The following is a 285780-nucleotide window of genomic DNA, read 5'->3' on the forward strand; positions in this document are numbered from 1 at the left end:
GGTAGATGGCTTCAGGAAAGAAAAGGACAGTATTTCAGTGAGCTTTCCCTGCACTACCCCAGCTTTTATGGCATTTTTCAAGCATCACCAAAACATGTTAAAATTATTTTAAAAGGTATTCCTTTTTTTTTAATAGTTTCTTTATGGCCAAAACCAACAACTTATTTGCTTCCTTCCTAAGGTGTTTGCACTTCATCATCACACGGACACTTTCCAGATGAACTGGGTTTTTATGGCAGAGCTATTCTAGAGCACACAGCATTTTGTTCAATAATGGTTGCTGCACATTGAGTTTTATGACTGTAAGGTTGCTCATAAGTACCTGGTTTTAAAAAAAAGCAGATGTGTTATATTCCTGAAGGGAGGTAAAATATTATTAGAGCTTGGAAGTACAAAATCAGCCACGTTAAGCATGGTTTGAATATGAGCACCAGGTATTTATTTTCAAGGCCTATAGCTATTTCAACATGACACTTTAATTCCAGCCAATAGATAGGAGAAATTTTGCACTTGAAGCATAACTAACCTTCAGCATGTCTCCAACTGAAAGTGATGTACTGACAGGAAATGCCAGGTTTTAGGTCTCCTACAAATAATTGCATATAAATTGTTCTCCCTGCTCGACAAACTTTTGCCCCCATCTGCCTGGGAGTACAAAACATACCCAGCCTTAATGATGTTAGTCACAATAGGAGAACTGTATGGTATTTAAGTTTCTGATCTTAAAGATTTTCATGCAAATAGAAGCAGAAAGGGATCTTTCAGGCCAAACTCCTGAAAGCACCTCTTCTCAATAAGAGGTGCCATTATGTATGCAACAAACACCACAAGGTTTTAGCCATACATCATTTTCCCTCTTGCAGTGATATTACAATTAATGGCCAAATCAACAGCTTCCTAACCTCACAACTTTGAAGTTCTCTGTGATAGAACCCCCTGCACCAAAGGTCTGAACAGACCATATGCACCATCTTCTACATACAGTTAATTAAACAGTTTAAATTCATTTAATGGTGCATACTAGGTAACCCAGTTCACTCATGGGTCCTGTCTATGTGTATATTAAGCATGTGCTTACACTAAACCCACATCACACTATTCTTTGCAACGAAGGAAGTGTTCTATCAGGCTATGGTGGAGCTGGCCGAGTTGTGGAATCTACTGGAAGCCCTGCTCACATTCTCCACCACCCATTCCCAACAAGCCAAACTGAACACAATCACCTGTTTAACACCTGCAATCAAACTTCACTGCTCCACAAAATAAGAGGCACTTAAGTGCCCCCACCTGTATCTTAAGATCTGAGAATGAAATTTATTCTGCTCCAGGCACGTTACCTATTTCAGCACCCAAAACTGAACCAAGATGCCTGTCAACACCTTGCAGTCCATCAAACAGGACATGCCCAAGAGACATGATTAGCTACACAGCAGCCTATCTTCTACAGAAATAACTACAGCAAAGGAAGCAGCTCTACCCTTCTATTTGCAGTTGGTGGATGGTTGGATTAGATGATATTAGAGGCTTTTTCCAACCTTAATGATTCTATTCTACAGTTCTAAAACCCACTCACAGATATCATCTTAAGCCTAAAACATGCAAACAAATTCACCTTATAACCTCTGCTTCAAAGCAGCCCTAATTCTGCCTTATTCCCTTTACTTCTCTACACCCACTCCTACTGAACACGATAGGTGTTCCCTGTGCAGGTCCACGTGGCAGTGCTACCCAACAAGCCCAGAGATGAAAGCCTGCTATGTATTTTTGATTTACATCCTGTAAAGTGCAATGCGTGGAGTTACATGAGAGCCTGTAAACAAGCAGAGGGCCAGTTGCTTTATACAGCATGGAAAGTTTCTGTTTCTTGGAACTGACAGGTCAGCTTGGAAGGAAGTCAACCCTCAAGGTCCTTCTCCCTCTTTGGGGCTCATCTGAACTACTGGCTGGCCCAGGCGGCTCTGCCCAGGCGTTAAGAAAGCAAAACAAACAAACGGATCCATGTCCGCACAGTCTCAGCTGCACCGATGTTTCCATTTCTCGACTGGCTGGGTGCTGGGAGGTGGGACCATGTCATCAGACCACGAGTATTTCCTCAGCCCAAAGGGTCAGCAGTCTGGCAGTTTCTGCTAATGAGATGCACAGCTGGGACTGGCAAGCAGCAGTTGTCCCAGGGTTAATAGATGCCTGTGTGCTTCTCCTGAGAAATTTGGGAAAGCGAGAAAACCTGAGAAGTGTTCCAGAATTAGATCTGGTGGCCCCAGGCCAGCTGTCCAGCACTGAGTGCAGAGAGGATAGAGGAGGCTCGGATGTAGGTCCCACACCAGCAGTTTAGACCTAGAAAAGTCTTCCTGCACCTCTGCTCACCTCCTGCACCACCAGAGCCTCTCCCCGTGGCTTTGCTTCCACCCCTACACCCAGCACAGCTCTGATCCTCTTCCCCCTCACCCTTGTGCTGGATTCAGCTCCAAGCTGTCGCTCAGAAGGATGGCACTTCTGAAAAATGTCCAGATGCTTCAGCTATTTCTATCCTGCCTGGCATAAGGTGGATAGCCAAGTCAGCTGGCTGTGCTTTGTTCAGTCTTCCACAGCCAGCATCCTGCCTTGCAAAAACACCCACCTAGTTTTGGAAACACCAGCTCTAGCTTCGGTGCTCCTGATGAGAAGCAATAAAAAAAAACCCACTCTGCTTAATCCCCTCTGCAGAAACTGATCCAGAGAAAGGAAGATGCCTGGATAGGAAAAAAATACTCCCGTTCACTTACAAACACTTCATGTAGTTGTTATGGGAGGAAGACAGCAGTCTCTTGCCAAACACATTGTCTTGGCATAATTATTCCACTCTCCTCCTCCTTCTGAATCAGGCCATAAGGAAGGAGCAGAGCCAGACAGTACTTGTACGCATCTTGGCTCAGCGTACTGCAAGTGGAAGCTGTCAGGCAGCACTGCAGCAGCAGGAACATGTTACTGAATGGTATAGGAATATTAATAAGCTGGAGATGAACAGTAACATCTGCCACGGTCTTTCAGAGCCACAAAAAGAATAACAGAGGTCTAACAAGGAAAAGCAAACCAAAACAACCCTCCCAGATCTGCTGTCCAGGGTGGTACCTCCTCACTTCAGGGGGAACAAAGCTACATCACAGTGCTCAAGCAAAGTGATGAGGAAGGCTGAGATTTGCAAAACTGGTTTAACTCTGCTCCCACTGAGATGAAGAGCAAGCTGTGGATACATGTCAGCAGGAGCAGAAATGAGGAGCATTTTCAAGGTACTCACCCTCAAATCCCAAGCCGAGAAGCAAACAAACAAAACAACCTCCAAACCAGGACCATCCACACCATGAGGTCAGCTCTCTCTTTACCATACCCTACCAGCTCCCCTCTGACTGCCCTCAGAGCCCTGCAGTGCTGGAGGCTGCGCACTCCAAACAGCATGATGCAGGATCCATTGCATTGGGACCCCATCAAAGCCTCTCCTCCAGCAACATAACCCATTCCTTCTTGCCACAAACCCCAAACAGCACTTTCCCTTTACTTTGCTGGGTAACTTCAGTATGGAGATTTTTCTGTCTAGATTTAATATTTTTAATATCTGAAAGCTAAAAAGGCTGAGACCACTACAATACAAACTATCACTACAACAGAATGCAGCAACACTACAATTCCACATTAACACACACACACCCCAGAAAGCAAGAAAATACGAAAAGCAGCAAACTCAGACCTGAGCCTCAGGCTACAGCACCTTTAACACTGCAGAAAAAGAAAGCTGCTGCAGGCTGCTATGGTAAGAGACTGTTTTTAAAGGCCTCACCACAACCATCAGTTACTTCCCAGTTCCTAGGCAACTGGTCTTCTGCTTATTAGAGATATACAGCCAGCTACCAGGCTTTGCAACGCATTTTCCTCAAAACACATAATGTGTAGCTGCAGCTTTTCTAAGGAAATAAATAAAACAGGAAATTCACAGTACCACTCACCCGTCACAACACAGCTACCTCATTGTTTAGTGATGCATCTGCCTTCCAACTACATCTACAAAAGAAAATGGCAAAGCCTTGAGGGGGAGAAGCAAAAGCTTCCTGGGTAGGGTCTCTTATAGCTGTACTTCATAGTGCTAAAGAGGCCAGTAATGTGCAGGCTGTGGGGCTGATCAGGTGTGCTCTGACCTTCCCCAGGGTGCCCTGGGGGCTGCAGGGCTGGGTTTTAGAACACCTCTTCATTACAAATGTGCTCTTCACATTTTGGTAAGGCATCGTTCTGGTATCATGGGGAAAATCAGTTCCTGTTTCTGCACCTTTTCCTTTTGAAAACCATCTTTTTCATACTGAAAATAAAGACACTGCATCCAGTTCTCCATCCCTATAGGGGGTGGGGAGGGAATGATGCCTGCACAGTGCTTTGAAAACCTGTGTTTATAGGAATCATCTGCTGGCACCAACGTCAGAAGCTGTAAGTCATTCAACACCTTCCAACGAGGAAATGAGATTCTACTGACATTCCTGGGAACGTTCTCTCTGGCTTGAAGCTATTATGCATCACTGTAAGTGTGTCCTATAGCCAGTATTGTTTTGTGGCCAATACTATTGCTATAACACAGCAACAGCTCTATAAATCTGCATACACTCTGCAGTAGGAACTAATGTCAAAAAAACATGCGGAGCTCCCTACTCTGCTTCCAGTTTGGGAACTCACGCTGGAGTAATTCAGTTGGACAGATGTGGCATACTGAGCACCTGATGGAGCCACTCAGGACCTGCAGAGGGACTTCTGCATGTCCCCAAACCTAAATGAATTTTCCTGCTCAAGTGTTAAAACAAAAGAGTGAAAAATAACCAGGAGACAATGTGTATTAGCACTCCTCGGCCCTACACCCAGCAGAGATGTACTTGGCAGTCACTGGAGGTGTCTGTGTGTTCTCAGTCTTCCCCTCCTCCCTTGCCAAAACCAGCTACCACTCTTACTTTCCTTCCTAGCATGAAGAACATTCTGGAAAACTGCTTACCACAGGAAAAGAGCCCCTTAACAGAGAGAAATGAGAGAGCAAGGAACATCTGTCCAAGCTGATGGGGCCAAAGGGGGCTTCAGTGTGGTGCAGAGCCACCTTCCATCTATGCAATGACTGCAGCAGAGCCAGGCATCCTGGGCATGACCTTTCATGGCACTCCTGTAGGATCTTGTCTGGCTATTTCTGTTCCACTTGGTGTGAATGAAAGAAGCCTTGACTTCAGATGGTGCCCTGAGCCCCAGGTCAGGTAGCAATTGTCCTCTGGATAGTGGCAGTCCTGTCCTTAGAACTGCTACCTGCTAGAGAAGAAGCGAAGGGGATGGAGAGTTACTGAGTAGTGCTGACATCAACTCTGTGTGATATGTGCTGTAGCCATGGGATTTTGCCCTTCGGCTGACTCTTAAATGAGTGCTCAGCTGGAGCAGGCTACTGTCTGGCCTTGCAGCTTAGAGCACAGGAGGAAGGCTGAGGAAAACGCCTGTCCCGTGGCTACGATGGGGACTGTGGTTGTTATTATTTATATTGTGGTGCTGCCTAATGTGTGCTGGGTGCCTTCCAAAGGCAGGGAGAAACGCGAGACTGCCCTGCAGCGCCGTGTGTCATTGTGAGAGCGGTCGGTGTGCTGTCTAAGCTGTGGGTTCTACAAACGAACCATTGCTTCCATCCAGAGAATAGTTTAGGGCTGAAGGGAGTGCTGGGGATCGTGCAGACCACCCCAAATATTGTCATAGACCAGGATTTATTTAATCTTCCGGAGCGATGGCTGGAAGCTTAAAAGTGATTCCACAATGTCCCCTGATAGTTTGTTCCAATTGCAGTAACTCTTCTTGGAATTATAAAGTTTTTTTCCTAATATTTATACTAAATGTTCCCTGCTGCAGCCTCGAGCCATAACAGCATTTTCTGTCATTTTACTAATGAGGATTGTTGATGTGTGCTCTCCCTCAGAACATCCCTTCATGTATCTGAGTGCAGCCAGGCTGTCTCCTCCGTGGGACAAATCAGTCTCAGGCTCCCTGAGCTTCCTCCCAGGCCACAGCGCTTTCATGGTCAGTGTGCAGCCCCACTTGGTTTGCCTGTCTTCATCTCAGCTTGTACAAATGAACATTAAACACAGGAATCTCTTTCTCTGCCGTTTCTAATGCATACCGCATGGCCAACGCTCTCAATGCCTCCAGCATCCAGGCCCTCTGAGCTCTGCAAACCATCATTTATGAAGCTTTGTGACCACTGACACAATATAGGACTCTCCAGTCTCTTTTGTTACAGAAGCAGAGAGATTAATTGGAATTTCATAAGGTGTTTCAGAAAGACAGTGGCAGAAATAAGACTGCAGTCCAGAATTGCTGTGCACGGACCTCTTGGCATTGCTCCCTCTGTTCTGTTCACGTCCATATATATACATATAGCAGAAGAAACACACTGATATGATGTCCTGTTCATGTATTCCTAGCAAATCAAATTCTTAGATAAAGCCAAATAAACTCTGAAGCGGATTCATGTGGTTATTCATGAACTGGGAAAAGCTATCTTTATTTCTCCTTTTCTCTTGCAGATAACTGGTAAAAACATATACGTTGTGGTCTCAGCTGTGAAAAGCAGATTAATTATTTATTGCAATCTTCCTGGGAAAAGCTTCTTAAAACTTTTTCTAACCTATGGTGCACCGGCTGAATTGGCAAAGGAATTCAATTTCTGGGAACGCTGTGTAGATGCACAAGGCCTTTTATTTGTGTCTGGGCACCCAGAATCCTAATCCTCTTTGAAAATGTTGCTCATCGTTAGCAAGGAACTGGTTGAAGTGTGCATCCGGGACCTGAGTCCTCTGTTCTGGATACAACTGTGTAATCATGTTTTTAACAGGAGGAGTCAGGAATGGCCCATATGGAGGAAACCAAGACTGCACTTCTTGGAGATTTACCTTGGTAGAAATAAATCTATGAAGAAAAAAGTAAAGAAAGGAGAAAAAAAAAAAAAAATGGGGGAGGAGGGAGTGTGAAGGTGGAGAGAATCAAGGACAGAAGATCATTCCAGAAGGATGTTTTGCAGAGTTTGCAATGAGCTTTTGGGTGGCCTTCATTAATTGTGACTCAGTGAGTACACGAATCTTCCAGGATCTAGTAGGACACAATTACATTGCATAATGTTATTCTCTCTGAATACATTCTCTCAAATGCATGCATGGGCTTCACTGATGTTCATATACCCTTGCTACATTGTTTAGCATACAAACAAAAGAGTATTTGCTTTCTCAGTCTTAGCTGTCTTTTCTTGAGGTTCTGAATCACATCTTAGGCAAGCTGGTAGGCTTTCAAGCAGGAGCAATCAGTGTCGTTAATTGTGTGTTAGCCTTAAATACTGCAGAAAAGTAATCAGTCAATAATCAAGATCTAGAGGGCATTCCCTCAGTTTATTTCTAATGCCTGACTTCAAATTCCTTGTGCATCCAGGCCTTGCATGTTAGCCTAACGGTTAGAGAAGTATAATATCATAAAGCCCAGTACTTCTCAGCTTTGTACTAATGTGCCTACGTAAACTTGGCTGAGAACCTGAGATGAATCCCATCATGGTCTTGCTGTTCTCAGCTACAGAAAGAGGTTAACATTTCACAAGGTTTTAGGGAGCCTTTGTCAGCCACTGTGTACACAAGAATTTGCAAATCTAAGTGTTTATATGGTGCAGTATTTCCTGAAGAAAACTAAGCAGCACATACTCTCAAGTGACCAGAAAGAGACTGGGAGACTTCAGAGAGGAGCAGCAAGTTGCCTTGTGACCAGCTCCACAGTGATAACCGTGACCATAGTGATGATCAAAGGACACATGAAGATGGCAGATATGGGATGCTGTCCCGGAGCCTTGTGAGAACCACATGTGCTGAAGTGTGGCAGGACTCTCCACAGCCAAGGCAAGTATTCAGTCAGCACAACCAGCAGAGTCAATGCACGCAAGCCAATGCAGACTGGAAGAGGAAAGAACGTTGGGGTCTGGGTAGTCCCAGCATCAAGCGGCTGCAGTTTCCTGACTGTCATCTGCACTGGGTTAAAGCTGGCAGCTGCAAAAACATTCAGTGATCATGCTATTCTTTGCAAAGTTTGACATCCAGATCCAGTTTTTAGCTGCACTTGGAGCAAATCAGACTCTCTGTTTTAAGCACGGGGACCAAAATGAAAGGCACAGCCAGAACAGCTGCTTTCTTCAGTCTCTCCGGCACAACGCACAGAGACCAAAGCAAGTTGCTCCCCCTGTTGTACTCGCCAGCTCAGAGGGCAGCCCTCACACATGCTCTTAATTCTTAGTAGGGAGGAGGACTTCAGAAGAGCAGGTACTGCCCATCTCACCGTAGTGTCTCAAGGCTCTTACCCTCTTTCTTTCCCTTCAGCTTACAAATGAGAAATTCTCCCAGTGATACCTGGCAGGGCCTTCAGCAATTAATTCAAATTCCTCAGCAAACAGATATTCTGCCTTGGGGAAGCTTTTATTCCTAGATAAGCGGGACATCTGGAACCTAAAAGCAGAGTATCAACATTCCACCAACCTTGAGGAGGTACACTGTAACCTGCTAGGCTTGATAATAAGCACAGTAACAAAGTCAAAGTGAGTTTCACTCCTGGATTTTGGTATGGTGAGCATGAAACTCACCTAGGGAAGCTGGTGGAGGAATTCTGGCAAGTACTTAATATGTGACCGGCAGGAATGGAAAACGGGTCATGAGGTCTTCTAATGGGAACACGTTTATAAAAAGTATCCCAGGTGCTTTCAGATCAAATGCAACAGAATGAGAGAATGGCCTCAAGTTGTGCCAGGGGAGATTCAGGTTGAACGTTTGGAAATACTTTTTCTCTGACTCTGGAGATCCTCAAGAAACATATAGATGCTGTACTGAGAGACACTGTTTAGTGGGTGATACTGGTGATAGGTGATGGTTGGACTGGATGATCTCAGAGGTCTTTTTCAGCCTTGGTGATTCTATGATTCTATGATTCCATACGTTAGGTGACCACAGCAGCAGGCAGCAGGACTCTACACCTCACCAAAACTCTTATTTGGGTGCTTAAATCCTTAGTGGGTGATCTATCAGCCTCAAGTTGGAGTAGGATGGGAACGAAACCCAGATTTCCTGCATCCCAGAGCTCTATTTCCCTAATTGTCATTCTTTGCAGATACATTACATGTGACTCATATCTACAATGTCAGAAGTGAATTAACACATACCAGTAAATGGAGGAATGTTTCCGACCCCTGTGACCCAAAGTTGCTCAGAATTTCAGTCTCCCCAGGAGGAGAAGCAAAGACAGAGAAGATGGGCAACTGGACAGGAACAGTACTCATGCATAAGAAAAAATGCTTTCATAAAATGACCATATGTCATTTCAAAAATAGATTATTTACTTCGACTGAATAATCACTGCAGAACTGCATGCTTCTGAAAGCTTGAAAACGTCTAATTTCCAGGCTAAACATATTTCCAGTAGAATTTATATCAACATTCTTGGCCAATTTGTACCCTTCTATTTCATTGCCAAAATTTATCTTTAAGTTGGATAAGTTGGATAGGTTCTAACACCGCAGTTCTGGGTTGCCAGAAAAATTACATCCCCTCTTGGCCTCATACTATTAGGTATAATAAAAAAAGGTTATTTTAACATTTTAAATGATGGCTTTATTACTAAAAAATCACCTTTGTGACTGTTATACCTCTGATGGTTCACCAAAGTCTAGACAGATGTGATCCGCCTTATCTCCTTTGTCAAGATCTTATGAACAAAAACCATGAGGTTAGTCAGACGTGATTTATCCATGATAAACACTTGTATTTCATTCTGATTTCCCTTTACTTCCTTTACTTATTGTCTTTAATTATTCATTTCCTCAAAAATTATTCTTAATGCCTTAGAAACTATTGCAGTCTGATAATTTTCATGATTGCTTCATGCCTCCATCGTAAGGAAAAGTGCCATATTTTCTATTATTTCACTTGATGGATTTATGAAAAAGGTTGTTTGTTTTAAGTTTTAATTTACACATCACGTCTCTCAAAAGTTGTGGTTGGAGAGTCAGTTAAGCACCCTGTGGTTTTTTTGCAACGTTTGGTAACATTACAAGATACCTATTTCATGTTTGGGTCAGCCCTGGACTACACATTCTAGTAATCCTCCATCATCCATCATGCACAGGTAGGTTGTGTCAAGTATCCCCTAAAAAACAAATAAACACACCCACCATGTTCTGCATCAGAGCACTGTTACTTTGGCTTCCCTCCTCAGCTGCCACCCTTATATGTTTTTTTCTCCTCTCTTCATTCAAAATAAGAAGGGAGGAAAAAAAAAAATCTTTGCCTCTGACCAATTCCATTTGCTGACTGTTGGCTCACATGCAAATAGATCGCCCAAACCAGCTTATATAAAGGGAGAGTGGAATAACCCCTACAGCCAGCAGGAAACTGATTCTGATTATCCACCCTGATGTCTGGAAGGAAAGAAATGCTCAGGCTGCTGGCAATACCTTTACAGAACACTTCTGGAGCATGTGCAGGCAGTTCATTTTTAGCTCCATAAGTTGTAACTAAGGTTATACTAGATTACTACATGATCTCAGCTAAATGTGTAATAATGTCCAGAAAAGGTCCTGAAGTGAGACACGTAAATCATACCAGATAAGCTCAATCTCCCTGTTTTAATTCCAGCTACAGGATCTTTTAGAACACCCTGTCCCTTTCCCTACTTAGAAACCTTATTAGTAAGTGGCCTCCGCTCAGTTCAGATGGGTTTGTTGCCAGATGTCTGTGCAAGCAAGATTGCTTGCTAACCTCATTCTAATAATAAATATGAACACTGCTTTCACAATACCTTTCACCATGGGAATTCAAAATGTTTCAAATATGTTGAACACTTTAGCAGTGACAAAGAGCAAATTCTGTACATTTTGTTTCAACCTTATCCTACAGAAAATGTGATGGAAGTGCTACAGGATTCTCATGGCTCTCCTAAGCACTGTGAAGACGGGTTATCTAGGTGCTGCCCACAAAGATGTTCTGCCTCTGGAGCTGAGCCATCCACAGGATTAAATCCATCTTTGCAAAGTTCCTGTGCCTAAAACACTCTGGTGAAGAAAAGACTCTTTTCCAAGATGTGATAGCTCAAATAAACCAGCCAACCTCCCTCTGCTAAGGGACAGTGTCTGAACAGAGTGCTACCCAACATTCATCACATTATGCAACACTTTGGAAACACCTCAAGATATTTTTTTGGTATTGGAGAAAGCCTGTTGCTCAAGGGAAGAATACTGAAGCCCAGGCTTGGAGCTGCAGGCCTCACAAGTCTGTCTGGGCTCCTGGATGGGTAAATGGGAGCTAGGGAGATCCAGGTCTGCACTTCAGCACACTGGAGCCACATGGGAGCTGCAGACCCCCAGTGCATGGTGGCTTTTTGCTAGCTCTACTAGCAACCAGGCACAGATCCAGGGGAATTTAGCCTGTATTTCAGCAGGAATTTATTTATTTAGATGATACAAAGTTGGTTTGTTTTCAATTAATCAGTGCTTTCTGATGAAGAAAACATTTTGTCAGAGAATTCCCAGCAAACTCTACCCATGAGTCAGCACTGATGCCCAGAATCAGCCCCAGTGCCCTCTCCCAACCTGGCACAGGTCTTTACCAGCCTTTGCCTCTGAGTAAGTTCCACCTCAGTGCTTCAGTCCAAGAAGCACGCTGACATGGCCAAGCTACTCTTCTGGGGTAATGGCTTCAAGCTGCTCCAGAGGAGGTTCAGGCTGGATATTAGGAACATTTTCTTCTCAGAAAGAGCAGTGATGCACTGGCACAGACTGCCCAAGGAGTGGTAGAGTCACTGTCTCTGGAGGTGTTTAAGAAAGTGGAAATGTGGCACTGGGGGATGTGGTCAGTGGGCATGGTGGGGGTGGGTGGATGGCTGAACTCAATGGTCTTAGTGGTCTTTTCCAACTTTAATAATTCTATGCTACTATGATTCTGATTCTCTGAGCTGGCTGGAGAGCTCAAAAGTCCAAAAGTGTTGGCAGCTGCCACCATTCTGTCACAAGATTCTAAAATCTACTGGAGCTCACTCACTCCCAATAACCAGATCCATGTGACAACTAAACATTTTCATTTCAGCTTCTTGTTTCAGCTTCAGGAAGACCTGAGAGCAGCTGTTCAATAACTAAAAAGGAGCTATAAGAAGGAAGGAAAGGGTTTCAAACTAAAAGAGGGAAAGTTTAGATTGGCTTTAAGAAATAAGTTTTTTACAATAAGGGTGGTGAGGCTCTGACACAGGCTGCCCAGAGGTGGTGGTGCCCCATCCTTGGAGGAAGCCAAGGTGAGGCTGGATGGGCTCTGAGCACCTGATGGAGCTGTGGGTGTCCCTGTTCACTGCAGGGGGGTTGGATCAGATGGTTTTTAAGGGATCCTTCTAACACAAATGAATCTATGGGTCTATGAACAAAGGGAGATGTTAGTGCAAACTGAAAATATGGACTCAATGTAGCTCTCTTCTCTTAGAGTTCATAACTTTTCTATCTACTACTTCTCTAGTCGTCCTCAGTCTTTGGTGAAATATAAGGTAACCAGGGCTTGAGTATGCTTAAAACTCCCTTAAAAATCAAATCCCAGTATACTTCTGGTTTTATTGCAGTCCACGAAGGAGTCCTCATCCTATGGAAACCCACAGCCAACCCTGTGAAACTCTGTGTCAGTGCAGACCTACTGCACTACACTTTGCAGACCTGGTGCTGTGTGCTTTGCCCCTTGAATGTGGGAAAACACTATAGGAAGAAAAAAAAAAAAAAGAAGTGTTGCTGCTTTTCATTTCTTACATTAATCCTCTCAGCCTGCAGTGTTATCATCATTCATACAAAATGATAACAAACCCAGCCATCTGCTTAAAAAGCCCGGGCTGGTCATAAATCCACTGGGTCTCTTAGATTTAAAAGGGGAAAAAGCTTGGAAGCAAAGAGGCTCTTACGCAATGCCAGCCCCCACCCTGGGAGTGCTGAAACCTTTAATCACCTATGGAGGGGGAGATGCACTGAGGCTGGGTCCGTATTATTCCTCTTACATAACCTCCTGCTTTATTTGCTGATAGAGTGGCATTTTCTTTTTTTTCTAACTGAACTTGTCCCTCAGATGCCAAAAGAGCTTAGTGCTAAATTGCAGCCCTCCCCAAAAGAAAAGCAGACTTTACCCACAACCAAAAATAAAACTCCATCGCAGATTGAGATTTTTCTATCTAAAAGTAAACCATCATTATCTACAAATAATCCAGGACAGAAGCAATGGGCACCTTGCTGGCACAGAACATCCTGCTGGGACTGGAGGATAGAGCTCCCCTTCTCCCACAGACCTTGCTTGAATCACCTGCTACATATTTTCTTTACCCTCCCGCTGAGAAAATGTTTTATTGATAAGGCCCATCCCAGACTTGTGATAACCCCCCCGGGGCTGAGTGAGATTTGAAGCAGGTCAGCTTGACATGTCTAGAAGGCCTCTTTCACTGGCAAGCACTCAGCACACCTGAGAGCAGCTCAGCGAGTCCAATAACGTGTAAAAGCACGCAGGAGGAGCCTTTGGGGGCAGTTTGGACACAATGAGGAGACTGTGTGCACTGAGATGCTCACGTACAGCTGTGCCACAGTACATTCACAGTCCTCTTATGTGAGTGCATGCACAGCTGTGCCCAGCCCTGTCCAGGCACCTGGCTTTGCACAGTTTGATTTAATTAAAGCACTATCCCTGGCTGGCAGGCATCAACAGCAGTGCCAATAGTGCATATATACATGCACAGTGTCTGCTGTACTCTCAGCTGACCCCATTGCCCCATACCCCTGGAGTGCTGGCTGGGTAGGGGGACCCCCCCCCCCAGCTTTGTACTGCTGTGTGTGGGCTGGGAATGCTGCACAGCACCTCCAGCTCTCTGCTCTGCCTGCTGTATCCCTGCTCCCCCTGCACTTTACAACCTGATGCATCCAAACTCAGAACTGGTTTACCTTAAAGCATGGCAGCTGCGGAGCAGCAAGCTGGAAGGGTGAAGGCATTATATCTCCTTTACAGTTAAAACCACAGTCCCTGTTACACAGTGCACACATACACACAGGTACGTGCCCTCTCATTGTGCATGCTTGAGTGTAAACAACCAGATATTTGCACATAAAAACAGACCTACAGTCCTTGCCCTGCCTTCTTCCAGGGTCTCTATTCACAGGCATTCATGTGCAAAAGGAAAGGGTGGAGATCCTGCGATTCCCCCAGGATATCTAGGCACTACCATTACCCTTGTCATCTTTCAGGCTCACATGATAAAGCTGCTGTCCGCAGACCAGGGCCATGCCAACTGAATTGTTATCTAGGCCAACCAACACCCACAGGGCCCAATCCCTTTTGTGCTCTCTCTCTTTGAACTGGGTAGGAACCATCCCAGTGAAAACCTCTGGTATTTTTAGGCCAGAGCAGATTGGCTCATGGCTGGTTCCTTTCCTGCCCCATGGGAACCTGGCGTGCAGAAGGCACCGCAGAGAGCTGCAGGCAGTTCAGCCCAAAAGTAATACAGGTTTGAAGAAGCTCTACATATATAGGAGTTCAGAGACACCTTTGCTGAGAAGCGGGATGCTGGTCCTGGTTAGCAGCCGAGCATCCATCACAGAGTGAAACGCACTAATTGCCTCCATCTATGCTCCCCAAACCTGACAGCTGCAGCTGATGCCCACTGTTAGCAAATCTGACCCTCATTATCCACTCTCCTCCCTGGTCCTTCCGCGGCGCCTAGCACTGCAGCTCACAATTAAGCACCCGCCATCGTGTTGCTCCCAGGCTGATTTGTCATCGCCAGCATTTGTTTGGGAATGTTTGTTGGGAAGCACATGGTGGCGGGGTCAGTGGATGTTGTTGAGGTTTTTCCTCTTGTGCCTGGGGGCCAGAGAACTTTGTGCATTTCTCAGTATGTTAAACTCAATTAAAAAAAAAATAATTAAAAAACAACATCAGGATAACTTAAAGCAGATGTGAGCACAACAAGCCTGAGACCCTTCTGAGCACAAACATGGACATTGCAATTCCAAAGGGCTTTTCTGGCAGCCTCCCCTCCGTGTCCTACATTCTTTCATTCCAAGGAAGACAAACAATTCAAGCTGGAACAGCAAGGCACGTTTTTCAAATAAACAGGTTCCCTCAAACAAGATTTTGTCTTTGTGGCACCCCAATACACACATTCTTCTCTTAAAGAAGTGAAAATACCTGTTAGTGTCACACCTTCCATTTAAGGAGTTCTATGCACCTTGCTCAATCATCATGAGCCTCTCACATGGAGGTGTTTTCACCTCCAAAGCCCAACACAACCTGAAGTGACTGGGACAAGCCATAGCATTGCTGGATCCTATACATAAAAATCAAATGGAGGCTTTTGTAGCCTCATTTGTCACCTAGGCTTCATGTCTGTCCTATCTCCCTTGCATCCTTCTTTGATCAAAAGTTACTTTGATCAAAATCACTCATTCCTCTTTCTTTGCTTCTAAGCCTCATGCTTACTTTGCTAGCTCATTTTCTCTCTGGCTTTGGCTTCTCTGACTTCTTCCTGTGCTCTGCTCCTGCCCTGTTCAGGAGCTGTCTATAGTCTCCTTGCCATGACTGCTGCTCCTCCATATTGCTTCACTCATCTCATGAAGGGGAAAAACAATGCCATGTTTTGGAGCATTTTATTTCAAACCAAGATTGTTTGAAAATTTACTGAACTGGACAACTTGAAGGATTTCTTATCTCCTTCCAGTCAAATGGAATGTAGGTTAAGAAAATAGGCACTAAATAATAACTAGTAGAGATAGTAAGTATAATAAATAGTAGATAATGAAATGGATCAATCTACATAAAATAAGTAAATGACTCAAACTAAAGGGAAATGCCTTCTGCAGGGTGAGCACAGAGGAATGGCTTGAGGAGGAGGTGAATCTACAGCTGAACACTTTCAGACTGTGCCACATTCTGCCCAGCACCAACAGATTCATCACAGGTTGAAAGCTGGACTAAGGTGTAGTTGCATCAGTGAGACAACACAGAAGAGCTGGCTGATGTCTTTGGAGCCTGGTGACTCCAGTGGAAGGGGTGAGGCAAGGGAAATAGGAGAGCCTTCACAGCCCACCCCATAGGGGAGGTGGGTTCTTGCATCCTGTAAGAAAGAAATGTCTGCTTCAGCCTTCTAATAGGATTTTCATATTCTTCAAGAGCTTAACATGGGAAAATATGTTTAAAAAAATAAAATAAAATAAATTTGATCATTCCAAATCATGATGATGAAAAATCTTTAAACCTCCCAAATCCTTCTAAATCCCTTTACAGGATTCTGTATTTCTCACAGTAAGTTCCTTTGGTTCATTCTGCCACTGAGTTAAGGTGCCCAGAGGAGAAATAAAAAAAGCTCCACATGAAAAACATTTTTCTTTGAGTGCTGGACTTCACAGGATCTGAAAAACCAAGGGACAAGCACCCCACATCAAGGACAGCTGCATAAACTTCCTGAGCACAAGAAATTAATCATAATTGTCATGGTTTAATAATTTTGTATTTTTTGCTATCAGTATTCCACATCATAACATCATATAAAGCATGAATAATTTTACTGAATCTGCAACTTACAGAAGAAGACTACATCTCCCAGGGAACAACACGATAGGTCACGGGACCTGGACTCTATATTAACTCTGTCGCAGAACAGACTGACGTCTTTCGAGTTCTGGCGTTCAGGGGAGTGTGTGGGAGCCTTCAGCCGTTCGCCTAGATTCACAGTAGGCCTCTCGGTTACGGGACTCATTCTCTCTCCTATTTTGCTTGATTCGTTAGCTCAATTTCAATTATATTGTATTATATTGTGTTATCCTGTATTTCGATATAGTATTTAGTAAATAAGTGTGCCTCCTTAGATCGTTGCCGCTGTTTTCTTTTCCTAATTAATTTTTTCCCTTTCGGCCTAGGGCCCCTCCGGGGCCCACGGCCCCTGTCACGGGCGCAGGTGGATTTTTAGTTCAAACCGTGACAATAATAAAAGGCTTTCTTTCTTTTTTTTTTTTTTTTTAAATACAGTTAGGTACCAAAGATAAAATGGTTATTTCCCAGAATTGTTCCTGTTTGGCAAAGCTCCTGATTGCTTAGATTAAAAACTTTTATTATTGAGCTCTTCATAACCTCTACCCTCAAAATCTGGGGAATGTCCTACATGGATAACACTGAACGAACTGAATTCACAAACATTCCCAGCTTTTACATTCCCTCCCTTTCAGCAGCTCACCCCAGTAAGTTCACTTTGGCGTTTGAAGGCTGTTTCTGAGTTGACTTTTGGCTTGTAGGAACGACTGAAAGTTATATGAGATTGAACAGAGCAAAGCAAATCATTGTATAAGTCTATCCATATTTGCCTCTACTTTCATAAAACACAATTGTGTACTTAAGGGTTTCAGGCTTTTCCCATATTCATTGATGTTTCAGATCTCCCTGCCTGTAGTACTTGAAAGTTATTTGCTATCAGTATTGGTTATGTGTTACTCTCTCATCAGTTCTACAACACAAACCCATGGCTCCACTGTGCTGTATGAACAGAAATGAGAGCTCAGGCTGTATTGTATGGAGTCATCTTCAGCAAGTGACTTTAAACTAAAAGAGGGGATATTTAGGTGAGATGTTAGGAAGAAATTCTGCACTCAGAGGGCGGTGAGGCAGTGGCACGGCTGCCCAGAGCTGGGGGTGCACATCGCTGGGGGTGCTCAAGGTCATGCATGGGGCCCTGGGCAGACAGAGCTGTTAGGGGGGCAGCCAGGGATGCTGCCTCAACACAGTGCAAACACAAATGCTGAGGTCCCTTTGACAACCCTGCATCTTCAAGCAGTGGGAAACTGAGCTAAGAAGCAGGCAGAAGTGAATCCTACCCTGTTCAGGATGGGGTGAGGGCCAGGCAGCACAGCTGGCCCCTCCTCAGCTGCCATCAGAGTGCACATCGCAGCAGCTGGTTTGGAGGCAGGAGGGAACAGGGGAAGCTCCCTCGATCCCCATCTGCCAGAGCTGTGTCCAGTCTCACGCTGTAATTGTATTAGCATTACTTCATCGTGTACAAAGGCTGGTTTCAACTGACAGCTTTTCCTGTAGTCTGTATGGGCAGAAAAGAAATTTCAGGGACATGCTTGATCTGTAATGGCCTCTAACATCAGAAATGAGCATAAAAGTACTAAGGGCAAGAGGGGAGATTGGTATTTGTGGACAGAGGAAGAGTTGTGACTCAACTCGTCAGGGTATTTGGTCAGAGAAGTAGTCCCTTGGAAATTATCATGCAAATCTGGAGGCTTATCAGCAACTTCAGCTAAATCCTTCAGGACTGTGCACACAGAGAGGTTAATTTGGTTTCAAGCAGTATGGATTAAAAACAGAACAGTTCATCCCAATTAATTCCCTCTCTGGTCACTCCTGTTTTGGAATTAAAATGCCTAATTCCGAACCACTGCAATTCATCCTTAACCTGGCTCAAGTTTATTAAGAGTAAATCAGCCTCTTCCAACAGCAGTGCTGATTGAGGCAGCTGATTGAGAACAGGCAGAAGTTGCTTCACATGCGATTTACTATGCAATTAAGAAAAAACACCTGAAATGTGGTACATTCACTACATCAGATTCAGATATCAACTACGTCACTAAGAACATGATGTTAATTTTGTCTGTCTTTTTCCATAAGCCAAATTTTGATCCAGCTCACTTAGATAACCAGGAATCTGACCACTGGTGTCTGAGGACATCTTTCCAAGAACCAAAAATGTATCAGCAAACCTCCAGAAACAACTTAGGGATCACTTATGCAAGGCAGAGTGATAGGAAAGACCTTTATTTCCATGCAGTCAGTTTAATAACTTGTGATCTGAAAAGAAAGACTCAAGGAGGAAACACATCGAAGATCTTGAGATGCTTCTAAGTTTTTAACTAGTTTGTGTTTAACCTTTTATAACAATGAAATGTTTTATGAAGATGCCAAAAAATGACCTGTGAGCTCAGCGGATACACTGGGATCTACACATAGATATCTAGCAACTGCTCACTTCCACCTCTGAGCTCAAAGCACCTTAGAAGTTCCTGTAGTGACTCTCAGACTGGCTTGCTGCAGAGTCCTAAAAGACTTTGGGTTTTTTAATAATATATATCAATTTACAGATCTTTGAGATCAAGCAGATTAGAAATGGGCAGACTGAGTAATGCGAGAAAAAAGGCTGGGATCTGTGGGCAGTGGGCACCATATAAACATCACTCTGTTATTTGCAACGTGTGCAGCACAGCAGGCTACACAGAATAGGGCAGGAGGAAGCCCGTCACTAAGCTGCAAATGCAGAGATGCCAAGCTATAAATATGCTGCTATATTTTTACACTTGTTGTGGCAAAGTTGGGATGGTCGTTGTGACGCTGGGGGTGTTGCTGAGGCTGTTTTCTAATTATAATTAGATTCCAATTGCTTTTCCAGGGTCATTATCAGATATGCAGTCACGTGTGATTGCTTTTACATGCTACTGGCCCACCTAATTATCCCGGGCACAAGTGAGCTCCAGAGGCAGAGGGGAAATAATTCCAGTCCCAAGGCTGTGAGGAACTGGGTACTATTCCTATCATGGTCCACAGCAGGGACAAAAGATGCTGTGAGTCATTTCCAATGTCAGCTGCAGTGAGCACCTGACCAGAAGCACACTTCAGGGGTGCTGGCAGTCACCCTACAGGTGTTCTTGCCTTGCCCTTGCTGCCTGCCCTAACATGCTGGAGCCCTCATGTCTGTAGGCTTTTTTGCACCTGTGGATTCAGAGGCAGGATTTGCAAGCAAATGTACTGGAACATTTTCAGACTCCAAAAATAAATAACACCTGTCATTAGCAGTGACTTGCTGAAGCAGCCATACTTGAGCGTCTGTGTCTCATCAGGATGCCTGATGCTGAAAGGGCTTTTTGTTGCTGCTTGTGGTACTCTTGCTCTGCATTTCGCAAGTGCCACTGCAGGAACCTTTCCTAACAAACCGTGAGGTGTCATGCCTAGGAAAACCAGGACCTGGGCTCTGCAGGTGAATCTGATGTGCAGAAAGATCCCAGCTGAAGGCAGCAGAGGACTTAGTGGAGCAGCTCTTCACCTACAAATCCACAGGGAAGTGGGATTAAATGATTAGACTTGACAGTTAGGGAGAGGTATGCTGTCTTTGTTTAATCTTCCTTTCCTGTCCAGAAAGCAAGACTCTGGTGCCCAGCATGAGTCTTCCTTTGCTCAATATCAAGCCCTAAATTCTCCTTTTTATCAATAGCTTTTTCCCTTCATAGAGCCAATTCCCTTCAAATACTTGCAGATGGTTTCCAAATCACATTTTAATCATCTTGTACAGCTAGGCCATGGATACTATCTCCAGGGACCTGACTTTATTCAGTTTCTATACCATGAGGCAAGATGCTCGCACCAAACAGCCCTCCACCTTCCCTGCTCTGTCCGCACCCACACTGCAAGGGACCACTCACCTCCACAGATAGATGAGTACAGATCAGAGTGATGGAGGATAACCCTTCACCTACCTTACGCCTTGGAAATGCAGGGAGACAATCCAAAACAATGCTTTTTGGCTTTAAGAACACTATATTCACCTTCTAAAACAGGAAAACTAATTGGCCCTGCTGCTGTGACACTATTTTCTCTTGGGAAAAAAAGTTGCGCTACTTCTTCAACATTCAGAACTTCTTAATCCTGGTGCCAAATGCATTTCTCTGTATTAATACTGGTGGAATGAAAAGGCTTTCTTCTCCATTTCAGCCTTCTCTCCCAGGATAAATCTTTTTGGAATTTGCTTTATATATTGTGCTTTTGAATGTCCTTTTAAATGTTAAAAAATGACTGTGTGAGAATGTCGCCTTCTCATTAGTAGAATTTAGTACATATTTTCTTCCATTGTTACCAGTACAGTTCCAGCAGTGTTAACAATGGGAACCCTAGAGCAAATGGTCTGGCACCAGCACTTGTCATCTAACTATGGCTGGTCAAAAATGTGTTTGAAAAGTGGTTTTGTGTTTTTTAAATGTGCTTCTTTTGAGTAAGCGCTTCCAAATGATGTTTTTAAATTTCTTGGTGTTGTTTTATTTTTCAATAAATAAAAGTACGTTCTCCACTCACCTGTCTTTTCCTTGACCGAGAGGAGGAAGGTAAAAAACAAAAAGCTCAGAGGATGATTTTCTTCATCAGAATGAAATGAATCAGGGTTTGTTTTTCTTACATTCAAAATGTCTTTAAAAATCTAAGAAAATAAACCCCTTGAGGTCTTAAAAGAAATTAATCTTCCCTTTGTAACTCAGACCAATGTCAATACAAGACACCTCGGCACAACAGTGAACAGGCAAGTTTTCCAGTTACCACAAAGCTTTTAATGCTGCAAGTAAAGGGAGCTCAGGTAAATTCAACAATGGCAGGAAATGTTTTAGAAGTGTTTCTAGCACTGGTGAGAGGAGCATAGCAGCATGGTTCTCTGACAGAAGCTCTGTGGGAAATCACAATCCTCTGATATTAATATCCTCTGATATTAAAACTCAGGAGTCTACAGAATCTACTCATTGGAAAGTACTGCTGCCTTTTTCCCTTTTGCAATTACCGAGATCTCCTTTGTTACCACAAATCTTTGCTGTAACTAAAACACAGAGAAAGCACACGCTCTGAAATGCTTCAGCTGTGCCTTCTCAGAGCCATGGAAACAGAGCTTTGCATGCCCAGAGCAAGACAAGGTGATTGTTTTTGTTTTTCATGTCATCTGTCACAATGTTTGCTTGTTTCTCTTGTGAATATACAAATCAAAATCCTCAACTCAGGCATTTTTATTTTGGTTCTGACAAGGTCACACCTTTGGCGTGACCTGAGCTGGACCAGCCTCCTCACTGAACTGCTTTTTATACTGTTCTCATAATGAATTTAAGCCCTCAGCTGTTAATACTTCTGCAACCCTACTGCTTCCTTCCTGGTGTTAGACAAGGATTCAGAGGGCCCAGTTAATACTCAGAGCTCTATCCAATTTAAGAAGAGGATTTGGAACTCAATTAGGTCGCTTATTGGCTGCTTCTGAACCTGAGCTGGGTCTAAAATGTGTCCAAACCTTCCATTGGGTCAGATGGAAATAACCCAAGATACGTCAGCACACCTGAACAAAAGCTGCTCTCCACTTGTCATCTAGTGCTCTCGGTCCCTGCGGTGCCGTGGAAATGCCTACATTTGTATAGGAACTTACTCACTGACAATGCAGCCTCATTTATTTGATGCTGGCAGAAAGGGATATTATTAATAGTGTGTGATCTACTGCACCTTTCATCTGAGGATCTCTCTCAGAGCATTTTAGGAGGCTGAATCAATTTTCAAAACACTCCTGTGTAATGCTATCCCCATTTAACTGGAAGGTAAACTATGGCAGCAGGAGGAGATTTTCCCAAGGGTTCATTGGTACAGTCAGAAATTGAGCCCCAGGCTCACGCTCCAAATATAGCCTACATTCCCATCCCATGGCTGAAATCTGAATGCAGGAGTCCCTCAACTAACACAGCATCCCTTCTGCCTGCTGCTTTAGCATCCAAAACTGCCTGTTTCCATGGGAACTGCAGTTCAGCTCAATGGACCAGACTTGCTTCAGTTATATCAATGCAAATCGTGAGCAAATTCGTTTAAGTTAATGGAGCTACTCCAGATTTCTATGGTGGTGGGGGGTGCTGAGCATAATCAGTGTCTCTGGATTTTATATAAAATGTAGAGCTCTCTTGAGAATGGGGAAAAAATGCTTAAAGGCGGGGTCCAAAGGATGAAGGGTACCTTATAACAACAATGTAGAAAGCAAATCTGACAACTTGACTTCACCTAGTGTGACATGACCTACTTCTGACCAGCACCAGTAGAAGCTCTTAGAGGTCCCACACAAATGTCATGCTCTCCCCTTACACAGAGCATAAAGAAATCACCCTATTTCTGCTTTTAATGCAAGAAAAATAATGGAGTTGGAGGCAAACAGTCTACGAACAGAAAGTGTAAAGGACAGGTTTGATGCTGCTGCTTTGTAGGATGGCCTCAGAGGGGTGGAGAGCAGGCAGGATGCACTTTGGCCTTTCCCTTGGGATGAAGGGAATGCCTGAAGGAACAGGAACCTGAATGGACAGTTTCTTCAGTGTCTGCCCACTACACCATGAAGGCATAGATGGCTGTTGTCCAAGAGATGGAAGAATTATGAGGCCAAGAGGTGAAGCAGAGACCCTCTCTAGCAATAGTAACCATTACCCCCTAGGTCTCCTGTTGTCTCTCATCAGCTCAGCTCTGCAGGGCAGCCAGCACCAAGCAGGCTGGCACTGCCTGTGTCCCCTGCCTGTCACAACCAGCTCCATGTGCAGCAAGAGCTGGAGGCCGGCACTGCAGGAGTATGGTACACTGCAGGGAAGGTGCATCTCAAAGGCACGGAAATTGGTCACCCTGCACTTGTGCTAACGTAGGAAGTCTAATTTGAGATGAACTTCTCCTATGATACTGGAAAGCAAACCACCCTGTGTCTAAGGCTGAGTAAGCAGCTACTGTTTCATACAGTTCACACACACGCAGGAAATATACAAAGCTATAAAGTGCTGTCTTTCACACTGCCAGGGATTTGCCGTTTATCTTGCTGGACCTGAAACACTGTGATCCGCAGTTACTTAACTTCACAAATTAGTATTCAAAATTCTGTAACCGACAGCCATTTAGATTAGATTGCTGCTGACCACCTATGGAAAACACTTTGGATCAGGTAGATTCAAAGATGGCATTAACACCATGGCTAAACTGATGCAGATTTTCTGAGTGAAGACTCCTGAATACCCAAGCAGGAGATGGGAAGCCTCTGAGTAGCAAGGTTTGGCACCATCTGCTGTTCCTTATGGCAAAAAATCCAGCAGATCTGCTTAGACATTTATACTGCAAAGTCTGTTCTCCCAATCTGAGGGCAAGGGGCACTGTCAGGGACACAGGGCAGTGGTAGAGCTCAGCACCCAATTTGGAGCATGGTAGACACTACTCTGGGGCATATTGCAAAATTGACCCTTGCGCACATTGAGGATGCTAGCAAGGATTCAATTTGGAAGCAGAGCTGATCAGACCAAACATAGAACCCTGCTGGAATGGTAACTGCATGGTGGTGCTGAGCACCCCAGAGCTGGATTAGGCCCTTGCGCAGTCAGCCAGGCCAAGGTTTGCACACATATGTTTCAAAAGTCTTAGCATTTCTTGCAAAACATGTTATTCTTTTGCGCACTTCACAATAAAAGGCCAATACTCCAATTTGTTGTCTCATCACCAAAAATTTTGGACTTTTTCCCATAACTTTATCATAAACCTGACCTGAGTTTCAAGCTTTTGAAGAGATCCCCTCCTATATGTAAACATGAAGTTCAGGCTGAGGGTCCAAGGTGAGCACTTTGCACACCTGCTGTTTAGTACTGGCTACCAAACAAGACATGACCAAAGATAACACGGAGGTGTCAACATTTCCATTTTGTCAGTTCCAGATCCTGAAAAGTTGTGAATCCTAATTTTCTTTTTTCCTCTCCTCACCTCCCCTTCCCCTCTCCTTTTCCCTTTCCAAAAGACCAGGAAAAAAAAAAAGTGTAAAAACAACTTATAATTGAGTTGTTATAAAACTAGTAACAAAACATACTTAAAAATAAATATTTAAGTAAATATATATATATATGTATATATTTTAAAGATTTTAAAAGCCCACTTTCCAGTATTTGGAAAGACCCAACATAAAGTATTTAAATGCTTCAGCCTGGTAATACTAGGGATGCCATTACTATGAGACAGCAATATGTATTCATGTAGGATAAGGGCAACAAGCCAAATTCTCTCCTAAAGTTAGATCATATTAGTCTCACACACTGTCCCCTTGAAGAATTTCACTTGGAGAATGGAGTCTCTCTACCTGGGAAATCCAGTTGCTCTGTATGTCTATTATTATTATTATTATTAATTTGAGTGGTAAAATATTTACATGCAAAGGCAAAAATTCTCAAAATTTGAGTTTGTTGTTTTTTATTTGAAGTCCACATATTGGACGGCCTTACTAATATCAGAACAACGCTTCGTATATCACCACTTGAGCAAGAACATTCCTCCACTGAACTTATTTCTAGGTCTGATGGAAACATCAAGGTATGTGCAGTTCCAGGAGATCCAAAGCCCTTTCTCTCAGAGATATCAGACAAGGAAGATGTGAGGATGACACTCACAAACATTTCCCAAAAGAGCTCCTGCTTCATACAGTTTTTTGCAGTGCTAATCCTGCCCTGTGCTAGAGGCAGTGGTTGTAGAGTATCACAAGTCTTCCGTGTCTAAGTATGGCAATGAAAATCCTCCAGATCTCTGATTTATCGCTACTTTTTGGAAACAGAAGTATATCACAGTACAAGGGAGAGATTGTGAAACTAATATCCAAACCAGCGTCTTCTAATTTTGGCCTCCCAGTCATCTCTGACCATGAGTCTACACGAGGATACCTTATTGGGCATCATCTCCCATCCCTCATGTCTGCCTATGGAAGATGGGAAATATTGTAGTCACACCACACCATTGGACTCATTATGAAAGGAGCTTTGCAAAGTTAGAAAACATCAGAAGACAGAGCTGTGACCCCTTTGCCAAAAGGCCTTCAACCAATGGCTTCTATCAGTGCAATGCATTCAGTGTAGCGTGCTTTTACTGTGTCACGTTATTCCATTTTATTTATTTATTTATGCAATTACTGTCCACTGTCATTTTTCAGACTATGTAACACTGTTTCCACTGGCAAAGATCAGTTACAGTAACACTCTGAGCTCACAGGGATGGAAGCTTGAAAACTCCATGTCAGACAAATATAGATACAGTTGGGCTTGTATAAATGATCTTTACCTGAGAAAGATAAGAGAGCATATATCCTGTGGGTCTTTTCCAACCTTGGTGATTCTATAATTCTATGTGAGAACTATTGGTGATGGGTGGATGGTTGGACTGGATGATCCTGCGGGTCTTTTCCAACCTTGGTGATTCTATGATTCTATGCAAGTCCCTGCTAACCACTCTGAGGTAACAGGACAGACAAAGCAAAACCATCCATAGACAAACCAAGTCGTAATTACATGACTGTGCAAAAACTGAAGAGCCATATAGAGGAAGCAGTAGTAAATTATCTCAGAGTTCATGATTTCCCTATTTTGCATTGCTTTTTGGCTTTGAGAACTCAAATCAGCCTGTCCTGTTCCCATGGTCCCTGAATGCAAACTGCACCCAGCCGCAGGATGCCTGTGCCCAGCATCTATGCCACACAATCAGGAACCATGGAGAGGTCCCTCAGATCACTGACACCTGACAGGCCACATTCACGCTGTGGTTTAGCATGGATGGAGATAACTGGGGTGCCATGCAGACCTACCATTAGTTTCCTTTCACAAATCTCCTCTGTATTACAAAATCAGGTTCATATAAGCTAAGGAGAGCCCTGAATCAGTCTATAATCCATGTGCCTACAGGGAGGAGGAGGAAGATGCTTTGTCACCTGAATTCTTTCATGAATTCCATGTGAATTTCCAGTGAGGACAAGGTTTGTACAAACCCACTGATCTCCATAAATCTGTTTTCCCACATTAGAAACTAGGATATAAATGCTGCCTTTCCTCAGAAAGAGGCTCCATGGAGCCCGCCTATGCTCCAAGATCAAGTGGGACCAAATGGCATTAAGTTGTAAAATCAGTGAGCAATTCATAGTTGCATGCAAGAAGCATTTAGTATTACTAAGTTACATCCAAGAAAACAAAAAAAGATGTGAATAAATAGCCAAAAAAAACCCCATTAATCATTGAGTCAAAATCTTAATGTTCAGAATGGCATCAGAACATAAACTCCATAAGGAAGGGCTGGAGCTGCCTGTCACACAGCACTCCCTGCTCTCCTCTGGTGCAGAGACTGACCTACTTGATATATGCTCCTGCACTAAGGATCCAGCTCTAAGTATCTTAGACCCCTCAAATCGCATTCCAGATTTATAATTGCAAAGCAGCTGTCAGCCCTGAGCCCTGCCATAGTACCTCCCCATCTGTTCAGCCCATCTAGCATTACAGCAGAGGACAGCACTAAGGCTGAAACTGTATCGTATGGGAAGAGAAAACCTGCTGCACTGCCCACAGGGCCAGATGAAATCGCTTTGCACTTTCATGGTCTTGAAATCTTACAAGCTTCCAAAGAGCAGTGGGCAGAGGCTGTTCAGTAGAGGGGAGAAGGGACGTGGGCAGAAGGATCAAATTCTGCAACATAACTCTGGCAGATGAGTCAAAAAGACAGACACCCTGGGCTTCACTGGGGAGGAGGCGTTCAGCTTGTGGCAGGGCTGGGGATCATTTGAGAGCCCCTTAGAGGAAAACCTGATGCTGTGACTTTCCTTGAACCCTCCCCTTCCACACCCCTCTCTATTAACTCCTTCTGTAGCAGCTGATTTTGCATAGATGTAAGTCATGTCCAAGAATGCAAGCTTTGAGCCGCAGCCCCTCCTGAATTGCATTGATAGAGCTTTGATGGGGAGTAGCTGTTCTCTGGGTCAAAGTAAAATAGTGGCCTTGGTCCTGTAGTCATTATCAATAATAATCCAGATGAAAGACAATGTCCTTTAGAACAACTCACGATTCAAGATTTGGCTCTATCTGCTCTACCTCAGTTTAGGTGAAAACAGCATATTGTGTCCAGGAGCTGGAACTGCTTGGATCCATCATCTTGCCAACACAGTCCAAGAGCATCACTCAGGGCCCTGTAAGACCTTATAGACCCTCCACGATCCCAAGGCCCGAGGCACCTGACCAGTCAGCATGTGCTAAGAAGGTGGGATGAGGAAAGCCAGGTGCCATTTCATCTCAGTGAAACCGAAGAAACATGTTGTTGCCCTCCCAGCAGCATCTGTACCAGTAAAGGTGCCGACAGCAATGCACTGTGCTCCAGCAGTCCTTGTGCTGACAGACACTGTCAGCAAACACGCTTGGGGCTACCAGGGCCATTTGCGTAACCGGGCTCTCCTTTAATCCCACTGCTTGTGCTTCTGGAGGGCCCAAGCACTCTCAGGGTAACACCGTGACACTCAGCCTGGCCACAAACATGTCGGAGCTCTGCATGCAGGGCCAGGCTGCTGGGTGACTGGCTGTGGCAGCAATGCCTTCATGCCCGGCCGCTCACCCCGCTCCATGTGAGCTCGCACGTTGCCGGAGGAGCTGTGCCTCAGAGGACCCGTGTGTGTGCACGTGTGTGTGCGCATGTGTCCCGGTGCCCGCGAGCACTGGGCTCCTGCATGGCAGCAGATTGGAGGCAGGAGCTTGTGTCTCACAAATTCATTTTCTGGCAGCGTATGGATGGGGGAAGGGACAAGCGCTCTTTGTCAGCCCACACAGCTCCACAAGTCCCAGCCTGGATAAGCCAAACCTCTTAAAGGCACAAAATGTGTGCGCTGCCCACAGCGGCTCTGCCTTAACCCCTGGACCAGCTGGCGTGAGGGCAGCTGTGAGCTCAGCAGCTGGGGCAGCGGGCTGTGACGCACAGAGCTGTATCTGGAGATCTGCTTTATTGCTTTCTGCTTTCACCTCTGAACCTTTGGGTTCTGAGGGACAGATATGGAGCTCTGGGCAGGCCCTGCAGATGCTGGAATGGGCTCTGGTGATGGCTCTCACCAGGAGCAGGCTTGAGCCACTGCTATATATTTTACTGCCTGGACAGCTGTTGGCTTCACACATGCCTCCCTATTCCAAAGTGGCAATTAGGAGCGGAGCTGAAAGGGCAACATGTCCTTTACTCTAGATCTCCAGCCAAGTCTGCAGGCACAGGTTCCACACTCAGACAAGCAGGAATGCTCACGTGGACACTGGGGATGTCACAGCATTTGAGCAGCAGCACATATAGCAACACGTGACAAAGCTGCAGCGTAAGATGGGGTTTGCTAGCGTGTGTAGACTGACATAACCAAAATATAACATGAAGAACAAAGCAGCACCTAGGAAACACTTGCATTGGATCATTTAGACTGTTTTGGGTACACCTCTTCAGTACGTACCATGTCAATTCACAATGGGACAGCTTAATCAGCTCCTTCTCCAATGACTCCTGAATGGCCAATGTTCATCCTGAAAGTCTGTATTGTATGTTTACAGCAGTTTAACGTAGACACTATGTGTATTCCCTAATGTACCTCTAGTCTCCTCCATAAAGCCACGTGTATTCTTCTCACATGGAAAAATCTTACTGCGGAGAAGGCAGTTTGAAATTATCACCTATCAACCAGTCATGACATAGCTTTGGCTCCAACCGTTTGTACTTGGCTTGTTAACACACAAATAGCAAAAATCTTTCTGTCCTCTCCAGTAGGATCTTAGCTCATCTTAACCATCTGCTTTTTTTTTTTTTTCCTAAGGAAGACTAATCTTTTTCGGAAAGTTCCAGGGTATTTATCTAAACATATAAGGCGTTATTGTATTAATATCTGAGATGGCATCTTTCCTAAGTACCAGCAATCATAATTCAACTGGAATAAAACACGTGATTTTTAATTGCTCGCTTTACAGCAAAGTTTGAAGTGGCAATTTTGCAGTGAATTCTGGAAACTGAAATTAGATTGCTTCTTCAATAAATGCTAGGAGCAACCAACCAATGCCAGAGCAAGATACAATTTCGTACTTCTAATATCAAAAATACATTTTCTTTCCAATTCCCAGAAAAGAAAAGATAGCAAAGGAAGCTTGACCTACTTTCATGCCAAATCAGTCTTTTATTGAAGCAAAAGTATTCTATCAAACTTCTAATTGTCCTTAGCAAAGCAATGCCATTTCCGTGAATTTAAAATAGATGCCCGACAACTCTAACATCATGTGTTCAGACCAAGGCTTTGAAGAACCATAGAGAACATCTTCTCTCTTGTTGATGCCAGGGGAATATGTGCTGTGTACAAACTCACATGCCTGCACAATGGGCCCAAAGGAAGACGGGCATGTTCATGCCACACACACCTACATTGGAAGCTCCATTTTTACTTCAGGATACTCGAGATCTCCCTGATCAGTCACTGTGGCACAACCACAACCCCATTTCCCAATCCTGCAGTCCTTCACTCTGCAGTGAAGCTGTCTGCATGTGAAAACAGAGTACAAGGTTAGGCTCCCATTGGGAACTTGCAGTGGTTATCTTAGGGCAAAGAATAATGTCCTAGTTCTTCATGCTAACTGGACACTTGTGATCCTCCCAAAACCAGCCAGGCAATGGTCCCATCATGCTGACTGTTTTGCACTTGTTTTTTCCCCTCTCCTCTCCAAACATACAATTTACTCTGCATGAGGGAGCCTATTGAGTATGTATCTGTCTGCCTCCTGACGCAGGTGGACTGATACAGCCAAGACTGAGGCAGCCCACCTCCTTTCCGAGAAGCACAGGCAAAGGAAGGGAACTTGCTGGGGACAGGGAATTCTGCAGTTGGCTGTGGTGGCACCCATCCATCCCACATCCTCCTCCCCAAACTGCTTGTACATTCTGTGTGGCTACAGGCTGCTTGAGATGTCACCATGAATAACTGTCAGATTAAATCACTGCCTGCATGGGATCTGCTGAACCTATGACACACATTCTGGGCACCTAAGTCAGACTAGGGAATCTGTCCAAGAAAGAAATCTAACAGGAGCTGCTTCACATGCTAAATCAGCTTTGGGGCTATAGGATCAAAGTGAGTCCTGCCCTGTGTCAAGAAGGCTAGGGGAGGTGGGAGGAGGAGACATATAGACACCCTTCACTGCTAATGCACTCGTTGAGTAACTATATTTAAGTCTCCAGAGGCCTGGAGCAGAAGGATGAAGCAATAACTACAGCTGACAAAGCAGAGCTTTGTGTGGTAGGAGCACATTGAGCCTGTAAGCAGTCGTCAGAGGGCTGGTGAAGGTACATTGCTTTCACTTAACATCCACACAGGACCAGGCTTTATCTATAAACCTCTACTGGTAGCAGCTCTCACAGTAAGATCTAAATGCTGGGAGAAAGGCATGAATTACTTCACAAAGTACTCTCAGCTGCTGGCAGTGTCATGGTGCCATCCATGCCTTCCCTCACCCAGGCTATGGGCATATTCAGAACTGTCCTTCCATGGATTACTGGTGGATGTGCAATGCAGAAAGCATTCACGGAGCACTGATCTTAGGACTGTAACTCACCTGATGCTCTACCAGATATTTCAGAAGATCTCAGGAAAACTAACAAACAAACTAACAGAGTGGTAAGTAAATATACCTATTGAGAATATAAAGGAAGGGGAATCTTGCTTGAGCACTGCCTCCTCCTGCTTCACTTGCAGACTGCGCTCTGTATGAAAGCACAAGTAAACTTATTCTATGCCTACAGTTCCAGTTATAACCGTGCCACCACCGATTCTAAATGCTAGTGTCTGTAAGATTTTCTGTTCATTTCTTTACTTTTAAATTTAAATATTTGTCTTGTCCTTCAGGGTTCTGACACCACACTGTACTGGAAGCTGGGTTTCTTACATACTTTTGCCACCTGCCTGTGAATGGAATGCACAGTTCTGACGAGTGTTCACTGCCATCCTGCACCTTAACATGGGGAAAGAGGAGCCCTGCTTGCCCTTGCTCTGACCCCTGGTGACCATGGCACCAGGCCAAAGATCCATCTCTGATTGCTTCATTCACAGCTGACTATTTAACCAGTACAGCTCTAGTCAGTACACCCTATTTCCCAAGCTAATTAAAAAATGGAAACTTCCAAACCTATCCTCAAAGCATGCTGCTCTCATACTGATTCTCAATGCTGCCACTGGTCTCTATCACTGAAATGGTGTACTCTACTGAGTACTGTTTGCAAAAGGAACACATTCTACTGGATCAGGCTGCTCAAGGCCCCATCCAGATTGGCCTTGAACTCCTCCAGGGAAGGGGCATCCTTGTATCAGAAGAGACTGATAAAGTATATGCAAAGAAGAGGGCAACAATGAAATAAAGAGGGAATTATGAACAAAGGGAAGGTAAAACTGGGATTAAAGGGAAAGAGAATCACAAACAGAATACAGATGACCACATCTTCATAGCACGGACCTTGGGCTGGGCTTTGCCAACCCATCAGAGAGAAGAACCAATTAAACTGAAAGGCAGAAGGCTTCTCCCTTCAGTGGAACAGTTCTCCCTCTCTATGAGATCATTCAACATGCTCCTGATGCTCTCACTGACCCAACATTGTCCTGACAAAGTCATTCTCTGAGACACCCTGCAGAAGAATAGCCATTTGTAACAAGCTGTGGGGTGCTGGGAAAATGATGGGGCGGGGAAATACTGGGCATCACAGTGGGGGGCTGAAGAACAACCAGACAACCCAAAGCATCCAACCTCAAAGAGCTGTGCACAGGAGGCACTGGGACTGCAGTTCTTGCTAGGTTTACAGAAAGGAATGTAACATTAATCTGTGGCAGTAGGAAGCCGCTAGGGATTAAGGGAAATTAGTAAAAGGGGGTGTTGCTGCTACTTCATAGGAACTTGACATGATGTTCAAATGCTGTCTGCTGGGAGTCTGGATTACTTTATTATTATTTTTAATAACTCCAGAGGGCTTTCTTTTGCAAAGGAACTCAAGCTGAGATGGTGGGTTTGTATGTTCACTATTCATTTGGAGAAAGAATTGTTTGATGGATGCTGAAGTTTATAGTTCTTTTGCAATGAGAATTGCTGGAATGTTTTGCAGCCCAGATCTGTGTTCTCATTTTCACCACGCAGTTATGTAAGTCTCTGGAATAATAAAATAATGCTAGCTTTTTTTAAGGAAAGAAATGGTTGCGTGTGCTCTCAGTGTGATGGTCTGCGTGTGGTACCCAGTGAACAGCAGAAGTCAGATCTGTAGAGTCCATTCTGATGGGTCTCTGACATGCATCAGGATTCTTTGTTCTACCGCTGGGAAATGAGAAGAAACCTGTGCTTGAGAATCACAAAGGATTACTGGATTTGTATGTGTGCTCTGGACTGTGTAGATTTGAATTAACATCAAAGAGTCGATCTCTCATTCCTCTTGTGTGTGTATTTTGGAGGAAAGGGAAATAGAACTTTTCCAGTACTGAGAGAATCTGCTAATTTCAGCTGTTCACCTAATTTCCCTTCTGCACATTGACTCCATGAGTGATATTTTGTTCTACAGAGGAGTGGACATAGTGTCATTTGGGTTGAAATGAAACAGTAGCTTGGCATCTAGTCGAAAAGCGCTACATCACATGCAACACAACTGATTTCTTTCTCCCAGTATTCCCTAAGATCCAAGTATCCAATCAGTTCTGATCTCTTATTATGTCAATTCCACGACTTCCCTAGGCATCTTGATCCACAGTTAAAGTACTCTGTGTGAAGGTTTATCTAATGTGTAGGTTAAATTAACTTGCTACAGCTTAAGTGAATTTATTTCCATTCCCTTTTAATTGCCTAACAGGTACAACTGATGTATCACTCACTTTTCTCAGTAGAAACAGAAGGCTGTATGAACTGTTTCCCAATATACCGTGTTGCAAAATGATGGGCTAACTAGGTATTAAAATAAAGAACAATAAACAATTAAAAATAAGAGAATAATATTAATGCACTGCAGAGACAGGGGAATCAAGCAACAGAGAATGAGGAATTCTGAAGGAACTAAATTCTGTTCCTACCCTTCTTTGCATGTAAATTCAGACGAAGTCCATTAATTACAGAGAGATCTGGGGTGAAGGTAGGTCAAACAGAATCTGAAGTACAGCCCCAACTGTTGTACACAGATACATAGACTATTTTTTATGAAGCATTTTCCCTTTGGCAAGACTCTACTAACTGCAATTGGTTTGTCACTCAGTTGAACCAAATGAGTATAAGTACATCCATGTACATAGATCCTTCAATAGGGATTCGGGGAAATTATTTTGTTCAGTCTGTACAGTTTCTCTGAGTAGAATGACCCTTTGTGTAAATGAGGCCCAGTGCCTCTGAGTACATGGGAGGAAAATCTCCCAGGGTTCTCACATGCAGAATCCTCCAAATACATCCCCAGGGAAAGCAGATTTGCTGCTGCTTTCCCATTCTCAAGAAGCAAGAATCAGCTCAAGGCTGATCAAAGCAAGAATAAGCTGCTGCTGCTCCAAGATCTTGGGAGGATACATCTAAAACCAAAGCATCTATAATAATCAGGGGCTCTGCTTTTAAGTTGCTTCCAACCATGCTGTGAACCTCCCCAGGACCCTTTGCCAGCATGGCTGTGATGAAACGCAACAGATAAGATTTCCTCTGCCCTTTCAAGAGAAAGTTTGAAAGCCCAGAGAGCTCTGCTGGAAGATAATGGGACACAGACTGTTCATTTTCTCCAAAGGATCAAGATTAATGATAGGCAGATGATTAATTCAAACAACGATAAAAAAATTCCACTGAATTGTTAAAAGATTTTATAAATTGGCTTTTCCTCCTTTACAATCTAGAAAATCTGAAAAGATCCATTCTCAGAAGCAATTAAGATCACAATCTTCCCTATCTTCAGGTTTCATCAGTTCCCATTCCACATCTATTTGCACACAACTACTGGGAAGCCTGAAAGAGAAGCTGTTATATTGTAAATCAATCAGCTCTCCTGTAAGACAGGAACTGAAGCCTCTGCTCTTATCGAGAGAAGGAACTGAGTCATTTGACATGACTACATGCTTCTGAATGTGATTTACTGCTTCTGCAGAGAATTACAGAAAAAAAACCAAACTAGCGCACAGTGCCTTCCCTCAATTTCACAGCAACATTTACTGAGAACCAAAGATGTATGCAGGTTGATTTTTTACATCTGAATATCCTTCTGAATTTAGACCTGCCTTTGTACTGTGCAGCACACAGTGAGACAGCGGTTGTGACGGGGATCTGAAGCAAAGGGCTTGTCTCAGAGATGTTGATTTCTCCCTTTCAGACAAATAGCTCTTTCTCAACAATCTGCACAATGATTACTTTTGCTGTGAATTCTTGGAAGAAAGACATCACATTTACTCAGAACACGGGATAATTTTATGCAGCAGTTCAGGACAAATGAGAAGCCATTTAGCTGTCTCACTGGAATGGAAGGTGAAAAAGCTGGTGAACAAATGGATTGCCATAGAACAGATTGCTAAGCAAGCTTCAGTCAGAGAACCCAACCATCATTTGCTGAGCACAGCAGGACTGTGAAGAGCTGTCACTTCAGAAAAGGTTACACGTTGACTAGCAAGTCAGTAACGCTTCAATTTATTGTCATATTAGTAACCTTTATGCTAATATAACAAGCACCACCAGGTTTTCAAATAGCTTTTTATATTATGGAAGGCCCTGCCTAAAAGTTTTATAAAATGTGGCTTTATAGAACATATTCTCAAAATATGACCAAATCAGTCCATTCTCTCACACCTGTTCCCCCACCTATTTATGGTATTTCTTGGGTGCTGGCGACCTTGGCACTTAAAAGCTATTTCTGTATACACCATACATAGGAAATGCACCAGAATGTTCAAATTGTCTCATCATAACTTCATCTGTTAAAAACAGCACTTGATGCTGTCTTCCAAGAATTTGCACTTACAGGACTCAAGGTGAATCTGAAGTTGTCCTTCTCCTTTTAAAATGGGAATCTTATTTTGGTTCATTTTCATGCTGAGGCAGTTGGCTGGAACTGTGAAATCTAGATCTGAATGCAAACTTCAGCTATCTTATATGCTGTTGAAATCCCAAGGTTGTAGACAGCCAGAATGACTTGAGCTCACATTTCTCTAAACTGTGATTATGTTTAGACACAGTGAGTGACTGACTTGTGCAATGCAGCATGGGCTGTTGAAACAAACCTGGATCAAACCTGCCCCACTGGGCCTGCTACAACTATACACAGAGAAAGTGAAGGGAAAAAAAAACACAACATCCCTGACATTCTTTGTTTCCATGGCACCTGTTTGTGCTGTTTTGTGCAGCTGAGTGTGCAGAACAAAACAGCAGTAGGTGAGGATTTCTGAACAGATCCATGCACTCTCCATCCTGGAGACAGAGACTGGGGGACAGGCAGGAATGGGGAGGAAAAGGAGAATGCTCAATCTTCTGCCTGCTCTACAGCCATCCCAGAGAACCAGTGAGATCACCAACTGCTTAAAATCCACCAGTTCCTTTGGGAGCCCGGCCTGAGCCTGAGCTGTATAAGGACAGGAAAGGTTGGGTTTGTTTGCTGCCTCAAATGAAAGCTTACTGGTGCTGATGATCTGTTCTATTTCTATTGTTTGAGCTTTCTTTCCATCAAATAATTTTCTCATCATAATCTAATGACCTTATTCAGCTTAACACAGTGGTACTGAGATTCGTTTCCCATGGAATCTCCCACCCATACAGTATTGTTACAGGTCTCTGTGGTCTTACGCTGAAACAATTTTTCCATGTAAAGTGACATTGTTGCTTCTCCCTGCAGACTTGCATTGAAACCATTTTTCTGTTATATCCCAACATATTATAGTGCTGATGGATTCCACAAACCAACTTTTCTTTGGAATAACTTTCCATGGAATTTCACATTATAAATGCCATAATCAATAACTTTGAGACCAGCACCAAGCAGTTCCCCACTAAAATTTCACATTAAACAGTGCTACTTCAGCTCCCTCCAGACTTAGAACTACAATCCGTTTCCCATTCTAATGAGATTTCAGTTGGTGTTAAATTAATGTTGCAGGCAATTTACACTTCTGTGAATAACTGCCACTTAGAAGTTTGTGCCATTTATGACTGTCAGTCCAAATGGTCAAAATATTGAACCTTACAATCAACATTCATAATTACATGGTATGCAGCTAACAGAAGAGCTGCAATTTCACCAGCAGCACAGGAATGTCAGGCTGTTCACTCCAAATAATCTCATTTTTATCGAGGTAGGATTTGCCCTCCTTCTTACACTGTAAATCTTTCAGCTTCACTGAGACCTGCCCTGTGCAATGTACAGCTGGTACTTTCTCCCTTTCTTTCAGTACTGTTCTCCATTTCTTTACTGGAATGTAGTTTTAAAGACAGTTGCTGATGTCTTTCTCATTTGCCTCTTCGATCACTTGCTTCTCAAAAGGAAAGCCTAAATTAACAGCCTATCCTACAGTACAAGGAGTTCCAGCCTGCCAAAATAAATGATGTGGGTCAAAAACAAGGAACTCTTAGGTTCTTTACTTCGAATTTGTTCCTTCTCCCTCACAGTATTCTGTTATCTGAACCACTGAGGAGATTCAAGTATGATAAAATTTGCTCTTCTTCCCTAGAATCAACAGATTTCTGTCTAGGTATATAAAGTGCTTTGGCTGTATCATCCTGCACATATTCCAGTGTGTTACCATGCTCTTAATGCTAATGTATTCTAGAAAATATTTGGATTGCTCCCTTACACGGAAACTACAGGGTAAGTTCTTCAAGCGATAGCAGGTGGCTGTTTGCTGGCAAACTCAGTTCCAGAGGGCATTAACATGCTTTGCCAGTGATGTGTTGAGTTTTCAGCCAGAGGTCCTGATCAGGGTCAGGGTCTCACTGTACCTGGCACTGCACAAACAGGAATAAAGCAAAGCCTTTGCCTCAGAGAGCCTTCTCTTTGTAGGGGTTCAAAAACAAGTGGCAGCAGTCAAAGTCAGAAGGAAAAGGAAAATACTGATTTCCAGAGCATTTCACCTGCCCAGCACTCTGCACTCATGAGGAATGAGAGAAACACAAATCCAGCCCCTTGCTATGCCTGAATCAGGGATAAGGTCTTGTCCCTGGGTCATCCCAGTTAAATGCTATGACACTTCTGCCTCAGTCTTTCTATTAGGGAACTTCTATTTTTTATAAATAATGGCTACTTGTGGCTAAGAAGGACAGCAGTATCCTGGGATGCATTAAAATGAGTGTGATCAGCAGGGCAAGGGAAGTGATCCTCCCCATCTACTGTGCTCTGCTAGGGCCACATCCAAGCTCCCCTTTGCTCAAGAAAGACAGAAAACTACTGGAACATGGCTACAAAGACACCTGGGGCCTCTGGTTTAGCAGAGAGGATGGATTCTGTGATCTCCAGAGGTCCCTTCCAATCCCTACAATTCTGTGATCACAGTGAAAGCTTGGATTTAAACAAATCAAGGCAGGTTTTATCTTTAAAACCAAGGTGATTAGCATAATAGCTCTGATGGGGGAAGCTCTCTTGCTGTCATTCAAAGACGTAAGTCAAAATGTTCCGAATGCAATAAATGTTCTTTAAGTAACCTTTTGTTTCACCCTGACCCAAGCATCACAAGCAACAGTTGGAGCCTTTGATTTACCTCTTCTTCCCGCTATCATTCACTTTGTCTCTTGGCACAAACTGTGCCTTAGGCAGTTCTTAAATATCACAGCACTGCGGTGGAGCTCTTCAAGACGTACACATGAATTCTTAGTCCTCTTCAGTAAGATCACAGTTCAGATAATGGCCTCCCCAAACATCCATACAGATCGCACACTTAAGAGGGAGAAAATCTTAAAGATGGAATTATGCAGATGAACACATTAGCTAACAATATCTGAAATTACTCTATGAGGAGCCCCAGAGGATTAGAATTAACGGGAGAAGCAGAACATGTGAAAAAACCTCTCAGTGTCACTTCGTGCCAAGCATTCAAAAACCACACACAAACTGCCTATAAACTTGGCGATTGCTTCAAGGGGCACAATCACCATAAATCTAGGATAACACACTAGTCTATTCAAAATAATTTTTTAAAGCACTGTTCTGTTGATGATGTCTTTGTTTTATTTCATCCGGCTCAGACCATTCTAGACTGGCTAAGTTTTTTCTTTTGTTTATAGAACGCGACTTGAAGCCATAAGTCTCAGAAAGTCAGCAGGATGATTATTTCTGTGGAGATGCAGCTCAAATGCAGACCGGCTGAGTATACAAGTGTAAGCAGCAAATGATGCACAGGAGTCCTTCATTAGCTACAGGATTCAGTTCTCAAACTTGCACTTCCTGGAAAACAGCTCAGTTTTACTTACTGCTCCTCGCATATCACCAGGGCATATAGCTCAGCTCAGCCATTTTCAGTTATCTTTGCTTTTTCCCTAAAAAGATGTGCACCTTTTTGGCCTTGAAATACTACAAATGCCCTATATCAATCCAAAGCAGATTTTAAAAAGAATCGTAGTTACGAAAGCTGAATATTGTGCTCAAACCCATCCTGGCAACATGTTTCTAGGTGACATTTGGCATTGGGTGCAGTTCAGGGTAACAACAGGCAAGGACAGAACATGACATAATACAGGACAGTGTTGGTGTCCAGCTCCAAACTCTGCAGGTAATGGCTCTGAGATGATATTAGAAAGCATCCGAGTGACAAGCAGTACATGGGGAGTAAATCACAGTTTCAGGGTTCCTTGTGGCTACTGAGAAAACTAAACACTAAAAGTGTATATGGGTTGCACTCAAGAATTAGCCCCAAGAAAAAAAAAAATTACTTTTATAATAAGAGAATGAAAGCCTTGAGTTGCTTCTGAATATACTTAACTGTAGAATCTGTAACACCTACCTCACATGGGCTGACTCAATCAGCCACAGAGGGAGAACATTAAGTGCTTTGTCTCTTGCCTTATTAAGGCTGTACAAATCATTTCTCTGATATTCTTTAATATAATATTACTTTTTGGAAAATATGGAAATGAATGAGGGAAGAGATTTATAGATTTCCAAGCCCTTCTCTTGCTCATGGATGAATGACTTGATTTAAATATTAGCAATTTTCTTAATACTAAGCTGGTTTGCAAATGAGGCCCTACCCACGAGCAGCTCTGACAGCTGCAGTATTATATCACATCTTGTGCCAATCAAACGGAGAACAAGTAATGTATACTTCTTAAGAACACTAGGATGCTTCAGGACACAGCCCAGTAAAGAAGATACAATAAGAAGGCAGAGATCTCTTGCAAATAATAGATTGATATGGCTACAGAACACATCCAGTAAGTATACCATTTTTCTAATGAAAGAGTTAAAAACAGCAGTTTGCACAATGTTGTAACAGGATTACAAGTATCTTAAGGGATCTTGTACTATTCTTGCAGGAGAGTGTGTAGAGAGGCAACAGATGAAACAGCGTGATGAAACTGAGGGATGTATTTGGAGACATTACAGAGCAATTTGAACAGATATTTGGTGAAGCAAATGATTCCCAGGACTGACTGCCCCTCATTGGGTGTGTTACCATTGTACTCTGTGAGAATAGAATTGACCCCGATTGTTTTGTGCCAATGAAAGGGAGATGTAATCTCTTCTAGCACAAAATCTAGCATTTAGATATTTTTATTGACAAGCGGGAGTGTCAGGCAGCATAGTCAAATGGAAAGGATACTAAACGAAGGGTCAGGAACCCCTGCATCTTACCTTCTTTTAAGAAGTGTTTGAAGATGGGTGGGTGAAAAGTAATAATTCCAGTTATGACCCATGTAGGGTAAAAGAAAACTTCTTTTGAACAGGAAAATGGCAACATATCTGAAGTGGCTTCTTTAAATACTTTTACAGAGGGACATTCTTGATTCCTGTTTACCTGATGAAGTACTGGCAAAATACACTGATTTTTTCTTAGCCAGCATTTTCCTAGAACTAAATAATTATCATTGTTGTCATGTGATGAAAAGAGTTCAGATCCAGTGCTCTGAGACAACATACTTACAATGCAGGAGTCACGGACCAAAAGTCAGGGGTGTACAACACAGGGACAAAGATTGTGTTTGAAGTCAATATTTTGTTAAGATCACATGAAATCGGTAGGTAGAGACAACAAAACCACCGCTCCCAGGGCTTAAAGCAGTTTAAAGGAACATTTATGTGAAGTATTTCTGCCAACTGTTGGCAAACAGCGAGGACAACAGACAGCAAATTTCCTAATGCACCTTTTTTTTTTCTACTGTGCTGTGTTTCTGTTTTGACTTTCTTTACCCTCATCAGATGACTTTTCCTATATATATATATGAGATTCAGCGCTCAAAGCTCATGGGAAATAAACACCCCGGCATGTTGCCACAAGTTGCAGAAATGGAATTAAGTTAAGGATCTGATGAAGTGTCAAGATACGTGGTCTGCATCACACCTATGAATGAAGTATTGAAGGCAGAATTTCTCTTGTAAGCTGTTCTTTACTGGTTTTTCATTTCTTTTTCCTAAAAGCAAAATCAAAGAAGAAATGCTGGATAAATAAATTCTTAATTCACTCTGCAAATCGACTGTGCAACATTTGGACTCTGACTGAATCCTTCTGTTCTCAGTACCTGCAAAGATTCTGAAGGCAAAACCAGCCTTTCAAAGACAGTCACCCAATTCCTATGTTTTGAAAATAAATCCTACCATTGTCTCAGTGTTAGCAATTGAATCATAAAATAGCTTATGTTGGAGGGGACCTTGAAGACTATCCAGTTCTAACCCCATGTCCTGGGCTGGCTGCCCCCACCAGCTCAGGCTGCCCAAGGCCCCATCCAACCTGGCTTTGAGCACCTCCAGGAATGGGGCACACACAGCTCTGGGCAGCCATGCCACTGCCTCACCACTCTAGCCTTAATAAGCAGAACAGTAAAGGAGGAATTCTGTCCAATTCTCTATGCACTGCTTTAGGTTTTAAAGAAAGAATATAGCAAAAGGCAGAAAAAACATGTTTGCTTTTATTGGGTCCATAATTTCTGCCCAGAAAGTGAGTGAGAAAGTCCTGTCTTGCCATACCCATATATACAAGACAGCTGCATTTTAAATGAATACAGCTCCTGACTGATTTGGTTTCTTTGCAGTTGGTCTCTGCATTCTATCTGAAAACCAATCTCAGAACTCATCGTCACCTACACATATACACACACACCCTCAAAATTAAGATAGGCTCAGCTTTCAATAACCTTTACCCACAGATACACTGTGTTCATTCTCACTGCTAATATTCTCACCATCAGATTAGTGTTACTTAAGACTGGCGAGTGACACTTTCTGTTTCTCCAGAAGACACTACGCAGGTAATAGCAGTGCTAGTTACCTCATCTTCCTACCTGTCTGCTGATTTTGATCTAGATTGGATTGCTCTAATTGGCTAACATTGCTGTTATCTTAGGAAAACTCTTTAATTGTGGCATCTATTCCACATATTTTACTATAGTCACTGTTGCCAGCAATACAATGTGCACAAACATCGCCTTTACAGGTGCACTGAGAGTTCAGACTAGTCGTGAATTACAGCTATGAATGGGAATTAAGTAGAACATTCCTTTCTAAGTACTTCGGAGTTGGCAATGAAGGCTCCATTTAGTAACAAAGGTATTAAGCCTGAAGGATTTGGCACTAAAATGGAGCTTCTTCCTGGGGCAGAGATGATTTTACTGAAACATTTGATAATTGTACTTATTATAAGCAAGGGCTCGTAGCATCAATTATTACAAAAGTTGCTTGACATTTCCTATTCATTATAAAAATCCTCTTTTCAATTGCTGAAAACTTTGCCAACCTTTAGCTATCCAGGCTGAAATTTTCCATGCTGAGTGCCTCTCTTAGGCTGATTTATTTACTTACAGAGAAATTTTAGCCAAAACACTCTGCCTTTTCCAAGACTAAAAACTGGAGGGAAGAAAATCCATTGCTTTCACTATGCTTAAAACAAAAATGTGGATATCTCTACTGTTCACCGAAGATCCTGAAGGAGGATTGAGATCCTGAAGGGAGTTTTTGTTTAATGTGCATCTTGTGCTGCTCCTGCAAAACTCAGAAACTGCTTCAAAGACTTGAATCAGTATTTTTTTGTATGGGAAAACATCCGCAAGAAAATAATAAGACCCATTTTCAGTAAAGAACTCCATTCCCTGGCAGCACCTACATGTTATGGTTGGGTGCACCCACGCACTTCTCCCTCTAAGCTGAGCACACAGTATTCAGGACAATATTGTTGGAGCTGGGATTTTTTTGTTTGCTTGCCTGTTTTGTTTTTCTGTGTACTCTCCTTCCAGTCTGTTTGAAATATATCCCAGGGATAGGCAAGGAACTTCCCTGTGTTTTTACTGACCACCTTGCTGCCAAACCAGTAGTACAGGACTGGTAGAAAGGGGAAGCTGCATGAAACAGTTTGGTAAGGCAAAGAGTAGAGGATGGCCAAAAGTTTAGCATAGGGCTGTTTTGGTGTAAGAAGTGGGGATTAAGAGAGAAAGGAGAAGACAACAGCTGTTGGGGCTGAGAAGCCAGAAATGCACTGAAAGGGGCTTAGGAATAGGTAGCAGCAGAGGACACACAGGTAGATTCTTTACACCAAATTAGTGAGGATATTCTCCTTTAGGTCTCTCTACACTGAATGAAGAAAGCTCTTGTGCCATTCGATTGGACCACACTAAGCTCCTGCTTTGAATCACCCTATGAAGAAACCCTTCTTCTAGGGAAGTGAGCCTGCAGAAGGTAGAGCCAGACCCTATGAAAGAGAGTCTGTGCAAAGACAAAGGTGAGAGAAGATTTATTTCCAGGGTTCAGCTGGTGAGCAGGGCTTGGGGACCCATCTGTAAAGATGGGAAGAGAATCTCTTTTGCACTTATCAGTCCAGATTTCTGTTAAGGATGGATGAGAGCTGCTCCTGCAGAATTGGACTCTACCCCACCCTGCACACCACAGGGTTCATACGTGTTGCTGAGTAAATCAGTTAATCCACATTTTTGCAGCTTGTCAGTCATCCTCTTAAATGCCCAGTAGGAGATCCTAGAGTCTGATCTGCAAAAGTGCTGAGCATTCACAGCTAGAACTGAAGTGCTAGGAACTATGCTTTGAATACAGAAAATAGTTTGTAGTGCCATGAACTCAGAAGAAAAAACAACCCACCCAAGAAACGAAAAACAAGTCCCAGACACTCAGAAACCTTTGGCAATGCTTTTGCTTCATCTTTGTATCTGTTTGCCATCTGTCCAAGCGGGGTTGCAGTATCCCCTCACTTCATCGAGGCATTGTGAAAATAGGTTATTTCATGACTGTGATGCAACCAGATACAATAATGACAACTGCTGAGGGAAAGCTCACAAGAAAATTAGTATTTCTATATTGAGAAAAGGCCTTGGATAGTGTGCAATAAATAAGCCCTAGGGTACACATTGAACAGTGAATATAAAATATTAAATAGCTGCTCATTAAGTGAGCTGTATCCATCCTACACTTGAAATGAAGCAGTTGTTTAATAGCACAGGGGCCTGTGAATGAAGACAACACCATATTGCGTACACACAAAGGCTATAGTGAATTTGTAACAACAAGTTACAATTTTGCTTTTCTCAAGTTTTGAGTGTGTGTTAATTTTCCTTTCTCTACTGTGATTCATTCTCCTTAAGATGGCAAGTGCTTTTCTGGACCTCTTCATTATCTTGACCTTTAAAAACATTGGAACATTAATCCTGCCATTAAATTCTACTTATTCTTAATAAATATAGAGGGCAACATCATTAAAATAAATGTATGTGGTAGGTATAGGTCTTCCCAAGCAATTCAGGTAATACAGAGCAGAACATGTATTTTTCCTGTGAAGCTACAGTCAAGGAATAGGACAGAAGAGACACATCATGAGGATGAGACATGGGACAGGAACAGGAATGGATGCAGCCCCATTGGAGCACAAAATGTCTGAAGTATTTCAAGCTTTCTCATTACACTTCCTAGATGCCTCCAACCACATCAGAATGGTAGACAGGAGGAAACCCAACAAAAAGCAATGGGAACATCTGCACCGCAGAGAAAGGCACAAGGATATCATATGAAAAGTGTACCTGCATTTAGTATTAATCAAAATATAAGAAGCTACATAGCAACAACTATCATCCAGCTGCCCACAGGGAATATGGGAAAAGCAGAGGCTTAAAGAGGTGAGAAATCTGAGAATGCATGTGGATGAGCTCATTTGCAAAGCAGACAGCTCATACTGCTGCACCTGCAGTTACAAGCTACAGTAGCATCACCCTGAGATTTGCCTCAGCTGCACCCCGTGAAGCCACAGATGATCAACAGACCAGGTGCCATTTCACATAACACAGCCAAAACATTTATATTTGCATTGTCATCCAAGCTGTCTGCTCTTAAACTGTCAGATATACAAACAACAGAAGATGCATGAGGTGGTAAGAAGATACTTGGTTGAGCCACAGAATCCCACCATTCCACATGTGCATGCTCCTGAAAGACTGCTTTTACAATGTCTTTACTCTTAAAAATGTTATCAACCTAATACAGCTGTAAAATTTCCTTTTATTCAGTAATGTATCCCAAGCGTCTAGAAAGAAGCTGGCAATAAAAAAGATTCCCTGCAACATTTTCCATGCAGTATAATAAATATCTTTATTTTCTGGAGGCTAAAAATACTTCCTTTTACCCAGTATAAATTCATCAGCTTTCAAAAAGTTATACATGTGTTTATTCACAGGTCCTGAGACAGAGGATAGAAGCTCTTGATTCACTTGCGTTATGTTGTTTGCCATTACATACCAACTTCACTATTTCTTCAGAACTGATAGAAACAGCATGTCAAAAGAAAAGGGTATTGATGTAACTGGGGGGGGGGAAGCCAAATAAACTCTAGTCTATTTTATTTTTTTTTAATCTCCACTGGATCAGCAGCCAGAAACACCAATGTTCTAATTTTGGCCACTGAATCCTATTCCCCATGTGAGAACACGGGGCAGTGCTCTTTACTAACATCTGGGATGCTACATCTGCTTAATACTTAAGGCCTTCTCCCTGGAGGAAAATTTCTGTGTTTTCAAATCTACAGACAGCTCATTCTAGTACGTGAGCCAAATGTAAGCAACAAGAAATGCATATGTATGCATACATATGGGAATATATATATATGTACAGAGATGAAGGCAGAAAACTCTGCTGTTAAGCAGCTGTGTGCTCTGAACTGTTACTAAAGGTACCACAGCAAAGCTGAAACTCTTCCTCCTGGTACCAAAATTTCCACTGACATGTGAGAATTCTGAATCCAGTTTGTTTGCCCAGAGCTGACACATTCTCAGCACCCACCTGTACAATTATACAGCAAACCCACCAGACAAAGCACGTATCTAATAGACGGGAGATCTGTTTCTGCTCCCAGTATCACGAGCAAAGCTCACAGGGCTGCACGAGGACAGGGCAACCGCTTTCTCTGTCTTTGTACAACACCGTCATCTAGTGGAGGCAAGTCTGGATAGCAGAGAAGTGTCTGTACTCATACAACGCCAGAGCTGTAGTGCTAAGGAACTGGTACGGAGGGGAAAAAGCTGCCACCCACCTGTAACTAAAAATGAACTTGCTTCTTCCACTTATAAGCTGCTCAGATACCAAACAGGAATTCCATGCTGCTCGTTTTTTTATTCTCATCCTCCTCCATAAACCCACTTTGAAGAGGGTACTGGAAATAAATGTGTTTACTTCTGCCTTAACTGGAAGGATCTTGAGAGCAGCTGCTGGAGGTCAGTGATTCAGCATCATTAAGTGCAAGTAATTTCCAGGGCTGGGATGTTAGCACATTTTGAATAGGCAGTTACCAAAGCTTGCTCTCAGAATTAGGGTTTCTCCTATAAGGTTTACAGAACTTCTTTTAACAACGGAAGCTCAAGAGGATTTGGTGTTCTTCTCTGCCTTGCTTTTACCCCAGGGAAAGCAGCATTGCTAATAAAACCCATGAAGATCAGCCCTAAAAATAAATATCTGCTGTTGGTCTAGACAGCTCTGGCTCTTGAAAGAATTTGATCTGGGTGGCAATTACACTTCGCTTTTGATCCATATATGAACTCAGTACTGGCAAGATGTCAGACTTTTATCTTTACATCCTTATTCATCCATAAGCATTTACAAAGCAGTCACTATAGCAAGAACAGTGCTAGAGACTGAAGTCTTGTTTATTCACATAGCAAATGCAGTGCAAAAGACAATAGTGGAAGCTTCTTTACGTTACCCTTCTAGCATTCTTGCACTGTGCTCAGTGAAAAGTTTAAGGCTGAGATTAAGCATTAAGTATTAAGCATTCCTTCCATTCATCAGCCTATGTTATAAAGTTGTCTATTAGATTCTTCTAAGGTCTCTCATGGAAGGCAGAATGTGCATACAAGTAACTAATAAAAGATATCATCTCTCTCTGAATGCCTAGCTTCTATTCTATCCTTAGACCACCATGACTTCAACATGGCTATTACATTACTAATAAGAAGTAGCTTGGGAGGTATCAATTTTACAAGAGAATACTTGCTTGATGATAACACCACCAAAATCTGGAGAACGCTGCTTAATAACAAGAAAGAAGCAAATCATTTTACAATGTATCCTCTGCACTTCAGAACTTGCTCATCTGATTACCTCCTACCCTTGAAGAAGCAGTATAGCAGCTTGGTAGTGAGTGGATTTTATTCTTTCATGAGGGTGCCTTAGAGTCATGTCTCAGAGCTCCTAGTTCTTGGTGCAAAAATTGGTAGCAATGACTCTTTCAGCATCAGAGACTGGAGAGGTATTTTTATGATGACTGTTTTTTGTATTTTGCTGTCCTGCCTTGCTTTGCTTCTAATCAGTTGTCAGAAGATACCAATTTTCTGCTTACTTAAGTTCTCCTTTTCCCTCAGGTTTTCTAGCTGTTCACACCACCACTACTGGAAAAACAACTGAAAATGGGGTAAACCAATCTACATCTAAAATCTTCCTTTGCTTCTCTACAAAACTGGATTCTTCTCTTTCATGATAAAGATTTTCATTAATTTCACTTCAAGGATAGAATTTCAAAGGAGGAATAGTAGTATTCATTTGCCTGCTGTTCTTGGCAAGCAGTGACATGCATGGAGCATAGCCACAGGTCCTGTTATTGCCTTCAAGTTACAGGGAGGGAAAAAAAAGAGAGAGCACCAGAGACGCACACAAAGACGCTGCTGTCTCAGAGCTGAAGAGGAATGAGTAACAGATATTCCATTGGTCACGCATAGCCATATTTATACCTCAAAACTGCCTATTGCCAAAGCATGTAAGAGAGAGGTAGAAGACAGCTAAGAAGATTAATAAACTTTATTTATTTATTGCTGTTGAATTTGAACAATCTCCAGTGAATCTCTGGTCCCACTGAAGGTTTGTCACGAATTCGGGGAAATGAGAATTTTATGCTTGGATTTGGTAGCATCTACAGACCAACCCTTCTTGAGAATTCAACTGAAGGCACGCTGAGACAGGAGCTAGGGAGTTTAAGAAGGGTTGTGTGGCTATGAATACAATACAAGAAGGATTAATAATGCTATTTGTGTCAGAAATCAGAAATTTCCAAGAACCTGGAACATATAAGCGTGTGAAAACAATCATGCTGAGCCAGCTGACAGCTCCCTTTAGCCCAGTGTATTGTTTTCTATAGTAAGGTAAAGAACATAAGAAACAGGGTGTGTACATAGAGCAATTCTTCCCTAGGGATATCCTCCTACTCTCCAGCAATTAACAATTTGAGACTGGGAGATCATACAACAAAGCTATTGTGTTTAACAGTCACAAATGGACCAACCCTCCATAAGTTACCTTAGTCCCATTTTTAATCTACATAGACTTTTGACCTCTGCGTCTCTGTTATTTGCTGTGCACATAAAATAGGTCAGTGCCATCCAACTACTGGCCAGAGCAATGCCCATTCCTGCAGAGTACTAGACTGCATTAGCATCTTGGGTAATTATATTACACTGTAGACTGTTTAATCTCAATGATTAAACACAACCTTGAAAGAAAAAGCAAAGTGTTTTCAAGAGCAGGCAGTGTTGGGTATCATCCTAACTGCCTCCTCTAGCAATATTCCCTACCCACTGTCTAGACCAATGATATTCAGATAGGAATCTGAATCCTGATCACTGCACTGGAATCTTAGGTATGCAGACCATTGCACCTCACTAACCAGAATACCCTTCTATGCTGCATGCCACTGTGTTTAAATGAACACGACAGCATGATGCAAAAAGCTCTATTAAAACCCTGTTACAGATGGAGGAGAAAAAAGGCTTCCTTTGCTTTCTGCATGTAATTGCCTCAGTCTCTCTCCACCAGAGCTGTTATGTCTTGAAGACATAAGCCAAAAGATGGCTGCACAAGCCGTGTTCACTTCTGTAGCTTCCTACAACAACCCAGTAGATAAACAGCAGCCATTTCAGCCGAAGAATAAGAAAACCACTTAAGTGCAATGCTTATCAGTGCCAACTCCAATAGAGTGTAAATTGCCACAGGAAGAAAGAAAGAAAAGCAGAACCTTCTGCAAACAGATTTCAGAGCTCACAGGTATTTCACATTTGGCATCTGTCTCAGAAGGTGAAACTTTCTATACTGGTCACTGAGAACAACTACATGGAAGTAAATTGGCTCCATTAAATCAACAGGATCTGAAGCCTATTGGGACAAGCCAGTGGATTTTTTTATTCCAGAAATAAGCCTCATCTATCATGAAAATGATCTTAATGTTTGCTGACACTATAATTAAGAATTAAAGCTGCAGAAAAATGTGAGGTTTGCTAAAACACAATAGGTATCTTTTATCCATACAATATATGGCACCAAAATAGTCAGTGTTCTGGGGAGGATAATTAATGAGAGTTCTCTTGCTGAAGTCCTTTTAATTGTCTATAATGGGGTCTGTTGAGAGGGAGATAACTGAGTTTTAACATGGAATAAGATCGGGCACCACTGGCAATATTTACACAAATAAAGATTGCATGATCAGGACCTTTGATCTGGGAATTGCTATTCTGTAATCATCTGTAAAGCGCCAGCAATGCCCCTGGCACCGCACGTATAATAATAAACGATGAACAATAAATCATGTAATTAAATATTCACTTCAAACATTCCTTTCATAATTCTTGCCTCGGATTTAAGTCCCCACATCAGACATATTAGTTCCTCATAATAATATTAAAGTTCCTACACTTCAGATTTTAAAACTCCCCTAGGGATCTATTGTTTCTTTGTTTAATCTGTTTATGAGCCAAAGGCCCCATTAAATTCAATAGGGAAACTCACAGACCTTTAAAAACTTAGCCACAAGAGACATTTCTTAGGAAACAGGACCGTTTCTATCATTCCATCACGTAACTATTGGAAATCTATTGATTGGAGCAATTCCTGTAGAAAAACAGGAAAAATACTCCCCCCCACAACAGATCATCAAGTCATTAAGGCCACCAGGCTAGCCAAGGCAGAACTGCTGAACCATACAGTCTTCTCACCTCCATCAAATCTGGTCCTTCACATAGCCACATATGGAGAATATTTTGTATTAAGATCCCTCTTTATGCCTCAGCACTTTTGTAGATGCTTTCTGTGAGGATGGCAAAAAGACAAAGCCTCCTTGTGTTTCTCAATCAAGGAGGACAAGGAGATGAGCAAATGCTTACATACACCCAAAACCAAACAGTATAATATCCCCAATAGATCTGAACATACTATGTCTGAAACTGATTATTATTATTATAAGTTCTCACTAACTCCTAACAGTGAATTCCCCGTTTACCATTACCTTAAAAGGAACTTCTTAACAAATGTGGAGGCAGATTCTTTACTGAGAGCAGGAGAGGATGAAACCACTATCATTGTGCTGAAGAAGCTGGAGTCTGCCAGAGACAAACTTCATGGTCCAAACCCCCTTGGTGAAAATTATCTGACATTGCATTCTGTAATTCAGATAACCAGAGAATTCTGGTTTATTTTAGAGGAGTTTTGTCTAGCTGGAAGGCACTTCTCAACTGCTTGGCTTATTCCGTTAAAAAGTAAAACTCATTCAGAATTTATGCAAGTCTCCTTAGTGAAGCCACAGAGGACAAACAGGGGTGCTGTAACTTATAAATTCATCCTCTAGATTAAAGAAGTCTCAGAGCTTTGAAGGGAGTTTTCACTTGGGTGAAAGTGTACCCAAGGGACATGCACAGTCACTCTGTAAGAGCCTGAGTCCAAAGTAAGAATGCCTGGCATCAATCTAAACAACATGTCAGTAAAGATGGTTCAGTTGCAGTTGAGTTGGTGATTTCTCAACACAGAAGACCTTATACAAGCTAGAGTGAGCCCTGGGTGAAATTCATTTGGCCTTGACAAATGCATTTAAGTGACTCCCACTTTGTGTCAGATTATTTTTAAGTTCCACTTTATTAAACAGTTAAAAAACAAAACCCAAGCGCGATCTGTATAAAGCTGGAAAGTTCCACATTCCATTGAACATGAGGGCTGCTGAACATAGCCTGTGGCCAAACAGCCCACGCAGAGCTTCACACTGCTGAAGCTTTCATCTTTAGCAGTCTGAGGTACAGCCCACAAAGACTACAGGATCTCAACACAAAGTGTTCCATCTCGCTCCAAGCTAGCACATACCACATGCTAGGGCCTGTACCTTCCCTGAACCATCCTGCTACACCACTACTAAGAAGGCTCCCAGTGTGCTATCTCTAAGTACTCAACCAAGGGGCTTAGTTTGGATTTCAAGAGGGTGAGACTCACGTGTAACTCCTTCATAACCATCAAAGTTCCCTGAAAGCACCTTCTTCAGAAGTTAGTAACTGATGGAGTATGTATGTATCCAGCACTGCTGATTCTTTGATGAACTGCATTCTCATCAAGTATGCCCTACACTAACACTTATACATCACTAAAAAATGTGTAACAAAAGCATTTGCCTCCTACCTCATCAAAATCTAATGACACAACCAGAATCATGTAGAAATTCAGCGTGTTCTTAGTTGCAAAGAAGTCTGGAAGGGCAGCAAGGAATAAGGCCTCAAAAAAAGTTTTGCAATATATAATTTGTATGATATATAACAGGGAGTTTTAGAAAAATGAAGCTTGAGTAAGTGCAATTGCAGCTGGATATCTGCAATACCTTTGGAGGACCTGACAGTATAACCCTAATAAATAAACCTCATCTTTATCTACCTTACTAGAATGCCAGGTGATAAGAGTTCAAATCAAGTCAGTTTTCTGGTTAGTGTCTATCCAAGGTTACTAGTAGAAATGTTTTTACACAAGTATGAATATTTGACTAACTTTGCTGTGACAACAGAATGAGTTAGAATAAACATAACTTCTGGTTCCCAAAGCTCAGACCAAGCTCAGGGGTCACATCTCTTTTCTTAACCCAGTAATCTATTCTGTCTCTTGGATTACCTTTTGTTGACTTGAACTTTACAGCAGTACAATCAACCACCATCAGCTCTCTGCAGAGAAAGAGATTAAGTTATTCAGGATATATATTATCCACTTTATTTAAGATCAACAATTAAAGACAATCTTTAAAACAGTTTATGTTCTAGGAGCATGACTCGCTTTAGTTTGCATTAGTTATTGATGGAAACAACTTCACCTAGCAGATTCAGTTTAACTCCTTCCTCCATACCTTGTTCAGTGTATCACAACACCAAACTCCATGCAATATCTTCCACGTGAGCAGTATTAACAGTAGAAACAATGATCCGTGTACTCATGGTAGGGGCTGCCTGGGCTACAGGATTTGAGACCTACAGAGGACAACAGTGTACTGTACTTGAAGCTCTGCCACTGTCTCAGCATGTAATCACGAACAAAATGTTAATTGCAATGCCTTTCTTTCTCTTCTTCAGATGAAAGATAAATTAAATAATAATTTACAGCCTCCTTTGTAAACGCTCTCAGATTTATGAATGAAGCATTCCTTCTTCCCTTGCTATTGCATTCCTACAATGGCCTGGCTTTTTGTCTGAAACAAAGGGTGTTGTTGGGTTAGAAGAGCAATTAATAATCAATGTAAAAACAAAAAGAACCTAGCTCAAGGTCAGCATGACCTGCAGTAATCTCTTCTGCTGCTCTTAAACACACATCAGAGACTATCTACCATCCTACATGACTCCCTAGAACGGCAGGACAGATAAAAGAGATAAGAGACTCCTGTCCTGCACTTGCTTTTGAAAAGGCACAAAACCACTACTTAATTTAGAATATTTATTTGGAGAAATCTCTGGGAAGCAATCCCATGAAGATTAACCCTGGCTACTCTGAATGTTATTGCTATGTGCAGAGACCTCTAGATTTCTCCAGAAATGACTAGTCCTTGGAAGCAGAAAACATACTGATTAGTTCATCACATAACCATCCAGCTCATAAACACACGAGGCAGACTGAAGGGAACAGTTATGCAACGGAGCCCGGTGGAAGAGTAAAAAGTGCTCAAGGCAAATTGGCCATTTACATCATATATTTTCATGCTCTGTTTACAATCTTTTTATATAGGAGTCTCATAATCCTGTTATATAAGACACGGGTAAATAGCTTCTGATGAAATAAGGAAAAAACAACTACTGAACCTTAATCTGAAATTTCAATCGAGTCTTCTTTGATAAGTCACATGTTTAGATGAGTTTTAGGATCTCTCGAATAATATATATCCTAGCTGATCTCCACTTTGATTTCAGGTTCAGAGAAGATAATTTCTCTCAAACTCTGTGGTAGATCAGCACCCTACTTACTAGGTCACCATGAACATGACATAAGTCACATGCCTGACATTTCTCTCACTAGCATGCTGAGATCATCATCAGATCAAAACTACAGCTGCAGCTTGAAGAGGTAAATCAGTTACAAGCAGACATATTGGAGTATATTCTGGAAGCTTACAAATAACATAACTAGCTGTAGGCTACAAACAGGGAAAATGCCAGGGAGATTAGGTCAATGTTTGCTTACTTTGTGATCACTTATACTGAATTGGGTGGACAGGTTGCATCTCTTTCAAAGAAGGAAAATTACTCCAGACAGTAGAAGAGATATGGATCCAGAACTGGCAGATCTCTATCTATAAGAGCGATGCTATTATTTTTGGTCTGATTATGTACTATGTGCAGCAGTGTCCATTTGAAGGAAGCTTCATTCCAGAGATGTCAGAGTCCTCTGTAATAAGGGAACAGTGTGATCCTCCTAAGGGCAACAAAAAATCCAAGGAACAGAAGTACTGGAATGTTGCATGGTAAACTTCATAGGCAACACTCAAAACACTGTATGCAAAATATTTCTCCATAAGTCATGAAACCACACACGAGGGGAAAATAACTGTATAAACATCACTGCCTCAAGAAAAAAATAGTTATGACATCTGTCTACAGGACCGAGAACACTGGACAAGCATCTCCTGCATTATCTGTAGTACGCTGTGAATCTGGAAGCACACATATAGCAATGCTGGTTTCAGGCTAATTTTAGGCAATAACTGGGAGACAAGTACTAAAGGCTTAACATTTAAACATGAATAAAATCTGTTAGTTGATCAAGGCTTCTGCTTTCTGTATAGAACAGCCTTAATAAAGAAAGAATCCCCTGAATATTTGAATTACGCCAACAAGCAATAGGAATTATTGGAGGGCTTAGTATAAAAATGTATACAAGTGTATCCAGCCTAACTACAGTGTGTTCTCCTGGGCAGCAACAAAGCTTTGTATGTCTGGCCTTATGTAAGCAGCACCTCAGTCCACAGGAATTTAGCTCAGAGGAATGCATTACAAGTGTAGAACAAACCAAATGAGCTCTCTGATGTTACCTATTGATAACTCATTTCTTCCTCAGACTTTCTGCTAACCACCAGAATGCAACTTCTGGGCAAAAAGGGAAGGCAAATGCTTTACTAATAACTACTACCTATAGGTGTCACAAAATACAATGGCACACTGCTTTACCACACCACCTACAGCACACAATGAACTAACTACTACCTGCTACAAAAGTTCCTAGGGCTATCACCTGCTCACCTTGCAATACAAAATGACTACTTAGAGCAATTATGCAGCAGCAACAAAGCCACAGTCATTCACTGCAAAGGTAACAAAGAAATACAACCTTCCAGCATCATTTACTTGGTTCACAATTTTTTTCCTTATCAATGAACTTTGACAGCACTGGAGCAATTCAGTAACGCATTCAATTATGACAGCACCACATTCTGCTTGTTACAGCTCTAGATTTAAAGCAGTAATTTCTTTCTTCAGAACTCTCTTTCATGAGCTTTTTTTTATGATATCCATGGGACAGATTAAGGAAGGGGATTACCTGACTTCTTTACTCAACATTTTAGATGGCATTTTACGTTAATTAGCATGATAGGCCTCAGTGACATACATAGTTGACATTTATGTAGGTCAAGAGGTTTTACTGCTCAACAGTTTTGCAGATTAGATAAGATGAATATTTATCATAGCTGAATTGCCACAATTTGAATTCTATTAGGTAGCAAACAGACAATGAATCATTTAATTAACAGTACCATTGCTAGAAAAGAATCTTGCAGCCTCCTTACCAACAAGCATAAGCTGACTTTGCAAGAGCTGTGAGAAAGCTGCAGGACTGTAGCTGCAGCACCAAGGCCTCCTTCAGATAGGAGCCTTTAGAGGTCGCCCGCAATACTTCTTGTCTACCCACACAGCCAGCAGGCCTAGTCCCTTTCCATTGCAGGCAGTCACATCATAAAGCAAACACCACTGTAAAACTAAATAGGCTTTTTGGCCTAAGTTTCCAAAATTTGGGAGTGGGCCTTTCTTCCATTCAAGCTAATTTGGGTAACAATGAAAAAAATCACTCCCTATGTTTCTGACTACATCTTTTTCCGTCAGTGGTTCTTGTCTTCCGCTCCAACCCACACCATCCATTCTCTTCCTTCCACCCATTCTTCGCCCTCCCTTGCCCCTGCTAAGTCTGGATTAGACACCAGGCTTCAATTTGCTGTAGAACTTTCTGTTTTTCTTTCCCATTCTTTTTGTTTAATATATGAAAGCAGCTTCCTGTTTAGAAACATGCGAGTCCTACACCCTCAGTAATGATGTATTCAGCCCATCAATGATCTTGGCATGAATGTCTTAAGCCTTAAATTAGCCTGATGGGACTTTCTGTACATGTCATCATCAGCCCAAAAAACAATGCAAAGCATCTGTCACATTGCATTGAACCATGCTCCCCTCCCAGTACTCCATTTCAATAAGAACTCTGTGGGATTATAAACTCTGTTCTCTTAAGTATTTCAAATTATAGATTTCTTATGGCCCAGCATGCAACACAAACACCAAGAGAAGACCGCACTGTTGCACAAACCCCAGTATGATCAATACTTCTACAGCCTCAAGGATGTTGTGACCTCTTATCCAAATCCTGGGCTCATCCTACGAAGAAAAGTATGTAGACTAGTGCAAAATATATTTCTCTGGGTTCAAGAAGAAAGCAAAGAAATAGACAAGAAATAAAATGAGATTTTTCACCTTTAGAGTTTAACACAGGTACAGACAAAATCTTTATCTGCAGAACTTTAATGGCATGAAGTTATCCCATGAAGTTCCTAGACAGCCACACAACTGACAGTCGGACCAGTGGCTGTAGAATCATCTTTGTATGTCACACATAATAGTGTGCTGTTCATCTCAGGCAATTCTCAGCAGCAAAGTAGTTAAACCACAGCTGATTCTAGATGGTGTACACTCCTTCAGCTAATGCTACTAGCAAAGCTGCTGGCCTGGAGTTGAAGCATTTTACAGTTTCACAATGCAAGACACACACTGTTCTACTTAACCCTTCTGTGGGCTTACTGTGTCTGCACAAACATCCAGACAAACTTTTGACTTATGAACAAGCAGCAGAGTTAATTTAAAACTGTCAGCAAGTGCCATCCTAATTAAAAACAAATGACTAATTGCACAACTACAGGGCCTGTCGACACAGGCTACATACATCAAAATCAAGCAAAGCAAACCCAGCTTAAATTTGAGGACACACCACCACCTAGTGTCTTATGTGAGTTAAACTCTAAACTGCATTCTACAATGACTCCATGGAGGAATTCAACAGGTTGTTTCCTAGATCCACCAATCCCTGCAGAGATGGCAAACATGTGGATCACACATAACAGCTGTATTTAGCCCTAATAACTTAAATCAGGGGTAGTATAATGAGAGATGCCTACTTACAAGACTAATACAAAACCCACTCTTCATTCAAGTATTAGTTTTAAGTTGCACAGAATTTCTTCTGCACACAAGGCACCTACATATGAAAATAGCCCCATGAACAGCTTTAAGGTAAAAAATTCTTGCAAACATTCTAGCCTTCTAGAATGCAGTGCAAGAAATACACATGTGATAAGATATTTAAAAGGCTGTGTTCACTACTAACACTAATTATCAGCAACAGCTTCGGATATCACTCCTTTGAGCTAGCCCAATGCTAGAGAGCAGTTGTGAGAACAAAGGACACCTAGAGGCCAGAGTTTGAAGGGTATCTATTTTATTGCCAAAACAAGTTATTACTTTAAAAAAAAAAGTTACCACCTTGCATTTCTCACCCTTGCCACAAGTCAGACATGGTAAGATAGGAAGATTTTAACTGGAGGACAGTGTCAAAGCAAGCCACTTTTGATGACTGAATACGCATAAGAACCCAGGCAAGTTCATAAAGCTGTGTGTTAAGGTATGTCAAGAAATGCCCAAGTCTATGTCTATCATATGCCTTTCAAATATACTCGTAAAACATTCCATAGCCATTCCAAGTAAAACATTCATTCCCCTTCCAGCCCCCCCATGAGAATAAAGTGCAAACAGGAAGACCTGAGAAACTATGTATTAAAAAAAGCAGTGTACAAGGCTCTGTGCACCCACTGATAACCAGGAAGCATCTTTGGTATTCTACAGAATTTAATGTGTTCAAGAACTGAAAATGGCTACAAATGGTGGCAAATGAATGCATAGATCAGGCTACTAAATTTGTTTCCTACTCATGGTATTGCTAAGCTTTGCTCTGCTAACAAAGCTGCAAGAGAAGCATCTGAAAAAGCTGTAAAAATTCTATTCTATCAATGTATTTTAAGCAGGACACAGAATTTCTCTCCTACAAGGATATGTTTACATAAAACCATAGATTAGTACACCATAGACCAACATAGTGTTGCCCTCCTCCAAAACATCAATCTGGAAAACTTCAGTATGGACAAAAATCAAAACACCAAACAAGTCACTGCTTTCTCAGGAAGCAAAGCCACATTATCACAACTTAATACAGAATTAGCACTAGAGAAGTTCATTAAAATCACCTTTTCAACAAAAACATAACACATCAAATCTGAAAGGTAAACCAAATTTATTTAAAACAAACAAAAAAAAAGACACTGCTATTCCCAAGATTGAAAAAACAGGGTTCTTTTACTTATGTCACACACAGCTCATTTACAGCAGTTACATTAATTCGGGGGAAAATGAGGTTTTCACACTGCTTCAGCTGACAGGTACTTTCTGCAAGAAAAACTCATTCCTCTTCCACAAAAAATAGGCAAAAACGTTCTATTAAAAAGTGTATGCAATTCTGAGACATGATCAAAACAAATCGTCCAAGAGCCTGAAACCTTCCAAGAAGGTTCAATCCTTGGTTGCTTCAGCCAACCCTCAGCGGGGGAGCTACAAGCACAACGCCGTCACCTCTGACAAAGAGCATCGGAATATTCCTTTTGGTAGACTATGAAGAAGCAAAGAAAAGATTACATTTACAAAAGAGAAGTATACAGAACACATCTACTAAGCATGTGACAAAATTCAATCCTAACAAAACACCAACAAACATCAGCTCAAACATGCAACTTCGCGTCCTGCTGAAGATATCAAAATCAACAAGCACCTGGATGTCCTTTGTGCTTTCATAACAATTTGCCTAAAACACCTGCTAGATCTTAGTCCAAAAGGTGCAGTTATCAACACATTATTTTGACAACATGACAATCTAGATTGCAAGAAGTTTTCTATGGAGGTAAATACACTGAAGTCCTTACTTTATAAATCTCTTCGTATGTTTCTTCGTCAATCTCTATTGTTGTTACAGTTTCTTCCACATCACCCAGAATCATATTTAAGTGCTGATCATATGCCTGTAGGAACAAAGTTCATTACTTCTTCCAAAATTCAAGCACAAGCTCATTAAATCCATAATTCTAGCAAGACACTCAAACAAAATTATTTTAACCTGATTTGGGTCAAAATGTATCATGTGTGAACATGATGTATGAGCTGTAACTTCAACTATAAAAGCCAACATACGTACTCCACAGCATAAGGAAGGCTCTTATATTCACTGAAACTCTCCTTCTGAAGCTCATGCACAAACTCTCAGAGGTGGACACAGTTATTCTTGTCGTTAGCATTAATCCAACTAAATATTATTTGCAATCAGCCCAGATTTCTGGGATTGATTGTCTATAGCTATGAGAGCTGTAACTCAAACAATATATAAATTTTAATTAAGCACTTGTTCCAAACACCCTACAAAAGGAACTTAGGAATTATACCAGTGCATCACAGATCTGTCCTCACCTTTTTGTTCTCAAATGTATTTGAGGCCCAGTTACCACATGGGAAACTGGTTCCCTTCCTCAGCACAGCACCACCATTCCAGAAGGATAACACAACCAAACAGAAAACAAAAGTTTGTCTCACTAAGAGACCATCACTCTCAGAGGAAAACAAAGAACAAATGAAGTTTGGAGAGAACCCTGAGTACACATTCCAGCAGTCCTTGGGTTTGCTTTACAAGACAGTTGCTTGATATACCTACTTCCATCTTAATAGTCGAGAGTCCTTTACGAGATGATGCCTGCATTGTTATTACTTAGTCCACAGACATGGGAATAAAAACAAAAATCAAGAGAATGAATCACTTGGAATCATTTAAAAGACAACAGACAAGGAAAAACAAAATGAACCTTTTGAATCTCTGGCAGAACACTGCACAAACCAAGCGCTGCTGTTGAGCACATTACAGTAACATAACAAATAGTTGCACATAACAGCACAGCCTGCTGCCTGCTTGGAATTGGCACTCACATGCAGCCTGCCTCTGAGCTCTCTGTCGTTCCTCATCTTCACGTAGATCCTCTCATCCAGACTGAGCCTGATGAGGTCGAGGGGCTCCTCGACGGTATTCGTTGTCTGTTGCTGAAAACAAAACCGAAACAAGCAGTTATTCACGCAGGAGCAGCCTACGAACTGCTCCACTCCTCAGTTTGCATTCTGAAACGCTCCCTCAAGTCCCAGTATCCACACAGAAGCAGACAGGCTGCATGGCTCAAACCAACACGGCAGCACGGCATATGGCAAAGGGAAGGCACACGGATGTGCCACCAACCCACCAGCTCTCTCTTCAGGCCCTCAACACCTCACTTGGCAGCCGGGGTGACCGCAGAAACACCGCTCCCCCCTAAGAAAAGTAAAGAGCCATTCACCTGATCCACCTCGTCCGCCATCTTTCAAACCGCTTCTCGCTCTCTCTCGTGATACTTTATGGCCCGGCCTCTTCCCCCCGCTCTGAAGGGGCGGGGTAATGCTCGCCGCTATGGCGAGGAAGCGCAAAGCGTCGGTTCAGCGGGTGTCTGCCGGCAAAAGGCGGCCTGGAGGGGTGGGAGTACGGCGGGATGGTGCGGAGGAACGTGAGGAGGGTGAGTGTGGGAGGCCTGGCTTCTGGGGCTGCTCTGCTTTGGGGGAGGGAGGCAGTCAGCATGGAGCTCAGCAGCCCCCCATGATGGGCCGGGGCTGGAGTTGTTCAGTGCAGCTCTGCTGGAGCCTGCAGAGATATTGCTATGTAACCATAGGGATGAGGTTATATCCATGAAGAAAACTTCTTTCTTTTCGATGTAGGTGATTTTGTTGAAGAAAAACACAGTGTAAAGAAGAGCAGAGCCGGAGTTGCAGCTAGGAAGAAGGAGGAAGACAGTGATGCTGGAATTGCTAAGTTAGCAGAGAAGCCTTCCAAACAAAAAGGGATAAAAGGGCGAGTGAAAGAAAATGAGAGAGACCCTGAAAATAAAGGGGATCATCACGAAGAGGAAAAGTGCAGGTAAGCTTAGCTGTTGTTCATCGTGATGCTCTCTGTACCTCACTGTGGGTTGGATGTTGTGGTTGTTGTGGGTTGGATGTTGTGGTTGTTGTGTAGGGTCCATTGCCCTTCAATCTTCACATAAAGGGGTTACATTAAGCTGACAGGCCAGTTTAGTTTGTCTGTGACACACAGCTGTACAGAAGTACTGCCTGGCTGATGGCAGGATCTGTCTCAGGAAGGCAGTCTGCACGGGAAGCAAATATCTGAGCCTTTTCAAATCAGTATCGTAATTGTAAGATAGCATTTCATTTATTTTTACACAAGACTAGGGAGCTTTTATGGCATCCAGCATGAACAGAAACATTGCTGTGAGATATATGGTCTTCCTGTGGAGATTTCTATGGGGAATGTATTAATGAGAAGAATGAAATTGTCTGGTCTCATTTCACTGGCCAACCAAATCATTGGGTGTTAGCATAGTGAAACACGAGCACTTCCAATCCCAGTGCATTATGAGGTCTCAGTAAAGACAAATGATTCAATGAAGACATTCATACAAGCTGTTAGGAAAGATGGGTCGTTGTTTTTAGGTTCAGTCATCTTCATTCAAACAACCTGTTAGAACCAGGACCTGTGTCTGCACTGAAACGTTGTTGTTCAACGAGCCTGTAATTATTCATGGCAAAGACTGCTCGCTTTACAGGCACACACACAGTTCAGTTGTCAAATACTTACAACCTTTACATCTGTTGTTACTGATGCAGAGATGATGCTTTGTTTATTTCCTCATTTTTGTTTTCATTCCCTTCCATTTTTAAATGAACAAACCCATGCACTTCCTGATGCTAAAACCATTCTTGTAATTTCAATAGTGACTCACTGAAGGCCCCTCAGAAGGAGGTAAAGTTGAAGAGAGAATCTCCTATTAAAAAAGAGATGGATGAAGACAATACTGATGATGATGATGACGATGATGAAAGTGAAGATGAATGGGAGGACGTGGAAGGTAACAACTGCATGTCTATTTTAGTTGTAAACATCCTTGTATGCAACAGGTCCTTTTCTAATTTGCTTTTTGAGCCATTCCTTATTTTGTATACTTTTTATACTTAAGAGTATGCTTCATGTGCATATCTGGATTATAGGCTCTTATCTCGCAATACTTTGGAATAGTTCCAAAGTAGGAAAGAAACATACAACTGCTGTTTTGAAGGTAGTGCTTTGAATTTGACTATTTGTTGCTGTATTATTCATTGTTCATTCAATATCTAGTAACATTCTGTTTGTTTTTTCCCAGAACTCCAGGAGCCTCTCGTAGATAAGTTAGAAGATGGTGCTGTTCTTCCTGAAGTTGTGCTGCCGAGCAATCCTGTTGAGATAGAGATTGAAACCCCGGAACAACTTATGAAGAGACAGAGAAGGTAAAAATGGAAGGTAGTAGAGAGCCGCTCAGGAATCTAGGAAGGCAGATAGACAGGAAACCATAATATCCTTCTATTTTCTTATGCAGAGAGAAAAGGAAAGCTGAGTTTGAGACTTATGTTCGGAGAATGATTAAACGTTTCACTAAGGAAGTTCGTGAGGACACACATAAGGTATTGGTCACAAAGAAAAGATTGTGCTTGAGATTTCTGAACTGATACGTAATGAAAAAGAAAGTAGGTTTTGAATAAAATAATTTGGGGCCATGGCTAGAAGTGAAAAAAATAACAATGTTGTATTCCTGACAGATGCTCATTGGCCTTCTCCTCAACTGTAACTTAGAATCATCAGTCACTGAATTAGTAAACATCTAAATGAAAGCAGATTCAAGTAGGGTGTATGTTTCTCTGTGGTGTGCATCTGCTTGTTCTACTTGGGTTAAACTGTCAGTCGGATGTAGAACAGGAGACACGGACAGGTACTGCAAGGCTTTACTGCCTTGGGACACCGCTTAGTCCTGTGCCCACCCTTTTTGTGCTTGGGAGGTTTCATTGTCGCCTGTCTCTGCCAAAAGGAGCAGTAGAGGCATCCTGGTCATCACCATGGACAGTAGTTCCAGCAAAGAACATCTCTTGTGAACTCACTATAGAAACTTTTTTCTCTCAGGTTCATCTCTTGTGTTTATTAGCAAATGGTTTCTATAGGAACAGGATCTGCAGCCAGCCAGATCTTCATGCAATTGGTCTATCCATCATCCCCATACACTTCACAAAAGTTCCTGCAAGCCAAGCGGATCTTCTCTACATTTCCAACTTGGTGAAATGGTAATATACTCTCTCCTAGTCTACTGTCACATAGAATATAGGGACAGGGGTACATGTAATTACAGTTCTTCACTGATTGTTTTGATTGTAAACACGAGTGTTTTTTGTGAAGAAGGAAAGGATGAATTGTGAAGTTTAAGAGTGTATTCATGACAGTAGACGATAAACAGGTATCTCACATTTCAGGTTTGTTGGAACCTTCACTGTCAATGATGAGCTTTCCACTGAAAAAGGAGAGCCCCTTCAGTCGACCTTGGAGAGGCGCTTTGCCATCTATGCTGCACGAGATGATGAAGAGTTGGTTCATGTAAGTGACTGGGAAGTGCAGGGTTGGTTGTTGAATTTGGACGCTGGATCCTTGCGAACAAAGTGGTATTTAAGGGATTAATTTGGAGAAACAAGGCGATTCCTTGTTTTCTTCTTTTTTTTTCGTATTTTTATATGGAATCCTGTGATTAAATTCTTCAGTTTGAACTGTATTAACTGAAACTTCTTGTTGGTACCACTGCATGGTTTATTTTGTTCTGTGGATGCCTTTGCATAGTGCATGGAACTACTTGTTTATAAGTATGCTGTGGCTTCCTCATATTGCTTTTTAGTCAAGGAAAAGCAGTTTATAGGTTTCTCCTGCAGTACTAATCTAAGTAAGATAATTCTTGGATTTACTTGCAGCCAGAGAAACTCTTCACAGATCTTTGAGTTAGAAGGTTGGTAGTTGGTTATTATCAGAGTCACCACTGGATGCCAACAGAATTTAGTTTTGATTTAGTGCATCTTGAGGACAAGGTTTGGAAAGAAAACACTTAAACTCTGCAGTCATTCTCTGGTGGAACTGGGTTAAGACAAGAAGTGGAGTCAGTTGTTTCGAGTTGTACAGAGATTTCGGTAAAACTATCGAGGGAAGAAGAAGCAGAGGAGATAAAATTAACAGGACATTTGAAAGAGCTGCTGCTTTGCAGGTGCATGGCTTACAGCTCTGCCCTGTTGCTGATATACTGGGATGTTGCAGCTTCTGTGCTGCAGAGCAGGAAGTGGTTCTTGTGATGTCTTTGCAACCATGCTGTGTAAATACAAAAAGCAGCCTCCTGTGGCAGGAAGTAAAGACAATGCAAGCCTTGCTTGGACACTTACTAATGGCAGCTTCTTTTAAGTCCCATGCAGGAAAGCAGGTGGCAGTTCACAGCTACTAGCCACTCAGTTGGGACTGTAATAAATAGCTGGTGTTTCTTCTGGGTTCAGTTGATGGTATGTAGTTGGCCTTAGCAACCTCTGGGAGGGAGGATTTAGAGAAATCTTATTCAGTTTGCTTCAAGAATGAGAGGAAGGTAGAGGATAAATGGGATCTGGGTGAGTCATTTAGACTCTTCAGGCTATGGATCTTCTATGAGTTAACAGCAGGACCTCTGTCACTGTTCTAATATGAGTAAGAACGAGGGAAGACAGTACAGAGCTTTGATGTAATAGCATCTGGGCTACACATCTGTGCCAGTGTCTACAGCACTGAGTAAAAGACAGGAATGAAAATGGTTTCTGACCGAACCCAGGATGTGAAAGAGTTTCAAGGTTTTTTTTGTTTGTTTGTTTGTTTTTCATACACCTTAAAAAACAAAAACAAACAAACAAAAAAACAACAAAAACCAAAACTTTGCACATGGTTTATTTTATCTTTTGCAGATATTTTTAATTATTCTCAGAGCTCTGCAGCTGGTGTGTCGCCTCGTGCTGTCCTTGCAGCCCATTCCTCTCAAGGAGACAAAGGCAAAGGTAGTTTTTGTTTGGTGTGTAAAATTCCCTAATTGGTTGCTCCCCAAAAGGAGTGAGAAAGCTTTCTAGCTGCTGTAACTTGAGGTGGACCACTTACTGCATGAAGCATTGTTATGACAGTGTTTTTTGTCTATATAGCAGCAGATGCAAATCCAAACCACCTCCTATTGCGTATGTTTAAGCACAGACTTTTCGTGCTTTAGTGGCTTTAAATTTCTTTAAAACTTTCACAGCAAACACTGCTGGAGTACATCTCTCCTCAGTCATTTGCCTGAAGTTTTCAGGTCCCTGAGATAAGCAAATTGACCGTGTTGCTGTCAGCCTTTGGTCTGTATTTACCTTATGTTGACCTCAGTCTTTTTTTTCCTTCTTTTTTTTCGTATTCTTATGCATGGTAAAAGTGACCTGGCCTCTTTCTTTGCAGGAAAAAAGCAAATTCAAGAAGCAGTCGCTCAGCAGTACATCTGAGGGGCAGGAGAGCTCAGGCACAACACCCAAAGTTGTGGCAAAAAAATGCCCCTGTAAAAAAGCCAAACGGGATGAGAAATCATCAGGGAGTGAAGAAGACAACGAGGAGTCAAAGCAAACAAAAAGTGCTGAGACCAAAAGGACACACAAGTCAAAACTGACAACAGGCAACAAGGAACAGAAGGAAACTGGAAATGAGGACAGTGGTTTAGGGGAAAAAGATGTGCCGGTCAGGCCCAAGAACAATCGCCGGAGACGAGTGGCCTCCAAAGTGTGTTACAAAGAAGAGAGTGGAAGTGATGAAGGCAGTGGTTCTGACTTTGAGATTTCAGGAGAGGAAAGTGATATCTCTGATGAGGACTTTGAAACGGTCTCTAAAAAGTGGAGAAGCTCACGAGGTGCCCAGAAATCAAAGGTAATGGCTATAAAGAGCCCCAAAAGTGAGACTTCAGAATCAAAGCTATCCAGAAATACTTTGGGAGTTGAGCCAAGACCTGCAAAAAGCACAGCTCCAACCTTGCCTCATACACAGAAAAAGAGAAACAAAATAATTTCTAGTGATGAGGATGATGGGCAGCAGATGGTACAGAAAGTGGCTGGCACAGACCAGTGGCTAGAGGTTTTCCTTGAACGTGAGGACAGGTGGGTGTGTGTAGATTGTGTTCATGGCATTGTTGGCCAGCCCCAGCAGTGCTTTGCATATGCCACAAAGCCACTTTCCTACGTTGTGGGATTTGACAATGATGGGAGCGTCAAGGATGTGACACAAAGATATGACCCGGTGTGGATGACCACGACAAGGAAGAAACGTGTGGACCCTGAGTGGTGGGAAGACACACTGCAGCCATATAGAAGTCCCTTTGTGGACAGAGACAAGAAGGAGGAAACCGAGGTAAATGATAATAAGTTATGGGAGACATTCAATAGCATCATAGTCCCTGGATTCCCATTCAGGCAAAAATCATAAGGAATGGTTCCACGAGGAAGGAGGTTTGTATTTGAGCTTGAAATATTCAGAATGAGCAAGTTTTAAAGGGAATATACAATGATAAGATTAAAGTAGTAATCAAATAGAGCACTGGGAAGCCCACACTGGAAACTTAATGATATGGTTTCTGTACAGCCTGATGTTACTCTTGGGCAGATTCTTTAAGATATATAGATGTGGGTGCAGCGCTAACTGTGTATCTGCAACAAGAATGCTTTGGTCCCTTGGTTCATCTGATTATTTTCCTAATATTTTTTCCCCTTAATCCAGACTATAGTCATTCTTAATTCCTTAAAAGGCTAGTGCAAGGTAATTGTGAAATAACTCTCTTTTTTCCATAATTCCTACAGTTTCAGGTTAAGCTTCAAGATCAGCCTCTACCAACAGCAATTGGAGAGTACAAAAACCACCCTCTATATGCACTGAAGAGGCATCTCTTGAAATATCAGGCCATCTATCCTGAGTCAGCTGCTATCCTCGGGTACTGCAGGGGAGAGCCTGTTTACTCGAGGTGAGTGTTGGACATAGTTGTCTGTGTCTGTGATCTTTGTAACAAATTAAAGCTCATTTGTGTGCTGACCACAATGGTATTTGCAGTAGACTCAGGCCACGTGCACAGACAGCATGAGACATTTAGCTACTCAGACAGAATTTGCATACCACTTAGATACACTTATTATTTTTATTTTTTTAACCATTCCTAGCATGTGAATAATGGTTTGGAAGTCTCTGATGCAACTCTTTGCTTTCTTTTGGTCTTTTTAGAGACTGTGTACACACGCTCCACTCCAAGGACACCTGGCTTAAGCAGGCTCGAGTGGTGAGGATTGGAGAAGTGCCTTATAAAGTAAGTGGGTTTGGCTTCCTCCTGTGCAACATCTGCTCTCTGAAGTTCAAGCTTAGCTTTGTTTGTTGTTGTTTGTTTTTTAATGTCTTCTTTCTGTCAGCAGATGTGGGTTTCTTGCTTTCATGTGGTAGCTGTGTTATGATTCCATTCACCCGCTGTGTCTATACCCCAAGGGTATCTTACAGAACTGCACCCTTTATATCTTCTTCAGAAGCATCCTATGACTTCCAATTAAAGAGGGACTCTAGCTCCCTTGCGCACAGTAGCTGTGGGTTATCATTTATAAGGGATAAATCCCAAAGACAGGAAGTAGGCATTATTTCTTTTCCAGAGTCTTCTCCTTTGCCGTCCTGGGAAAGTCTGAAATCACTAACAGCTTGTTTCTGCGCTGTTCCAAGTATGATCATTGTATTTGCACAGATGGTGAAGGGCTACTCCAACCAGGCGAGGAAGGCACGTCTTGCAGAGCCTGCAAACCGGGACAAAGCGGACCTGGCGCTGTTTGGTCGCTGGCAGACAGAAGAGTATCAGCCACCCATAGCAGTGGATGGAAAGGTAGCCAGGAAAGCAGAGGGCTGGTGTTAAAGGAACTGTTTCTTATGAAGCTGTGGGCTTTATTTTTTGAGAATTGCACGTTTTAAAGGTGAGATCAGTCAATAATATCAGGCTTAAGAATTCTGAGGTAAATAAACCCAGGAGGGCACAGTGAAAATGTCATTAATGCCTTTTATTCCTAAGTCCAACTTTCTAATCTATCTAATTTCCAACTTCACCTTTGTTTTGCTAGTTCTCAGCATTACAGCCAGAGTAACGAGGCCGGGTCAGAGAACATTAGGAGGCAACCATGTAGTTAAAATTTAGCTTGTACCTTGTGTGGATACTAATACAATACCAGAGTAGAATGCAGCAGGCCAGAAACAGGGGAGAGACCTTGAATTGCAGCTAATTTCGGCCTCTTTTCAGAAGGCAGGAGTGTCATCACTTCTCTTTCATTTTGCAATACCAGGTTCCTCGGAATGAATATGGAAACGTCTATCTCTTCCTGCCCTCTATGTTACCTGTTGGTTGTGTGCAGCTTAGACTCCCCAACCTGAACAGATTGGCACGGAAGTTGGACATTGACTGTGCTCAAGCTGTCACTGGATTTGACTTTCATGGTGGCTACTCACACGCAGTGTATGTAAAGGTGCTTTGTTTAAGGTGATGAATGTTGATGTTGTGTAGAAGTTGTGTACTCTGTGCACATCCTCCTTCTCTTTTGAGCTACCTGTGGTAGCAGCATCAATGGCCCTGTCATGCAGAAGTGACTTTATATGCTCAAAGGGTCTGCACTTGGGGAGTGGAATAGGTGATAAATTACATATTTACACCCCACAAGACAAGTATCCCATTCTGTCAGCAGCTGTTTGTCTGGTGGGGTCAGCAGGCATTTGCTCCCTTTCTTTTTTCTTCTAGTAGCTGATGGGATTCTGTTCTCCTTCTTAGTACTGATGGCTATGTTGTCTGTGAAGAATATAAAGATGTGCTCATTGCTGCCTGGGAGAATGAACAAGCAGAAATAGAAAAGAAGGAGAAGGAGGTGAGAATTATTTTTGCAGCCACCTTATTACTGTTTAATTCAATTTAAGCTGTAGACAATCAAAGGAAGGCTGCATTTGTAACAGACAGAGCAATGTGATGGAGAGGGAGAGGCAAGTTGAATTCCCCAAATGCTTCACTTGTGGCTTTCTGTTTGCACTGCAGTGCAAACAAGCGTGCAGCAATCTGTGAACTAGAGTGTACTTTCAAATAGTTAGAAATTGGAAAGTGACAGTAATTCATATCATTAGCAGATACGTTGTCACCAATACACTGTTCCTAAGAATCCTACCGGCCTATAATCTTCTAATGTCACACACTGAAGTTGTTATGGTGTTGAGTTGGGGTTCTTTTTTTTTTTCAGCTCCATTTTGAAGGCTTTAAACTTCTATCTCCTGTGAATATCAATACGCTGGAACTTGTATTTTTTTTCTCTTTTCAATAACAGAAGCGTGAGAAGAGAGCTCTGGGGAACTGGAAGTTGCTGACAAAAGGACTTCTCATTAGAGAGAGACTGAAGCTACGCTTCTCCATCAAGGTATTGTGATAGAAAATGAGCCTTTTAGAAAAGAGTAGCTACAAATGATTATTAAGAGCTCCTTTTCCACTTTTATGCCTGCTTGTTTTTTTCCAGGCTGAGCCATCAGCATCTGAGACAGAGAAAGGAACAGGATTCTCCTCTGATGAAGAAGGCCCAAGTTCAGGGACTGCAGGAGGAGATGTGGAAGTTTCTTGGCCCCGAAATCGCCAGGCAGAGCAGCAGAAAGAGAAGACCACCAGAAAAAGCAAGCGACAAAAGAAGGAAGAAGCAGCACAGTTGTTTCCTTTTGAGAAACTGTGATAAGTACAAGCATTTCTTTGCTTTTTCCCAAAGCAAGAACAGAACGGTCACAACAAAAGTATCCTATGCCAGTTAAAGACTTAATCTTCTGTTCGTTTGCATTTCTGAGCTATCAGGGATCAACCTATTTCAGCACCAAGAATCTCTTGCTATTGTGGGTAATTAAGTTCATCTGTTTATCCTTGAACACAGGAGAAGCAGAAGTGCAGCTGTACTTTCCAAGATCACCATCTGTACACAGCTGGGCTTTTTTGCACTCCTCTGTATCACTCAATACGGTCACAAATCAGCACTGCCTCTTCCCAATTTTTTCCTGTTTTTTTTTTTCCCCTAATTGCCCAGAACTAAAGTATGCAGCTGCTATTTAACAGTTCATGGTAAGCTAGTTAAGAGACTACTACATCCTTGTTTTAATTCTACCTTATCCTAATGAGTAGAGATCCAGTCTCACCATCACAGAGGGGGAAAATAACTTGTGTGGTAATACCTTGTGTGGAGTGCAGCATTCAATCAAGACTTGGATGAACCATAAAACTTCCACGCTGAAGACTAGATGTGCCTTTTGTGATGAGACGAATGTTAAGTCTATACAAGCTCTTCCTGCAGTTTTGCAATAGAAATGTTGTTTTGTCTTTTGCTGTATTTTTAAAAAGAAATTACACTGTCTCTTTAAAGATAGAGGTGAATCCAGTCTACTTGTTGCTCAGTACTGTTACAGAGAAAGGCTTTAAATGCAAGAAAATGGCTTTCATTTATCTATCTCAAAAATATATATATTTTTGTACCGTATTTGTAGAACAAAATAAAGTAATTAATGCTCCTCTCTTCTGGCAGCAGCTCAGTTTATCCATCAGGATTGTCTCATACAACTAAGCACTATAAGAGTGTTACTTCTAGAAATCACAAACCAGGTCCCAAGATACCACAGAATTAATGTTAAGGGTCATCTTTTTGATTTCTTTACCATTGACTTCTAAAACAAAAACACTTGAGTTTGGTGGGTTGGCACGATTGTATAGAAGACTTCAAGGTCAAAAACAAAACCTCTCACATAAAGTGGTAAAACTGCAGTGGACTGGAGAGGGCAGAATTCCTTCTGTGTCAGTGGCTGCACAGGGTACGTTACAAGATGAGTACTTTGAATGCAAGGATCTAAGTCCAGCTGGCATCAGTAATGTTTCATCTGCTTCAAAAGGGAGCTGGAAGCAGCTGTATCACAGTGAGTCAGCACTTCCCAACTTCAGTCAGCACTTACTGGACTTAAATGCATGAAGTTATGAGTTCAGCCAGCTCTCTCAAACTAAGCATGCAAAAGATGAGAGTAAATACAATTTAAGGGAGAGCAAAGCAGAAAGGAACAAAGCAGAAAGCAGATACACATTCTGACAGAGCATGCTAAGCAGGCAAGAAAAATACTGCTTCAGTTGGTTTGATAGAAATATTTGTATACATGCAATGGAACAGAGCTTTGGCTCCACCTGGATACCTACCCTCAGAAACATTAAGTTCTTCAGTTTTGCACCATTCCTGTGTGCAGATGAGCATGTAAGATGAAAGTGTTCTAAACTGCTGAAAGCAAAAGAAGCCTCCTCTAAAAAGCAAAAAAAAAACCACCTGAATCCAGTCAAGATGAATGACCATATTTCTCAGATGATCCTATGGAGGGAAGGAAGCTACTATTTCTTAAGTAGTAAGAGCAAAGAGGAGTAAAAACACCACTGGTAGGCTAGAATCAGCCTTATCATTAAGCACATGGACAAGATAACAGCTGTGAGGTTACAGGTGATACAAAACCCAACTGCACATTTGCTTCCACCAACAGTGGAAAACTTGTTCATCCAAAGTTACAAACTAATCCTCCACACGCTTGGATGTCGTTCCTGGATGTGAAATAAGCAGTGCTTAAAGGTAATGAAAAAGAAGCTTACAGACCAACCTTCTGAAAATTGTATTTTATTAAATATACAAAAAGCACTTCCATAGAAAATTGCACCTTCATCTCCCATGTGCTAATGCTGGTTAGTTTCCTGCATCATGAAGATACATAGAAACAAATTTCCTTTGGTATGGGGAATACAGGCATAATTCAGCTTCAAAATGCATTCACTGAAGACATTATTTTTGTACCAAATTATGTTTACTTACAGAAGGAAAAACACATCGGTAGGGCACATCTGGAAGCCAAACTAGCTACCTAGAGAGACAAGGTCGCCTCTAAACTCAGAACTATTTACAGAAACAAAACCTGTAAGCTTGAGCCATTGCAGCACTACAGGAAGCTGTTATAACACGATATAAAGCTCAAAATTCAAGCTACTACGTCTATGAAATCTAATCAGGCAAAAATGTGTTCATTATTTAATTTCATGGAGGTCTTATTTTTAAAATTAAAGGCGAGTGACCTCTGAGTATCTCCTCAAATAAGGGCAATTCAGTGTTTTTAATAGAGCTGTAGCATTTTGGGTGCTTAACCAAGAACAGCTTCAGAGATCCTTTAAAAAGTTGAGGAAAGTCATTGCTTTCTGACATATCTTCCCTGCCTCAAAGCACTGTTAACCAGGCCAACTTGAGATTCCAAGCTACTTTCAAAACCCCCAGCTCAAAAGCATAAATGTTACTGAAGTATTGTGTCAAAAGTCGCTTCTCCTTTAATTCACTTTCAAGTAGTTTAGCCAAAGTAGTACACATGATTGTATGAGTGAGAAAAAGTAGCAGGAGGGATTGTCAGAGGCAGGTACACACACGCATTTCCTAAGGATTCCACATCAGTCCATGTGATGAAGCTGGTACTTTGTCCATAATATACAAGGCGCCCCACCTGCCAATGAGAATTTGCCAGTTTTCAGATCAGGGTGAATTAGTAAGAGGTGAAAGACAGATGGTATTTTTACACTGACTTATAATGAATACAGATGCTCCCAAATGTTTTTGTTTTCTTTTTTCCTGAACTCGGTGTCACAGAATTCCTACAAGCAGCATTCTATTGTAATCTTTATCACAGACAATACGTTTATCAACAGCCACACTCAAGACCCCTCCCCAAATCTTGGCTCACGCTGCTGAAGCACAATGTACTGTAAGCAATGTAACCAAAACAGAAATGCACATAAAAAGCTTCTAACCGGGACTTAGTGCAGAACCCGAGTACCTCTTTCTCACTGATGCTTCTTTGGTGGAATACGGGATTTTGCGACCACAATTGGAACTACAGAGAGCAATCCAATCAGCAAAGCCCAGAGAGGGCGGTAGAAGAGCCAGCCAACGGAGATGGTCAGAAGTGACAGTGAGCTGGCCATGCAGAAGGCAAAAGCTTTCAATCCGATGTTAACCAGATCTCGAACAACAGGAAACCAGTCCACTGTGGAAAGAATTAAACAAGGGATAAAAGAGTTGATCATTTATTTACAAGGACTTCTTGCTTATGCCTGGGATATGCACAAACTATTGCTACCAAGAAGCAGACTCAAGTTATTATAAGGCAATGGAAAAGGCATTTCAGGAGAGCATCCTCAAGGCATTTGATAAATAAGTCACATCTGAACATCTAAGACAACAGCATCCTCATCTCTTTAGATAAGAAGTCATGCAAAATTAAGTCTGAAGTCTTATCCAAGGCTTATGAGGCATCACAGACTCCTTCTGGCCTTCAAATAAATTCATTTTACATGTAAGCAACATACGATGATAATCTGTACAGCATCCTATTTCTAAATCATTTTAGCTTTCTGTCACCAACCTACCCAAAGTGTAAACAATCCGGGTCATTAGGCTGATGCCTACAAACATTGCCAGCCAGCCTGCTGCACGGAGGGCCCAGGTCTTCATGGTGTTACTTTCATGCTCCTTCTGAAACACCTCCTGAAAGCAAGAAACAGGCTGCATGTAATGATACATAAGTTCTCTTGAGATCCATCTCTTTCCAGTACAATATAGGAGCAAGTCAGAGTCAACAGTAGAAGATACACTGCAGCTCATTCCTCAGGGCCTTTTTTTTACATCAATAGCCAAGCACATCACACAAGATTTCAAAGTGCAGTAAAAAGGAAAGCTGCATTTATTTAAATTAAGACAGCAAAACACGCACCCTCAGGCACTCTCTGTAACCACAAGCAGAAAGCACAGAGTTTCAGTGCTCTTTATTGTGGAAAATAAGACTGCAGTAAGTACACGTAACATGAAGGAAACACCTGATTTTGTTACGTTTGCAGCAAGACAGAACAGGCAGTAAGATCCACTGATGGCTGAAGGAAAGGTGCATGAAAGAAAACAAGCAGTGTGTAGGAAAGCAAAGATAAAAAGGTATGTGTACATTTTTTAAAGCACTAAAAGCACCTATTTGCAAAAATGCCCCTTTTCCTCTATAAAAAAATTCACATACAGATGGCTAAGAAATAAGAAAACACAGGAAAGATACAAAAATGTCTGATTGACAACTTGTATGGCTGAGGACTCTATAATTTATTCACTCTTAGCTCATTTCCAATTAACTAAAATTCTAATTAATGAAGATTCAGAGCTCACAGCAGAGAGCTGCTTCTACTGCTGCTCCCTTTCAACTTGGGGAAAAAAAAAGAAAAAAAGCCTTTTTGTCTGCTGTTGGCAGATCCTGTAAATTCCTGACATCTGGAACTTCTACAGCAGGGCACAAAGGAATCATTAATGGAAATCAACCTACTAAGAGGAGTCAATGAATCACTAAATTGCCTGAGCATGCAGGATTTATTGGAGCATTATGCACTGCCTGAAGGCTCTTTCTCAGTCAGAGTAGCAGTAAACATTTCAAACAAGCCTAAACTCTCTGTTAAGAGAGGCTGAAGACTGGATAGCTCCTATGATTTGTCTAATTAAAGCCTGATTTTTACTGTTTTTGTGTATAACCTTTTCAAAAGCGTATGTTTGTGTATAAGTGGGAGGCTACCAAAAATCAAATCAAGCCAAAATGAGAAGGCACAGGAACAGTTCTTAGAGCAAATGATAGTCACCAGCAGCCACACAAGCTGACTTATTTTTTAATACAGTTACTTTAGCTGTAGCTACCTCTAAAAAGGGAAAGAAGAACAGAAGTAACTATAGCCAAATTATATACTGCTAACAGGTAGAAGTACAGCTTTTTGCAGCAACACAAAAACATGAAGAAACTGGGAAGGAAAAAACAGGCTATAATGCTTTGACCTAGATATAGCACAGAGAAAAGCCAAAGTTTACATCTCCTCCTCTGCAACAGGCTTGAAGGAGAATTAAAGCTTATTCCATGTCTGCTTCTGCACTACGATCTGCAGTTTCAACCCTTTACTGACATGGTGTGATCTCTTACCTCTACAGAGAGATCCCCAGAGTAGAGAATCTGAAGAACATCTCCAGACTTGGTGTGATATGGAACGAGTTGATCGCCTTTCTGCCGAGCAATCACAGTTACCTTGGAAGAAAGGCAAAGAATATTAGTGGTTACTGAGTTGGGGACAGAGCTCGGATAACACAAATAGCTGAAGATCTACCTTATCAGGTGAGCCCAAGTGGGGGTCATGTCCACTCAGACCAGCATAGAAGAATGAGACACGAAGGTCTCCCACCTACAAATAAGAAGAATATTGGAAATCAGAGAAAGATTTCTTTACAAAGGAGAATCACAGGAAAGAAAACTCTTCATAGGAACACTTCTTGTATCATCACTTGTCTTGAACATTCGTGGCAAGACAGAGGATACCATGTAAGATAGCCAGGCTGCATTTTTTCTGGGCCTAGTTGATAGCCAAAACAAGACAGCTAAGATGTTTCTTTGCAATATTCTTTCTGATTTAGCTGCAGGAACATATTAACATCAAATAGATCCTACACCCATCCTTGCAATTTCATTTTTTGGCAAAGAAAGGCAGCACTAACTAGCAACAAACTTTGTACTCAGTAAGGCAGAAGTAGAAACCACCTCCCACATCATCCAATGTTGTTCCATCTAAAATCAAGGCAAACAAAAAAGAAATAAAAACAGAAAATGAAGGTGCAAGCAGGATCAGAAGCTTCCAGCAAGGAGTCACTCTTATTAATGGTCCTGTCCTATGTGATGCTCTGCACTCCAATTTTTACATGTTTAAAAAGAAATGGGACATACCCCAGCTTTCTTTTTTCACACAACAGTAATTGCTGCTTTGGTTTTATCTTTCTCATCTTACTTCTGGACGCCTGGGGTTCTCGCTGTGGTAAAAATAATCTCCTCCCCGGGTAACATCAGCATGTGGATCCTCAAGGTGTGCCAGGCTCAGCTGCTTGAAGTCATCAATCTTATCCACAAGGCCTAAGCAGAACAAAGAACCAAGCTCAGGTTTGGTGTCGAACAGACATTTTGCAGGCTGGCTTCCTGATTATCACTTGTAACAATCACCATTGCAGAAATAAGTGAAGTTTGCAGCTCTACTGGAATAAACAATGCAAAGTCAGTACAGAGTAATTCTTACCTTTGGAAAGGACAAAGCTGCCAACCTGGACATTAGGAGAAACAGCAGTAAAGGACTCCACAGCCATGGCACTGGGGAACAGAAAGAGCTCCTGATTAGTTCCACAATTATGATCAAACTACTGCTTTACAGTATTTAATATAAAGCACAGTTCTAAGCTTCATTCAAGTCATGTTTGGGGTTGTTGGTTTGTGGGGTTTTTTTGCCAAATGGTTTCCTGCATCCTTAGGAACCAAACATGTGCTGTAAGAACGACAAGCAAGCTAAAACTTAGCACTAAAAGTGGTACACTGTAGCATAATTAAAATGCTGTAGGTGAGAGAAATACAGAACGGATTATATGTGGGCAATTGCTATAAATAAGCCTGAGCTCATACACGCTGCCTTAGAAGAACAGCATGCAAGTGGTATGGCAAGCTTGTGGGATGCTTGCTATTCTCACTCTATTTTTAACAGAAGAACTAGCAACAGACTAATAAAAGTAAAAAAGAAACCCATTCAGTTCTCCCATACACAATCCACATGGTCCAGCTGTAAAATAGCAGCCTGATGTAGAGCCATTACTAATAAGCAGCATTCCATCAGGAATGTTGGATTCTGGCTCCATTAGGCAGCTTTGAACCGCTATTTCACTTAATTTCTCCCAACTACAAAAAGACAAAGAGTTTCCATCCACTTTGCTACGCCATGAAGATTTGTCATTGAGTTCTCATCATCAATCAGATTCACTGACAGAACCCAGAGGGACTGTGCTAGGTGGTAAATTACCTGGGATTTTTGTGTCCTATTTCTCGATCAAAATTCCTGCTGTTCACAACTTCAGATTTCCATTCAGTATCTAAGGAAAATAATATGAAGGTTGAGAAGAGAGCAACAACTGCCACTCAGATCTTAGTTACCGATGATACCTCTAAATCAATGAATCAGTTCAAATTACACTCATTTTTAATTTTTTTTTAAATCAAGCTACACAATGGGATAGTCTATAATGATACTTAAATCTGTCCTCCTAATATATTAACAATGAGTGGAGGGACTAAGAAAAAAAAGACCTTAGGGATAAAACTGTAACTCAGCATTGCATGGTAGAAGGTTTGCTGTTAGTATCTTCCCTGATCAGGCTTTAATTCCTGGCTCCTGGAATTAAAGTTCCCTGCTTTGGGAGCAAGCAAGGAAAAGCTTAGAGTTCTGCCAGAGCTAGCAGATTTCAGTGTAGTCAAGTAAGACAGAAAAGATACCTGTACATGCCACTGTCACATAGCACTGCCTCGATTCAGGCCACAGCATCCTCTCCACACCCCCAGTGCACATTCATTATAGGTACAAGTAGCTTTTTTGCAACTCATACAAAACTAGAGTCCCTTTTTTTGAGCAGTCTCTGTACTAAATACATGCTCTATGCCTCCAGGGAGAAGAGAGAAAGGAAGAGAGTTTGGCTAAACACTGGAGTGGGGATCACTGTAAAGATATTCTAGTGTACCAGGTTTATGTGTCAAGATTTTTGTAGCTGTGGGGAGGGCTGCAGGGGTGGAAGAAGAATGAGAAGCAAGAGTAGCAGGGAGACTGTAAACCCACACCCACACTGCTTCCTGCCTCACTTAAGACATCAAGTGCAACCTGAAGCAGTAACAAGGGCAGAGATGTCCAGAGTGACTCTGAGCCTGGAAAACAGTGGGAGTAACTGTGTTTTGCTACTACCCAAATCACTAATTAAGTATTTAATTTTGTTGACAATAGGTACGTGGTAATATACAGACTTCAACTGGACACCATTTCTGAGAGCATAGCTTTTTTTTGGATCTTTTCTTTAACAGCTGTTCCTCATATCTCATGCCCACCACTAGCTTTGCTCCTTTGCTATCTCTGTGCTGCACAGTCTCATGCTTCACTGAACTGGAGTATTCTTATTATCACACCCAGAAATCACTGCACTCCTATATCACATGGGCTTTAGTTGTGGATAAATGAAGCACAGAGAATAAGCTCCAGAGATACAATGACTCAGAGTATTTTTCCACCATCAGGTAGATTAGAACTATCCTCCCAGTTCTCCTCCTGCCAAAAAAGCATTTGCCAAATGCCACAACACATATCAGAAGGTGCTGAAGGTTTTCATTAGCTCATGTGAACACTAAAACTCTCCACATGCTGCCATCTGGCTTAGCAAACATAACTTTTACTTATTTATTTATATAGTTTTCTTTCCCAAGGAAAAAAAAATAGATGTTTTTTTCAAGAAAATCAAGATAGATATATAGGAAAGCCCAAAGTTTCACACATAAAAACAAAAGGATTTTCTGCAGATCAACTTACTATATGAGTACTTTGTCTCTTTCTTGATCTCACCATTTTCTTCATACTCCCTGCAAAGAAAAAGAGTGAAGCAAGAAGCAAAATAGCACACACACAAACCAGCTCAATACAGAATACATGTTTCAACTGACCCTGTTAATACAACATTCCTATAAACAACTTTTAAAGACCTGTTTCACTCACCTGGAATCTTCATATTCAACCCACTGGTACATTTCCACTTTGCGCTTAAGCTTGACAGCCTGGACAGACAGCCCATAGCTGGGATCAAACAAAGGCTATTTGAAATACAAAGAAAACACAAGTCAGTAGGAATTAGTGAGGCATCTGTGAGCATTTCAACACTCCAATCCCTCCAAACTTGAAATTCTCCCATATCCAAGATGTTAGCTTTACTTACCTTTGCTGTGCTCAGAACGCCTGCTAAGTGCACCAGACTCCCCTCATTTTGTTGAGATACCCTGTGAATGTTGTCAAGAGGGATCACAAGAGAAAGTCCCTCATCAAGAGATTTAGCTGTCCTCAAAGCTCGTCCCTGTAGTCACGAAAAGCAAAATCAAGCTGTGGAGAATCAATGGCATATCATTATCTTATGAAAATAGTAGAAGACAAGTGATCTGCAGAGCCCAAGGACTTCTCAAGATATTCATCCTCAAGGCATAATCTGAAAACACACTTGTAATTCACCATTCTCCTCCAAGTCTAAAACCAAAACAAAGTAACGAGAGTAATTAACACCCTCACTTTTGCAACACTGAATGAGTTCCTATAACAAAATCCTAACAGCACTAGAAATGAATTCCCTATGTTATCTCAAGATAGAGACAGAAGAACTGAACGTGGCTGGCTTGTTCGGCTTCTTTCTATAGCACTACAGACTCTTTCCCCAGAAGCTCATAGGTTTGGGTTCTTTTTCCTCACCATACACAGCCATTGTTTCTATTACACACCGTTCCACAGCAAGAACATCTATGACTCTGTGATTTCATTCTTACATCCCAAGAACAAGCATCAGCCTCTCCAGACACGCTGCCTTCTTTACACTGATGAAGCAATAAAACTACAGCATGACCATTTCTGTGACTCTATACATACAAAACTAGTTGAATACCACCTTGGCATTACCATTTTAAAGCTGTATATAAACTCTTGATAGTATTTCACTTACTTCATTGGTAAAAAGAAGGTAGAAGGACAGAAGAAACGTCCCAAGTCCTATAAGCATGCCTCCAGAAGTCTCGCTGAGCCTCTCCAGGAACCCTGGCTTGGCCTCGCTGGTGATTTTGACATGTTCTTTTTTGCTTCCTGTGTCAGAAAACTGATGGAGATAAACCAGAAATGCAGTATTGGTATAAAAGCAGATGGTCTGTTTCAAAAGAAGCTCTTTACCTTTGCTAAACTGCTTGACCACTGCTAAACTGCACTGCTTGCATTGGAGCTGAACCTTCCCACACTTATTAAATCACAGAATCACAGAATGACCCGGGTTGGAAGGGACCTCAAGGATCATGTAGTTCCAACCCCCTAAATGCCTTGTCCCAATTTTGATACCAGAAATACAGCCAGTAAATAGACCTTAACTAAGGAAAACAATGCCTATAGCATTGGCAAAGCACATCCCTTCACACATCCTTCAGCCTGTCTCTATGTTCCCTATTTGGTATCCACACCCAGCGACAAAATGAGTAATACTCCCAAATTCCAGACTAGCTACAGCACAGCTATAAATACCACAATGCAATCCCACAGCACACCCTGCCATAACTGCACCTTGGGGGACTAGAAGAGCTCTCAGAACAAACTGCTGCTGCTATGCTGAGCATTGCCACATTAGAACACCAACAACACAGGGTGTGAGGAGCACCACAGCTCTGTGCTGTGGGTAATACCCAAGCAGCAATAGCGGGTAGAGAGGGGAGGAGGCGAGGCCCCTCTGGAGGAGCCAAGCGGGACCTGACAGCTATTGGGATCCCCCACAGGAGCTTATCACTTACATTCCTCGACATCTTCGGCCTCTTTCCCTCACAAACCAGAGAATCCACCAACGATAACCGCTCAGCAGCAGCCGCGCCCACCTCGATGTGAGGGCGTATGCTTCCTGGTGTTAGAGTTCAGTGCGTGTTCTTCCGGAGGTCAGCGGGCACAGCGTGGAGCTGCGGCGGTGTTGGAGGAGGAGAAGGGGAAGGACGCGGAGCCGGTCTGCGATCGCACTGAGTGTGAAAGGCAGCGGGCGGCTCCGCCATGTCCTACTGCAGGCAAGAAGGTGGGTGCCTGCGTCCTCACAATGTCACCCTGAGGCGCGGGGGCGGCGCGGCTCGAAGGGTGGAGGGGAGGCCGCGGGTTGTGTGGGTGTGGGGCACCACACGTTTCATTTCTAACCTGGGGGATGCATTTATCTTTCCCCCTTTGTGGATTGTGATTTATCTTTCCTCCCTTGGTGTGGAGTTTCATGCTGCAAAGAATGTCCTGAGTGCTGCTTTGAAAGAATAAACTCGTCACTCTGGATAGTGATTATATACTGTGATAACTTCTGGTTCTCTTTGCCTTATTATTATTAACTCACTTTAATGATATCTTGTATTTTTACCAGCTCTGTCCATTGCCTTATGGCATCCTACAAAATGAATGATAGCTGCAGTTATAGTTCATGTTATAGTTGTGGTGATGGGGTTATAGTTATACTTCATGCTAGCAGTGATGATATTTCATCCACTTCTAGTTCATTTCATGTATGAAATCCCAGCTGTTCTGCACTGTAAAGTTGGCTGGAATGCCACACGGCTGACAATAGTTTCCCTTTTTGAAAGAATCCAGGTTTATCTGCTTTTCACACCTAGTGTTCAAGACCAGGTTGGACAGGGCCCTGGGCAACCTCATCTAGTAAAGGTGCATGTTTGGTGGCCCTGCTAGGCAGGGGGGTTGGAACTATATGATCCTTGAGATCCCTTCCAACCTGGGTCATTCTGTGATTCTGTGAGAGTGAATGCAAAGAAAGGGAATTACTGAACGTTTTCTGGTAGAGGTCATGTTGAAGGACAAGAAGATGCTAATTCATAACGTGCTTTGTCATTGCAGTGGCCTTTCTGAATTTGGAGCTGAAGTCTTTGGGGTGCTCATTCCAGTCTGTGAATGCTGTGTTATACATTCAGAAAAGCTTCAGTTAGATGTTCTCTTCTGCCTGTATCTGCCTTAAAGCAGTTTTTTACAACCTTACAGAGTTGTTGGGAAACTTTGCCCTGGTTGCCAGCCAAGCCTGTTTTTTTTTTCCCCCTTCATAACTACTTTGTTAAATCAAGAGTGACACAAGAGCAGGAAGTACGCTCTGTTTTTCTGCCCTTGTTAATGTTTGCAGCACCTTTCAACACAGGCTGCTCTAGACCGTTAAAGTGCTCTTTAGTATTTAATTCACATAATAATTATAGACTATGACATGACTCTGTAATGGAGGCTGCTGATCTTAATGAATATCCTACTGAATGCTTCCTGTAGCACAGGAGAGTTTTTCCTTTCACTTTTGGTCCATTTCCATCCAGCCTCTTTAGCTGAGTTTGTTCTCCCAAGAGAGCAGTAGTTTCAGATGGTTTCAAAACAGCTCTTTAACTTTGCAATCCAGTGAACTGTACAGTGATTTACAGCTGTTACAGTACTTTGCTGTGAGAAGCAGAACTCTAGAGCGAAAGGATTTGGTAGTTTCTATATATTCTAACATGTAAATGGGTAATGAGTATTACTTATGTAATGAGTGCTTTAAAAGAGGACTTCCCAAACTGTTTTATGTTCACCTCATCCTCACTTCCTTCCTGTATAACATAATAATTAGTTTCTTCTACAAGGTGCTGTGACTTTAATAATTAGTTTCTTCTACCCATGTGGGATTTGTGGCTTCATATTCAGTGGCAGTGTTGCTTAAGGTACTTCATTTTGGGTTGCTTGCACCCAGCTCCTGTCACTGTGCTGTGCTGATCCCTGACTCGGTTAAAGAGGGGAAGGAGTGGGAGAAGGAGGTGTTAAAAAGCAAGTTCTCTGTGACATCTGTTAAATGCTGCCTCAGCTTGGAAATAGTGTGCAGTCCTTTACTGCTTCCGTGAGTCCTGTATGCTGGTTCTGGTCTCCTTTAGAAACAAATACCTGTCTTATCACATCCCTCTTCAGTGCAGTCTCTGTAGGCATCTATTTGCATTGCATAACTGTGCCATATGCAAATATTTATTGTAAATCTCTAGTGGGTTATGACTTTATCAGTTCCTATTGAATATTGAGAATAGCTTCCTACGGTTACATGGGTGTGGTACAAAGACAGTGGGTTCAATTCTATTCTCTGTTCTAGATAAATTACTACTCATCTTTTCAAGCGTAGGTTGATTTTCTCCTAGGCCTTATTTCCAGTTCTTTTATAACTTTCAGTACCTTCCCTTTGAATACTTTCCCAATTCTCTTTATACACATTTTCCTGTGAACCAGCAGCTTGTAATTGAAGAAGCTCAGTAAGAGAAGTAGAATTCATTCAATATTAACATCAGGGCATCATGTTGAGTATCTCATTACTGTGTTCTGGTTGGCCACTTTGTCAATTACTTACTCACTCTCAGCTTTTCCTGATCTTTTGCTTATTGTCTCCTACACAACAGGAAAAGACAAAATTATCTTTGTGACTAAGGAGGACCATGAAACACCAAGCAGTGCTGAGCTGGTCGCAGACGATCCAGATGACCCTTATGAAGAACACGGTAAGTAGCTGAACAGAATGAAAGCGGAGATTGATACACTATGTATTTCATATGCTAATTATATTAATTCATTTTTAAAGACTGAGCTAGTAGGGCAGCGGTTTCAGTAAATAAACACTTTATTCATTAAACTGAGAAAACTATGTAGTAAATCATACAGTCAGACTCCTCTCAGTCTTAACTACCAAATCAGGACAGCACAAATTATGTACTTTCCAAATGTGTTTTCTTTTTCTTTCAAAGTCACCTCTTCATGACTTGTTTTAATTAGCAACCAGAAATATTAAGGAAAAAAAATTGTCTTTTCTTGTATTAACATACTTAGAGCCATTCTCATTGTCTTTTTTAACCATCTGAAATGACTTCAGTGCCATTTTCAGGGTGGCTGAGGTGAGTTGAACCTCCACTGTCATTACTAGGAGTTTGCTGCCTGCCTCTGTGCAGCACAAGTTGCCTAAGTTGGCAACCTCTGAGTATCCAATTTAATGTAAATTGTATATGTATGATTTACTCTGTACTGTACAAGTGGCAAAATAATCAGTGACTAGTGATTTTTTAATTTCATGACAGGTAAGTTCAAATTACAGCCTTCAACTATAAGGATCTTGCCTCGAGAAGAGGCAAGTTTCAAGTTTTCAATAACAATTGCAGTTCTTACACAGAGTATATCCAACCTGCAAATGAACTATGAGACTTAAGAGATCAGAATATTTCTGCATGACTGGTAATATTTTGGTTGCACAAAGCATATTTTAGGTTATTTCTAATGGGTGAAATATCTTGTTTCCTGTCAGGTTCAAGTACATTTTACCCACATTAATAAAATGTGCTGAATATCTGTGAATCTGGATTTTTTTTCTTATTTCCCTTATACACTATTTAGCCTTGTCATTTTGTATGATTTCATTGCTTTCACATCAGTTGAGGCTGAAATTTTCTTAGAAACTGGAAGCAAGGGGTTCTGTGACCCCCAGAGGGCAGCATTTAAGCACAGTTTAGCAGCAGTGTAGCAAAGGCATGCTTTGTTTGCTGATGCAGTATATAGTTTTGATTTATGTAATTGAAATAACTTTGCTTTCTTAACTTCATTTCATTAAACATAGCTTCAGTTGTACTGTAAGTAAATAAGTAAGAAGATATTTTTGTCTCTATAATAACTGATGCTATACTGGCTGTTCAGGCTTTGCAATAACCTTCACTGTCTTTTTGACTGTATGGTAGGGTTGACAGGTTGATAAACTGACAACTTTCAACATGCAATGAGAAAATATGTTCTTCCTGTCTCTGCTCTCCCCTAAGTCTTTCCCAAGTGCCTGTATCTTATTTCAGGAAGATGTTTAGAAGCTACAGTTTAATACCTGTCCTCCAAATCTCCTATTTTCAGGGAAGTTGTGTCACTGAGATGCCATGACTAAACTGCCTATTTAATGGAAACAGTCTCTGCTTTGGGCTTTAGCATTGTTTTTGTGGTGGCAGTGGTGTTTCAGCTGTTGAAAATTTCACAGAGATTCCTACAGACACTAAAATCCAAGTGGTATCTGTTACTGCCTTGACATGGGTGGAAGATGAAACATGCAAATGGTTTGTGGAAAGCAGTGTCTGAGGAGGCATAATTTCAAAAGTATTATATTTGTATGGTGTATAGAAATTTAGCAAAGTCTGATTTTTTTAATTCCCATCAGATGAATTTTAAATCCATTATTGGTCTGTTAAGTGAAAAAGTAACAGCCTCTAATGATCAGGTGGCATCATTAAGTTCACAGTTGCTTTTCTGTGCTTTCCTGTTTCCTCTGAAAAACAGGAGACTGCTTGCAAAATAGAGGAGGAAAGCCTTTATTTCACATCTGGAGAGCATACAAAGCCTTAGAGAGTTTATCATTCACTGAACTGTTAAGTCACTTTGTGTGGTGTATGTATGACTAAACAAAGTAGCTTGCTGTTTAGCAAAGTAAATGCATACATGCAGGCTGTGTTGATCCTACATGTTCTGGTCATTCCAACTTTACCTGTCTTCCTGCTTATAATCATTCACGGTCTTTCTTTGGGGATAATAAAAGTATTGTATTCTATTAACAAAAGCTGTTGATCTAGCAACAGCATGTGGGTGTGTATTGGTCCTGGAACTAAAACAGCTATTTTTGACACCGGATTTTAAGATGAAAGAGTGCCTGTCTCAGATCTAACATAATACAGATACATGCTATGAAGATTGAAAATTGATTCTTTTGATGCCTCTGAAGAGGGGTTTCTCTCTTTTCTCGCTTTGACACCCTGTCCCAAATTGTTCTTTCTCTGGTTGTACATATGCAATGAGTTCTATGATTCTGTGAGTGTAGTGTATTGTGCCATTTATCTGGGTAATAAGCTAGTAAAAAATTAAAGGAACCACTTCCTACTTGTTCGAATGACTTATTAATTCATTCCTCATATGTGTATTTTGCTAAGTATTGAAAGGCTGTGGTGAAGAATGAAGGTGATAGTTCTAATTTATTATTGATTCTGTATTTATAACGTGTTAGATCACCTTTCTAAACTATAGAAGAAATAGAAAACCAGAAGCTAGTTACATCAGGGACACCTTGCAGTGAAATTGTGTAACTATATGATTAAGAACAATAAACTCTGTGTTTAAATACTGTAATAAGCTTATTCTTAGCATGTGGTTAGTTACTGCCGTGTTTTAAGGGCTCCCTGAAAACTTCTCACTTGAACAGTGTCAGGCTGCAGTGCTGCAGATCAGAACAATTCACACGTCACAGAATGAGCCACATCTAATGGGGGAGAAAATTGTGGGCAGGAAGGACATATGGGCAAAACATTCTAGAGTGTGTTGAACTGCAGAAGCTCCAACTCGTGGTTTTCATTTAAAAAACAATTGGAAGGGGCTTTGTTGTGTATAAAGTCACAGACAGACCATTCTAATTTAGCTTCTACTTTAATAGAACGCTTGACTTCCAGTGTTCAAGTTTTGCGGCATAATCCACCATAATGTCTCTCTTGATCTTTTCTACTGTACAGTACAACAGTATGGTTAAAACTGGAAAAGAATAGATTAATCATATAGATATGCCAGAACCTTATGTCTTCAGTGGTGCTGATGTGTTGTTTTTTCTGTTGGAGCCTTTTTAATCTGTAAATATTTAGTTTGCTATTTTTGCCATGTTCTTGTTTAGCATCTGGAATTAACAGTCAAGAAGACTTTGAGAAGTCTTTTTTCAGTTGCTGGACCACTCAGGAAAACCTGTGCTCTATTTCCCTTGGGAGAAAATAAAGTTGTATTGTGTTCTTTTTTCTGATTCTGTGCTATGCATTATGAGATTTCTGCAGTCAAAACAGGAATATGTAGAGTCACTTCAACCTAAAAGTTGTAAAAGAAAAGAAATGGAAAAGGCTGACAAAGTAGGTAGGTTCAAGATAGCATTTTGAATTGCAGTATATCACCAAGTATGTTCCAACTTGAAGGCCTTATTTCTGGTCTTGTATATTATATGTGTAAGAATTTAAAGTAAAAGATCTCCAGTTTTCATTGCAATTAGAGTTTATAAAATTACTTCTAGATGTAAATGAAGAAGGCAGTAGTGAGATTTGTGCATGAAAAGGGGTTTTTATTATCATTACAGGTGTGAAAGGGGAGTTAGCTGAAAGTGCATATGGAATTGCACCTTAAGCAAAGACAGTTGCTGTCTTCCTTCTTCTGTGCTTGTCCAAACTTATTCTTGTTTTATTTTAGAGGTTAAGTCTTGAAGTGTTTTCTACAAAGGACTAGTAGAGCAAAAACCCAAATTCTTTTTAAGAAAGAGCTTAATGAATGATCAGATGTACAGAACTGTTTTTTATGACTGGTGATGTTCCATTCAATCCTGCTTCCTATGTTTATGTCATCTTAGGCTGTGGATCATTGGTATGTAAGAATTTTAGTGGAATATTTGGTATATAACATGGAAGAAACATTTATCAGTTCAATAGTGGGGCTTCATTACAGGAAGTAGAAATACATATATTGATATAATGGCATATGTTTCTGGTTTCGTTTGTGAAACGAACAGATCCTAGAAGCTGAGAAAGAATAGGTTGTGTGAGATCAGCAAATAAATGCTAACCCTAGCCTCAGTGTCCTATGATGTAATCAAGTGGGTTTTCTTTCCCAGGTGCAATTACCAATGGATTATGACTCACTGGATCAGTGGCATTGAGGCTGCATTTGAAAGAAGGGTTAATTTGGAGAATTAAAGATAGTAATCCTGTCCATTGCAGACTTGTGATTTGAATAGATAAAGTTTACTTTCATTTTAAGTGTGTTCTTACCTCAACTGAAAGTTTTTCTGTTCTGGATTTCCTGCTCAAATTTTGGGCGAAGGTTCTGTGTTACTATTCCAGAGTTCATTTAAAACAATGAAATAGCATTCATCCAGCTTGATTCAAAAGAATTCTAATCTTAATACAGGAATTAAGTTCTTATATTACATGATTTTAAGGCTTGCATGCCTCTCTGACAGAGTCTGGCAAGTGGAAAAATGCTTAATTCAGACAAAGATATAGAACTATTCTCATTTGTGCCCAATAATGGATCATAAAGATCAGAGAGAGAAGCACACAGTCCAGGAAATGGAAGGTGTTTTGCACTCCTGAAGCTACAGAACTACTATGGTATTGTTAATACTTCCTAGCAGGTTTCATTGAATGTAATTAATTTATTGGAGGGAGAGCTTAACTTTACTTCTCTCTTTTATTTGTTCAGGATTGATATTGCCCAATGGAGATATCAATTGGAACTGCCCATGTCTGGGTGGAATGGCTAGTGGTCCCTGTGGGGAACAGTTCAAGTCAGCCTTTTCTTGTTTCCACTATAGCACAGAAGAAATAAAGGGATCAGACTGTGTGGACCAATTCCGTGCTATGCAAGAATGCATGCAAAAATACCCAGATCTTTACCCTCAAGAGGATGAAAACGAAGAGAAAGAGAAGTTGAGCAAAGATTTGGAAGCTCCTCCTGTGGAAGATTCTGTTGCCAAAGAGGAGAAAGGATCTAGCTAATGAAGATGCAAGGAGGCTGTTGTCTCCATTTCTCATTTTCAGAGATGCGGACTTCTGCAGTATGTCTGTTGTCTGAGTTGTCAAGAAATGTTTCACCATTGTTCTGTACACTGTATCATAGTAAATAATTTATTGTGGAAGGAGGAATCTCAATGTGACAGTCTTGCAAATAAATACTGCAAAAAGCACCAACACGTGTGTGCGCTGTGTAACCTGTTACCAGACACAGTTAATACTTCATCAGCTGTTTTCACACATCAAGTTCTCCTTGAGTTTCAACTTGAATGATCTCTTTAAATATATGCAGCTGTTAACAAAAATCTCACTAGTGTACCAGGTCATCTTCATTTCAGTATGTTCTGATCAGTAGATGTTCTTTTGTAATGTTTTCTGTTCTAACAGAGATCACATTAAATGATTGTTTTTCCTTAATGACTTTTTTTTGGTACAATGATACAGGACATGAAAATGACCTAAACCTAAAATGTGTCAGATTAGGTTATGGTTACATTTTACTCACATCAGTTTATGATGTGACAGAAAAAACACAACCAAAAAAAACCCCAAAGAAATGTCTGATTTTGTTTGCTTTTAAATTTTGATAAATGGTTGTACAACCATCAATATAAATGAGTGGAAAGAATGTTGATCATTAGCTTTGTTTTTGTCAGTTTGTCAGCACAGTTTTTGTTTTCCCATAGTTAAAGCCTGCCCCTTCGCTATTTAGACAGGCTCTTGGAAAATACTTTGAGAGTACAATGGAAATGTCACCTGGTGTAATGATCTCAAAACAAATACTGTGACTTAAGTACATATTAAAAAGTAAATACTTTTTACCTTCATTGAGTGCTGTTGTTTGTTGTTGTTTTTTAAAATAAGGCTGTTTGTATTTGAGATATTCTTCTTCATTGTAAACAGACTGAACAGGGTTGTGTATTGTGCAGAGCAATTGCTTGAGTTTTATTCTACTCCTCCTTCTATTTTCTTCCTCATGCCCCCACAGAAAAAAGGCATTAAAAACATAAAACGCTGTTATTCACATTATAGAGAAGCTGAACAGCTTCTATGTGGGAATTACTTTAGAGATGCAAATAATTTAATTGCCATTCGCTATAATTTAATACCTGTGGATAAGGAAATGCTACATGTTTTTTCTTTCACTGCAGTCCTTGGGCTATGAGAGTTACGCTACAAAACCAGTTTTCCCAGTGTCTTCAGTATGTGTTCATTGCGGGTTCTCTTTAAGTGTATTCATTAACTTAACCAAAGTATAAAAAGTTGCAAGGCAATTAAGTGGAATAATTAAATGCTTGCCTGTCTCAGTGGGCAGCAGTCCTGAGTGCTCAGAACCATCATTTCCTTATAATGTTCTGGTGTCTTTCTTGGATAATTTATTTCTGAATGTTTCCGAATGTTTGATGGAAATTTCTCTTGAATTCTAACACCTGTATGAACCATTTGTATTTCAGCACAGCAGTTGGATCGTTAAAAAATATATATAAGAAAGAATTGGGTGGCTGACAGCTCCATTCGGAGGGGATGGATTGCAGGTACACTCAGCATCTCGCCCTTTAAAAGAAAGTGTGACAGAACTTCTCACCGTGACTCTTCAATGCACGGGAAAACAAATGCCAAGTTAACCTGAGTAAATGGGCACAAAAGCAGCAGTGATAAACCTTGGCACAGAGGCAGTTGGACCATGAAAATGAAATCTTAGGCAATCAGATAAACACTGGGCACCAAATACAAAAAAAAAAAGTCATATGCACTCAAGCTTTTGGTTGTTCAAATGGAAATCCAACGCGTTATTTGTGAAGAAGCAAGAACAGTTTGTGAAGGGATACTCTGTTCTAAGAACTGTTTGTCTTCTATTTTTTCTGCTTTGCTTTTCTTTCCCACGTTGCCTCCATGCTCTGCAAGTTTGGGATCTGACCTCTGTAGTGAGTATTTCTGGTATCTGTGTACAAATATAAAATGCTTGCACTTGAATTAAAGAGTAGGAATTAGAAGGCAGATTATGTGTAAATACATATTTCCACTTCTTTGCTTTAACCATGAAAGGATGGAAAGAAGATATTCAGTGTGGACTCTGCAGCTGACCTCGATTGTGCAGTTTTAGGGTCAAGCTTTCTCTCTTGACCATTTTATATCCCTGGAAAGTATAACAGAATTTGCATAGAAATTCCCTGTCCATCTCTATATGTAGGGGGTTTTGTTGGCCTTTTTATTTCCCCCTTTCCTACATGAAGGGAAAGAATACATTGTCTGAAATATATATATATGTATTTGTATATATATATATGTGTGTGTGTATATTTAGCTTATAAACTGAATGCATTGGTCTGTATGCAGTTAATTTAACTCCTTGTTTCTATTATGATTCCCAACATGGCTTCGTTTCTTGACATGGTTTTCCTTCTACAGTTCAGTTTGAAGTCTAAAATCAATCAGTCGTTATTTTAGTGTGTGGTAAAGATGATAATATACAATGATATTATATGGCAAGCTTGTGAAATAAGCAGATAAGGTTTTTCCCCCTTTTTTTCCTTTTGTGTGGATACAACGCTATTTGGAGCTATATAATGCTGTCTTGTTCCAATGTATTTCTTAGTTTTACATAACTGACATCTTGGTTCTGTCTCTGCCATGAGGGAGTAAGTAGTAGATTTAAATGGCTTTGAGAAATCAGTTGCATGGGGTTCTAGAGATGTCGTACATGCGTTACCATGTACTACTCTATGCGTCAGGTCAAGAAGGATTCATTGGAGGAAAGGTTTCAGTGTAATTGATCTTTGTTTAATTCTCTGCCTCAGTTGCTCTCTATCTTAAAGCAAAACAATAACAGCAACAAAAAACAAACAAACAAAAAAAACCCCAGATGCATTTGTTAGAGTTTTGCTTTGCTGTGCTATGCTGTTTCCATTTCAAAGCACTGGCTTTAACTAGTGTTCAGTAACCTTCCTGCAGATATAACCTTGTTTCAGATATGAAAGTGACCTCTGTTAGCTTTGCTGCCTGCAGCAGCAATACTGTACATAGGGGTGTCAAGAGGGAGATGTATATCTTGCAGTTTATTTTAAGGATGGTTACATCTGGCCATCTGGCAGGGCTGCGCTGGAAACAAGATCTAGATCCTATCTGGTTCTTACTGAGAATGTCCTTGTTAAACCTTACAGCAATGTCTCCTGTTCATCTAAAACACTTATCTGATCACATGTCAATGAATCTCTTTGAGGAAAGTTGCTATCTAAATGCGTAGAACCTACTTTGTTATTCCTAGGGAAGAAAAAAGGGTAGTATATGCTTCTTAGACTCATTTTACCTCTCATTAAAATTCTAACGCTGTTCATGTGGGACAGTGTAGAGAAGCTACCAGCAGTTTGTCATTTATTCTTAATCAGTTCTATTCACTGAACATGACTTTTTTTTTGTAGAACAGTACTAGCCTGCCTGCTGTTGTGGTTTTTTTAAACTGCTCTTAACCCCTCCAGAGCTGATGTTTTCCTTGACAAGAGAAAAGATCCCCCCCAATAAAGGACGAGTGAAGAAATGCAGTAATGATTATATCACTGATGTTATTGTTCTTTCCCACTAATGCAAGACTCTACTTAACGTTAAACTATTTAAGATGTCAAACCATGTGTTTTATTTTCTGTTGATTTCATAGCTCAAGCTTGAAGTTAAGAAGTCTTGTTTTTCATTCTGGACTAATTCTGATTGCACAGGGGAAGGGGAAGATGCTAAAGTTCCAGCTCTGCAGCTGAGCATGGAAGTAAAAAAAAAACTTGTCTCTCAAATGCTGGTGTATCTTGATACTATGAAGATCAGTAAATAGGTCAAAGACCGCTAAAATAGTGAAGAATTAGGTATTATTAAATGTAGTATGTAACTGCTCTTACACACTGAGCATTTCAGACAGTTGCTATTAACATTTTAATAGCATTAGTAAAAGCTTGCCTTGGATTTTTCACCCATTGCTGCCAGAAGCACAAGGGTTTATGATTATGGAGTACCCTGTGCATTCATCCAGTGGTTCGAGCTGGAAAGGCCTTTTTCATGCATTCAGATCCACTGAAAGTAGCCCCACGCAACACACTAAAATGCTTGGAATGTTGTTTAATTTTCTGCCATTTGCTAATTTAATTGAAATCATTAAACAATGGACCTTTTGTCCTGCTTGTTACGGGGAGTGCAGTCTCTGTTGCTCCTTGATACACAAAAAGAAGTTTTTTGCAACTGAAAGAAAATAAACTTGAGGTGGCAGAGGTGGAATGTATGGCCACAGCTGCCTCATGTAAGACTGATTTTTTCCACTTGCTACTAACCTTTCCTTCCTCAAGAACCCTTGGACTTTTCTTTGCTTCTTCTTTCTGTATGTTTCCTCTAGTGGATCCCATGTTCTTTAGCATAAGTCAGGAAGCAGAGCCTGAATGGAAAGGTGATCTCTAGTCATAAAACAAGCATATTTTGTAGAAAATAAAGCAAAAGTAGCACGTTACAGACTAGACTTGATAAATCAGTGAGCAGCCCATTCATGGAGGCCCTGTTACAGCCAAAACAAAGGGCACAGGAAGATTTGTACTGATTGCACATTGCAGATTAACTGGGATGCCGCACTGATTTTGAAGGATAACTGGACATAGGATTTGCTGTACCAAATCTGATGATGGGTCCTGTTGATTTGATTTTCTTAAAAGGATGTGTCCCTTATGTGTCCTAAGAAGGTGAAAGAATCCACCCTAAATATGCTCATTACCTTTCTTAGAGTGCTGGATGAGAGAGGGATGTTTAATTTCTGCATCTGTGCTTTCTAAGCTTTTTCTTGTTAAGTGTTGCTGCTTCCACCCTGTTCCTTTTCTGCGCTGTCTGTTGCCTTTTCTGTGAGTTAAGAACTTGGTATCTTTTTAGACCTGATGTATTTATTGTGATAGGGAATTAAACACTTGGAAATGTTATGTGTAGGCATGTGCAGTGTTGAATTTTGATTAATGATTGAACGAACATAAATTAACAGCTCCTGTTTTGTTCGTATTCTGTACATTTTCATACAAAATATACATTTCCTTTCCCACAGTCTCCCCAGTAGCAAACATGTATTGTGGTTGCCTTATTTACTAAATGCTTTTCTGCATTTGCTAAACTCTGTGCTCAATACTCGTGAAGCAAGAGCCTTGATGGTTTCTGTAATTGTTGTGGTTAATTAATTTAAAAAGTATTAATGTGCATGTAGTTTGAGGTTCAAATTGTGTGGTTCAAAATCCTAAAGATAGATCCCAAACCAGACATCAGTGTCAATGTCTGAATATTTTTAATCGATGTTTTAAGTACAAAAGGGAATGTGCTACAACACGTAACAAATAACACACTAACTCTTCCAGGTTTGGGGGTCTTCAGAGAGCACTTGGTATAAATTATATCAATTCAAAGAGAACTTACATCAAGCAGGATGGAAAAGTCATGAGACACATTACAGAGAAAACTTGTTCTGTATAGCAGTGAACTATTTCCAGAAGTGCAATGCACAACGTTCTGCTAGGTCTATTTTTCTTTACCATTCAAGAAGAGCAGGAGATAAAGCATTAGCGATGGTATATTACCATATAGGAACTAGCTCAGCACTCACCATTTAATGAACTGCTTCCATGTTTTAAAGGTCCGTGTTGTAAGAACGCTCATTTGTTCATGGACAGATGTACTGCACAGCTGTTACAGAGCAATGATACCGATTTTGTTGCTGTTGTGTGGAAAGCTGCATATGCTTCTCCTTCAGGTGACTGCCTGTGCTCTTATGTATTTTTCACAACATTCCAGGCTTTCCTTGTGGCCAGATGCTTTTATTTAATCCTTATGCAGGATTTCCAAGTGATGTATTATCGCTACCGTTTAGTATGTGATTGCTACCTTATCCATTTGGCTGTTGTAGGGTCGTTCACATGGACATCTTTAAGAGGGTCCTGTTTTACTGTAAGAAGCAGTACAGCCACTTCTGTACAGGGCAAATACGTTTTCTTTTCTGTATTAGTATTATATATATAATTATGCCACCTCAGAGAGACAGTCACAAGGATGATCAAAAGATACTTGGTACAGCATGCAGATCTACAAAACAATTTGTCTTGGAAAGAGATATCTTCTGGGGTAGTTTATTTTAAATTCACTATGTATGACTGTGTTTGCTTGTCCTGAGAAACACGCAGCAGTTTCTGTAAGTCATCCTGCACTCCCTCATGCATATGTGAAGCCATTAAATGAGAACTCGTGGTTGGAACAAAATGTTCATGTTTCTGACTAACAGAGGGAATAAGGGAAACTTACCTATATAGCCACCAGCAAATAAAGTAGGGATTCAAAAAGAGGGAAATTTGGATAATAAACGTGTTGAATGTTTTTGGTGTCACCCCAATGTCCCTCCACCTCATTTGTTTTATACCTCTCTGAAATGTATGTTTATGGTTCTCACTCATTTCTGAGATACTGAATTGTGTAACATATTGATGGCTGTCTTTTCACACAACCGTGTTTGCAGTAAGGTTATCATTAATTACAGTATTACAGCAGGTACTAGGAGAACATACCAGGGTATCAATATTTGTGTTCCAAATAGAATTTCTACTTGTGACTGCTGGAAATACTTGTGAATGACCACGTTAACAACTAATTTTCACCCTCCAAAAGGAATTGTGAAGTTGTTCACTCTTCCCCACAATCACCAATCTGGCACAAAAATTAAAACATGGAAGTTTGCTTTAATACGGTTCTATGAACCAAAATGGAATATGATCATGGTAAAATGAGATGCCTCACAGGTATAAAGGACCTGTGTTGAAAAGTATGTTACTGAACTTAGCTATAAACATATGCCTAATTTTCACTTATGGTGAGAGGCCCTATGAGAATACTGTAAATTCATGAACATGTCTTTGTTCCTGTTTGAAAGAGAGCTAATCAGTCTTCTTGTTCAGACAGTCTGAAGAAAAGTAAGAAAGAAGGTGTTATGCTCCTAACTTCTATACACTGACATTTCAAATTAAGCCAAATACCCTGTTTAAAAAGTGTTTTATTGCATTACTTAAATAGCTTGTTGGAGATGCCACGTTGGTGGATACCGCTTTAGCAACAACAAATAAATAACGAAGTGCTTGTAAGACAAACAGAAGGAAAGAAAATCTATGGCAAGGGAGATGGGGAGGTTTCTTGAAAGGGGAGAGAGACACTTTATACACTGTCAGCAGAAGAGCAGCGCTTCTTTTTGATACCTGCCTGTCATCCATTTCCAAATGACCTGAAGGTTTCTCTGCTGTTCAACCAATGCAAAGTTAAAAAGAAAAACAGAGGCAATTAGAATTAACAGAGCTGGTTTTTCCAGGTTCCCAGTGATGAAGAGAATAAACCTGTAGCCTAGAACAGCCATCCTTCTGCATTAGCTTTGGATTTTCCCATGTACCAGGGAGTGCTAAATTAAGGTAGTGCCTCTTTTTGAGAGCATCAGACAGATTGTAGATATGGAATAAAATATATGCAGAAGTAGCACATTTGACCACCTGGCAGTATCGACTGATCCATTATCATTTCTGCCTTACTTATTGAGATAATGTGTTTAAATGAACTCCATTTGATGATGATTTCCCTGTCTTAGGGGCAGAGGTCAAGAACTACACTTTCTTCAAAATATTTTGTTAGGAAACAATTAAAAAAGCTTCTTCTTCAGTACGGAGATGTAGGGGGAAGTTGGTTTAGAAAGAATGCTTTTGCAGGACAGGACTATTTCCACCTCGAGTGCAGATTTTACCTCACCTGTACTTCTGTGGGGTGGGAGAAGAATCCTCATGTACAATGGGAAGGCAGCTGAAGTTCAGTATCTCAGCCTCAAGAGTGACCAAGAGAAATAAAGGAGAATGAAAGCACTGAGTGCAAATCAAATGTCAGTGGTCTCGAGCAAAGCTTGAAGATCCACTTTGCTCTCACAGTAACTATAGCGATCTCATTTAATATGCAATACAAGCAACCCATCTACATCCTACTTTTGTAGCTTTTGTAGTACTACAAACTCAACGTAGGAGCAGCTAAAGTTCATCACGTTTTGGCTCTTTCCTAGCATAAGGCTTTTTGGTAGTAACCACTGTGCAACCTTTGCCTGGTGTTACAGTTTTGAGTACTACAGCAAAGAGCAAAATGAGAGCAAGAGTTGAAATTGGAATCAAGTTTGTGCTAAGGTGCTTTCTGCAGCAGAGCTCATCACTAAGCACTGATGACAGCAAAGTACATCTACAGAGCCTTGTCCCAGATGAGTCTTGTGTTAGTTTGTTTCTGTTCAGCCATCTGGCAGTATTGCTTTCTAGAAAGCAGCACGTTATATTGGCATAATCACTGATGGTAAATAAAAATATCTGAGCTGCTTTAGATAAATGTTACATTTGACATACTTATCTAGTATTATGCCACTTGTGAAGCTGAAAGAAATTGCTGCCTGTTAGTGGTCACTTATTTAAAACAAAAACTACACCCAAGTAATGAATGCATTATGTAAGCAGCTTATATGTATTAATATCAGGCTCTGACTGGAAGTGTGGAAACACTAATCCATACCTTCAGTTTTGCCTTGTAAAATGATTCTCTGGGTACACTGAATCAGGTTGAAATTAAATCTGTAACCTATGGATGATGCTATGTGATAAGTCTGTGCATTTTTGGAAAAAAAAAGCAGTCATGTCCCAGCATTTTCTATGGAAATGAAAGGAGAAAGGGTGGTGAGCCCACCTTCATCACTTCAGCTAGGAGCACGTTGATTGGTAACATAGGAGCTAGCTACACCTTTCACTGCAGTGTTACTAAAAGGCAAAGTTCATCGCTGTAGTTTTGAATCTGAAGTTACTTGCACCCTGTTCGAAGAATATCTGCCACTTGTTTTCCCAGATGTGCTTTCCAGGGTTTCACCAGGCTGTTCATGTTCACGAGGAGTTTGCTGCTCCTAGAGTCCTCCTGACCTGCTATAAGATAGTCGGTACCTAATTCGGAGGAAAGAAAAAATCACTGAGTAGAAGAAAATAAATACAGATATTTTCTACTTCTTAAGGATCTCGTATGTGGCATCTTAGTCAGCTCCGTGTCACTCTTAAATGCCAGTTTGTGCACATGCAGTTTTGTGTGTACACTCTCCTTCATGTGCATGTTGTCAGTGCTGACTCCTGGAGTAACAGCTGAGACATCATATGATTGCATGCAGCAATTACAGCTACAGGTTGATTTAGTTCTGATGGGCTTAGCTCTCATGGACTCACCGCCACCATGCATAGATGACCGACTTTGAGTCTCATCTCTCTACTCTAAGTGTAACTGTGTGCTTCAGTAGCTTTACTCCTGGCTTCTATAGGTGTGAGTAGCAGAATTCAATCTCAATGCATATGGAAACTGGTATTATATTCCGCTTATATTTTCAGCATGTGGAGGCATTCAGGGAAGAAAAGTGCTTTAAAGTCCTACACAGATAATAGGTGAATTTGTATCTCTTGTTTTGCATGTTTGCTGCTTTCTGTTTGTTTAATTTTAGTTGTTATTGTAAAATTTTGCCCTGGTTGTTTGACCTTAGCTGAGATTAATAGAGCCATCCTGATGGAAGGCAGACAACCTTTTTATATCCACCCACTTAACTTCCAAAGAGCAATTCTTTGGGTTCCATCTGTGGAAACTTTTGGAGTAAAGACAAGAAGGAACTCAGAGTTGAAACTCTTGGCAACAGAAAGACCACATTGTTAGTGTTCCGGAGGGAAACAAAAACACAATTATTGAAGTGCCTGAGAAGAGGCTGCATGGGGGTTGGCTGGTGAGCAGCCTAAAGAGCCAGATTAATCTACGTGCCCTGTGCAGCTCAGCTGACGTGGCTGTTCAGTATGGCAGATATGTATTCTGGTACAGCAGTCCTCTCCTCCTCTGTTAGGAGCAACTCAGATGTCTCCAGGAAATGTAACCACTGAGCATTCACTGCAGCATCAGGAGGATATCTATGCTTGATGATGGGGCATCCTAATTAATCTATTAAGATGATCACACCGTCAGTGTGTCTCACAAATGTTTAATGAATTGTTTCTCAGAAAACTCATTAATATAAAAATACTTGCTATTTTTTTTCCAATAAAATTTGTTCAAGTCACAACCTGGAAGTTCCAATCAGATCACAAAAAGGTGAAACATCTCCAGGGTGCCTTGATTTTTTTTCTTTGTATGACTTTGTTCTCTGCTAAGAAAATGCTCTTTACTGCTTTTTACTCCATCACTTTGAAGGAGATGAATGAGAAGTGTTCGTTAGTTATAGCCAGTGTTCCTAATGAATTGTCACCACTGTTTACAGGGGAAGCAAGCTGTTGGCTTGTGTAGCTGCACTGCTCATGCAGTAGCTATTGAAGGTAGTTTCAGTCTAGCTGCTGTCGAGTGGATAGAGAAACGCCCCATCTGTTACCTCCTATCACATCCACCACAAGGAAATGTGTTTTTGTACTTAAGTGTTTAAATCTGGAATTACTTTTTCTGTCCTTTTTTTTTTAGTAGTCGACAGAAAGAAGTGGGTTCACTGTGCTTTATGCTGCCTGGAACTGCTGAACCACAGTGCATTACTCCAGCTGCATTTTACTTCCATTACTCTCATACTATGTAACTTCTTTTCAGAAGAGTTATTCCTTTTTTGCAGTGGTGTAGATGCCGAGGATGAATCTGATGAGCACCATAACAGCCTGAGCCTAATCCCACAGTGCTAAAAGCACTTTGTTCTTACCAGGATTGAGAATGGGACAAGTACATCCCCTGTTGGTCCAGGATTCTGGGTAAATGCTTCTGTTGCTCCGAGCAATTTTCACTTTGCCAGATTTCAGGACCTTCTTCACTTTCACAACGACTTCTGCATGCGTCCCTTTGTCATGAGCCGATAGGATTCTTGCTTTTATCACTGCCAAGAAACATATCAAGATGGACACCAACACAGAAGTTCTGAAGGATTTGTTTTTATGTTGCTAAAAGGCAGAATTTTAACATTTTGGAAGAAGACATGAAAAAGCACTGCAGCTGTACCAGAAGTGTGTGCCAGTGCTTGTATGTTTCAGCTATGGGTCCATCCAAATAAATTTGGAGAAGGAAAACTGGATTTTTTTTTTATTTTTTATTTTTTTTGCTGAAGTAACTGATCCTTTCAACATGGTATTTATCAACTATTCTTTAATGGATCACTGTCAGACATTTGGAGATCACAGGTAAACAACTGTACATATACAGAGGAAGTGTCTAAAAACAGATCAGCCGCTAATGGTCTGATTTGAAGCACGCTGATTCTGTGCCTTATATTTGACAGTTTGAAAACTCTTGAAACTGGTATGGCTTTAACACTGTCCTGTCTAAATCTGTGTCCAGTGGGAAAGGACGGTCTGCTCCACAGGAAGGAAGTTAAGAAGTTTCCTGTCAGACATATCACATGGCTGAAATTCCATGATTGCACAACAAACCAGAAAGAATATTTTTGTTCTGTGGCCTAACATCTGGTTGCCATGATAGATTTCCTTTAATTTAATAGGATCCTGTAACTTTTTGGCAGGGTAGACTCATCCAGCTTGGTCCCATGAGCAGGCTTTGTTGTGTCATGACAGAAGCATATCGAACCTCTGGATGCCAAAGCTTTCCTCTCTTGCTTCATGTGATTGTGTGAGCCGGGTGTTGATAAATCACAGTATTAAATACATTCTTGGTAAGCAAGCACTTGAGCCTGTGTAATGACTGCAAAATCATTCCACAGTCTTAGAGTTTCTGAACTCCTGCTGTAAAAAGTGAAGGTGGAAAGGAGACACCAAGGAGCCTGGCATATTTCAAGCTATTCATTGATCAGCTCTGGTCTGAAGTTGGACATGTCACTATACAGAAAGTGCAGAATAAATCCTACCTCTTATTTACCAGTTCTGTAATTTTTCACTCCTATCAGTTAACAGCAAATAACATGCATAAAGAATGCTGTGAAAGTATCATACCTTGAGGGCACTTACCATAAGCGTATTTCATTTGACAGAAGTCAGTGACGCTTCCAAGCACCTTCTCTTTGCACACACACTTTTCTAGCAGGAGAATCACAAAACACAAAAGGTTGGAGAAGATTGAGGAAATGAGACAGTAAAGAGAAGCAAATGCCGTTCAGTTTTATGTATGTAACTCCCAGAATCTGGATGGACTTGAATAGTCCTTGAGCGTGAGCTCACTTATTTGCAAATCTGCTTCTTGTTAGGTAATATGATAATTAGTCTGAGATCTGAACAGTGCTGCCAAGTAAAATGAGGCCCTCATGGTGTCTCTTATATAGTTAATAAACTGGTACTAATAAAGATTTTTATTAGAATCAGATCCAGGTTTAAATCATGTATGTAATAATGTATATATTTTTTATCCTATAAGATAGAAATGATGAACCTTGCTGTTATTGAGTTAATATTGCTCTCAGAAAAGTCAAGGTATACAATAACTGGAGCATTCTGTAACCTTGCTTGCTAGATGACATTATCTGGATACAGTATAATAATTCTTTACTTTCTGTCTTGAGCTGCTGTGCCATAAGGGATACCTTATTCTTAACATCACTTGTGTTCCACCACAGATGTAGCTTCATTTCAGTGATGGCTAACATGGTCTTTTCACAAACAGCATTTGAAGCACTGAACAACACATTGAGTGACTGAGAAGAAGCTGTGTAAGTTTATAAGCATTATGACAATAATTAAAAATACAAATGGAGGATGTTTTTCACACAATCTTTCTTATGACTCATTGATTCCCAAAACCCAAAGTTGAATAGCAGAACCTTGTTTGGAAAATAACAACATAGGCATAATAACCAGTGACAGTTCAAATCAAGAGATGTTGCCAGCAGGAGGACAGAGTAGAGCTAGAGATGAGACAGAGTCTAAGTCAGGGTGGAAAGAAGGAGGATCTAGCACTGAGTGAAGTTACTGGATGCTCCCAGACTCTGGGCTGTACCTGGGTGTCTCAGAGCAGAAAATCCCTGCTCGTGGTCATTCCATTTCCACTCCTCTTCACTCTCATTAGTTGGTGTTTGCATGAGGTCAGGGATTCGTCCCCCAATGGGGATATTAAAGAATGGCTCATTGTCATAGCTGGAAGGGCACAAAGAAGACTTGGTTAGGACACAGAGAAGCAGTTTATGGCTGCATACAAGAAGTAAAGCTTTCTCTTTTCGGGTTGGAAGTGTAAGAGCAAAACTTTATACCTTGTAGAGAAACCACAAGATCTAGGCTTTTACTTAGACCTCACCTGTGCTGACTTAGCATTTTTGTTTTTAAATATATACATTTGGGGCTTTTTTCTCTCTCTTTTTTTTTTTTTTTTCTGGTTGAATGGTTGATTGGTTTGGGTTTTATTTTTGTTATTTTTTTCTGAATGAAATAACTCTTAAGTTAGTGATCACTTGCAAATGTTAATAGGAACTGAGGATACTTGCAGGACTGGTAAAATTGCAGCCAGTCAGTAAGTCATAGGATTTCTGTACTGAGATTAAAGCATGTTTGGGGTGTGTATGCCTACCCAGCAGACATAAAAGAGAGACCTTGAAACTCGTTTTACCCTAGGCACAGAGGAGAGGCAAGCTCTCCAGACTCTTCCATTTATTTCCAAGGCAAACAGATGTATTTAGGAATACTGGATAGACTCCTCTGGGCTTGTGGAGTTGCTTCTTATTAGCAAAACTCATCATTTCAAGGTCAGCTTGAATAATACAATGGATTTACAAGTGTACTAGCCATCAAATGGAGTCCAAGAGACCTTTTATGACTTATAGCCACCTTCTCAGATAACATGTATCCTCTGGCCTCCTCCAGCATCCTCCATTTACTGTCATTTTTGCCATATTTCATTTAACCTTCATTTCATTTTTACAGAATCCCATCTCAAAGTGAACTCAAATGAGGGCTCCTTTACCCATTTAAACAGTTTCCAGTATGTTGGTCGCAGTCTCTGGCACAGTCACAAGGACGACAGCCATTTTCTCCAAAGCCCCAGTAGCCCATGAGACATCTATCGCAGTTGGGGCCCGCCACACCTGGCTTGCAGTAGCAGAATCCCGTCTTGGGGTGGCATCGCCAGCTCCTGCTGAACGTTGCGTTGGCTGAACCCATTGGCTGGCAGGAGCAAGCTACGGAGATATGGTAAGAGGTGACTGAGATTGTGTGCCCAGGGGTCATCAGGTTTATGTGACAGTTTTGCAAAGCTGTTAAATTCCTGCCCTCCTCCTGATGCTCAATGGTTTTATGTCCAAAAGTAGTGTTTCCTCTGGGGCTAGATGTGGCTTTTACAGGTGGTTCAGACAATCTGAAATATTTCTTCAATGTCTGCTCCTACATTATCTACTGATTTCTTTCCCTGTGAGTTCTAGGGGACTTTTTGCCATGCGGTACTGTATACATGTAGGAAAGCTGATGAAATTTATTGCACAGATAAACTCATTAAAAGTAAAGGAAACAGAATAAGAGAAGATCTCTAAACTCACTAGATGTATTTCACATGTATCTGAAGAACAATGTGAGAAGAATACAAGAGATCTTCCTAATGCTATGGCCAGTTTAACACTGGCCTGAGCAACTCAAGACAACTTGATAGTAAAACAGATACTTATAGCTCCTATGGTACACTGCCTTCAAATACAACAGATTGTCATACTCCCATGCCACTAGTACATTCCCAATGTGACAGCATCAGGGAACGAGGTAGAAAATCTTATCTGTATCTATCTATCTATCTATCTATCTATCTATCTATCTATCTATCTATCTATCTATCTATATAAATCTACTTATATCTGTTTAAATCTATTTATATCCATGGTGGTGCAAAGCCAGGTTCAATTGACTTTTCCTCATCAGGGAATAGGTTAACTGAGATGATTAAGCCTCTCTCTAAGTGGCTCTCTGTGGATAAAATACAAGTCATAAACATGCCCACTAATTTTTCCTATTCAAACATATTTGACTAAAATGAGAACTGAGCTACTCCAGGCCTCTGTATTTCAGTTCTTCTTTTATAGTAACAAAGAAGCTTGCCCTTTTTTTTGCTTGTAGCAGTGTTATATATATATATAATAATATATAATATTATATATATATTATATATATATATATATTATATAACATTATATAATATTATATAATAATATATAATATTATATAATAATATATAATATTATATAATAATAATAATATATAATATATCATTACATCATCCATCTGAAAAAGGAGGGAAATAAAAATCTTGTGGCCAAGACCTGCTTTAATAGAGATTTTCAGCTAAATGTTGGACACCCAAGGTGTTTGGATAGCTCGGATCAGGGGCCAGCCTTCTGGATGCTTATCTGAACCAAACATGATCTCCTGAGCTTTTGAAGTTTGCCCATCATTGCTACTAATCAAACTACTTTTCTTCATGAGCTCACAGATAGTAGAACAAATGAACGCTCTGATTCCACACATCATTTTCCAAGGGGGAGTATATGACTCCAAAGAGTGTTAACTGTATCAAGCACAGATTCACTTTCATCTGCAACTTCATGTTTGATGCTCAAGAAAAAATACCTTCAAAAACATGAGAAAAAGGGTGAGTAGTTTTGTTTAATAGGCATTTCTCTTATGATCTGCTTACTACGTAGTTATTTTTTTTCACCATGCCCTGTGTTCTTTATGCCAATATTTTTAATAATATTATTACACTCTGCTGTAGACAGATCTCAGTCAGTTGTTTTCAAGGGACGCTAGCACAATAGCCTAAGGACAAAAAATAAGCGTGCTGTCATGGGCAATGTACTCAACACAATGAGCTGGTTGGCGGATGGCAGCAGGCTCGCCTGTTTGCCACAAAGCAGTCTTGACTTTGGGAGCAAACCCAGGGATTTTGCTGTCAGTTCTGGAGAGCAGGTGTAACAACCAAGTGCTCATTAGCACTGACAGTTTCAAAGGCAAGTTCTGATTTGTCCCTGCTCAACTTGAATTACTTTTACCCAGACTTATGTAGGACTGACTACATCGACCTGAAAAAGGAGACACTTAGTTCCATCCTGCACTGAAAATGTAATAGATCTGGGGACAAGGAGCAGAAACGTGTGCTTCCATTAGTGCAGACAGGTCTGAGCCACAAGCAGTGAGAGGTTGCCAACATCTACACTGGCCTGAATCCAGATTTCTGATTTCATCCTGATATCTCTGTATCTAAGATCTACCTGTGATGTTTTCACTTGAAATTTCTCATATTTCTGCAACTTTTGGATCTGGTTTTTATTCTTATCTTCTGGTGTTCAGGTTTTATCAGTTAGGGTCACATGACAGGTGGGTAAGTCATTAACATCATTAGCCTACCTGTCACCAACTGAGGCAAGATTCTAATTCAAGATGAGACCTTCACCCACCTTATCCCTAAGGGAAAGTACTGAAGGACAGTGACTGACAACACTGATGGAAGCTAATGAGGAGGTAGAAAAAATGCATGTTGTTTTGTTAGGTTGTTTTGGGTTTTTTTGTTTGTTTGTTCATTTGCTTTAGTTATTTCAGGGCTGCAGATCAGGAAAACTAATGTTCCAAATGAACATATTCCCCAATTAGAAACAGGGACAGCCTTCTGGTGGATCAGAGAGCAGTTCGGATCAATAAATGTACAACACTTTCAGATGAGTTATACAAGTGGCTTGCAAATGCTTTACTCAGTCTGTGTTTATTTAGCATTTCAGCTTGGGTGTGTACATTGTCTGGCTTACAGAGTGTTATGGCCAAAATCGTTGTGCATCTAAGGAAACTCCCAAAATAAGAGCTCGCATGTCACATGCTGAAGGGGCAGCTGACGATGACTGGGTTTTATCTGCTTCACAGTACCACAGCTTTGCAGATAAACCTTACAATTAAAGACACAGAAAAGCAAACTATTTTTTTTTTTATGTTTCCCAATATTTAACAAAGAATTTTTCCCTGCTGATTTTTTCTTCTTTCCTCTTGGCAAACCTTAGTTTTCTCTATCTGCATCCCCATCTAACAAAACAGCAGCCAACATGACAATAGCCTTGTTTGTTCAAAGGCATCATCAATTATGTTAGGGACGGTGTGCAGACAGTTCTGGCTCAGAGATGGCTGGTTTATATGGGCTCTCCCCTTGACAGCAGCATCATGCAAAACACTTCACTGTGTATTAGTAGTGGCTGTCAGTCACAAAGTACCACAAAGCATCCTCTTGGCTTTTACTCTCACTCCTATCCTAAGATTTTTGTTATCCTACTGGATGTCATATACTGTAAAAGAGGGAGACAAGGAATAAAAAAAAAATAGATGAATTATTCATACAGCAACCTCCATCAAGTCCTCAATAAATCTGTCTGCTCTCAGCACAGCTGTCTTCCCCATGTTATTAGACACAGATGTAAAAATGTAATATCGGCTGCAAAAATATGATCCCCAGTTATAGGAAAATGGTAAATGCTTCACGTAACTCAGTGAACCTGGATGTACATCCCCTTAAACTTCTGTCTAGTATTGCATAAGAAACAGAATGGCTGTTTGATGAAAGACAGACAACAATGCCTTTTGAATCTGAAATATACACATGTGCATCTTTTGAGCATGCAAACAAATCAGAGCTGTTTTTAAAGCATATCAGATGTGGGGATCGACTCAGCCAATGATGTTTCTTAAATGAAGGCAGTAAGATAGACAGCTGTGTGTGTGGTCAGAGCTGATTAAAACAGACTGAACCAAGATGTGATCAGGCCTTTGTGATATTACAATTAAAAGTTCACTGCCTGTGCTCAGAAGTAAAAGGAAGAGCAGCAGAGCTTTTCAGAGTGTGTGCATGTGCATCTGGTCACATTTTAATTTTCAACCCTTGTGCTCAGGGTAAAAAAGCTTGTTTTCCTGGAGATCCTTTCTAATGGGTCTGGTCTGATTGTCATCTACATGCCTGCATTTTATTTAAGCTAAGCAAAGTGTGAGTACAAAAGATGGTGCCATTTCAGAAGGATCCTTTAAGCCTCCAAATAAGCCACAGGAAAGAGCCAAGGATACAGCAGCTTTTCTAATCATTGGTTAGGAAACGATTAGGCTTCTGAGTCAAAGCTCTCATACAAATCTATATTCAAACCACTTAATCCCGTGTTGTCACCCCCAATAACAAGCAGGTGTGAGCTTTGCTCTGGCACTCTTCTCAAGCCTTTCTTTTTCTTATTCTTTTTTTTCCCTTTCTTATTTATAAACCTAAACAGTGTCAAAACAAGGCTCTGTACATGACCTGGCTTTCATTCACCTCCAGCAGCTAGGAAGGAGAGAAGCAAAGGGATCAGAGGCAGGCTATCTCTGCAGATGAAAAGGAATAACAGATCCACACTTACATGTCAAATTTCAACACACACACACCCCCTTTTTTTTTCCTCCAAGGGAATGTCTCTGCAGTCTCACATTGGAGGGTCAGCAGAGGGTGGTTTGGATAGTGCCAGGACATTCAATTGTTATACAACTTTTTTTTTCCTAGCAGTGATTAAGAGACAATGCTGTTCATTATTATGACTAATGCTTAAAGACTCTTTCTGGGCCTGGGCAGCGTCCTGTTAACTTTCTGGGAGCCTGAGGGGGCTGTCACAGCTGAACCTAGACTTTGCTCTGGATGGCAGAGCACTCTTCAAGCGTGCTTTCTCAAAGGGATTAGCACAGCATTTCATTCAGCTTTTTCATCAGATTTCCTTTCCCAGCTCAGTATCCACTGTACACATGGGTCAAGTTTTGATCTCCCATGGAGATTTTTCTTCTCTGACTTCAAAATTAGAAGCTGAGAACCAGGCAAAAATCATCCATTCACTCTGCTGTTTGCAGTTTATTATTGCTTTTCAGCTCTTGCCCAGCACGTGGGTTACTGACTATTGTAAGCCTAGTACTTTTTGTGTGGGTTTCTTAAACTGAGATGATGGCTTGGAAGCAGTGCATGTAAATGCTGACAAATATAGTTCAAAATGGGCAGTTCTTCTGTTTATGATCAGTGGGCCAAGGTTTGAGGGAAATGTACCTGGTCTGATTGTCATCTTTCATACATATTAGCAAGGTTAAAAGATAAACAAACATGTAACATGTAAGAAGGTGAATTTCTGCTTATCCCTCTGAACAGTTTTTCTTTTGCTATGCAGAGTATTGGCAGGAGGCACTGAGAGGCCTGTAAATAGACCACAAATGGTGCAGAGGTAGAGTCAAGGTCTGATTTCATTCCGGCAGACTGTTCTAGGGTTTCCCACACAGGTAAGCTGTATTTTCAGGTGTTTTTTTCCTCTCTGCTTTTTCTCCTGTGCTCCTTCACTATAGTGGTTATGTAATATTACACATGTTGCTGGCTACTGTACCATCACCCTGGTATTAAACACAATCACTTCATACACAAATTCTTGCAGGTACTGTAAGATTGAAAACTAATTTGGCATAAAATTCTGTTCTCATTTTTGAGCAAATCTGCTCAGACTAAAAACAGGACTGAAGAGAAGCCATCATAGCACCACAGCATACAGGGTTAGTTAGATAAGCTCACCCCAACCCTGTCTGTTGGTGTTGGTTGGAAATTATGAAATCAAAGAGAAAGGACTGTGTGAAAGTCTGTGCTAGGTAGAAAGATATTCCAGAGGAAAGAATGCAAAAGTGCAGAAATATGGGATGTGCTGCACATGCCTTTAGCAATATCACAGGCCGTTAAGCTCAAGGGAGAAGACTTTTTGTATCCTGAGTGTTCAAGAGAAAACTTGATGAAGACCAAACACACATGAGTATAAGTGATAGAAGATGATGTTCCCAGTGTTGGCAACTGATGTCTGAGTTGGAGGGAAGGAAGACTATCCAGAGGAAGAAACGAATTCATGTGCATTCTTGGATACAACAACTTCCAAATAAATACCAGATGGAATAAGAAGTGTGAAATTTGGCGGGATACTCAGGAAACATCTAGACTGAGATTTGGGCTCATTCTGGCTGTGTTCCAGACTGGATGGATGTAAACTACCTTGATCCAGAAGTTATACACTCATGTTAGTGCCTGAGTTACTTCCTAACACATCCTGCTGAAGTGTTAATGAGGCAATTAATTTGGGCAGAGCACCCCAAGGTACTGCTGTAGATTTCAGAGATAAGTCTGAAAGCTCTGATTCATCTGTTCCTACAGGGGCACACACCTCCTGCAGCCATTATTGTATACACTGACATTCACAGATACAGCAGAAAATCAAATGGAATTTAACCATATATTTCACATAGGCACAGCATCCACTGTCTTAAGAGAGATGCAGAAGTAGTTAAATAAATAAAACATGCTTCAAATGAAAAACAGAATCACATCACTTTAAATGCAAGCACAAGAATATACCTTTCATCAGAATGTAACGCACCAGTGAACTATAGCAATTATCATAGAAACTGTGATACATTGAGGGCTAGACACAGAGAATCAGGAAGATGACTTCTGATCAGAAAACTGTGGTCTAGAAATTAAAAACAAACAAGGAATAGTAATACCAGTAATTGCTTCCATAGCAGTTGATTCTTTTAACAAGCTTCCACCGTTCACTTATTTGCACTGAAGGAACAGAATCACTTACGTTTGCAGACCTCTGCAGAAGAAATGGGTTTCCCTCTATCTCGGTAATAGCCTGGTTTGCACCTCTGACACCGATGTCCCTCTGTGTTATGCTTGCAGTTGTCACAGACTCCACCGCTGCGTTTCCCTGATGCCAGCCAAACACTCAGATCAAAATGGCAGCTGTCAGCGTGGTTGTGACAGCGACACTCTGATGGGAGACACGGAAACGTACTTCAGGTTTATCTAACAGGCACAACAAATGATACTGTTCAAATAGTATAATTTCCCTACTGTGAATCATGGAGGACATATATCTGAGTGTATATATCTGACTCTGACACCCAGTGTCACTAAGCTCTCTCCCACTTACTTTTGCATTCATTTGGTGCCCCAGTTTTTCCATCTCCTGGCTTCCAAGGCTGATCATTGTATAGTGGTGCACATTTCTCACAGTGGTCACCTGCTGTGTTGTGTCTACAAACGCACTTCCCATTGACCTGTTGGGGAAAGAATACATTCAAATACGACAGGCATTAACATGGTGGATTATGCCCTACAGCCTCATGAAGCAGAGGGACTTCTGCACTGTCTCCCACAGCTAGGAGCACTATTAAGTGACCAGCAGAGCTTGAGCTCACCTGTAGTGTTATCACTTAGTAGTAACAAAAAAAAGGCACAGTTAAGCTTTGGACTGTGTAAAAAAACACTGTGCCTTAATGTGTGTACTGTAGGCCTCAATGTGGTGCACGAGGTTCTGATACTTCCAAGAAGTGCTTTAAACAAGTTTGGCTTTTTGTTGTTTTTAATTTAAGAAAACTGATTCTTACATCTGTTTGCAAAGGATTCCTCTTCAGAAATTATTTGAGGAAAGATGGGGCTGTAGGGCTCATTCCGCACCCATCACAAAAGAAGCTGTCAAGTATTTAATATGGAAGGAAGCACTTGTGCTGAGAATGGCAATCAAAAATCCGGAACCAGGCTGTGCACTGTGGAGGATGCATAGCACTGTAACCACCCACCGTCACAGCTCTGCCACTGCACAGTACACAAAAAGCAGAGGCTGAGATTTCATTTTGACTGCGGTGTGAATTGAATGTAATCCTTTAATCTCACCATTAATGTGAGTTACGCTTCTCCCTGGTCTCTCCTGAAAGTCAGACTTCCTTCCCCTTTGCTGTCCTCCCCCGGCCCCATCTCATGTAGCAGGTAGCTTGGGATCAAGACAGAAATGTTCAAAAGAACCCTTGCATGAATGCTCTCCCCTGCCCCCAAAGCCATTTCCCTGCAGCAATTTGCTCTGCGCTGCCCTGGTTTTTAATCCTACCAGACCAGATATGTCATGTAGTTAGCAAAGGGAATAGGCTGCAGCTGATGCCATTGCCCCTCTATGGCCAGCTGGCAGATTTGCTGCTGTACAGAGCGGTTGGCTGCTTCCTCACGGAAGACTGAGCACAGACTTCAGGGTATGCATTTCTGTCAGGGCTCAGCACCAGTAAACCTCAGGAGGATACAGCTTGTAGCACATGATGTGATGCCTCTCCAGACCTTTGTCCGGGAAAGTCATCCATGTTCAAAGCCCTAAATAGGATGACAAATTAGAAACAAACAATAATACCAATAAGTAGCAATACTGGGCTTCTCCCCATTTGAGTTTGGTTCTCCAGACTTTTTAGTTCCTCCCCATGGACAAAGAGACTTAACAGCAATGATTACTTTTCAGAAGCCACAGAACAGGGAGAAGAACCAGGATTGGAGGAAAAAGTAAGCCTGACCCAGAACTATTTTTTAGTGTCCATGAACTTTGGACTATCAGAACTTTACAACTCATTCCAAAATGGACTAGGACAGAATGTTTTAGACCCAGTCATCTCTTACTTTAGGAAAAAAATGACATATCTTGTAATGAAATACATTGTAAGTTCACTTTAAAAAAGAGAGAGAGAGAAATAGGTGTACAAAATAAACATTTACTCTTATGAAAAAGAAAAGCGTGAAAGAAATAGATTGTACAGCTGGGAAATGGCAGAATTAAACCATGCAATCTTGTTTTAGCCTTGAATGACATGATCAAATATTCATTATTCCACAGGACCTTGTGCTTACAGCGCACAGCAGATGGTGTGAACACTCATGAACAATTATTCAGAGCAAACAGGAAAGTTCAGTGAGGAAGGAAGAATCAAGTTGTTCTCTGAAGGTAAGTAGATGCCCATTGTCCTGTGATTTGTTTTGCTGCAAGTTGTAGTTTGTGGAGGCTGTCTAGGGACGACATGCTGTAAGAGTGAAGCACAAAGGAAGCCTATTGCCAATGATCCCTGCTACTGAATAGTTTACAAAACAAAAGTATGAGTAAATATGTATAAGCTATGAGTAAAAGACTGGCTAATGGAGGAGAAATCAGGCTGTGAAAAGACCTCTTAAACTTAAGCAAGAGGTGAAATAAGGATAGAAGAGGCAGCAGTAAGAAACAAAAGAAACAATTTGTTCTTTTAGTGACGAAGAGATAGGAAAGGTAGCCAGGGATTGAAGTCCAGGAAGGAACAAGAATGATATGTAGGAAAATGTCAGATAAAATAGGAAATGGGATATCTGCTCAGGGAAAGAAGAATGTGAGAATCAGACTCAACACCACAACTGCAGGCATGTCTCTGACTGTTACTCCCTGCTGAAGCAAGCTACCAGCTCTCAGGTGAGTCCAAATAGCAGGCTGTGCTCTCTGCTCAACATGAGACCTCAGGATCTCACTGGAATGCACAGATGACCAAAAGAGAACAGTCAAAGAACTACAGATTTAGGGGCTACTACATTCATATTTTATTTGTCCTAGAGAGCAGGGTTGAAGTCCACAAAGATAATGTCAATTGGATGATTATCACAGAAAAGCAAGGGCAGGAAGGGATGTGGAGTTACAGATGGAGGGTGTCCATAGCAGAGATTGTGCTCTCACTGAGCACAGTGTGGGTAGCAGGGAGCTGGCATCAGGGTGCACTGGCAGCCCAGGCACATCAACATCAAGGTAATTAGGAGCAGCAAGAGACAGGCCTAGAAATAAACCCAAAACATTAACCTGAAGTCTGATTAGTTTATTACAAGGATTTATTTGACTACAGATAAGTGTATTGGTACAGCAGTTGAAAGATTAAGATCCAACAGATTTGCATCTCACATATCTAATATTTCACTTCAGTATTCAATATGTGACACCACATCACTCAGTGGTTACTGATCCTCAGATATGAAAATATTAAAGCCTGTACAGGCTTTTCCACAGTGCTCATAGCTGCAATTGTTTAGTACTTGAGAAATAATACAGAATTTGTTTTTTAACATCCTTCTCCATCTGCTTCCCCTCATTATCCTGCTAACTCCAGTTGTCTCCAAGGATGGGTCCCATTTCTAAGACTGTCATTCTATTAAGCGTTCAGTTGGTCTGACCAGTTTCCTTGAAGCTGAGTGGTACCTTCCAAAACTGTGCAAATGGATCAGGGAAATAGGTGCACTCACAGGCAGGCAGTCTGTGTGCTCATACAAACTACTGCATTTCATAAAACCCGTCTGAAGTACTGTGTGCTCAACCTGTAATGGTTTCTGTTCTTGTGGTCCTGCTTTCAGAATGCTTTCATCCAAGGTTATTCATGTCACCAATGCATGGGATGAGCTTCAAAAATGAAAACTGTAGCATTTAAATCCTAATATTCTGCCTGCATTAAGCCTCCATCTTTCTAATTAGTTTTTGCAAAGGTTCAAAGTTGCTGATATATTGGCAGTCTAAGGATATTATCTGTCCTAGGAAAGGAACACAAATATTATACCATGCTAGATTTAGCAGCCACTTGAAAGCAAATTCTCCCTTTGTGTCTTGGTATAGCAGCTGTATTTTTAGGCAGCGATTTCATGATATAAAATCTTTGGGGGCAGTTCTAATTTAACATATTCTGCTTTCCTTACTGCTCCTTTCTATGTTGCCACGTTTTGCAACGTGCCCTTAGTCGTGTTGTAAACTGGACTGTGGAACTAAATCGTACTTAAAAAGAAAAAGTTTTGTGTTTGGTTTTTCTTCTTTTTTTACCTTGGCAATAATATTTTTAATCTGGTTTAATTCCCTGATCTGACTCACAGCACAGTTGTGCTGTTACAACAGTCTGGTATTGCTGCCAAAGGCTTTCATTTGTACATTTACCACCTGAGCAGCTTGAATCATGACACAGAGGAGGTTATGACTTCATGGATTTTAATGCCAGGATGATCAGTTCCAATCTTTTTAGATCAACCTACTACACAAATCCATGAATTTCATCCATATAGTTTTTCTATGGAACTCAATAACATCTGGTTGATTTATTGTGAATAGTGTAGAACCATATCCTGCTTTTGTGCAGTGGTTCCGAAATGATACCTGGTCACCTTTGTTTACAAAAGCTATTTCACCTGAATTCTGTTCTTCAGGTGAGAAAACAGGTAGAAATGTTCCAGCTCTGTAATACGTTCTTTTATTAAGTTATTTTTTAAGCTCTGTTCAGCCTAGAATAACACCCCAAGCTTCTCACTTTCTGATTGCCCCCTTAGTTTCTTCTACCTTTTATCCTTCCAGTAAATGTGGTGCTTGTTGCTCTTTCTCCTGAGCCATTCTCAGCCTATTTTATTTTTTATTTTTCCTAATGAATGAAGGTTAAATTTGGAAGCCTTCCAGAACAGAGCAACTGTTGCTGATTCGGAGAAAATGTTTGTCTTTGGGCTCTGTATTCACTTTGTAATGTCGCCGGAACAATTTTGGATACAGCAGTTTGCAGTGACATCAGAGGCTGGTCCCTTACCTGCTTTTAGCAAAACAGCTCTTTCTGGGTCATTCTGAATGGTTGATTACAAAACAGTGTTATCCTTCCCCTCTGTTTATCTCACAGCTCAAATGGGCTTCATTGTATCTCCAGATGGGGTGGTGGATCTGTGCAGATTTATGATAAATTCTTCTCTATCGGGTCCTGAGGAGAGCACATGCGGCTTTTAAGAGGTCAAATAATAAAAAGTAAAATTACTTTGAGTTCATCAAGTTCTCAAAGACTTAAAAAAAACATAGGTGGCTTGGGAGTAAGGCCTAGCTTACAGTGCTTGCTATGGGTAGGTTGATAGTTCAAATTCCTGCTCTAATCAGGAATGAAAAAAGGCCATTATTTTCCTATGTCACTTGGTTTCTGGGGAAAGGTCTAATAAGTGCATGTGTCTGAAAACTGGTGCACATATGGGTGCTTTCTGAGGGAACTGAATTTCTGGCTTGTACTTGGTCACTATGGTAAATTAAGTCCGAGGGAACTTGGCAGAGGGGAAGGAGAACTGGTAGCAAGACCACCTGAGACCATACTGGGTTTGGGATCTGCAGCAGAGGGTGAGTTAACTGCCACCAGTTCCAAACTCACTAAACAGGTAATGGCGAAGAAAAAAAAAGTCTGTGAGTGTTTAGCTGAATATTCAGACTGGCATCACTAAGCCCCTATCTGAACAGCAACAAAGGAATGGGATAAATAGACCGGAAGAGGTACAAAATCCATGCTTGATGTGAGGGGATGCAGCAGACTAACCTCAGCATGGGACAGTTTCAAGACACAGCTCTGTCCTTTTCCTGATTCACCTTAGGCACAAGCCCTGCTATGTCTTCGCCCACATTTTGCTCTGTTTTTCTTATTGTTTTCTTCCTCAGTGCTAGCTTGATTTTTATTCATTTTTGGGCTGAGCTCTCCTTTTATTTTTACCTACAGTGCCAGCAACTCCATTATTGGTCTGCAACAAACCACGTACAAGAAACAGCTGTCACACCAAAGTGCAGCCCCTGAGTTACAGCAGATCACCAGATCTTGGTGACTGTCTTAAGAATGGAGAGACCAGAAAGTGAAGTGAGGCTCAGTATTGTAATAGGTGAATAACCGAATCACTGTCTGAGCTTAGATAGGCTTCTGTTGGTAAAACCAGAGTGATTCTAGGGTTGTGTGACGGAAAATCCACTATCAAAGTGGGCCTGCGAGCTCTTCTGTGAGTTTTTACTTCTGTATTGAGTGAACTTGGCAGCATGCATAGCTCCCATTCAAGTGAAATTATGTTGAGTAATGGAACAGATGAAGCCAAGAGAAAAATAGTTTTCTGCAACTCCTCTGCAGATGGCTGCAGTTTGGAGAGTGGGGGAAGGGCAGGCCTGACATAGCACCAAACCAGCCAAATTTGTGAGGAATCTGTCTAACAGGGAGAAAAAGGGAGAGAAAGTCCATGATTTAGCAGAAAACTTGTGAATTAAAGGAGACTGATTCAAAATCCCTAATGGGCACAAAACTAATCTCCAGGTCCCCTCCAGCACAGTGAGTAAGCTAAGTCAAGGACATGTATGTAGGATTTTATAACTTTTGTCCTGAAAAATATGGAGTTTTTTTTTTTAAATCCTGTAAAACTTTTCTCCATATGTTCTGTGCACCTGTCCTCAAATCACTTAAATGCAAACCCCATGTCCTCACAAGGCACAGGTATAGAAATATTTGCTTAAGTTACTGGGAGGTCCTGTGCATTGGCTGAAAGGCCTCAAAGGTTTCAGTAAAGGATGGTGAGTTGAGAACAAAAACAGCATAGGTATCTATTCAGTCCCAGGAGAACTTATAAACACAAAGACTTAATATATAAGGCCAAACACATAAGCTCCTGTGGCTGTCCTATCATAGTAACTTCCTAGTGTTTTTGGCTGTCCAGTTTAACTTAGAAAATGTACAATGTGTTGAATTTAAATGAAAGACCCTCAGAAATGTGCTGTACTGCAATGATGAAGTGTTTGCAGAAAGCAGTGGCTGAGAGCTCTGGGATAAAGCAATTTTTTCTCCCTCTCCCACACATTCAGAGATTCTTGAAGCTTTAACATGAAAAGCAATTCTTTAGAGAATTGCAAGGCATGTTTTACCTACCCTAAGATATATTTACAAGTGTTTTCAATCAAATGTTTCTACTAGCAGAGTTATCATAGCTATTATTGTAGGTAATAGAAGCAGAGAATATAAACTCAGTGATTAAAACAAACAGAAAAACACTAATGAGAGCAATTAAGTGATAAAAATAAAGTGCTTTTAAATGGCTCATCCACTGATACTGCTTCTTATAAAAGCTGTGTTTAAAGGCTAATAGCGTCAGATAGGAAAGTGTTTGCTATTCATGAAATAAGAGATAATTTGCTACAAGTACTATGCGTGTTTGCATAGAAGGTCTACCCTGAGACCTAATTCAGGAAACCATTCAGGCATGAGTTCAAACACCATTTCTAAGTAGGCATGCTTTTCTGATTTCAGCTTTAGCAGCAGTAAAAGATATTCCACAACAGTAATAAAGTGCAGGAAAAACTTGTTGACTTTATAATTGTAGAATTCCTGCTGGCTGAACCACTACGTGGATCAGATCATCAAAACAGTGGTTATTCTCTAAACCATACTCAAAACCTCATGTTGATGGTAGGAATGCCGGATGCTGTGGTGGCAAACCACAGGTTCTTAGTAGTGTTCATGGAGAACTTGCACGGACATCAAGTTAAACTGAGCCCACACACTCAAGAAGCAAAGTCAGTACACAGAATGCCATCTTATATTTTCTGGGCACACCAAAGAAGCCAAATTAGCAGTCTTTCATAGGATGAAATCGCCCTCACAGACAACTCAGAAGGTCAAGGGTGTTGATGTTTTTGGTTGGCTGTGAACTAGTTGCTGGCAGTAACAGAAGTGTTATTTTAATATGCCAGTCTTCAATCTCTATGAAACAGCAGAAGAATGGGATATATAGGAAAGATCCTGCTTAGATTTATTCAGGTTTTCTACAGTTAATATTCCCAGTGGCTTTTTTCAGAATGTGATAAAATAGGATCTTCTGGATGAAAAGAGAAGTCTGAATATCTTTTTCTGACTTTCTTAAAGTAATCGTTTGAGAACTTAACTGTCATTTAGAGTTATGGCTTTGAGGTCTATTTTCCCCCAGGAAATTAGGAACTCACTGAAGTTATCTGCTAACATTAAGGAGAACCTTTCCCTGATGTTCCCCTGTCATCTTCTTGATCATCCCTGAACACAAGTATCTGAATCTTTCTCATCCACCAACATGTTCTAACAAAGCTTCTTCCAAAGTGCTTTAATGTACCATGAGTAGCAAACATGTCAGTGGGACCACTTTCTTTTCATGAAGTTCCTATAACTCTTGGCCACTTTTTACTCTGTCATTTATATGATCTACTCCTGTGCTTTTGGATCATTATGGGCAAAGCTTTAAGGCCTTGTTCAGTTTATATATATGTATGTATATATATATATCAGCATAGGCATCTGTTTCTAGAATTCATTATACATAATCTAATAGTTATTTGGTTTTGTTTTATTTTAAACATTCCCTACACTGCTGGCATAGCTGGTATATGCAGCCTAACCTTTTTTCTTAATAAAACCTACTCTTTTTGTTGCCATTTGCAAGAGAATGAGTGCACTTCCAGGCAGCTCTGAGTGCTGGACATCATACAGGCTGGCAGAGCCTGGATCAGACAATGTGAAAACTTCACTGGGGGATTATCTGTAGAACTGAACAAGATATTTAAAGAGGAAATAACGTTTGCAAGAGATATGACAGCCAGGTTGCCCAGAAAATCTCTACAGAAAAACAAGTTTTACCTCATGTAACCTACTTTAAGCCAAACAAGGAATCTCACTTAGGACCAGATCCTGCTCCCTCTGAAGTAAGTGGAAAACTTTCCACTTGCTTCACTGTGGAAGACCAGACCCACAGGGAGTTCAGTTTGTCTCTATTAACAGCATAAAGAAGCAAAAGAAACATCTGAGCCAACTTGTAAGTATTTCCTGGCAGTGAAGGTACCAAAAATTAACAAGTAAAAAATCCTAAAGCTTTTGTCATAAATATTGTAATCTACATTTGCTTTCCTCTGTCCGTAGTTATTTCTCATGCACCAGAAAGATAATTGTGAAATGTTTGGCAAACGGAAAGGAATTTGGTCTAGATTCAGTATTCTGTCTGTGTGCACTTTCTGCTTTGTAAACACTGCGTGTTCTGGAAGCAACCCTGGACTCAGATAAAATACGTTATCGAAGCAGATTCTAAACCTGAAAACTGTTCCTGACTTTGCTGGAAGTTAATAAGAAACCAGGTACTAAAAAGCAACACTTGTATACCCTGCAACAGCAGTAAGTGGGACAGGAGTACTTCCCAATGGTGGAAGACTAGGTGTATTCAGGTGGCCAGATCCTAATGGTTGTTTCCATTATAAGGACATATTAATTCCCAGCATTTAAAAGAATATGCACCTCTCTAGTTCCTGAGCAAAAATGCAATGTCAATAGACAATTTCCTCCACTGACAAAGGAGTGTCAACCTTAAAAAAGAATTGAATACTACAGGTTGTGAAATTCAGAATTTTATCCTCAGCTATCAAAAGAAGCTATTTGAGTTGGATATGACATCTATGTGTCTCTTGTCTTTGGTCTGAGGAAAGGATATAGGAGACAAGAACATACCACTGTTTCTAGCAACAAATTCCAAATTCAAGATATGTTTGCCCAGAAGTTTCATGACTATTGCTTACAGTTCCCATCTTCATTTCCCAAAATCTCTTTTCTGTCTGACATGATATTCTTGGTAGTTAATAAGGAAAATAAGGTCTAGATAAATTACACTGAGTTGGCTGCATAACTCATTACAAAAAAAAATGATGTCTGATGTCTAAGGGATCAAAGGACGTTTCCATTGTATCCTATGGAAAGAAGACTACCTTATTCTTGCTCTACTCAGTTTTTGCTAATGATCTATGGGCAAATAGATAGAGTGTATGCATGACACTACCTAGGATTCCAAGCTAAAGTACTTATATCCCAATTGGAGATCAGTCTGACTATTTGCATTTGTCTTGTATCATTAGGTTCTATGATACCATGGCATCTATGATGGTAACTGTCATACAGCTGCATTTCTCGTTGGCATCCTCTGTGAAAAAACTAGAAGACGAATGGATTGTCATATCTGAATGGACAGATCCACAAATAAGCTGATGGTCGGCAGATCACCTAGTAGTAATACATCATCTATTCCCTCCAAAATGGAGTTGAAAAGTGTTGGTTTAAAACTGTCCAGAAATGTACTTTAGTCTTCTCCATTATTTAAGTTCCACGTAGTATTGGTATAGCAATGGTACAATCATGACAAATGGAAGAGATTTCTTTCAAGATTAAGTAAAAGCAGACTTACACACTAGCACAGTTATGTATCTCCCAAGACCTAAGCGCAGAATGATCTCAAGTTTTGGGCCTATCCCATGGCAAACAATTACAGTTGTTTTCTACATGGACTTGTTTTTGTTTTTGTTAACTACAGAAAAAAAACCAAACACCCAACCAAGCATCACATGAGGACTCTGAAATCTTCAGAGACTGAGACTGCTATTATTTATGCCTTCCTGTGGTCTGTATTTTTCCAGCATGTTATTTACGTACTTGAAAGCAGACAAGGAAACATGAAGCTGCTCTGTCTTCATGCTGTGATATCACCCACACTATCCGTATGAAAAACTGTGTCTTGAGACTTTCTCTGCCCATGTGTCTGTTAAATATTAGATGTGGCCAGCAGAATGAATCAGTGTTTGTTTTTAACATCTCTGTTCTGCTTTAATCACTATGTGCAAGCAGAGCACTTTCCAATAAGAAAGGAGAATTACAAGATGAGGAAGATTACTGTTGTAACGTAGATTGGCTGATATGAAATGTATCATTGGTGTTTTCCACTCAGCAGCAGAGGCCTTTTCCTTCTGCATATAGGCAAGGATGTTACCATACCATAAGATGCAGAGTTATATGTTTACCTAAATGCCCTCATTCCAGTGGATTTTCACAGTATAAATGAAAAGATAATAGCAGCAAAATAATATGATCATCTTTACTCCCAGCTAATGTGTCCTGAGGGTAGAACTTTGAGTTTTGACCACAGTTCTCTGGTCAGTACAAAAAAGCAAAAGCCAGGGAAGGATATGGTAAGAACATTCCAGCCATATCAGCAGAAAGAGCATCAACTTCTCTGTAAGATCACTGGGGAAAAGGAGACAAGGAGTCCCCTTATTTTGGCAGGCATTGAGAAATAATTTTCAAACAGTCCAAGTGAGAACAGTTAATGAAGGATGTTGTTGAATCTCCTTCATCAAAATTAACAAACAAACAAAACAGTTCAGCAGGCATTCACTAGTGAGTGGCTGAATGGCTTAGGTATGCCTGATAGTACCCTAACGCAAGGTCTTACACCATTGTCTTCTCCAGCCCTCATCTAGCATTTTAGATGTAGTTTAAACTCTGGAAGGCTTTTCTCACTTCCTGCTGCCCTTGAATTCCTGATTAGACACAAACTAGATAATATCTATGGATAATATCTGTGCCTGTATTGGATACTGGGATGCATCCACCCCCTTGTGTCCTGAGACATGACTCACTCAAGAAATGCGTTTCATCAAAACTGCTTCACCTTCTGCCCCATGAAGTCACTGATGGCACAAGAAGATTCTATTCCCTTGTGACCAGAAGAAAAAAAGATCCAGCCACAGTTTACAGTGGTTATGTCAGTAATACACACAGTATTTTTGTTTTTCTCTTCTGATGGGCAGAATGTTTATTCTTCTACCAGCTGTATTCATTTAGCCTGTTATTCATGTACTTGGTTTCACCACATGTATATTTAACAGTTTGCAGTGTGGAGGATGCACTCTGAAAACAGCTTTTCTCCACACATTTTGTCTTATGTGGGTCTATATTTGTAGCTATCAGAATCTGATAACATCGCTCAGTGCTAAAATACTGTAAATTAGCTTTATACCACAGGTGGAGCAGATTCAGAAATGATTTTGCAAATATAGTGAAAGTCATACAGTCCTAATTAAACGTTCAATATCTGCACGTGAACCTAGAAAACCTGAAAGGAAGACAATGAATACACATTCCAGAAGAAAATAAACCAAACCATACGTCGAATGGGACAGAAATTAGCTGAGGATGTATTTTTTGGGTCTATTGTGTTAGGGTACACCAGGGGCTGAAAATATGAGGGTTATTTTGGCTTTGAAAACCCATTACAGAGACAGACATCCTACTGGAACCAGTGAAATCATTGATTAGTTTAAAGTGGCTTGAGCTCTCTCAGTGATGTGTTTTGACAAACCTGGGTATTTGGCTAACATCACTTCCCTTTGACTGTCATTGCACTCCTACTATATAATACTTGCAGCTAAATCAAAACTTTGACAGCAGTAATTACCACTGAATAGCAACAACTAAATGTGCATATAAATACTGAACAAGGAACAGTCATGGTGTTAAGGAAGAATATTCCTATGAAGTTTAGCTCCTTTTACTTCTTATTTTAAGTTCTAACAAGCAAGTTGAAGGGTACTAAAGTCTACTAAATGAGTGAATGTCATGAACTCACCACATTCTCCACCTCCCCTGTCCTGTTGGCAAGTTCACATTCTTCTGCGTGCCCATTGCAAAAGCAGCTTCCCCGGACGATCAGATCATAAATAGCATAATGGGCAAATCTCTGAGGTTTCTCTACCAGTCCCGAACCACGGCATGGACATTCTTGTCTTTTTAACAAAAGGAGGCGGAGGTTGGTGAGTTTCAGGAGATCTTGAGCCTCAGGACTATAGGGATCTTCTATCTTGTTAGATGGAGTTAAGGCACGATAGATCACCTGAAAGACAGAAGATACACACTCAGGAGATGATGTAGGAGTCTCCACGTGCAGAAAACATTGTGAGGTGATGCTCAAGAAAATGTAATAGTTCCTATTGAGAAGACTCAGCATGAACAGTTTTCTGGCTGAGTGATCCCTGAATGTGACCACAGTTACCAACTAATGGCCCAACCACAGCAGGTGTCTGTACCTACTTTCATCCCATCACACGTGTAATAAGAAACCAGAGTTAATTGGCATTAATACAACATAAATGCCGTCCAATTTTTTCAAAGCATTTTAGACACAGGGCTCTACCACAAGTTCCAGAGTCAGGCAAATTAAGGCACTAAATAGATATGTGACAGGAGTGAGAGCTGTGATCACACATCTGGCATGCTCCCTTCAGCCATGTACTAGAAAATACAAGTTGGCTTAGGGTGAGTAGGCATTGAGAGAAACCAGTTTTCAAACAAAGCAAGCCAGTTTATTCATTGGAAGAGGAGAAATAACTACACTGCAGTGAGCTCACAGGACCGCAGGGCTTTGTGCCTATCAGCTGTCTGCAAGTTGTAACTTAGAGTTCTTTGGCTCTGTCTTTTAAGTGGTGACAGTCTCTGTGACTGACTCCATTAGGGGAGTGAAAGCTTTGTTTCCATATGGATTCCCTTTCTCTCTTGTTTATTTATTTATTTATTCTTTCTTTCTTAGCTGGTGAACCAAACCATTTAAACACCTGTAGCACATAATAAATTCTTATTCTTTTTGTTCATAGGAGCCAGAAAAGAGCTTGTGGTACATGCTTGGAAGATAATTCTGTTGGATGTTGATGGCATCCAACAGAATGGGGAAATGAATCCCCTTAAATCAACAGAATCAGCTGCCAGGCTCTGCACAGAGCTACACCTGTCAGTAATGCAGTGAAGGCAGCAGCACATTTCCCACTTCTCTGCAGCATTTTCTGTCTGGTTAGCTCTGGTCTTCCTCTTAATTCCTTCCTCTCGTACTGTCAGCTGTTTACAAAGCTACAGATACTCACATTTGGTGAGATCAGAGGTGTCTTGTCTGATAGAGCCATGGGCAGTTTGCCAGGCTATGCAATGCAGGTGCCTACATTCCCCTGACCAAAGAAGCCATGACAAAATAGCCTAGGCCTTTCCACACCAAAGTCTACATTCCCCCAGTCAATGGAACCATAAGAAAATGACCTAGTCTGTTTTGTCCAGTGCCCAGCATTCCCCTTATTGATGGATTCAGAGGATAAAGACCAAATCTCTTATGTCCGGTTCCTCTAATCCCACATGGTCTGGTCTTTTTGATGGAAGCTAATTTTATGAGCCCCCTTTCCTTCTTCCCAGTCCCTTGTGGACCACATAGAGGTGGAGTGGTTTCTCAGAGTCCTGAGCACCTGGTGATGTACAGACACACATCCTCCTCCCGCATGGGTGAGCCAATTCATCCAAGACCAAGGCAGTGAACTGAATAGAATTGTTCTGCAGAGCTGCTCAAAGCAGGTTAAAAACTAACTACTGGGACATTAATGGCTGAAAGTCCTTGTGAAACTGTTTTAAATTGGCATAAAACAGTGGAGTCAAGGGGCAATGCAATTGTTTGATAACCAGTTTTTATAAGCTCCATTCTCCCACCTGACTTTCATGTCTGTGGCATCTCTTCAGGAGAGCTGCTTCGATATTCCCTTAGAAGTGTCAGTGGTATTTGTGAGAAGAGATATTTATAGCTTGGGTGTCCCTTAGGAACTGCAACATTATTTTAAGGAAAAAATGAGTATTCCATTCCAGTTGAGGTACAAGAGTTTGCTTGTATGATTAATTCATGACATATTTCTGTCTGGAATAAGCTCAGCAGTGAGGCTGTGTTTGTTCATCCTTGTCTCACCCAAAGAAAGATTTGTTAAATGTTAAAGATCTGATTTGAGTGTCTTAACACTTTTGAAACCTTTTGGGGGTGGGAGTTGTAGATGCTCTTCTTGAATTCAGCATTAAGAAATAAGCTGTGAAACAGTCAAAGAAAAAAAAAAAAGCTTAAGAAAAACACGATGCACTGTTCATCTCCCAGGGATATCTTACAAATTTGCCATCTTCCATTTTATTCAAGTAAAAAAGATTAAGACAATGTGATGAGAAAGAAATATGTCCTAGTAATGAAGATGCAAGCTCTGAAAAGAGTTTCTCAGTGATATTCACCATAAGGCCATTTCTCATTTAAGTAAATATCTGTCTGCTATGAAGCTATGTGGAAGTTCCATTCTTTTCTTCTTTTTCTTGCTGTACCAGACTGTTCTAATACCCCCAGTCATTTCTCTTAGCATCCAAGTGTAGTTTTCATAGAAGTAGCATAAGCACAGAAGAAAATGTAGATGACTAAGTTTGTTAAAGGCTGAACAAAGTAGGCACAGCCTAGAAATATTTCAGTTTCCATAGAAACATTTGATGCACCTTTATGGGCTCAATCCTCTGTGGAAATATATCCTAGATCCTGAGTTTCCCTTATAGTCAGGGGCTGACACCGGAGCTGAATGCTGAGTAGGGCATTCATGCTTATCAGCATATCTGCTATCAAGCGCATATTTGTCATTCTCATTTTCAAAAGTCAATCAGCTGCGCCTCAAAAAGATGGTCACTACCCTGTCCTCCCCTGACCTTTATAAGAGCAAGGAAGTTTGGAGAATGCTGTAAGTGTGCAAAGTTAAGAGTGACAGCCACTGTTAAAGGACCGGTTTTGCTGTACGCATGTTGGCACAGCTTCACAGAGGGTGATGCTTATCCCCAGTCAAGAGGTCATCTTCATTCCAGAGACAGTGTCTCGGATTTTTGATTTTTTGCCACATGTTCTGCCTCTCCATTCCTAATACTGATAATTCTGTTTTCTTAACCTGATCTTCCAGCCAGTATTAGTCAGAAAAGATGTGGACACAGCAAAGGTTCCCCCTTGCAAGCTTATAGCCTAAGGTCAAGGAATACGAGACATAAATGGAGGGGAGAGCCAACTCATGGCCTCCTACAAAAGAAGATCCTTGTGCAGAACAAGAATTTGGTATTACAAATCATCCTTAAGCTATGCTGATCATGTTGCACACAATCAGGTTAATGAGGTTAGAAATGTCTGCATGCTTATACTAGGCCCAACAGAAGGAAGCTGCAATAAAAACTCTCATCAGTCCTAAATCCTCTTCATTAAGAGATTTTCATGTGAGTTGATTTTGCTTATAAAGGAATAGTAAACAACTGTGTCTCAGAATTTTTCCTACCCAGTGGCAAATATCCTCTGATCTATTTGATGGAGCCTCTTGACTGCAATTCTTCCATCTTGTGGAACAGTAAACTTAACTACACCAGTACTCTTTTTTTTCCTGTTTTGATACAGTCTGAAGCACAAAGGAAGTCCAGGTATTCTCTTAGCTGTCAGAAAGCTCGTTCCAGTGATTCATGGGATGGACTTTTTTAATCCACATCCTCCACTCTTCTGTCCTTCTGTAGAATAAAACTTAGTAGCTGGTATAGAATATGTAATTTCTTTCTTAAAGATTTGGAATTGATTTTTAAAAGGTATCTGACATAGGTAAACCTGGTTACTTTCAGTACAGTGGTGCCTTGAATTCATTCTGTGTTCTCCAAAACAGAAATGGCCAATATCCCTTTAATTTACGTTTGCTTTGAGATTATTCCAGTAATGCAGTCCTTGTGGCGTTAATATTAATATTTAGGCATTGCTGCCAATATGATGATGGGAAAGACTGCACAATCAAGGTTAGAGACAGAAAAAGCTGAAGATGCATTCAGACTTTTTTCTTTTCCTCAAGTCAATTGTTTCCTGTAGCTTCAGGTTATCTGCACACATATAGCCCTATGTCTATGGCTGGTTTTGCAGGGAGAAGCGGTGTCTTCCATCAAATCAGAAATGTGGTCAGAGTGCAAAATCTAGTCTGCTGGACACAAAAAAACCTTCAGTTTACAGTCTGTGTACAGGGAATGGACAACATTCTCTCTGTTCTACACAACATTATGTTCCATGAGGATCTGAGAACACTTCCTTACTCACACACAGTGCAGTGTCCTTTTGCACTATGAGAAAAGATGCTTGCTCTGAAACAGCAAAGGGGGATAGGGAATTCTATGATGCAGACATCTCTATTGGGACCTAGACTGAGAGAACAAGAGTCTCATTTCATTCTTCTGTCATGGAAAGTTCAACACTGGGTTACCGGACAAGCAATGTCAACTGAGCAGCATCCTCATGGGAGAGCATCCATTTCTCCTTACTAGAGCCACTTGCCTCATCAGGCCTTGGCTGAAACTTCTCACATGAAAAGACCTAGTAAAGGGTGTAGTCTCACCATGGCAGTGACACGTGAATAACAACAGAACTAGCAGTAAGTGCTGGTTAGCCAAGAGTTCAAAAGTTATAACAATGAATTTCTAAGATATGTAGATGTAGACAAGAATTTTTTTCATAGTCTTGTTTAAACAGTCACGGCTGCAACTTCACTGAGCTTCTATAAGACAGGGTGAGAAGGAAAAATGGTTTGATATCTGCTGTCTATTATGTCAGGAAATATAGAAGTGATGCTCAGAACACTATCGTGCCTTCCTGGCTGGTTTGTAAGGAGCCAAATGTCTCTTCAGTGGCTCATTAAAACCAGGTCAGGGCAGGACACTTGGTGCCCTCCTGAATTCACTTGCACGGATGGGAATCCTGGACTGGTCTCAGGTCAGTTCAAATTCCCTTCAGACACAACTATTTGAGCCCCTTAATTCTTCCTCCAGGGAAGCAGGGCCTGGCAGTGCTATCTGTTTGTTTACACTGCTGGTGTTAACTGCTTCCTCTCAACTTGCCTCTGCATTTTATCTCCTCTACAGTTCAAGTTAAACGAAATGCTGAACAGACGGTCCTAGTCATAACAACCGGGCACTTACTTTCAGGACTGACTAATCCCTCCTGGAATCTTTTCCGGCTGAAAGTCAGAAAAGCATCATGCAACTTTTAGCGGACAGCCCTGATGACTGGGCATTTCACTGCAGATCAGGACCCTGTCCTGGTCTCTCAACTACCAGGAATTCAACCTTATGATGTACTTAGCAACTTTCTTTTTTAGTGACACACTGCTGTATGAGATCAGACTTTAAGAAGTCACTGAAGCCTTAGTGGTGACCTCTTGAATTATTGATGTTGCCACTTAATGAGGTATGTGTGGGAGGGGAGGGGGATCCTTCTTTGTTTATCAAAAGGTTTGGCATGAATACAGTAAAGGAAAAGCCTGAGAAAAGACAGCAAAAATTGTAGGTGGTTGGAACAGGATCACATACATTCCACTTAGAGCCCTGGCCCTGGCCTGGTTTGGTGTCTGTGTGCAGGTGGTTCCCCTCTACAGTAATTGTTCTCAGAGAGGCTCTGTAAATGGAAAAAGGCAGCAGACATCTACAGCATCCATACAGAGGCAAGGACCTTTCAAAGTGTTGGCTGTGGCTTCTAACAGCCTGGTGGCTTTTGAAGCAGACAGAACTGCATCCCATCACACCGTATCTTGATCTGTCACTCACAGAGTCTGTTAAGAAGAACGACTAAAGTCTTTTAACTACAAAGCAAGTCCACTCATCTTTGATAAAAGACACTACTGGGGACTTCTGTCCATAAAGAGGTCACCACAGGCTACAAAATGGAGAATAAACAGGTCTTCTGCACAAGGCACATTTAACATGTTGCCATAGAAACTGGTTACCTAATTCAGCCATACACAATTCTTCCAGCCCCCCAGTGAATTCCAGTAATGGGTTTATTATATCACACTTCATTGGTGTCATCTGTCACCCAGACATTCACATAAATGGATCAGCCTTTGATTTAGAACTACCCTCCACTAGCCAGACCCAATAGTAGAAGTGTCTTCTTTTGGATTTTCTGGTTATAAGGTCAGTGCCAGTGGTATACCCAGCTTTGCATGCTAATGTCTTCCTTTCATGCATACATCATTGCCAATGAAAGAGAACATTTGTTTTCATTTCCCGATATTTCAGTTCATTAAAAACATGCTCTTAATTTCTCAGATCCTTGACTGCACATGCTGTCAGGATGCAGTTTGAAACATTTTGGTCCCTATTTCCCCCAGCTGCTGTTTGAACTGTAAGTCACACTAACAACTCATACAGTGTTGTGGTCATTTCTCCTTTTGTTTGGGACAGAGTTTTGATTTGTGTTAGCTGACCTGAAGTTTCATTTTAGGCTTCAGCCTCATCCATTACCCAGAGAAACTGAGGGCTCCACTGTGCTACCTCAACACACCACTTACTTGGAAGGAAAGACTCCATAACATGTTTACCAGGTCATGACAAGCAAATGGGACAGACAAAAGGCCTTGATTTTTAAAACCAGTTTGACTGCTGTACCCCTAATTAACTTGACTTATCAAGGTGTGATCTGAACACTTTACATGCTGGTTGGAGCCAGCTGTCAGTGTGAGCTGGCCCTGACTCAGCTATAATTTGGAGACAGAGATGAAAAATTGTATTAGAACTGGCAAAAGCCTATGGAGACGCAGGTTTTTGGCATGCTCAGTAAAAACAAGAACTTGTGAAGAGTGGCAAGACACCAATGTATCATGCTCAAGTGGTTTGCAGATCAAGACCAATGAAACAAAATGCTTGCAGAGATTGGAACATGCTTTGTAGTTTGTTTCTTTTCTTGCTGCAATTCAAAACATACTGTATATAGTATTACAAACAAATGATTAAGGAAGCAACATGTGTAGTACTTCTTCTAGGTAATTCAGCTAATGGAGATTCTTATTGGAAGAGATGGACCAAATGAAGAACATGTTTTGTAGGCAACCGGTAGAGAATAAATTGCTCTGAATCCAAGATCTGAAAGTATCCTCGGACTTAAGGATTTATTTTGCCAGAAGAATTAAAACAGGGAGACCCATGACCTGAGATTCTAGCTGCAAAAGTGCAGGATCAAGGAATATAATGAATGTTAGAGTAAATGAAGTCTGCAAGAGGGACATTAAAAAGTCATCTCCTTGCACTTCTACGGCATTAGTTCCCCAAAGCATGACACCATCTGTCTCATCTGAGCCTCATGTGAGGTGGAGATGTGTGACCCTGACAAAAGGTGAAAGATAAAAGGATAATTTACAAGAGAGGGCAATGCAGCTTAATTTAATGATGCTTTGTGGATTTTTGTGACGTTGAAATATCACCCACCTCAATGTATTTTGCTTCCATTCTAACCTTCTTAAAGTTTCTTTTCTGCCAAGTTTTCTGTTATGCTCCCAGCCTCTCTCAGTGGTCCTGAAGGATCCTGAAGTGATTATTCAGGGGTATGCAACTCAATTTATAGATGCATGTAAGTTACTGCAACTCTACCATCTTCTCTTCTTCTACCTACATTCTCAGTTCTGGAAGCCAACTGACCAGAAGTCTTTTCCAAGTCTTTCTGCTTAAGACTTGTAGTAAGAGTAGCATTGTCAGTCAGGCAGATCCTGTCAGGTATAATTTTAAATAACTGGACTCTGGTTTCTTATATTCTCATTCACAAAAGAATTTGCTGTGTCATATTGCTGACCTGAAAAGTCTAGTGCTCTTACACTGTTTTCATAGACGTATTTCATGGATTGGTTAAGAGGTCTCTATAAAGTCTATCCAGAGCCTTAGAAACCATTTGGGTTAGTTTGCTGTGAAGCAGTATTTTTCTTGCCCTCTTTTAAGTTGCTGTATGGATGTCTGCGTGCTGCTTTAAAACTTCAACTCTTCATCCCATGGAGGAAGTGACCTCTAAAGGTATTCAATTCCTGTAACAATTCATTAAAGCATTTGGGAACCCTGCAGGGATATGACCTGTACTTTTGTGAACATTCTTACTGTTACTGTTGTTTTCTAACATTTACCACTGCAGCGCGGATTGATTAAGTGTTCACATATTCATTTCAGAGTGGGTGCTGCCTGAGTTGAAAGAATCATTTTAACACCTGTAATCACAAAGCCTTGTGTTGGATGAATGTTTTATTATTTGATTTTCTGCCAGCCAACTCTCAGATTTGTTTTAGCTGCAACACATGGGCTTAATGATATTACCCAAGGTTAAGCCAGCACGAAAGCCAATATAGTGCAGAGCAACAAGGGGATACTATATAAAGAGTTGTTTTTTTGTTTAAGGCCAAGTCATTTGTCTCAAACCCTGGATTCTACTCTTTTCCACCACGAACCACTTTACCTTTCTGTGCTAGTCTTTCCCCATCTGTGAAATGACAACAGGACCTTTAATGTATGTGGAAGATCATTAAATAGATCCTGATAAGTACTTGCAGATTTTCAATTGGAAGGCACAAAAGAGTGGAAAATCATAATAGCTGCCTAGATTCTGTACTGACGTGGCAAACTGTAATCTCTCAACAGGAGACATTTGGATGTATTTGACTTAAATGTATTCTAATAACTGACTAGCGGAATTACTACTCCAGGAACAAGACAGTAGTTATATGATTTGCTCCAGATTTCTAATAGAGAGATGTTTTCCAGCTTTGCTGCACAAATATTAACTCAGTGTCTCCTTACTGCTGTTTTTTCTGTCTCAGTTATTGTGCACTAATTTCTCTTGTGAAGACTACTGGAATTGTTTGCCTCACACCTGAGCTTAATTTGTAGTGTACTATTAATGTTAAACCTGTGTGATCAGTTCCAGACAGGGAAACTAAAAGGACTGACTTCTCTAAGGAAGAGAGAAGGAAGTGAAAGAACTCCTATCTCTGGCAAGGCTATAGGAATGTCTCATAATCTCTAGCTGTGCTTTTCTATCTTCTCTAAAAAAAAAAAAAACAACCAAAAAAAAACAATCATACTTATCTTTCTTCCCATCTAAATTGCTTTGAGATTAATGAATTAAAAGGGTTGTAATTAAACTAGATATCTGATTGTGGCAGAAATACTTATTCAGGGCCTGAACATTGAGCACCTGGTGAGAAGGCAGGGCCAACCCAGGGGAGCTCTGGTGCGTGCACTTCAGTGCCTCTGAATGTCTGGAAGAGGTGGAATGGCTCATCTTGCTGGAGGTCTTTGCCTACTTGAGGTTCTTCCAAGGGTAAGCAGATTTTTATTTTCCCCTTTATTTTTGTATCTATGACTGCTGCATTTGGGTTGCTTCTCACTTGCTAGAGCCTAGGACTTTTGCTACCCTGCTATTACTGCTGTGCGTTATAGCATTATGCTGATAATATCAGTAATGTTTTTTCTTGGGAATTTTTCAGAACAGTTGCATACTTATTTTAGAGGAAAGTCCTCTGCTTATTTAATTAGAGTATTCATACCAAAGGGGAATCCTTTCCTTCAGCTGAATAGTGAAGTTTGGCTACTCAATCCCACTTCCTGTTTCTCTTGTTTCTGGGCTTTATGGCTAGGTACAACGTGAGCTGATACCCCCCAGCAGGTCTGGTTGTATTAAATGTATGGAGAAATATGTATGTGAACCATCTGGGGCCTTTTGTATGGAAAAAAAAGAATTAAAAAAAACCCAATCAAACAAAAAAACAATTTCAGAGCTTACAGGGCACAGTTCACGTCACCCTAAAGGGGATAAACCAAAAATCGGGCTCTACCTGATTCTCTAAGTAGAATTTTACTTCAGTTATTGTCAGCTGTACTGTAAAAATAAGCATAATTAATCCTATCCTCTGCAACACTTATAATAGCAATTTAAGTATTTCCATTTATTTTCATTGCTATTGTTTCTTTTTCTTTCCCTTTATTTTCTTAACATAAAGCTTCTGAGGAGAGCCCATCTTTCTCAGCTTACATGTGTGGTATCTCTCTGAGCATGTGCTTTCCAACTTTAACCAGTCTTGAGCTGTTTGATGTTAAGTTTTGTCCCAACCCCAGTTATTACTTACTTACCTCTCCTCTGGTACAGGGTACTGCGTCTGAATATCTGGAAGTGCACATGGAGCCTTCCTCAGTGAGGTCATCCTGGAGCCCAAAAGTTGCAGTACAGTTGACAGAGAAATATTTGTAGGGCCTCCATGTCTGCCCATAGTCCTGGGACCTTTCCAACACCATCGCAGCTGGGCGAGGTGACTTGAACACAGCAATGACGTGTGTTAGGTAGAACTCCGTTTCGAAGTCCAGCCTAATTTCTTCCCTGTGCACCCCTTGGGCAGACTGCCACCAGGACATTGGGTTTGCGAAGAAATCATCGGTCATGTCAGCAGGGAGGTGGGAGTTATCAGGCTGGTTGGCATTGCACTTGGTGCAGCGAGGCTGCCCACAGCCATGGGAGGCTGGATGGAGGAAGCTTTGGTCTGGGTAGGAGCAGTAAAGCTCTGTGCTGTTCTGCCCACACGTGGTAAGAGTGATGGGTGTCCTTCCAGTGGCGAGGTTTCCCACTGGAGGGTTGCAGGAACGGCCACTGCAGCGGAAGGCTCGTAGCTTCACGGGATCTGAGAGACAGACAAAAGAAACAACACTAAACAGAATGTCTCAAACAGTTCTCAAGCTGTAAAACAGGTGACTGTGCAAAGGTTTGGAGTCCTCCTGTGGGGATGGACATCCAAGAGGACTTCTCAGGAGAGCTACTTCATCTTATCACATGAAGTTTGGAGGGAGCTTCTCCATAAATCTAGTCCTTGTTTTTGGTGCCTGACTTGGAAATGGAGGTGTTTAGAGAATAGCCTTTACCCACAAGCACTTGAGAGTCATTGATACCTGTTGAAAATGCAGTTGCATTAGTTAAACATATAACTTAATAGACTATCTTTTGTTTTCTTACTCTCATTCTAGTACAGCTGCTTATCTGAGGACTGACTCTATGCTCTCTTGTTTAAGCACCTTGACATGGAGATAGGCGAATGTATTCTATTTGCCAAACTTGCAAATACTGGCAACAAAAGTTTTGGTATTTCCAATGTATGCATTTTCTTATTTCTAAATGATGAAAGGGCTGAGATGCTGTTTGGGTGTTGGTGTTTTGTGACACCAGATTTACAGGTCAGTCCTGAAACATTATTACCTAACTGGAGGAAACTGCGTCTGTAATGATGTAGTGTTCTCCTTGCAACTTAACTGTCTAGAATGAGTTAAAGTCTGACCTTGCAAGGTCATAAATCTAATCCAAGAGGTTGCAAATCAGATGACTCAATGTATGTCCTACAGGAAACGACCCTTGCAGTGAAACACAGAGTGACCATAAACATGGGCTAATATAGAAGCAGTACAAAAGTCAGCTATTAGCTCAAGATTCTAGCTTTTAAAATCCCTCCTCAATTTATAGTTGGTCTTTTCTAAGGCAAAATAAAACTTCAAATCTGGTTAGGCCAAAGAAAATACTTTCAAATTCAGTCTCACAAAAGTTACTTTCATTGTAATTGTATTTGGGTGAAACTGATCTTATTCTTTCCCAGAAAACTGTCTAAGGTGACAAAATGCATCCAGCCTGCACGGTGTTGCTTCTCAGTTGCTTCTGTCTAATGCCACTGCCAGCATAGGGCTGAATTTCCATGGAAAAGGGCTTTCAGAAGTCAGCTTGTAAGAAGAGAGATGATGTTGATTATATCAGCTCTGTTCTTTGCTCCTCATCTTCAGCTGAACAGTTGGTTCTTAGCAATAGTGGAGATCCTCCACCAAGCCCTCACACCATCCTAACTGCGTGATGACCATTTCAGTGTATTCTCTTTCTGACTGTAAACTTCATGTTCGATCTGAGGCTAGTAGAGGTTCAGAGATTGTTATTTGTAAAGTACCTTGCAAATTTTCTGAGTATTTCATTACACAAGAAAACCTTAGATTTCCCACAAAGTATATTTAGAGCTTTCTTTTTTAAAGCTATGTTTTGAACAAGCATTAGCTCTGGAACAGTCTGCACAAGAGTCCAGATTGCTTAGTTTTGACCAAGGGTGGACTCATGTTACAGACATTATTGGGTTATAGATTACTATGCCATATAATTAAAAGGAAGTCCATCTTTGCTGATGCATCACTCTATGGATGCTTTCACTGAGGAAATGGTATGCTGGAGTTGTAACTATAAGAAGTTGCATCAGGGAAGCTTTGCAGACAGCAATGTGAGAAAGCAAAAAGGGAATGGCTGCTTTTTGTATTTCCCATAAATGGACCATTGGTCTTGTATTTTTTCAGCTGAGCCTGGATAAGGAGGAAGAATGTGGTTGTGTTTCTGAACAACAGTCACAAGAAGGGTTTATCTGCACTGCCTGTTAATGCAGCCACATCCATAAACGGTTCCTGTTCAAACTGCTATGTCATTAAAAAAAATGGGAGAAGGGCATTGTGCAAATTAGTAGAAGGGAGTTTGAGAGAAGGAGAGATGCTGGACAACAAAATCTGCAGTCGATTAAAAGCTTTGCATTTAAAGAAATCAACTGTCAGAACATTGCTTGGCTACGAGGATAGTGCAGCCTTTCCATCACTCACCAGTTCTGTGGAAACAACATGAAATTGTGGCATGTGGACAGGGATTGGGACTGCTGCAGAAGAGAAGCAGCAGCCAGGCAAAATGAGCAACTTATCCCAAGAGGGCTCACTGAGTAATTCTTAATTGGCAGAAGGCAGATATGGCTCTGCCCACAAATACTGTATTCCTCACAAAACTGCCTGGCAATTTGTTTCACTTCTGACCAGGACGGACCAACTATAGTGCTGAAAAGGGAACTGACTGCATAAAGCAATGAAATATGTCAAAGACATTCTTCTCTGTACACCTGTCTGCTCAGGAAAAGGCTGCATTTGTTTCATGCAGATGGGCTAAATACTGTCTGAGACAACCTTAATCTCAGCAATGCTGACCATGCCTCTGGTAGGACCTGTTAAGACTGAAGGTTAATTCAGGATTTTTACCTTCCTTCTTTAATAAAATAAAAGAATTAGAACAAACAGAATCAAGAAAAGAATTGAAAACCAACAGGTAGCTCATGTGTTTTCATGAGCTGGTGGTTCATGCAACCTTTTGACCATGCAATGCATATTTATTTATGACTGAATCCTTAGTGTCATCACCTTTGGTATCCAATCATTTTGCCATTAATCCCCGTGTCCTAACACCATTGTTCTGAGAGTGTTTAGTTTCATGCAGAATGCATTCACTCCCCTTAAACTCACTTTCCAAGCAACCAGCTGTGAGCTGCATTTCCTCAGAGATTCATTTTCACTTTGTGAGTTGGATGCAGAGCAAGTTCAGCTTGGTTTATGACAAGCTGCTTTCTTCAACAGCATCAGCAAGTTTGCAAGACATCTCTGTAACCCTTCTGTGCTACGTGTCAGCATATGTATCTTATAGGAAAAGTCCCAGCCTGGGAAACTAATGAATGCCCAGGATAAGTCACTAAGAGCACAGAGGTACCACATCCTCCCTCCAGTCATTCCCTGCAATGTTGTGATAGCTGAACTTTTTCCCAAGTGAGTCACAGGAGGATCTGGCAGGATTATAAATTTATGAGCTGTTTTCAGTTTTTACAGAAATAACTCTTGCAGTTATGGAAACCTGATGTCAGTGTCATCGGAAAGGTTCTAACTAAGCCGTAGCCTGAGCTGAAGTCACCTGATGTGCCTTTGGCTTTCAGGATCCTTCACAACACCTCAGCACTTCAGTCACTTTAAAATCACCATGAGGAGTGCTGTACCTGTCTCAGTACTATGAGTGCACAGGTGGAATTTAAACCACCAAGATTCTTTGCCTTACAGAAACAGAGTTCCCAAACCATTATCCCAATGGGATGTCACCCATCGTTTTACCAATGCTTGCCTATATTTTTCTCATCTGACCTGCATGCTTCTTTCTTTTAGCCTTAAGGATACCATAGGAAGAAGAAAACAATCCAATGCTTTGCTTCCTTTGCCATAAGGAATTAGTCTCCATCATTATCTAGTTATTTGTAGAACCCTATGTAAATGCCAGTACTGCTATGCCGTTCCCATATGTGCTCATCTGTACACCCACATACACACACACAACTTACTTCTCTTTCTGTCCTAGTTCATTTTTTTCCTCTAATGCTCCTTTAATCCCTACCCACTGCACGTTAACTATCAAAGCAGGGGACAGGCTGAATGAATGAGCTGTCTTGGATTAATGGTAATTCAGTGTCTCTGACTTTTAATGATGCAAAATGAAGTTAGCAGATAACAATTCAGATTCCTTCAGTGGTGATGTCCAATGATCTTGTCATTTTATTCTTGTCCTGCCTAGGAAAGCAGAGTTTATTCCTCACAACAAATACCCAGCACATCTCAATCCATCCAGCCCTTTCTTTCTCTTTCATTTTTTCTTCCATCACAAAAATAATACTTCTTAAAAATTATTTCAAGGATATGTGAAACAGCACTTCCTATTGTAAGTCTTTGGGAGGAGACTGAGCTATAAAGCAGCGTATTGCAGGGAGTAAGAAGCATTTGTATACATTGACTAGCCCAGATTCCTTGCAAAATTCCATCTGAATAATGATTTGGACATAAAAAAGAATGAATATGCTTCACAGATTTGATTTCTATTCCCTTTCTGCTTGCCCAGCTTACAACAAATTGTTTCATGAATTGCAATATTGATTTATTTCACTTACCTGCTTCTCCGTGGCCAGAAATAAAACATTCCAAGAACACAATCAGCATGATGCCTTTATGCTGCATGGCTGTCAGTAAAATATCTGTCCTCAGTGAAGCAAAAATAGCTGCAGTAATCTACAGGTTTGGTGCTTGCATGGCTTTTCTGTGTTGCCTTTCTTTCCTTCTGCTCACCTTCCCCTCAGTGTAGGGGTCAAGGCTGCTGTCTCATTCTTCTTGTTTTCCTTTGGATCTGGAGGCTTTTTTTTCCCCCCCCTCAGGGCTCAGATGCCTTCTGGGTGTCACCCGTACATCTCTTCCAATAAATAAATAAATAACGGGGAGTTTCGGTGCCTTCACCCGCTCCACACAGCGGGCCGGGGCCGCTCACATCCCCGCTGCAGCTCCGGGGATGCACCATGGGGAGCTGATGCGGCGCGGAGAGAGAGCTCCGTTCTCTCCGGGTTTTTGCGGCTCTTTGGATGCTATTTCCAAACTTTCATTTCTGCTCCTGGTTTTGGTTGAGCTTCGTTTTGGCTTTGCCGGAGCGTCCCCTATTCCTCACTCCTCCCGCTGCCAGCCGGGGTTCCGATTGGGTCCGATCCCTGCTTTGTTAGCGGCTCTGCCCCGGTGCCTTCTTCCCCTTTGCTCCCTACAGCAGAGGGTCATAAGAAGTGAGTTGTTGGTTGTTTTTTGTTGTTGTTGTTTTTTTATTTTTTTTTCTTCCTCGCTGAGCGATGATGAGAAGCAAGTGCTTCCTTGGCTCTTCTCTCTCTTTTTATTTTGCTTCGCTTTATTTTGGTTTATTTCCCTCCTCCCTCCGCTGTCACGGAAGCCGCTACTCCCCCGTCTGCCAGGGATTTGCTTCACACAGCGAAGCGTGCGGAAGGGATGAAGGGAAAACCGGACCCCGAGGGCGGCTCTCCGGGGCCGCGGGACCCCCCCGGCCGTGCCCGCTGCGGGGCTCGGCACGAGGGCGAGAGGGGAGCGAAGGGGCTGGAGGGCAGGTCTGGGGGCTCGGGGTCCTTCCCTCCCTCCCTCCCAGGGCCGGGGAGTCGTTCAAGTTTTCCCTCTGCCTTCCTTTCAGCCTCTAAAGCGCATCTCTAGGTCCTAGCGGGGCAGTTCTGTCCGGCTGAGAAGGGGATTATTATAACATGTGATCTTCCTTTTCTTTATATGTGTTTTGTTGTTGTTGTTATTGTTGGTTTTTTTTGTATGTGTGTTTTTTTTTAGGGTGGAGGAGGAGAATCGGGTCGGTTCCGCACCTCCTCGCCGGTGTTGGGCTGCTCCTCGCTGCTCTCAGACGCACGCGTTGTTCTACAGCCGCATCTCCTCTTCCTCCAGGAGCCGGGCTGTGCGTGTCCCTCTGTCCGTGCGTGTGTGTGTGCGGGGCGGGGGCAGCATCTCAGCCCGCCCCGGTCGGTCCTGCTGTCCCTTGTCCCTGCAGCACCCTCTGCCCGCCCGCCCGGTACATGACAGCCGCCCTGCGCTGCCCGGCACCCCATAGGCGTAACCCAGAGGGATGTGGGGACAACGAGGTGGCTTTGGGGGTTTTTAATTGCTTGGGCACTCGCGTCGAGTTTCTTTCCATCTTTCCATCACTGAGACAAGCCAGGCAGTGAGGGAATTGTGATTTTCTGTCATGTCTACGCTGGTACCGCTGGCACATCTGCCTGCTTCTGGTAGCATTGATCCTGACCCTGAAGCTGGAATTCCCAGCCCTGGATTTTGTTGGTGTCGGTAATTCCCAACACAAAGCTCCCAGAGAGCCTCCAACACTGGGGGTTAAAGTACTCTGGTTCTAATGCTCTGCCCTATAAATAATGTTAATTCAGGGAGTGAGCCCTTCCCACACCTCCTCTGGCTTCATTCTCCCTTTCTGTGGTGGGTGCCCCATTCCTGGAGGCATTCAAGGTCAGGCTGGATGGGGCTCCCAGCACCTGGCTGAGCTGTAGATGTTTGTCACAGGGGAGTTGGACTAGATGACCTTTAAGGATTCCTTACAACTCAAACGATTCCATGATCCTGTGATTCTTCAGCTCGTAAGGCAGTGTAATAACATTAACTTCTGCTTGGTGTCACAGAGGGAAGCTCAATGGGAATAGTCAAGGTTATTCTTGTGTCCATGTGCGCATAGAATCAGACCTTGGAGGGAACTTCAAAGTGTGGGTCGTAGAAAGAAGAATAGGGAAAGATTTTTTTGCCTTTGGAGTGGAAAGGTTTATGTAAGGCACAGTTATTTAGCTGCATATTGAAGTACATTTCTCTAACTTTACCCTTACCTTCCTATTTTTATATGTTTTTGAATAAGAAAACCAAATAGGAAATATTGAGATAAGGAGAATTTCCCCCTCCTTTTTGTCTTTGCCTTTTGTTTGAGGACAGTTATGATACCGTATAATCACAAAGCACAATTCACTGCCATACATGACAGTATCCTTCAGAAGGTTTGAGTCTGCTGCGTGCTCAGCTCCCCTGGGACGTTCTGAGTTCTTTCAACTCCAGCATCTTCAGTGGGAGCTGGGGATGCACACTGTGTCCTAAAGCTAAAGCCAATGTGACATTAATGAGCTGTCATTTAATGACCCTGCTTTGTTGTCTTTGCTTGTCAGTTGCTGCCTTTGTGGGAAAGCACAGCATTTTCTTTCTTTCCACAGTTTAGGTGGGTTGTGTCATGATCACTAACTGAAATGTTTCTCCCAGATAATTTCATCAGACTTAAACTACAGCACTTGAGAAAAATTCCCTGGCCACGACTGTAGTTTCGTGGATGTAATAATAAAGGTCAAGAAGCTCCTGTGTAATTTATACAGCAGCTGAAAACAGGGAGCAGAGTTCATAGTGCTCTTTAAGTGGGAAGTCAAAGTGAAGCATATTCATTTACTTCTGATGTCTGGACGGCAACACCGTAAGGCTGTCCAGTTCTTCTTGACTGTGGGCTATAAAAGTGCTTTAAAACTGAAAGCTTTCATTCCTCTTCCCTATTATTTCCTGTCTTGAGAAAACTAGTACAAGGGCTTATTACTACTGAAATCCAGGCGTGCCTGTGGGCTAAGAGGAGCTAACGTCTAAGGGGGGAATTTTACTGTTATCCTTGACATCTGCTGTTGTCCAGGGGATGGACACCTGGACTGCATCTGAGAACAGTCCATACCAAGGGTGCTCAAACAGAGACTGACCATCTTCTTTTTGTGAGCAGTGGCATGAATGATGGTTAGTTGTTGTTGGTTCCTCAGCTATGGAAATGTGAAAACACAATCCTTGTGATGTTGGGCAAGGTTTGTGCTGCAGAGACAGGGAATTGGGTGATTGGGAAAGTGCTGTCGTGGCTCAGTGCAGCTCCTGCTGCAAAGCATGCAGAGAAGAAACTGCAAAACTGTGAATCATTCATTTTGGGGGAGGGCAGAAGAGCCAATGGCATGGCACAGATGGGGTAGGTGTGTCACCTGTGCTGCTTGCCCTTCTGTGCTTCACAGGCATTTCCAAAGCAGAGGACGGGCCATCATCTGTGGAGCAGGGTGCATCTCAGTTGCTGAGCATCTTGCTTGCCTGCAGCCCTTGTTCTTCACTCCTTGCGCCTCTCCACTTTGCCTCGCCTTTCCTCCTATATTTCCTCAACAGCCATGACTACCTTGAAGGAAATCTGTCGTGGCCTTCCTCTAAACCCTTTGCCTGAAAACAGAGGTCGGAGGAATGGAATACCCCATGCACCTGTGAGAACCCCTAATCTCACTGCTCAGGAGAAAAAGGTAACATGGGGTTTCACGAGGCTCACTTCCTTTCAGATAAATGCAGCGGGGAGCGGCATCAAATGCTTTTCTGAGCATGGGCAAATGTATTTCCTTTGTGTTATAACTTCAGCAATGGGACAAAATACTGGAAAATCTTCTGCTCTCTTTCCTTTCTCCCTGAGTTGATTGATATGAAGATGTGCTGCACAACAGCTCGCATGACTTTAAATGGCTGAAGAGGCCTTAACTTTAATGCTGTCAGTCCAGCATTGGTTTTTTATGAATTTATGAAGGCTGTTGCAAAAACGGTTCCTATTTATGGGAGTGAACACTAACCCCTCACATACAGTAAACACAAAATGTGGCAGATCGACATCTCGGTACGAGTTACTTATCTACATGTTTGCATAACGATCCAGAAATGATTTATTTTAACCAGTAGTTTGAAGCATCCTGGAATCGAGACAAGTTTATAAGGAATCGAGTTAATTATTTGTCTTACGTTGTGTAATTCTTTTCCAGTGTCTTTTTGTTTAAATAGTTTGTGTACACACTAAAGCAATCATTGCGGTGTTTCATGTTAGAGATTTCATAAAAACATCTGCAGCAGAAAATAATGGTCAGTGGGTAGAGAACCTTAGGGACTGTGTTGAGAAGATGAGGGGGGTTTCTTAGCTTGAACGCCTGTGCTTCATCACATGGAATACTTGACAGTGTGACTTTCTGGTCACACAGAAGTTCCTCACCCACACCAAGATACGTGCAACTTTCTTGCTTTCGTGGGAGTTCTCCCTGGCATTAGCACTGAAATTCTTTCAGAGCCCATTTCCAGAAGCAGAAGAGAACCCATTCTCTGGGTAGAGGGAGGAACAGCTGTGAGATATCCAGAGAGGATTTACTCCAATGTCAGGAGCAGTTGTGGTGGAGGCATCCTGTGTGTGCCTGGGACAGCTCAGACAGATGGAAGTGTGGCTTGCAAGCATGCAGAAAGGGGCTGTGGGGATAGATGTGAAGATAGGAGATGGTGTTTCTCTCAGTGCAATGCCAAACCTTACTGTCTACCTGAAGAAACACTGGTAATGACAAAACCCTCACTACCTATATGGAAACCAGGATTGAATGCCCCCAAAGCTTTGCAAGGAGACCGTGGTAGGCTGCTTTTCTGGTCCCAGCCTACTGTCTTACTTTCCTCAGATCTCCTTCTTATCTACCACATGTGATAAAAGGTCATGATGGCTGGGTTTTTTATTGGCCTCTTAAAAATTTAAAAGCTTCCTTTCTGATTTACTTTACTCTTAGTCCTCCACCTTCAACTCTTAACAGGGTTAGAGGCTCAGCTGGTATTTATTTTCTATCTGAGAGGCTGAATCTTCTTAATAAGAAGTGTTTCGTGCTTAGGAAAGGTTGCCTGTCTACAAGGTGGTTTTAAAGTCTTGAGACAGGCTACCAGATCTTGTTGGCAATGTGTAATACTGAGCACATTGCGAGGCTTGTCTTTAGGTGTAACACTGTGCTCATTTGCTAATTGAGGCACTCGCGGAAGCTTTGACAGAAGTGAAGTTAATAATGCTCTGCTAATTTCCACAGACGAAGGATTTGTCCCTCTGTTCACATACCTTCATTCCAATTTTACCCCTTTTCACAATAATAATCCTTAGCTCTTTTTTTACTTTCTTGGGCTTCCTTTTTTGGCTACAATAGAAATCCTGTAAGCAAGATTTATACATTTCTGCATGTTCTGGGGCTTGCTAAAGAGATATACAATGCTTCCTACCATATCAACTTTAATCTCTTTGGATAAATCAAGCCATTTCTCAGAACTGATTTTTGTTTATGTTTCCTGAGACATCTTCCTTATGCATTCTTTGCCTGAGGCCTGTAGCAGCCACATCCTCTCCTTTTCTCTATATGGCTCAGTAAACCCCAGTTTTCAGTTTTCCAGCCTCTGTATCTCTATGTAAATACACTGCAAGGAAAACAGCCCTTAAATATTATGAGCAGTGCATCCTTTACAGAACAAGGACACTGCATTCTTGGTACTTACTGACATTCTATTAAAGCTGGTGCAACCTGGGAGGAATGCACACTTCTCAGTGTTGCAAAGAATCAGAGAAATGCCTAGCCATGGGCCCCAGCCCATAGGCTGACTTGGTCCTGGGCCTGCCTTGCCTTTATGGGCTTGCCTGGTGAACTCTGAGCCATATCTCATCCTAGTAACCATCACCTGATCCTAACTTGCTTTCCTGGCTTCACAGCAGGCTTGGACATCACTGTGATAAGCTGATGTTTCAGAGGTGCTGAGCAGATAGGTGCCACTCAGAGTGCTGGCTGAGGAAGCTACAAACAGGAACACCTACAGATGAAATACCCGCAGTCTAATATCAGAGGGGAATGTGTCAGCTATGGGTACAATTAATCTTAAAGATCACAATAGCGTTTCATATGGTGCTTTAATGAAACTTCAGGAATAATGGCCTTGTATTGCCATTCCTTGAAAGCCTGAGGAACAGTCTATTTGAATTTGCTCCTTAAGTGCCTTTCTCAGGTTATCCAGTTTGACTCAATAATGAATATGCAAAATTCTCCCTGATGCATATGCCAACTGCCTTTTCATGAAGCAGTCAGGCTCCATCTAAGCAATTTTAAGAGACCCAGTGCTGCTATTGAGAGGCTGCTTCAGAATCTGTTATTTAAATTCGTCTAATTTCATGGCTGCATTTCTTCATGGCTAATTTACAGCCATTTATTCCTCTTTCCAGCATTTCCCTGAAGCTGCTTCCTACTTTGACACTTATCCTGCAGTAAGACAGCAATCAAATGTCACCTTTGTTCTGTTAAGCTAAACAAGGCACAGTCTTAGTCCTCTTTTATAAGATCAGCTCTCTATTGTCTGAGCAGCCCAGGAGCCCTTCTCACTCCTCATGTAACACTGAAGTTCATGTTTCATTAATGTTTGCATCATCAAAATTCAGGTCTCTGCTAACATGGGACACTAATAGGACAGGGGCTTGGTCTAAGCATATTTGAAAATCCAGACAGATTTTGCCTGCTTGTGTTTTTAGAGCAAAGAAAAATGCTATTTTTCCTTCAGTTTCATTATAATTCAATAACAGATAATACTGATCAGAGACTAGGTGAGCCTTGCCTGTGTGGAAGCAAAATACTTTCATCCTAAGAGTTCTCTGTAGCTAAAATGCCAAATGTAGAAGCACTTCTTTCCCCCTATATTATTTCCCTGTATTAAGTGGTGCTGAGCTTCCCAGCAGCAAGTCCTGCCAGCACCTAGTGATATGTATGACTTCAATAAATGTAAGCCATCATGCTATGCAATACATTAGTATGCTGAATGTATAACGAAACTTAACCCAATAATATCTTCCTCTGTAAGTCACATAATTCAGGGCTAACCTGTTTGAACTGAAGGTACAGTAAGGTCTTTGGAGTCTCTGGGAGTCCAGGATCTCACAATAAGTGTTTCTGAACAGTGCTTTTCTTGGTAGTTCAGTGCCCCCTAGCACTGCAAGAGGAGATTCATCCCAATCAGATGTCTGTAGGTTTATGCATTACTTATCAAATCTCCAAGGTCTTCCCATGAAGATTTGAGGTCAGTGGGGAGAGCAGGGTTGCATGTGTACATCCACTGAATCTACAAGGAAAGATAGAGATGGGTAGCTCTCCCCTGGCTTGGCCTTTTAAATTAAACCATCCTTGTGATAGCTGACATAGGTTTCCCGCTGAGTCTAAAGTTCAGGGCCACCCACTTACCTCCATTTCTCTTTTAGCTTCATTATTGTGTCCTTAATTTTTTTCCTGACAGCTTGCTTTGCGCAATGCCTTGCGTTATTTCCCACCTGACATACAAAAGAAGCTGGTGCTGGAATTTGCTGAAGAACTCAGGCTGTATGGCCATATCTACATGTACAGGTTCTGTCCAGATATTGAGATGAGGTAAGAACTGGAGGGTTCATGCTGCAATTGGATGTCCTGTGTGTCTTTAGACAGAAGAGGTATGGTTTACACTGATTGCTAATGTGTGTCTTACTCTCCTGTAAAGCTGCATTGTTCATCCTTCAGTTTTCATCCTATTTTCTGTCCTCATGAGAGTCTCATGGACTAGCAGGGAAACAGACTGCACCCCTCTGGATAGGTGCTGGCAGGACTTACTGCTAGAAAGCTCAGAACCACTTAATACAGGGAAGGGGCTGAGTAAGGTCATGTACTTGGTAATGCCAACTTTACCATATACTGAGATGCCATATGCTCTACCCCATAGCAAATCTTAGAGTTCCCAGGGACCAGTCACTGTTCAAAAATCTCTGATTGCAGCCTGAGCAGGAAGCCTGCACTAGCCCTGAGATGATGCCAGTTGTCATGAACCAAGAGGTAAGATCAGTTGAGTGGATGACTTTGAGATCTGCTTTGAGAGACTGATTATTTGTCAATCTCAGAGAAGATTTCCTGGGCTTGAAAGAGAAGCAGCACATTTTTTCCACACTTGGAACCTGTATCTGACCCTGCCTTGTAATAGGCAGTGTCTGTTGATCTCGAAGCATCACTTCATTACAGATCTAAGGGGGCTAATGTTTGTGAAGCAGAACAGTTTTGGAGAGGGCTGCCAGGGGCTAGTTTCTTTTTTTAGACTGATTGATTCCTTTTTGCATCCAGCAGAGGCCTGGTTAATGTCTATACAGAAATCAGAATAAGCAAGCAACAAGAAAGCACTCTAATTTCCACAGGCATCCATGTTTTTGTGCTGCCCATAGTCTGGGGTCAGCTCTTGTAGAAATCAGCCAAGGGGATGACAACTGTAAGAGAAAGTGAAAGATATTGCAGAGCTGGACTGAAGAGGACAGTAGTCCTAAGGTACAGATGAGGACTCCTTCTGCTCTCAGCTCTAATAATACAGTCCACCAGCTTGTTTCTATCACTGGCATCAGTGATTCTTGACTGCCTCAAATATTTTCTTTATAGTTTGTGATGATTTTACAGCTCTGCTTTTCCAGCTGACTCTTACAGTCTCAGATTAAGAAATATCTTTTGTTGCCTTATTCTAGTATTATTTGGTTTTGTTTTGTTTATACCAGGGAGCACAGTCCCATTTGGTTCTGTTCCCCTCAACACCCTTTTTCCCATACAAACGCTCTCAGCCTGTTCTTGAACACTGGGTTTCTTAAACTGTGAACAGTCTTAAGGGGGAATGACTTCTCTTGATGAAATAGTATCATTCCACAGAAGTCCTCTTGTTTTATCACCTCAAACTTAGAAAAGCAAATTGACTACAAAGCATTTGCTTCAGTATCCTGATGTAAATAGCTGGGATAAAGTGTAAATGATCATGGGAGGAGCCCATTTGCTATATCTATAGAATTTACTTCTTTATCTTTACCATTTGCACTCTTTAGCATAGTTTCTTCAGTGTAACTGTCTTCCTTGCCTAAAGAAAGCACCCAGACACTGAAGATCTATGGTCCAGTAAAAGGAAGATTGTTTAAAGAACGTGTGTAGCAGAAATGCTAAGTCACAGCTTGAAGCAGTGATTGAGCACCTGGTGGGAAGGCAGGACCAACCCAGGGGGGCTCAGGTGCATGCAGTGCAATGACCCTGCATGACTGGAAGGGATGGAACCAGGATCCAGCCCTTCCCAGATCTCATTTAAGGGTTGGCAATGAAGGCAAGGGTATCTCACTGAAGATCCCTGCTTACAGGAGGCTTTCCAAAGGTAAGCAGATTTTCTTCCTTTCTTTCTGCAACCATGGCTGTTGCATTTGGGCTTGTCCTCATTTGCTGCAGCTTAGGATTGTGCTGACCCCACTATTATTGCTTTACTTTCCCTCACATTATAGCATTACAACATGTCAATCGTTCCTATCTGCCTTCAGGAATTTTCAGTGCCTGTGATGGTTTTGTTGCTTACAGAGAAAGAAAGAGCAGAACTCTTGATTATAACTCTTGCTGTTCTATCTCAGTGGCACTGATAGAACTGTGCTCAGGCCTATACAAGTACAGCAAAGGAACCATCTCAGTGCCTGGGGATACTTCTGTTGGATGTTTCCCTTATATTGTATGTTGTAGTTTCCCTTATATGCGCTCTAAAGTCTGGTGAATGCCATTTCAGAGCATACCCCATAGAAGATTATCCTTGCAAGACCAAATCAGCTGCTGCCATCATGCTGATGATTATGAATAATCTGGATCCCTCAGTGGCTCAGGTAAGCTGCAGTGACAATAAAAGAAGTTTATTACTTCTGCTGCTCCTACAGCACACGTTGAACAGATAGTGTCGGAGACACACAGAAATATTCCAGAAATGTGCTTGCCTTATTATTGTTAAATTATCCTTCTCAGTTTCCACAGGAGCTTGTCACTTACGGAGGAAATGGGCAGGTCTTCAGCAACTGGGCTCAGGTAGGACACTGTTGCTTTTGCAGCTTCTGTCATGAAAGCTGCTGTACGCTCCCCCAGGCACGTTCTGCTTAGGCAGAGTTTGCAATAATTCTTGGCAGTCATTGTCTCTAAATACTCCAAAACATCCTGTCTGGGTAGAGGAATGCTCAGTTATGAGCCGTGTAGATGGGAAGAGCTTGATTTAGTAAAGAGAGCACAGACAATCCAATAGAAATACTGTGTTTGAAAAAATGTCAAGCTGTGTAAGATGATGTAGAAAGTTCTTTGTCTTTCTCTGATGTGTGTGTATGTATCTGTACTCTGCACAGGTAGTTTATAGGCAAAATAAATTTTAGGAAACAAAAAGCATATCTTTTATTTGTTTATTTCTGGTGCTTTTGCAACATTTTTCACAATACATAGAGGAATATAAAAATGAGGCTGTGATGAAGTGCAGCCCTGAATCTTTCCAATGAAATCAGATGAGCTGGAATTGTTCACATACTAACTGGGCAGGTCACAGTGCTTTTTATTTGCAGGACTAACTCCGATCTTCTGATGGCAATGGCAAGTGGGTGGCATCCTTATCTAACATCTGAGCTGGGATATTCAAGTTATGGCTGTCAATCTAAAAGTTCACACCGTTTCTTTGTTCTGTGCATTAATTCATAAGTGTCAGTTAATGCACTGCATGAAAGCTTTACAGCATCTCTCAAGTCACCACTGCTGGCAGTTCATACTGTGGGCCTGACTGGGGTGACATCCCTCAGGCAGATGCTGGGCTGCAAGGTGAAGGAGAGTCTCTGCCAAAGACAGAAGTATTTTCTTTTCTCTTGTTCCCATCCAAGTTAGAGCTTTGACCTGCAGTTGTTTCACAGCAGAACAAACAAAACCTTTCTGCTCTTGCTTATTTGGAGTAGCAATCACATAAATGATTCAGTTATGATAGAACATTTTGTTCTCTGTGGGTTAAAAACAGCGTGCTTTTTGAAAATCTGTCCTTGCAAAATTCCCATTGAAAAGGCTGCATTTGGTTTGTATCATCCACGCAGGCCTCTGTTTTATCCTGAATCGGTTTTGAAGAAAAACAAACAAACAAAAAAACCAACCAGAGGTAAATTTCCACTTCCCAACTTGTCCTCAGTCCACAGATCCATTTTTCTGTGTAACTGCAGAAACCCTATTCCAAACTGTTGTTGAATTCCATGTCCCATAGAAAAGCCCTTCTTGGATCCGGCTGTCCCATGAAATATAATGAATCTCTAGGCCAATGAAATATAATGAATGGGCTTTGTAATAGACAGTGATGGATGTGAGTTTAATCTATAGCAGTTTAAATAGTCATACTTTGTGGCATAAACCAAGAGTAACTATTGAAATATGAAGATGGATTGGAGATGCATTTATTTATGTGTTCCTTGGTATTTCAAGGAGTGTTGTCCATAGTGAAAACTGTTTGTTTGGTTTGAGGAAGAATTTAAATACATACGTCTGTTGAAAAGATGACAAGTACCAGAAGTGACTGAATTATCTGTATCAGGTTAGGATCAAAAATATACATGAGTATTTAATCTCTTTTATGGGGAAAGTTTTGCAGTTTGGTTTCGGATACATAGCCAGAAATGTGCCACATCCAAATGGTTAATCTCAAGATAAAATCAGAATGGCTTTCAAAATGATGCACTGAAAAGCTAGCAAAGCATTTCTGGGGTTTATACTGGAGAAATTATTCTGGAACTTATTCAGACCTCTTCTTGTTGATTTATGTTTCCTGCTGAGTGATGTCTCTTAATGGATTTTATTAAAAGCAAGAATGTGTTGAGAGCTCTGGCTGTTATTCCATATGTGAATACACCTCGTTATCTCTATAGCTGCATTCATACTCCATTTAGCAGCTTCATGAAGGAACATAAATGCACGATGGAAACAGATTCCCTCACTTTCCTTGCTTTCCTTTTCAGTTCTGGTTGGCAATGCAATATTTGTCAGAGATGACTGAAGAGCAAACATTGGTAATGTACAGTGGACATCCTCTGGGACTCTTTCCCAGCCATCGATATGCTCCAAGATTAGTCATTACTAATGGCATGGTAGGTGTTAGCATCTTGTTTTCTTTTTTCCTCCTCTTCTGTTTAGTTTTCATGTGTCTACTGAATTAAAATGTAATTGATACTACCTGAACTAATATCATCTCACAGAAGAATCTCAGGTCTAAATTCTGCTGCATTTATTGCAGCACAATCTCTGTCACCTCAGGTGAGCTGATCTGCAGTGAGATAGGGAACGATCCTCTCCTTATGAGAGGGCTTAGTTCTGAATGAGCCTGAGCTGTACATGTTCTTGATCAAAACAGAGAGTTTAGATAGTGAAAAAGATTTGCTTAAATCTCTAATTTGCTTATTTAAATTTCCTTTTTATTCTTTTCTTAGGTGATTCCCAACTATTCTAGTAGAGATGAATATGAGAAGATGTTTGCTTTGGGAGTAACAATGTAAGAAGGCACCTCGCTATTTAAAAACCATCAAATATTTATCTAAAATTTAACTCAAATATCAAGCAGCTGCTGTTTAAAATATCTGATGCAGATGGATTTCAACTGTGCTGCTTAAAGTCCTGATGCTGCAACATATTAATGCACACTTAAACGCAATTACTTAGGAGCTTGAGTCACGTTCAGCCACACGTATAAGGATGTAATTGAGGTCTGGTAGGAATTAGAATTAGGTTTATTTGTAAGACTGGGCTGAATTTCAGCATGAAGCCATAATCATAACCTACACTTTGCAGTTACACTTTGCAGTGGTTGTTTCACAATCTGCAAAAACCATAAGTTATGAAGTGTTTGTTTCTCTTTGCACCAAGAGAAAGCTTTGAAGTAGAACACTGCAGGATTTTCTTTTCTTTTACTTTTTTTATAATTATTATTTGCCTGCTTCTTTTAGTGTTCATCTATCAGATGAGCACAGGATAGTAATTTGCTGTTTGCCACGAAGAGACTCAATTAAAACTATAAAAACAGATTGGTAAGAAATGGAAAGACTCAAACAGAGCATCCCTTACCATGTACCCAGGGATTTCATAGGAATAGGTTGAGGTCACATTTGGGTTTATAACTTTCATAATGACTGTGTGTCTTGCAAGCAGGATTGGCACTGAAAACCAATGGTACAAAGGAATCTGCTTTGAAAAGGTGAAGAGGAATCTGTTTGTGTCCCAGTCCCTGTGCTGAATGCCAAACCAAGATTTACATATATTTTCCAGTTTACGCATTTTAAACTCAGTAGCTTAAAGAGCTCAATGATCCTCTGAAAGCACTGTTAATGAAGGAGTTCGATTAAGTTGGTAATGGGATAATATAAAATAATGCCAAATAGAAGTACAGGAGGTTGGTTTTTGTGTGTTAGGTTGCTAGGAGTTTTTCTTGTTTTGTTATACTAGAAATATATGTTGACATATAAAGCATTCGTTCTGCCTGAGCAACACATGGCGTCATCATGTTCTTTGATCTTGCTAGGTATGGTCAGATGACTGCAGGGAGCTACTGCTACATTGGACCCCAGGGAATAGTCCATGGAACTGTGGTAAGAAACCAGGGAAAGCTTGGTGAGTTGATAACTGTAGGATAACTGTGGCTGGGGACTGGGGTGAGATGAACCACTGTGGAAGGATGTTACATGCAGGTATTTAGCAGGTTTGTTTTCCTTAGCAGCCATCTCGAGTAAGTCTCTGTATTGCGAACTGCTCATTATTCTATTTGGCAGTGGCAGAAATAGGTTTCAGTACAGATGGTTTCATAACATCACCTTTGTAACATGGTTCCTTTTTAAAAGATGACCACCATTTCATGGTCCCAGTGACCTCTGAAGCCAATTCCACAGTTTCAAACTGTCTTTGCAAATGGAACACATCATTTGGATACAGAAAATAGGTGCCTGAGAGTGCCTTCAGCAGTCCTGCTTGCAAATAGCCATGTGTTCAAAGTATCTACAGAAGTTAATTGGGGAAAATGCAGCTTGTTTGTTTGTTTTTGTTAAATTGCAGGGACTCTGGGTGAAATAACTCCTGGTAATTGCGATATTATGTTGTGTGTAGCTCACAGTGCTGAATGCAGGCCGTCGCTATTTGAAGGCAGAAGACCTGTCTGGAAAGGTGTTTGTTACTTCTGGTCTTGGAGGGATGAGTGGGGCTCAAGCAAAGGCTGCGGTCATTGCTGGCTGTGTGGGGATTATTGCAGAGGTAAGAGCAGCGCTCCTTTCTTTCTGTCTTTTCTTCATGGGCTGAATTAGAGCTCTCATTCTCCTGATCATTTAGACCCCCTTAATAATACTACCAGGCCAAACTCAAAAGATACTGTACCGAAATCAGCATATCTTTCTATTGCTGAGATTTTTCACTGCTATTCCATCCTTTGTGACCCCACTATAAAGATATGAATGATTACTACTTAGGGCTGCTTGAATGATTCTGTTCAATGAGCCATACTCAGTGCTTGAGCTAGAGGAAGAAAGGCTTTGAGAACCAAACTCCACTTAGGGCGAAATACAGTGGGAAGTTCACCCTTCTCAGCCAAATTACTTTATAAAGAGAGTTAGCTGGCAGGTCTTTGCTGCAGGCAGGTCACTTACTGCAATCGGAAGGGTAAGAGTATTGCAATCTGACCTGTAATTATGATAATTAAAATTCAAAACATAATGGGCTGGACTGCCCATGTGGCATGCAGTAGATCTGTCCTGCTCTGTCTAGCTGAAGCCTTACTCATGAAATGGTGATTTCAGCTGTTCTGCAGTGATGATGCAGAAGTGTGAGCTTTTTGTTTGTTTGTTCTGGGGTGTTTTTTTGTTATCAAAACATGAGTTATGCATGGATTTGAGACCTCATCAAGTACTCCCTGAAGATGAAATAAATGTATTTAATTTATCATTGAAAACGTTCTTGTTGAATAAATTCTTATTCAGACTTCTACTGTGTCATCGTGATCTTTCAAATGCTAGAATACAAAAGGAGAGATTCTAGTGAATGCTATTCACAGCAGCCCTTTGTCCTTTTCATCTCCATGGCTGCAGATGATTTTGTTCAGGAGACTGAATATCGCCTGGTTTTTATCTTCTGTGAGATGATCCTTGTCGGAAATGAGCCTCAGGAGCACATGTGGATAGCTATATATATGTACATATTATTTATTTAAGGAACTATTTATGCAAATAGCACTGATGAATTGTGCAAGAGATGTCATTTTGTCAGCCAGGGCTTCCGAAGCTCAGACAGCAGGGATTAATGGTGCAAGTCTTTTACTTCTTCTGTTTGACATGAAGCAGATCGTAATGTTATGAAATAACAGTGTGGAAGGCCAGATGATGTCCTCTGAGCTGCACTCAGATCCCCAGGGCTGCACTGAAGGTGATATTGGCTCAACATGGTTGTGCAAATTCTAAAACGGAGGTTGTTTTCTCTTGTTTTCTTTAATTGTGTATTTGAAAACACATTTGGAAGGAAGCTGGCTTTCTTGTTTGCTAGCAAGTCTGTGAAAGACTTTCCAAGGCTGACAGAGAGATCTGAAATAAAACATGTAATGAATTTAAATAGATTTGCTGTGTTATGCAGAGATTCAAATGAACCCAGTTCCTGTAATTCATATGAAATATTGAATCTTTTTTCTTTTCCCCTGTGCTGATTTAAATGACTCCCAGAGTAGCTGTCTCCCATGGCACCTGACTTCCTATTGAATAATTCTATCGGTAGTGACACTGCTATTACCATAATCTGGGGTTTGGAAGGATAGTCTTTATTACTGATGTGGGAAGTGATGGAAGGTTTCTCATGCTAGGAATAATTGGGGAAGAAAAGGTTCCCTGGTGTTCAAGCCACTCCTGAATACAGAACTTATTTAATTTACATATAAATACTTTGTTAATGAGAAATAATAGAATTGAAGTGATGGGGTGGATTATAGAGAAGTAAAAATGCTTTAATGAAATACTGTAGGATACTCAGGTTATGCATTCTTGGGCACACACCACTCAGTGTCTAAAGCAGTTGCTACCACAGAAAATTGGCTTGAATTAATTTTGTCATTTGCTTTACACCACTGATAGCTCATTATAAAAGTCTTAATGATGTGCGAGTTTGGACACTGAATCATTAATATGGAATCTGTGCCAAAGCCTTCACAATTTGTCTATTCATTTATATTTTTATCCAGCTTATCTCTGATGCATAAGTGAGTCCAAAAGGGTACTGAGTTAGGACTGAGCTTGTTTGGAGGTTCAGAGTTCAAAGCAAGAAGGGATTGAAGATGTAGTTTTGTTTTGATCCACTCCATTTTTCACAGAGGCATCAGCCAGCTGGGACAAGGAAGAGCTTTTCTCTTTCCCATATTTGGTTGAGAATTTCAACCAGCTCAAGGAGCAAAAGTGAGGGTCGATTTCCATTGCTTCGCCCTGGGCAGTCCAGCAGAAATGTCTGAGTAGATTTAAAATAATAATAACATATATTTAAATCTTGCTGTTTGTTTTTCACTGCAATCACAAAAAAATAACATAAAAAATGATTTTAAATGTGTAAATATGTTAACTCTTATACGGTTTCAGTAAGAATTTCTTGTTTGCTGTCAATGTTGAGAAGTGATGAATCAAAAAGGGTTTCTTTTTTCTTGTTTGTAACTTGAAATAATAGAGAACAGGATTAATAAAGATCGGAGGAGGAAAGTAAGGATTTGAACAATTGCTCTGTCGTGTTTAGGCCCATCAGGACTGATTTACTCATTTGCCATTTTTTTTCCAGGCCAATTAAAAATAAATAAAGGTAAAAGTGACCCAGTAGGGAAAAATGAGGGTTTTAAGGTCTCTGCTGTGTGTCTTAGGTTGATGAAGCAGCGCTTATGAAACGTTACAAGCAAGGATGGCTCATGGAAATTTCTAATAACTTGGACCACTGCATTGCTCGCCTTAGGTATGGCTTGTAGTGTTATTCAGCTACTTTATCTCCACACCCTATTCCTTGCTTTGCATCTGTCTGCCCTGTGCCATTGTAGTATGCACAGAAGAGAGGTTGAAGGACATCTCCTCTTATCCCAGGTCTGATTTTGAATGCGAATCCATCCTTCTTGGTGACTACCAATGCTTAATACATGCTGTTACTGATGCTTCATATAATTTATAATGTCTATTAAATGTGTCTTCGTGGTGCCATGAATATGCATATAACAATTATGTATAGTGTTATGCTTCAAGAATTGGTCGTTCTTTCTGGAATCACTGATTACATGAAGGTCAAAAGTTCAGTTGCCTGGCTGGGTGTTGGAAACCACACGCAGACTGTTAGTTTCGTTTGCAATGTGTATATTGCAATGTGCTATTTCTTTTTTTTTTCAACCAGCCTTTTAAAATCTGTTCTAGAGATGCAAGGAAGAATAAAATTGCCCTCAGTCTGGGTTACCATGGGAATGTGGTGGACCTGTGGTAAGTAGTATATATGGGTGATGGATATATTACTGCTTTGAAACTTGCTTCCAGTCTTGAAAGGGAAGTGGCATTAAGCGTAGGGCTGAGTTAATGACTCTGGATATTCATGAAAAACTTCATTGTCAAAAGGGGTATCTTCATCCTCATGTCACAGTTCCCACTTGCTTCTCATGCATTCTTTCCTTATGGAACAGTGAATTTCTTAGGGAAAGAAATCACTGAGATTTGTCTTCAAATGAAGAAGTAATTTATCCTTCTTCTAACTTTTCACTGTCTGGTAAGTGAAAAAGCATCTCTGACTTCAGTGAAGAGCAAAAGTATTTTGAGGCATTGATTGAATAAAAACAATCAGAAGATGGGTATGAATTCTAGCACTCTGAAGGCTGTATCCAGTGCTAAATCTTGCTTTTACCCCGTGTACCAAAGGCTGAGACTGACCAATACAATTGGTATTTGATTCATCTACTGGTGTTCCTGTACAGGGGAATGTGAAGTATAAGAGTTGTGCATAGATCTTCACCATGATTTCCCACCTCTTGACTGTTAAAACAAGGCAGCTTGCCAAGGGTGTATGTTTATAAACAGCTGTTCGGGATGGAAGAATCTCACCTGAAAGAAGAGCCTGAATGTGAAATAACAGCTTCTGTTCAAGCATTCTGTTAATTATCTTCCCTTCCCCCCAGGGAGAGGCTTGCATATGAGCTGGACACAACAGGAGAGCTGCTAGCTGATCTGGGGTCTGATCAAACTTCTTGTCACAACCCATTCAGTGGGGGATACTATCCAGTCCAGCTTGGCTTTGAGGAAGCCAAGCAGCTCCTGTCCACCAATCCGGGGAAGTTCCGAACTCTGGTACAGGAGAGGTAAAATGTCTTAGTGACTCATGCTTTTAACCTTTAAGTTTAGTTGCTTTGCGAGGGATTGCATCTTTTGTCTTTCTCACAAGACATTTCACTGACCTGTTATGTACTGTTTCATTCTTTATTTCAGTCTGAGGAGACAAGTGGCTGCTATTAACAGACTAACTGATAAGGGCATGTTTTTCTGGGACTATGGCAATGCTTTTCTCTTGGAGGCTCAAAGAGCTGGTGAGTAGATCCTGGAAAAGTGGAAATGCGGTCAATCTGGAATACATCTTCCTATCCCTGTTCTTTGATAGGGTTGGCCACAGTGTTGTACAAACTCTCTAGTCCTTCCCATTCTCTCACTTACTGCCTCTTAACTCCTTTTGTAGGTGCTGATGTTGAGAAAAAAGGAGCCAATAAAACAGAATTCAGATATCCTTCCTACGTTCAGCACATCATGGGGTATGTTGGATTGATCCTGCAATAATGCGCTCAAGTGCTTTATGACAATTGGTGTCTGGAGGTATTGCACTAAGGAGGTGCCATCTAGTGCATGTCTTGCAGTGTACTGTACAAGATGAAAAGGAGGTAACTAGCAGTAGTAAACTTGACTCATGGGAGATATGTCACAGTTACTCTTCTTTTTCCTCTATTTTGGAGTAGTGCCCCATGAGTCTCAGGAAGATGTCCCATAGGCTATAAGCATCATCCTTGTCTTCTCTATTGGTTTCGGTAGAGCTACTCCTCACATTTTCCTTTGAACAGGAAAAAAGAAGAACTGGTCCTAGAGGGATATGTTATGTGTAGTTACCATGAGGCTGTAGTAACAGAGGTGTGCTGCTAATGTTTTGAAGTGAAAGACATGACGAGTCTTGATAATTTGGTGTAAAACTTCATCCTTTTTAGGTTTACAAAGTTATATGAAAGCAAACACCAGGTGTCTGAACAGTAAGCTAAAACACTGACAAATCAAAACTCTTCCTTACATTTCCTTCCAGAAAATGCCTGGACTTGGTCTTTTGTTCAGACCTAGAATTGTCTGATAGTGTAGATGCACTCAGGGTTAGCGTGGGTTAAGGAGGAAAAGACCAGGCAACAGTAAAAGTACATTTTATGAAAGAGAAGAAAAATTGCAATTTATCTGATGCAACTGTCCAACACTGCTGTCAAAATGGTGCTCTGATTGGATCTTTTTACTCCATTCAATGCTTATATGAGACATCACTGTTTCATTAGTTAATGGCTCCTGATGTTTCTGTTTAGATTAGTTCATTGAAAATGTTTGAAATTCTTCTCTCTCTGACTAATGAAAGAAAAGCAGTGCTTGCAGCCAGGATAAATAAAGAAAGAATTTCAACCATCTCTTAATGAAGAATGTTCTCTTTGCAGGGACATTTTTTCCCTGGGATTTGGGCCATTCCGCTGGGTTTGTACCTCAGGTGACCCACAGGACCTTGCTACCACTGACTCAATTGCCATGTCTGTGCTGGAGGACTCCATTCGTCGGGGAGGTAAGGCAACATCGCATGCCCTCATCGCTGGGAGTGGATTTGGAAAGCTGATCAGAATTGTGCAGCGTGATGGCTTTTGGCTGAAACCATAATGAGCAGGTTAGGTAGCAGATCAGTTGAAGGAAACCCAGGTTTCATTTGGCCTGGTGCTCCATCCAGTGTCATTTATTTGTGATTGCAATTTTGAGGTCCAAAGCTTTTTTTTATTTGTTAATAAAATGGCAGCTGATTGGTTCCACCAATGAGTATAATCTAGAATACATGTTGTGTATATACTGCTTTGCAATCTAGGATTTGCACTATTCCATATCACTGACAGTGATCTGTTGCTGTTATCCCCAGATTATGAGTAGGAACAAGGAACAAGGAGGAACAAGGCTGACTATTAGCGAGCTGAATCCCAGTCTCCAATATTACAGTGGGAAGTTCTACTGCTTTCCCTTTCTTTGTCTGCTTTCACAGTAGCTGGGCATCAGACTCAGAGTTTTAAGTGTCATTGTCCTGCAGCACTGAAGTCCTCTGCTCTTCTGTTTCCACACAGGGGAGGTTTGTACTCCTTGGTATCAGGAAGAAATGGTTTGCAAAACTAAATTATTATGGGGAGGAGCACATATCTCTGTCTGATTAATTTATTTCTTCCTGCATTTTATGTTAAAATATTTTCTACTTCTTTCACAAAAGAAATCACTGGAATATAAATAAAATATTTTAAGTGTTTTTCTATTTGTTCTGGAATGGTTAGTATTGTAAGGATCTACCAGCTTTGGATACATTTCTCATTTGAAATAATGCTGCTATTGTCTTCCAATAATGAGGATGGAAATTAGCCTTAATGCTTCTTTGCAAGAGGTGAATTATTGATGGAGGGGGTCTGACTGCAAGGTTGTCAGCTCCATCTACTCCCTTAAACCTCCTTTAATTATTATCTTGAAGAAATAGCACAGGTCTGTGAAGTGGTTCTAACGCTCTGAACCTCAAGTATCTCTGGATGATGACATATTAATGTTTTTAAACCTGATCTCTTGGGTTAGTTGAAGGGAAGGAGAAATCTGGTACTGCAGTGTCTTCAAAAATCTGTAGCACTTTGTCTTGTATTAAAATTGCTGGTCATCTGTTCTCAAGATTGAACAGATACATGACATTTGGATGGTTTGCGTTGCAGGACTAGGAAATGAATCACTTACTACGTCTTCAGTGGTACATGGATGTTTATATAGATGTTAATGTAGGGCTGAGGAGAGGATTTTCATTAAAAAAAATAATAAATCATACTCTGGCATATATTTTCCTTAAGAATATAAAAAATGGCACTTCAGAAATCCCAACAGGTGAAAACAGGCTTAAGGGCAATGCTATTATTGGATTTTCTGCTGTATTTGGCAGGATAGTGGGAAGAAGAAAACAGAATCTGGCCAGAAAGTAAACAGCCATTCATGGATTCGTGTTCATAGCTGTTGTGCTTGCTGACTTGCTCCCTGAGGGATCTGGGCTTGGAACAAATTCTAGGGTCTGGATATTCTCACATACATGCACATCTAAAATCAGAACCTGCCTTTGAATTTCATAAAAGAATCTGTTATGATGGTTGAAAGAAAACTCCATAGAGCTGAAGTCTATTGCATTTCAAATCTAAACTTGTTACCTGGTCTCAAACCTGATGTTAACTATTCTTCTTTTGGGGGGATGGATTGTTATGTTTCATCCTCATAGACTGAAAATATCCTTTACGGTTTTATCTGCTTCCACTTCTGAGCTACCTGTGCTCTTAAGTTGGCCTTTGTGCATGAAATGCAGCCTAATTCATATTTTCTACCTCTGTGGTAGTTTGAAGGCTAAGCTGTTAACTATACAGATCTCCTAAGATCAAAAGGGAGATGATGATGAGCGCTGTTCCTCTGAGTGCAACATCTTCTACTATCTTTCAAAGCCTTAATAAGTAGAGAAATGCCTGTGAACTACCAGCACTGACACAGTAGCCTGCCTGAATTAGAGATTGCTCTTGGGGTGTGAGATGGAGGAGGGAAGGGTGGGTTGACAGCAGTTTAACAAATGGGACACGTGGAGCTAAAGTTTAAGCTCTTTCTAGATTCTCAGCTGCAGGAAGGAAGACCAAATAAAAGGGAGAATTCTTCCCTTCCCTGGGGATGACTGATGATATCCGAGTTGGACAACACTCCAGTTTAGGACAGAGAATATAACTGTTTATTGGAGCTGGCTGTGGGAGACAGGGAAGTGGTAGGGAAATATACTAGCTTGGCACAGGTAGGAGCTGGAGAGTGGTTAAGTTGTATGCAGTTCTCTCCACAGATTATATACTTGCCTAAACAACGTTTTTTCTGTGCAATTTATGCTCCATAGTAATATGAGGCGACATAATTTGGTCTGTAGGATAAGTAACCTCAAATTTATCTTGAGATAAGAACATTCACATTGGCAATTCAGTATAGAGCAATTGCAGTGCTATAAATCTACATCCCAGCATGAGGGTAACTCATCCTCAGTATATAGTACCAGCTGATAATATCAGAATTTCTGATAGATGATCAAATGAGTTATTTACTACCTGATAAAACATTGAACTACAGTAGCTGATATCACAGAGTTCATTAAAGTTTCTAATTTAACAAGGCTCAGAAAGGGTTTGGGCATTTAGTAGGCAGTGGGCCAGGTCACCAGCAATGAACAGTATGTGCAAACCATATCTTGTGGTTTAGATCTCAAGGTCTAATTTAGTTTGCTAAAGATCTGAATGAGAGTTATTATTCCAGCTGCCTCCCATGCAACGTCTCATAACTTCCCCTAAATATATTTTATAAGTTACAGCACTGGCTGCAAAGAAGACTCAACGTAGCACATCCTATATGCGTGCTTGTAGCTGAGAGCCGGAATATAACTTGCTAGTGCTGTCAGATGAATTTAATTTAATTTTGAGCATATTGCATTCATTTTCAAAATCTATTTCTTCCTTGCTTTCTCTTGCAAGTGAGCACATCTGTGAAGCAGCAGTACCATGACAACATCCGTTGGATTCGGGAAGCTGGGAGGCACAGCTTGGTAAGTGCAAAACCTCCCTCAGGACAAGTGACTGCTCCTGGTCCGGACAGTTCTCAGTGTTGGAATGAAAAGTAGATGTGGGTATGAATAAAAATGTGAACAGTAAATACAGCTGGTAACTCAAGCATCTCTCTAGAGCAGAGCTTTAGGGTGAGCTGAAGTGGTTCTTTCCCTTTACCCCCCCATCGGGAAATGTTCAAATAGTATGAGATCTAGTCTTATATCTGGAGTGAAACCGGGCAGTATTCATCCTCTGCCTCATCTGTAACCACCTTTCAGCACTATTCAAAGTGTCCTTTTTAGCATTCACTTGGCCTGACCTCATCGGACCTGCAGTTCCCAGCACCCTTTCCAAAACTGGTATACTGTGTTGTGTCATATTGAAGCAGGATGGCGGTGAGGCATCCTTTGTATTTCTTTAAGGGAGGGCTCTCACTGTGGAGCTAACTGGTAACACTGAAAGGCTTACATGTGCTCTCATCATCTGGAAGCCAGACTGTTCTGTGGAGTAAAGGCTGAAGAGGAACATAGCTGTGCAAGACAGATGTTCTTTGCTCTTCTTTGCCTTTACATTTCTCTTTCTTTCCAGCCCATCATCAGTTCCAAATGTCTGCTTCTCAGCTGTTGATAAGGGGTTTGTTGAGAGTCTAGCAATCGGGTTGATTTAAAAAGTGGGATTATTGGACAGTAGCAGCTGATTACAGGAATACATCTTGCAGATTGTGTGAGCAGAGATAAAACTCTGTTCAAAGAGGCCTTAATTTCTATTTTCTGGAAGTTGATGAACAAATAATCTGTATTTTTTCCTACAGAAGGGGACAATCCTCTGACTGCATTTATCTGGGGCCGGAAGATAAGCCAGTTGCACAGAGAACCTTATCACTGTGGCTTTTCTTATTTTATAGGTTGTTGGATCTCAAGCTAGAATCTTATATTCTGATCAGAGGGGTCGTGTGTCTATAGCCATAGCTATTAATCGAGCCATTGCTGAAGGAAGGATTAAGGTTTGCCTTTTTCCTCTTAATATGGTCTGGTAATTGTGTTTCATATCTGATAATAGGGTGGCAGGTGGGAAATGAGATAGCATCTACCAATAAGAGCAGAGATGCCTGCCATTTACATGGATGCAGTATTCTGTTAACGTGTTCCATTCTCCTCTCTGTCAGTAATCAGTATTGTGTTGTGTAACAAATGGACAAGTCTAGAAACTGAAATATGTTACCTTTTATTTCACATTGGGAATCTGTTACCTTTTATTTCACATTGGGAATCTGCATCTATAGGTACAATGTAAGCTGTGGTTTTGTAGCATGCAGGGGGGAAAATGAATTAGGACAAACACTGAGTGATATTAAAAAAAAGAGTTTTTACAACAGCTGAATTACTGTGTGAGTTTGAAACGTTCAGATTAGTAACCTCACATCTGTTGATTTGATTCAAATTCTTGTTTCTTTCCTTCTCTGGATGGTAAAAGGTTTATGAAGGATTGTGATCTCTGCTCATAAATAGGTTTCATCAGTGCCCTGCAGTTTCCTGATTGCGTGTATACAGCAGTGCTGGATTTAGGCATGTCCACTCCTTCATCTCTTTTACAGCCAAACTACAATAATTACCCTTTTAAAAGAGGCAAAAATTCAAGGCAAATTTGGAAGGGATTCCATCAAGGAAAGGTCTTTGTTTTTGTTACTCGGATAATGTTTGTTAAAATATTTCAAATGTTGAGCTGTTGACCTTCTCAGGATTCAAAATGAACGTCACTGCAAGCTAATCTTAACAAGTAAACCTGACCAGACACAGAACTCCCTTGGAGCTACGACTCACAAGGTCAAAATCCCAGGCCCTTCAGATTTTGTCCTTTTTTGTGCTTCTTCAAATCTCCATTCCCCCTCTTGGAAGCTGGGTACTCATATCCAGTTTCAGTTATTTTCTAATCCAATGCCAGCATAAAACAGAGCCAGTTAATTCCAGACCACACCATTCCAAAGAGAGTGAATGGCTCTTATAGAAACATATGCATGGCAAAGTGTAACAAAACCCTGCATACTGATCTAGATTATTCTGTCAGTTAAATTCCAGATCAAGAATGGGCTTGTTTGGTCTGTGTGAGGACACTAATTCTTGTTGCTGCCTTATTTGTAGTCTTGAAGTCTTCCAAAAGAATGGGGGGGGGGGGGGGGGATACTATTTGTTTACATTCGGTTGGAAAAAAAACTATTTTTTTGAATGAGTTCTTAGGCACTGAAGTGTGTTTGCAATTTCAGCAGAGAAAGGTTTCAGATGAGAAAGCCACAGTTCTCCTCTTCTCCCTGTCCCTTTCCGAGGATGTAATGTGCATAAAAACTAACTCAAGTTCTCAGTTGTGAATTGGTGTTGGTTATCATGAACAACATGTCAGCATTCCTTTTGTAATAAATGGAGAGCAGGGAGGGAAGGAGGTTCAGGGGATTTAAGAGGTGGGATAAAGCTGTGATTTATAATGACTTAAATAGAAGCAAATTCAGCAAAAGATGACCCACGGTAGCATTGACAGCCCACAAAAGAGTCCATCTGCTGTCTTTTTTGCTTTCATAGGCTCCAGTAGTCCTAAGCCGAGATCACCACGATGTGAGTGGGACTGACAGTCCTTACAGAGAAACATCAAACGTTTATGATGGATCAGCTTTCTGTGCAGGTCAGCAGAGCATCTGAATATTGTCTGTACAGGCAAAAAAGGAAAATGCTTTGAGATATATACATATATATATATATAAATGTTTCTATTCAACCCTTTAATCCCAGTTAATCAGACTTTCTGTGACCTTGCCATAGTGGCTGTCAAGTAATACAGAAATGAATATGGAGCTAGTTATATAGGAGGGCCTCAAAAGAGTGCTGAAAATTCAGTGAAGATGTACTAGATTTACCTGAATGCAGATGGAGAGCAGTTGGTCTTAGAGAACTGCACCTTGTGTTTGATTTTAATTCTGTATCTCTGTCTTTCCAAGAAGTGATGTGAGCAGAGTTATGGCAGGGCTTCCTTGGGATACGTGAAATTAAAATTAGATTCAAATAGCATTTTTCTTAATGCTTTAAGACTTGCAGTTCTGATCATTCTTTGCTCAAGGGTTCAAGAAAAGCCTGGAGTTTCTGAAAGGAACTTTTCTGGTCATGCAGAAATGTACGTTGATAGTAAAAGCACAAGAATGAAGTCAGGAGTTCTGGATTAGATTCCATTCCTTGATGCTCACTCACAGTGTGACTGTGGGCAAATTATGTATGTTTGCTATTCAATATGAGCCTTTAATTCTGAATAGCTGACGTGAACTAACCAGAATCTGCTTTTAAGAAATGATGAAATGATGCTTTAGAAAAAATAAACCCAACAGATACCAGATTGTGGATGTGAAACAAGAGTGAAGCACTAATCATTTCTTCACCTAAGTCTCAATTTTCCACTCAAAATTATGGTAATAATTTTAGCCCAATTGTGTTTTCACATGTCGTGAACTGACAACCGTTCAGTGACTCAAGGCAGGAGGATGCAAGTTGTTATAGAAGGATTGTGATTGAGATAGCTGGGAATATTGAACCACTGCCATTAGGACTGGAAATTCGTAATAGAAACAAATTATGGGTCAGTGTTCAGGAGAAAAGTTCCCTGCTATCTTTAATGGGCCGCCTGATGAAATGGGGCTTTTAGCAGTGCCTATCAGACTCACTTCAACATTTTTATGAGAATGTTGGCTGGTTGCAATGTGCCAAGTGGACAGAGGCCTGAAATAATGTTTGTTTCTGCCAAGATGCATAGGGAACAGCAATCTAAACAGATGCCTCCACCAAAGGGCTTAACCATGGAATAAACAGAAGGCAATGCCCTCAGGAGAGGGCAAGAGAAACAAGGCCTGCTAAACCCAATTGCTTACTGTGTGCTTTTTCTTTGAGTTTTCTAAATTATATGAACTGTCTGCCTCTGAGGGCTTTTCCAAATCCCATTGGCTGCTGTTTCTGCTGGTCTTTGAAACCAAGTGAGGCTGTGGAGGTAATTAAAGAGCACCTTATGTCTCAGGTCTTCCTCTCTCTTCTCTCCCTCCCTTCCTGCTGTTTTAACACCATGTATGAGTTGTTTTCGTTGAAATTGGCTCTTCTCTAGCACAGAATTTCTAAGTCTCTGCTTGTGTAATTTTATTCTGCAATAATTACCTTGTCAAACATGGACCACTGCTGCTCTGCAAAGTGTATTTCAGACATTTGCACAGTTAGTGACCTTTATCAAAGCCAAGGAGCACGATGTTATTACATCGTTATCCCACTTGCCATGCTCCTTTTCCAACCTCCATTCTTATCGTCTGCTGGCTGAGGAAGAAAAACATATGTGTTAAGAATATAGAGAACTGAATATCTCCCATTCCCTCCTGACAGCACTGTAATTATGATAATTGGGTTATTAAAGTGACTTAATGCCAGAGAGAAGATGCCATAATGGGGCTTTTGACAGGGTTTAACATAGATTAGTGCTCAAGTAAACTCATTTTTCCATCAAATATATACCAACTGTGGGGTTGCAAATGTGACCAGTGTGAATATTGTGCTAGCATTTTTTTACAGTTAAAAGCAACTGCCTCCAAACTAAACCTAGATAAATGTCTTCAGTAAATTGTACATTGTTGTCCTTTGCATGTTCTTCTTTTGGAGTATATCCTTTAGCACAAGTTGCAGTGAATGTATGAAACTCTAGTGAATGTATCAACAGAAATATCGTATTTGACAAATGACGGTTGTCTCTTGAATTATTGGTCTTCATTTTGGAAACAAAGAAACATCCCAGGTGATTTCAGCAGTTCCAGGGTCCAGGACAAAGTTCTCTGTGACCAGAGAACGCTGCCATCACATTGCCAGTGGAGATGACAGGGGAAAGAAGTGAGCAGCCAACAGAAAATAAATGCAGCATGTCTGATCCATGGTAACACCTTTCCTTTTTTTTCTAGACATGGCGGTACAAAACTTTGTAGGAGATGCATTCAGAGGAGCAACCTGGGTTGCCCTGCACAACGGTGGTGGAGTTGGCTGGTGAGAACTTGGTGGTGTATCTAAAACTGGGTTATGAAACCAGTTATCACTGCTGGGGGAGGAGCAAGAGACAGGAGGGGAACTGTGTGCTGTATCACTGGTGTAGTATGGTGCCATGATCATGGGAAGGGTGGGTTTGGAGGCAAGGGCTGAAAGGATGCGTTTATAAGGTGAAGTGTAGATCTGTATGAGGGAATTTTAATTCCTTTCAATATGTCAAGAAAAAGTGTTATGGATATTGGCCACAGCACAGTTTGGGTAACTTAATTTGCCAAACAAGGACAGTCTGCCATGGTTTTCTTGAACAGATCCCACTTCCAGAGTTGTCTTTGCACATGCACAGTCAGAGTGTTAGTGGATGGATTATGTTTAGGTTTCCCCTTAAGCTATATTTAAATCTGTGACCTTAGGACCCCAATATAAATGCCCATGTGCTGAAGTGCAATGAGGGGTTATTGATGCAAAGCAGCTCAGGTGCCAGCAAACCCCCAGTCTTCTTTCTCCCTTTGCTTGTGCAGAAGACCACAGCCATGTCTTCATTTTTTGATGTAGCCAAAGAGAGACAACTCTTATAAAATACTGTAGTGATCCTTCTCACTTCACTGTTTCATCCAGTTCTGGAATGTGCCAACAGAAGCAAACTAAAGAACTTGTTGCAGATGTTATCCTCAGAGACATTTGATGATAATTATTCCTTGTCCAGATGAGCTGGAGCTAGAAAAATAACCCTTCAGCTCAGATGCAGAGTTTCCTTCCTTGTACTCCTTTGATTTTTTTCAGTGGAGTAACTACTGAATAGAAAGTATGTACGAGAAACTGTATAATAGGATAAGAAAACTTTGAGGGCTTACACACGTGCAATGGGAAATATGACTTTACTGATGTCAGTAATAACAACCACAGTAATCAGGACTTTATTTGCAACTTCTGAATTCTGAGTGGGAAATACATTCCATAATATCTGCTTACTCTGATCACCTCAGTCACAGCCTTGAGAAAGCAGCAGACTGCAACTTTCTGAATGGCTTTAGCTGAATTTAACCTTTTATAGTGTCTGCTGTTGGAACACCAACAGACCACAGCCTGTGTGATTACATCACTGTGATTTGGTGAGGAATATGGAGCTGACAGTTAGTTCTGTCTCTGCACGAGCCTTCATAAACCACCATGCTGGGACTCAGATGTGCTAACAATGCTGTGTCACTATGTGCCACGGTCTGCAGAGCCCCAAAAGCTCTGCAGGACAGGTGGTTCTGTTTGGGTTAACTGATCCCAGTACCACCCCAGCCAGTTAAACCTGCACCCCCTTGGCTTCTAAGGAAAAAAAAGAGGAACAATTTAAGAAGCAAAACCATTCTCCAACCTTTACAAATGCCTTTCCTTGCTGCAAAGATGGATGCTGTTAGGTTTTAGGATGGATTTGCTTCTTCTAGGGAGGTAAAGATCTAGCTGACTTTTCCATAAAGAAATTTCCGTGTGCCTAGTGGAATCTCTTTGTCAGCTGATGTGGAGGTGTGAAAGTGCACCTGGAAGCTTCTACTTGTGTGTGGATATATATACATTCAAACGTGTGTAACTAGAGGGAAATCAAGGTCTTTTTTGGCAGATCAGAAACAGCAATTGAGCTGTGTCCAGCTCCCAGTCCTCCCTGCAGCAGCTGGGGTTGGCTGGAGCTGCTGACAGATCTGCTATTGCTTCTGTACGAGACCAGAAATTCTGTGCTGCAGCCTTGTGGGGCTACGACAAAAGAAGAAGAAGAAAAAAAAAAGCAGGATTAATATTCATTTAGCTGGAATCTGCATCATGTGCTGTTTGAGAGACTTAAGATTAGCATAGTATTGACTATGATTACTGCAAGTGAATGTTAATCATTTCTTGCTGCCTGGTTTTTTTTGCAGAATAAATAGTGTAGGGTCCGAGTAATCTGTAGTAGAAGAAGGCAGAAGTAATTTAAGAACTGAATTGTGCTGTTGACGGTGTGACATCTTGTTTGTGAGGGAGGCCTTGTTTTCTTTGATCACCTTGGAAGGAGACATCTGGAAATTATAGGAGGTAGCTTAGGTCAAAATGCCACATGTTTCTCTAATTAGCTGAAAATATGGCCCAATGCTAATGAAGGCAGAGAACTCCCCTTTAAAAGTGAGAGATTTTGCTAGAGGATCCATTCTAACAAATGGTGGCATTCAATTTGAGTGACTTTTAGATGGTAGGACAGATTCTGATGAGTGATTGTGATTTACACTGGAGTAACTGCATGGAAATTGATGGAGAGACTCTGAATTTATGGAGTGCAACTGAGATCAGACACTCACTGTTCATGCCTGAGCTTCAAAGGATGCTCTTTGGGATGCTGTGCACAGAAGGGATCTCTGCCACTGAAAGAACATCATCTGCTAACGTGGCACATCTTTATAAAGCATCACTCTGGAGGCCTCTTGCTGCCTGATACTGTCAGTGGGCTGCCCTGAGGTGTGATCATACTGTGATCCCGATTGCACTGTGATGCCATCACTAAAAGCAGAAATGGCAGGAAGTGCAAATGTTTGGATGCTCGTTTTCATCCCCAAATGAGACTAAAGGTGGAATTAAAGATTTCTCACCACAAGAGCTGTTTGTATCACTGCTGAGTGTCAATCCTAAAGAATCATTTTGTGTCAACGTTTCCACCAAAAACATGACTGAAATTTTTCTGCTAAAGAAGGAAACTGATTCATCTGCTGACATTCTGTTGTGAGCACTGTCAGTTACAAGAAAACTGTGCTTTTCAACAGAAGACGTTTGCAATAGTAGCGTATGTAATAATCTAATGGAAGGAATTAGAATAAAGGTACAGTTGAAGTGGAAGGATCTACAATAAAGGTACAGTGACTGTGAGAGCTGGAGCTGAGAGCTCTTTGCTCAGCTATGTGGTAAAGTCCTACTTATCACACAGGTAGTGCATGAAAGAGCATTAGCATCATGTATGTACTTTGCCTTAGAATGACAAGGGGAAAACATGAGTACTAGGTTCAGGAAGCAGATCTCAAGTCTGTGGGGCTCTGGTGCAGCATTGTATTTCCCATTTCCTAAGGTGCAGGAAAATAGACAGTAAGAAATGATTCTTGTCTGGATTAGAGGACACCTATGTATGTCTGACTCATAGGTATGTCTGATGTTATTTGAAGTAAATTTTGTGGGACTACAAAACACAGAGGGCAAGATCCTGCCTTCAGAACTTCCTTTAGTCTCTCCTGCCACGTGCTGCTGTAGGTAGGATATTCCCCATCTCACACATTGCTGATGCTGTTGTAACACCAGAAGTCTCTTACAGATTTACAGCAACCGATAATTTTCCAACTGAATTCACCATATGCAACCAAACAGGAACTCGAGCAGACCAGATTCTGAAGTGAGACAAGATGTTTTTCTCTATGTGTTTCCCCTGTCCTTATAAAACCAGACTGGTATTTCTCCCACGTATAGTCTGTTAGATTGCAGTATGTTTCTGTTCTTCTACCAATAAATCTGCTTCCTGAAACGTTGGCACTGCAGCCTCTACACATCTTTGTATCTCATACAGAAATGAATGTTTCTGAAATGATCGAGGCAGATGTGCATGAAGTGGCGCTTAACACTTTAATAAAACACACTCACGTTTGTCCCAAGAGAATATAAACAGATCCATCTGTCTGCTTCGGTAAGCACACAGTCCTCCTTGCAATCCTATGGATATGGTGGATTCTAGCATAGAAAGCACAAAGAGCTGAACCTTCAAACTACTGAGATAAGTAACTCTTGAGTCCATTGGGAGTATTTTTTTGTATGAAAGGCCATTGTTAGTGCCTTAATCAGCACCATTTCTACAATATTCTCATCCTTCCAGTGCAGCTGATCAAATCCATAGTGTTTTGTGGCATTGATTTGTGTTCTTTTGATTCGAATTCTTACATTCCTATTGGTTTTTTTTAGGGGTGAAGTGATCAACGGGGGATTTGGCCTGGTTTTGGATGGGTCCACAGAGGCTGAAGAACGAGCTAAGATGATGCTCAGCTGGGATGTTTCCAATGGAGTAAGCAAAACTCATACACCTTCACTTCTCTATCTTCCTAACTTCTAGATCTAAGTGTCTTTAAAGGAGGAGGAATAATTTGAACACATTCCCTGTCTCAGATCTGAAATATCTTTACTAAACAATCGAGGAAGAAGGAGGAGAACAATGGTATTAATTTGTAATTAATGAAGACAAACCCTTAGCAAGCACTGTGCATCACAGACAGCCTTTTAAAAACCCAATCCATCTCTTGCTGCTCTGATTTATTGCAAGCAAAAACCCTGCTCCTTCACATTCGTGTTTAGAAAGTACAATCTGGGAACGTTACCCATGTTATATATGAGGCTGAAAAGAAACTATAGTGCACCCTTAAAATACACTGCCAGGAATAGTCAGCAGGAATAGTAGGGAAAATCGAATAGTAGGGAAATTGGCTTGGTGACTTGAAAGGTCATTTCTAGTTGTTATCGCTGTGATCCTGAGAACTTCTTATAAGCCTTACATTAACCAAATGCTTAAATATTCTGCTAAGTTGGAATCTGGGGATTTTTTTTTTTTTTTCTCACTTTTGTGTCAGAATCTTACAGACCCTGATACGCAATTCATAGAACAGAGAATTCTAAGGCACCGAATACAAGGAAGTACTTGCTTCCTTCTAAGTACTCCTTCCTTTTGTTCCTGGTGTTTTCCTTCATCCAGCAAACTTCTTGCACACAGATCAAACTGCAGAAGGGCTTATAGTTCCCTGTCTGTGGAGCTTCACTCATATGCTGGCAGACTTGGGCTTCTTAATTTCGTATTTTGAAAATGCACAGAGTGAAATTTGCCCTTTTAAATAGAAACTGGCAGAGAGCTGAAGGATTTATTGTGGTGAAATTGAGTGTCAGTGTTGCACAGATATCACGCAAAATGGGATGGGGCAAGAAAAATGGGTGATTTTTTTGTTTTACACTCATTGATTTTCTGATCTGACAGGTTGCCAGGCGCTGCTGGTCGGGTAATGGCTACGCGTATGAAACGATCTGCCAAGCAATGAGAGACAACGCCGCACTGAAAGTGACTCTTCCTCAAAAAGTGGTGGATGAGAACATCTTGGAACAAGCCCTAAGAAGTTAGTGGGAAATGCAATGTTTCCTGGCAGAAATGTCTGATACAACGTGTGAACAATAAAAGCCTTGCAATTGTCTCTGGCAGTACGTGCGTTTTTTCCTTCTAACTCATTAATAGGGCAGATCTGTATCTGCTTGTGACAGGTCCACTGATGTCAGAACAGCCTTTTCACTGGTATGTGATGAGTGATGAGCTGCAGTCTTTGGACTGTGGGATCTCAAGAAACCAAAAAATGTTAAGTACCAAAACACCACAGGGTCTTATAAAGCGTCTACTCACTGCACCTATGCATTGCCTCCAGAAAACAGCAAACCTGGTGTGCTGTGTTGTTTTTTGTTTTTAATTTCCTTTAGAAATCAGTTCTTTACTCTGTTCACACACAGTGTGTATCTCCAGATGAACAGCAAGAGGCTGGCATCTGCTTGCAACCAAACCTGTGAAGTGCATTTTGTAGCTCACCAGAACTGCTTTATGCTGTGGAAAAAAAGCACACATTGACAAGTTACACCACTGAGAGCTGAGTAGTTGCCAGCCAGATTTGACAGCCTTTCTTTAACATATGTCAGGCGTTAGCTATTAATAATCACACTGGGTTGGTATCTTGGTAGCTATATCTCATACTAGCACTAGTTACTGTAGCCCAAAAGAAATGGGGCACCTTTTGTCATAAAAAACATCCAGAAAATGGCTGTTTGTGCTATGGAAGCTCAGCTCCACCGTCATCTTAATCCCAAGTTGAAAGATCTACCACAGAAAACGTGGAAGAAATATTATTATGGATTCTTCACCTTTGTGTTATTTAGTACTGAGATAACAGTAACCGGTCACCCCCTGCTGGGATGAAGCAGCTTGTGATTTCCAGCACACAGAAGCCATAGGCCAGGGAAAAAAACTCCCTGAGCTCTGCTGAGCCTCCTTGTTTTTCTGCTCTCTGTTTGCAGAGAAACTGTGTCTATGAATGAACAATTGTTCTGCATCAATCTGGGGGGACGCTGATGTCATTTCTAGGCAGATGACCTCAGTGCTGGAAAAACTCAATACAAGCAGAGCAGCCTCCTTCAAACACATCTGCAGTCACTGTATGAGGCCAGACAGTAGATAACAGACGAGATTAATCTCTCAACCCCAACCCACCCCCACCATGCCCATAACCATGTCCCTCAGTGCCACATCTCCATGGCCCTTGAACACCTCCAAGGATGGTAACTCCACTTCTCCCTGTGCAGCCTGAGTTTCCCTAACATCCAACCTGGTGCAACTTAAGGCCATTTTCCTCTTGCTTGCTGTATGAGATACGATGCAGAATAGCTCAGGGGACACAATCATCCCACTGGAAGGATCACAGCACCATCTGCTGGGACCGCTCGAAGGGTTCACAGCTGCCGGAGCCCACAAGCAATTTGGTTCTTCCTTCTGCTTAAGACTGGAGAGCCAGAATGGAGCTGAAAACGAGAACGAAAAATAGAATGAAAGATAAAACAGCCAAGCCCTGGGCAACCTGATGTAGCAAAGGTGTATGTTTGGTGGCCCTGCCAGGCAGGGGGTTGGAACTACATGATCCTTGAGGTCCCTTCCAACCCGGGTCACTCTGTGATTCTGTTCCCGTCCGATCCCCGCTCCATGGATCCGCACTCCGTGTTTCCACGCCGCCTCCAGCTCCGTTCCGCTCCGTTCCATTCCGCCGTTCCGCGTTTCCTCTCCGACCGCTCCATGCCCCGCCCCCCGGCTCCGGTTTCAGCCGCTGCTACAGGGACCCCCAAGATGGAAACGCAGGGGCTGCCCGCCGCGGAGGCGGCCCGGGCCCGGCCCGGCGCCCAACATGGCGGCCCCGCCGCGCCGCCCGCCGCCCCGGGCCGCCCTCCGCCTCCGCCCGACTGGGACCGGGCGGCCTCCTCCGCCGCCTCCTCCTCCGCCGCCAGTAGCGCCTCGTCGGGCCTCTACGTGAGCTTCCCGGTGCTGCTGGTGGAGGAGAAGCCGGAGTCCGGCCCGGCTCCCAGCCCCAGCGCTCCTCCGGCGGGCCCCGCTCCCGACGGCGACGGGCTGCTGCTCGTCCTCAACGTGGTGCGCGGCAACGCCGAGCCCGACTCGGGCGACGGGGATGCGGGGCGCGCCCGGCCCGGCCCTTCGCCCGCGGAGCCGCCCGATGAAGGCCCCGGCTCCGCGCCGCCGCCGCCGCCTCCGCCTCCTCCTCCTCCCCCGCCGCCCCGAGATGGAGACGGAGACGGCGGCTCGGAGGACGGCTCCTTCTCGGGGACCATCACCATCAACAACCAGAGCCTGCTGGTGCGCATCGAGAACGGCGTGCTGACGCTGGGGCCCGGCGCCGAGCAGGCCGCGAACAACGCGCCGCCCCCGGCCCCGCCGCCTCCCCCCGCCGAGCCCCCGCCGGGCGTCCCGAGGCCTCGCTCCCCGCCGGCCTTTCCCTGCCCCGAGCCGCGATGCGGGGAGGCCTTTCCCCGCAAGCAGCAGCTCCGGCTGCACCGTCTGACGGCGCACGGAGGCGGAGGAGGGGAGGACGGCCGCGGGGCGGGGGGGGCGGCTCGGCCGTTCGGCTGCCCGGTGCCGGGCTGCGCCTGGTCCTTCGCCACGGCCTACAAGCTGCGGCGGCACCTGCACTCGCACGATAAACTGCGGCCTTTCGCCTGCGCCGCTCCCGGCTGCTCTAAGCGTTTCACTACCGTGTACAACCTGCGGGCCCACAGCCGCGCCCACGAGCAGGAGGCGGCGCACAAATGCGAGGCGTGCGGGCAGCGTTTCCCCAGCGTCGCCCGACTCGCCGCCCACCGTCGCCGCAGCCACCTGGAGCCAGAGCGGCCCTACCGCTGTGACTACCCCGGTAAGACGCAAATGGGGCCGGACCCGCGGGGCTCCGTGCCTTCTCCGTCCCTTCTTCCCCCTACAGCCGCCCTCGGGTCAGTCCGAGGTTCCAGCTGTGCTCGCTTTGCTTCCTTGCTGCCTCTCCTCCCTCTCCCTTTGGAGCCTGCCCCCTCTCCCTGACACCCTCATTAACAAGGGGGGTGGTTTGGGGTTGAGGGGTGCTGCTGCGATGAGGTGGTGGAACGCCAGCAGTGGAAGCGCCAGCCTTGTGTTGTGTGCCTTATGCAGGCGTTGGTTGTCGAACAGGCTGCCCAGGGAGGTTGTGGATGCCCCGTCCTTGTTCAAGACCAGTTTGGACGGGGCCCTGGGCAACCTGATGTAGTAAAGGTGTATGTTTGGTGGCCCTCCCAGGCAGGGGGGTTGGAACTACATGATCCTTTAGGTCCTTTCCAATCCGGGTCATTCTGTGATTCTGTGATCTGTTGTCCTCTTTGGCCGAGTAATTGTAATCCCTGAGAATAACTTTCTTATCAAAGTGATAAGGCACTGCCACCCAGGGAGTGGTGGTCACTGTCCATGGAGGTGTTTGGGAGCCATCAAGATGTGGTGTTGAGGAACATGTTTGTGGGTGTAGTGATCATGGGTTGACAATTGTAATTGATCTTAGGGGTCTTTCCCAAGCATAATGATTAGATGAAAGCATCTTTCTTGCATGCCAACCTGATGCACTGTTTTTTTTCTGTCTCTCCCCAGGCTGTGAAAGGACTTTTATCACAGTGAGTGCACTGTTCTCCCACAATCGGGCCCACTTCAGGGAGCAGGAGCAGTTTTCCTGCTCGTTCCCAGGCTGTAACAAGCAGTACGACAAAGCATGTCGGCTGAAAATCCACATGAGGAGCCACACAGGTACTCACAAAACTGAGACCACAGGTTTCAGATTAGATGTACTAATAATGGTCTGTGTTCTGTGATGCATATGGAGATGTGCAGTAGCCTTGAGGTAAAGAAGATGCTGATTGTAGATAAGGGGAGAGGGCATCACTGCTTGTATGTGATTTACCTGAGGTGGTGGTTGAGTCTTGTAGTCTTAAAATAATTGAATTTAAACAGCATTGGGGATTTCTTAATCTAATATCAGTGTGTGATTTGGTATTGTTAACGTGACCTTTCTTTGCTTAAGGTGAGAGGCCTTTTATCTGTGACTTCGAAGGCTGCGGTTGGTCTTTCACCAGCATGTCCAAGCTGCTGCGACACAAGAGGTAGCGTTGTCAGACTGTGCTGTTTGTTTGAAGTCCCTGTTTGTTAGGTTTTGTTTTTCCTTCCAGCAGTCAAAGCAGTGGATGCAGTCTTGCTAATGGTGATTCTGTTTGTTTATAGGAAACATGAAGATGACAGGAGGTTCACGTGCCCGGTAGAAGGCTGTGGGAAGTCCTTTACAAGAGCAGAACACTTGAAAGGCCACAGCATAACCCACCTTGGTACAAAGCCATTTGAGTGCCCAGTAGAAGGTACTGCTCAGCTCTTGCATTAACTGGTAACTGCTGTGTGCTGCGTAAATAGAGGAAAGCTCAGTGCTCTTCACCAAACACAAGCTAGTTACAGGATCAGAGGGAGTCTTCTAACAGGGTCTGAACAGATAAAACTGAAGGTCTATTGCTTCAGTTGGACTCCAGGAATGTAGAAGATTGGGTATGATCTGGAATATTCACCTTCACAAAGTAAAACAGCTTGGTGGTTGTTTCTCCTTTTAATGGTTTTACCAGCCGTTATCACCAAGCATTTTCAAGTAAAATGCCACAGAGGGGAAGGAATAGATTGAATGACTTAGCATTTCTTCTTGTCAGAAGTGGCTTGCTGAGCTGTCCTATCCACTTGATGTAAAACGAGAGGTCGTATATTTGGCTTGCTTCTGAGTCCTCTGAATGTATGTCCAGATGCTACAGACCAACAGAGAGTTGTGATTTGTTTTGTAGAGACACTAAGGCTGAATGTCAGGCTAAAACTAGGTGAATCCTTAAAGCCATCTATATTTTCTTGCAGGCTGTTGTGCAAAATTCTCAGCACGGAGCAGTCTGTACATTCACTCCAAAAAACATCTTCAGGATGTGGAGTCATTAAAGACTCGCTGCCCTGTATCCAGCTGTAATAAGTTGTTCACTTCCAAGCACAGTATGAAGACGCATATGGTCAAACAACATAACTTCAGCCCAGGTAAGGGATTTGTTTCAACCTGTGTGAGATGCAGCAGACCAACTCTAAAAGCTTCTTCCATTGATCATTTATATCCTTTCATCCTCACTGTCTGATGAAAGCTCTGATTTACAGCCAAACCCTCCTCAAAAAGTTGTATTTAATGTGCTATTGCCGTTTTACTGTCATTACGTTCCCTAAGAATGGGTAAAACTCTATTAGATTTCTTTTAAATTCTCACAACTCCTTGTCATGGTAAGTCAAACTGTTTCCTTCTTTGTCCCAGCAATTAAACATGTCCGAACTGTATTCCACCGCAGATCTCCTGACGCAGCTTGAAGCGACCAGCTCCCTCACACCCAGCAGTGAGCTCACCAGTCCAGGACACAGCGACCTCAGCAACATAGACCTTGTTTCTCTGTTCTCCAACGTGTCCAGCAACAATTCGGGGATCTCAGCAGACATGGCGTTAGTGAACTCTGGAATTGTCACCATAGATGTTGCTTCAGTAGGTTCAACTCTTGGAGGAAACCTGCCTGTCAGTAGCAGTTCCTTAAGCCAGGCAGTCGATCCTTTGATACTGGTGGCCAGCAGCGATATGCAGCAGAGCCTGGACAGTTCTCTCTTGCTGGGAACTGGGACAACAGTTCTACAGCAAAGCACTTTAAATTTGGATGACGTACAGACTGTCAATGCGGAAGCCTTGGGTTCGTTAGCATCGCTGTCAGTGAGGAATCCCAGTCAGGATGTGCACGGTTTGACATCCAGCAATAACTTAACAATTGACACAGCCACTTTGACTCCTTCTAGCAGCCTCGGTGGTACCAATGTGCCTGAGTTACTGACACCAACTAAAATGGAACGGAATTTGCTACCCAGCTCTGATGTTGTTGGTCAGCAAGAGGGCAGCAAAGTAGTGACTCAGTTTGTTTTCTCCAACCCTCCAGGAAGCTACAGCGCTCAGAAAGAAATGGATCTTAGCACAATGACTGGCAGCTCATTTTTGGTACGCAGTAGCTATATTCATTTACCCTTAGATGACTGAGACGCCTTGAATTTGGGGATATCCACTGCTGCTCACACCTTCTAGGCAGGCCTTTCTTTTGGTTTCTGTGGGTGATGTGCTTTGGCTTTTCTTTTTGGATGAAGGATGTAGAACACAATGAGCAGCGTGTTGTCAGAAGTAGCTGCAGTGTGGTGATGAGTTCTCTTAAGAAAAATTGAAATTCTGATGGGGAGAGTGAAGGGAGAGCTTTTTAGAGTAGGGGTTTTAGAAAGCAACCATCCATTTATCTGAGGATGAAATGGGATTTGCAAGAAACCCCAGGCCAAGAAGATGCGGTGTCTCGTGTTCCTTACATGCAGGGAAATGTTTTGCATTGGGAGAGCCTTCATTCCCATAGCTGTTTCAAATACTCTTCCCTTTTTGCTTTATCATGTTGTTGGAGGCCTGTTTGTTTACAGCATGAAGTGTTGCTTCTATTGCCATGTTTACCCTATTAAAATCTGAATGCTTATAATTACAGAGATAACTTCCTTTTGTGTTGAACTCCAGGTATTAAATACAGGGAACTCACTGAAACTAATCAGAAGAGTATGGGAATATAGAATTCAGTGTTTGCAATATAAGATAAACACAACTGGGAACTCAGCAGTATGGTTTCATTGTCTTGGCTTGTTCTTGCATTCAAAGTTATTGCATTTCTTGGTTTTCTTTTTCTTGTTTGTTTTTTTTTTTTTCTTTGTTTTTTCTTTTTAACTTAGGAGAGCAGTGGTTCTGCGAGAACAGACTACAGAGCCATTCAGCTGGCCAAGAAGAGAAAACAGAAAGGGAATGGGAGCAGCACAGGTGAGAAGACATCGTGTTAAATGTGCTAAACACAACTATAAAAGGGTTTGGCAGTGAAATAGGAACTGGTATCTGAGTACACTTCCAAGTACCATATCCATTTATTGGTAGTTAAAATAATTGGAACATCAAATTCATAGTAAAGAAATCTTCACCTTATGTTATAAAGTTTGTTATAAAGGTAATACCCTTCCACCCCCTCATCTGCTTTTGATTTTGTTAGTAAAGCAACAACAGAAGAAAGACTGTCTTGCTTTCCATTGTTCATGTGTTTGATCCTACCTTGTGGGTTCTCTTCTGTATAGATAATGAAGAGATTAGCTGGATTTGCTTTGCTCCTTTGTTTCTGCTTAGTAACAACATCTCTGCCACGTCAAGGAATTTATTTCTGATTTATTTCTTATCTAGGAATACTCAAACCTCTCCGTTAGATTGAAACCTTTTAGAGAGCAGGGTGATCTTTCGGGTCATGATTTCAGATGCTTTGCCTTTCTCTTTAAGTAAAAGCTGTCTGATGTGGATTTGTCAGTTGAGAAGTGATGGGTGGCTCACTGTGCTTGGGGACAATCTCAGGTGTCTGAATTACATCTGCCCCTTGGTGCTGTGATGGAAAATCTGTTTTATATATGGTTTAGTTCTGGCTGCCTCTTGTATCTGCTAGTTCTGTAAAAGAGAAGGTGATAATTGTTAAGGTAAGTGAGGTGACTAGTTCTGAATTGAGTGCTGTGACACGCTGTTCTTGATGTAATCTGTACTTGTTCATGTTCAGTGAGACATCATGCAGAAAGAGAGCTGCATTATGAGGCTTAGTTCTAAGCGTGTTTGTGTCATGAAACATGTGCATGTACCCAGTGCTGGTACATTTATTTATACGGGTGGTTGCATTAAATCTGCACCTGTTTCTATAATGGACACAGAACATTCCTGTTTCCTTTCTTACTCTGATATCCTGGTAGTCAGCATCTCACCAGCTGCTGTCACCTTAATGCCACAATGTGATTCTCACAGTGATCAGAAGTCTTGTATTTCTCATTAGTTTAACTAGGCTACATAAGCACTGTAAAGGGAAGTTTGTTTTCTTAAAATGAAGTTACCTGGGCCTTTTATTTACTTTAGATTTAAAAGCAGACAAACGGATGACAGGATTTTATCCACTACATTGTTTTTTTATTAGTTTGGTGGCTTTCAGCTTGCAGTGTAAAGCTGGTTCATCCCATCCTTCACATTTCCTTCTGGAAGTAGATGAGCTTCACTTTGATTTATTATTATTATTATGAATTGAAAAAAATAATGATGTACATATTTTCTCAGGAAACAAATAGAAAAATAAAAGATGGAAAATGCAATTTCACTTCTCAGTTCCTTTCTATTGCTGTGCAAACGTGGCGGCATTTCTGTGCTACCAGAGGGGAGAGCCCTACGCTTAACAGTTTGTGACGTGGTTTTATGGCATTAATGTTTTTACATGACAGCTACAGTCAGCAGTTGGAGTTCATTGGTTGATTTTAGATGCTTAATTACCTTGTGCTGTTCTGGGCTTGTCCCACATAGTGCTGTGAGTGGTGCAGGGTAAACTGATTGCATAAAATTGAAAAACACGAGCAAGAAACTTTGGCAAATTGCTTCTGACCACCTAAATAATGAACTTACTTATTTTTTTAAGGGACATCTGGCTCTGGTCAGAGGAAAAGCAAAGGTGGTAAAGTGAGCCCCACCAGTTTCTCATCGTCTGGTCCCAGTGGCCGGCTGGGTGGCAACGTTGTTCTGCCAAACGGAGGGCTGACAATAAGGGACCCTGCAACGGGAGCACAGTATGTGCAAATTCAGCTTCTTCAGGTGAGCACTGAGGGAGGAAGCATCTTTACCCTCTCTGTTATTCTGACTGGCACATGTGTAGAAGAATCTAAATGCGCTGGATGGGAATCTGAGATCTTCAGTTTGTACTCAGAGTACACGTGCCCACACTCATGGAAAGCTTATAAGAAAAGTGGCTTTAGAGAGGTCTGGAAAAGGGGCAACAGGTTGTGTACTGAATAAGGTTTGAATTTAAGTGGTAGTTAGGATTTCTCTTATCTTTGTGAATGTAGGCCTTATACTAGTACAGTGCAGTGGCTTTATCAGTTTATTAAGACTCTGAGGTTGAATGGAATTTATTGTGCTGAAATGCTTCAGTCTTCTAATTGCATCGCATTTCTGCTTTTACAGGATGATCCCTCAGGAGAGGGAGATTTGCCCTTTCAGCTGAGCTCTCAGTCCTCCTCATCACATTCTCAGCTCACAGTGGATTTACCTGTTCACATACTTCAGGTACAGCATGTCAGAGCCACTGGGTTTTATGGCCTCGCTTGGAAAGTGAATAGTTCATTCTGAACACTGATGTTCTCCTTAATGGTGGAAACACCTTGTTTTCTATTAGAGGTTCAGATTTAATTGCAGGAAGCAGAGAAGTGTATTGCAAGGCTTATCTTGTGTGTTTTACCAACCTTTGACATGTCACAGTGCAACGTTGGTTTTTTTACCTCTGTTAGTGGGTAATGAATAACAAGATGTTATTTATTATTGGAGTGTCCCATCCTTGTTATCCTTTTCCTATCCTGCAGATACTGAGCAGGTCAAGAGAGACTGTCAGAACTGATAAGTGTGTAAGTGCAGGGAGAATGGGAAGTGAGAAAACAAAGCCTTGATCCTAGATGTCAGAGAGGTGTCTTGGGAACGAGAAAGCTTTGGGGAACAATTCAAACAACTCAGAACGTTTCTCTGATCTTGAGTTAACATCAGGATGTTCTTACTGATAAGCATTAAGAGGTGAAAGTACTGGTCTTCTTTACTGGTTTGTTTGTTTGTTTTTTGTTTCAACAGGAACCACATAATTCTGCTGAAGACGATGCAGGTTCTGATAACTCTCAGTTCACTGGAAGCACAATAAACTTACAGGATCTGGAATGACAGTTATTAAGGACAGTTACTTGAAAAACCAATTGGGCAATCATGTCTCAACCAAATGAGATAACTCTGTGGGTCTTTTTCTGAGGAAGATAGGAAAACTAGGAGTATTGGATTATGGTTGTGTTCTTTGCGGTTTGCTAAAGACAGTTACAGCTGAAAGGTTTTCTTACCGAGTGTAAATCCTACTCGATGTGCCTGTGTAGTATAACCCATCAGCACGATGGTTACAGCCTGACGCAGGCTGCTGTACAGTGTTGTTTCAGGGAGAAGTACTCGATTCAACTTCAAACTGAGGTGATATTTACTGTTCTCATAGGAAAGCAAGTATTCTGCAGCTAACAGAAGTTTCTAATCCTGCCTACGACAGCTCAGACTTTCCTAACATTTACAGGTATTTTACACACAGGTGCACGCAGGTTATTCTGGCTGCCGTGTTTTGGCAGAAAACTGGAATCAAGTGCCACATGTAACAAAGCTGATGCCCTACACCATGACAACAAGATGTTCTGGTTTTTGTTTTAGCAAGCTAGATTCTAAATGTTAACTTAGCTGTGAACCAGTTTGTAGCTCATGTTGAGTTTCTCCCTTTCCTTCTTCCCTCATCCCAAATACTCTGCTGAATTCTTCCAGCAAAACTTGAGAGAGAAACGCAATAGAACTGTACTCACTGTAAGTGGTGAGCTCAGACTCCAACAGTGTTTGAGAGAGGTTACTTTTATCTTTGTGTTCCCTTTTTTGGGAGGGATTTTTGACCGTCACGTAAGTTTAAGCACCTTGATTATGTCTCATCTACGAACTGCTGCCAAGTTGCTTGTAAACTGGCCATTACCTTCTTATTTTGATATATTTTATTATTATTATTGTTATTATTTTTGAACTCTGTCAACACTTGTTCTTTACTGATATCCCACGGTATCACATGCATGGGGAGTTTCCGGCTGGTTTACAGAATATGCAATTGTTCAAATGTTGTGGGAGGGGAAGAAGAGCTGTTAGTAAGATCTGCCCCACTGAAAACCTGCAGTTTCTACTGGAGGGCAGGGGAGGAGGTTGTACGTACTGAACTGATCTGGACTGCAGACACCTGAGTAAGTATAGAATTGTATTGGGGGGGGGGAAATCAAAACACCCTTTGGTTACATTTTAAGATAGTAATTAAGGGTTTCTCATGGTGGTGTACTAAATGCCTATAAAATGACGTATAGGAATTTGATAAGAGGGTGTATGTAATTTTTTTATTCTCAGCTGTGTGTGTATGCACGTATGTGTCTGGTTTTTTTTACATAGTAAGGTATGTCATGCGGAAGAACGTGATCTTTCTAATCTTGCACATATTTATTTATTTTACAGTTATTCTGATGTTGAATTCTCATGAGGTCATTCAGAAAAGCTTTTACTTCCTGTGCCTTTTCAACTATGTATGCGTCCAGAAGAAATGCTTTGGTTGATGACTTAATAGGGGGGAAAAAAGAAGTATGCAGGTTACATTCAAGTTCAGATCCCGATTTCTAGACAGTATTTTATTCTCTGGTTGAACCAGTTTTATTTTTCTATCTTCTGTTTAACTGTCTGAGCATTGAGGTCTCTCTGTTCCTTTCATCCTGAGTTTACAGCTTATGCCCAGGGACTCTCGTTACCCTCTGGTGGGGTTTCCAAACCAAACTCACTGGTAGGGGAGATCTTCTACTTGATGGCTGTGACCACAACATAGGATCCTCTCCTGGGAGGTAGGAAGGTTGAGGAGGAATCATGCTGGAGGGACTGCTGGTTCTTGCTGTAGTGCTCACCGTGCTCTCTCTCTAACAGCTGAGATTCCTCAAGCTCCCAATGCCTGTGTTATCCTGTTCTCAAGGACCATACCAGTTCGTAATCTAAGACAGTGGCCAAGGAACACTTCATCTTTTTATAGGACTTGCAGCTTAATCTTTCTACTTCTGAAAATGTACCTCACTCAGCTTTGTAAATGAATGTAAAGTGCTAACCTCTTGGGACTGACAATTGGATCATTTGGCTTAAAGTCCATTGCTGGCAATGGATGCCTGAAGAACTACTGGTGCAAAAGGGTTAATAAAGCTTTTTTTTTTTATGGTCAGTTTGTCACTGGGTATTGTTCTTTATATGGTTGCACCTGACATAAAGCTGACAGTCAGTGGATTTGTTTCTGTAGAGCTTGTTTTTTATTCCTTTGCTTGTATCTTCACAGTAGTGGGGTGGAGTCCACCAACCCATCCTTCAGATTAAGGCAGAGACTTCATTTTCACCTGGTCTGTGGTTATAATAAATGGTAAGTGCTTGGCTTAGCTGTGCCATGGTAAAATTGTTACCCAAGACACTGGTCAGGTTGGTAGGGATAGAGCTATTCACATCAGCAACTGAAAGAGAAAAGCACTGTTTCTAGCTGGAGCTAAAGAAGCAAAATAAGAGCATTTTATTTCCTTAGTTAAGCAAAACAATCAGTAGTTCCCGCACACTGGCTCCTTTCCTTCGGGTCTTGGGGTAGGAGGAGTTTCATGAGCCTATGAAGTTTTCATACTACAAACAGCCCAGGCTCAGACTGGAGCTACAGAAACCTTTTTCAAGAGTAATATCAACCCTACGTTACATAGTAAAAGCTGTGCTGTCAAGTGAAATAATACAGTAGTTCTTCTTTTTTCTTATCACTTTGTTCTTGGCTGTGCTGCTTCTTTTCCCTCCTGGCAGGTGGGCTGGAGCGGAACATCAGCCTTCTGGTGATCTGCAGAGAAAGAGGCAGCATGTGTTTATTAGAGCAGCACCATGGACCACATGTGCTGTAGGGTTCTCTTGCTGCTGGGGCCATGCTCTTTGATGGCTGTTTTCCTGGCAGGGTTAAGTCTCTTCCCCCCTTTAATGCCCGGTGTTTGGGTGCCCCATCGTCCTTGAAGTGGGCTGCAGAGGTGAGCTGTGTTCCTATGGATCAGTGCACTTACCTTTCTCTCTGTGATTGCCTGTGCTCTCGCCAGGGCCCGTTGCAGCTTTTCCTCCTGCAGTTGTTTCTGCTGTTGTTCCTTTTCTTCCTTAAGCCTTTTGAAGGAAGCAAAAAGTTGGAATGTGCACAGTTATACCAGTTTGCTTTAGACCCATTCCTTGTCTAACTGTGAGGCCACTGGAATGCAGTGGTTTGGATATAGATGATGCTGGGTTTTAAACAATCTTTGAAGGTTTTTGTTTTGATTTTTGGTGGCAGGCAGGGACCAAGGTTTGGTCAGATCCCTTCAAAGATTCTTCCATCCCCAGAGCAGAATAAGTGTGTGTTGCTTCATTGAATCACAGAATCATTTCAATTGGAAGCTATTGCCCTATATACTTAAACAGAGGAGTCATTTGTTCATCAGTGAGTTCAAATATTATAAATTCAGTGTCTTCTTAAAACTATGGTTCTCATTGAATTTGCACAGAAAACATTTTCTTCTTCCAGATCTTGCCCTCCCATTCACGATACAGGCACCTTCAGGCCTCTCCTAATGCAGCTCTGTGCTGCTGCTTGCTGAGTTGCGAGCACTGGGAGTGTGAAGCTCTCAGAGGGCTAAACTGGGATATGGCAGTCCCCTGGGCTTTCAGATTACTGTTAACATTTCCTAAGTTGATCTGACAAATCTGGCTATTTTGAGGGACTTTGACTTTGATTGTCAGTAGTTAAAAATGGAAGCCTCATTTCTAGTTCTTTTCTTACCTCATTCTCCGCTCTTTTCTTTTGGCTTTTTCAATCTCTGCTATCTTTGCAGCTGGAATTCTTTCCAGGTGGTCCAGTAACTCAATGAGCTTTTTCTCTATCGCTGCCAGCATCTCCATTATCTCCATGCCTTCCCCGCTTTCTCCAATGCAGTGACTATGGATCTCCCGCACCTTTTTTCCCAAGCTTGCAAGCATTTTATCCTAAAGAAAAGAGGAGATACAGTGAGATGTGATACAGTGAGATGCACCAGCTGGATCCTGCCTGGTTAGAGTCACTATATCCCTCTAAAAGAACGGAGAAGGGAACTCAAATGCTTTCTCTTAGAACTTGATTGTTTGCTTCTCAGTTTGCTCAGCAGTGCCTGGGATGGATGGCTCAATTTGGAGCAGCTCATTGCCATGCTATCCCACTTTACTTTGATTTTGGGGTGTACCTGGGCATCTGCTTTGTGCTCTGAGGAATAGTCTTCAACTTTGAGCTTCAACTCTGCTGCTCTCTCTTCCAATTTGGTGACAGTAGATTTCAAGGTGAGCGAAGCTTCTTTCAGCTGTGCTTGCTCCTCGTCCCTGGGTCGGAAGAGAGAGAGGAGCTGTTTGGAAAACAGTACCCACAAAACATATGGTTCCTTTGCTGCTTCCAGCCATGTTGTCCCCGCTGATGCCGGTAGGTGGAAGCATCACTACACTCCATTTCTGGGCGACTTGGCTCGGAGATGGGTTTTTTCTGGGAGAGCAGTTAAGGTGTGTGTGGGGAGAGAAGGAGCACAGCTTAAGTAATGGTCTGGGTTTTGTGACGAGTCAGTGTGGGAAGCAGATTCCATTTAAAAGCACTCACTTGAAATGAGAGGCGCTTCAGATGAGAATAGGTGTGTCTACCTGCCATAGAAATACTGCTCTGCAATCACACTTGGGTGAAGGGTTTGACTCAGAACAGGCACTGGTCTGGATCTCTCAGGATGAATCTTGTTTCTGCCTTTGATCTTTCCTTAGCAGAATTATACACCATCCTTCATGGCATACATCCCCCTGCAGAATACTACATGCATCAGCTCCCCAGCCTGTGCCTTCGGGGCTGTGCACCAAGCTGTGAGTGCACAGCTGCTGATAAGAAAGGAATTCTTTACAATAAGGTAAAGAATGAGGTAAAGGCACTGGCACGGGCAGCCCAGAGAGGTGGTGGTGCCCCATCCCTGGAGGCAGCCAAGGTCAGGCTGGATGGGCTCTGAGCACCTGATGCAGCTGTGGGTGCCCCTGTTTATTGCAGGGGGGTTGGACAAGATGGTCTTTAAGGGACCCTTCCAACTCAAAGGACTGCATAGGGACCCCCTTCCCACCACTCATGACAGGATCACACTCACTTCTTTTGTTGTGTGTTGATGAAGGTGTGTTGGAGCTCATGCATTTCTCTCTCTGTCTCCTGGAAATTACAGAGGTAGGAAAAGTTCTGTTCCTCCATCTCCGTGAAAACAGACAGCAGTTGTTGGGGGTCGGTAAAATACAGCTCAGGCTCCTGGATTGGAAAATGTGTGATATCTATCAATAAGTGCACGTGTAGTGTTGCAGAAAGGGTATAAGCAAGGTAAGGGCCTGTACTCCTGATCCCAGCTGTTTTTTCTCTGCCCATGTAAACATAACCATGTAAACCTGGATGCTTTGCCCTTAGTTCATCTTTGTTCTGCTGCTTTGATTTGAGGCTGGAAGAAGGTGCCCTAAAGCTTGCATGTGTTGTTTAACAGCACTGGTCAGTACTGAAAAAGGTATTATTTTATTTATTTATTTTTTTCTTTATAGAAATGTTGCCTAAATAACATGTAATTTGTAGTTCACTCCCAGAAAGAGAAGTTTCCCTGGTTTGGGGAATGTAGAAACTGTTCAGTATCAACACAAAATGTTTTTGTGACCCTTTTTTCTCTATTCCAGATGAAAACATAAATCTGGGTGAGAGGAACAAGGGAAATGTCTCCCAGTACCTTTGCTTACTGGTGTTATTTGTGGCTTTCTCCAAGCAGAACAGTCAGGCACAGCCCCCGAACGCTGCTATGCAACCCCAATTAAATGTGCTTACTTAAGGGATGTTACCAAGCAGACCCTGGCCTAGCTTAAAGAAGTTCTGTCATGCAACAGAGAAGCTCACTGGTTTCTTATGGCAGTGGCTATGGGTGTTGTGTTTTGGGGAGGAAAAAGTGTTGCAAACATCTGGGTGAGAAATCTCCTCCTTTGGGTATAAAATGAAAACTTCACTAATCTCAACACCTCCTGTTGAGGGAAATCAGTAACGCTAGTACATGACACAGGATAAAGTTAAATATTTCAGAGTAAAGCTTTTTACCTCATCATCATCCAAGCAGATTTCACTCTCTTGATCCTCTGATGAATGTCTGAAAAAGCATTTTGTGTTATCAGACCCTTAGAGAATTGACAACTCAGAGAGACCCTGTTAATATATCATGAGCACGGTAAGTTGCCAATGCTGACACCTGCAAGCAGCCTCTGGCTCCAGCTGCAGGTAACTTACAGGAGGGGTGAAAACTTCAATTTGTGTCCCCTTAGTGCCAGGCCTATTTATGGCAGCAGCCCAATAGTGGTTTTGTGTGAGGGATGGGCCTGCCTATGGTACGGATGCCTCTTACTGCGTGAGGTCTTACTAAAAGAAGATAATGCAATGTCTACTGTGTCCGAACAGGTGACTGTGGCCAACAATGGGAACAAGTAACCCAGCCATAAACAGGGCACAGAAAAGCTTTGCTCCAGGATGGTTCCAGGTTCTACCCTGAGGAGCAAGTTTCCTCTGTACCAAACTAAGTTATGGTTGTTTTTTTGGTTGGTGTCCTTTTTTGTGTGTGTCAAGTACTTACGGATTTTCTGTTGTGAGATGTTTCGGGAGGTTTTTGACCTCTGGTTTGCTCCCATATGATAAACTTGAGTTCAAACTTTCTGCAGACAGCAGAGAAACTGGCACATCTATACCACTCGTGCTCATCCCGATGGTCAGATCCTGGTCTGGACACAAGAAGAGGTGGATACTTGGAGCATGAGGCTGCCCCATAGAGGAGTGGGCAGCTCTGCCACAGTACTTACCCTTCTCTGAGGCACTTTCTTTGTCAGTTTTCAACTGCTTTCCGTGCTTTTTTTCATATTCCTCCTGCCATTCTTTTGGAGATAACTGATAGAGGAAGTCTTTGTACGTCTTGTACTCTCGCAGAGAATTCTCAAATCTGGTTATATCACTGGGGTGGGAAATGTGGGCAGTTTGTTAGCAGGGAGGAAAGCCCCTGTTTGAGCAGGTCCTTTCTAACCCTTCACACTCAACTACACCCAGAGAAGGGACAGGGAGCTCTTGTCCTTATGGGCACATGGAGATAAATGTAAACCTCTCTGCTGCAGGTGCTGGTAAAGGCTGGGCAGGGATAGAGTGTGATTCTTACCTTCGGAGGCTCATTATTTGGGAACTAATTGAGTGGATCTCTACTATTCTCTTTGCTTTTGCTGCAGATTCTTTTTCAGAACTAGAGAAAAACACAGGAAAATGAGCCATGAAACAGTTTAGCAACAAGCACGTAGTGAGATGAGATGCATATAACACAGATGGGGAGGAACACTAAAAATCTCTCTATTGCAGGTAAAGATGTACCATGAATGACACTTGTCTGAAGACACTTTGCCTGAAGGCCCTGCCTTGGCAAGGGGAGCACGGGGTCCCAGCAACACTTTTCTAAGTCAGGGTGTTCTTAATGTGGCTGCTGCTAAGCATCAGTTTCTGCTCTGCCTTTGTGTAATGAGGCAACGTACCCAGCTTGCTTTACTTTGGGGACTGCTCCTGCTGTGAAGGGTTAGGGAGAAGAGTCTGCATGTTATCAGTGTTGTGAGAAGTGGTGGGAACAAGGGTGGATTCTTCACTAAAGATAAACTGAAGGCTTCAGTAATGAGGGGATTCCCCTGCTACTGGTTCCTTCCTCTCTTCCATTGAATGTGAGGAGAGAAAATGCTACCAGGACTTTAACTCTGGGAAAACCCAGACACAGGGAATCTGAGTTTGGATGCTATCCAAAACCCTCAAGCAAAAAACCTTTGTTCAATACAAAAGAGTTACTCAGCTTCCATTACATTTTCAGGGCTTGAACAGAGCTTTTGTGGCTCTCCTTCAGGTACTCATCAAATATGTCAATATCTTTCTCCAGGTTATGTTCAGCCTTTTCCAGTTTTCTTTCCTCTTTCCTTGCTATGTTCTCCAACTTTTGAATCTCTTCTTTCTTAATTGCTATGGCATACTGAAATGAACACAAAAGATAACACAGTCACGTCGATTGGTTGATACTAAAGGTGTGTTGGTTTGGCTTTGTTCTTGGTTACCTTCTTGCTTTATAGTTGTTGGCAAAGGGTAATGATTCAAACCAAGACTCTTAGTGCAAACTAGGTACATAGAGGCCAGGAGACTTTTCAGAAGTAACAAGTAAGCAGTGATTGAGATGATTCAGCAGTGTATTAGCACAACAACAGAGATGAATAATGGGGATATTCCAACATTATTTTGATTTCATAATGGCCCTTATGGATAAATTACATGAGTAGAGCAAAAGCTAAAAGGTCAGTATGTAGATGTATTTTGCAAATTAAGGGGGAAATAACTGGATGGGTGGTGCGAATGACCTGTTTCGTTTCTTAGTGGACTGTTGGTCTATAGACTATAAGTGACTAATGCAGGGCTTGGACAATCGGTTAATGAGATCTGATGAATGCCCTGCTGATGTGACCTCTAGGCAATGTGTCTCATGAAAAGAAACAAAAACCCAAGGCAACTATGAAGGATAATTAAATGAGCAGAGAGTAACATTCTTAAAGAAAACCAAATACCTCAAGCAAAAATGTCTCTCTTCTGTCCCTTATGTAGTCATGGAAACTTTCTTTTTCTAATGGGTAATCTGAAATGAAGACAAAAAATTCATCAGACTACAGGGAGAAATATGGTCATGCAGAGAACAGGTAGTAGATAATGAGAATGGATGTGGTTGGCACTGAAGCTAGCAAAACTGATTATTTTATTACCATTTTGACATTGGTTTGGATCAGTTTCAAAAGGAGTCTCTGTATAAACAGGTAGAATTGAGTGGTGAATCTTGTCCTTACAAAGATCAAGTTTGGTTCTCTAGACATTAATGGCAAAACTATTCCTCTGTCAGAGGCAGAAAACTATAGACTCGTGTCCACCAAAATCCAGCTCCAGGTCAGCTTGGCACAAGGTCCTTGTGAGCTCTCAGCTGACTTCTGTGCTGCATCCCAGGACTCCCAGCTATTGTGGAAGCCACAGGGGATGCTGGAACCCAGGTTACCCTGGTGGTGTGACATCTGCTGCAAGTGTAAAGGCATGAGAGGGATACAGCCCAGCCACACACAGGCTGTCAAGGTGAACCAGATAACTACTGTGCCTACAGGAGCTCACCAGCATCAGCTAGAGCTAATTGCCAGCCCCATCCCCTTTTTGATTTCTGATTTAGGCTGCTCTTTAGCTGAGCAGCACTATTACAAAGACAGGAACTGTTCCCTACCTTTTTTCATGGCTATCTTCCATGAAAGACACTCCTGAAGAGCTTTCAGTCTTTCTTCATCTGTTGCCTGTTTTCTGCTTTCTTCTTCCTCTTCCTTTTGCAAAGCTTTCCTAACCCCTCTTTCCTTTGCCTTGTTTTTAAAGGAGCAAGTCATTTTCTCATGAATTTTCATGGTCTTCATCTTTTCATGTTCCTATAAGAAGTCAGTTATGTGGACAAATTGATAATCTGTTTTGTCTGCTGTGGTTTTCAATGACATCAAGTGGTTATTCCCAGTCTAGAACTCTGCAGCTTCTAATACCCTGCTGATGTAAACCATCAAGTCTGGGTTGAGAGGGTCTCTTGAAACTCACTCCAGAGATTTCTGGAAGGTGAAACATTGTGCTCAGTGCTTTCACATGGGCCGAGGTCTGTAATTCATTTGCCCTCTGCATGGGTTAGGCTGAGGGCATTGCTCAGCAGACATCCTTGGTGCCCTTCCTGCTGAGCCCTTCCCTATATTTACTTCATGACCTTGAACCCAAGCTAAAATCAGATTATCAGTCAGCTGAGGAGGCTTGCCTAAGCTTGTTTGGAGGCTTCCCTTTATGATTTAGTAACAAAGACCTCTTGCTTTCATATCACTGCTTGGCTTCTGCAACTGCATCAACGCTTAGTCCTCTCTGAGACATCATAACCTCTCTGTGATTTCCCACTGCCACTGGATCACATGCCCTTGGGAAAATCCTCAGTGGAATTAAAGAAGAAAAAGACATTCCTCAGACCCATCATTGTTTTGTAGAGAGAAACTTAAGGCATGAATCCCATGTCCTCCTTTTTCTTAGGCCTGTTGAACTGCAAAGAAAGAGACCCTGCACCCAAACCTTCTGTGGATAATCACCTCTAGCAGTGCTAGCAAGCATCTGCTTCAGGAACAGGAGGGAGTAGCAAACCTTATCCTTGGTTTGACTTTACGTTGGTTGGTTGTCTGCCTTGGGTACACATGGGTGTAAAGTATCATGTATACATACCGCCTTTGCCTGTTTTCTATCCTTGCTCCTTAGTGCGAAAATATCAATATCTGCAGGAACTGTAAATGGGTTTCTGTGAATGGATTCTTCATCCTCCTCTTGGAATTCTGCAAGAAATGGGTGAGGATGTAGAAGATACAAGGCAGGATGTTAGAACCTTGTGCAAAGGGACTCTGATCCACTACATATCTCGAGTTGGCTTCTGGTTGGTGGCAGCTGACTGCTTACTTTAACATTTAATGTTAGCATTTAACAAACTCAACCCTAGATTAGAAGCCTCAATATACTAAGTGCTACCTGGGTCTCTTCCATCTCTTGTTACTGGTAGGCACTTAGTCTTCTCAAGAAAGGCAGTGGGGTGAGCATAAGTTGTTATTGTTAATATAAGCTTAAGCCCTTAGTTGACAAAGCTTGAAGACAGTTTATCTGTAAAATAGGAAAGCTTTAGGCAGGCCTGATTCTGGAGAGCAGAACGGTCCTGTGCAAGGAGATACTCGGCTTTATGATTTCATGATTGGATATAAAATCAACTTTGCTAGATGCTCATGCTCAGATTGGTGTCTGAGAGATTAAGAAGAAAGGGAGTAAGGACCTCAGACCTTGGCTGTACTAGGAGATCTATCAGAGAGATTAATTCCTTTGCCCCTCTGTAGTGCTGTTGGTGGCAGAGCCAAGAGCTGCGTTCCCTTGCATTCTCTCTTCCCGTATCCTAACCTCATTTACTGAAATCTTTATTCACTGTTTTCCTCAGGCAGAGCATTTACTGAAGCTTTTGGAAGCCTGTCTTATCTGATTATGGTCAGAAGAGTATGAACACAGACTTCTCCTTTGACCAAAGAATGGAAAGCTGCTGGAGCATCGTGACCTTACCTGACACAAGGTAGGTTTCCATTCCAGGTTCAGAAGTGAGACTCTCACAGACTGACTCTTCTTCACATGCAGATGGCATCATTGACTCTGGCCCAAAGAAAACCATAAACAAATTAATCAACTGGGACCTGCCAGTGACTGAGGCAATGAGGTTTTACAGCAGTGATAGGCCTCAGGGCTTTCTGGATCTTAACCACTGAGCTCCAGTTCTGACCCAAACCCATGCTTTCATCTGCACACTGCTGATTCACAAGCAACAATTTTACTTCCTAAAGCTCTTACCAGAAGATGCTCCAGCACTGTGAGTGCTGTGGGTTTCTTGAGATACGGCTGAATGATTGCTGGACATGCTGTAGGAAATTTGGTTGCGTTAAATTTTAGGCTGGCAAAGCGACGAAGGTTAGTTTTCAGTTTCTCTGAATCCAATTTCTTTTGTAGCCTTTGCTGCAGGTCCTAGGGGAGAAGGCATGATTGTAATGATCTCACTCACAGAGAACAGATAGATCGTTGTAACACTTATCCTTGAATCAAAAAAGGCAGAAAGCAGAGTCCAGTGAGGTTCTGTTCAGTTGATGTAATTCTGCTGCTGTATTCCTGATCCGCACAACCATAAGCGCAGCAGAAAATATCCTCTTCCGCTTGAGCTAGTTTTAAGGCTATTTTAAAGCATCATTATTTGCTCTGAACAGCCTCCAGTTTTTATGTATTTTGAGCTAAACTCATCTGGCCTAATTTCCCTGTCCTTGGTGCGATGTGTTTCCTATTGGCTGTGTTTCTGCAGCTGCCCAATTAGTGTCTTATTCTTCAGAGGTGTCAGACTTTCAGAACTGATGAGACACAGTCCGAGGTAGAGCTAAAGTAGTTTGCAATGTACCCCAGTATTTCCTCTCTCCTTTTTCTGGTCTTGAAGTGCCCACTCCAAAAGCCTTTCCAAAAACAGTGTTTGGTAAGTGCACTTTGTGAAATATGTGGGGTGGTTGTGGCAAATAACCTGAGTGTTTGGCACTCTTAGAGCACACTTTGACTTGTGTAACCCAAAAGATTTCCCATAATAACCTTATTGTTCCACAGGGTTGTTCCAATTTCTGCTGCGGGGAATAGGATTGGAAAGCAGGACTAGAGAGAGGATACTGGCAGGTGGGAAATAATCTGTCAGTGAAGCTCCCTGAAATCAAAAGCACTTTATGTTACCTTTAGCAAAGGATACAGAGCTGTTTCTAAGATCAACTTATAATCACTTTATGAAGACATTCTTGGTCTGAGATTGTTGATTTTTCTAATAGATTGTTTGCACAGCACTTTGGAAACGATTCCAAAAGCTGCAGAAGCACTGGTTGTGCTAATTACAATTATTACACTCTATAATGCAAATAGAAACTGCTTTGTTGCTGGAATCATTTGGCACGTATATCTCACTGCCTCTTACGTTTTTTACGCTTCAGTAGCTCCACATCAGCATCCAGCAGGACATGAATCAGATAAAGCATTCAGGGTTTTAATCTACAGAAACAGTTATCCACTGATTTTTCCCTTTCATCAAGCTGCCGTGCAGAAGGGGAAAAAAAAACAACAAACCAGAACAAAGTAAACATGCAAACAATTCTAATAATGACAGAATAAGATTCATCCACCATCTTCCCAGAGTACACGACAAGCTCGTGTTTTGTACACTCAATCAATAAACACGATGCAAGGACTTGCAGAGAAGGGTTGAGCTTGCTGGAAAGTGACTCCAAGTTTGGAGCTGTGGGGTTCTGTCCTGTGATGTGATGTGCCCCCCATCCCACTGTGCACCCCCAGCTCACACACAGAGGCAGAGACCTCTCACGTATGAGATCTCCCATGAGACACCCACTTCCACTTGTCTGAGTACAGCTTTACTACGTCTGATGCCGACAACAAAAGAAAATGATGTAAGTGAGCTCCCCCCATTATATTTTGGTTTCTCACCCCACTGGACTCCACGCTCCTCACAGCTGTGTTTGGATGGGGGCAGAGGCATGGACACGGCTTGGCACTGTGCTGTTGATATTCTGTTTGTGCTGCCATAGAAACCTGAGCTCCCGCTGCCGGGTGACATGTGTGGTGCAGCAGAGTGAAGGCTCCCAGGGTTCCAGCCGCAGTGAGAAGCATCATGACACAGGTATTGCCATACATCCATAAGTTTTCAGGTAGAAAAAGAGCTCAGGTTCTTAACCCCATCTCCACAACGAAGCACTGGGATGTGGAACTGGGAGCTGGAGCCCTGACAGTGGGAGTGGTGGAGTCACTTTGTCCTGGAGGCATTCAATAACTGCAGAGATGTGGTCGGTGGGGGTGGGTTGGGGTTGGACTGGATGCTCTTAACGGTCTTTTCCAACCTAACCAATTTTATGATTTTATATGGCTTGATAAGTTATCAGCTGAGCAAAGTAATACATCTTAAGGAAGAAATGATCTTCAGTTCCTATATTTTCTCTTTCCTGTTTCTGAGAAGACCAAATCAATTCCAAATGGATCATATTCTTCTTTAGACTCTCTATTAAAATAATTTCAGCTTTCCAAAATAGCAGTTTCCTTCATTTACAGATAGGTTTCCAAACAGCTTTTTCCATCTGAATAAGTTGTGCAATAAATAGCATGCTTTTCTGTAAGTGCAAAATCCCATTTGATTGTTTTAGTTCTTTTCTGTGATTGCTGATTATCAAGTGATTGGATTTAGGCAACAGAAGGAAAATGCTTATAGAGGAAAAAGAGTCTTTATTCTGTATGTGAATACTTAGATTTTTTTTAGCACTGATACAAAAATCATAGGAATTTTTTGGTATATTTTAGGAGATTTCCCAGATGTATTGGGAATATGCATCGAAAATAAGACTGTAGAATAATTTCCATTACCAAAAAAGAATAATTTAGGAGTAAATCGTACTTAAAATGCGGTTTTCTGCAGGTGTAATATCAAATGCCCTTGGTTCATAAATACTAGTTTATTACATAAATGCAAATCTGTAGCTATCACAGAAATAGAGAATGGTGAATAAAGGCATTGGAACAGCTACAGATCTGTCCGGCCTAATCCCTACATCACATAGATATCTATATACCCATTGCTCTCTTTGGTGCCAACCACTGATTTCCCAAAACTGGAACACAGATTATTTAAAATCAGAGATGTATTTTGGGAATGTTTGGAAATGTGGAAGCTTCTCATAATGTTGGTGGCTTCGATCCTTCACATGCCATAAACCCCTTAGGCTTTGTTTTACCTTGAGGGCAGAGAAGTTTTTAAGGCCAGCAGGACATCTCTGGTCTATTCTTAGCCACCATTAACTTGGTTAATGAATGGAATAAATATCATGTGCACATCATGGGAAATGCTGCTTGGTGGCATAGGCTGTGCAGCTGACCGGTGCTGTAGCTCATTATGGATTTCTGGGTTGTGCAATATAGCTTCAGGGCACTGCATTTTGGGCATTATTAAATGTCTGGTCTGTTGCAGGTCTGGGGAAGACGGGCTTGTTTGCATGATAAGAGTTGAGGGCTGCCTCTTGCATTTCCAGCAGGACAATGTTTGTAGACCTGGGGGACTTTAGGGGAGGGTTTTGTAACAGCATAGACTTGGGATTGCAGGATATTCTTGTCACCAAATGAAGGCGTGGGTGGAAGTGGTGGAGTTGCAGTCTCTGGAGTTGTTCAAGACCTGTGTGGATGTGGTACTTAGGGGACGTGGCTTAGTGGGTAATATTGGTGGTAGGTGGACATTTGGACTGGATGATCTTGGAGGTCTTTTCCCACCTTAGTGATTCTATGATATGGTTATTTCTTTGCTTCCCTTTATTTCTTCCTTGGAGGGAGTTGCTTGACTTCTCTGCTTTGTGGTTGCTCCTTTTCTGATGTGGGGATGCTGATCCCTACCCCAGAGGTGCTGTAAGGGTTAATTAGTGTTGGCAAAACGTTTTGAAATGGATGATTGAGAAACGCTGCCAGAGATGAAAGCTAAAGAAGTATCTCGGTAAATAAATATTCCTTTGTAGTCTTATCTTTACAGGAAACTCCCTGTGTACCCAAGATGCTGCACAGGTCACTGAGCAGCCATCTCTCCATTGCCTGGAGTCTTTTCAAGGAGACTCATTTAAGTTTTTTGCTTCAATTTCTTCGAAGTGAGCCCTGATATACACCACACAAAGGGAACAACCTAACTAAATGCAAGTGACACAGAAGCACCACGTGGATTGGTGGTTATTTTCCTTCTCTGGAGCTCTTGTTCCTCTGTTTCCTGGGTGCATCTGCCAAAACCTACAGCATCCCAAGAGGAAGAAGGGCAAATCAGAGCCAGTTTTCAGGGTGGCATGCAAGGCAGAAGGAAGGGATCCGCAATCAGTGTCAATAGCACACACAGTGCAAGTGCTCTGCTGGAGGTGGTGAGGTCAGCTCTGTCTGACTGTGGTCTGCCTGTGGCACTGCTGCTTACCCTCTCCATTCATCTGAAGCTTTCTTCAAGGAGGGATTTTATCTCAAGGTGAATTTTTTTAGCTGGAGGCCATGGGGTTGGCAGCAATCTCATATTTCAGGCCTCAATGACCCCTATTTCCAATCCTTTTATGTAGTAGGTGAGTTTTCCAGATATGAGGAGTACCAAGAAAAGCCTCTGGCTCTTGAAGGAGAAATGCCCCCAGAGATTGCTCTGCAAGAAGACCTGCCTGCTCAGCTCCCATCTTGGCAGACAGGCTGATGGAGCAGGGCTCGCGTGGGTCATCCTGCCAGCAGTCCTTACTCCCAGTGTCTGTGTGGGCTACCTCACCCAACATGAAGATCAGAGGCCTTCAGTGGTCTTTCCCAAATGGTATTGCTTTGTGGTTCAGCCATCTCCAGCTGTGCTTGTGTGATGCTCTGCTAGCTCCTGATCCCAGGTCCAACCTCCTGCTCCAAGCAGGGCTAACTTAGGTGACCAATACCTTTCCCAGCTGATCTGAAAACCTCTGAGGATGCAGATTTCAGAAGTTCTCCAGATTACAGGGTAAGAGCTAGGAGGCTGAGCTTGGGCCCCTGATTGGCCCCACTGCCTTGCTTTGGTAATGATATAAATAAATTGTATTGTTGCAATTTCAAGGCCAGTTCTGAAGAACTGTTTAGCCCTAATCCCAAATCGAAAAATAGTTCCAGCTTTCCCTCAAAGCTAAGTACAACTGGGGCCTAGGAGTCTGCATTTGGCCCATTGTAAAGAGAGCCACAGAGCTGAAGCCAAGGAGACTTGCCTAACCAGGGCTATAAATTCTTGCTATTTGCAGGGACAATTGACCCAGGAACATGAGGTTGCAACTTCGTGATTTTACATTAAGCTCTTAAGGCACCGTTCCAGCCATTTTCCTGGCGCTTGCTTTGTGGCAAAACTACAGCTGCTGTGACTGATTGGGAACCAATCCAGCCGAAAAATACCCTGCCCGAGGAAAAGATCCTTTTATTTTGCTCACCGTGATGGGCTGAGGGAAACACATGGGATAATGTAATTCCCTATCAGTGCCAGTCTGTGCTTAGGGAGATGGTGAAGCTGCTGCTTTGTGGTGGTAGAACTGGTGATCCCACACACAAATAGTTCCTTCAGAGGGGTATGTGGGTCAGAAAAAGAAGGATTCCTAAAGTCATGGGTCAGGCTGATTTCTAAGAGCTGCAAAAGCGAGCACATGCTTTATGGCTCCAAACCACTCCTGCTCATGTGGAAAGGATTAAAGATAAAAACAACCCTGCTATTCACTTTGCTCCAGAGCTGTTTCGATCCTGTCTGTCTGCTGCTCCAAAGAAGCTCTGACAGGAGCTATTATCTGTGATCCAAAACTGTGGCTCATATCCCCAGGGTAGCTCATAGGATCCACCTTCTCTTGCCAGAGAATGAGGCATTGCTGGGTACTGGTCATGGTGGTTTGCAAATGTTTGGTGCCAGCCTGGCTGTTTTCTTGCAGAATGCTTCAGTTTGCATTTCTGCTGCGAGTGTGGAGCTGTGGGGCTCAGAGAAGCACTGATGCCACACGTGGGGCTTCTCGTAGCTGTGCAGCTGCAATCACGGACAGTGCAAACTCATGCAAGGACGGCCTTGTTACTTGGAAACGTTTCCACATCCTGTTCCTATCCCATTGACTGCACCTGAGTGAATGCCCACTGTTCTCTCCACCAGGATGTCAGCAGATCCTGTAGTTTGTTTTCCACTGAAATGTCTCTTCTTGGGTAAATATTACATCTGAGGTTGCTTTGCCAGTGGCTTTCCTACCCGGAGTTTGTACAACAGGTCAATGCCCTGCTCAGAGATAAAAGGAATACTTGCTGTGAGTGCTGTTTGTTGCTCTGCTATGCCACTCTGCTGTTCCCTTGCCACTTTCTCCTTTAAAGGTTTCTGAATGCCGCTGAAGTCCTGGAGGTTTTAGCGAAGTGAAGGAAATTTAAGACAAGCTATCGAGGGCTTGGACAGAGCAGAAGGGCAGAGCAGGAGCTTGTTTGTTCCAACAGCCGTGGCTTGTAAATTATTCATCTGTGTGCAACAGAAAAACGCAGATCCTCAAAGGTTGCGTTACAAAGGGTGAGGTGAAGGATCAGCAAGCTTTGAGCAAAACAGGAAGGTTAACAAGTCCTGGGGAGCCCTTCTCCTTCCACTTGCATCTGCTCAACAAAAATGCCTGCTTGCAGAACAAAACTGAGTCCCCAATAAATGAAACAATGCACAGACACAGAGATGTGTGTGCATGGTGGGGAGTTTTCCCTCAGTTTTCCCTCTATTGGAAGCAGATTTGAAGCTGGTTGCAATGAAGTGTATAGAGAACCTGTGAGCACTGAGCACACAAAAGTCTCTAGCCTCTGAAGTGGGGGAAAAGTTTCCAAAGACCAAGAAAGATCAGAAGAGCAGGCTAAGCAGAAAAGAAGCCAGCGTGCTTCTGCTCAGCAATTTTGTCTCCAGACAAAACCAGACTTCAGCTAATTAAAAAGAGCAGATGCTAGCTGGAACATTAATTGGAACAGCTCTATTTTGACTGTGCTTAGATCTATATTAGCTCTCTTGTAGTAGGTTTGGAGAGAGGTAAGTAACTCTTTAGCAGGCCTCTTGTTTTGTTACACACTACATACTTAGGGCATACTGAAATATCTGTGAATATGTTTGGATCCTCTGTTTTTTTAGGGGCAAACAATTCTCCATCTAATAGTGTACTATCACTCAGCATTCTCAGCCCTTTTTTCTCACGGTGCTGGTAGTAAAGTGATCTTCCTTGGTTTGGGGAGGCCTTGTAAGCAGTGCTGGGCACTGGGCCAGCTTCTGTTCTTCCTGATATGTATTGTATTAATGGACGTCTCTTTAACCTGTGCACATTTGCTCCCCTCTGTCTCTGTCCCTTCTCATCAGACTTGTTGTGTGCCCTGCAGAAAGTGCAGAGAGCTTAGCTGACATCTGATACACTTATAAATAGCCTGTCTGCCCTGCTATGGTTCTGCAGCTATCCCATATGAGCAAACACTCAACGTATTGCGCTCTTCCTGGAACTGGGATGCTATCGAAGATTTTCCTCCAGCGCATCCAAACTTGGCCTCTGCTGGAAGCTGGGTACTTGATTGCAGGCTCTGCTGCTCTCTTCCAGATTGGCAGTTCCTTGGTTTTGTCCTTGTCTCCAGTTCCTTCTTAAGAGACAAAGGAAAGGCGTTATCCAAGTAACGAGGCTCTACCACTGCTGCTGCCCTTCCTGCTCCAGTGCTGGGGGTAGACAGGGGCTCTCTTGGTTCCAGGTCTTCTCCTCAGAGCCCTCAGCAGAGGATATGGGACCTCCTGAGCTGTCACCCTCTTTCTTTGCCACCATAGGGCAAAATTCCCTGTCCTGTGACACCGAACTGGTCACACTCTAAATGATGTGCTCATTCCCAGCCCCTTTACAGACAGGACCTAAAACCTCTCTCCCTCTTCTGGGCATTGTCTCATAGCAGTGCTGACAACACTAATCCTAATGTAACTTCATTTTTTTTTGGCTCTTCTCTCTTCCTAGGTGTGAATGCTGTCATTGCTGAATGACACCTGCTCCCCATGGCTCCCTTTGGTTTACAGGAAAAAACATTTTTTCCCCACAGCCCAGATGCAGACAGATGTCTCCTGAGGTCGGTGCCTTAGGTAAATGGCTCTGTCTGACTTGGTTCTGATTGCATTGAGCTCTCAGTGCTCATCCTCCTTCTTGAGGTGTCTTGTTGACTACCAAGGGCTTAGTGACTGGCTCCCATGCTGCTATCTGATTTTAGGGGTGAGGAGATAAGGTTAATTGATGTTTTCCTCCTTATGTTTACTTCACACATTGCTCCAGCATCTCTCCTTATCAGCACCTATGTGCTAAACACAGCTGGGCTGCCCGGAGCAAACATCAACATTGCTGCCTTTGAGCTGGGGGTTGCCCCTCCATAAGTTTAATGATCACTTCTTGAGTTGCTCTTGGTGGTTGCTACATCTAAATGGCCACCCCAGAGATAGAAGGTGGATTTCTCATTGAGGGAACAGGAGCAGCGGTGCTCAGAGCTTCTGATGGGAGCTGCTTTCAGGTACAGCAGCAGTCTTGCTGGTGACTGCTGACTTGTGCCAGATGAAACCCTTACCGCTGAATGCCTCTTCTGTTCTTCCAACACAGCTTCTAAATTAGAAACCCTACTGCCTGCATACGATACGAGGAGGGATTTTGCAACACTGGAAGGCTGAGGCAGGGCACAAGGATGACAGTCATTTCTGTTGCTGAAGAGGCTTGATTGCATCCAGGTGTCCACTGAAATGGTTTCCCTTCCCACCCATCTCCCCAGGGGTTGTGAAATGTTGGCTCTGCTCAGCTGGTGCCAGAGGAGCAGCTCGATGAGCTCGTTGCTTTCCTATTGCTTTTCCCCCTGCCAGCAGCAGCATGTCCAAAGTAAATCACAACATTTTGGAGCAGCTTTGGTTCAGGCTCAGGCTGGCAGCCTCTGTCTTGCTGGGAAACATCTTGATACAGCAGCTAACGTTCAAATTATAGGAACACAGCAGGACACCATCCAGGCATGGAGAAGAGCCTGCAAGTGCTTGCTGTGCTGCACGCTCTCCAGTGGCCTGCCACGTGTTACACAGACTGAAGTTTGCTGATCCCAAGGCTGTACCCTGCAATGAAAGCCAGCCGATGCCTGTCCTTCAGATCCAGCTCCTCTGGCCAGTATCCTCTTTGCAGGCTTCCCAAATAAAATTTAATGGAGCTTGTTAAAGCTGCTCAGATTGGTGGTGGCTGTGGGAAAGGCTCTTGTAAGAATGCTTAGATTTCTGTTATCCTCATATTGAGTTTCCTGTAGACTTTTCAGTGCTTACAGAGCCTGAGCTATGGCTAAGCCATTCTCAAGGGCTAGTTGAAGTCTCTTGTTTATTTTCTTGATGCTTTTCCTAGCATCTTGTAAATCATCTTCTGTCTTTGGCAATGGTAAAGTGTGAAGCAAGCAGTTTCACCACTGCAATATATCCATGTTTTGTTGCAGCAGGAGGAACAGAGCCCAGTTCTTAACTGAAGGTCTCAAGTTGTTTGGGATCAGCCCAGTGAGAGCTGCAGCAGTTTGGCTGATCTACCTTCCGTGCCCCATATGCTGTGTTAGATCTGGGAATTTGCACATTGTGGGTCACAGTGCATTCTCTTTTCAGAGGTGAATCCTGCAGCTCCATCAGTGTACAGTTGCTCACCGTGGCCCCTTGGAGCAGCCCACATGGCTCCTCTGCAGGCACGTGGCCTTGAAGCCAGCCAGAGAAGCTCCTGGCACATCTTCCTCTTGAAGGTGGGGATGAGAGAGGAGGAGGCTGCAGTAATCGAGCTGACAAAACTTTTTGTCTACTGTCTCAGCGGGCTCCAGAGAGGGCTGAGGAGTGCCAAGTTCTCTGCCTGGCCCTGTCCCATGTGGTGGCATCCTTCCAACACGGCTCAGGAGCCTCTGCTTGAGGTGACTTTTCAGCATTTTTATTCCTTCCCGCACCTCTTCTTTTGGGTTGTTGAAACTTTCCTGCTGGCTTGTGTTTTTATGAGGACTTGTCTCACCCACTGAGCTTTGAGGGCTGGGACACCTCTCCATCCCCACTTCCAGCACTGTGCCTCACCCGTGCTGTACAGCCTGCCCTGCTGCTGCTCCATCCTCCAGGAACATAGTCTAGTGGGTAGTGTAGTGTTGGTGGTAATGATTTGATGGTTGAACTGGATGATTTTAGTGGTCTTTTCCAACCTTTATGATTTTATGATTCTATGTTATATGCCTTCCAGGTTTTGGTAACCTTTACTTCTTTTGCCCAAGCCCAATTGCAGTGAGCACTGTCCTAGCATCACATTCAAGTGGTGTTCAAATCTTCTCCTTCTGCCCCACGTGAACAGCTCAGCTTGGGAGGGCAAACAGCTCTTGCATCTGTCATTTTCCTGCTGCATGCTGGTGCCCCCTCTATTTTAAAACGTTTTTTTAGCCTGAAGACAAATAATCATACAGTTTTCTGAGCAGCCTGGCACCAATTTAATCTATTTCTGTGCAACGAAGGCCTGATCCTGGCAGTGCTGAGCCAATTCTCTGTAGGGCAGAGCTAGGCTTGATTCCTCAGTGAAATCTGGTTCAGTGTTGCACAATGTGACTGTTCTCTGGGGGGATGGGGGGGGGAATGGGACTGTGTGCAATGTCCAATCTGGACTGGACAGACACTGGAGTCTGATTGTGCTGGAATGACGTCAAAGGCTGCAATACTGTACCTCAGCCTGGCACTGGGCTGCTGCTGCAGCTGTGCTGGAGGCCACGCTGCTTCCACCTTTGCACGCTGGATATCCACTTGCACACCCAGCCCTTCCCTGCACGAAATTACAGTTCCAAACTGGAAGCAAATTGATGTTGCTTTTTAAAGGAGCACCCTTGTATTTCAACCTATGGCTGGGATAAAACTCCAGCTGATGTGCAGCCTTTCCCATGCCTGGGGCTCAGACTAGCACAAATGGATGCCAATTGCCAATTGCAGCAGCCAGAACCACAGAGGGTGCCAGTAAACCATGGTGCTCATCCCTGTGTCACTGATGGAGAGAACATGAATGTGTTATCTATTAGCAGCTGCTGCAGACACTTGCTGCTGAGCTCTGCTGAAGGCAGGCAGATAAAGCAGCAGCCTCAGCTTGCATCCAACCGCAGTGAAATCAGGGTTGCATATATGCAGCTGTTTGCAGTAGGGTGCTGTGGGGGAGGGTGAGACCTGAATGTATACCTGAGCAGATGTCACATAGCTCCATCCCATCCACCCACAGCACCCCAGCTTCCTGCAGTCCCTAGAGGCTACAGCAGGGCAGGCAAGTTGTGAAACACGTGGAGCTGCTCTGCAGGAGGGGACCTGCTGTGACCTTCTGGCACTGCCTATATCTTGCCAGCTGTACCAGACCTGGTACAGCATCGCTGACGGTGCACATCTACCAGGCCTGGGTTGAAGTGGGCTGATTCCAGCCTTAAGTTGTCAAGCTGACACTTCTAATCCAGCTGTTTGGCTGTGTGCTGGCCCAAGCAACAGTCCATCTTGACAACTCTACTCATAGGTCAGAAGGAAGGAAAGAGTGTTTGACAGTTTCAGTTTTCCTATGAATGCCCAGGCAGTACTTAGACTGTTCCTAAAAAGATGCTGACGGATGAAAAATGGCTCCCAAGATTTTGGATATACTTGAATTTTCCAAGTGTAAAATCCAAGAGGATTTCCAGTGTGACTGTGGCAGTGCAGTGTCCTCTCCTTCAGGCAGAATCAATGCCATTCAGCAGAAGCTAGGCAATGGGGCAAAAGCAGTGAAGGGAATGGGAAAGTAACAAAGAGGTGACCTGAAATGTTAGCAGGAGCTTTTAGGAGAGCTCATGAAGTGAAGAAACTGGAAGATTTAAAACTGTATAAAAAAGAAAGAGCAAAAATTGGTGGGGTTTAAATAATCCACATACACTGATTTTAGCATGTAGCTGCAGAGGGAAGGATGTCATCCTTAAAAAAAAAAAGGTAATTTTGTACTGGACAAGTCTTGAAGGTAAATATTTAATTACAGGATCGATTTTGATAAAGACCCAGAGTTTGCAATTGATTTCTTCATCCTCTTCTGTGCCAAGCAGTGAAATTCCTGGTTAGTACTGGTTGTTGCAAATAACGTCCATTTGTGATTATAAGTGACTTTGCACACTAAAAGAGAAAAACGATGCCTTAAAACCAACCTCCTTTCTGTCCTCTCAGATCAGTGATAACTCTCTTATTTCTGGGGTAAAAACAAAGTCAGTATTCTTGACTGATCACCCTAGCAATGCTGTGATAGGGCTGGCCCTGTGATACTTCGCAGAGCAGAAACTTGTCTGTATTTACCTTAGGGACTGTGATATAAAGACAGGAATTTGCTTGCAAAAGGGAATTACAATAGCGAATTTTAGCTAAGCCTGTCAAGTTACCATGATCAGTGCCTAACTGCAAAAGTGGAGGTGATGCGTTTTGAGTGACAGGAGCTGTTGCACTTTCCAAATGAGCACTACTGCATCCATTGGTTCATGGAATGCTCACAACTGAATACGGGCTTAAGCCAAAAAGAAATCCAGACGCTTGGTCAAACAATGGGTGATGTTCAAAGGTTTAGAGCCATCTCTCTTTATTTTAGGAAAAACTGAGTTAGTGTAGAGTTAAGGAAGAGAGAAATGGTTAATAAAGATGTGCTCTTCTCTCCCATTCACTGATTCCAGGTTCTCCTTCCAGGAACTGCCACGCTCCCCGTGACACTGGAACAGATTGGATTTCCTGAAGACAAGGCTTTGTCATCATCTTTTTGCTATGTATTCTTCACCAGACAACCTGAATGCAATTTTTGAGCATCAGTTCGTTCAGTGTCATGCTGTGCCAAGACTGTTATCCTTGGGGATGGAAAAACCAAAGAGAAAGGAGATGAGGTGGGTTGCTTCTGGTCATATAGACATAAATTAAGTAGTAGCAGTTGGGAAAGAACGTGGTTTATAGGAAAAAATATATGCTGGTGATGTGTTATTTCTTATTATGCCAGTAGGGTGAATGTTTTGTCCCCAAGATGCACATTTTTAGATCACAGAACTCATGACTAAAATCTGCCCAAACTATCTGACGATTCAAAGGTTGGTGTGAATGAAAATACTTTCTATGATCACATCTGTATTTTGGGGAAGCGTAATCCAGTTCTGAATCAGTGTTTCCTTCATCGCTTACATTCCTAGTAAGGATTCATTAAACAAGGAAATAGAACATTACATCACAATGGATCATTTTTAAACACGCCACCCCTCTGTTCTGTTTTTTTGCTTGTTTGTTTATAATTGTTCTGTTGAGAATATCTGCCTTGTGACAAGCAAAGCTGTCAGTTCTCAACAAGCAGTGAAATGAATATCAACTCAAGGCAAAGCAAATTGGGAAGAAGTTCCAGAGAGTGGTGCTATTTGAAATAAGCTAAAGTATTATTTTGAAAGCTTGCGTGGAAGAATGGAGGTTTGCCAGCTATTACAATTGGACTTCAGAGTAACTGCTGAGTGGGTAATTATTCCCTGAGGAACATGGGAGTCTGGACAAATGTAAGAGGGAAACAAAAAGTATATGAAGAATTAACGTTAGAAAACAAGCTAGAACATTAGTCACAGGAGGGATATAACTCAACATTCATTTAATGTTTATTTCTGTGATGAACAGAAACGTTCTTAACCCCTGTGCTGAAGCAGGAAATAGGAGATTTCTCTCTTCTTAAGGCAGCTGGAACTGCTTTGTTGATTTCATCTCTTTGATAAGATGGTGTAGGGGAGGGCAGAGAAATGTCCTGAACATACTGCAAATCCAGCAAACAGGCTTTGTGGGAAAAGAACTCACTTGTAAAGCTTGTTGGGGTATTATGTGATGTCTGGCACAGTCTTCAGTGACTCCCCAAGATGAAAAAAAGAGAGAACTGCCAAGGTTTGAAAGATGAAGCCCCCCTCCCCGCAAGGATGCGCTCATGGTCTTTCTACAGAGCATGGTCTCATTTTCTCCTGCGCTGAGCAGCACCTCAGCAACATGGAGGGGACTCAGCTCTTGATGATGGCCTTAAGTTACACCAAGGGGAGGTTCAGTTTGGTTATTAGGAAAAATCTATTCTCAGAAAGCATGGTAACAGGCTGCCCAGGGAGGTGGTGAAGTCATCGTCCCTGGAGGTGTTCAAGAAACTTGAAGATGTGGCACTGAGGGATGCAGTCAGTTGTATGGTGGGGATGGGTTGACATTTGGATGTTATAGTCTTACTGGTCTTTTCCAGCCTTACTGATTCTGTAATTCTGTGACTTGGTAGAGGAGTTTTGCCTGCCATGTTGCTGGGCTTACAAGGACAGGGTGAAACATAAAGACAAAGAAAACTCAAAGTGTGAGAGAATTTTTGAGGTTAAATAGTGCATATGAGATTGGTCTTGTCCTTAAAAATCTTTTGTTTCATAATCCTACGCTGCAACTATTGAACTATAGACTTACTTATAGAATGACCACACTGAGCCTTTGTGGTTCATTGCTCCCATTATTAACAGCAGCAGTTTCCTAACCAGTCCTCTTCCTAAAACAAGACTAGTGTTGCTTTGGATGTTTGGTGTCTGTGACAAAGAAGAATCTCCTTGCTGGGCTCTCACCACGTCCTTGGCCAAGTGATGGGCTCCCACGTGCCTTCTTATACTTGTCCCTTGTCAGTGTTGCATTTCTGACCTGTCACTGCTCTGTGACCAGAGCGAAGGTTACCAGTGTTTTTGTGTGGGCTTTGTGTTTACTATTTAGGGTGAGGGAGAGGCTCTGGATTCTGTCGTTTGGGTCATCTTCTTGGTTTCCCAATTCAGTGCAAATGGAGAAGGCAGGGCAGCTCTTCCTTGGAAACATTCACATTCTCTTGAGAGATTTCTGGCAAACTCGGTGTTGGCAACACATGATGGATACAACACAGCCATAGTTTTTCTTTTTTCTGAACACTGTCTTCAAAATGACCATCTTCTCTCAGCACCTCAAGCCACTTCCCGGAGTCCCGAGCACAAGGATCCTGCACAAACACACCCAGCTCTGCGTATTCCTTCCAGGAGAGGGCAGGGGAATACAGCTTATTGCAGATCTGCTCCTGAACTGCAGCCAGGATTACTCATGGCCCAGATCTTCCTGTATGTCCTCCAGTCTATTTTGGTTTTTTAAACGCAGCAGAGGTAGGTGCTGAATCTCAAAGTGAGTCAATGGATTTTGTCACATTGACAAACCTGCCTGTTCCTGAGTCATCTTTAGGAGGGACAACTTGAACTGGGCTGCTTCCCTTACTCTGGAACCTCTAGGAACTGCAGGAGGTTGTCTGATTCCCCGGTCTGTTCAACATGTCATTGGGTGCAGTACTTCTCTTAGGTGTGTCTGACCACATACTCAAATGCAGTTCTGCATAGAAAGCAGGTTTGAAGTGGACCTAGTTAAAGATAGCCTGGGAAAATAACAGCCAGAAAGAAAGCTGATGTTCTTTCTCAGTATTGTAATTTACAGAAAGTTTGGGAGAAAATCAGAAACTCTGCTCAGCTCCCCACTGTCTTTAATATTCCAAGGAGCATTAACATTAAAAAAAAGCCTAGACTGAGTTTATTCTATCTTATCTCCCCCTTAGACCTATAACTCTGACTTGAGAAGACAACACAATTTCCAAACTAGTTAAGGAAAGAAGGAAAAGAATCGATGAACTGTTGTCTCTGCAGCAGAGATGCCCTTGCAAGGCCAAAGAAATTAAGCCCTGAGCTTGCTGTTGCCGTTTCCACCTTGTCCTGCAGAACCACAGACAGGGATAAACATATTCTTTGTGTCAATATTTCTGTAGTACCGAAAGAACTTGCAGTCCTTATCTGCGAATGTCAAGGACTGCTGAGTTAAAGTGCTCGCAGTGCTACTGCAGTTTGACAGGCTTGGGTGCTCCCCTTGATCCCTGCAATGGGGCCAAAAGATTCAGGACAGAAGGGTCCAGCCACTGGGATCCACTGATGGATTGAAGTCCTCAATTTTTCTTTGCCTGACTATTTTTGCTTCTCTCGCTGGAAAAGAGCAATGTCAATGTTCTGTACATAGAAGTGTGTAAGCAGTCAGTGCAGCCCAACTAGCCCTTGTTCTGCCAAGTGGGCTCACCTCATTACTAGCAGTTTGCTGGTGCAGAACTACAGCAGGTGACATTTAAGGGAGCACAATCTCTCCTTTTTCCCATCTGCAAAGCTCCCCTTCCCCTCCAGCCCCTTCAGAAATGGGAAGATGGTTGTAACACAATACCACACAACTTACAGAAGATGGGAAAACCTGAGGCAGGAAGAATGAGCCTTAGGACAGTCACAGATAGGAATACAATGTGTGGGCAGAGCCAAACAGTGAGCAGTGCTGAGCACAGAGCTGATGAGCCTTTTGCTCCTTCTCCTACCTTTATCAGTTCTGTGCATAACAGCTTGGGATCAACATCAGCCTGCAGTTCCTTTCTGACTCGATAATGCTGTGCTATTATTATCCAGGGAAATGTTAAAAGGCTCCAATGCTGAGCTGTGTTTGCCTTTCCCGACTGGATCTTTAGCACACAGCCATGAGACAAAGGACAATGAAAAGTCCCTTAACCTCACCTGGGCCCTGTGTTTGGCGGGCAGAGGAATGCCACAGAGGCTGCCTGAGCAGGAGAACCAGTCTGACTGAAATTCCCTCCCGAAAGGTGGCAAAGAGAAAATGGAAAATCCCCAGGCAGGATCAAGGGCCAGAGGTGTGAACAGGTCTTTTAAAAGGACTCCTGTTGAAGAGATGAACAGGGAAGGAAGTGTCTTAACAGCGCACAAAAAGCGTGAGATGGGGAGAAGACAAATGCATCTTACAGCGTGGAGTAGGGGTCAGTTTTGCTGCAGTACCAAATGAAGTCATCGAGCAGAAGAAAGCTGATTCAAGCCATTGGTGACAGCAGCATGGACCTCTCTAACCCTAACCTGACAGCCTGCCCCAGGCCAGCAGTCATTGCACCGGGAGTTGGCAGTCAGAAGTGACCAGAAGTCATTGTATTGGTGTAGATATGTGCATTTCTTCTGCTGTTAAGCAAAAACTCACAGCGATTCCAACACCAAGAGCAAAGCTCAGCTGTGTGCCAATTGCTTTCACTGTTGCAGGGCTTCAAGGGATTGATCAGAAAATCAGTTCACAGCTTGAGAGGTGCATGGCGTCGCCACTTTGCTTGTAAATCTCAACTTTGGTTTAGGCCCAAAAGTGCATTTATGGACCCCAGAACCACAGCTGTGGGTTGGGGTCTTACAGCAACCTCAGTGTGATCATCATGGGAAAGAAAAGTCCTCAGATAAAATCCCAGCTCAGAAAAGATGCTGTAGAGGATGAAGCTGTGAACATCCTTCACAAAGGATCTGGGCTCCAAGTAACACCAACTTGTGCATTTTTTTTTTCTCATTATTCTCTGTTGCACAGTAGTGGGTTTGCACAGGAGTAAAATTCTTTATGCTGAAATTAAACCTCAGAACTCGTGCTGTTGTATATTGAGTTTGTTTGTTTTCAGTGTGTCCTTTGTCTGTCTAAAATTTATGCCTAGGCAGAAAGAGCGGACTTTGGATGTTTGTCCTGGGTGTCCTGCTGCCCGGTAGCCTGTTCAGGGCAGGAACATCTGCAAGACTGCTGAATGCCTGGAGGTCCTGTAGGCACCACACGATGCACAAGGGCTTTGCTGGAGTTTCCCAGCACAGCTGATCCCATGCGTGTGGCAGAGGGCACATGGACATGTGTATGATTGTTGGTGCACCCAGAACTTGTCACATAGAACTCAAGCCAGAGGCTTATCCTGGATGCTAGAGATTCATTTTCCCTGGCCACTCTATGTTGCCTACATGCATATTGTTTTTCCCCGGGGAAATGTTGTAGCAATACAGAACCCCTAGTTACATGTGTGCTTATTTCCATTGTGTTTTGCTTCCCAGCGATTGCTATTGCCTAGCATTAAATGGATATGATGCTCTGTAGGATTCTGCATTGTGACTGAAGTTGCTCATCCCATGAACCAGGGCAGTGCTCATTCACCCCTTAGACTCAGCCTCACCAGTCTGTTACCTGGTTTAACAGGTTTCAACCCATCCCTCAAAGTGACTCGCCCATAGCAGGTAAAGCCACGTTTCCCTCCATCACCTCTGTGTGCAGCTGCATGATGGCACAAGGAAAGGCGGCTGGACATCTCATCTCAGCAGCTGCACACATCTGGGTCTGTCAGAGCCCTCTGCACACTTCAGCCTTTGTGTAACAGCAGAATGCAGCCAGCCCTGCATGGTGCTGGGAGGGAAACGGAAAGGATTTGGCCTCATGAAGTGAAAGCAGCTCGAAAAGCAGAACTGGGGCACGCACTGTTATATTTGCACGTGAGTAAATACACGATTTCCCTTCCTCTTCTGAATTAGAAAGCTAGAATTTACTGGAACTTAAATCTAAAGAAGCTGTCCAAATTTAGAGAGACCTCTAACATGTCCCTGTGCATATTTAGTAATAATATAGTAAAATTAAGGTTGTAAATTTTGTTTGTTTCCACGGTACTAAATATTCTAAGGTAATTCCCTGTTTGAACAAGCAAGCAGTTCTCGTTCCAATAAGGTCGATCTTAAGGGTTTGGGATTTTAGCTGTATTGAAATTTCCCCATCTAATGCCTCTGCATTGCATCAAACTAAACTTCACCTACCTGGGGGGAAGACATGGCACGAAGTCCAACCCCAACCCACCCCCACCATGCCCACTGTGTCCCTCAGTGCCACATCTCCAAAGATCCTAACCACCTCCAGGTGTGTTTGAGCCCACATATGTATGTAATAAACATGTAACTTAGAAATGTGTATATAACATATACAAATAGTATGTCCATTGCAGAGGGACTGGAATTGAGTACTGAGGGGACCACTCAGTACAAGAAAGACATTGAGATCCTGGAATGTATTCAGAGAAGGGCAAAAGAGGGGTCTGCAGCACAGGTCTGATGGGGAGTAGCTGAGGGGGCTGTGATGGTCAGCTGCTGGTACAGGCTGCATGGGCAGGTGATGGAGTTACCATCTCTTTAGGTGTTAAGAAACGTTTTGATGTTCTACTTAGGGATGTGGTTTAGTGGGTGATAATGGCGACGGATGGATGGTTGGACTCGGATGATCTTAGAGGTCTTTTCCAGCCTTGGTGGTTCTATGATTCTATGTGATTCTATATGAATTGGATGATCTTTATGCCATTCTATGATTTTCTATCTATGCACATATATGTATAACAACTAGTGTGTATACATACACGCGTGTAGACAACACACATACATAATATATATGAGTATGTGTATATATATACACACACATATATTGTATATATATACATATGAATATATGTATATATTTCAATACCTGAAGGGAACTTACTCCCAGGAGGGGAGAAAACTATTCGAAAGGGCTGACAATAGCAGGACACGGGGAAATGGTTTTAAGTTAAAAGAGGGAAGATTTAGGTTGGATGTTAGGGGGAAGTTCTTTACTAGGAGAGTGGTTAGGCCCTGGAACAGGCTGCCCAGGGAGGTTGTGGATGCCCCGTCCTTGGAGGTGTTCAAGGCCAGGTTGGACGGGGCCCTGGGCAACCTGATCTAGTAAAGGTGTATGTTTGGTGGCCCTGCCAGGCAGGGGGGTTGGAACTACATGATCCTTGAGGTCCCTTCCAACCTGGGTCATTCTGTGATTCTGTGATTTATATATATGTTTGTGTATATATATGAGTATGTAGATACACAAACAGTACAGTGCACATATAAAACTAGGCATATATATGTGTGCATATTAAACTGACGGCAATAACGCTAGGGGAGAAGCCAGCAGTGATTTCCCACGGGCAGGAGCAGAACCGGGATCTCGCACACCCGCGGAGATTCGCACGTGGCCGCGCCCCGCCTGCCCCAGGGGCCGGGCCGTGCTGTGTGCGGCTCCCATTGAGGCTGAACACGGGCCGGCCCCCGGAGCTACGGGACCAATGGGGGCTGCGGACGCGGTCGAGCCTCTCCCCGGCCCCCCCTCGATCTCCGGTTCCGTGCCGGAGGGTTTATAGTACTACGCCGCGGGGCCGCGCCGCACCACGCGCCGCCTCCCGGGGGAGCTGCGCCCGCTCCGCTCCGCGTCCCGCAGCGCTGTTGGGACCGGGGGAGGGAGGGGGGTTTGTTTCTTCTTCGTTCTTCGGTTTGGTTGTGCGGTTTGTGTTTGGTTGCTTTTTTCCGCCCGTTTGGTGGATAGATGGTTGATTTTTATTATTATTATTATTTTTTATTATTTTTTTGGCCGTTTTTCGATTCTCCAGGTTTTTTAAAATTTATTTATTAATTTATTTATTTATTAATCGTCTTGGTATCTTGTTTTCAACGCTGGTTTTTGTTTTTTGCATTCTCGGCGTTTTCTCCCCAGGCCGATTGGAGGAGGAGTTCAGGTAAGGGAGTGCGATAGACGCGGTGCGGGGTTGCTCGGTCCGGCAGAGGAACCCCCCGGTACCGCCGTGGGGTGGGGGGTGGGGGGACAGCGAGGGGCTGCTCATCCGAGAAGGTCACATCCTTCAGCGGTAGGAAAAAAAAACAGCTTGAGAGGGGAGAGAGGAAAAATAACCTATTAAAAATAGGGAAAACTAGCAAATAAACAACTGAACAAACCCCCCCCCCCACCTCAAGAAATAAATAAATAACTAAACACCCAAACACAACCAAAAGAACAACCAACCAAATGTTTTGCAGTGGTGAGGATGCAGCTGTGTGTGTGTTGTGCCCCCCCAGCCCACTGTCACTGTGTGTTGTTTTGGGGTTCAGTGCAGGGGGGCGACGACACACTGCCGGCTGCCTTGTGTGTAAGCCAAAGTTTGGGTGTGAAAGGGGCAGCTAGAAGAAAATAGGGACTTGGGGAGAGTTTTGAGGCTTCCCAAAAGCAGTGGGGTTGGAAAAAGGTAGGGAGGCCCCTAAGTAGTGTTGTTGTGCCCTGGTGTCCGATGAGCTGCACAGCCACCTTGCAGCAGGACTGGGAGCAGATGGGCTCCCTGGCTCTTGGGCTTCTCCTTTCAATGATTATTATTTTATTCACTTCTAGGTATATATTTACTATTTATTATTATTTCTTTCCCCTCTGACTTCACTGCCCTCTTTGTGGCTCTGCCCATGGGGTAGGAGTCAGCCTGCACCTATGGAGCAAGGGAAAACCCTACAGGGATCGGTCCTAAACTTGAAAGAGCTGCAACAACACACCTAGCAGATGAGTGTCAGTGTATCTGAGCCCACATAGCACTGTGTTATCAGCCGTGCTGGGCTGACAGTCCAGAAGTGACAAACTGGGAAGCAGTCCCCGGCTCTCAGCAAATTCCCAGGGCTTAACATTTGGTGTCATTCTGAAACAGAATGTACCCTTGTACTCCCTTTATTATTATTTTGCTCTTTAAGCCGGTGGTTAGATGGACACGTCTCAGCAGAACAGCATGTTTTTGGCACGAGGGCCATCCTGTCACTTTGGACCTCTCCAAAGGCGGCTGTGGTGCTGCACAGTTAAACAACTGCTGCCCCGCGCTGAGCAGCCCATGCTCACATTGCTGTCAGGGATGGAGGTGCTTTATGTAAACACCATCATTCGTTCTCATCACTCGCGTAGCCCTGGCGTTTTTGTTTTTGAAGCTCCTGGTTTTGGCTATGCTTTCGGACGAAGCAGGGATGAAAGCCTTCGGTTGTTGGCTTGGCCTTTAGGATAAAATATAGCTTGGGCTCGATCCTGCATTCCAGGCATTCCCCAAAATCCGCTTGGCTGCTGTGTGAGCTTTGGGAGCATGGAATGCAGCCCCGGTGTGCGCTGTGCCTGATGTGTTTGCCCCTGACAGTCCCTGTCCTCTTGAGATGCAGGTGGCACTGTGCACACGGACTGTCCCCTGCCAGCTCTGCTGCTCATCGCTCCTGTTGGCATTCCTTCTTTTCAGCCTTCATTCACACCACGGTTTAGTTCTATTCCCCGCGATTAGGGCTGTGCAGATACGTGGCTTCGTGCCTCTTGCAGTCATTTAAAGACAACCTGAGCTTTTTCTTTTTGCAAAAGGAAACCTTGCCAGCTGCTCGCAGCGTGCCAGCATTTCTTAGAAAAAACACGGTGTGCTCTCGGCACCGCTCTGCTGCAGTCTGGGCGGAGAGTTCTTCCAGCGCTGTTCGGTTTGTTGTTGGTTTTTGGAGCTATGTGTCAAATTTCAGCTCTTCTGGCTCTTCACTTTTACTATAGGATATGGTTATAGGCTGAGCCGCTAACCTCTGTGTGAACTTCCTCGCGCTCAGCACATGTGAGCGTTCAGAGCTGCACAAACCAGGGGAGCACGCGGGCTCGATTCTGAGCAATTTCAGCCTCCATGTGTGGATGGAGGAGGAATCTGTGCCTTTAAGAAATAAGGCTTTTTCTCCCCTAATTTCCAGCAAAATATGAATAGATGCTGTCAGTGGGATGGAGCTCTTGGAGGGTGCCGTGTGCCACATTTGCTGCTGAGTGTGCATACGGCTTTTCATTTTTCCCCAGAGAAGGCAAAGATGGGCAAATCCTGGACAGGGGCTGCAGTAGCAGCAGGAAGGTTCTTGTCCCTGCATGGAGCTATTGACTATTCATGGCAAAGCGTCCAAAGCGCGGCGGCAGAGCCTGTGGAAAATGACAGCGTGTAACAAGCCTGAGTGGCATTTCCTTCACGCTGGTCACATGCCTCCTAATTCACACACGCACCCCTCATAGGCTGATCAAATGACTTCTATCTCTGCCTGCCGCATGCCTTCCCCAGAAAGAGTTGTTTTATTATGCACACGTAGGGCTCTGCTTTCAATCAGTCACCTTCAGCAGATGACTGAGGGCCACTGTGCGCACCGTGCGGGGGGACGCAGTCACTGCGAGGGGCACAGGCTCCAGCCCGTAAGCAACTTCTTTCTTTTCCCTGGGGAGCAGGCAAGAAAAAAAGACAACAGACCCACAGATACCCCTTTTGTATTCCCCGCTCCCCAGTAACCTTTTGCTTAGCTTAATTGCGAGACTGTGGGATGTGCCCGGCTGTCGGTACGCTGTGGTGCTGCCTGTATGGGTGCCGTGGGGTTGGGGCTTAGTGCAGTCCCATAGGATGTCACCTCTGCAGGGGGAACTGGGACCAGTCCAGCTCTCCCAGTTCAGCATCCGGCACAAGGGCTGGGTTACCTGGATCTCCACACCCAAAGGGATGGGATGTGAAGGGATGGGGCGCATGCAGCCTGCAGCTGGCCATGGTAATTAGCTCAGTGCGGTGCCAGCCTTGTTAAGGACAGTGCAGGTGATGATGACGTTGGCACACTGATTCATTACATCTGGAGGGGAAAATCCGCCTAGTGAATGCTGAAGCACAGTAAATATTTTTGGCTCCTGACAGATTGATCCCTGCATTACGCTGATTAGCCTGTATTTGTGGAACGCAGGAAGTTAAAAATAAGGTTGGTGGAAAGCTACAAGATGAGGGAAGGATTTGCATTTTATGGATCCCAGCAATAAACTTCTTTTTTTTTGTTTGCTTGTTTTTCTGTTTCTTTGGGGTGGTAAAAATTTCAACACTTCTTTTTTTCTTTCTTTCTTTTCTTCTCCCCTTCCCTTTTTTGGCTCTTGGCTTCACCGCTAGGTGAGAGCCCATAATTTATTTCCTTTTGGCAGTAATATTCTGAAAGGGAGCTGTAAATCTAAAGCACATGCAGTTGTGAAATGATTTCTGAAAGAATTCTTTTGCAAATTAGTGGTGCAATCCTGCAGAACGCTTCGGACCTGGCAGTCCTTTGGGGGTGGCACGGACATAGCAAAGCGTGCAGTAGCATGTGCATGGTGAGGCTGCATGCTTTGGACTTTCCCGCAAGCTGGAGGGCTTTGTGAGGTTTAGTTCTTGGAGGTGAATAATTAAACTGACTTCTGACTGCTGGTGGTTTGTTTCCCTGTACCCAGGCTCTCACCTGAACCTTCGCTGCGTGGTGTATGCTGCTGGGATACCTGTAAGAGCTCGCCCAGGAATGGTGGACCACCTGGTGCCTACTGATGAGTCCTTTTCATCTACAAGGACTTCTCTGGGATACTTTAGGGACATGACAGCAGGGGTGAGGTCCTACCAAATGCTGCCCTCTCCTCTGTCAGAAGATGACAGCGACTCGTCCAGCTTTTGTTCTTGTTCCAGCCCGGAATCCCAGGTACTCAGCTCCAGCTATGGAAGCACATCCAGTGCGGAGAGTCAGGACAGCATCTTAGACTACTTGCTGTCCCAGGCATCCTTGGGGAACACCGCTGCATCATGGTGGGACAAAAGGAGACTTCAGCCCATAGTGAAAGAGGAGTATTTTAGGTTGCCTGAATTCGCTGTGGATATGGAAGACTCTGGACCATTTCAGCCCACGCTTGAGGAAATCGAGGAATTTCTGGAAGAAAACATGGAGCTGGAGCTCAAAGAAAGACCTAAAAGTGAGACCAAGGACTTGAGAGCTTGCAGCCAAGTTTCTGTTGCTTCACTACAGCAAAAAGACCACGTGTTACCCAGTGCTACTTTAAAAGAGAGTAAAAATGAACAGTTGAACAGCTCAACAGAAGGTGGCCAAGCTTCAAATGGAGGAGCATCCCTGGAGAATGGCATACCGGTTATGCTCCAAATTCAGCCTGTACAGATCAAACAGGAGTCCAGCACGAGCCCTAATTCCCAAGGACCAGCACAGGAGAACATTAAAATTGCACAGCTCCTAGTCAACATCCAAGGACAGACATTTGCCCTTGTGCCCCAGATAGTTCAGTCATCCAATTTGAACTTACCCTCTAAATTTGTTCGCATTGCTCCCGTCCCCATCGCCGCCAAGCCAATTGGGCCAGGAGGCATGATCCAGGGTCAGACGGGAATCATCATGGGTCAGAAATTTCAAAAGAACCCTGCAGCAGAACTCATTAAAATGCACAAATGTTCTTTCCCTGGTTGTACCAAGATGTACACGAAAAGCAGCCATTTGAAAGCCCACCTGAGGAGGCATACAGGAGAAAAGCCTTTTGCTTGCACGTGGCCAGGTTGTGGATGGAGGTTAGTATCGGGGCACAGCAGTGTCTGATCCCCCTCTCTAACTTGCTGAGCAAATAGGTTTGCACTCTCATTTATAAACACTTTCTGTTCCTAAAGCTGGTTCGAGTTGCTTGAGAATTAAGACCTTTTCTTCTTGTTGAGTAAATCCAGTGGACTCGATATGTGAAATGGCAGAGCATCACCTGCTGCCACCAGCTGGATGAGTGTCTTTTTAAGAAAAGAAAAAGTCTATAATAACTAGTATGTTGTACTAAGATGGTCAGATTAAGCTTGTAACTGCAGGCAGTACCTTGCAGCCGTGATGGCCTGGTTGCAACAGGGCAGATGCTGCAGATGCTCAGCTGCTACCAAATGAGTGAGGTGCTTTAGGGTAGAATTATGGTGTGAATCAGGGCTGCACGGGGCTAAACGTGGTTGGTGAAGAGCTGTGCTAAGTGAGTATGGTTAAGAAAAGCAGCATTCTGTGCAGTTTTGTAGAAAACGCACTCCATCCCACGCCTTCTGCAAGTGCTGGCAGTGGAACTCCAGGCTGCTGTGGGTTTTATTCTCTGCATTGATTGAGAAAAATGCGTGGGTGCTGCTCAAAGCTGCAAAAAACTGTCAGATGTAACAGCATCCCAAAAAGGCTGAGATGGAATTGAATGGAAGACTGCAGGTTTGATTGAGCAAAGCATTTTGTAGAAGCAATCTCTAATTATTTTTTAATACTAGCTGAAAAAGTTAAAGAGAAAAAGTTGAATTTCTTGCCAGAGACTTTGATGGAGGCTTCTGTCTCTCCTTCCAGTTAGCTGTGCTAATAATCTCCCTGCTGGCAACCATTAATAAAAAGCACCACAAGTTACGATGGGAGCAAAACGTAGCCCTTACTCCCTTCTATTAACTTAAATCAGATTTCTTTCAAAGAATATCCATCTGAGCTCTGGTGAGCAATGGGTAGTGAGGAAATAGGTGGTGATCATGGGAAACAGACAAGGTAAAAAGTAACTGGAGAAACTGTGAATAAAAATGCAACTTTGTGAGACATGGCAGCAGTTAGAGATAGCTAAATTGGTTTAAGGGAAAAGGTCAGAATGTGGCAGAATCCCCTGTTCCCAAACTGGCCCAAATTTGAAGTTTGCAATTCATTTCTCTGATTATTATCCTTTTTGGGTTTTTTTCCTGCCCGTTTCAATTTATGTGGCTCTACGGATGGGTGGGGATTTTCTTTCTATGCATGTGGTGTGGCACAGCAGAGGGCTCAGTGGCTGCTCAGGATGCACTGAAAGCAACACCGTGTTGTTCAGCCCATGGTCCCACCAGGCACAGGCCTCTTGCTTCTGGCCTGTCACAAAGGCACTTATTCCCATTAATTTTGGTGCGAGCATGCATGCCACAGACAGCAATACACATCATAACCCTGGGTCTTGTGTTGCCTTTCCTTGTACAAAAATCCCATTTCTATGGCAAACACATGTAGCACGTGGGGTTTGGATCTGGTCCATGCCAGGATTTATGGCAGTGCTTCCTGTGATTTCTGTGGCTTACGATCAGGAGTGTGAAGTGTTGCCTCTGGGTGACCTCCTCTAGCTCTGTCTTTCCATAGAGAAGGCATTTTCAAGGCTGCAGAATTAGGGGGAAGCATGTAAGGCAAGGAAAGGTGGAGGCTGAGCATTGCAGCTGGGTGCTGCAGGGGTTAGGGCATGGGATGCCTTGTTGGGGAGCCTCAGGCTGGTGGCCATACTTGTAGCATCCTTCCAGGTGAGCAGCCCAGAAAGGCTCCATGCACCCTGCTCTCATGTCAGACCCTGCTGAGTGCTGAATTACTCAGCCCCTTCTATTAGTACAGCATTGTTGCCATTTCCAGAGCAGGGACCCGTATGACTTACATCAAAGCATCTAAACTCTCTGTCCTCCCCCAGTTTTAGATCATCTTGAATGAATTTAAACACTAAAGCGCTGCTGGGCTCCACTTTTCCCCCTTTTCCCCACATTTGAGTGCTTGTTTATTTATTCTTCACTGAAGACACTTGAGATGTGAGCTCACTGAAGATGGTAATTTCAAAAACACAACAAAGTGACTGAATCTCACTCTGCTCTCAGAGAAGGGCTGTGTGTGCTGAAAACCCATCTCCAGCCTCTGAGATAGTGGGAAATCCAACGAAGAGGCTGAATCTTGGCACTGGGTGTGCTTGGCACAGTGGAGAAGGTGGTGAGGTGACCTGTTGTGCTCCATACTTTTCTGTATCAATGTGCTGATACATGTCATGCGCCTTTGGCAACCTCTGGTTCTCTGCTCTTGAGATGGCTCCATCAGCATGCTGGGCTGGCCATGTCAGGGGCTGGAGAGCTCTCACTGTCCTTCCCCTGGCAGCAGCATGAAAAGCAATGGATTTAGGCAATAGTGTTCAAACGTCCTGCACATCCTTCATCTGGAAGCACTTCCCACAACCCATTCTGCAGGAGACAGCCTGTTTATGTGGATTTAGAGTCTGGGAGCAGCTCAGGATGCATCTGGGGCCTGCCCTGCACCATAAGGCAGAGGCACAACCTGTGGCAGCCCTGGGGCTGGTGGCAATGGCTGGGATCATGGAGTCCCAGCTGAATCTACTGACCTTAATGCCCTATGAGCATTAAGGTCCTTGTATGGCTGGCAGTCCCATGCATTGCAGAGCAGGATTGGTCTCCAAGGGAGATGTGGTTACAGGTAACCACCAGAGGGGAGGGATGAAGGAGACTTCCAGTTGCTGCGGGATTGCCCAGTTCCCTCTTTCTTTCTTATGAAGGAGGAATTTTGCAAACAGCTGTAAACTGGGCTAGTGAGGTCTTCCTTGGGGTTGCCTTGTTTTCATCTGAATTTGGCTTTCCATCAGGGATTGTTTACAGCATCTTTGGGGATGGTTTCAGTGCCAGAATGTGCTGCAAATGTCGTTGTCACTGTGGAGCCAGGCCACCAGATCTCCTGGCTTCCTTGTCCTAACCTTTGCGTTGTTTTTTTGTAAACACACTGACAGCTTGACGTTTATTTCTGTGGGCTCTGTAAGTTGATCTTTCCATGACTGCTGGAGAACAGTATTGCAACATTCCTGCCTTTTCAGCTAAGGACATCGTTATGAAGCAGCGTGTATTTTTATCGGATGAACTCATCCGAGCTCCCCGGGTAGGAGCGGAGCTGCTTGTTCCTGATGTGCACCTCTTTCTCCTTCACCATCCATGTAGTTCCCACTGAAATGTGCTTGTGGAGCTCCTGTTGGGATTAGCTGTGTGTGTTGCAGATGGTGACCTTAACAGCCAAGGACATGGGACAAGGCAACGCAGCCACATCTGGTTTCACTCCTTTTTGGGGTGATAAGTTGATATAGAAGAGGAAAGCTCTATGTAAAGGAGCTTTCCTGCCTCTGCTCCCTCTTTTCCTGGAGATGGTTGCCACTGTGGGCAACCAGTCCCTTCCTTGCCTAGCCAAGTCCCACAGAAACAGCAAGGAATGAATTGGTGGCTTCATTAGAGCATCTGCCTGGTGCTCTTCTTGCTGCCTGTGACTTTTTGGTGAGGACACCAAAGTAAGGGCAAGGCAAAGAAAGCAAGAGAATGGGTGAAGGATTCTTCCATAGAAAAACCACTGGGATGGATGCATCCTTTCTATGCATTCTATGTGAAAATCTCCATCCACGGGGCTCTCTCCGAGCAGCAGCACTAGTCTGAAGTGCTGTGGGAATGGAAGGAACCCTTCCCAGTGCCCACACCTCATTCTGCAGCTCATGGCGGGAGATCTCTGCTAATTAAAACCTTTATGTGGAAACTTATTTTCCTCACATGAAGGACTTATTCATAGGAGCCCAGCAGTCCTGTTTTTCCCCTTTCATAAAAATAGTGTACCCACCCGGTTGATGATGTGATATTTTGCTCCAGAAGGACACATTTTTTTTCTACATGTTCTTTCCCCCATTTATTCCACTAGTGCCCATGACTTCATTTATTTATTGTAAATAAACAGCTGATACCATTTCTTGCAAACTCGCTTTCTGTACCGCTCTTTGTTACTGTTCTGGCAACAAAACTCTTAATTGCCCTTTGTCAGGCAGCAAATTTTTTTGTACCCATCTGGACTGGGCAATTTTAGTGTGACATTGTTAATTAACCCTGTGGCTCCCAGTCATGTCCAGACTGGAAGCAAAGCCAGCTGCCGAGACCAAGGGATTGGCTGAGTTGAGTTCATTAATGCCTGTGGGATTCACGATGGCTGACTGGGGATGTTTCTGTTGAGATGGAAATTGGGAAACATCTAAAATTAAAATGACTGTGGGAGATAAATTTGGTAATTAGAGTCTCCATCTTGATTTCAGTTTGCCCATGAAGTATCGATGCTAATGGCTATTGCAGCCCACCTGGATTTCAGCTGTTATAACACTGAGCATCTCTGTTACCAGCGTACTAAGTCTTCTTTATTTAGCCAGCAGGAGCATGTACAAAGGCCAGTTTTTGGCTGCATCTGATAAACTGTGTAGCTGTGTCTGGCTATTATCTGGGGCCCATCTCAGCATGTATCTGCCGCAATGCTGGTGATGGAGCTTGGAGCAGACCTCACCTGTGGGATGTTGTTTCTTCGCACTGCTTGAGAAGGATTTGTGCTTGGATTTGCAGGAGAGAGACTGGGGGACTATCTTTGAAGGGGACTCACAGAGGGATAAGGAGCAGAGCTGGCTCAGTTGACCTGTGCCATTATTATTTACCCTTATTATTGGGCTTAGTGCAAGTGTTCTACATACAAACATTGCTTCCATCACCACTACTGACCACTCTTTGGGACCAGAGCAGTTCTGCTGTGTGTCTTGACCCTTTCAGTTTGCTTACGTGGGCTTTTCCATAAGCAGAGTCTCCCAATGGCCTGAGGGGATGTTTTGAGGCCATACGAGAATTCATTCATCTGTCTTAAAAGCTGCCTTCTCTTCTCTTGCAGGTTCTCCAGGTCGGATGAGCTGTCTCGGCACCGGCGCTCCCACTCGGGGGTGAAACCCTATCAGTGTCCCGTCTGCGAGAAGAAATTTGCTCGAAGCGACCACTTGTCCAAACACGTCAAGGTGCATCGGTTCCCGCGAAGCAGCCGCTCCGTGCGCTCCGTCAACTGACTGCTCCCACCTCCCCTCCCGCAGCAGCCGATGACAGCACTTTGCTCACTACGTTTCTAGTGATAATTTATTTGTCTTCACAGAACAGTCAATGCTGTTACTTGATACCACCGTGTCTGAATATCCCGTGTCCTTTAAAGATGATTTGAGAATGAAGTTATTCTGGGGTCAGGAGGGGGATGTTTCTTCTTTTATTTTATTTTTTTCCTTTTATTTTTTCAAGGATGCTTTTTTTCCCCCCCCTTTCTATCTTTCCCTCCTTTGCTGCCGCTTCTTTTGGAAATTACAGTGTTTTATTTTTAGCTATTTTCTGCTGCACAGGAAAATGTAAGAGTTGCTTGCTGCTAGTTAATTATAGCCCTGGCATTCCTGAGGGCTTTGCTCATGTACAGGCCATTCATTGTGAGTTTTTATTAAGCTGCTCTATTTGTCCAGTTTGGAAACAGCAAATTCCTTTTGAAATGAAAACAACTCCTTTGTTTTTGGGTCGCCTGAGCCAAGGATTTGTAGGGGCCGGCCATAGGAGGAACAGTGGGAGTTGGGGAGAGGGGGAGGCGAGGCATGCGGGTGCTGGAACGTGCCTCCACACCACTCTCATTTATCCAGCTCACATTTACCTTTTCCTTGGTCAGGGTTATATATAAATATTTATGTATATATATTCATACACACACATATATATATATATATATATTTAAGCTATGATGTACCCCAAACAAACCCAAAGCTCAGGCTGGATGGAATGGCTTGGTGCAGAGGCCTTTCTGTGTGACTCAGTGCATCCCATGCGCATGCTTTTCCTGTCCTGTGCTACCACTGAGGGTGAAAGGATGCCCATGAGTTGAAGGAAACTCTGCTTTGCTTTGCCTTGAAGCATCCAACGCCTTTAGCAGAAGAGCTGTTATCTAATATGTAAGGCAACAGGAGGCTGCTTGCAAATGACTGTGCTCTGCACCTGGCAGGCACTGAGCACTCACTGCCCACTCAGCATGATGCCTCGCTGGCTGGGGCTGAGGCTCCATATCTCCATCTGTCCAGGTGTCCCAGTATCCAACACTGGGTGCCAGCCTGGTGAGACAGCATCAGGAGATCTTCTGTCCCAGGGTGAGCTTCAGTGCTGAACTTTTCCTTACCAACAGCCATGTCAGAGCTCCATGCAGCTGGGGTGGGTGAATGGGTGAAAACAACCAAAATAAATCAATTTATGTGGTAGCTGGCTAAGAAGGGAATTTAAGCAAATGATCAGATTGTAGCAGGCAAGTGATTGTGTTTCTTCTTGTTTTGTTTTTCCTTTTGAACTCTGGTGATTGTAAGGAGCTGTAGAAGAAAATAGAATTCAGTAATTAGGAGCGATTTTATAATGGATGTTGCATTTCCTTTCCATTTGCAGACGGCATCTGTTTGTCTTTTTGTTGGCAAAATGGGAAATAGAAAGCTGAGTTCCTAGCGCCAGGCAGAGCAGCAGCCCGCGCTACGCAGGAACAGCAGGTCTAGCAAAGGCGAATGCATTCCTTTTGTCCTCTAGAAATTAATATAAATGAACTATCATCTATTGACTGGTTTATATCACATCCTATGAATGTATGTAAATAAAACTGTACATAGACGCATATCTATATAAAATATCTTTTAATAACATATCAAAATTTGTGTAAATTGGAAACAAAAATACCTATAAAGCCAGTGTACATAAGTTACAATTCTGTATATTTTCTTTTGTTCTTCATAAAAAAAATATACTTTGACAATAAAATGAAAATGGAAATTTTAAATCCCTTTTATGAAATGATTATTCATCCATTTCCTTTGTCGCCAGCTCTGTAATCAAGATGTAGCCTTTCAGGTGCTGGGTAACAGAGCACACCTCAAGTTGCTTCAGTTTTTCTTGTCTCAAAGTTCCTGGGAGGCACGAGCTGTCTTGCCGGAGCCCTCACACCTCGCCTGGCAGCACTGGGACCCAAATGCTGTCTATGGTTTCTGCTGCCTGTGGAACAGGTCTGCAGCTGCAGCCAGGCTGCGGTTAATAAATGAGAGCAAGCAGGTTTTGAGGTTTTGAGGAAATTCAAGCTCTAGTGGCTAGTGTCAAGGAGGAGGGCTTCAGTCTGTTTGAGGCTGGGATGGTGACTCACTGCGTGACCCAGGGCACAGGGCTCTATTGCCATGTGCCTCAGTTCCCTTCCCTGTAAAATGGAGACCATGAATGCATCACGGTGACGCTGTGGGACTTGATTTATGAATAATCCTTAGATGCAGTAAGACCAGCAGGATTGGATTGTGAAAGAAGAGCTCGGCGCAGCAAAGGTCTTGGTGCCAAGGCGCTTTGGTTGGCTCTGCTGGCTCTACATATGGAAGAATGGTATTGGGACCTGCAGTATGGAGCATGCCTCAGGCCTGAGGAGAGGATACCCTGTCCTGAAACAACCATTGCTTCCCATGCAGAACAACGCGGGCACAAACATGAGATTCTTGTGGTTTGCAAGCTGGGACATCTCTTCTAATGAGTTCAGCCTCCACTGGAAGAGGAAATCAGTAATTTTATCTGAGTACCCACGAGAGCAATAGTGCAGCAAGTCCAGATCTCCCAGCAAGGATTGATTACTCTTAGGCTCATGGGTGTTTGGGGATGAAAGTGTCTCCCTGAAGTACAGCCACCAAAATGCCAGCTGATCTGCCAGGGATCTCCAGATCTTGATTATTTCCCCCAGAACACCCCTAGGAGCCCAGCAAGAGGGCTGAGGGACATGGCAAAGCAAGCTCTGCTCACTCTGTTGTGTTGTTACCTCCTGAGGTGTAGCCTGAAGACCAGAATCCTAAGGAGAGCTGTTTTAAGCTTTCTAACTGCTTACTTGCTTTAATTAGCAAACGTATGCCAAGAGGATCACCAATTGCCTTCTGTTCTCACCTTGCCAACATAATGCATTAAAACAGTTGCTTTCTTTTAAGCAGTATCTCAGTCTCCTCCTCATCTCCTCTGGAGTTCTGATATTGCTGTAATGTTGGGCAACTCACCCTGCAAAGCCCTTGGGGCAGAAGTTGTTATTTGTCTGCAAGAGGCAATACTTAGAGTACAAACGGGGTAACACAAAATGAAGAAATCTTAAGATCTAACCCATGTTTTAGCCTGGAATATTGTCTGTGAAACACTTAGTTTCTCTTTCTTTCTTTCTTCTTTATTGTTTCTTTCCCTTTTCTGTTCCAAGTCCAGTATCTGAGTATGGTTTGTGGTGGTTTCTTGGTTTTCTTTTCCTTGGCTTTAAAGGCTTACCTGTAGGGAAATTTAAGCAAAAGTTTCAACATCTTGCTCAGAAGAGTAGGGCTGTTTTTTGCTGTGAAAGCAAAAAAGAGTTAATTCTGCATGAAAGTTAATGATGCTTTCAGAGGTTTGTCGCAGAAAAAAAGAAAAAAAGTTATATCAAAAAAGAATAAGTTTAGGGTGTTCGTTTTACCTGGAATTACTGGCTTGCCTGGACCTGGCTGTGGGTCTTGCTGATTCATGAAAAGTGGCATTGCCTTAAACTTGATTACTGTCTACACACCTGAAGATAAATGAATATTTAGAGTGCTTTGGTGCCACTACCATAGGTAGGTTTATAATGTCTTTGCTTTTGCAACTCTGAAATGTAAAGCACAGCATGACACCATTGTGCACATGGCTAAGTCACACTGACTTAAGGCATTTATAACTGGAGACATGAATGGACATGTGCAGTGTTAGGCTTTTATATAGTGACTGGAAGGTGGGTGCTCTGTGTAATTCTGAATGTTTTTATTGGCAATTCCTGGTTGTTTGTAGACTCTTCATCAGAACTAGCAGTGGAGGAACAGTGTTATGAGCAGCCACCGTCTGAGAAGGTCACACTGAAGGTAAGAACTAAATGTAAGGAATGAGAGTTAAGTGACCTTTCTGTAAGGTGACCTGACTTCTTTGGCCTTTAGCTAAACGGAGGGCAGTGAAGTGATGTGTCTAAGACTATGAAGCAAAACAGAGGGAAACAGGAACAGAACCAAGATGTCCCAAATCTCATTTGCCCCAGACAGCAGCACAGATCAAATATCAATATCATGCAGCAGGTTACAGAAGGCTAAGAGTGATAGGGCATGTAAGTGAGACATCAGATAAGCAAAGCAAGGTAAAGACGGGGCATGAGATAAAGACAGGCTGCACTGATAATGTCCACTTTAGAAAGGATGCCAAGGAGAGAGAAATGAGATCTTGCCTGTGTGTTGTGCTTGGGACTGACCCAGGCAAATGCCTAAAAAGTGTCCCACTCCCCTGATAACATTAAATGTTTGCAACAGCCCCTGCTCCATAACCTTCCTAGGGGTTGTTTCTACCTAAATCCTCTTGCTGGGAGCCTTCTTGTTGCCTAAATGGCCACTGTAAGTTTGATCCAAACAGCCAGGTGACTCAAGCACAAAGCCAATGGCAACGAGCCAGTGTTAATTATTACCCTGGGCCCCTTGGATTATGTAAGCCCGGGTGTGCTGTACCATGGGCACTTGGCTTGGACCTGCACTCCCCATCTGGGAGAAATACCAAGGATCTGCCAGTGTGCAGAGAAAGTTGTTTGGAGACAGCTGGGGTTTTCCTTCTACCCTTCTGACAGCACCTATGAAACCCATTATTCATTCAGTTCAGCAACTGCCGTGCTGTGCTTTCTTGTCATTCAGAGTCATTGCTTTTAAATAACGAGTTGTGCTCAGCTCCCACTGACTTCAGTGCAAGCCAAGGGCAGTGACTGCCATGGCTCACTCAAGAAAAAATGTCAAGCTAAGGCAGAGACTGCAGATCCCAGCAGGTCCTTGGCTTCCCTTGTTTGTTCCTTCTGGGACATCAGTGCTTTTGTGGCTCCCAGTCCCATAGAACAGCATCCAGCAGGGCTCTGGCCAGCAGGAGCGGAGGGTAGCATTCACTTCTCTGTGAGCCAAGTCATTAGGTAAAACGGGACTGAAATGCAGGAGTGACAAGGAACTCATCTTGCTTGCACCAGTGCATGTCGTGTAACACTTTTTCTGCTCATGTGCTGACAAGACAGAAAAAATCAAGGTGAGTGTGTCCTGTAGTTTCCTGGAAGGGAGCAGAGAGAGGAATGGAAATGGAAACAGAAACTGAAGCACTTTATGGGGTTGCAACAGACAGATGGAGAAATGGGGCTGGGATGGCTGTTGCTGTTCCTCTGCATCTTTCCTGCTACAATGATGTCAGTTTTCCTGACTGTAGCTGATTCTTGGAGAGGCCTTGAGTGAGACTTAGCACTTCCTGAAGCACAAAAGTTATTTATTTATGACGCCAGTACTGGGAAACACGCTAATTAGAAGGCACTCTCAGATCCTTAGTAGAAATATCCATCCAGGAATTGTTTTGTGTGCGAGGGTGGAGTCCAGCAACCCACACTAAAAAAAGGTACAAAGAATCAGTGTTCTGTATCTAAAAAAGCCTCTGGCACCTGCATCTCCTATTGACTCCAGCAGGCACCAACTTCAGCTCCGCTCCTTATTCCAGTGTTACTGTTTCAAATGCAGAGATGGGGCTGCTGGGCTGAAAGGAGGCCAGACATTCAGCTCGCTTGCCTTCCATGAGCAAAAGAGCGATGTGCATGTTCAAGTTTGGCTGTTGACTGCTGACTTTTTCTGAGAAGCCTATAAACAGCAGCCAGGTAGTCTCTCACTTTTTGTTTCTCTGGTGCGTTGTTTTTCCATGGACAGCATGTCCTGGACCTTAGAGAGCTGGCTGAGGCTTGCTTCATTCAGACCAACTGTCCCTGGTGGCAGATACTGCATTGGGGAGGGCAAAGGGCTTGGAAATGTTGTTATGTCAGAGCGGCTGGAAAAACACCCGTGCTGTAACGTGTTGAGGGCAGCAGCGTGTCTGCACGTGGACTCGGGGAGAGGAGCTGGGGTATGAGCGTGACACCATGGGGCTGAGATGGGATGTCAGCATCCTTAGGGTAGGGCTGATGCAGGGAGTCCACTGCTGTCATTGAGACCTCTCAGCCTGAGGGAACAGCCTCTGATAAGCGAAAGGCAGATCCTCACCTCTTCTGGAAGGGGCAGGGGCTGCTAACGAGGGCCACTTTTGGCTAGAAGGGGTGCATGGGGCAAGAAGAGATCTGTCTTCTCCAGAAGAGTCAGTTAGTGATTTACAGCCAACAAGTTTGCTGGCAAACTCTTCCTATCACTCTCTAGAAATTAATGGCACAACTAGAGGGTGTTCATTTACCTGCCGTGGGGACCTTTAGTCTCCTCACAGTGTATTCCAACAACTGATAAATAAACACACATCGGTAACACATTTCTCTTCAAGGGAGGATGGGGTTTCTTTGGCACCAAAGCTCACAGCAGCCCATCTCAAGCACTGCACAGCTGCCTGAGCGCTTGCCCCCTGGTCAGCATTGCTGGCAGAGCATTCTAGATAATCCAGCCCTGTGCATGAGATCAGAAGCATCCATGAAAGTTTAATGTGAATCAATCTGTGTCATGCCTCAGGGAATGGTTCGCAAATTAGAATTGGTGCTGATGACTTCATGCAAGTTACCTGATACCATGCCACAGATCCCTGGTGTAGCTGGAGGACAGTCAATGCAGAGAGCTGGAGCCACCTCCCTCGCTTTGCTCCAGCAGTTGCATGCTGATCTCCGTGGAACAAATTAGCTGTGCTAAATTAATAACAATATTTGGCACTTCGCTGGCATTTTCCAGCTGAGGAGCAGAACATGCTTCCCAGTGAGAGATTCAGGCTTTCAAGGCCCCTGAAGAGCAGTTGTCACCTTCATTGTGCAAAGGCAGAAAATGAATTTTAAACGATTTGACTCAGGGAGCCTGTAGCAGAACTGTACAGCAACCAGTTCGTTTTACAGACCTGGGCCTCAATCACAGCCTAATCATGGGATGTGATTTGAAGATGTCTAAGCCTAATGTCTGCACTGTAGCAAACCATGATGTCAAGTGCAAGGGATGACAGATGCGTGCATTTTGCTTCTCTAGCATGAATGGAGCTGAGCAAACAGGCTGTGGTTGCAGCTGCTGCAGGACCCTGGGGAACAGGAGGGGACAACTTGGCTGTATCTGCCTGCGGCCCTCAGTGGCCTCTGCAGATGGGCTTGTGTTCTTCTGTGGGGACCATTTGGCTCGATAGTAATTGGCAAGGAGAAGTTCAGTTTGATTTCTTTTTATTACTGATTTTGTCACTCCATAAAGCACTTTGACACTGTTTAAGACTTCGCTCTTATGGTGTGATCAAAAGGAAGCTGATTAGCACCCTTAGGGGTTTCCTTGTGCTAAAACTTAACTTGCACCTTGCCGGATCTTTCTATCCATCTGCCTGCAGCCTTTCCTTCCTTGACTTTGATATTTTCTGCTTATCAGGAATCTTCTCAAACACATCTGTTTTAAAGAAAATGACTGACTGCTGGTGCACCATATGTGAGCTATCTATCTAGCTGTTATCTATTAACACAAACATTTCAGATTGCATAAGAGTGCTCATTTTGAAGGTTGGTACAGAAAATCTAGTCCAATTTAATCTCTGCTGTTTATTCTCATCTTTTCTTCAACTTCTGCAAGAGAATCTGTGTTGGAATAAGTAAACTCCACTATTTGTTGTGATGAGTTCTAATTAATACTTTCAAGGCAGTTAATTAGATCAACAAATATCTAGTCACAAGCTAGAGAGATGTGTTGCTGAGAAAGAGGTTTCTACTTACCTTGTTCATAGTGAATACATTGGTATCTGTAGCCCCCAGAGACCCCCACAAACAAGGTCTCTGCCTCACAGCAGTGTATTTGCACTTCTGTCAGACTTTATCCTTGAGAATCCCTCATAGGGAGGCACATCTGTGCCCACATTAATGGAGGAGCCCTGGGACCATGGGGAACAAAGGTTGGAAAAGGCAGTGCTGGGCTCCATAAGCCATTTTCTCTGTTGTCCATGCCTCCTTCCTCCTGGCTCATCAAGGTCTTCCACCAGTCAAAACTTTTCTGTCAAATAAGCATCAGATTTTGTCATTTTTAATAATATTTTTAAAAAGGTTTCTTTTTTTTTAATGGTCAAATGGGAATTTACAGGAGAACTGCCTGGTTTTGTTCTCCTTTAATTTGACTTTTCCTTCACTTTTAGCAACCTCAGAAATTTTCATGATAATGCCATTTTATTTTTTTTTACTCCAAGACAAGTGCAAAACTGAAGAGATGTGAAGACTCAACTGAAGCCTTCAGGGCCTTCAAGTGGAGCCATCCACAACAGCGTGATATTTCTGATTACTGTGGCTAAGTGACAGCCACCATCAGGAGGGAAAGGAGACAATCTTGCAGAGAAAAAATGTTTCAATTTCCTATCTCGTATTCTCAGTCATTTCTAAATTATAAATTCTACGGTGCTTTGCTTTCTCTGATCAGAAGTCCTGCTTAGTGGCTCTTTCTCTCCTAATTTTTTGGATGGGCATGAGGACAGTGGTGACCTCCATGGCAGTGGGTAGGAACTAGAAGATGTTTATAGTCCCAATCCATGGCTTCAACCCTGGTTTGTCCTTAGGCAAACAAATTATCAGAGTTGATAATTTCAGGCTGGGCACAGGTGGGAACTAGGGTTGTCAGCAGGGCTTGGGGCTAATTAGAGGGCTCAGCTGAGGGTACTTCCAAGCCCACATGAGGGGAGGAGCTCTGAAATGTGGGGAAATGCATATAGCTTGGGGCTGTGCAAATGGGTATGGTTTGGCACAGACCCTTCTAAGGAGCACCCAAGATGAAGGTGGTGGTGGAAGAGAAGCTGACATGGACAGAGATGCTTTAGGAAGTGAGCCTTCAGAAGGTAACGTCTTGAGGTTTTTATGTTGTTTGGGGGGAATGAGAGGTCCAACAGTGATGGAAGAGTCTTGAGGCTGGTTGGTGAAGGTGGCTTACTGGTGTTTGAACCAATGTGGTTTTGAATTGTGCTTTGCTAGGAGGAAGCTCCCTAATTAAGGTTTCAGGGTCCCGGCTGAGCTTGGCTTTGCTCAGGGAGGTGTGAGATGGCTGGGACCAGGCTGTGCCATAAAGTGTGATGGGCATGTGCTCCTGTCTCCTCTCCTGGCACAGAAGGAAGGACTTCTTCCTGCTCCTCCTGTCGCACTGGGAAAATAAAGCTCAACTGTTTATTTTCCTCTTCTCAGGATGAAAGAGGCTGTGCTCTGAGATGTAAGGCCAAGCACATAAGCTGTTTTTTTGGCAGGTGAGGAAGAGCAAGCACAATTCAGCCTCTGAGCTAGAGAGCTTCCTAGTGCAAGGCACAGTCCAGATTTTTCCACATGTGGGCCTGAGCCCAGGCATCGCCCTGGCAACATGTGGGAACATAAATACAAACAAAAATAACTTCCAGATGAGGGATGTATGCAATGTTTTGTTTTACTGGCATTTATGCTTGCTTGTTTGGCTGAGGCAGGCAACTAACTCTGCTTATTGCAACAGGGGTAGCAGGAGGATGCTAGGAACAGTGAAAATGCCTGCTCAGCAGGGCCTGCACCCTGAGGGGGGCACAAAATGCATAGTAGCAAACTTGGGGGAGACCCTGTGAAGTAGGCAGAAGGAGAGTGAAAATGGCTTTGTAAGAGTGAAATTTCTTGGGAGATCTTTGACCCGTGAGAGTTGAGGAGCTCTTTGCATCCCATCTTGTCTGATCGTGCTTCTTCAGGTCTCCTCCAGTGATGTCCTCATGGCCTTGGGTTGTGCTGCACCCTTGAGAGGGTGTTTTGCGCTTTATCTTTTCTTGTTTTTTTTTACCTTGCATGTGATCTAAGCAGGTGTTAAGGTGATTTCTGGCTAAGAGAAGCCCTCTGCGTATTCATCACAGCAAAGCAGGGCTGATTTGTGCTGGTGTCAAGTGCCTGCCTGTTTTCCATATGTGGAGAAAGCAATACTGGGGGTTGTACTCTTTGTCTTATTTTAGTACATGTATATTCATGTGTGTGCATACGTGATCTGTAGGAAAAAGTGATATATATATATATATATATATATTGTTTAGAGTGTCATATTTTTGTGCTACCAGGGTGTTTATATGTGATCCCATACTGCAACCTTTAGCAGAGATCCTGGTCTACCTAGCCACCATTTTCCTGTTTTATTCTCAGCGGTTCAAGGCAGTATCATGGAAGATACTGGTTTAAATGTGGTGAGAGAAATACTGGCTTGACTAGTGCTGGGTGCCCTTGTATCTACTTATCTTTTATTCTCTGGAACAAAACAACTTGTGGCTGTAGCCTGGTTATATTACAATAGCAAGTGCTTGATGTTGCTGCTTTGAGTCTAAGGGGTCTAAAAAAAACTGAATAAATCACTCAAATGAGGCAGTAAGCAAATAGATTTGCCCACCTGTTTATTAATAAACATGTGTGCGAATCTATATTTCTATATTAGAACATGGCTCTGTGTCCCCTGTGGGTATAAAAAGAAAAACACCTGGCAATGAGCGAGGGCAGTAAGGCAAGTACAAAGTTTCCACAGTAAACATATTTGTGTTTGCTGAGCAAGTGTTGCTTTAGGAAGGCAACGAGCACTTGCCTGCAGAGCCTCAGATTACTGAGCACTGGGAGAGTCGGGTCTGACAGCTGCAGGTCTGCAGAGCACAGCTAGATCACACAGGGGAGGGAATCTGGGGGATAAGAGACCTGCAGGCATCCTTCCCAGCCTTTCTCAACACCAACTGTGTGTGTGAAGTCCAAGCGCTCTTCCTCCTTGGAGATTGGCTTCAGAAAGTATCCAGGAGACAGTGCAATAGCAAAGCTGATCTTGGGTAGTTTTTGGTTTGTGTGTTGTTTTTTTTTCTTGTTTTCTTGGAGGGGATGGCTCAGCTTGTGCTCTGACCCTCACCCTTGCAGAAACCTCTGTGCCACTTTGCAGAGTGGTCCTTTTTCAGCATCAGTACTGAGATAACCCATGTGAACCCTTTTGAGTTAGACCCACAGTCATTTACTGGCAGAGCTGTAACTTGGGCCTTGCTCCTGTAATGTCTTTTCAGAACTTTGTGTTCCCTATGCCATCAGCAATCTCAATAAAAATTGCTTCTATGAAACTATTGGACAACATAATTATGATTCACAGCTTTATTTTACCAGGCAATTTTACTGACCAATAACCAAAATGTTTAAATTACTGGTGTGGTCTTGCCTCTATGCTTGATATTCATAGGAAGGAGAAGTATTGGAAAGGGGAATGTTTGATGACATGCATGACTGATAGCTGGAGTGACCTGTGTATTCTACCTGGGTTCTGCTGGTGGCCTATCAGAATCACAAAATGATGTTTGATCAGATCAGAAATGATAGTGAGCTGTCATTTCTTCCATGTATTTCAGAATAGGATGAGAGGGAATGGCCTTGAGTTGTACAGGGGAGATCTAAGCTACAGGAAATTGCTAAAAGTAATGGTCTGCTGAAGTCCTTCAGCAGTTGCATGCTGAAGGAGATGTGTTGCTTTGTTCCTAAAGCAGGAGCTGACCAAGCAGTGTTTCTCAGATGCAGCCTTCCCTGAAATGTCCTTGTTCAACTGGAGGGCAAGCACAAAGCTATGAGGTCCCTCCTGGCTGTTAGCAGATGCTGTTTCATTGATGAAAAATAGCAGTTAATATTGAAAGCTGGGGAAAGAGTAGGCTGCCAGACATGTGAAACATCACTGAGGGAGGCTAGACATGGTTAAGCAATAGCAGGGAATGGGTCACTTCATTTTGCCGCAGCAATCTATTTCCATTTGGTTCTGCTTGCTGGGCCCAAGGCAAAGTGTAACTCATCCCAGAACGGTTGTCTGAAGGACAGAATCTAAGGAGTCTGAAAAGGGGATCACACATTCTCACGAGCTCTTAAAATAATGTGTAGTGCTATTAGTTTGTGGAAATCTTTAAGGACAGCAGCATGTATATAAAATGATTGCCAGGCATAACAGATCAGTGGAAATAGCTCTCTGCCAGGTATGTTGTTGTATGATTTCTGGTAGGTTACAACCATCAGAGCCTGCACAACTTAAGACTGGACGTTACTTGGGACATGTATGAAAATGTCAGTGGTCTCACAGCTCCATAGCTATTTCTGAAGTAGTTCCACAAGGCAACTGCTAATAGAAAGTGAGCTGCATGTTTTTAAACAAATAAGAAGATTTAGGTTAAATATTAACCTTCGTTCATTTCAACTCTGATAGCTTTGGCCTTCAGGTTGATCATTTAATGAGCTCCTTCCTGTTGCTACAGCAACCGCAATCCTGGAACACCTTGATATTCAAGTCAGCAAAAAATAAAATAAAGCTTGTTCTGAAATTTGTTTAGGCTTCTATTGATAAGTGTCTGTGCTCAGAGTCAATTGTTCAGACAAACAAGGCTTGGAAATGTATTGTAGGGTTTAATGCAATCCTTGCGCAACCCCATCCCAATCCACCAGCTCTTACGCACTGTTCAGGAAAAAAAAAAAGCCTTTAAATTTTGTGCCCTTCTCTGACATGCAATAAGCCATTGAGGGTTGTTGTTTTAAGAAAGCAAACAGACTCGTTTGTTCTCCTTGTGGAGTTATCACTGTACGCAGTGTAATTCTGGCCCGTGAACGTGCGTGCCTTTGTCAATCTGCTCTGTGCAGCAGGCGTCTGAGGTGCGATGTATGCTGACTTTTGGAAGGACAGCATTCATCTGTGCCCTCCTTCTTGCGTGTGCTTGTATGCAGCACCATGCCAAATCTCGGCTGTTGCTTTTCTGTCCCTTTCGAATACAACTTCTGGCCAGAAGGTCTTTTCTTCTTGTACCACTTCCACGTTTAAAGCACTTGAAATTTACCTAAAATGCTAGCCCTATTTTACAAACAAGTTCTGGGATGGCTTCTCAGCTGGTGTAAATCAATACTGCCTTGTTGAATGCACTGCAGCTGTGCCACTTAATGCCAGATGAGTTTCTGGCTGGTTGTTTTTGCAGCAGCAGCAGCCTTGCTTTCTCTGAACATTGATCTTATTGCTGTGCTTTGAGTTCCTCTCCTAATTTTTGAGGACAATTATTCTTTTGTACTATTATGCCTTGGCAATTGTATCTTTATCTCTAGAGGTCTAGAATAAAAGCAAGAGCAACACACCTTTTTTTTTTTTCCCTTTTATTTTTATTTTTTTTTTGAAGAGTGCTTTCTCTTAGAAAGGTAGTAGTAATTTAGTGTATTGTCGGGCTGCAGATGCATAGCTGAGTGCTCATCAAAGCTGATGGCAAAGCTGTTGTTGTCTTTAGTAGAGGGCCTTGAGGGCATCTTGTTTGAGTTGTTTCACAATTGTTTTTAAACATAAGTCTTTAGGGCCTGATTACAATGCAGCTGGCAGGAAATGTTCTCTTTCCTATCCCAAAGAACACTTGAAGCCTTCAAAAACAGTCCTGCTCTGTGCGGAGGTAAGCTCTTAGACTGGAGAGCAGAAGCAGCCTGCTGCACATAGCTAAAGCTCTAGTGATTTGCGTTCTTCTGGGGAAGCTGAGGCTTTTCTCAATCATAGAATGCCTTAGGTTGGAGGAGTCATTTAAGATCATTGAGCTCCAGCTCCCTGCTGTGGGCAGGGTGGGCACCCACCAAATGAGGCTGCCCAGTATCCATCCAGCCTGGTTTCTGGGGATAGGGAATCCACAGCTTCTTTGTGCCAGTGCCTCACCGCAAAGTTTCTCCCTAACATCTAATCTAAATCTCCCCTCATTTAGATTAAAGCCGTTCCCCCCTTGTCCTGTCATGCAAAAACTCACTCTCCCTCATGCTTCAACCAACAGTCTGAACCTAGGCTGCCTGAGTCAGCCTGCTGTGTTGGGGTGGGCAACCTGGCCATCTGTCCTTTGCTACTTTCTGCTTTTTCTTCCTGCTCTGGTTCTGAAAATACACCCTGGACCTGACAGAACATTCTTCCCAAGCTGTTGGTGGGAAAGCTATTCCCAGGATCTGTTTCAGTGAGTCTGCATTTTCTGTCAAAAATAGCATTTTTTCAGCAACCTCCAGACTGTTTCTTGTCCAAAGCCTGCTGAAATCAATGAAAAGCATTCCTCTTTGAGAGCATTTTAATTACTATTAACAATACCAGGAAAAAAGCATAATCACATTAGGAATCTGTTCTCTTGACAGAGGTCTGTATTGACCTTTCTTTTTTCTGCACTAGGGAAAAGTAGGAGTGAGGCTATTGGAAAAGGATTTGGACTTCTGCTTTGATGAAATGAGCTTTCTGAACCTGTATTGTAGCACATCTTCCTTTCCTTGCTGTGACAGTCTGCTGTGAAGGAAAACACTGACTACATAATAGTGTTGTGGTCAGACGTGTTAATACCAAGCCACTCTGATTTTTAAAACAACAACAAAAGCCAAACAAATCATAAACCAGAAATACAGACCTTCCTTCCTCCCTTGGAACTTTTGGCTGATAGAGCATCATAGGTTTTAAATATGTCTGGAAGAAGTTCAAGAGGCAACAGTTGCAACATCATCGCTTAAGTATATAATTAAAAACAAATGACAATAAAAGACAAATGAAATCACCTCTCAGCCTAACTTCTTCCACAGGCGTGTGTGTATACACACACACACACAATTCTGGTGAGCTCTTAGCTTGGATGTTACTCAAGTTTTGGAGTGATCCAATTCGCTTGGGAAGAAGAGGAAAGAAAAACTGCCAACTTCATGCATCAAATGGAACAATAATCCTGAACCCGAGAGCAAAGCTTCCAAGTCTTCAGAGGGTGACTTATTTATCTGCTGACACAGAACAATAGGCACTTTGTAGTTGATGTATGAGATTCCCTATGTGCGTTGCATTAGAAAGCAAACGGGTGTGGAGTTGTATAAATATACTTCTTTTTATTTAATAGGGGAAACACCCGCTCCCTCCACAGCTTTAAAATCTATAATTAGCCACCAGGGAACCCAAATGTCTCCAGCAGCCCTTCCAGAGGTGTGTGATTATTATGTTACTAGGACCAAAGGATGCTGTTGGCAAAAGCTGCCACAAGCAAAGCCCTGGGATTATCTGTTGGTCTCCAGGACTGCTCTGCTGGAGCAGCCTGAAGGGTCCCAGTCAGTGCTTTCCAGTTGCTTTCAAATTTCTTCCCTTCCTCTTTTCTTGTGTAGTTTATTTATCTGGCTTTGACTGCAAGCTCTCATCGCGAGCATCTTATCTACGTGACTGCCTTAAAACAACTTTTTACCACTTTGCTGTTGGGAGGATAACAAACATGGGTTGCATTTCAGCAGGGAAAAATAACCTTAGAAAGCAAGTCTTCATCCCAGGCTTGCCCAGCTTTGTCCCTGCAGCTGAGATGACAAGTAAGAGGCCTGGAAGAAGGCATCTGCAGTTGGGACTATATTGCCTGGAGCTCTGAGTGGCAAAAACAGAGCTCATTTTACCTGGGAAGCATCTGAATTACTGTGACTTTGCAACATCATCAAAAAAAACCTCACAAAAACCAAGAACACCCTATGTAATTAGCAGCAATTATCTAAGGGAAAAAAAGACTTTGTATCGTATCACAGAACTTCTGAGTCAGCTTTTACTTGCTCTAATCTTTATTGAGGGTAAGCTTTTCTGTGGACCAATTGCATTGCTGCATGTTGTCAGCAAACTGGTAACGTGCTCTCCAGCATCCATGGGGTAGGTAAGATGCTGCTATGTGAACTGGCAGAGACAGACCCCAGAGTCATTACCTGCTCTCTGGGCTGACTTTCTGGATGGAGAGTCACAGGGCTCAGGAGAGCAACTGGCTGTATGGGTCAGGGTTGGGGCACGTTGTGTTGCCATTGACTGTTTGGGAGATCAATACAGGACTTCAGTCTCCGCTACTTCAGCATCTTTCATTGGAACTATCTTCACTTGTATGTAATGTGGAAACAACTCAGATGTGTCCCAAGATCATAACCCACTTTTTGTCTGCCTGAGGAAGACAGGCTCTTGCAGCATCATTTGTAGCAGGAGAAAGCTGTATAGAAACACAAAAGTAAGTGTGACCTGAGGTTATTTTCCCCCCTCTGACCTGAAGTGAAGACTAGCTCCCATTGTCAGTTTGGAAGATTACTGGCAGTCAGTTGCCTAGACTTTAAACAAGATAGGAGACCAAGTTCCAGTTGTAGCAATCGGTCCAAATGTCAATGAAGCTGATTAAATCCGTTCCCTTAGGCTCAGCTCCCTACTTTGGCTGTTGTTTTGCAGAGGGACGTTGATTACGATTAGTGCTGATTACCACTTTTTTGATTAAGGTGTTATAAAACACAGTTTTATCTCATGGTATCAGCTCAAGCAAAGGGAGAAAACACAGCTATGAAACTTTACTCCACTTGCTGCATTTGGTCAACCAGCTTGGTGCAATAAAAGAGCTCACACATAACTCCTTCCAGAGCCTTTGTCTCAGGATCGCAAACACCTGCAAAACTCTCTGCAAATATCTAATCACCACCTGTAACGTGACTGAACGGCAGGACCATTCCCAGCCTTCACCACCTTCGCTGTCCTGCACAGGGATTGCCAAAGTTGCTCTTTGCCTTCACTTTCTTTGAGTTTACACAATTCAATATGTTGCAGAACAGCCTGGTGACTGATGAAATATCTTGCAGAGATGACAGGATGGAGTGTAAATCTTCACACGGCTCTCCCGGCAGGGCCACGTGTTGCTGGGGCCAGGGTCTGTCAGAAAGCTTGCAACCCTTTGACCTATGGTGTCACGGGTAAATGCAATGCGATGATGTTTGGTATTTTGAACAAGGAAATGCTCCCTGGCCCTTTTGTTCAAAATGGGAGGTGTTTGTTCCATTGATGGGGCCAGTTCTACAGTGGGTTGTCAGCAAGGAAATCTATATAGGACCTCACCTGGGCTCTTTTGTGAGCTCCAGGGTGCAGAAACTGGCTCTTTATGTCCTTAGAGAGGTATGTCTTGGGGACTAAGAAGGTAACCACTCCAGGAACAGGAGTCTGTAGGAAGGGCTGAAGTGCTTCTCTGGCTATGCTACAACCTAGAATCTTGTGGAGTCATCCAGGTTAGAAAAGATCTATAAGATCACCTAGTCCGACTTCACCACCTCACTGGACAGCCTGTGCCAGTGCCCAACTGCTCTTCTTGAGAAGTATTTCCTAATATCCAACCTCATCCCATTGGTGATATTTCCATACAGTGAAAGTAGGCACAGTAGTCAAACCAGACATTATGTTCTAGTTGGTGTGAGTGTGTAAGTACCTAATTTCTAACATTCAGAGAGGCTCAACAGGACAGGAATGATTTTCCCTTTGCCTTGTACTCTATTTCTCAAGCAGCAGAAGAGCAAATAGGCTCTTCCGTGCCTCCAAGACCACGAGCGTTGGAAATCTCTTTAATTCTCATGAGTGTGTGTGCTGACAACAGATCCATTCCTCCCGAGCAAAGCGCTGCCCTGGGACAGCTGACAGGGTTCACTGAACTGGAAACTTGACCCTCTGTAACTCTTTTTGGACCCTGTATCTGCTTAGCAAGTCTTTCATTTTAACCAGTGCACTCATGTGGTACGGTTTTAATCCTTCACTGCATTTGAAGAACAGTCATTTAAAGTGAAATCTTGGCCTCAGAGGAGTCAGTGGAAATTTTGCCACTGCTTCAGCTGGGGTCACTGCTCCACCTTTGGTGTCCTCACAAAGGCACCAAGAGCTCATGTGTCTCAAGCCCCAGGTGAAGCATGGTGTTGGGAGGAGGAAGTCAGGGTGCCCAGCTGTGCGTTAAGCTGCTGTTGCTAAGTGCCTCCTGCCAAGTTCTGACCAGAACGGGTAATATGTTCTTTACATGCCCCATATACCCTGTCTCTACTCACTCAGCAACAAGGCCACAATGTACCAAGTACTTCTGTGAGAAAGAAAAATATAGTAGTAAATAGCGGCAGCCTTTAACTCCCAATGCGTCTCACTTGGTTGCTCCAGTTTTTTGGTCCAAGGAGTGATTCAGCTAAGGGAAAGGTGGTTGAAGAACCATCAGAGCAAGGAAAACACCTATTAAATGTGAAATACATTGACATACTGGAAATGGCACCCTTGTGCAATAGGGACTGTTTGCCTTGGCTGATGACCTGTCCTTAGCAATCCTCATCCTTCTCTCCAGCGCTGTGAAACCTGTGCCCAAGGGCTATAGGATGATCCCTGACATAGAGTGAGCTGAAGCTGAGGTGTCCTTCATATCAGCCAAGGATTTGGCTGGGAAAAATAGGGGACAATGACATTTGAGCATTTCTGTAAATACCTGGAGAAATGGTTATAACATTGAAGGAGGGAAGGGGAGGAGGGAATAGGACACTCAATTTATGTAACTCAAGTTTGAATATTAGGAGTAAAAGGCTTAAACTGAGCGATGGAAACTGTAGGCTTAAATGTCAAGATATATTTCCTAACAGCGATTTCTGTCAAGCTGTTGGATAATCCCAAAGGAAAGTGGTGGAAATCTCATGCATAGAGATATTTCTCAAATTAGTTTTAGATGAAGGCAGCAGAGAATAGATTCTTGCAAAACACAGTTGAACTAGATAATTTAGGATTATTTTCCCATTTCTAAAGTGTGATTTATGTTAGAAACACTGCTAGACCATGCAAACTAATCTGTTATGTTAAAAGTGACTCAAACATGCTCGCTGGTGTTTTTATACCCCTCATGATGTTAAGCATTTGGTTTGCCAGGAAGAGTTGGAGTATACAGGACGGACTTTCCAGTGAATGGGTTTCATGAACTGTAATTACTAGGCAATAAATCCATACAAGTGGGAAACTCCTCGGCTCATGTACTGGATAATAGAAATGGATAGGAACTGACTTTTCTTGAGGGTTACGTTTTTGTGTGAACTTGGAAGGAATTAAAACACAAATGCTACTTCTCAAGGTCCAGTTAGGGCAGAGGCCACAGAACTGTTCTTTACATTAACAGTAAAAAATGTATTTGCGCAGCTATTTCTTGGATGGAAGCTAGTACAGCAACAGCTGGTTTTAATTACGCAAACAGATGCAATAGCTGAGCAATTACAACTTGATCATGAGCCCATGAGAGGCGAGGGGATTTTTAGCTGCCTGTGCTTCAGATACTCCTGCTGGACATCCCTAGGAAGCTGCTAGGAGAAAAGCTTTTCCTATGGCAAACTCCATTCATACTCTGGTACAACTCAGTCTGATTTTGGAATGAATATGGGTCCTGGGGAACACCCAACTCAACTGTGGTTCATTGGCTGTGTTAGAGTTTCCTATCCTGCATTCAGTAGTGTAAAAGATGGAATATGAGCAGCTCTGGGCATTTCCCTGCCATTATTTTGGGGAGGTGGCAGCTGTATCTTGCCAGAGGAGTTTGCTGCTGATCATCATTGTAATTATTATCAGTGGTAGTGAATATATAGTGCTCAAAACAGGCTTCATGTTATTACAGACACAGTGAAAAGAGAGTTTATTGTCAAAAGGAATTTAAAACTCTAAATCAAATCTGGATCTATTTATATGTGACTCTTTTAGGCACAGATCACCAAGTACCAGAAGCACAGTCAGGCTTGCCATCCCATTAGGGGCAATGGGACTGTTAGTGACAAGATGAGCAGGGTTAAGCTTCTACAACCTGTGTTTCTTCATTCAGTGTCTTTAATTATTACTTTCCCCTCTCTGTTCTTTAAAGAAGATATACAGGCCACCAGGTAGGCTACAGCTTCATCTACATATGCATGCATATATATCCAAAAGATGGGTAGCTGAGACCCTCTGAGTTGGTAAATAGATGGAATAAGGTTTGGCATGAAATGGTATCATATAGAGGAAAATCTAGGTTCCACATTTGATTACTCCTCTGCCATTCTGCCTTGGGCAAACCATTAGCCTTCATTCCTATCTGTGTGATGAGAATAACAAGCATCCCCTTTCAAATTATTGTGGGGAGCTCTTAATTCCTCCCAGACTTGCACACTTGCCATACAAAGCCTGAATGTATTACAGACTCCAGACCAACCTTTATCTGGTAGCATCACTGATGATTTTCCTTGGCTAGATGCTTTTTCATTGCAGTTCTTGCTGTGACTTTCCCAACACAGACTTTTCTGTCAGTCTATATATTTTTTTCTGGTTGGAACTGTAGATCTCTGAGTAAGCAGTATCAAGTATTGCTTTGAATATTGAGCAATGAGATGATAGAAAAGTCTTTCAAAGAAGCCAATAAAACAGTCTCTGGTGCACCCACAGTTATCACAGTGTTTTGGTGCTGTGTTCCCTTTTGCTTTATTAACCCTGGCCCTGTGGGCATTGAGCAGCAATCCAAATGATATCTATGCTGCACGTACAGCCCATTCTGTTGGCCAGTTCTACAGAGAAAGACATCAGGTCAGATTTCTAAAACTGCATACTTCTACTTGCAAATATGTTTGCAACAGAAACAGAAGTTGGCTTATGTATGCTTGCAAACATACCCAGTGTATGCATGACTGTTTAGCCAAGAAATGGGCACAAACACACCAACCTGAGTGGGAACAATTTGCCTCTGTACAGCAGCTGTAGATGCAGTAGGAATATTCTACCCCTCCTGAATGCTTTATACCTGCATTTTTTTTTTTCTTTCCAGTGATTCATAAAGTGACTCTTACTGAGACATTATACTTGCTTTGTGTGAGATCTAGGGAACATGCAAACAGCATGTTCCTCATCAAAAATTACCTGGCATAACCACCCCTAAAAAGAATAAAGCAGTAAATAAATATGGCACAGAAGGGAAGTGATGACAGCAACCACTTTTTCGAATAGGTTAATCTTTGTTTTAATGGTGTTTTGATGAAGAAGGATTAAATGAGGCGCTGGAAGTGCTACAGTATGACTAACAAGAGAAATCACAGTTATGTGACAGGAGAGGAAACATCAGAAGGGATATAAAGCCATCAGACATCCACGCACTGGTGGACTGTCAGGAAAATTTTTGCTGATTGGCACATACCACTATTGGCTGTTTTTCTAATCTTCCTCTGAGATGTTTCAGCTCATTAGAACTACCTCCAGAGGATCGAGAGATGAAAACATGGGCTCAGAAGAGTCTCATAGCAGCTCCAGGCAATGGCTGCATGAACAAGTTGGGCTGAGCCCAGCTGCCCACCTTGACAGCACGGAGGCCGGAAAGCAGCTTCCCCTGTTTTCATGGCCAAGGAAGCCACTGACATTTATTGAAGGATGGGGGCTGCATGCAGGCAGTTGGTTATGGGATGGAAACTTGCCATTATCTGTATAGCTATACTCATGAAGGAGGGAAATAACAGAAACATCATAGCCCTATTGATTTAGCAGGGGAGCTGAATGCTTAGTTATGAGACGAATCTTAACATTGTGTTGCAATTCTATGTGTGTCTGCTCATGAATTTTCCAGTACTTTATTAGATGTCTTGGGCTAGGTACCAATCATATTAGTGACATGTAACAATAACTGGTTCTACTTTACAGAAACACTGACACAGAGAAATGACTTGGCAGGTGTTTAGCCCAGGGCTGGAACAAAATGAGTCATCAGCAGCTCTCTAACTGAGAAGTTACAATGCCATAGTCATGGAGATCAGTCAGGTTTTTTTTCTGTCCAACAGCTTCAGTGCTTCAGCTGCTCCGTTATGTGATCTTGGTGCTTTTGGGCTAAATCAGTGTATAACAAGAGAGGACCATGGAATGGTTCTGTGAATGGCTCTGGGCAGTGGCTGCACACAGTACAGCAAACAATTTTGTTATGAGAAATCGTTCAGCTCTGAGGCTGTTCTTGTTGACTGGTAAAGCTCAGCTCAGTTTGGTGGGATATGGCAGAATCTGCAGTTAAACACTTTCATTACTCTGTGATATTGTACTACACGAGTCACTGTGCCACGCTGTAAAAATCACAGCTGTGTTGGTATCCAAAGGCTCTGGGGACACCACAGAGCCAGGAGGAAGAAAGCAAGACAATGCTTAGCAGCCCAAACCAATGCTGCAGGGATCGCACAGAGGTTTTGGTCATTAATTCCTCTGGTATTGGATGCACAAGGAAAAATACCAATATCAGCAAAAAATCCTGCAAGGGAGAGATCTTTTATGCTCTTTTTAGTTCAGTTGCTGTATTTTAAGCCTCATCCAAAATCTAATGGATCAATGGGAATCCTTCCAGTAACTTCAATAGAGTTTTTATGAGTCTGTAATTAATGGCTTGCTTGCTATGCTTTGCATGTTCCTCTTCCAGTATCACTGAGGGTTATGCCTGTAAAAATTAATAATAATTAAAAAGATTTAAAAAAAATAATCAAGAAAACAGGGCACCCTAATCAACAGTGTGCATACAGCAATGCATTTACTCACTTGAGAAGGATTTGATAGTGAGGTTTGTCTCCAACTGTCTAGAAGTATTCTACAATAAGTGGAGGGAAGAACAGGTTATTGTCGACCCCACATATGGCTGGGTTCCAGCTCTATTAGGTTTGAGGCTACTTTTGTGATAAGAGGTAAATATTTAATGTGAAGCCTAAGAATGCCTTAGGATTAAGGAGCTCTTTGGGGTCTATGTGAATGTTTGATGTAGAAATGCAAACTGCATCTAATTCAGAGGAGCAAGCATGCTCTGATGCAAGGTTCAGGTTCCCCTGTGGCTATTTTCCTCCCTTTGGGGAAGGGTCTCAGTGGTGTGGTGTACCAATACAGTTCCTACCCTTGATTCCCCAAATTTCTGCTTTTTGAGGAATCTGTCCCATTTTTTTCCCTATTAACAATACTCTTGTTCACACCAAAACCCCTCCCTTTGCTCTTCAGCATCCACCCCAGCCACAATGTGGGCTATGTTCCTTAAAAGCCAGACAGGGTTTTAATAACCAGTTAACCAAGAGAGGCTGGTGTTTCATGGCAGCTTGTGGGTGCTCATGTACCTGCTTGCACCCCTTGCAGTCCCTGCCATGTGCCAGAAAATAACTTTTTGAAAACACAGAGTAGCAGACACAGAGAGAGAGCTGTGGTCAGAACCAGGCTGAAAGAGCTGAGCCTGTCCTGGAAAGTCTCACTTGAACTGTCACTCTCTAAGCAGCATTTAGTGATGCAGGATTAAAAAAAAATCACAGTATGTACTCTGTAAGAGTGTATATATGTGCATGTCTCTAGGTTCACACACACACACGTTTATAAACAAACCACAGAGCACATTGCAATGCTTGAACGCACTCCAGTATGTCTATGGACATCTTGTTCTCTCCCTCTTTCTGTCCTTGAGGTATCAGGTTTCCTTGTTTACAGTCTGCCTTATTCAGGATCTGGAATTCCTGAAGAGAAGCAAAACACAGTCATGTGACTGAAGACTTATTTCCAGGAAAAGCGGAAGAGGTTCTAGGGAAGGTCAGTCCTCATGTTCTCACTAGTGCTGTCAAGAAGACAGGATGGAGGAGATAAAACTGGTGTAAATACCCTAATCCTTCATCTCCCTGTTAAGCTCAGCTTTAAAGGAAAATCTAATGCTTGATGGCAGAGTTTTAGTCCTTGCATATTCCCCCTCTCAAATGGTTTATTCATATGGGACATTTTGCACAAATCAGGTTTCCCATCTCCTGGGATGTCAGTTGTTCCCTACAAAACAACAGCTCCCAAACATCAAATGCCAAGAGCATCAATGAGATTGTTTCTAAAGCTCTTCTTGTGCAAGAGCAGAACTGGTGTACCTTGATCGTACCTTGACTGTGTGTGGTTATCTGGTTGGGAAGGATCTATGTCCTTGACCCAATGCTACAGCTTCCAAACATACAGCGGGTCAGCAGCACCACAGGTCCCAGGAACCTGGCATCTCTCTTTGTGATGGGGTCACCTTGATCTCCTCATGGCCTCTACTTTCTCAGATGCTGTAGTCTTGGTTCTTGGCATGCTTGCAGTGCTGCTGGTGCTGGATGAAAAAGCTGAAATCCAACAATGACATGCCTCGTTCTCCAAGATGATAATGGATATAATGGAAGTAAGTGTAGAAGATGTAGCTCCAAGAGCATGTACTAGCATGCTGAAGTTTTAGCAAGAATTATACAAAGAGCATCACTTGCTTAAGTTCTTTCTTAGATCCAAATTCAAACCCTCAACCCCAGGCAGGACCAATCCATTAACAATTACTGCACAATTGTTGCAGTAGGTCAGGGGTTTAAACCATTCCCCAGACATCCTCTAGTTGTGTAACCAACTCACACTTCTACACAGGCCACCCACACTAAGTACTGTTGTGCTGACTGCATCAGTATTGCAAGGGTCATTGGTGGAGTTGCAGGGGAGAAAAGCATCAAGAAACGTGCCTTAGCTCCTTTTGCTGATAGTGGCCAGTAATGTTGTCTTGCAGATATAGCCCGTTCTTCCAGCTAAAGTCAGCATCAAACTGGGGGTCTTCTAAGCCTCACATTCCTTGTGGATTGTTAGGTTACTTCTAGAAATCAGCCATAGACCGATCCATTCTTTGAACACATGCCTTTGGCATCCATTACATTCTGCAGCAACCAGTGTCATAGGACCATGAGGTTCAGTGTGAGATATATTTGTGTGTTTGTTTTAAATGTATGTAGTGGCATTCTGTAGTATGTAGCATTTTTCTGGATCGTGCAGTTTTCTCACCACTCGACTCCTGGTTGCTCTGAGTAGAGGCTTAAACAGAAAGTCTCAAGAAGCCCTATAGCAGAAGATGCCTCCCTCGTTGTACTATGTAGCTTGCACTGAGCCAAGTCTTGAGCCATGCAGTCTATTTGCTAACCAGGAGGCTGCCAGGCTGCAATTCTAGATTGGTTTGAATCAGCAAACCTGATTCTTTTTTTTTTTTTTCCTGAGATCCCATCTGTGCTGCTGTCAGCTTGGAACCGACCTGGTGGATCAATGAAAGTCATGACGCGATATGGATTTGTTTTTCAGTGGCACTGATAAACCAGTGTTGCAAGATCCTCTGCTCAGATTCAGTCTGGCTAACTGAAAGTTGTGAAATTTCCAAAGGCGACAAGGGGGGGGGGGAAGAAAAACAGCAAAAAAGCAAAAAATCCACTCTTGCCTGTGTTGCAACTCTAAGCGCAATCGGTTTCAAGCAATAATTCTCTCACTGGCCACTCAGCTTTGTTTTAGTTGGGTCCATGGAAAGTCATTTCTATATATATCAGCTAGATGTCTGACCTGAGGGCTGAAACAAAGAGATCTGCTTGCAGAAATATTGCAAATGCAAAATTCTGGCGTTGCAGTCCAAGTTTTGCCCTTCACTAACATAGTTTGTCCCAAAATTATGTCCAGGTTGAGCAATTACAGGGGAAAAGGGAAGAAATGAACCATTTTGAAGAACACCTGTAAGCTAAAAACTGTGAAGTGAGATCCACTTGGAATGGAAATACTTGATTAATGGCCAGCACTGGTGCAAAGAAATTTGGTGATCAGCTCCCACGTGTACTGGTGCTTCAATGCATTCCTCCTCACCTTCTTGGAAAGCTATGGTTTTACCTGCTCTGTGCCATATATAAATGAGAGAATTCAGTTTCCCTTGCCCAGCATTTTAGCTGCTCCCTGGAATTACTTCTTCAGCTAATCCACTAGCTGTGAGCTAGTGACTGAAACGTGAAAGCATGATGTTTAATTAGTACTGACTCTTACAGCAAACTACTGAGGCATCTCTTGTATTACTGAATGCTTCAACAGCTGACCATGAGTTAGCGTCAGAAGAATGTATTGATTTTTCAGTGATGATGGTTGATTTATGGCCAAGGTCTTTGTGAAGTACAGGCAGTCCCTACCTCTATGAGCTCAGCAGGACCTTCCCAAGTCCTCTAAGCAAATTCAGAGGAAGGAACTGAAGGGGAACAATCAACATGACTTACACCTGGGAGTTCAGGAAAACATCAGGAAAGCTCTTGGAAATTCTAATCCAGTGTTTTTTACTTGGCAGCATGGATTAATGGTGGGATTTCAATCACTCAGAAATTCCCTGGAACAACAACAAAATCCAATCTAATCCAATCCCATCTAATCTAATTTCATTTCTCGCTACTTTGAAAACGCCATAAAAACACCTGAGACAGTTTCAATGCTTTTAAATGTAGAGCTTCTGCAGAATCACAACACACACACTACTGCTACAGGGACACTGTTCCTGAGTGGAATCATCATTTAACTGAACTGCATGATGCTGCAATCCTTATTGACAGCTACAGCTAGGAGAACCCTTGTGAGTGTTTTTACCATAAAAATCACAGAATCACAGAATTACCCGGGTTGGAAGGGACCTCAAGGATCATGTAGTTCCAACCCCCCTGCCTGGCAGGGCCACCAAACATACACCTTTACTAGATCAGGTTGCCCAGGGCCCCGTCCAACCTGGCCTTGAACACCTCCAAGGACGGGGCATCCACAACCTCACTGGGCAGCCTGTTCCAGGACCTAACCACTCTTCTAGTAAAGAACTTTCCCCTAACATCCAACCTAAATCTTCCCTCCTTCAACTTAAAACCATTTCCCCTAGTCCTGCTATTATCAGCCCTTTCGAAGAGTTTACTCCCTTCCTGGGAGTAAGTTCCCTTCAGGTATTGAAAGGCTGCAATGAGGTCACCCCGCAACCTTCTCCAGGCTGAACAAATCCAACTCCCTCAGCCTGTCCTCATAGGGGAGGTGCTCCAGCCCCCTGATCATCTTTGTGGCCCTCCTCTGGACCCTTTCCAAAAATGATAAGAAAATGCCACGCTATGGTAGTCATTACATTTTACTCACTGTGGAATTGTCATTGTGGGTGACCTTCCTTTCAGCAAGGGCTGAACAGCTAAGAAAATCCTGCAATGGAATCTGAAAGAGCAGGTGTAAGTGCAAGTCAAAGTCCTTCATATCTTTTAGTGCACTAAATAATAATGTAATATAAATAATACAGCACACTCTGAATATGAAGACTAATGGCAAGAGAAAGTGGCAGTAATTTCTGACTCAACACTTTCATTAACAAAAACAATTTTAAAATAACCAACAAGGCATTGCCTAGGGCAAATGTCTGATCCCTTCACATTTAGTACACTGCATTAAACCATAACATTAAAAGAGGTCACACGTAGCAAGATGCATGAGTAAAGGCATCAGAGCCTTGCACGTGTCTTCAGTGGAGCATCTTGAAGGCAGTTACAACAGGAGGGTGAAATGTTAGTAGTTCCTTTGGCTTTTTATGACTCCTGTTTTGAAAAGCATGGTTGTGTGATTTGTTTTGAGCTTCACCCCATGTTTGTTCTGTTTCCCACATCTGTCTTTGTGATGAGCACTCCCTCAGTCATCAATCCTGAGGAAATACCTGTCTGGACTGATGGAGCTAAGTTTCATTCTCAGCTCCAGACTCAGAATATGGAAGGCTTTCTTCCACCTACATTTTTTTTCCTTATTTAAAGATCACTAAATCAGTTCTGTCTTTGCTGTCAACTCTTCCATGTCCTCCACACAAGATCTAGGATCTGAAAACCAAAAGCATGTGTTAATATGACAGGTAAACTTTCTGTTGACCACAGTGTGCTGGAGTAAACAGGGTGTGTGTTTAAATTCTGAACTGGGTGTACCAAGTGTGGATATCAATGAACCAAGAAGCTGTGATGACACCATAGATATAGAGATATAACATAAAAATAACTCAGACAGCAGTAGCCCAATTGACAGCATCCAGTGGTGGTGGGACCAAAGTACTGATGCTTGGTGTTGGATCTACTTTTTTAAGTGAGTACAATACCAGGCCAATGTTAGACTGCTGTAAATGGCTTACATCCACACAGTGTGAGTAACTATTTATTATAGTTATTGCCCAGAGAAGTTGGGGATGCCCACCTATGCCTGGTGGTGTTCAAGGTCAGGTTGGATGGAGGCTTGGGCAGCCAGACCTAGTGCCTGTTTTATTGCTTGGCAACCCAGCCCACAGCTGGAGGGTTGGAACCAGATGATCTTTAAGGTCCCTGCTAAGCCTGTCCACAATTCTGTATCTTCCCACATTTCCTCTTATGTTTGCAAAAATATCTTGGGATTGTTCATCTTCTTGTTGAAGGATACTCAAGGATTCTGCTGAGTTCAGCCTGGTTTCTCTTCTCTCTTCCTTAATGAATGGTCATACAATGATGCTTTAGTTCCAGAAAAGGAATCATTTAAATTCCACATGTCAACTGTAGGCTGTGCCCTGACAGAGCAAAATCTGTCATGCAGAGAGGAGGAGGACCAGGGTTGTGAAAATGGCCTCTCAACACCCAGGGCCTTGAAAGCTCAGTGCTCCTACAGAGTCAGAGTCAGCCCGCCTCCACGCCAAAGCATGGAAGGCTGGCAGGGGCAGAAGCAGCCCATGTCAGGATGCATGAAATCTCCACATTATGAAAACCTCCCAAAAACAATACAACAAAAAAAATTAAGTGTTTCAAAATTGAAGCCCAAAGGAAAAGTAAATTAGCATCTAACAAAGGAGTGATTTTCTTCTCCCGTAGAGAGGTGTCTGCCACTTACTCGAGCTGGCAAGGCAGAGTCTCAAAGGGTAATTTAACCAAGTTGCATAAGGCCTTGGCTGGGTGGTTGTAGAAATATAGGGCCTCTTATCTGAATGCTGGCCACAACTGCTGGAGTTCTTGAAGGAATTATCTCTGCGCCTGTCAAACATCTGCTTTGTAAGCAAACAAAGATGCTGAAACGCTAATGATGCACAGGACACACTGCAGCTCCTGGGGCAGAGCCAGGAAGCAGCAAACAGGAAGCTTTTTCCCTGGCATAAGAAACCTGATGTCCCATGAGTGTTTCTGATGGAGGATAGCCCCTCATTCCTCTGTGTTATATGGACCTATGTCTTGTCAATGAAAAATAGCCTCTGTGCTCCAAGCACTGATCTCAGTGTCTTTGGTACACTATAAATCATCTGCAGCTCTATGAATGCTCTGGCATACAGCCTACAGAATGACATTTATTTTCTTTCCCACCACCCCAGAATTGTTCCATGTAAATGTGGGTAGTGTCAAAAGGTCTGATGCCAAGAATCAGGATATGGATTGGACTCCTTGACACTGAATATCTTCTCCTCTTTCTGTCCTTCCTTCCTCAGTCATCACTATATTTTTCAAACTGCACTTGTACTGTAGAAAAGCGACAGTGTGAATGGATGAACAACCAGCTCAGTGAATATAAAGGGTTCTCCTGTGGTCTCTCTAACCTGTTTTTTCTCCAGGAGGAGACCTCTAGGTGTTCCTGCAGTGTGTTCCTGAGCTGTTTGTCCACGTCTTTTCTTTGAAAAGATCTTAGTTCAAAGTGACGCAGCTTCACGTTTTCTTTATATGCATAATCGAATGCAAACAATTAAGATTGCCCAACTGAACTCTGTGCCAACAGGTAACTACAGTTCAAAGGACCTTTTACTCAGTTAACAGGTTGGACAGCATTTCCTCCACACCCTTCAAACAAAGTTATGGTGTAATGTCTAACAGAGCTTTTCTGTCAAAATCTCCAATTCTTGGGTGTACTCTTATGCTGATTGCTTGAGGTCCTTGGTCACGAAGGTCGCTCCTGGTCAGAAAATCAATGCATTTCATTCAAAGTTCAGCTGGAAAAGAGGGAGTGCAACCATTTCAGTCTCAGTGCAAGAGCACAAGGCTATTGCCAGTTCTGCACGCGTCAGCTGGACGCTAACAAAGCAGTATCACCTTGCAAAGAAAACAATCCTATCAAAAATTACTGATTAATTTCCATTCCAGTTATGCTAGTGCAATTTTTATCACATTAGTCTTGATGATACAGGGCAGAGGAGGTGTTTATATAAAGGAAAATTGTTTTTCTGATTACAGCTTAACACTATAAGGCAGAGAGTGGTTTTTGTTCCAAGCTTTACCATAGATTTGGGTTGCTTAACATACCTGTGCCTCAATGCTTTTAATCTGCAGAGCTGTGGGAGCAGTTACAGCTCACACAACAAGTTCCACAGCTGTAACTGTGAAACTAAAATCATTACAGCCTTCAAAGTGCTCTTCATGAAAGACAGCACTGATGTATAAATACCATTTCAGTGCAGGTGTCTTGGATTTGTCAGGGGAGAGTTCATGTCCAAGTGCCTGCTCAGATGCTGTAGTTCAGAGCTTCATGTAGTTAAGTTTGTCTCATCATTCATACAGATACTTGGATTTACTTGAGTGAGGGCTGGAGGTGCTATTCAGCTAGAAGAGTGCCTCATTGAATGAAATCTGAACCTTCAAAGAAAGGAGAGCAGCAAGGAATGGACTCAGCTGAGGACTGGCTGTGAGATACAGGGTTCTGCAACTCCCAGGTTCCATCCAATAAAGTTAATAGAAATCACATGGGTTGCTTGCCATCTGGCAACCACTTGGGAGCCTGTGCACGTGGTGTCAGCGAGTCTTAACTACCAGGTTACAAGACAAGTGACTTCATCAGCTTTAAGGAGAATCTGGGAACAGTGGAGGTAATGAAATAAACTGTATCACCCTCGGGCAGTGATTAGGCACTTTAAAGAAGCGACTTGTGAGAGGAATTAACTCCTATTCCTAATTATGAATACCAAGAAGATGAATACTAAGGATTCTTCCTGGGAAATCAAGTAGGTCAAAATCTTCTATCAGTTATGTGGTCATTTTCAAGAGACTGGATGACAGTTGTGGCGTGTCAGGAAAACTCACAGTCCTGAAGATGCAACTTCTTTGGTTTGGCTCTCAAGACAGGCTAACACTGTGCATTTATTCAACTTAATTCCCATTTTTTGACTGGCTGTATGTGGAGCTCCTGGCATGTGTTTCTGTAATATCTGGTTGCTTTCTTTTGCCAGCATTTGCTTTATCCATGTTAGTTTCCAGCTTTCTTTGTTGTTACAGCAGCTCATTTTAGGTAAAGAGATGTGTTTGTGTTGTTGTCTGGCTGGAACTGAGGTTGGTAGATGTAACTGAGCTCAAGGGCATGGCCTAACTACAGTGTGTGTCTTCTATTGCCTATGCTCAGTCCTGGACTTGCTTCTGTTTCCATGTATTAGATTTGCACCACCCTTCATGCTTCATATTGAGCTTGTCATCATGGAAACAGAATCTGGAAGATGGAATTGGTGTGGTTCTTAGTTAAGAAGTTGCAGTGGAGGATGAGGAGAGCATCTCTTTGAATTTTTAAGTGGAACTGGGTGTCCAAGGTCAAGGTTGGAGCTCCCGGTATTGTGTAAAATATTTCAGTGTTCATTCACGAACCCAAGAGGTAAATCATGGGCAGTGTGTCAGGTTAAAACAAGAGAATAACCAACCAAACCTGCTGTTCCCCACATTCCTTAAGTGCTAGCCAATAAGAAGTGAACTTGTGATTGTGCAACTGGGGAAACTGAGGCAGGAAGTGGCCAAGTCTACACATGAAATCACTGAAAGGCTTGAAGTGTCATAAGGATTCTGGGCATGACTTCTGGTTGGAACTGATGATTTGGGATGTTTCAGTTTGAGAACTTCAATGGAGATTGGTGTGTGTATGTGTGTGTGTCTGTTTTCCCCCAGTCTGGGCTACTCATCTCTATGCTCATTTCCATCTAAAAGATGCAAGGCACTGTAAGTGCACAATTTTGGGTATGGTAGAAAAGAATTGTCTGGAATAACATTTGGTTTTGAAGAATCTTTACCTCGTATCCACGTTCTCCCTCCAGAAAAAAAAGAGTAGCTGTGAGAAATAGTTCCATCTGTACGTGATCTGAAGTCTATGTAGGGAAACCTACTTAACTTTTGTCTGCTGCAGTGCACAGGTGAGAATGGGCCACGTGCATGACTTACCACTGCTAAAATATGAAAGGCTTATGCAAGGAACAGCAGATGTAGCTCCAAACCTGCCAGAACAGATCTTACTCAGTGTGAACATTGTTGAAGCTGGGGTCTCACTCTAAGGGAATAGCAGATGGATCTGTGAGAGGGTCAAAGAAAAGTTAAAGCTTAGCATGTTTGGTGCATTGACACGGGGTCTAAGAACACTAAATGAATGTCCTGAAGGCATGTGGTGAACAGTTTTGGTTTGGCACAGGTAATAGGAGGCTGCATTCATACAGAACTAAGTTTATGTTTATTAAAACACTAGTAGCCTGTTGTCTTCCTCCAGGATAAGTTTCTTGCCTTCTTTCATCACACTTCATTGAGCACACTGAGACACAATTGAGAACACTGCAGCTCAGAAGCAAGGAGTGCTCCTGTGAATGGGAAGGCTTCATTTTAATTAATCATGGCTGATTAGGCATCTAATGGCCTCTGCAGCTTTTTAGATCTCATCAGCAACAGCTGATGTGAAAATGGTGTGTGTGGGATGTTAAGAACAAAGATGCATAGGCACTATGTGTAGCCTTGTCTATAGATAGTACATGAGTCCTGTTTTCCTGGCCTTGCAATTTCATACTTTGACCAGGTTATGTTTTAATGCTGTCCGCATAATCTCTATATATAAAGCAGAAACAATACATGGAAAAGACAGATTTCGTTCCTTCATTTTCCTTTCAGTGTCTGGCTAGTTTTTGGTTTTTGTTGTTGATGTTGTTGTTTTTTTAAAGGTATGAAAGCAGATGACACACCAATCCATGTCTTTTTTCAAGTGACCCAATACCTCTTTCAGACCTAGGCCTGCTACTGGTCTATTCAGTCCTTTCTCTGGGAGTTTCATGGAAGTCTTAAATCTCAATGACTATCTCTTTTTATGCTGCACCGTGTGTTTGTTGTTAGATAGAAAGATCTTGTCAGACATCTAAAAACCAGTTCCAAAGTGGAGTAAAAGGTGTGAGATGTCTTTTTTGTTCTCTTCAGTATGGGATAACAAGTAAAATAAGCTGGTACCTGGGATGGGCCAATTTCCTAAATCTGACCAATGGGAAAAAAAGCTGGGCTCTCTAAAGGACAAACTGACTGTCTGTTGACATGTTATGGCAGGTCTCCAGAAGACCAGGAACACAACTCAAATTGTGATGCTGTCTGGAATGTTTCATAGATAGTGGTCTGTGATACGAAACTCAAGTTGTAATGAATCTGCAGTGAATCCTGCTGTGTGAGTTGTGCTGTCTGGGACCGCAGCAATCAGACGAAATAGCAACTCAGTGACTCCCCCAATCAGCCTACTAATGAAGCCTAACGTATTGCAGCAGGAGACACTGCATCTGATGAGGCTGATTTCAAAGGGCTGTGTAGACTATGACACTGCAGTCATCTGACTTACTCATGTTCTTGAAAGGTCCTTCTCACCCAAAACATCTTTACTGAGACTCACTTGAATGTGATGCATCCCCTGCTGTAGTGACTCATGTGAAATAAACCTTAGATCCTTGACCCCTGCTAAGTATTTGTTTGCATCCTGATGACTTTTAACAATGAATAGAGTATGGAGTAATCAAAATTTGACCCATAGGCAGCTGAGTTGGTTCTAGCCTGACAAATGGCTACAGCACCTGCTTAAAGTGTCTGCTACGGGAGTTGAGCTGAGATTAGCTCTAGGCTTGTATTTTCCATCGGAGTGCTTGTCCTTTCCTAGTTCCAATTTGTGTGATTAGGAACTTGTCTTAACCCTTTTGCTATATTGCTGCAGCATGTACTATGTTCTAATAACTCAACTGATTCTTTGATTGTATGTTATATCAACAGTGTTTTAACTGGGTGTATGTAGGACTAGAGAACTCTTCTGGATGCTTCTTTTTCCTAAGGTAGCAAATCAGATTAAACTGCTCTTGCACATCCATCCACTGTGGCAGCTGCCCTTCACCAACAAGATTTCCTCTGCAGTTTTTACTCCAATTATGCGACCTTTCCCCACCAACTTCCATTTTGAAGCGTGACATGCTTCCCAGCCCATGCTGCAGTGTGGTCCCATTCTGCTGGTGGAAGTGTCTTTACCCTAGATTCCATAAGCTGAGCTACAAAAACCATCAGGTTTCTGTGCTAAAATTAAGCATAGACGTATGTGTGTGTGGAACTGAGATGTGGAAGAACAGAAGCTGAAGGTACCATCACATTTAACTCTTTGTTCTTTAAATTCAGTCATTTTGCTTTATCCATTTGGGAATCCTTTTTCAAGGAAGAAAAGGAAGGAGAATAGAAGTGTTTTACTGGTTTTGTTGGCCACGCTTGTCAAGAGATGGGATCTATTTCTGATTTGGCAAGATCGTTATCTCTCTTGTGTCTTACAGCATCTTGTCCAAGCATCTCTTAGGGTGCTGGGGATTTATTATCACAGATCTTTAATCTCACCAACATAATGGCTGAAGGTTTCAATGCCACAATTCCAAGTGTGGCAGTTATCACCTATATTAACTATGGGCATTGTGACTGTTGCTTATCAGCTCTTCCCGGAGCCATTGCTAAGGGCCAGCTGTGCATCTGCAGGCAGATCCAGCCTGTGCTAAGGTGGAGGTTTAAGCCTTTTCCAGAAATGCTTGTTTGCATGATCTGATCTTCAACCTTGCCCTGTGCAGACTGATAGCTGTACTCTCTGTGCAGACTAATGGGTAGAGAGGTGATTATAGGCTTAAACACACAGTATCCCCAAGCTGTGAGAAATCCTTTTTAATGCAGTGGCGTGCTGGAGTGTGACACTTGCTTGATAGGATATGACGTAACTCTTTGTTGTGTGACTGGCTTTGTTTGTTGCTTGTTTCTGTTAATACTGGACAAATGGTGTCATCTTGGATTTCAGAGGGAGGCAGGAGACTGCTAATTCCCAGCCCACTGTGGTGTTGCCATTATTTGGGTTTTGGCAGGTTCATGCACTGAGCTCTGTTCCCCATCTCTTGCACTGTGTGTGTGTGTGCATGTCTGTGCGTACTTGTGCCATGGAAGCAGCCAGAGGGCCCTTCCCGCTGCAGAGCGTCTGTCATCATGCGTTTTAAATAGTCTGAAGCTAAAACGGGCACATTCACTTTCTGTTCCCCTCCAGCAGCCCAGAACAAGCAGCGGAGCCTGCCTTAAAGACTTGCAAGTACATTGTGCAAGACCTTGGCAATGAGAGCATGTGGTACTGTTCTTCAGCTAGGAGTTGTTGTAGGAGCGGGTCAGGGAACCCTATTCAGAACTGCAAAAGATGCTGATGTAAAGCCCAGACAGTGTTGCTAAATTGCAGCTCCTGGGGTGATGGAAGTGAGTTCTTGTAGGAGCTGTATTGTTTGGATCTGCTTTCCTTGTAGGATGTTATGTCCAACCACAAGCCTTCAAATGGTAGAGAAGTAATTTTCCTAAATAGTCCACTTCTGTTTTCTAGTGATGCGTAAATTGAGTAAGAAATAAAGCATGCTTAATTTAATGGGGACAGTGGCAGGACAACTGGCTGGCAGTGGGTTATTTACTGCAAGCCTGATAATGCCAACTTCTGAGCAGAAAGGAGTACTGAGAAGTGTTCAGTTCATCTCACTGGAGGCAGAGCCCCCCGTGTTCACACTCTGCATTGATTCAGATGCCCTTGTGAATGTGTTGTGTCTCAGGATGCCTGTACAGGAGTGGCTGCTCTTCACACAAACACCTTCCCTCTCAGGTAAACAAAGCAGTTTGTGCCTGGACAACTATTTGCAGTTCTCCATTCTGATAATTCATTTTTCTGTTATTCAGGTGTTGAGAGGAAATAATGCCCGTATTGCCCATAGACAGCAGATGATTAAGTGTCTGGTCATGGTCTCTTTAAGGATAGGAGAGAGCTGGTAGGAACTGCCCTTCATCTGTCCCCTTTGTACAACCTGAGATGAGATGTTTTTCTGATTTCTCCTGGACATGGCACTGGGAAGACTCATCAGATACCTGTATTAATTTACTTGGACTGCTTGCAGCATGAGACAACAACATCATGACAAGGATAGTCCAAGAGAGCTTGTCTCATAGATCAGAAAGGTGATAGCAGAGTGCTGCAGTGTGCACCACTGGAGATGGTGCATCTGTCACCTGAATTTGTGTGTGCAGATCTGCAGGTGGAGGAGTACCTCCCAGAACAGTCTATCTTCCAGTGCATGTATTCTTCCTAGTTGCCTCGTGATCAAACATGTTGTCTTTTCCCCCAGTAAAATGGGGAAATTTCCCACTCATGTTGCAAAGCACAGCAAGACCTTCCCAAAACTTTGTCGCCCGGGCTGTTATCTGTGTCATTTCTGCTGTGTCCACAGAGATTTGCTAACTGAAATGGACCTGAATCTGTTTGGTGCAACCCTTTGTTTTGCTACTTGCTCCTGAAGTCTCTGCAATGCTTCAATGTCCAGGCATGTTTTCAATAATGAAACCTGTGAGATGGGTTCAATATAGGAGCAAATTTCACGTGGAGGTGTTTGTCGAGGGTATGTTGTACAGCTACTTTGAGAGGTAAAGTGACCGCTTACAACTTGGAAATTGGAAGAACTGCTTTGTTCTGGGTGAAGCCAGGACTTCTGATCTTGCTAGGCTATTGCTGTTGGATTCACCTGAGAAGTTCTAAAGGAACTTGTCTAAGGAATGCCTGCTCCTTTCCCACAGCTTATTATTTCTGGGTTGTGCCAAAGGGATGCTCTGTGTGAATCTCATTACTGATGTGGACTAGGCTAGAAGAACCTTTAGAAAGGGCAGGGGTGAAAAGAATCGGGCTCAAAGAATGAGGCTGTCCTCAGCAACAAAGGCAGTTCCAGAAAGTAATACTTTGGTGGCAAGTGTAATGTATCCTATATTGCATAGCTTGAGCAAGCGGACTAGTTTATGTAGAACTTGCATCAGGAAGTATAATCCTCTCAGACAGTCTGTTTTCATATGAATTCATGTGAGCTGTCTTTAGTTGTTGCATCCACTGTCTTTGGGTGGAGAAGGATGTTTCAGACTCTAATGACTGTGAAATAGCCACAGTGGTAAAGCTGTGGTGTGTCTGAAGCACAGGAATGCTGATTTATCTCTCATGCCTGAGCATGAGAAATCATTCAAGAGAGAATGAGATATGATATGTTTTCAAAGATGGGAAATGGCAGCTGAAATAGAAGAGTTATGGCCTATACATCCTCTGCCGGTCCCTTCCTTTCTGCTTCTTAAAGTTGGAACTGTGATCTCCTTGAAGGCAAAAAGGCTTTAACAGCAAAATGACATTTGTAATCTGGGAAGAGTTATAACCCAAACAATGCTTTGTGTGCCCAATTACAAGCCTGAATCACTGCTGGTATAAATTAGCGCGACTCCACTGACTGGCCACGGCCCAGGTTGGTTTTCTTTGCATCTCCCCTCTGTATCTTTGTTGTGTCAGATCTGCCACTGCCCAGATATAAAGAAGTCAAATGACAGAGGGATGATTCTGTAGTGGCCATTTGAGCGTCCAACACCAGAAGCTTCTCTGACCATTTCAAAATTGGTATTGCTTGCGATAGATCGTGGGCTGGTAACTTACTTGGTAGCATCTATCATTGATTACATAGAGATTTAAAATGTGAAATGTACAAGACACAGTCACTGACTGCCCGTGTACTTTATCAGAAATTACATAGTAAGCTGCTGTTGGAATTAGGGTGGAGCACTGTGTACTATGGAGTAGTGTGCTATGTGTGCTACACAGTAGATTACTTAACACTCCTGTTTAGCAATACCTAGCAGAGCAATAGGAACAATCTCATCACGTGCTGCTTTGCATCTGTGTTGTTTAAAAACTTTTCAAGCTCTAAGACAAAATGGTACTGTATATTTAGAGCAACCTGAGTCATCCTGAATGTTGCTGACTATACACATACCAGAACTTCAGTCTTATTATAGAGGTTACTGCATCAGGATTTGCCTGTGGATACGCTTGTCTGTGTGAGTAATTACACTGAAGTTCATAGCACTTAAGAAGGTACAGCTCCTGGGAACTGGGTCAGATTGGGCCTTGATAGTTTTTGTAGGATGCATCATACCAGAACATGTTGTTCCACTACACATGCACTTGTGCTGATAGTTTTTAGTGCTAATGGCTGTGATTAGCAGTTGCCATTCTCCTATGTAAACATCTCTTTCCCATGCAGACGCTCTCTTAATTCTCCTGTTGATCTCCTGCTGGCTGTTGGAACACCCAGAGCCTTTTGTAGGAGGTTCTGCCACTTCTGAGATAGGCAGGTATGAGACAACATGTCAACACAGTAGGAAAGTGCCTCTGCGTATGACACAAAGGTCAAAGCTTTAAGTCTCCAGAATTAAACTGAGATGTTAATAAGCAACCAGAAAGTGGTAAAGTCTGATAGGAGAAAGTATAGTACGGATGAATTTAGAAGCAATTAAAACATTTGTTCATCTGCATAAAGCCCTGTTCTTAAGTTTTTAATGCAGCTATCACTGGCAGCAGAATGAAATTGCATACCTGAGAAGGATGGGGCTAGTTATGCATGCCTTGAGTAAGGTGTCAGCTACCCTAACACTAACATCCCATGTGTCTGTGTGCCCCAATTCCCATTAACATAGCAGTCTCCAACAGCGCTTCTTGCCTCTGAGCCTTGTGTTCGGTCAGCTGCAGGTGTATTTTAAACCTGAAGCCAGATTCTACTTCTGTGTGAAGCCCCGTGGCTTAGAATAGCTCAGCTGATTATCAGCGTGCCTGAGCCCAAAGCCGCTGTGTACAGCGCTGTAAGTAAAGTGGCTGCAGGAGCAACCAGATGTCACTGTGACCTTGCTTGATTGCTATTGTATAGAGAGTGGCTTTTGTCAGGCAAATGAATTCAAACAACTCCATGTAACCAACAGCTGAGAAATCACACCCGGTGTTTGCTTAACCTGCTGCTTTGGGAGCCTGCCTCAGAGTTTTGTCACTCTTCTGAGACAAATACTTTTAAGGTCAAACTGTTTAGCTCCTGGTTCCTGCCTGGTAATTGCGATCTGTTTGCAGCTGTCACGAGGGCTTGTTGATGCGCTCCTTTGAATTTCTTGCTAATCAAAGTGAGGAGTGTGTGACAGATGAGACAGGGAAACTGAAGACAAAGCTGATGTGGGAGCATATTAAAGGAGGAAGCAGATGATTTTACATTGCATGTGCAACTTCCTGAGGTTACCTTGCCTGGTGCAGTTCAAAGAAGAGGAGGGGAGAAGTGCTCATCTGGGTCAAAAAGGCTGCTCCATTCATGAGTCTGTACTACAGCCAAGTGATGCTCAGCCTCTTGTGGTGTGTGGAGCCTATGTAGCTGCTGAGAAGCGGGGCTTGCTCTACTCAACTGCTGCATGCAAAGCACTTCATAGTTGCAAAACCCTCTGTAATTTCTTGTAGCAATAGCTTCTGTACTGTAACATGTTTGGTGCCCCTTTCATGTTCTTTCTTTGATTTTTGGCCTATAGTTTGATAATGATAATAAATCACCTTTCTTGCTTGTTCTAATTCAAGAAACCACCAAGGCAGAATTGCTCACGAGATATCACTGCCTTACAAATCCAGTCTTCCTGCTGCATTCATTACTCTCTATTCCCATGTCTTGACTAAGTTTGTACTTCTCTTTTCCCAAAGAACCTTGATGTCTTCTGTCCCACCTTTCTTCTTAGCAGGTGAAGAACAAACAAAGCTACAAATCTGCTTTAATCTCATCAGGGAAATGGTGAAATGTTTAATAGCTGTTTGCAGACTCTCTGGAAGGCATTAGTATCCAGATAGAAGAAGGGGATTGCTCAAGGAGCAGCCAAGAACAAGTCTGTAACTTGGAGGAATTAGTTAAGTAAATTGAGCAATGGAAAGTGAAGCAAATATATCAAGAAAGAGCTTCCTGGCAGTTAACTCCTTGAGGTTGTTAGAGTTTCCCAACAGGTGAGATGGACTGATTAAATTAGATGCATATGTAGGACCAGATTACAGAGCTGGGATCTAAGAATGAACGTCTCCAAAGTCTCAAAGTACTGAAGTCTTGGAGATTTTCTAAAATCTTTCTGTTTTAAGACTGGACATGGTTTGATTCTTTTTTTCCCCTCTTCCAACAGCATGTTCTCAGTGATGTGTTTTTGGATGCAGGGGGCTGAGTGATAGAGGGAGGAGGCTTCCCCATTGAATTTTTGCCTTCTTTCTCACTTCCTACACTTCATGTAACTCTAAATTGAGAGATCTCAAAGGTGTAGGATAGTAATGAATGTTAAAATAGCGTTGCCATGGGCTTGAAACTTTTGTTGTGCTCCCTTTCATGAGCAGTGAAGATTCATGACCTTTTCCCATAGGCAGAATTCACCTGATTTCCCTGGGAAGCTGCTGCTGCCCTTTGTAGTATTTTGTGGTGTCTTTGGAGAACTGGAGGATAGAATTTGAATCCAAGATCTCCTTCAAACGGCCATGTCTACCCTGACATAGCAAAATCATCAGCTTACCCTGTGTCAACTTTAAATATCATCATTGGTTAGGCAGCAGGAGCTGGCTGGGGGCCTTACTGAGAGAGGAAAATAGAACAATAATGGGTAATTAAAGAAATTCCACACTGCACTTACAAATCACACACCACATGGAACTGTTTTGGTGTTCTTCAGGTTCCTTCATGGTTGTCCTTTTGCACAAATATCAGATCGATTGTTTTGGTGGTTAAGATGTTCATTTAAGTGTGCTTTCCTACTGTGTCAGTACCACAAAAGTAGGTGTTACCGACTTTGAGCATCCCTTTCTTCTCTGCCCAATTTTTATGCCATGGCAGTTATTTATCATTAGGCAGGAAGGGATGGGGTTAGTCCCTGCTGAGCTGTTGGATTAACAGAAGGTATTCGGGAGAAATCTGCTTTACACACGAGTAGCTGTAAGAGGGAATGGGGATGGAGAAAGGAATGATTCAGGCTAGGCTAAAAAGGAAGGGGAAAGGAGAGAGAGGAAAGTGCAGGGAGATAAGAAATACCTCTTGCCCCTTTAAAATTAAGAAGTTAAACTCTTTATTTCTGTCTTGATCCACCAGTAGTCAGACTATGAGGAAACTAATGCTAAGTAAGAGGTTTAGAAAGACAGACCTCATTTGCTTTGGTATTGACAAAGTGTCCATAACCTTTGTAGCAGTTAAACTGCAGTCTGAGTTCTTCCATCCTAAGGAAAAGAAAAAAAAAAACTAACAAAAAAGAAATAAATAAATAAAACAAGTCTGGCAAAATCATGTGCAGAGCCCCGAGAGGGGAAAGCTTGCGAGTAGTTTAATAACAGCAGCAGAACATGTTTTAAGTGGAAAAATAGAGTGGCTGCTGCATCATCTGTTTTTGCCACGTGCATGCTCACACTGGCAGATGGTACACTTGGCTCCAGCTCAGGGGGAAGAGATGGAATGATCTCTGGGTACAGAGGTTGGTAAAGGGGAATAAGAAACAGGGGAGTGGCAGTAGCAAAGGGATGGCAGTAGTTTACTGATAAGTAATCCCTGGTTTAGGATGTGGGGTTTGTTTTACTGTAGATTTTGAGTTCCGGGTGTGGCTGTTTCAAGGAGGGAATTATCAGAATGTCACTGTCCCTCTTTGGGTTTTTTTTCAGCTCACTCCTCCCCTCTTTCCAGGAACAGGTTCAGTTCTTTTGGAAGATGAGAACTTTGGAGATGTGTGAAATGAGAATCTCTTCTCTCTGTTAATTCTTCTGGAGATGGCTGAAAACATCCACTTCAAAGTCCAGCAATACTGGAGGGAGGCTTGCAGATCATAGGAGAAAGATCCAAACAGTGGGTGTCTTGTGGTTGTTCAGCATAGCCTGTAAAACTGGAGTAGTCTCTGCTCTTGCATTGCATCTCGCTATAGTTCTAAAGGTAGAGATGGATGAGTTTTAGTCCCACCAGCATCACTTTCTACCCCAAACAGTACATCTAACACAAAGAGAGACAGAAACTTAAGAGTTTAATTATGTGATGCAAAAGCAAACAAAACAATTAGGATTCCAGACAGCTGTATTTCTTCCTGAGCAAGAGAAAAGAAGAAAATGACAATATAATTGTTTGAAGTGTGGAAGCTGTTTGCCTCCTCACCTTTCACCACAACTGCATGTCTTTACAGAGCCTGGGCTACTTTTAAGATGATGAGAATGCACTTCTGAATGCTCCTTTACTTTGCTCCTCTTCTTCATGTCCAAGGGGCCTGCTTGCCACCTGTAGGTAACTGCTAAAGCAGACTTAGTTGTCCTTTGTGCTTGTGCTCAAGGATTTGAAATGAGTTATTTTGACCACCTCCAAACTCTTGTTTGCTTGACTTTTCACTCATTGTAGGATATCATAAAAGATAGTTCTTCCCTGAGAAAAAGGCAGGGAAAACTTTCTGAGGATGTCAAACAGTGCTGGTGTGATGTTGGAGAGTCCAACATGGGCATTTCCTTCCTGGATGTAACAGTGGAATTTCCAGTCAACTCTACAGGAACTTTTAACATAAAGGCAATATTAAGAGTTTTGAAATTAGCATGCATTTTTGGCTATCAACTCATTATTGCTTTTTCTTTAGTGTGATATCTTGAGGCTATCACGGGAGGAATTGCAGTGATGAGATCGGCAGATAAAGAGTCAAAGGACTGAAGCTCACTCCTTGTCTCTAATCCCAGAGCCCTGGCCAGGCTGTAATTTGTGTAGAGTCGTTTTCATTCCCTTCCATGTTTTCAGCTGGTTGCAGTATTCTTTGCTTTCTTGTAAAAGTTGCCATGTAGGATTTCTGTTCTGTGTTAATGGTCTGCTCTTTATTGCTTTAAAGGTAGAAGAAGAATCTCTGCATGGGGGAGGCTTGCAAAAGCACTTTAGAAAGAATGTCATGGCATACATGTATGCAGGCTATTATTATAAGCATAAAGCTTTTCAACTGATCTGTGCACTATAAATCTGACAGTTTTGTACAACATTTGCTTGAGTCATCCGCAGAAGAAGCTTAGAAGCTACTTGTTGCCAATGTCTAATATCTGATTTGCTTTGTGTATGTCTTTTCATCAGGCTTGGAATTCCCTCTTTATCTGGGCCTGTTCAGAACTCTCTATTGTCTTTTTCTTTCTGTTTTTCTTCTTCCTCCCTCCCCATCCAATTTAGTACAATACAGTTAAAAATGAGTTCATTGTTACTAAGGGTCTAGAAACCATTAGTGTCTGCGTGTACAGCTTCATTTACTAAACTGAATCTTAATTACTATATTAGCACTTAATTACTGTATTTTCTGCCTCTTAAGCTTCAAATGGTAACAGTTTGAAACATGGGATAACTCTAAGGCTCCCAACTCTTGCTGAACTCTTGGAGAAAGAATGATATCAGGGTTAACAGAGGGATGGATCTCATGCAATGGCTCCAAATAGATTGGGATTTTTATTCTTTATTAGTGCCTGGGAGAACATGGGAACTTCTGTACTACAGGTATAAATGAAAAGAGAATTTCCAAATCCATCTGATGCTGTAAAAGCAGAAGCAGCAAAACATTTTGTTGTTGGACTGGAAATAGATGGTCTTTGAGGTCCCTTCCAACCCAAGCCATTGTGTGAATCAAGGCTGCTCCTACCATTCCTAGTCAGTAAAGTGCACAGTGATACATGTGCTCAAAACAAACTAAGCCCATTCTGATAACAGTAGGTATAGTTTATATCGAACATTTGAGTTTGAAGCTTCAGAAAAGGGAAGGAAATGCTGCTTGATGTGCCAGTTTGTCTTTTTCATCTGCAGACCGTGATTTTTAAATGAAGGAAGAAGTTATTTTCTAAAAGCTTCTTGGTACTGTGGTATCAGTGGTCTGGCTTCCTTCAAAAGGGTAGATTTTGTGACAACGAGTTACATTTCCAGTTTTGCTACAATCACTACATCTCTCTCTTAATCTCCTGTAGAGAACGGTAGTTAAAATGTGTAAGTATTTGAAGCAGATTCTAAATACTGCTGTCTGTGACTGCCAGGATGCTGACGAATGAAGAACTGTGGAGGAAAAAGACAAGAATCTGAATTGGCTTTTGGAAACCAAAATTGCTTTTGGTATTTCAAAATATGTTTTCTAAAATCAATGTTTTCTGGGCTGAAATAAAATTTCCTTGGAGAAGGGAAGACAGTAATAAAGGAATTCAGTTTTAAGGTACATTTTAAAAAGTCTTTTTTCCCATTAAATGTTCAATGTTGCATCCTAAGGCTCAGCTTTTGAATCACTTGGGATTTAAGGGTATGATAGGATTATGTTCTCTGTGAAAAACAGTGAAACTGGATTCTGACTTTTCAAAGTGGAAGCTGGAACTTCCTGGTAATCACGAGGCTGTGCACTGATCACAAGCTTCAAGATGAAATCATGAGATCTGCAATACTGCAAAGGCAGATTTTTTTCCATTTTACAGTACGATTCAAGTGTTTTATCTGCGTCCATGTGAGATCAAGGACTTTACAAAATGCAGCACAGCTTTATGTGATTCATAGTCCATGATGCAAAGATCCCAATTTGTTGTAGAGTCAGGACAGGAAGAAAGAATAAATGAGTGAATCTTCCTTATGGTGTCAGTCCTCTAAAATCAGAAGGCAATATGTGAAACAGTTGGGTTTTGCCAGCAAGCTTCACACACCAGTTTTCTCTCATGCTGGTGTGCAATGCTTAATGCTGATATAGTTTTGAGGACGATGTGAAAACTCTTATATTGATAAACTGTTGTGTTATAAATGCATTATATGGTTTACAAACTGCAAAGCTCAGGGACAGGCTTAAGCATAATACAGCAGCCCAAGGACAGGTTTAATTATCACTGGCAGTGTTGTCCCTTAGAGAAAATAGAGTGAACAGCAGACGGTGCTCTTTGGATGGATGCAGTTTTGAAGCAGGTGGAGAAAAGACTCCTGTACTGAGGTGTGTATCCCTACAGCATCATGGTGCCATTCCCTGGTAAAGGTGCTGTCTGATAAATCAGCAGCTTTAAGGAGAAGCTGGGCTTAGAGAAGATCTAAGCAGGAACAACTGGAACGACTGGATGTTGTGTTGAGGGCATGGTTTAGTGGGAGCTATTGGTAATAGTTGGAAGGTTGGACTGGATGATCTTTTAGGTCTTTTCCAACCTTGGTGATTCTATGATTCTAACTGTATCAGTCATCAGACAGGGCGTATTTACTGTGTTTTCTGTAGTGAAAATGTTAAATCTGTGTCACTTAGTGGGAAGATAATTTTGTTTTATTAAACAGTGTTTAAGATAGAAAATACTGCTGTATGAAGGAAAGTTGCCTTTTCTGTTTTAAATGAAAGCGTGTGGGAAGCTGTGCTGTAAAATTTCATTGTTTTCTTTCTAAATATAATTTCTGATTTGATTCTAAACATCCCCTCCCCTGAGAAGAGTATTTCCAGAGAAATAGGATCTCTCTTCAATCACAGTTATGCTATTGCTGCAATAAGTTTTGAAATCTTCCAGTGGAGGGGAGGAAAAATTCTTCTATTAAAATAATAAGAATAATTTAAAAAGGAAGAGGTGGGATTTTTTTGTTTGTTTGTTTGATTTTGGTTTTGGCTCTGGATCCAGAAGTTTGGTTTGTGTTGAATTTTCTTTGTCATTCACAGTGAGCAACTCTTTCACACAAGTTGATTTAGAGACCTTGTTTCTCATTTGGGAATAGAAAAAGGGGCAGCTTGCCTTAATTATGGGATAAACAAGGTTGTAATAAAATACTAAAACTACTTTATTAGAAATGAAACCAAAACAAAACGGGAAAAAAAAATACAAATGGAATCGAGTGTTTAGAATAGTTTAGGAAGGAAACTTTTAACATATAGAAGATTTTTCACCATTCTTAGGGATGCAGAAATGTGCACGCTCTTCCCTGTTCCAAGTTTGGACAGATGCCTTGTGGTATTAAGAGCAAACAAATATAGAAATCCATTCCTAGGAGACATCGGAGTCTGTCCAACAGACACCAGTGCCTGTGTTTATATATGGCTTGCTAAATATTGTGTAAGCCATAATAAAACAAATACTGGTTAGAGAGCAATATTGTGTGACTGTAGCTATTGAAAGTAAGGGCATTCTGAGAGTTTTTTCCTTTTCAAATAAGCTTTCCTATCTCTGTCTGAGTCATTTTCTACCCTGTCCATTTTCCAGAGTTCTGTGTATCATACTGTGATGATCTCTTCATAGTGTGATCTCTTCATACGGTGATCTCCTGGAAATTCAGACTGTTTTGTGAATAATTTTAATGCTTCTGACTTCTTACTCAGTTTTTGCATATCAAAATGATATTTGCATATCATTCTTATTGAAATACCTACAGACCCCCACTTTGAGGTCTGTGTAATTCTACTGAATATGTCAATGAAGTTTGACTTTGAGTCAGACCTGTGTCTGTTCAGGGGTACTAAATGAAAATGCTAAGGCATTTTGGGAGGGATACACAAAAAAATGCAGGTGTAGGAGAAGGTAAATCAATCCCAGCATGAATACCTGTGTATACCATTTCTAGTCCAAGAGTTTTGTTCATCTTTTGAGAAAACATTGATGTAGGTTGCTCTGAAGGTAATTCACCCTATTTATTTCCACTTCTGTGTTCAGTCTTTCAGTGAGGAATAGTTTGAAACCAGTTCTATGCTTATTGGAAAATATTTGTGTACTTTCAGAGGCCACTGAGTCAGAGAGCCATACAGAGCCATTGAAACTACAACAAATATTTTCCTCTTCCATGCAGTTAAGTGCCTAATACATTCCCAAGAACATGAGACAGCATAAATAGGCTTTATTATGCCCAAACTTCATTAATTCTGCAGCTACTTTGGCATCATCTGGCAGTGAGGAGCAGCCTTAAAGTGAATGTGGAAGCTGATAGTGCTGATGTTGCAGCCACAGCTCTTTAAATGGATAGAAGAAGGTGGAGAGGAGGAGAGCAGCAGATCATGGCTTCTGCAGGGACATAGGCATAGAAGGGAGATGATAGTTTTCTGGAGTGTAGGTTCCATGTACTTAAGGAGATTGAAACCTTGAGGTAATAGGAAAAATAGAAGGAGTAAAACAGGCGAGAGACTGGTTTTAAATATGGTTCTTATGAGTGTTTCCCAGAATGCTTCCTCAGCTGACATTCCTGTATGATCCAGTCACCCTCTGCAGAACTTGCTGTGCCACGTGAGAAAATGAAGTAGATGACCTCTGGCTCTTGGAGAGGAAAATGGAATGATTCTGTTGCTGCTGAGGAATTGTGTGCTGGCTCTGAGAGCTGGATTCTGATTCTTCTTACTGTTGTATGAGTCCAGAATATCTGTCATAGATCTGTCATGGCACTTGTCAGTACAGTGCAAATCTGAGCATGGTGCTGTACCATGGTGGGTGATGCTGTTTTATCGGAATAATCATCACTTCCACAGCTGCCATTCAGTATGTCCGTAGCTGTGTGAGTGTGGCCCCTTCCTCTTTCTTCATGTGGATCCAGAGCTGTGCCCAAGTTTGTTACAGCACACATTCATGAATAGACAAAAACTGATTAGCAGAGTGTGAGTAGGGACAGAACTTGGCCATTTTGCTCTTGAAAGAAGATCAAAGAGGCAGAAAAATAAGTTCATTTCAGCCAGTGCTTTCACAATCAAGAGGCAGGACATAGCAAAATATTTATTGGATAGCAATTGAAAAGAAATGGCAGGAAGAGTTTTCACTCCATATGTCCCTAAAATCTTCACGGCTTTTCTGTGTGCTTTCCATTTGTCCATCTTGGTTTAATTGCCTTCCTCTGGGCACTAAAGGAAATGTCCAAGTTTTAAGAAGTAGTTTTCATTGCTGAGATCTTTTGGAAGCTTTCTGTGTGGGAGAAAAGTTCCCTTCTTTCTCAGAAAGGTGTTTCCTACAGCTTGGAGTTGAAACACACTGAAAATGCATGCATTTCTGCACCCATTTCCAAGCAAAATATTATTAAATCTGTGGAACTTCTTTACGTCAGTTGGCATTTTTGTCACAATTACAGAATGTACTTCCAGACTGGCTGAAATGTGAGCTCAAGAATTAGATACCATCAAAACAACAAAACCAAAGACATGTTTTTTAATATGCAGGCGTATAGGGAAAGTGTGGTAATTTGGCTCTGTTTGTTGAGTCCGGGCCGAATTCTGATGTCAGTTATGCTGGCCTCAGCTGAGTTGCTTCAGATTTGCACCAGCCAGACTGAATGCAAATTGTGTGCTTTTGTCCTTCAGCATCTCACTGTTGGTATTAGTGGTTCGGAGATGGTGGTGAGGGGGATAAATTAAGTGCAAACCATTGACATCTTTGCTGGAGTAGAGAGGGACAGTCCCTTCTCTCTCCCTGCTGACCATTCCTTTTCTGATGCAGCCCAAGATACTGTCGGCCTTCCAGTCTGCAAGTACACACTTTATAAGGTACAGAATTTATAATGTCCTGTATGTGGGTTTTATTATACATGCATGCACATTCATAAGAGCAGTGCCAAGCTGTCAGTCCAGAATGTTATTATCTCTGTTATTTTGCATGAGTACTGTACTTACTCAAGGTAGAAGGAGAAAAATCCTTTAAGTCTTTAAGCCTACACCTGTGCTACAGCATTTTAGAAATCTGTACCATTGTATTATTAGTGTTGTTCCTAGCATGCTGTTGGTCACCCAGCACTCTCCCAAACAATTCCTCAGTATGGTCAGTGCTCCAGATAGGTGTGACCAGCCTATTGTAAAAACTGAGTGAGCTGCTGGTATGACTGCAGGAGGTTCTTCTGCCCATAGTTCTTATTGCTAAAGAATAGTCCCCTATGTGAGAAAAAAGTTGGACCTTATACTTCTAATATTGCAGTAAAGAATACTGATAGTTCCTGTGAGATATATTAAATGTCCTTGAATTCCTTATTCAAGATACTCAGCAAAAAGAGATGGGGCTCTGCAAAAGTAAATCTAGGATTTTAGAGAGATTACCCTGGTGACACATCCTTTTCATGGAAGGGATAATAATGTTGATGCACTACTTTGTCAGTCAAAGAAGATGATGAAAATGAGCTGTTACTGACCACAACAAATGCAGAGGTATCTGCCTCTTTTCCTAAAGAGCTTACAATATAAGAATACCAGAGAACTTCACTCAGAGGGAGGAAACATTGCACATCCCGTCTGCATATTGTAAACCATTTCCTTTTTCTATACACCATAAACTTAGAGATGAAAAGGAGATAAAAATGGAAGGGCACAGTTGAAGACTTGAAAAGTATGAACTGGAGGCTGGGATGCTAATGAAAGAATTCAGCCAAGGGGGGGAGTGGAGGAGATGCAGGAGTTGATTGAAAAAAATGGCATTAATCCAACAGAAGGGTAACAGATGTGGTTGATGGAGGAAAGGGGCTTAAATACTTGAGTTGATCTAATTAACACTTCTTCATGATGGGCAAAGGGCAAGACCAAATTTCCGAAATCACAGAAGAGAAATGACACTAAGATGCAGCAATGTGGGTTGGAGAATACTGCCATAGTCTTCTAGGGGCAGGTGGCTGCAGTGAGGGTGACCACTACAGATACTAATAGAGATGACAGCAAAAATGCAAACATCTCATAGTCATCAGTGTAGATAGCTAGTGCTGTATTTGGGAATATGTTGGATTTGAACCCATTCTACATTGACTTGAGGGTATCAGGACACATATAGTTTGTGTTCCTTGCATGTTAGTCGTCACTCTATGTCACTCTTGTATTGCCTCGGTTGTGCTCAGGGCTTCATTTATGGTGTCAGAGGACAGAGACGTTGCTCATCTGTTTGCTGCAGACACACTATTTACCTTGAGTATTTACATAACCTGCAGGACTGGTAACAAGCTCTGACTGCAGTTGCCCTGGAATACACCTGGTTCTGGTGGGGCAGTTGTTACTCTGTCTCATTCATTCAAGTCAAAAAAGGTCCCATCATCTGGAAGAGAAAAGGTGCAGTACTCAGCTCAGGTTATGTTTAATCAGTGGGTTTTCCATGCAGAGCTGCTGTTGACGGGGCATGGAAATGGCTAAAGCATATTTATTATGAATCAGTGGAAGCTTCCAACAAAACAAATGCCTCACAGAGAAATAACACTGAACCTAATAAAAGCCAAACTAAAACAAAACAAACAAGATGTAAATGATTTCTAATTGATTTAAATGTGTTGTATATGCCAGTTTGATTATTGTTCTAATGTATGTTTTAGCACCAGTAGATGAGACTGTACATGTGCTATTTATGCTGTGTTCAGATTTTCTTACCAGTGTATGACAGAGTGCACATACAGACAGAGAGCTCTTGCCTGTCTGAAAACTTTATAGTCCAGCCAGTATCTGTGCTTGTGAGATGAACAGAGGCATGCAGGTGAAACGATCTGGTTTACTTTATAGGAAACTGCTGTGTTTGTGATGAGACAGCACTGTTATGCTGAAGGCTGTTCATCATCATTGTCAAATACTAATTCCTGAAGCTCGGTAGAGGTTGATCTGACCCTCACAGGCAGCTTTCCAGGAGCAGAGTTAGAAGACTGTAAGTTTTTCTGGTAGCTGCTCCTAGAATTGCTTGGACCTCAGATTTCATCTGGGGAGCCAGCAAGTTCCCAAAGTGCTGATGTCCTCCATCCTTCAGTACTACTGTCACCTTCTTAGATGGGTTGTAGTAATTACATTCTTGGATTGAGAGCATTGTTTCTGCCATTTTTCTTGGAAATAAAGTACTATCTTAAGAAGGGAAAGATTTATTTTTTCCATGTTACCTATAGCTGGTGTCACGTAGCCTAGCAGAATTTGCTGTTGTGATGGACTGTAACACATGAAGCAATACTTGGAGTTCTGCCTCTCCACGACTTTTGAACTTCATCCCCTATTGCTCCCTCTTCTGTTCTGCCTTTTACTGATCTTGCTTACTCAGATTAAAAATGGGCAGGGATGGCATCTTGCTCTGGGAGAAATCCTGTTATGTGAGTAACAAAACTGTGTTTCATTTCATGCTAGAGCCTGGATTTTTACCCTGCATGTCTATACTGTGCTAAACAAAATGAGACCTTGAGATGTGGAGATGAGTGAAGTCATTACTGGGTTCCAGCTCAGGCTGATGGCATTAGATGTTACCAGCCCCATCCAGAGCATGGAGGGATCAGAGTTGATTCTACCACATAATGTGACCATCCATAAGGACTATTATTTCTGCTGTTCCTTTTTCTATGCATTCTCAAACAAACAAAACCCAAACAACAAAACCAAACCCTGCTTGCATTGTGAGAGAGATTCCTTATATAGTGGGTTTAATTTTCAGGAGTATCTCGGTGCTTATTCAGTCTGAACTGAGCTTTGGAGTGACCTGTAGGAACCAGAGTTCTATGTAACAAACTCATAGCCTAAGTAATGCTAGAAAGAATTGTTGGCAGTCTTGGGCAGTGTACATTACTGGCAGAGCAGACATCAATGGTGATGTATTTTGTAGTGGTGTTGAATCACAGCTGTTTTGTTCTTCTAGGTTCTTTCTAGAAGTCGTGCCTTAGATGGATTTGTGGCAATATACATACAGGAAGAGGCAAGATCTCTGGATGCTGGCATCAGGGGGCATCCCTATATAACCCCATAAATAGCAAACTGCTGGTGCAGTACCCAGGGTATTCCTGCTCTGGCTGTTCCTCTAAATGCCCTCTTGCTTCAGTAGCTGATGCAAACTGCTTCTGCCAAGCGTGCCTATTCTCCAGAGCATCTCACAGATTCATTTTCTTTGGCTTTAGCTACCATCATGCTGACTCGTACGGACAGTCACGATGCTTCCTTCCAAAAAAAACACACCCAACACTCTAGGAGAGCACGGAAGGGCAATGCTAGCTGATGGAATTCTGGCTATTCCGCTCCTGTTGTTTGCTCACAAGTGCCCAGATTAGTAATAGGAGCTTTGGGGCTGTGACTTCAACCTCTGATGTGGCTTTGTTCTTTAGTGTCCTTCTGAAGTTCTTCAGCATATATTTCTGGTGATTACCTTTCATTCACCAGGGCTTTCACTAGAAATACCTGTTTGCAATGTATGGGTGTCTTTCAGATACTCTTTTTGGCACGTACCTTTCTTTTTGCAAGCGGATATATAAAGTTACAGGTGAAACGGAGTGCCTATCAAGCCTAACTAGTTTTCTCACGTCTGCTCAACGTTGGCCAATTGATAACACTTTGAAGATGTATTTGAGTTGGTGATGGGCTGGGATGCTAATTTGACACTTTATGAAACCATTCCAGACATTCCTGATATTAAAGGGATCGTGTTTGGTAGAACACTGAAAACAGGTGCCCTTTTTTTGCCAGCCCTGATCTTGAACTGGCTGCCAACACGTAGTGCTTGCCAGCATACCGCAGGTCTTGTGCTGAGCTATTTTAAAACTGTATTCTGTAGAAGAGCTGGGACACTTTTAAAATACCTTTTGAAGTGTAATGGAAACAGCACGCCACTAGAATATGCAACGCTATGAAGCGTGGTTGGTGTAGGCTGAGCTCTTTGTAACACGTTGCTGCTTTGTCGGGCAAAAGAGTAACGTTCCCACCCTTATCAAACAAGTTGGTCGGCCAGGCACTCCATCCAGCTCTAAACTTCACCAGATGATTCAGAGCAAGATGCTAAATCCTATTAAACAATTACGTAGCATTGTTACCTCGAGAAATTTCCTTCTGAATTCCTGGTGGTTAACGTTTGGCTTTCATCCTAGAGCCTGAATTCTCTCATATCCTGCTTAGTGTCACTGCGGATGTTTTCTGATCATCTGTAGAACAGTTAAATCCTTTTCTCAATCCTCTGATGTGCTTTAACTGTATCTCGCAGTGCTTGTTTACTTCTGTCTTGTACGTTGTGTTGGGAGTGCAGAGAGGAGGCACCTTCTGAGTAGGAGGGTGGGGGATGTATTTTGTCCAGGAAAAAGTGGTCTCTGCCATTTCAGATCTCCTTACTCATGTTCCTGTTTTGTATCTTGCCCTTCTGTAACAGCAGAAGGGAATTAAGAGTGGCTAGGTGGAAAGGGACTAATTCATTTGTTTGGGCAGAAAGCTGCCACCATGAAGGTTTGCATTGTGCAGCTGCCTTTCATGGATTGAAGAGAACCGCATTTTCTAAGAAAAAGAACAGGAAAAGAACTGAAAAGGCTGGGGAGCTTTTTAGTAATGACTTATTTCCATAGTAAAGAAGGAATTAAAAAACACTGCAGGACTGTTTTTTCCCTGCTAAGATATCTAGGCACAAAATGTAGGCCAGGGTGAGGGTATAAAAGGAATTTTCAACAAGGAGTATTTCACAAACTTTATATATAATTGTTTTAGTGTGTTTCTAGAGCAGGTCTGAGCAGATACGAATGGGGATTTCACATGACTTATAGTGTAACTCTTATCTAACTGTCATCTTTCCCAGCTCTCACACCACAGAGAGTACGAACAGAACGATACCTCCTTGGTGGATGAGGGAAAAGTGATGAGGCAGGAATCTGGTACACACTGAGTAAGACCAAATATAACTTTATGAACCTTCTCTGTTAGAATCACAGCTTGCTGGAAAGGCCAGAAATCGTGTACTTCCCATTTGGAACCTGCACTGCTAAAGCAAAAGGGAGAATCTGAGTGTTTCAGCCCAGATAACTGAAAAATGCAGTGTTCTTAAGCAGTTTTTGTAGGTCAGATTTTCATTAACACCATTAAGTTGTCTAATCTCATTTCAGCCAAGCATTCCTGTTGCAAAGTGTAGTAACGCCAGAGGATTAGCATTGCAGCCTGCAGGCATTAACTTCTTCAGTGCCAATGGCATCACTGGGAACAGGAACTGTGTCTGTGCTCACCTTCCCAGTGTGAGCCTGTAATGCCACACTCTGTGCAGAGCTCTCTGCCAATGTCTTGCTTCACAGAGAACATGAACTTGGGAAGAAACATCTTTCTGCTTATTTCTGACTCCTAGCTGCGTGATATATGCTATAGGCAGCTTCAGCTTCAGCCTATCCCTGGGATGACTATTCAATATGTTAATTTTGTGTGGTGTTTTGTTATTGCTATTTTTAAATGAAGAGATCTTGTGCTATAGCTCAGCTTTAGAAGCGGTCAGGTAAAGTGTTCGCTTTTCTCCAGCCACCCACACCAGTTGTTCACAGAGTAATCTTTAAAAGAAATGGGGTGCAGGCTTTCAGTTTTCAAGTAGCTCGAATAGTAATCGTGCCGTGGGTTATTGTTAGAATTAAAATGACAGAGGCTAATTAAGAAGAATGCTGTTGCCTTTTAGGAAAAACAACAAGTTTAATTGGTAACATCCCAGACGTGTTCTGCCAGAGTCTTCCTCTCATCTTTTCCTAACTGGTTTTGATTAATGTAATTTTAACAATAATTTCTCTGTGTAACTTGGCTTCTGTGACTCTTTCTGCCAGATTGCATTATTGTTCCCTACTTGATGGAGCTGTTTACAAGTGTGTCATTTTCAGAGTACTGTTGTGGGAAAGGACTGCACAGTTGCTACTACTTAGTGTTCTTTTTCACTAAGAAGAAGATAATGAAAATTCAGAAAAACGGGGGAAGGAGAAGAAAAAAAAAAAAAGCTGTATTTTATGCACTTCCAGAAGTGTTTATACCATACTGGAAGCAACTGGTCATATAGTACTTACCCAGAGAAACTGTATGCACTGCATGTTTTGTTCTGTATTACCCATTACTTTGAAGCAAACCTTGCACCTGGATGGAGTGGTAGATCATAGGGGGAATTTACACCCATTTTTCCACTCCCTTCCATTAACAACCATGTTCTACTCCTGTAGCCCACACTGATCTGTTCCATGAAGCAAGTTCTTCCAATCCATTCTTTCCTCTGTCCTTTATTTTGTGGGGATCATCATGATGTATAGAAATCTGGTACCTAGAAAACAGTTGGTCTGGCTTTTTTTTTAATATATACATAAAAATATGATGGTAGCTGATACCGCTCATAGGGAGATAAGAAAATAGAGAAGTGGTATTTTGAGATGATTTGAAGAATTAAGAGAGTCTTAGCTGTGCTTTAGAAACTGTGACCTGTGGGCTCTGCTTTGCTCCACCTCTGCTTTTTATTTATTCTGAATCCACAAGAAGATCATCCTCAGCTGAGTTCAATTTGCTGTTGGGAAATGAATGACCTCGGTTCAGTGGCTTCATGTGGTATTGGGGCTGTCTCTATATGTAAGGTGAGGAAAGCCCAGATGTTGTGTAATTGTTCAGCAGCTTGTCACAGATGTCTGCAGATCACCGAATGCAACATGCAGGGGTTTGGGGAAGGAAAAAACAACTGTTTCTTCCGGCTTCTAAAATTGCCACCAAAGTTGATGTGGATCATGGGCTCAGAGCTAGACTCTGAGCTGGACATCACCCTGAGGTATAGGTAGGACCAGCTGAGTTTTAGATAGATTCCAGTTGCCTGGCTTTCTAGTTATGGGGTTAAATCAGAAGTAGTTTTTGAGACTTATTCTCACCCTTGAGTGTTCAGCAGGGCTTCAGTCCTCTGAATGTAGGTTCTGAAATCTCCTGGATGAAGCACACCGTGCCTGTGCATCCCAAGGCAACCAGCTCCGTGCTGTGAAGCTGCCTCAGCAGGGGAGAGGTCTGTGTTTCCAGTAATGGAAACCATCATAGTTCCAAATAAGTCTCCTGCATGACTGACAGATGGGGGCACAGGGGAGCTTGATTCAGCCTCTGAAAGAAATAATAAACCTTAAAAAGCAATCAATAAATAAAATCCGCAAAGGCCCAACCATTTCAAACCCAAAATAAAATACTGATTAACCGCAAGCATACTCAAATATATAACTCTGTATGACAGCTGAAGCAGAACTTCTTTTCCTAGTAGAGTCATTCTTTTGCCTCAGCCTAATTCCCTTCCCACTGGAGATTAACCTTCTGGAGTCCATGTATGCACTTCAGCATTACCTCTGTTGGCAGCCTTTGAGATAACATTAGCACTTTCCTAATCTGAATGCAGAACTGAACCAAGCCCATAGATCCAAACTCTTCTGAGCTTGGGGGGAAGGAAAGGGCGGGAAGGAATCACGAGTAAATATAATTTTCTGACTCATTGCTAATACTAAAGATTACTGGGAACAGAATTATGCCTTTATTTACAGAAATATCATTCATTTATATTCAGTTTTGGGCCTGGTGCGCTATTGCATAACTCCCCAGGATTCAGCAGGGGTCCACCAGCTGGGCATTTGGCGTATTCTGCCTTATAGTGTGTAGTTTTAAGCTTTCTTCCAGATGCTGAGAGCAGTTTGAGCAGGGCAGTAGAAGGTTTGGGGCACGCTGGCTCTGTTCCTGGCAGCATGGTGGGAGTGTGCACATCTGGGCACAGCTTGTGACCCACATCTTCCCTGACTACACAATCTCAATGTGTAGCTTGTGCCTGGATCTGGAGGAGGCAAAGTGATTGCATTTCATTGATACATCAGAGTAATTGCATGGCTCTCTTGAGATGATTGTATGGGTGCATGGTTAGGATGTGTACATGAATGGCACTGAACATAGATGGGAATGGCGCAGCCCATTGGTAAAGCCCATGGCTCCACATGGTTTTGTGCCCATGTCTCCAGCTTTTTATCATTCTACTACTACCCAGAATAGTCCATGACCTTGCCTATGAAACCTTCTTCCATGTATTTTAACGCTACTCAGGACAAAAGAGATCAAACTCTAAGACCTAAGATGAAAATTTTCTCAGCTCACTGGGGACGTTTTTAAGCTTCTCCTCCCCATGTCTCTGAAAAACAGAGAGCCAAAAACAACACTGAGTCACTCTAAACTTGCTCTTCCCCAAAGCATGTTCCCCACCCCACCCACATACAGAGCTGTGTTGCTGCAGAGCGCTGGGACAAGGGGTGCGAGCTGGGTTCCATTTCTGATAGCTCTGCATGTGGGTTTTGTGGCTGCACATTGCATGGCTTCTCTCAGTTGAGGCACATCTGTGCAGGTGCTCCCATGTGGAATGCAAAAATGGCAGATGGAAAGGGAGGAGGTTGTAAAGACCTGTTGCTTAGGTTGATTTGGCTCATTTTTGCTTGGTTTGAGGAGCATTCGTGAGTAGCCCTGGGAGCTGAATGTTAAGCAGCAGTAGTACACAGAGGGCTGCATTACTGCTTTGGGAGGAGGTTCCTGGAGAGTAGAGTAGAACCAGGCTGCCTGCAAACTAGTTGCCTTCACATAAATATGGGCTTGGAAGAAATGTTTCGTGTCACTGAAAACATGAGGCTGTTAGTTACAGATTACTGAATATTCTACAGAAATCTGGACATTTCCCTTCACTCAGAGTATTTACAAAGTGGATTTCAAGGAGACAGTGGAAATGTTGTTTTTACTGCTCATATATATGACATGGGATGACATGTGGACTTGAAATGGTCCAAAAGGAGTGGGCCGGGGTTCAGCCAGTGCCCACAGAAACCCTACTGGGGGATGCTGCTGCAGATACCTGCACATTGTGCCTCAGCCCCATTGAAGTCCTTCAGCTCCTACTGAGTGCATTCTGCCTGGGTGTTTCAGTTTGATTCACTGGCATGTGATTTATGAACTTCACTGCTTGATTTACGATCTGTACGGCTGGCAGAGAAAGCAGGATCAGGCACTTGGCTGTTGTGCAAACAGAGATGACACATACTATCCAAAGTAGAAGAACACAGGAAAGATAAAATTACACAGATTGTTGAAATACTCTTCTCAGCTCTTTTGCTCATGCAGATGAGTAAAACAGGAATAAGGGTTGTTGAGTTTTGTGTGAGAGCTGTTTTAACTTAATGTTTTTTTCCCTCTCTGGACTCTGTAGTGCAATTTGCTGTTCTGGATTTGGGTATGAGCACAAAACTGTTCTTTGGGATTCTACTAACCGATGGAATTGCTTTAGATTTTCCCTTCCCAAGCTCCAAATATAATGTGCTGTCATGCTTCTGATTTACCAGATATTTTATTGGTTTCTTAACGTTTTCCTGAATGGGTATTTAAAGAACTGCCTTTTTCATTCAGCTCTTGGTAAAGTTTAGCAGTGGAGATTCAGCCATGGACTACATGAGAAGAGCTAATCTGGGGGGGCAAAAAGAAGCACCGACTCGGGAAGTGTGCAGCCCAGTTCTGTGACAGCAGGACAATTTTGGTGCGGTTGAGAATTCAACCTCTTGAATTTCATCAAAGTGAATAGCAAGTGGTTATAATCAATATCCTCCTGGACAGAGTTCAATCACATTTGATCAGCTGCTGAGCAGTGTGGCAATCACTGCTCTTTGTTTAATCTTTTGGTTGAATAATAAGTTCCTCTTTGCTTTTTTCAAATTCAGGATTTCTGCTGAAGCGAAGCACTTTTTTTTCCACTGCAATTAACTCTGCTGTTAATGTGAAGTGCTTCCTTTTAAATGCCACTGCGTGCATCTGTGCGTGGCAGAGAATTAACTTGGTCTGTTTTCTGTGATAACGGGATGAGGGACACAGAGAGCAGTTAGTGACCTGGCTGTGGTGAGCACTCAGAGCTCTACACCAACAGCCTGTCTTCTGTGAAAGGTGAACTTTCAGGTTTTAGCCTGGGGGAGGAAGGTCCTGTAAGGCTGAGGTTAGGGTATAATACTAGAATAGAATGATGTTCAAGATCAGAGGCTGAATTAAAGAAGCCTGCAAGACTACTACTGCTAAACTTCATAGTGGAGTTTGAGATCCCCTTACACAGTGTGATTCCTGAGGTCATGCATGTTTAGAAGGGCAAAAGGCAAAGTAGAAGACTCTAGTTTCCCATTTTTCATACTGGTCCTAAACTGATTACATATGGGGGGACTGTTATGTTAATATCTTTGGGCTTGTTCTCTTGCTGTTACACATTGGCCTGCAGCTCCCACTGGCAACAGAGGACTGCAGCTGAAGACATAGCCTAGAGTATCAGCTCAGGTAGAGCCTAAACAGAATCATAGAATTATTAAGGTTGGAAAAGACCTCCAAGATCATCTAGTCCAACTATCCACCAACATTGCCCACTAAACCATGTCCTCCAGTGCCACATCTCCACAGTTCTTGAATATCTCTGGTGACAGTAACTCCATAACCTCCCTGGGCAACCTGTGCCAATGCTTCTCTACTCACTGGATTTCTAGGACTATCCCATAGAGAAGTGCTTGTGGCAGGGAGGTTTTACCATGCCTTGTTTGTTGTCCTTGCAATTACAGTTACATCTGGTTTCCTCTCCTAAGATCACACAAGAACTCCTTTGGGATTCTTGCTAGCTGTAAGAACCACCCTCCCTTTTGTTTTCTACCAAATGAACAAATAAAGGCAGTAAAACAGTGCCTGACCTTAGCAGTATAGGTAAAAGACCATATCCTGGTGGGACTCAGAAGCTGCTTGCAGGAGATGATGGCCAATGGCAATGTATTGACTCCAAGAAGGGCTTCTTTGCTCTTGGATGTTGTCTGTCAGCATCCCCACCCTACGGTTTTGGGAAGAAGTTTTTCCTAGCACCCACAAAAGGTCACTGACCTGAGGTTTTAGTCTCTGCTGTGTTGTCAGCTGCCACTTTGGCTGGTAATACTTGTTCTCTGCTAGCGTAGCGTCAGTGGATCAAATACTTTAGGACACCAGTGTAAAATTTTCCATTTGTCCTTCTCTGCAGCAGAAAGTTGGTGTTGAGCTAAATAAAGTGAAAAGTGGGGAAATATCCAAGTCTCCTAAAAGATTATTCATGTGGTAAATGAAACCTGAACGAGGTTTAAAACAGCAGCAAGAACAACCGAAAACAAGGCACAAAACAACACATGGACACACACAAAACCCTCCACCAAACAAACTCAAACCCAAAACTTGGTGTAACTGTTTAAAACCACGTGATTTCTGGAATAGGAGAGAATTGACTCTTCAGGAAATAGCACTTTTGTCCCCCAGGCTTCCCGCCCCCAAGGTGTATTGACAGCAGCATATACTGTAGCTAAGGTCTGTGGTGACAAAATTCTAGTGTTGTGCAATTATCTTGCCAGAGGCAAAGGATATTCTGGGAAATCAGCCAGGGGAAACTTAGAATAAGCAGGGCAAGTGGTATAAATGTAAGAAGAGGGTGGGATGCTTGGATGTGGAAACACTTGGCCAGGAATTGCATTCAAGCTGCATGGCAGCTTCAGAAAAGGAAGCTGGAGTGAAGGCACTTGTAAATGCCAGGGCTTTGTGTAGACCCATCCTATTAATATCAAGAAGCTTGAGGGGAGATAAAAGATAAATATTTTACCCTTGGGCCATAAAGACAGTTGGATCAACACCCGGGTACGTACATCATCAGTTTTCAAGTAAAAAGGATCTGGCTTTCTTCGATACTGCTCACATGACAGAGCAGTGAGCCAAAGCAGTATAAAGCAAATGAGCAGGGAACACACGTACCAAAGCAGCCAGAGTGTCCAGTTTATTTATTAGTGTTCCTCTTATTTCTGCTTTCTGTGCTGAAATGGAGTGGAAGGGATAGAACCTCTGGCTTTGGCCAAGTGTCTTATCTTCTTTGAACTTAAACTTTTTTTAATGCACATACAATTACATATAAGGAGGTCGTGGTGAGGTGGTGTTGGCCTCTTCTGCCAGGTAAAAGCAATAGGACAAAATGGAATGGCCTTAAGTTGAGCCAGGGGAGATTCAGGTTGAATATTAGGAAAAATTTCTTCTCCAAAAGAGTGGTCAGGCATTGGCACAGGCTGCATAGAGTGTGGTTGAGTCACCCTCCCCCGAGGTGTTAAGAGCCGCATGGATGTGGTCAGTGGGCAGTATTGGTGGTGGGTGCATGGCTGGACCGGATGATCTTTGAGGTCTTTTCCAACCTCAATGATTCCATGACTCTAGGATCAATTTCACAAAATAATGATTCTACGACTCGAAGATGAGCTGATCTCTGCAAGCATGTAAATGCACTGAGCAAGAAGTGAGTGCAGCATGAATTGAGAAGATAAGTAGGTTGAATTGTTTAAAATACACATTAGTATGAGTGTTGAAGGCAGCATACAGCTAAGCAGGATGCTAGAGGATACATCTACTCACCTAGAAAACAGGTTGCACAAAGAAAGATGTACTGCAAAGTCCTCTGATGGAAAAAACAGCAGAGGGAGAAAGACTAAGGGAACAGCAGAGAGAAGAAAACAAATTCATGAAATCTGTGCATTCCAGTCATAACATCCTCAAAAGGGGGAAAAAAAGAAAAAAGATAGTTGGTGAAATAAGGCTTTATATGTTTCTCCAAAACCTCCAAATGCCTTCAGCTTCATTTCCTTCTCACGCCAAGTATGCTGAGGTAACCACACTGCTGGTTGAAAGCAGCTCTCGTTTAATTGCTGTATGCTGCAGAGGTTGGTGCCTGCCCAGGCAGCCCAGCACTGCCAAGTGCTCTGCTTCATTCCTTGCTTGCCTGTTGATAGAGGCCCTTCTGCACAGAGCTGGGGATGGGTCTGGGAGCATTCTGCAGGTCAGGCAAGGCGTTCAGCCACAGGTTGGGTTTGTATACTTAGCACTCCACCCAGTGTGGCCTCTTGGCTCTGCATCCGACTCGTTAAATTCCTCAGTGCCATTGTCAAGCTCACCTTCCCACATGGTGCAGAAGGATTCCTGTTTCCACTCTCATCTCTCTGTTCCATTACAGCATGCCCCAAACAAGTCCCCAACTGGTGATCATAGCTGCGCACCCCCCCCCCCCCCCAGTTTCACTGCCTTTGAAACCTTTGATGCCTCATCGGTGATGACTGAATGACACATGTGGCTTTTAAGGGCTGTATTATAGTGAGAATATTAGTCATCCCTCAAGGTAGTTCCTTTTCTATTACTTTACCTTAAGCATCTCAACACAGAGCAAGGGCTGTGCCTGCTCCCCCAAGCTGTGCAGCTGATCCAAGATGCTGTAAATGGGAATTACTGTAGTCTGGAACATTGGTTTCAGCTGGTGAATTTATTCTTTCCAATCAGTGTCCTTCCAGCCTTGCTGTGCAGCTGCCGTCTAATGTAGGTTAACAATCTCTCCTTTTGGTTGTGCAGACAGATACAAGATAAATGTCCAACGTTTCTGCTATTTCCTTTGCTTCTGTCTCTTGTTCTGCTCTTTCATTCTCCGGAGGACAGATCACTTCCTTCAGCAGTTATATGCGATGCATAACCAGCATAAGAAAAATGTTTACGTATTCAAGATGTTCTGTGGCTGTCCATGCTAATTTAGTCTGTTTGCCTCTGACAGGTTGGATTAATTTTCCCATTTGCTTTTCATTTTTTTCCTGCATATAGTGGCTGAATGTGCATGTGGAAATGTTTGGAGATGGGAGAAGTGGGCTCCCATTTCCTTTAAGTTGTGCATGAAAGAGAAATAAACCACAAGACTTAATCTGGATGAAAATCAGTGAACACAACACTAGAACTACATCCTCAATTCATGGCACATAGCAAGTTCCTCTTTGTTTTGACCCACATCACTTCATGGTAACAGGATGTAGGTCATCAAAATAATAGCAGATGCCATCTGAAAACTGAAATCCTCTAAATTTCCTAAATCCTACTCAGCTGGGTAAAGCAGATATGTCACTGATGGTGCCAGAACATCTGATTTCTTCTGGGAATAAATGAAATGAAAGGAATAGTGGTATTATCTTCACCTTTTAGTTGTGTTGACTACAAAGCGCTCACCATAGTAGAAATGGATGAAGTTTTTGGGAGTTCTTGAAGGCAACTTATCTGCTTAACTCACTGACTCCTTTAAGGCATTCCTGAGGGACAGCTGAGTCTCAAAGAATGGATGTAAGGCCAGTAGGAAAGTGCATTAAAGCTGTGAACACCAGTATGCAAATAGGGCTGGTGCAGTAGAATAAGAAAGCTGATCTCTTTCCAGCACCTAGTTAATGGCAGATTGGCTTGTGCTTCATCTAGATAAAGCTGATCCACTATCAGGATTCAGTGCCATAGAAAACTGTGTGCGGTTTGTTCCAGAAAATATGGAAGCATTTGCCAGACTTGAAAACATTGGCTTTCTTGGGTAGCCTGGGCTTTGGTTTGGTTGCTCTCTGCAAATATTACCTTTCTTCTCAGACCTTTTGTAAAGCTGTGTTTTGGGGAATGCAGAGGAAAGATCATTTCATTGATTATATTAAGAGCTTTTGTGTTCCTTGACAATTGTTTTATTGTGACTTGGGTGGACATCTGTATGCCATGTATTTCTCAAGATGTCTTTGTTTTGCCTTTATTTAACATCTAATTGTTAGTTCATGAAACCCTTGAAAGGCACCTAATATGCTGGAAAATACACCAGAACAAAACAAAAAACCGGGGAGTGGAAAGGTTGCACGCGTCATTGATCACAGAATCATAGAATGGTTTGGGTTGGAATAAACCTTAAAGATCATGTAGTTCCAACCCCCTGCCTTAGGCAGGGACACCTCCACTAGAACAGGTTGTTCACAGCCCCATCCAGCCTGGCTTTGAATGCTTCCAGGGAGGGGGCATTCACAACTCACTGGGCAACCTGTTCAAATGTCTCACCGCCCACACTGTAAAGAATTTCTGTCTAATATCTAGTCTAAACCTACCCTCTTCCAGTTTTAAGCCATTTCCTCTTGTCCTATCACTCTATGCCTTTATAACAGGTCCCTCCCCAGCTTTCCTGTACGTACCCTTCAGGTACTGGCAGGCCACTATAAGGTTCCTCCAGAGCCTTCTCTTCTCTAGGCTGGGGAGCCCCAGCTCAGTGTATGACTGAATAAAGTTTCACTTGCAATACAAATGATTTATTTACCGTAGAGTAATTCTGTACTGATAACAACAGCATGTTTCCTGTTGGAACAATCCGAATCCACTTGCTGATCAAATCTGCTCATTCATGGACTTCCACGTACAATCCCCTGTCACTGCATCTCATGGGTGAGTGTTGCCAGGTGCCAAATGCAATCAACACAAATTCTGCTCTTGCTCACACTGGTATCAGTCCCATCCAGAGGAGAACTTGGCTTTTAAACCTTATGTCACGTTTTAAGAAAAATAATGTTGACTCACATTATTTCAAAATTATTGTTTATAGCCAGCAAATTTTAAATCAAAACAGGCACGTTTTCCTTTACGCTCATTGCTAAATAAGCTATGGAAAAGGATTCTGTGTGCAGAACTACTTCCCTCCCCCCCCCCCCCCAGGATTACTATGTTTCACGTCTTCTTGTTCATCCCAACATTGTGCTATTGTTCTCCTCAAAGTTTCCTAGGCCATTAATCTCTCTCCCTATTGTTTCCATGTGCCCTCAAGATAAGTCAATTGGAAAATGCATTGCTGGAGAACATTCTAGTCACTAAAAGGAGAAGGGAGAGCCTCCAAGTACTGTCAGATCTTCATTTGGAGTGTACAACTAAGTAAACCTACAAAGGCTGTGTTAACAAATCCTTTATCTTAAAGTCAGGAGAACATAGCAGGCATTGGGCACCATATTCAACAACAGCTCCTATTCTGCTGTTTAAGAAGTGTTTTCACGTCATATTTCTTTTCTGCTTTATTTTCCTCCTTTGTCTATAACCATCCACCAGGGCCCACTATATTGGATAGGACGTTTCAAAATGTGTTTTTAAGGCTTGGTGGCACACAGCTAATACTGCATCCACAAAGGACCTGTTATGGCAATTGAACTCTGTGAGCCGCTGCAGTGTTGAAGACCCATCAGTCTTTCCATTGTGACTCCTCCCCACTCCCAGAGGATTTATAGGTGCGTTTTTGAGAGGGCTCCAGTAACTAAAATAAAGATGCATTTGTCTGCATGGAAATGCTGTGGCCACATATGTGGCTGTTTGGAGGGTATTTATTTATCTATTTTGAAAGAAAATGAAGCTCCGTCAAACTTGGATGCTGTAGTAGATCTACTGTTGGATTTTCAAAGTTTAGTCTTAAAGCACATGGCCCTTTATATACTTTATGTATATATAAAACAGTAAATGGAGATTATATATATATATATAATCTGTACAGTAAATGTACAGATTATATACAGTATATATAAATATATATATATATTTACTGTACAGTAAATGGAGATTATATATATATATATATATAATGTGATTATGTGTATATATATATATATATATATATATAATCTCCATTTACTGTTTCTCACTGATAAGGGAACAAATTCAAATATTCACAAGTTCACAACCCCCCTTTTACAGCATATAAATGGAAAGGTTCATTTCTTTGTCTATTTTATTCTCAAAATTTGTACTAACGACTTCCATGGTTCATTTTTTTCTCTTTACATCTAAGATCCATGGCTCATCTGAGGCACAAGTTGGTTATGCTCTGAGGCAGTATTTGTATTGTGCATAGAAGCTGGAGCATGCTGTGAGCTGGAAAGGATCTGTGATGTGTGCGGGCCAAATGTGCCCTTCTGAGTTTGACAGCCCAGAGATCAGAGCTTGGAACTGCTAGAGATGAGAGAGATTTCCCTTTCATTCTGCGTCAGAGGTCTGTGATGTGGGAGGCTGAAGTCAAAGGTTAGAATGTGGGGCTGAGTTTGTGTAATTAAAACTTGTTTAAAAAAAATACCTGTATAGATTTTTGGCCTTCGCTGTTGTTTAGGTGTTGATCTCTGAGTAGCACCATAGTTACTGCTGACTGGGAACTGACAAAATCCTAAGAACTCTGAATTTCATTTACACCACAGTGGGTTTATGGTTTAAGGAGCATAACTGAATACTGAGCCAGTCATTCCACGCCTGCTTGGCTCTTCCACAAACCTGTTGCATTGCAAGGTGTGATTTATGATCTGTACAGAAGTCTTCATTTGAATTCTAATCTAGCATCTGTGCAGTACTTACTTGATTGTAGATCTTTCTAGGAAGCGTCATTCT

At 42.4% G+C, this 285780-nt stretch overlaps 9 protein-coding genes and 4 long non-coding RNA genes across 30 annotated transcripts; 8 read left to right on the plus strand and 5 right to left on the minus strand.

The window, feature by feature from the left end:
- The first annotated feature begins 30806 nt into the window (after window positions 1-30806).
- LOC146758355 (uncharacterized) lies at window positions 30807-32863 on the plus strand. Its single transcript, XR_014934836.1, has 2 exons — window positions 30807-31305; window positions 31534-32863. It is a non-coding gene; the product is annotated as an uncharacterized LOC146758355 (long non-coding RNA).
- Window positions 32864-58140: 25277 nt separating this feature from the next.
- On the minus strand, window positions 58141-60323 carry LSM3 (LSM3 homolog, U6 small nuclear RNA and mRNA degradation associated). The gene is made up of 4 exons (XM_015875266.3): window positions 60286-60323; window positions 59888-59998; window positions 58840-58935; window positions 58141-58529 (listed from the first exon to the last, which is right to left on the minus strand). Exons 1-4 carry the CDS (start codon window positions 60304-60306, stop codon window positions 58449-58451), a joined length of 309 nt encoding a protein of 102 aa, XP_015730752.1. The 5' UTR covers window positions 60307-60323; the 3' UTR covers window positions 58141-58448.
- Window positions 60324-60364: 41 nt separating this feature from the next.
- Window positions 60365-70435, plus strand: XPC (XPC complex subunit, DNA damage recognition and repair factor). Of its 7 annotated transcripts, none has more exons than XR_014934840.1 (16): window positions 60365-60498; window positions 60698-60896; window positions 61751-61884; window positions 62176-62299; window positions 62389-62473; window positions 62967-63124; window positions 63311-63431; window positions 64799-64888; window positions 65313-66248; window positions 66695-66855; window positions 67110-67191; window positions 67612-67746; window positions 68198-68367; window positions 68647-68770; window positions 69218-69307; window positions 69404-70435. XR_014934840.1 is itself a non-coding variant. In XM_015875262.3 (16 exons), the coding sequence occupies exons 1-16, from the start codon at window positions 60384-60386 to the stop codon at window positions 69608-69610; spliced, it is 2901 nt and encodes a 966-aa protein (XP_015730748.3). In that variant the 5' UTR covers window positions 60365-60383; the 3' UTR covers window positions 69611-70435. The 7 variants fall into 7 exon arrangements, 4 of the variants coding, with proteins under 4 accessions (XP_015730748.3, XP_085373005.1, XP_085373006.1 ...); XM_015875262.3 differs by having other exon boundaries at window positions 68677-68770; XR_014934839.1 differs by lacking the exon at window positions 68647-68770.
- Window positions 70436-71547: 1112 nt separating this feature from the next.
- Window positions 71548-80455, minus strand: TMEM43 (transmembrane protein 43). 5 transcript variants are annotated; one of them, XR_014934842.1, is made up of 13 exons: window positions 80367-80455; window positions 79541-79690; window positions 78773-78907; window positions 78556-78650; window positions 78373-78422; window positions 76828-76897; window positions 76060-76130; window positions 75717-75899; window positions 75106-75180; window positions 74925-75026; window positions 73351-73468; window positions 72759-72968; window positions 71548-72428 (listed from the first exon to the last, which is right to left on the minus strand). XR_014934842.1 is itself a non-coding variant. In XM_015875264.3 (13 exons), the coding sequence occupies exons 1-12, from the start codon at window positions 80376-80378 to the stop codon at window positions 72766-72768; spliced, it is 1203 nt and encodes a 400-aa protein (XP_015730750.1). In that variant the 5' UTR covers window positions 80379-80455; the 3' UTR covers window positions 71548-72428; window positions 72759-72765. The 5 variants fall into 5 exon arrangements, 3 of the variants coding, with proteins under 3 accessions (XP_015730750.1, XP_032303147.1, XP_085373011.1); XR_014934843.1 differs by having other exon boundaries at window positions 72733-72968; XM_015875264.3 differs by having other exon boundaries at window positions 75778-75899.
- A 55-nt stretch (window positions 80456-80510) lies between these two features.
- Window positions 80511-88975, plus strand: CHCHD4 (coiled-coil-helix-coiled-coil-helix domain containing 4). The gene is made up of 3 exons (XM_015875265.2): window positions 80511-80635; window positions 83001-83099; window positions 87838-88975. The coding sequence occupies exons 1-3, from the start codon at window positions 80614-80616 to the stop codon at window positions 88131-88133; spliced, it is 417 nt and encodes a 138-aa protein (XP_015730751.1). The 5' UTR covers window positions 80511-80613; the 3' UTR covers window positions 88134-88975.
- Window positions 88976-93426: 4451 nt separating this feature from the next.
- On the minus strand, window positions 93427-137440 carry LOC107319837 (netrin-4-like). Its single transcript, XM_015875052.3, has 10 exons — window positions 136024-137440; window positions 131354-131895; window positions 121209-121472; window positions 109111-109237; window positions 108760-108948; window positions 102090-102303; window positions 101133-101269; window positions 100151-100219; window positions 98899-99069; window positions 93427-97138 (listed from the first exon to the last, which is right to left on the minus strand). The coding sequence occupies exons 1-10, from the start codon at window positions 136088-136090 to the stop codon at window positions 97002-97004; spliced, it is 1917 nt and encodes a 638-aa protein (XP_015730538.2). The 5' UTR covers window positions 136091-137440; the 3' UTR covers window positions 93427-97001.
- On the plus strand, window positions 103379-112778 carry LOC146758356 (uncharacterized). Its single transcript, XR_014934846.1, has 3 exons — window positions 103379-103757; window positions 107311-107419; window positions 110830-112778. It is a non-coding gene; the product is annotated as an uncharacterized LOC146758356 (long non-coding RNA).
- A 2033-nt stretch (window positions 137441-139473) lies between the features above and the next one.
- Window positions 139474-169257, plus strand: UROC1 (urocanate hydratase 1). Of its 2 annotated transcripts, XM_015875050.3 has the most exons (20): window positions 139474-139752; window positions 143552-143682; window positions 145850-145943; window positions 146080-146139; window positions 148080-148208; window positions 148548-148609; window positions 149633-149699; window positions 150211-150354; window positions 152978-153066; window positions 153513-153575; window positions 154262-154441; window positions 154569-154666; window positions 154813-154885; window positions 155813-155934; window positions 158918-158988; window positions 159894-159992; window positions 161560-161659; window positions 163953-164034; window positions 167983-168082; window positions 169040-169257. In XM_015875050.3, exons 1-20 carry the CDS (start codon window positions 139627-139629, stop codon window positions 169178-169180), a joined length of 2031 nt encoding a protein of 676 aa, XP_015730536.1. In that variant the 5' UTR covers window positions 139474-139626; the 3' UTR covers window positions 169181-169257. The 2 variants fall into 2 exon arrangements, with proteins under 2 accessions (XP_015730536.1, XP_015730537.1); XM_015875051.2 differs by lacking the exon at window positions 159894-159992.
- On the minus strand, window positions 167636-170864 carry LOC107319841 (uncharacterized). Its single transcript, XR_014934845.1, has 2 exons — window positions 170729-170864; window positions 167636-170616 (listed from the first exon to the last, which is right to left on the minus strand). It is a non-coding gene; the product is annotated as an uncharacterized LOC107319841 (long non-coding RNA).
- On the plus strand, window positions 170315-181068 carry ZXDC (ZXD family zinc finger C). Of its 3 annotated transcripts, XR_001557975.3 has the most exons (11): window positions 170315-172010; window positions 172745-172897; window positions 173172-173250; window positions 173369-173499; window positions 174032-174202; window positions 174502-175187; window positions 175946-176030; window positions 177694-177866; window positions 178236-178337; window positions 178890-180703; window positions 180783-181068. XR_001557975.3 is itself a non-coding variant. In XM_015875049.3 (10 exons), the coding sequence occupies exons 1-10, from the start codon at window positions 170729-170731 to the stop codon at window positions 178974-178976; spliced, it is 2949 nt and encodes a 982-aa protein (XP_015730535.2). In that variant the 5' UTR covers window positions 170315-170728; the 3' UTR covers window positions 178977-181068. The 3 variants fall into 3 exon arrangements, 2 of the variants coding, with proteins under 2 accessions (XP_015730535.2, XP_085373004.1); XM_015875049.3 differs by having other exon boundaries at window positions 178890-181068; XM_085516878.1 differs by lacking the exons at window positions 177694-177866; window positions 178236-178337; window positions 178890-180703; window positions 180783-181068 and adding an exon at window positions 176439-177376.
- On the plus strand, window positions 179933-207604 carry LOC146758357 (uncharacterized). The gene is made up of 6 exons (XR_014934844.1): window positions 179933-180064; window positions 181180-181260; window positions 189974-190102; window positions 192144-192235; window positions 202811-203001; window positions 205080-207604. It is a non-coding gene; the product is annotated as an uncharacterized LOC146758357 (long non-coding RNA).
- CFAP100 (cilia and flagella associated protein 100) lies at window positions 180416-192141 on the minus strand. 3 transcript variants are annotated; one of them, XM_015875054.3, is made up of 16 exons: window positions 192043-192141; window positions 190375-190545; window positions 190093-190179; window positions 189223-189329; window positions 188213-188405; window positions 187521-187588; window positions 186774-186937; window positions 186095-186175; window positions 185748-185896; window positions 185525-185669; window positions 184999-185047; window positions 184028-184179; window positions 183104-183236; window positions 182668-182870; window positions 181925-182018; window positions 180416-181710 (listed from the first exon to the last, which is right to left on the minus strand). In XM_015875054.3, the coding sequence occupies exons 2-16, from the start codon at window positions 190439-190441 to the stop codon at window positions 181597-181599; spliced, it is 1806 nt and encodes a 601-aa protein (XP_015730540.2). In that variant the 5' UTR covers window positions 190442-190545; window positions 192043-192141; the 3' UTR covers window positions 180416-181596. The 3 variants fall into 3 exon arrangements, with proteins under 3 accessions (XP_015730540.2, XP_085373009.1, XP_085373010.1); XM_085516883.1 differs by having other exon boundaries at window positions 185525-185896; XM_085516884.1 differs by lacking the exon at window positions 192043-192141 and adding an exon at window positions 191519-191596 and having other exon boundaries at window positions 185525-185896.
- Window positions 207605-209949: 2345 nt separating the features above from the next.
- On the plus strand, window positions 209950-222045 carry KLF15 (KLF transcription factor 15). 3 transcript variants are annotated; one of them, XM_015875060.3, is made up of 3 exons: window positions 209950-210545; window positions 214064-215171; window positions 220105-222045. In XM_015875060.3, exons 2-3 carry the CDS (start codon window positions 214129-214131, stop codon window positions 220271-220273), a joined length of 1212 nt encoding a protein of 403 aa, XP_015730546.3. In that variant the 5' UTR covers window positions 209950-210545; window positions 214064-214128; the 3' UTR covers window positions 220274-222045. The 3 variants fall into 3 exon arrangements, with proteins under 3 accessions (XP_015730546.3, XP_015730551.1, XP_015730552.1); XM_015875065.3 differs by lacking the exon at window positions 209950-210545 and adding an exon at window positions 210795-213022; XM_015875066.3 differs by lacking the exon at window positions 209950-210545 and adding an exon at window positions 213095-213567.
- Window positions 222046-285780: the final 63735 nt, after the last annotated feature.

The sequence above is a fragment of the Coturnix japonica genome, chromosome 15, assembly GCF_054131305.1.
Source record: "Coturnix japonica strain WE chromosome 15, WE-NBRP24, whole genome shotgun sequence".
In the NCBI taxonomy this organism is placed as follows: domain Eukaryota; kingdom Metazoa; phylum Chordata; class Aves; order Galliformes; family Phasianidae; genus Coturnix; species Coturnix japonica.

Bases quoted from the DNA above. Each gene is read 5' to 3' on its own strand.
- XPC (XM_015875262.3), top strand. From the start codon at position 60,384: ATGCTCGCCGCTATGGCGAGGAAGCGCAAAGCGTCGGTTCAGCGGGTG. The intron at 62,300-62,388 runs GTAAAAATGGAA...TTTCTTATGCAG, and splicing joins CTTATGAAGAGACAGAGAAG to AGAGAAAAGGAAAGCTGAGT. The intron at 68,368-68,676 runs GTATGTAAAGGT...TCTCCTTCTTAG, and splicing joins GGTGGCTACTCACACGCAGT to TACTGATGGCTATGTTGTCT.
- CHCHD4 (XM_015875265.2), top strand. From the start codon at position 80,614: ATGTCCTACTGCAGGCAAGAAG. The intron at 80,636-83,000 runs GTGGGTGCCTGC...CCTACACAACAG, and splicing joins GTCCTACTGCAGGCAAGAAG to GAAAAGACAAAATTATCTTT. The intron at 83,100-87,837 runs GTAAGTAGCTGA...TTATTTGTTCAG, and splicing joins TGACCCTTATGAAGAACACG to GATTGATATTGCCCAATGGA.
- TMEM43 (XM_015875264.3), bottom strand. The intron at 78,908-79,540 runs GTAAGTGAAATA...TCGTGACTACAG, and splicing joins ACCTTCTTTTTACCAATGAA to GGACGAGCTTTGAGGACAGC. The intron at 76,898-78,372 runs GTAAGTTGATCT...TATTTTCCTTAG, and splicing joins AGAGACAAAGTACTCATATA to ATACTGAATGGAAATCTGAA.
- ZXDC (XM_015875049.3), top strand. From the start codon at position 170,729: ATGATCCTTGAGGTCCCTTCCAACCCGGGTCACTCTGTGATTCTGTTC. The intron at 172,898-173,171 runs GTACTCACAAAA...TCTTTGCTTAAG, and splicing joins CCACATGAGGAGCCACACAG to GTGAGAGGCCTTTTATCTGT. The intron at 173,500-174,031 runs GTACTGCTCAGC...ATTTTCTTGCAG, and splicing joins ATTTGAGTGCCCAGTAGAAG to GCTGTTGTGCAAAATTCTCA.
- UROC1 (XM_015875050.3), top strand. From the start codon at position 139,627: ATGACTACCTTGAAGGAAATCTGTCGTGGCCTTCCTCTAAACCCTTTG. The intron at 148,610-149,632 runs GTAAGAAGGCAC...TGATCTTGCTAG, and splicing joins TTTGCTTTGGGAGTAACAAT to GTATGGTCAGATGACTGCAG. The intron at 158,989-159,893 runs GTAAGTGCAAAA...CTTATTTTATAG, and splicing joins AAGCTGGGAGGCACAGCTTG to GTTGTTGGATCTCAAGCTAG.
- LSM3 (XM_015875266.3), bottom strand. From the start codon at position 60,306: ATGGCGGACGAGGTGGATCAG. The intron at 58,936-59,887 runs GTGAGTGCCAAT...TTGTTCCTACAG, and splicing joins AGCTCAGAGGCAGGCTGCAT to GCATATGATCAGCACTTAAA. The intron at 58,530-58,839 runs GTAAGGACTTCA...GCTTCTTCATAG, and splicing joins CATACGAAGAGATTTATAAA to TCTACCAAAAGGAATATTCC.
- LOC107319837 (XM_015875052.3), bottom strand. From the start codon at position 136,090: ATGCAGCATAAAGGCATCATGCTGATTGTGTTCTTGGAATGTTTTATT. The intron at 102,304-108,759 runs GTAAGTGATTCT...ATATCTCCGTAG, and splicing joins TTCTGCAGAGGTCTGCAAAC to CTTGCTCCTGCCAGCCAATG. The intron at 97,139-98,898 runs GTAAGAACAAAG...CCTCCGAATTAG, and splicing joins TTGTCCCATTCTCAATCCTG to GTACCGACTATCTTATAGCA.
- CFAP100 (XM_085516883.1), bottom strand. From the start codon at position 190,441: ATGTCCAGCAATCATTCAGCCGTATCTCAAGAAACCCACAGCACTCAC. The intron at 189,330-190,092 runs GTAAGGTCACGA...CATTTCTTGCAG, and splicing joins GGAAACCTACCTTGTGTCAG to AATTCCAAGAGGAGGATGAA. The intron at 181,711-181,924 runs GTAAGTGCACTG...CTTTCTCTGCAG, and splicing joins AGGCAATCACAGAGAGAAAG to ATCACCAGAAGGCTGATGTT.
- KLF15 (XM_015875060.3), top strand. From the start codon at position 214,129: ATGGTGGACCACCTGGTGCCTACTGATGAGTCCTTTTCATCTACAAGG. The intron at 215,172-220,104 runs GTTAGTATCGGG...CTTCTCTTGCAG, and splicing joins TGGCCAGGTTGTGGATGGAG to GTTCTCCAGGTCGGATGAGC.